At 34.4% G+C, this 257,327-nt stretch overlaps 25 protein-coding genes and 5 long non-coding RNA genes across 45 annotated transcripts; 20 read left to right on the forward strand and 10 right to left on the reverse strand.

The window, feature by feature from the left end:
- The first annotated feature begins 3,859 nt into the window (after positions 1–3,859).
- On the forward strand, positions 3,860–22,444 carry LOC138122667 (uncharacterized). Its single transcript, XM_069036921.1, has 12 exons — positions 3,860–4,144; positions 9,076–9,216; positions 9,269–9,425; positions 9,612–9,988; positions 10,044–10,385; positions 10,437–10,975; positions 12,881–13,118; positions 20,469–20,609; positions 20,659–20,815; positions 21,002–21,378; positions 21,431–21,772; positions 21,825–22,444. Exons 1-12 carry the CDS (start codon positions 4,010–4,012, stop codon positions 22,362–22,364), a joined length of 3,486 nt encoding a protein of 1,161 aa, XP_068893022.1. The 5' UTR covers positions 3,860–4,009; the 3' UTR covers positions 22,365–22,444.
- Positions 22,445–22,555: 111 nt separating this feature from the next.
- LOC138124608 (facilitated trehalose transporter Tret1-2 homolog) lies at positions 22,556–26,602 on the forward strand. The gene is made up of 4 exons (XM_069039705.1): positions 22,556–24,134; positions 24,185–25,720; positions 25,774–26,119; positions 26,395–26,602. Exons 1-2 carry the CDS (start codon positions 24,089–24,091, stop codon positions 25,501–25,503), a joined length of 1,365 nt encoding a protein of 454 aa, XP_068895806.1. The 5' UTR covers positions 22,556–24,088; the 3' UTR covers positions 25,504–25,720; positions 25,774–26,119; positions 26,395–26,602.
- Positions 26,603–27,398: 796 nt separating this feature from the next.
- Positions 27,399–33,963, forward strand: LOC138122668 (uncharacterized). Its single transcript, XM_069036922.1, has 13 exons — positions 27,399–27,601; positions 27,653–28,142; positions 28,466–28,653; positions 28,722–29,066; positions 29,151–29,298; positions 29,357–29,656; positions 29,732–29,888; positions 29,980–30,157; positions 30,214–30,703; positions 32,540–32,727; positions 32,871–33,215; positions 33,288–33,435; positions 33,489–33,963. Exons 1-13 carry the CDS (start codon positions 27,467–27,469, stop codon positions 33,788–33,790), a joined length of 3,414 nt encoding a protein of 1,137 aa, XP_068893023.1. The 5' UTR covers positions 27,399–27,466; the 3' UTR covers positions 33,791–33,963.
- A 368-nt stretch (positions 33,964–34,331) lies between these two features.
- LOC138124605 (juvenile hormone esterase-like) lies at positions 34,332–40,936 on the forward strand. Of its 2 annotated transcripts, XM_069039701.1 has the most exons (8): positions 34,332–36,505; positions 36,560–37,879; positions 38,357–38,506; positions 38,553–39,045; positions 39,095–39,282; positions 39,851–40,195; positions 40,344–40,491; positions 40,551–40,936. In XM_069039701.1, exons 3-8 carry the CDS (start codon positions 38,372–38,374, stop codon positions 40,850–40,852), a joined length of 1,611 nt encoding a protein of 536 aa, XP_068895802.1. In that variant the 5' UTR covers positions 34,332–36,505; positions 36,560–37,879; positions 38,357–38,371; the 3' UTR covers positions 40,853–40,936. The 2 variants fall into 2 exon arrangements, with proteins under 2 accessions (XP_068895802.1, XP_068895803.1); XM_069039702.1 differs by lacking the exons at positions 34,332–36,505; positions 36,560–37,879 and having other exon boundaries at positions 37,892–38,506.
- Positions 40,937–42,913: 1,977 nt separating this feature from the next.
- On the forward strand, positions 42,914–48,066 carry LOC138124604 (esterase B1-like). Of its 4 annotated transcripts, none has more exons than XR_011157218.1 (10): positions 42,914–43,037; positions 43,866–44,059; positions 44,113–44,250; positions 44,304–44,466; positions 44,521–44,897; positions 44,951–45,286; positions 45,340–45,487; positions 45,588–46,953; positions 47,017–47,239; positions 47,297–48,066. XR_011157218.1 is itself a non-coding variant. In XM_069039700.1 (8 exons), the coding sequence occupies exons 2-8, from the start codon at positions 43,892–43,894 to the stop codon at positions 45,893–45,895; spliced, it is 1,638 nt and encodes a 545-aa protein (XP_068895801.1). In that variant the 5' UTR covers positions 42,914–43,037; positions 43,866–43,891; the 3' UTR covers positions 45,896–48,066. The 4 variants fall into 4 exon arrangements, 1 of the variants encoding a protein (XP_068895801.1); XR_011157219.1 differs by adding an exon at positions 43,098–43,112 and having other exon boundaries at positions 42,946–43,037; positions 45,588–47,239; XR_011157217.1 differs by having other exon boundaries at positions 45,588–47,239.
- Positions 48,067–50,945: 2,879 nt separating this feature from the next.
- On the forward strand, positions 50,946–52,235 carry LOC138124614 (uncharacterized). The gene is made up of 2 exons (XR_011157221.1): positions 50,946–51,803; positions 51,916–52,235. It is a non-coding gene; the product is annotated as an uncharacterized lncRNA (long non-coding RNA).
- Positions 52,236–52,522: 287 nt separating this feature from the next.
- On the forward strand, positions 52,523–59,235 carry LOC138122673 (uncharacterized). The gene is given in 13 exon segments (XM_069036928.1): positions 52,523–52,784; positions 52,839–52,976; positions 53,031–53,193; positions 53,248–53,624; positions 53,681–54,016; positions 54,070–54,217; positions 54,375–54,680; positions 56,972–57,135; positions 57,189–57,549; positions 57,603–57,979; positions 58,043–58,378; positions 58,428–58,575; positions 58,706–59,235. Coding segments are annotated over 13 exon segments (3,297 nt in total). The 5' UTR covers positions 52,523–52,649; the 3' UTR covers positions 59,014–59,235.
- A 142-nt stretch (positions 59,236–59,377) lies between these two features.
- LOC138124606 (juvenile hormone esterase-like) lies at positions 59,378–61,875 on the forward strand. Its single transcript, XM_069039703.1, has 7 exons — positions 59,378–59,795; positions 59,857–59,994; positions 60,125–60,473; positions 60,526–60,710; positions 60,762–61,109; positions 61,158–61,305; positions 61,356–61,875. The coding sequence occupies exons 1-7, from the start codon at positions 59,667–59,669 to the stop codon at positions 61,664–61,666; spliced, it is 1,608 nt and encodes a 535-aa protein (XP_068895804.1). The 5' UTR covers positions 59,378–59,666; the 3' UTR covers positions 61,667–61,875.
- Positions 61,876–62,015: 140 nt separating this feature from the next.
- Positions 62,016–65,393, forward strand: LOC138124603 (juvenile hormone esterase-like). 2 transcript variants are annotated; one of them, XM_069039698.1, is made up of 8 exons: positions 62,016–62,746; positions 63,236–63,380; positions 63,435–63,572; positions 63,628–63,784; positions 63,913–64,289; positions 64,335–64,679; positions 64,733–64,880; positions 64,931–65,393. In XM_069039698.1, exons 2-8 carry the CDS (start codon positions 63,246–63,248, stop codon positions 65,275–65,277), a joined length of 1,647 nt encoding a protein of 548 aa, XP_068895799.1. In that variant the 5' UTR covers positions 62,016–62,746; positions 63,236–63,245; the 3' UTR covers positions 65,278–65,393. The 2 variants fall into 2 exon arrangements, with proteins under 2 accessions (XP_068895799.1, XP_068895798.1); XM_069039697.1 differs by lacking the exon at positions 62,016–62,746 and having other exon boundaries at positions 62,941–63,380.
- A 5,862-nt stretch (positions 65,394–71,255) lies between these two features.
- On the forward strand, positions 71,256–74,897 carry LOC138124607 (uncharacterized). The gene is made up of 2 exons (XM_069039704.1): positions 71,256–71,394; positions 73,454–74,897. Exon 2 carries the CDS (start codon positions 73,454–73,456, stop codon positions 74,828–74,830), a length of 1,377 nt encoding a protein of 458 aa, XP_068895805.1. The 5' UTR covers positions 71,256–71,394; the 3' UTR covers positions 74,831–74,897.
- A 4,349-nt stretch (positions 74,898–79,246) lies between these two features.
- On the forward strand, positions 79,247–80,511 carry LOC138124613 (uncharacterized). Its single transcript, XR_011157220.1, has 4 exons — positions 79,247–79,386; positions 79,446–79,787; positions 79,841–80,246; positions 80,298–80,511. It is a non-coding gene; the product is annotated as an uncharacterized lncRNA (long non-coding RNA).
- A 3,271-nt stretch (positions 80,512–83,782) lies between these two features.
- Positions 83,783–85,166, forward strand: LOC138124610 (uncharacterized). Its single transcript, XM_069039709.1, has 3 exons — positions 83,783–83,879; positions 83,970–84,837; positions 84,892–85,166. Exons 1-3 carry the CDS (start codon positions 83,877–83,879, stop codon positions 85,023–85,025), a joined length of 1,005 nt encoding a protein of 334 aa, XP_068895810.1. The 5' UTR covers positions 83,783–83,876; the 3' UTR covers positions 85,026–85,166.
- Positions 85,167–89,427: 4,261 nt separating this feature from the next.
- On the reverse strand, positions 89,428–170,020 carry LOC138124615 (uncharacterized). The gene is made up of 3 exons (XR_011157222.1): positions 167,868–170,020; positions 155,995–165,663; positions 89,428–89,634 (listed from the first exon to the last, which is right to left on the reverse strand). It is a non-coding gene; the product is annotated as an uncharacterized lncRNA (long non-coding RNA).
- On the forward strand, positions 111,118–112,338 carry LOC138123063 (uncharacterized). Its single transcript, XR_011156693.1, has 2 exons — positions 111,118–111,581; positions 111,778–112,338. It is a non-coding gene; the product is annotated as an uncharacterized lncRNA (long non-coding RNA).
- LOC138123062 (MAD2L1-binding protein) lies at positions 112,877–114,126 on the reverse strand. The gene is made up of 2 exons (XM_069037576.1): positions 113,502–114,126; positions 112,877–113,444 (listed from the first exon to the last, which is right to left on the reverse strand). Exons 1-2 carry the CDS (start codon positions 113,966–113,968, stop codon positions 113,048–113,050), a joined length of 864 nt encoding a protein of 287 aa, XP_068893677.1. The 5' UTR covers positions 113,969–114,126; the 3' UTR covers positions 112,877–113,047.
- On the reverse strand, positions 114,785–119,901 carry mRRF2 (mitochondrial ribosome recycling factor 2). The gene is made up of 9 exons (XM_069037573.1): positions 119,635–119,901; positions 119,314–119,580; positions 117,244–117,432; positions 116,911–117,164; positions 116,508–116,855; positions 116,172–116,460; positions 115,680–116,119; positions 115,169–115,315; positions 114,785–115,070 (listed from the first exon to the last, which is right to left on the reverse strand). Exons 1-9 carry the CDS (start codon positions 119,774–119,776, stop codon positions 114,909–114,911), a joined length of 2,238 nt encoding a protein of 745 aa, XP_068893674.1. The 5' UTR covers positions 119,777–119,901; the 3' UTR covers positions 114,785–114,908.
- On the reverse strand, positions 122,041–124,154 carry LOC138123061 (ubiquinone biosynthesis O-methyltransferase, mitochondrial-like). The gene is made up of 4 exons (XM_069037575.1): positions 123,895–124,154; positions 123,208–123,422; positions 122,514–122,930; positions 122,041–122,459 (listed from the first exon to the last, which is right to left on the reverse strand). The coding sequence occupies exons 1-4, from the start codon at positions 123,924–123,926 to the stop codon at positions 122,344–122,346; spliced, it is 780 nt and encodes a 259-aa protein (XP_068893676.1). The 5' UTR covers positions 123,927–124,154; the 3' UTR covers positions 122,041–122,343.
- Positions 127,587–133,253, reverse strand: LOC138124413 (ubiquinone biosynthesis O-methyltransferase, mitochondrial-like). Of its 2 annotated transcripts, none has more exons than XM_069039447.1 (5): positions 133,166–133,253; positions 132,889–133,079; positions 132,600–132,775; positions 130,672–131,085; positions 127,587–130,590 (listed from the first exon to the last, which is right to left on the reverse strand). In XM_069039447.1, exons 2-5 carry the CDS (start codon positions 132,915–132,917, stop codon positions 130,475–130,477), a joined length of 735 nt encoding a protein of 244 aa, XP_068895548.1. In that variant the 5' UTR covers positions 132,918–133,079; positions 133,166–133,253; the 3' UTR covers positions 127,587–130,474. The 2 variants fall into 2 exon arrangements, with proteins under 2 accessions (XP_068895548.1, XP_068895547.1); XM_069039446.1 differs by having other exon boundaries at positions 127,589–130,590; positions 132,600–132,829.
- Positions 135,449–141,968, forward strand: LOC138124602 (nose resistant to fluoxetine protein 6-like). Its single transcript, XM_069039696.1, has 12 exons — positions 135,449–136,019; positions 137,380–137,531; positions 137,594–137,841; positions 138,303–138,409; positions 138,462–138,646; positions 138,704–138,873; positions 138,926–139,094; positions 139,161–139,354; positions 139,408–139,552; positions 139,636–139,825; positions 140,106–140,248; positions 140,306–141,968. Exons 1-12 carry the CDS (start codon positions 135,947–135,949, stop codon positions 140,405–140,407), a joined length of 1,878 nt encoding a protein of 625 aa, XP_068895797.1. The 5' UTR covers positions 135,449–135,946; the 3' UTR covers positions 140,408–141,968.
- LOC138124611 (keratin, ultra high-sulfur matrix protein-like) lies at positions 143,882–146,370 on the reverse strand. The gene is made up of 3 exons (XM_069039710.1): positions 146,216–146,370; positions 144,276–144,972; positions 143,882–144,218 (listed from the first exon to the last, which is right to left on the reverse strand). Exons 2-3 carry the CDS (start codon positions 144,970–144,972, stop codon positions 144,085–144,087), a joined length of 831 nt encoding a protein of 276 aa, XP_068895811.1. The 5' UTR covers positions 146,216–146,370; the 3' UTR covers positions 143,882–144,084.
- On the forward strand, positions 152,265–152,902 carry LOC138124612 (acylphosphatase-1-like). Its single transcript, XM_069039711.1, has 4 exons — positions 152,265–152,409; positions 152,488–152,504; positions 152,562–152,671; positions 152,725–152,902. Exons 1-4 carry the CDS (start codon positions 152,298–152,300, stop codon positions 152,837–152,839), a joined length of 354 nt encoding a protein of 117 aa, XP_068895812.1. The 5' UTR covers positions 152,265–152,297; the 3' UTR covers positions 152,840–152,902.
- LOC138124609 (endoribonuclease CG2145-like) lies at positions 167,463–173,668 on the forward strand. 2 transcript variants are annotated; one of them, XM_069039708.1, is made up of 5 exons: positions 167,463–167,695; positions 172,564–172,756; positions 172,817–173,013; positions 173,059–173,291; positions 173,350–173,668. In XM_069039708.1, exons 1-5 carry the CDS (start codon positions 167,623–167,625, stop codon positions 173,581–173,583), a joined length of 930 nt encoding a protein of 309 aa, XP_068895809.1. In that variant the 5' UTR covers positions 167,463–167,622; the 3' UTR covers positions 173,584–173,668. The 2 variants fall into 2 exon arrangements, with proteins under 2 accessions (XP_068895809.1, XP_068895808.1); XM_069039707.1 differs by having other exon boundaries at positions 167,464–167,695; positions 172,372–172,756.
- Positions 173,669–176,232: 2,564 nt separating this feature from the next.
- Positions 176,233–179,931, forward strand: LOC138124601 (2-oxoadipate dehydrogenase complex component E1). The gene is made up of 15 exons (XM_069039695.1): positions 176,233–176,500; positions 176,579–176,702; positions 176,753–176,921; positions 176,975–177,194; positions 177,243–177,404; positions 177,456–177,634; positions 177,684–177,905; positions 177,953–178,110; positions 178,158–178,293; positions 178,344–178,475; positions 178,526–178,943; positions 178,991–179,314; positions 179,370–179,558; positions 179,603–179,688; positions 179,735–179,931. Exons 1-15 carry the CDS (start codon positions 176,365–176,367, stop codon positions 179,846–179,848), a joined length of 2,769 nt encoding a protein of 922 aa, XP_068895796.1. The 5' UTR covers positions 176,233–176,364; the 3' UTR covers positions 179,849–179,931.
- A 5,493-nt stretch (positions 179,932–185,424) lies between these two features.
- On the reverse strand, positions 185,425–198,355 carry FBXO11 (F-box protein 11). 4 transcript variants are annotated; one of them, XM_069039719.1, is made up of 8 exons: positions 198,219–198,355; positions 195,769–196,035; positions 194,573–194,723; positions 194,131–194,513; positions 193,600–193,824; positions 193,297–193,541; positions 190,350–191,605; positions 185,425–187,632 (listed from the first exon to the last, which is right to left on the reverse strand). In XM_069039719.1, exons 1-8 carry the CDS (start codon positions 198,313–198,315, stop codon positions 187,503–187,505), a joined length of 2,754 nt encoding a protein of 917 aa, XP_068895820.1. In that variant the 5' UTR covers positions 198,316–198,355; the 3' UTR covers positions 185,425–187,502. The 4 variants fall into 4 exon arrangements, with proteins under 4 accessions (XP_068895820.1, XP_068895818.1, XP_068895819.1 ...); XM_069039717.1 differs by having other exon boundaries at positions 195,769–196,083; XM_069039718.1 differs by lacking the exon at positions 198,219–198,355 and adding an exon at positions 197,186–197,430.
- Positions 198,356–198,442: 87 nt separating this feature from the next.
- Positions 198,443–200,946, forward strand: Sras (Ras converting CAAX endopeptidase Sras). The gene is made up of 5 exons (XM_069039727.1): positions 198,443–198,585; positions 199,546–199,651; positions 199,706–200,012; positions 200,065–200,133; positions 200,179–200,946. The coding sequence occupies exons 1-5, from the start codon at positions 198,473–198,475 to the stop codon at positions 200,445–200,447; spliced, it is 864 nt and encodes a 287-aa protein (XP_068895828.1). The 5' UTR covers positions 198,443–198,472; the 3' UTR covers positions 200,448–200,946.
- A 117-nt stretch (positions 200,947–201,063) lies between these two features.
- LOC138124618 (BTB/POZ domain-containing protein KCTD3) lies at positions 201,064–211,161 on the reverse strand. 2 transcript variants are annotated; one of them, XM_069039720.1, is made up of 11 exons: positions 210,956–211,161; positions 210,592–210,905; positions 210,266–210,535; positions 210,017–210,214; positions 209,875–209,968; positions 204,155–204,336; positions 203,895–204,098; positions 203,660–203,776; positions 202,859–202,998; positions 202,344–202,809; positions 201,064–202,291 (listed from the first exon to the last, which is right to left on the reverse strand). In XM_069039720.1, the coding sequence occupies exons 1-11, from the start codon at positions 211,012–211,014 to the stop codon at positions 202,095–202,097; spliced, it is 2,241 nt and encodes a 746-aa protein (XP_068895821.1). In that variant the 5' UTR covers positions 211,015–211,161; the 3' UTR covers positions 201,064–202,094. The 2 variants fall into 2 exon arrangements, with proteins under 2 accessions (XP_068895821.1, XP_068895822.1); XM_069039721.1 differs by lacking the exon at positions 210,017–210,214.
- On the forward strand, positions 204,402–208,733 carry LOC138124622 (uncharacterized). The gene is made up of 3 exons (XR_011157223.1): positions 204,402–205,013; positions 205,071–205,186; positions 205,243–208,733. It is a non-coding gene; the product is annotated as an uncharacterized lncRNA (long non-coding RNA).
- Positions 211,162–211,471: 310 nt separating the features above from the next.
- On the reverse strand, positions 211,472–212,927 carry Rpt5 (26S proteasome regulatory subunit Rpt5). Its single transcript, XM_069039723.1, has one exon. The coding sequence runs from the start codon at positions 212,832–212,834 to the stop codon at positions 211,554–211,556; it is 1,281 nt and encodes a 426-aa protein (XP_068895824.1). The 5' UTR covers positions 212,835–212,927; the 3' UTR covers positions 211,472–211,553.
- A 1,519-nt stretch (positions 212,928–214,446) lies between these two features.
- LOC138124620 (uncharacterized) lies at positions 214,447–224,305 on the forward strand. Of its 3 annotated transcripts, none has more exons than XM_069039724.1 (7): positions 214,447–214,663; positions 214,776–214,889; positions 219,522–219,675; positions 219,731–219,863; positions 223,201–223,407; positions 223,459–223,695; positions 223,749–224,305. In XM_069039724.1, the coding sequence occupies exons 3-7, from the start codon at positions 219,651–219,653 to the stop codon at positions 224,200–224,202; spliced, it is 1,056 nt and encodes a 351-aa protein (XP_068895825.1). In that variant the 5' UTR covers positions 214,447–214,663; positions 214,776–214,889; positions 219,522–219,650; the 3' UTR covers positions 224,203–224,305. The 3 variants fall into 3 exon arrangements, with proteins under 3 accessions (XP_068895825.1, XP_068895826.1, XP_068895827.1); XM_069039725.1 differs by having other exon boundaries at positions 214,814–214,889; XM_069039726.1 differs by lacking the exon at positions 214,776–214,889.
- Positions 224,306–224,412: 107 nt separating this feature from the next.
- Positions 224,413–242,494, reverse strand: LOC138124616 (uncharacterized). Of its 3 annotated transcripts, none has more exons than XM_069039715.1 (15): positions 242,259–242,494; positions 237,877–237,956; positions 237,008–237,148; positions 236,614–236,826; positions 228,709–228,894; positions 228,341–228,481; positions 228,038–228,226; positions 227,771–227,980; positions 227,490–227,714; positions 227,212–227,439; positions 226,033–227,154; positions 225,800–225,979; positions 225,481–225,750; positions 225,175–225,429; positions 224,413–225,127 (listed from the first exon to the last, which is right to left on the reverse strand). In XM_069039715.1, the coding sequence occupies exons 2-15, from the start codon at positions 237,944–237,946 to the stop codon at positions 224,535–224,537; spliced, it is 4,023 nt and encodes a 1,340-aa protein (XP_068895816.1). In that variant the 5' UTR covers positions 237,947–237,956; positions 242,259–242,494; the 3' UTR covers positions 224,413–224,534. The 3 variants fall into 3 exon arrangements, with proteins under 3 accessions (XP_068895816.1, XP_068895815.1, XP_068895814.1); XM_069039714.1 differs by having other exon boundaries at positions 242,263–242,493; XM_069039713.1 differs by lacking the exon at positions 242,259–242,494 and adding an exon at positions 239,544–239,600.
- Between the last annotated feature and the right edge of the window lie 14,833 nt (positions 242,495–257,327).

Raw genomic sequence — 257,327 nt, forward strand, 5'->3', positions numbered from 1 at the left:
TGCCACAGCCTGCTGTGATATTTATCAAAATCCGTTCACACAGGAGAAAATTCTCAAATTCTGACAGTGTCGAACAAAATAAACTATGTATTTCTTATTTCACAACATTTTTCAATTTTGATCAATTTTCTCATAGTTCGTTTTCTTCTATTATTTGTTTAAAAAAACTACAAACGTTTCATAAGGCAATATTTTCGAGTCCGTGTAAGATTTATTTTGTCTTCTACAGGCTGTAGAAATAAAAAGAGATAAGGAAATGGTAAAAAAATACATTAAATCTTTATTTTCAAAAATGTTGGTCGTTTTCTGAGATCAAATTTAGCAATATATTGGATTTATTCATTGAAAGCATAGGTGTTTTACATCGATGGAAATGAGGAAAAATCATCAAGGAAACTTATTATCTTAATGTCAAAAGCAAGATATTATCTTGTAAATATACAGAAGTGTTAAAACTCCTAAAGAAATAAAAGAAATTAGATCAAATTTTCACAATTTTATCCATTCTGATCTCATCAGTAAACTTCAATTCCAAATTCCAAAAACTGCTCACCAGCGAAACGCTAGGAGAGAATAATAATAAAAATGTATTGATTGATCTGAGCTTTTTTGCTTATCTCTGTTTCTATAGTTAAACCAACAACTTTTTGTCATGTTTCGCTTTTTACAAAAATGTCATACATAATAAAGTTGATTTTTTTTTGTTAGCAAAAAAATCTACAACCTTTTTCCAGATTATTTCCTAGACATCTCGCTCAATGAGATAGAAAACCACAATAACCAGGTTTTAGTTTTAAATTTTATTGAAATCGCATGTTGCCAACGACAACGGAAATGTTGGTCACGTTATTGTCGTTTAATTTATTTACCTCAGTTAGTTACATAATAATCACATCTCACCTATTGAAGATTTTAATAGCTACTCGTATAATTGCTACTCTGTTGATAAAACTTTAAAGTATCGATTTTTTTTTTAGTTTAGTTTATAACAGAATGTATTTTGTAGGAATCAGTGGTGATATAACTTGATAATATAAATTGATTTATTACATATGTATATGATGGAAAAGGTTTGAAAGCCGAAAATTATACGGATCTAAACAACAAAACTGTGGCAATAAAAATCTGAAAAATATTTATTACCTTTTGGCAACTACTTTGAATTCTTCTAATATGCTTGATTTTATTCTACCAGGTAGTATAGTCCATTATGAATCCAACGAGAGTTTGGAGTAGACATAAAAGTTATCAAGTAAAGTTCGACTACCTACATAAATTTGTTTGAAGTTCTAATTTTCTTTTATCATATTTAATATTAAGTACTTTGTGTTTGCTAAAAAAGTAACATGTACAGTACACATTTCATTGTTTATCACAAAAATAGATTTTATCAGATAAGGGACATATTGCACAGACGTGTTTACAAAGAGTCATGTATGAATTCTTATAAGTGAAATTAAATTTGTGTGTGTGTAAACTGCTGCTAATATTGGCCACTGCAATTTGTTATCCTTGTTAAATATTTATACTTTGTTAACATATTAAAGATACATCGAAACTACACCTGACAACGTAGTCGAATTTTGATCAAGGGGAAAATAAAAAGTTCAGGTTAAATTTTTCCAAAGCACATACCTCAACTTGAGAAAATTAGATCGTCTACAATTATTATTACTGTTGAATTGTAGGAAAAGAAATGTGTTGATTTGAAACGTTTAACAACCTCTAACAAATATGAAAAAATGCAAACAAAATGGTTATGCTGTGTCTGAATTTGATCTGTTTCTAATTTAGTTCATCTTACTCTTTTAAGGGTAGGTGGTGGGTTGTGGTCATCCTTCGGTAACAGGATAGTTTGCTTCTATACTGTTACTATGTAGGATAATAGAGATATTTATTATGTAATCAACATTAGACAACAGTTGCTGAATCTCTGATATGTGAACAAGCTATACCTTTTTTTTATTATGACGACATCGATAAATTCACGTTACCTACGTTTTTTTACAAAACAGTGCCAGATAATTCTAACTGTTATATTCCTACATTTAAATCCTGGAACAACCAAACAACTTATTATAGCATCAAATTCGAACTTGTCTTTCATGGAAAAAAATTCATTTTGTTGTTACGGTAAATAATAATTGTAAGAAAAAATATCATGAATATGTATTAACATGTTGCAACAAAGAACTTATAACGCCCTAGAGTATGTTATTTAAAGATAATGCCCTAGGGGATTATTTCTATTGTAATGTATCAGAAAATTGGGTAATTATCATTTGATAACAATAAAGTCGTACATTAAATTAATTTATGATAGATTTAAATTCTTCATTTGTTATTAAAAGTTATATTTATTTTATTGGTGCTTTTTTAAAATACAAATATCTTTCGATAAAAAATTTAAAATGTTTGACAGTTTTCGAAACCCATTGTGCAAATGTTTTTAAGTTTGAGAAATTAAAAAATGTGCCAGGTCATTTTTTCCGGATAAAAGTGAACTTCTCCTCTAAACAAACAATTGTCAACTTACGTAAGTGCCAAATTTAAATTTTACATTAAATTAAAATATTGACACAAAAAACATTGACCGTCATAAAAAAAAAATCCACTAAAATATAAATGTTGACATTATACAGTGTTTGGGAAAATTTGTTTGTCGATCAAGAAAAGGTTTTACAAACTTGCAGAGTATTAACTTAATTTATCAAAACAAATCTGTGTCTTGAAATAATGTTAGCAAATTAAAAACATGTCAAATTACAATGTTTTTCATTAATGAGTGGGTTCACCAGAGTTTCTTATGCATTCGTTTACTCTGCGAGAGATGCTTGAAAGGAGACCATCAACGATGTCTCGAGGAATATCATCCTAGGTTTGTTGCATCTGAAGCCGAAAATCATGTAGGTTGTTAGAGGAATTAATTATTATTATTTTCTGTACTCTATTGTAACTCCTCCAGTGTGAGGAAGACGTGCATTATCTTGCTGAAATAGTGGCTGATTCTGATGCCAACAACCTTTTCCAAACTCGGACGTTTTGGTAATTTTCACTTAAAAACACAAGAAGTATGCAAACCTCTAATAGGTAACTGCACACAATTAAAGAAATAACATTCTGCAAATAGAAACAGAAGAGGAAAGTTAATAGTAATGATAACATTTTCAAAATAAAAATCTTCAATGGGAACTAAGTAGTTAGGTAAAGCGAGAATACATAAATATTGTTATAATGATAATAATAATTGTGTACAATTGTGAGGATTCGTTTTGGTACACTTCTGCAACGATAGCTGGTTCAGAAAATTTCCTTATGATAACAGTTTCTTAAATCCATTTTTCAGAAGCGACAACCCAAACTAAGAGTTTTGTTTTTATTTTATTTTTTTAGATACATAAATCCAATGTTTTGCGTCACATTTTCTTTATCCTCGAATAAGAACCATCACTTCCAACAACGGGATAAGAATCAGCGAAATATTTTTGTCATCCATAACAACCAATCGTTTTCTTTTCAAAACTCATTTGCACAATCTGTCAAAATTCTTCGAAACATGAGAACAGAATGTTCTGGTGTAACGTAATGGTCATCAATTTATTAATCATTCATATCATCATATCATAACAATAACATTAACTGATTTTTACCGCTGGATTTACTTTGGTTGATCGGTTACAGCATACGTCACCACTATGTTACTACATGACATGACTCGTACGACAGATTCCAAAATATCAATTAAATTTTGACCAAAAAAATCCAGCATCCTTATTTGTCCATTTAAGTACATTGAAACAGCAGATCAATCCAACTGCAATCCATACAGTGCTGAAACGAGCGTCACTTTAGTTGTGGGTTTTATAAATAGATAACGTAAAATATCGCCAACCAATGTGATTCACTGCGGATTCCACGTGGTTTTGAGCGTTGTTTGACTAACCAGTTGATACGTTACAGTTCCTCATTTCAGTGTGAGCACGGTTGATCAGTATAACACAATTGTAAAATGACAGCTCCAATAGTGACAATACAGGACGGTCAAGTTAAAGGCAAAACTGCTGAAAATTATTTGGGTGGTGCTTATTACAGTTTTTTGGGCATACCTTACGGAAAGCCTCCAGTTGGGGAATTAAGATTTAAGGTAAGATTTGTTTTTGTAAAATTTTGTAAAAAAATGTTCAATATTAATTAAAGCCGAAACGCATTAAAAATAATTCAAGTTAAATGACACGTAAGAAGCTGGCCATGAAATGTGGTCACCAAATACTCTTAAATAATTGTTTATTTCACGCATGCAGACATTTATGTCAGAAAAGTGGACATAATATAATTGACAATAAATACACACTGCGATAAAATTATAGGAGTACATAATTGTAATTTATCTAGAACTACAACTCATTGTAGATTCATTAAATATTGTCATCAATTTTTTTTATTGTAGAATAAAAAAAAGGGCTATTTGATTTTATGTACATATTTATGAAATAGTTTACATGGCCTTGCAAGTTAGTCAGTTTGATAAATTCAGGCCCACTGAACCATTAATCCCACTCCACTATTATTATGGTTATGATAACAATGTCATATGTAATGTAGAAAATGCGTAGAAATTTTAACCTTAGGAGAAATGCACAAGGATGCACAAATATTATGTGGATTTTTAGTAAGATCTATTTTCCTGCACAAATAAACAATTGCTGTAAAGCGATAGTTAATTGAGCGAATTAAATTGAAAATGACAAATTCGACTGTTGTAGGAGATAAATATTTCAAGATCACGCTGTATATTGTGACAGCAATTCTGTCAAGGCAATATCAAGGTCCATTTTTTTAGCAACAGATTATTTATTTTATTATTACCGGTTTTTGCCAATATGTACTGCTAATAAGAAAAATATTGATTTAAATATTTCCAAATATTTTTGACTAGGTTTACTACAAAGCAAATAGTTATTTATGTTACAAGTGTTGAAAACGATCCATTGCTTTACGAACGGTAACATGGCGCGAAACGCAGTCGAACGCTATATGTGAGTGAGTAAAGCAATGGAGTTTTCACAAGAGTACCATACAACATTTTTTGTGCTGCCTTTTGCAATAAAACATATTTTTGAATCATTAACATTATAAATATTACTTAAACAAAATTATGTTGGTAGTCAATTTAACACTAAATATGTCAAATGTCAATCTGCCAGTGCTCGAATTTCAAATTCAAACGCAACTTTATAGGTTGCAAGGTCACCAACCGAAATTTTTATAAATAAACCCCCCAAACCTAAAATTAACACATTTTAGCATTTTTTAAATATTTACGAAGCACCTTTTGATTTATAACATTAGAGACATAATTGTCTTTCAGTAATACTTGATTTGCCACAATTAGTTTATTTTTTCTTGATTTAGATTTCTTGTTTGTCCATTGCAGCACTAGAGTTTTCTCATTTCCATTGCCGCACGCTCATCGTCCACTTAAAATGCCAATTGCAATTACGGCAGCACAAAAAACACTTTATTTCATTATCGCAGCAGAATTAATTTTGAATTTACGAAGTTCACGATCACATGAGTGACATAATGAATTCATTATTTAAACAATTTTATTTACATAAATAATGAAAAAGAAGTTACTAATATCTACTCTTAAATCATACAAAAAACACAAGTTATACCTGCAAACAACACAAAAAACTTGTTAATAATAAAATATTAATTACACACTTATGTCAGAAGCTTCAATATTTTCTTTTTCTCCCTCTTCTAGAAGCTATTCTTTTTTTTTCCCATTAAGTTTCAATATACCCCTCAACAACTCTGTTCATTACGATTTACAGGTAGGCATTTGATTCTGAAAGTAATGTGCATTTCCAGAAACAATGTCCTGCATAATCTTTGGAAGTTTGTAATTACAAAATTCTCTGTTATCTCCCCAAATGTTCCAAGAGGCTGTTTAATACACTTACTCTATCTATATGGGACAAAAATTGATATTATTACAGTGCTAGTGTGATTGATTACACTCGTATTATAGTAATGTCTTTTATCCCACTAGTGACATTACTTAATATAGGTTTATTAACGACAAACAATACCATTTAACAGTGGAGAACAAATAAGAAAAAACCAAATACATAAATAATTGTTACCCATTACATTGAAATAAAAGGATTTACTTTGTGCTTAATGAGTGATGACAGAAAAACATTGTAATTTGCATTGTTGGTAATATGTTTTAACATTAAACTTGTCATTAAGGTCACCAAGACAACTATTTGACGTATTAAAAATATTATTACTTATTGACAAATTGAGGTAAAAAAAAAACGTCAACACCACGTTTTGAGGTCACTACGAATTTCGTCTAAAGTTCTCTTGGGAGACGGATGTTGGATATCTCAATGCCAAGGGTAACAATAAGTTCATCAGTTACGTTATAGAGATAACATTTTATCTCATTGTTATCCAACAAAAAGATTTATTCATTATGTGACAAACATTTGAATATTATGTTGTACATCTTATTAATGTTTTACTAGGAGAAACGTGCAACAATACATTTTTAAAACAAATACCGAGTTCAACGATACACCCCATTTAACCTTCTGAAATTATTCATTAATTATAATAAACTCTAGGCTCCGAAAAATTAAAACCTTGACATTAAATGTAGTTTACCGTGTAGCGATAGCTCGTATTGTTTACTAATTTAGCCGACGATTAGAAGTTTAAAGGTAATTAACGATGTATAGGTATTTAGCACACAGTGAAACATCGACTTTTTACCACAGCTAACAATAGGTCTATGCATATAAAATGTTGTTAAACTTGTACGAGTATATGAATGAAAGTTTGTGTTACTCATTTTTTTGTGTTTCCAAGCTACGAGTATTAATTAAATTGTAGTGTAGGTACGTATTGTACCATTAAATTCTGAACATTTTATCTTGTAAGAAATATTTCTTAACAGCGTTTTTCGATAAATCGAGATGTACAAAAAATGTCAGCACCTCTCTGGTTGATTTTAAGTCTGCTAAATTTAATTTTCTTTGCCAAACATTCTTTCAGTTGACCTCTCATCCAGAATGCTTTCACTGTTCTTAACTTATCCGGTCAAGGTATTGTACAGCACATGGTCAGCTAGATTCAAAAACCACTTGGAATTGTCGTGTTCCATCTCCAACGGTTTTCTAGGCTAGAAAAGAATTTGTTACGTAATAATTATTATGCGGTTCAGCGACAGCACCGCAGATAGAAGCGACCTACCACATGTGGGCTTTCACAATACATTTTACAATGTTCTGCGTGTTAGTCAGGTCAAAAGACTCAAGCAGAAATTTGTTTGATAGTCTTCGCCACTCCTTTGATTTTTGGTTAAAATATCTCGTTCTTTTGTATCGTAAGGAAGATGAATTTTTAGTCGTGACAAAGTCTGGATCGTTGAACGTAGAAATATTTAAAAATTGGTTGTATTGGACAAAAAAAAACTATTTCAAATTGGCGCATGATAAACAATATCTAACATGACAGCCTTGAGGAGGTAAAGCTTTTTTTGCGTTTTAAAGGACAACTGCGAAAGATTGCGAATTGGTAAATACTATTAGTTAGTTAGTTGTTTCTTGTTATTATCTTCCAATACATTTACAATTCTGGAGCCAAATACATTCTTTTTTGACACTGTCAATTTATTTGTTTATTTCTTTTTCTTACCAAGATTTAACGCGATGGATTAGTAAAATATGTTCATAAGTATTAGCTTTTTAAATTTGTAATGGTTTACAGTTTACGTTAATTTTTAACACGGATTTAATCAAAAAATATTTTCCCTCGCTAATTTCGTTAATAAGCACGCACCTCTGACGTTTTCCGGTTCGTATTAAGATCAAAATAATCATTGCTAAGTAATGTACACTAACAATTTCTTCTTGAATTTCTAGTAAAACAGTTATTAATACATCAAAGTTATGTACTATCAAAACACGGATGCAAAGATGTTGATACATTTTGTAATTTTGTAAAAAGTGTGAACAAGATTGAGGCCCGGTTTATTCAGCTTCAAGTAACTTTATTTGAACGGTAATTACTAATTACCATGGATCCACCAATAGCTGATTCTAAATCATAGCAACTACTGGCCAGATAAATTTACTTGAAGGTAAATAAACCGGGCCTGAGTGTCGTAAAATTCACATCCTCAAATTAAGTCAGAGAGATTGAAATTTAATTTTGCGATCTATTTTGTGTTTTTTATAATTCAGTTGGCAAAAAGCAAAATATGCAAGCACAAAGAATCACAATTGTACGTTGTGAGTACATTTTATAAATTCAAATTATTCGAAAGAACATTTTGATTAAGATAAATTAAGAAACTAAAATTGTACAAGGTGATCAACAAGAAAACAAATCAAGAGTGTTACCTAATTTTTTTGTTTTATTGAAACGTCTTTCTTAGCTTGATCGTACACATATGTATACTTGCTATTATACACAGACATTTTACCTTAACCTTTCTTTTACTTTACTTTTACTTTTACCTTTCGAATCGAATCTGTTAAAAATTAATTAATTAAGTTTTAATAATTAATGCTTTAACTTGAATGGTATAACCCATTTTACCACTTATTCTGGGATAATTGTTGCTTACAATTACAGGAAACGTCCGCAAACTTTACCGAAATTGAAAACTTTTTCAAGGTCAACGACAACACCAGTGGTGTCGCGTTTGGCAATGTAGCTTGTAAATTACCCATTCTTATGAATGTAAAATGTTGTTTTTGTTTATTTTTTTCATTATTATCAGATAATAAAAATAAAATGTACAATTATAATTCCAAGGTCTAAAATTTATGAGCTATAAATTATTATAAAGTAGCGTTTGAGCCCAAATTGTCTACGCCCATGCGCTTATTTGTTTAGAATTTGACATGACCGATAATTTGTGACACCTGCTCTGATTTGTTTTCTTTGTGATCACTTTGTATTTAAGTAACGATTATTTCAAAACAATATATTTAGTAATAACATGATGTGGTGCAGTTAATTCTTTTAGAAAAGTATAATTTAATATTTTAGGCTCCTATTCCTGTGGACCCCTGGGATGGAATTCTAGATGCAACCAAAGAAGGACCAGAATGTCCATCAAAACATATGTTTTTTACATACAACATTGGAAAAGAAGATAATTGCTTGAATTTAAATGTTTACACTCGAGGAGTAAGAAATATTTTTTAACCAACAATAATAAATGACAAATTTTAATTTTAAGTTACCCGGAGATGGCACTTCCCTCAAACCTGTTATGTTTTGGATTCACGGTGGAGCCTTTTTGTATGGTTCAAACAAAAGCGAATTATTTGGCCCAGATTATTTAATGACCGAAGATATTGTGCTGGTCTGCATAAACTATCGCTTGGGAGCCTTTGGTAAGATTTTTATAATTAAAGTTAATTGAAGTCAATTACTGATGTACAATCATTGACATTGTCACTGAATACTCCCATACAGCAATTTATTAGAGTGCGTTTTGAAGCTGATGTTTCACGAGGATGTTACGAAGCTTTGAAACAACTAATTAAGCTTCATGCATTAAATCAGACCCAAACTTTCAGGTTTTTTGAGTTTAGAAGATCCGTCTCTGGAAGTTCCCGGCAATGCTGGAATGAAAGATATGATATTGGCCTTGAAGTGGGTCCAAAAAAACATCAAACATTTTAATGGTGATCCAAATAACGTGACAATTTTCGGCGAAAGTGCTGGATCTGCTTCAGTTCACTATTTATATTTGTCACCGTTGTCTAAGGGACTGTTTCACAAAGCAATCGCTCAGAGTGGATGTTCTTTAAATTGTTGGGCCAAAGGCTGTCACAATGGAACCATTCTTGCCAGTAATTTAGGATACAAAGAGACTGACGAAAAGAAGATTTTAGAACATTTAAGAACACTACCGACTAACAAAATAGTTAAAGCACAACATAAGTGTCCAGATGTAAGTAACAATAAAACAACATTAGTGGTGATTGGTATCATTTAATTATTTTCAGACGTTTATTGCAAATTTAGTAAGACCATTTGGACCTGTCGTGGAGAAGCCTTCAAACGAACCAGCTTTTCTTAGCGAAGAGCCAATCGAGATCATTAAAGCCGGCAAATTTAATCAGGTACCTTTAATCATGGGTTACACGTCAAAAGAGGGAATGTTTTTTGAAGCCGCCAGGAAGCTACTACCGGGGGCCAAGATAACAAGCGACTTTGAAACCGAGATTCCTTTGGACTTATGTATAGAAAAAGGATCAGAGAAATCTAAAGAAACCGCCGACAAACTACAAAAGTTTTATTTTGGAGAGGACAAACCCTCTGAGAAAAATCTAGATAATCTGTATTTGGTAGGTCATCATGTTAAGAATAGAAACAATACTATAGCAAGTTGATTTTAGCTTAAAACGGATACGCAGTTTCTCCACGGAATACACAGAAGTGTCTATTATCAGAAGCTGCACAGTAGCGCACCAATATATTTTTACAGAATGTCCCTAGACACTTCGATAAATTACTACAAGAATATCTGCACAGCAAAGTCCATACATCTGCTGTTTTTGTGTTACTTTCTTTCTTATAAATCTGGTGAAACCGCGAAAAACTTCTTTTTAAACGTATCGAAATCCATACCAAGCTGTACGCCTACTGGGGTGTGCCATGCAGATGACATAGGGTACCTGTTTAAATCCTTTCTGAGTCAGAAACTTGAACTTGGGAGTATAGAAGAAATTTCAGTTAGGAAATTTCTCAAACTGTGGACTAACTTTGCAAGAACTGGAAACCCTACTCCTGACGAAAACGATCAGTTGTTGAACGGAGTTCAGTGGAAACCAGTAACTAAAGAAGAACATCTTTTCTTAGATATTGGAAAAGAATTAAAAACGGGGACTAACCCAGACTTTGAGAGAATGCAGTTTTGGGACGGCATTTATAGTTGACCATTTCAGTTTATTTTATTACTGGATTAGATATTAGGACACATTATTTTATTTTTGCACTGAATAAAATCTATTTTTTATAAGTGGTGTGTTTTTGTCGTGTACCTCTTGCTTTAAATTTCACACAATCCAAAATCTTCGAAATTGTTACCAAAAGATATTTGGGGTTGTAAAACAATTACCTTACATCACCAATATTTATAGATCTAAAAAAAAAACTGTTATGAAAAAAGTAAGTAGGACCTATTTTTTTTTATATGACCTATACAATATGTGAATGGCATCTGCAACCCCAACAAAAAAATCGTTTCTTTAAAGTTTCATGGGAATGTATCTGGAGAACTCTGTCCATACTACGTTAACATACCTACATAAGTTTGGAAAAGTAATAGGAAAATTTTAACATTTGTTAAATGGAAGATTAATATTGAAGCATGTGAGATTAAGATCAAAATTGTTTCGTCCAGAGTGTCATGTTCATAAACAATTTTAGAAATAGAATAAGCAATTAGAAGTCTTCAATGGTAATCCAACGGATACGGCGGCATGGTGAATCAAATTGTAACAAATCCAGATAAATAATTAAATGTAAAAATATTTGGAAATGTCTTGAAAGCGTAAAGGTATGTACAGACGGATTAAATTTGAATTTACTAAGAACGCTTCCTGCAGATGAGGGATTGAATATTCGTTCAGAGTTTTTACCTGATTTGACAAGAATTATGAATGAGACAAAAATGACCCTTATGGTAAAATATTTTTAAAGTAAAATTACAATGAAACGGTCGGTACGACCATCTTCATCTGGTGTCCCTGCGGTGAAGAATTGAATATTAGTCGGGCCTTTAGAGTCAGTTCAAAGTTCTATATCGCATGCTTTTGGCGCAAGAAAAAATCACACCGGGGAGACACCCATTTGGACTGCGTTTAAAATGTCCATATCCAAATGACACTACTGGTACGAAAGTACTAAAGTACTGTTATCAACTTAAAATATGTTGGAAACTTTTGGTTATAAAATGTATTGAACGTCTAAATCACGTCACCACTATCATTCAAAATCTTTTTATTTTGAAACCGTGAGATTGTTTTAAAAAATTTAGTTCAGATGTCAAAAACCTTACTATTGTCCCCTTAAAAATATTTCAGAAACCTGTTTAAAAACAGCAGATTATGCACTAAGGGAGTGAAGTGCATGATTTTTACCCGAGGTACAGTTTGTAGCCCGAGGGCGTAGCCCGACGGTTCTACAAAGCACATTTTTATGTTAGCTTTCTTTATTGCTTTTATTCCACTATTTTACTCGAATAACCGTTTTGTACTTCATTATGAACGAATGTGTAAACACATAGACGTACCTATATGGGTTTCATGGTTCAAACATAATTTTTGGAAAAAATTATAAATAAAGGTGTTGCTTATTTTGTCGAGTTCTATTAGTGGTTAATACATAGTAGATTTATAATAGCTTTTACAAACACAGTTTGACTATACATAGATCTATGTTACTTAGTGTTTGCTAAAATTAACATAATCCACTACACATTTCATTGTTTACAACAGAATTAATCAGATAAGAGACATATTGTCAGGACGTATTCGCAAAGCTGTATTCGAGTATTAAACGTAATTATACAAAAGTGTAAAATGTACTTCCTTTGGTTGAGATTTGACAGCAAGAGATAGCGTTTACGTTTACGTGACATAACGGTAGTAACTGTTTCCAAAAATCGATGAAATTTTGACAAAAAAAAAATGTAAAAAAAGTTCATTATCCACTCAAATACTTGGAAACTGCAGATCAATTTAACTGCAATTCATACAGTACTGAAATGAGCGTTACTGTACTGTGTTTTAAATATAGATAGCGTAAACGCATCGACCAATGTGATCTAGTGCTGATTCTACATGGTTTTCAGCGCGCTTTTGACTAACCAGTTGCGCATTATACGTCACAGTTCCTCATTTCAGTATGAGCACGGTCGATCAATACGCCACAACTTAAAAATGACAGCTCCAACAGTGACAATAGAGGAGGGTCAAGTAAAAGGAAAAACAGCGGAAAATTATTTAGGTGGTATTTACTACAGTTTTTTGGGCATACCTTATGCAAAAGCTCCAGTTGGGGAATTAAGATTTAAGGTGAGTTTTGATTGTTGTAAAATTTTAAGTTGGTAAAAAATCCACTAATATTGATTAAACTTGAAACAAATTAGAAATTACTAAAACTTAAATAAGACTTAGAGTAATAAGATGACTATGAAATGTAGCTGTCAAATTAAATACACACTGTTTACTCATAATAATTACTACAATTATTTATACCCGGTGCCCCAAAATTCCCCGAACAGTTTAGCAGTACGTTGTTAAATAGTCCTAGTCATTAAAATATCAGATAAAAATGTTTTTAAAAAATCGTTTTTGTAGAAGATATGGACCTATTTGTTACACTAAATGTGGCAACATTTAAAAGCATTCTACATATGTATCCCTATAATCTATTTTTGTTTTTGTTGAATTTATGGAAATGAGAAAGAAAAATCAAAGCCACGTTGCCATACTTTGTTTAAGGTAAAACCGACATAAAATCACTTCTTAAAGTAGTAAAGTAAATAACTCCAAACCTGATCACAATCATCAGAACTATTATAGCATTGGCTAGTAAAAAACAAATAGTCAAAATCTTTTTTAATATTTAAAATAAACGAGATCAAAGCTGCTGCGTCTTTTGAGCCCCCATATCTTCAAATCTAAAAGATATAGAATTGTTTTATTATTTGTCTCTTAATTTCCTAACAAACAGGTGGTCCCGATATAACCTGCCAAAAAAATTCTGGGTCATTAGAAGGATCTAACAAGTCCAAAAAACCCCCCTTCGTTAGGTCAAAAATAATGGGGATAAATTAACCCCTATCCACACCCATTCGACGCTGCTGACCACAAAAATACGTACCTACTCAGGAATTAATTGTTGGTGTTTGTAAGGATGACAGTATCTAAGCAACACAGGTACCTGTATCGTTTATGACAAATCTCAAATCTGACAAACTAAATCAAATTAATGACATTTATTGAAAACGCTGTACACTGCGTGCGTTAATTCACCAGCTTATTTAGGTACAAAAGCTGACTTTGTAGACTGAGATGAATGAGTAATAAAATAATAAAGTGGTGTTCCTCAATGTGTAAATAAATGTATAGGTAGTGTGTGCAAAATTGTGGAAGAACTGTGTAATAAGAGTATCGTCTTAATTGTGGTTAAATAGCCAAAATAATGTATTGAATAAATTTATTTACATTTTACATATTCGTACTTTCAACTCTAACTGAGCATATCTACTAACTAATGAAAGGTAAACTAGACTAGAAACATTATTTTATAATAAATGTTCTGTGTGCCTTCCGTTGGCATTTAAGCACATTTGAGTACGCTGGTACCAATTTTCATAAACAGAATTCAGCATTTCTGGGTTTTTACGAATCTGGTTCGCGGCGTCTGTTACGCGTTTCTGGAGTTGGCTTTTTGTATTTATTTCAACTTCGTATACCAAATCTTTCGTGTGGCCCCAAAAATTAAAATCCAGAGGGGTTAAATGGAGGATCGGGGACGCCATCGTCAGAACCAACCTCACATTAATGCAGATGTAGCTCCACAAAAGTACAACGAGACGGAAGGACTACTTCAGGAAAACGCTCGCCGTATGGTAGCCATGCCGGCCTTGAATTACCACGTCTTTCGCCATAGAGTAAATGCAAATCGGCGTATTCTTGTTTCGTGAATTTCATAACTTTTTGAAGGATTCGCAAATTTAAAATTAAACTTGACAAATGTCATAGGTGTTGCAGGTACCGTTGCTAAAGAAATCGCAGCCAAGTAACCAGAATTACCTTTTTAAAACCGATTAACTCATTAGCGTACAGCAAATTTTGAGCAAATTTTCAATTATTTTTATCTCGAAAACGAAAAGACTTTTATTAGAAACTTTTTTTGTGTATGAGTTCTACTCATCGTTACCTATTACTGGATTTCTTCTGGCAGGTTATATCGGGACCACCCTGTATAATATAATAATTGATATTCTCTCACTGAGTTGTTCCGCGAATTTTAGGGCACCCCGTATAAGTGGATAATAATAGAAACATTTTATGAATGGATTAAGAAAATTAGGAAAAGTGCGTAAACATAAACTTGTGGATTTTTGGTTGGATCTGTTTTTCTGCAGTTATCAAGGAACGACTGTTTTAGATTTTATTTTATGTACAGTTGATTTGTTGGGAGCATAAAAAGTGGGACATCAAATTTCTGTCAGTTTTGAAAAATTCGACGTAGTTCAAGCTTTATTGTCATTTGGTCTTTGATAATTGTCATAGAAATTTGACATTATTCTAGCTGACAGTTTAAAAATTTATTTTATACTCCTATTTTCCTTTTCCAAATGCCCTCTTCTTTTGATAAAGATAGATTTTGATTGGAACTTTGCATTAAATAAATATGCACTGCGTGCTTACTTACACTCATTCCCTACAATCTACAATATTTAATGACAACATCAATCAATTCAAAGTAAGGTTAGAAACAGATAAGGGACATTTCACATTAAAAATTAAGACAGTGATGTTGATGTCCCAGTTTTTTTGCCCGCAATAGTACCTTTAACTAAGCATTTCAATATCACACTGTATACTGTCTTTAAAACAGAAATTTTGTTAAAACGGTCACACCAAGACCTTTTGATGCACAACAGTTTTTTAAATTATTAGTGGTTTTGGTGAATATTTTTAACAACAAATTTTCACAATATTTTTGGCCTAAATAAATATCTTCCACTATTCTTACTCATGCTGATTTATTTTTGAAAACAGTATTCGCAGAATGGGTAAGGATTTTCGTTAGACCGCACGTGAGTGTTTTGGATGTTGAATACACCACACCGTGTTAAGCCTCGTGTAGGTACTCGTGTACTCGTAGAATGTAGTTAATTGCTGATTAACAGGAAATGTGTTACCTACACGTAAAGCAAATGTTCTTGTGCTCCAAGTAGGATTTTCTTCAATGGGCTGCAAAATTTCAGGTACAATGTGCAAAATACAGCTACTTGCTGCACATAATAAGTAATATCTTAATTTTTGGCTATTTAGGAAATACGAGGTTTTACTGTGTCGTTGACGATATTCCATATGGTACTTCTCCCAACGAGGATATCTTAGGAAATTATTTTCTTAGAATCGCTATTTGAATTCGTTCTTCAAAAACGAAACACAACTAGCGAGGATAAAATAAACTGTTTATAAAACGCAACCTTCGTAACGACAAGTTAGTGTGTTTAGTCTGATGCTCTAAAATTGAGAAAGTTTAATTTAAATTTTAAGAGTTTTTTCTAAACACTAAAAAGAAGTTAGTGGATTTTTTCTGTATCTCTAGTCTAGTCTAGTCTAAAGTATCATTTTCTCTCTTGGACAATAATTATCTGAATTTTATTTTCACCCTGTTTTTGTCTTTAAAAATCGATATTTCAGGAAGATCATTTTAAAGCATGTGTGTACCATGCCAAAGCATAACACAAGCTATTTGAAAAATGGCGATGAAATGATTAGGGAAAACGGAGAGGAAGGAAAAATAAAAATGATCTGAATATGCTTCTTTAAAAAAAAATAATTTGACTTCTTTTCGAATTGCTGATCTGGAAAGGAGCCCAACAAGCAAGCAGTTTTAAATTTAACATTTTGTGTTTACAGCGAATAATTTGGCTGTCCATACACTGTGAAAAGCAGAATGCATATTTTAACACTTAATTTCAGTTAGAGATTCCAAACAATTGAAATTTGGATTTTGATTTTAAATTATATTTGTTGTAATTTAGTAGGTGCTAACAATAAGAAGAATAAATAAATGTAGAGTATCAAAAACTGTAAACTGTGAGTACATTTGATAATCTCAAATACTTTAGTTAAACTACAATAGCCAATAGGAACAATTGTTTTATTTATTTTACATTTTTTGAATGCCGTTATGATGGATAAAATGGTATATACAGGGTTATTCTAAATTATTGTAGTGGAAGTAGGCGTTAAAACTAAATGTAAAATTCAAAAATTTATGGTTGGCGCTCCACATAAAAAAACATCAAAATTATGTGAATAAGTAAGTACACACCGTTCACACACGGGAGTTAAATTGGGTGCAAAACAATCCAATATTTTTAAAATTGATTGAAAAAGAACTCAATAAATATGGATTCAATCGTTAATTTAACAAAAATAAATAAAAATCTCATCACTGCACTTTTCACCTAAAAAATGACAGCGACAAAACTGACAGTTCACATGAAAGCGGCAAAGAATGTAATAACATAACCATCGCCCACTTCGACTACAATAATTTAGAATAACCCTGTACCTATCTAGTACATTTATTTTATTCGGGGATAAACGTTACTGCCGTACGAATTTATAAATATTAATTTGTGCAACGAATGCATAAAATAGTACTTTTCTTCACGATTTGGAAGCATGACCGCACTAATTGCAAGCAAGTGTGGCAATCCTGAGTAAAGAAAAGACACTTTATACATGAGCTCCATACAAGATTTCTTTCTACGACTGTCTGCAATTAGACCAACCAATAACCAATAACCTTCAAGATTTCGAAACATCTTCAGCTATTTTCAATAAATTTATTAATAATGACAAATTCGACTGTTTTAGATTTGATTTTATTTACCTAGTTCATTTGTTGTACCTTTTACCTACTTTTTCTCACACTTATTACTTTTTCAATATTACAAGAAATAGTTGTTTACGCATTAAAAATAGTGAAATACAGGGTGACTTTGAACGTTTGTATATTTTAACCCACAAAAGGGATGAAACTAGAAAAACGATATAAATCAAATCTAACCTCGAATGACAGAAAAACTTGACATTTTAGGTTGGTCAAATTTAAAATTTAAAATTTTACAGCGGTTCCCAAACTGATTCCTTTGATTGTCTTCTAAACCATTAACATTTGTATAAGGCAAGTTGGATTAGCTTGACTTCGTTTAACACGTACTACCTCTGGTTAAAATATCTGCACAAATTTCAAAATCAGACTGTATAGTATAGTATTCAGGGTGTTTTCGAAGTTGAAACGTTTTTTTAACATGTGATAGTATGCGTTGTTCTAAAGAGTTTTACCCAAAATCACCTTAGTAAAATGTGTACGGCAATGAAGATACAATAAGTTCATTTTTTTGAAATTTTTGAAACCGGTCCTGCTCAAATTTGCGCTGATTTGTTAGAAATTAGAATTAACAAAAAAAATCAAATGAGCATGGACGTTAATCAAAAATATTGTCAGCGTTGTCATCTAATTAGTCGGAATGGCTTTATCATTACGAAAATAATGAGCTCACAGATATGTTGCTAATGTATGGGCAATGTTATCATGTTATCAGAATGCAGCTGCGGCGTCCAGAGAGCACGCAGAGCGATTTCCAGAAAGACACCATCCTGGGCCACGTCAGTTATTAATCTAGTACAGCAGAGAAATAGACAGGACCGGACTCAAAATTTTAGAAAACAATAAAAATATACAATCAATTATTTCCGTTAATACAAAGATTTTGCTAAGAAGATTTAGGCTAAAATTCTTAAGAATAATGTATAGTACCTAGTGTTACAAGGAACGCCCCAACTTCGAAAACACCCTGTATAGTATAGTAGTTTTTTTTTAGTAGTAAAAAAATAAAATTAATTAAGGATTGTGTAATGCATTAATTGTTTTATCTTACAGGTTGAGTTTTTGAGCTACCTTAGACCATTGTTTTCGGTGATAGAAATCAAATATTATTCACAAGTGAGATAAAGTACTCACAAGTGAGTAAATTTGACAGCTGTCAGTTTTAATTAAAATTTGTAATTTTGTATTGAAAATACTATTTTGTTACAGAATATTATTTATTCAAAATTTTTACAAACTAGTTGAACACTTTAAACAATTACAAAATCTCTAATTCTTATTAATGGTAACATTAATAGTACAGTTCGTGTTGTTGAAGTAGATTTCTTTATCAGCATTGAAACCTGCTTCCTTGTTCTGTTCCACAATCGTGATTTCATGGTTTACTATACTTGTAGAACTGCTACTCTCATTTCCAAGAATTTTTTTCGCAATACCAATTTTATTTTGTAGAGAATCCTCCACATATTCCTCAACGACAGTGTCACTCTTCAAGCCACCGAAACGCTTCAGAGTTCTCACATCGGCACCACAGTCAGACAACAAAGTAGCAGCCGATCTGCGAAATGCGTGTCCGGTATACATTTTGGAGTTCTCTAACTTCAAAAATGTTGCTATCAATTCTGGCATCTTTCCGAAACTGTTAATGCCAACGGGTTGCACCGTACATTTTCCACTTCGATAACAAAGAAATAGTCTCATTGTACTCAATTTCTTTGGGCGCAAATTAATATATTTGCGATATAAATTAATAGGATTAATTCCAAATCCAGTAGACAACATTGTGAAAGACCTTTTCTTATGGGTCTTTGTGAAAGGAATATGGATCAGGAGGAGATCGCCTTTGTCTTCTACTAATTCATTGCATCTACAGCCACCAGCAATTGCGACAACAGCCACAAGCTAAACAAATTATGCCAAAATTTAATACCTCGTTGACATACGTCAAATGTATACATACTTTGATTAATAAAAACGTGTCATCGGGCGCGTTAAGTAGGAACTTGTCGATTTCATCCCTTGAGAAAATCAATGATTTTTTTGCTTCGTAACCAACATGTTGTTGTTTCAAAAAGACGGTTAATTTGTTGTACTTCCCTATGTCCACATTCTCATGCACATTCAGCGCAGCTTTCAGCATTGAATACTGCGCCCAAAGAGATGACGACTTGTATTTTCGTGACTATGTATTTATAAAATACCACATGTATTAATACATAAGGTAAATAGGTACTACATAACTTACCTTTTGAACAAAATATGCCAATAAAATATCTTCCGTGTTAGCTGCTAAACAATTATCTGCCTTCCACTTTACGAACAGATTATACTCTTTTTCGTATATATGTTTCGACTTTACCGGAAGCAAACTGGAAACGGCAACTTCCACGTCTAATTGGATATTTTCCGGTAAAACATCCATTTTTATAATAACGTTTTACAAATTGTGAAAAAAACAACGACATTATTTATTTCATAACTATGACAATCATTGGTAACTGCGAAAACTGATACATATACATACAAGCATACTATTATATTTTTATAGGTGAATATTTTAATTGAATGAAACTTCATTTTTTGGATAGTTGCACCTGTAAGATAAAACGTCGTATATCACACGTGATCGAAATGCCATTATGAAACTCGTGAGAAGTGTCCCACTCGGCGCAAGCGCACTCGTCGGTCAAAATTCTCACTCGCGTATAATGATGCATTTCTATCACTTATAATATAATATACTATTATATAGTTGTGATTTAATGTTTTAGGCTCCCGTTCCAGCAGACCCATGGGATGGAATTCTAGACGCAACTAAGGAAGGACCGGAATGTCCATCAAAACATTTATTATTTTTATATCAAATAGGATCCGAAGATAATTGTTTAAATTTAAATGTTCACACTCGAGAAGTGAGAAATCATTTTTAACAACAACAAACATAACAAATTTCAATTTAAGTTACCTCGAGATGGCACTTCGCTCAAACCTGTTATGTTTTGGATTCACGGTGGAGCCTTTTTGTATGGTTCAAACAAAAGCGAACTATTCGGCCCAGATTATTTAATGACGGAAGATATTGTGCTCGTCAGCATAAATTATCGCTTAGGAGCCTTTGGTAAATTTTTTATAATTAAAGTTAATTGAAATCAATTACTGATGTACAATCATCGACATTGTCACTGAATACTCCTATACCGCAATTTATTAGAGTGCGTTTTGAACCTGATGTTTCACGAGTATGTTACGAAGCTTTGAAACAACTAATTAAGCATCACGCATTAAATCAAACCCAAACTTTCAGGTTTTTTGAGTTTAGAAGATCCGTCTTTGGAAGTTCCCGGCAATGCTGGAATGAAAGATATGATATTGGCCTTGAAGTGGGTCAAAAAAAATATCAAACATTTTAATGGTGATCCAAACAACGTGACAATTTTCGGCGAAAGTGCTGGATCTGCTTCAGTTCACTATTTATATTTATCACCTTTGTCTAAGGGACTGTTTCACAAAGCAATCGCTCAGAGTGGAAGTTCTTTAAATTGTTGGGCCAAAGGCTGTCACAACGGAACCATTCTTGCCAGTAATTTAGGATACAAAGAGACTGACGAAAAGAAGATTTTAGAACATTTAAGAACACTACCGACTAACAAGATAGTTAAAGCACAGCATAAGTCTCCAGATGTAAGTGACAAAACAATATTAGTAGTAATTGGTGTTGTTTAATTATTTTCAGACGTTTGTTGCAAATTTAATACGACCGTTTGGACCTGTCGTGGAGAAGCCGTCAAACGAATCAGCCTTTCTTAGCGAGGAGCCAATTGACATCATTAAAGCTGGAAAATTTCATCAGGTGCCTTTAATCATGGGTTACACGTCCAGAGAGGGAATGTTTTTTGAAACCGTCAGAAAGCTGCAGCCGGGGGCCAAGATAACAAGCGACTTTGAAACCGAGATTCACCTTGAGTTACATTTAGAAACAGGATCAGAGAAATCTAAGGAAACCGCCGAAAAAATACAACATTTTTATTTTGGAGAGGACAAACCCTCTGAAAAAAATCTAGATAATCTATTTTTGGTAGGTTGTCATATTACTTACAAAAAATAGTACCCCATTAAATTGATTTTAGCTTAAAACGGACACCCAGTTTGTCCATGCAATACACAGAAGTGTTTATTATCAGAAACTCCACAGCAGTGAACCAATATATTTTTACAGAATGTCCCTCGACACTTCTTTAAATTACTACAAAGCTATTTGCACGGCAAAGTCTATGCGTCTCTTATGTTTCTGTTATTTTCTTTCGTACAAGACTGGTCAAACCGGAAAGAACTTCTTTTTAAAGTTATCCAAATCAATGCCAAACAACACTCGTACTGGAGTATGTCATGCAGATGACGTAGGATATCTGTTTAAGACATTTGTGAGTCCAAAACTTGAACCTGGCAGCATAGAAGAGACTTCAGTTAGGAAATTTGTCAAACTGTGGACTAATTTCGCAAAAACTGGAAACCCTACTCCTGAAGAGAATGATCAGTTGTTGAATGGAGTTCAGTGGAAACCTGTAACTAGAGAAGAACAACTTTTCTTGGACATAGGAAGAGAACTAAAAACGGGAAGTAACCCAGATTTCGACAGAATGCAGTTTTGGGACGGCATTTACAGTTAACTAATTAAGTTTATTTTATCACTGTATTAAATTTTAAGACAAGTCATTTTTTTGCACTGAATAAAATTTATTTTTATTAATTGTTCTTTCTTGGAGCACCTATGAAATATAAATATATTTCACGTAAAATAAAATAATGTTAGATTATTTTAAAAAATGTCTAATATATTGTATTATAATAAAATGTTTAAAAATGAACCTTCTTTTAACAATTTTAAAAATTATGAAAAATATTAAAAACAGGAATTTTTCAAAGAGGTCGAGTAGGAGTTAAAACCGGGCGATCAAAAAGTCTTTCTATCAAGTGGGCCATGACAGTGGAAACGAATGTCGTTGGGCGGTTGAAATTCGCGCCTTTGTGTATCTCTATTGAAACGGTTGAAGTGGCTTTTTTTTTGTAACCGCATTTGAGACATTTCAAATCGTAGGAGTTGAAATGTCCATTTGAAGCATTTCTCACGATTCATTTATCAATAAATTATTACCCAATATTTAACCGGCGCCATCATGGTGTAACACGAGTCAAAAATGGCAAGATGGCCGTTCAACGTTAAAAAGTAAACTTTAGACTTTAGTAGACTACTAATATTACTGAACTTTCAAGTGCTAATAATATTGCAACAAGAGAACTAGGAATTACTGGTACCATAAAATTTGAAAATTGTAAACTTGAAAATTGTCATTTTACTGTAACTGCAGCAAAAGAAGATAAACGAGTTTATGTCCGATTTTTGTGATCCGCTTGAAGTAAAATAGTAACTTATATCATTCAGAGTAGAAGTGAGTCTTTTTGTGCTAAGCCCAAAAATTGAAGACCGAGACGAAGTTGAGGTCGGCAACTGGACGTAGCATAAAAAGACTCATTTTTACTCTTAATGATATAATCTACTACTATTTGCACAAGCTCTCCTAGTCTCTGTCCAGTCTAGTCAAGATACGTTTATTTTAAAGTCTCCTGAAGGGCTGAAGCTTAATCTCATTTCAAATGCGAGACATTAAATATTACATTTCAATGTTTGTTTTAGTAATGATTAACAATTTTTGTTTGACAACTTGTAGTCCTACTTTTTGGATCCCGGTGGTGGTAGCTAAAGTTCTGGGTCCAAAGATCTAGAAGGTACCAGATCCAATGTTTCGGGATGTAGTGCAATGCAATCTGGTTCTAATTAGATCTGTGAAGGTGCTGGGGAAAATGACACGATCTAGAGCTGTTAGCAAACTACGCTAGAGTACACAAAAATTATAAAAAATAAATATTGGTATAAACCTCATTATGACCAATATTTAACGATGTAATCATTCTACTTGTCATGCAGCCGATAAATGTTTTCTGTTTCAATTTGTAAAGAAGAACTTACGTCACAATTTACACTTGTTGATAGTATTTCCAAATCCAAATCATTGTTTAATGCTGGAAAGTCAAAGCCTATTTGCATTGTTTATTGTTTATTATACGATGTACTTATACTGCAAACAAGTAGAATAGAATTTGTTCGGAAAATGTAAATATTTTTGTAACACGTGCTTATAATAAGTTATTTTAACGATTAACAGTAACGACTATTTTTGTTCTAGACCAATTTACTTCTATTATTATTAAAATCAAGCGATTAAAAATTTCCATCAGCTGATTATGTCAACCGCGCTATAGTAATAAAATTGTGGCACAATTTTCATACTGGTGTGACTTTGTGACTTTGAAAGTTGTAATTCCAACTAACACAATGAAAAAGTTCGCTTTGTTGTATCAGTTCTTGGCAACGTTCACAGGTATGTAAACCGCTTTATATAAATATTTTATTGATTTTTAAATATCGTAGCGTTACTGACAGTGGTGACGTCCGGAATTCACGAAGCTTGGACTTCTGTTTATATTCCGCAAATGTTAAATGGCACCGACACGATAAAAATCACAAGCAGTGAAGGTTCATGGATCACATTGTCCATGAACGTTGGAGGGTTGATAGGATGCATCCTGACATCGCTTCTTGCTGATCAATGTGGACGTAAAAAAACCATCTTAATAACAGCATTTCCATTCTTTGCATCTTCCATAATACTAGCATATGCTGGAAGTGTGATCGTTTTCTGTCTAGCCCGAATTATTTCTGGAGTAGCATCGGGAATGGCAATTGCTGTAATACCTCACTACATCGGAGAAATAGCCGATCCAAATGTTAGGGGTACTTTAGGAACCTTCATCACAATATCCAATTTGATTGGATTTTTGTTTATAAACATAGTGGGAACATTTTTATCGATTACTACGTCATCATTGATCTCTTGTGCCATACCGATCTTGTTATTGCTGACATTCGTGTGGATGCCTGAAAGTCCTTATTATTTAATTATGAGAGGGAAGTTGGATCAAGCACAAAATGCGTTGAAAAAATTGAAAGGAAGGAACGACGTCCGTGAGGAATTCGACGATTTGAGGGATACAGTGGTTACACAGATTAAAAACAAAGGAAACGTCCGTGAGTTGTTTACGAAAAAATCCAACAGAAACGCTCTACTAATTGTATTTATTCTACTTAATGGCAAACAGCTCACGGGTATTGGACCCATTGATGCCTACGCTCAATTGATTTTTGAAGAAATTTTTGACACTCTCTCTCCTTTACTGATAACTCTTATTTATTATTTCACAAGACTAGTAATGGTTATTGTTAGTTCGTTTCTGACAGACAGAGTTGGAAGAAGACCCATGTTGTTTGTGTCTTTTTTCGGTTCCTTTCTTTCGTTGTTTCTTCTCTCCTGCTTTCTATACGTTAAAAATCACAATTTAGTGGACACGTCTCATTATGCATTTCTACCAATTCTGTTTCTGGAAGGTTTTGCTGTATTTTACAGTTTGTTGACGTCCATCCCATTATCAGTGTTAGGAGAGCTTTTCCCAATGAATGTCAAAGTTTTTGCTTCCATATTTTATGAAGTTTATCTCTACGCTATCACACTTTCTGTTATTAAGTGTTTTCAAGTGATGTCCGATAATTTTGGTATGGAAAGTGCGTTTCTCACATTTTCACTGTCATGTCTAGTGCATCTATTTTTCATTTATAAATTCGTTCTAGAAACAAAAGGACGAACTTTAAATGAAATACAAAAATATTTGCACTGTGGTCTGACAAGAAAGTAATTTATTGATTAGTTTCTGTAAAACATGCTCAATTTAGAATGTTATAAACGTGACCTGAATAAAAAAATATTTTTTGTTATTTTAAACTTGCTAAAATAAACACTGCACTTTGGTTTTTCTTTCTCTGTAAATACTCCAACATACAGAATGAAGATTCTTCCAGTTCCCAGGGCATTCCGAATGTCAAAAAGCTCCAGCTTGCTATTTCAAATTCAAGGTAAAACAATTTATATGTAAATTATAAATGTCCTGATAAATTATGTGTTAAAGAAAATACAGGATCCATAACCGCCTGAACCGTAGATAAAAGTTTAAGGTACCACAAATAATGGAAATCAATGTTAATCCAGGGACATTGCCTCCAATACAATTCGTAGCTTCAGAAGATTGTTTCTTTTTGAATGTTTACACACATCAAATTTGTATGCCAATGATAAACTCTAGTCAGTAGTTACCTGGATTAATGGCGGAACAAATAACCGAACCTAAGAAATTGAACAATTATTTCGACAAAAAAAGTTTTTCCTTCCGTTTTGTGGGAGAAGAATGATGTCAACTGATTACATGAATCAAGGAAAATTTATTGTGGGAGAATATTCTGGAAAACTTCTTACAGGTGTGTTTCATTTTTGGAAGACAATACCTATATCGGGTGTTCATTTAATCGATTGTGAATGCACCACGGATTACAGATCACGGATCAGCTGTTTAAATCTAACCCCACTTTTTGTGCTGTTTGTGTTTTTACAATGCAGACTGACAAGTGGTGCGTTCACAATCGACTCTTCAACGCCAACTATGAGGATAAATTTAAATGAACACACGAAACTTGCCCAATAAATAGATTTGAAAATTGTAAACTATCTAGCATATTCTGCTTGACTCTTTCAGATTATTACCTATTCCAAAACTCAAGAAAGTCTTAAAAGGAAAGTTTGACTTTATATGAAACAAGATCGTGATTCATATTTTGGAGACCTTGCAAATCAAGAAATCAATGTTTTTTAAAGGGTTAGAATTGCTTTATAAATGTTGTGTAAAGACATAAAGGTGAAAAGTGATCATACTTTTAATAAAATATGTAATTATGTTTGCCAAATATGTAGTTTTCTTTAGGCTAGAAACTTATCAAATCAATACCTCCAGGAAAAATGTAACAATTAAAACAATACAGTGGATATACGTATTAAAAATAAAAAAGAATTCCTTAACTAAATTTAAAGTTGACAATAGTTATTTAAGCTATTAGTGGATTATAGAAATCATTATCGCACGCATCTTAAGATTAGTCAATGAGGATGTAGGCCGAGTTTGTGTAATCATATAAGTGGGATAATAACATAATATCCCACGTGTTGTTTACAAAATTCCATTTACCACCACTGCTCAGATTGTTATCCAGTAGGTGGATTTTTATTTCAATAAAAATTTAATTCAAAGCTGAAATAGGAGCTGATTGTTTTCAAATTCGTACTTTCGTTTTGGTGAAAGTTTACCAAGACAAAAAAAATATATTTAGATGAAAATCTGCATTCACACATGGAAGTAGCATTTTCAGTTGTTATTTTAGTAGACGTTTCTGAAAAATCTCGAGTCAAATATCAATTGGTTTGTTTATTTCGTTTCCTATTTTTCCATTATTTACTTTACCGCAGGCGCGTGCGGTAAAGTAAGTCATTACTTGCCTGAAATGATAGGATAGGGATACGGACAGATAGGATATGAGTATATCCCACAGTTACAAATAAACTTATTCTTATTCTTTGTCTTTACTTTTTTCTGAAAAATAAATAAAAAGATATTGAGGTGCTGTAGTTTGTTATATTTTTGTACTTTGCTCCATAATCTCACGTCGTATCTGTTCTTATCTAGAAACAGTTTTAGCCGGCACTGTAATCCGTATTTGATTAACCTTCAAGTAGTTTGAAGCGTGTGAGCTGCAGTGTGTAAAAAACGTCTCATCATGACAGAGCCAATTATCTGTGTGGAGCAGGGAAAATTGCAAGGAAAAATATCTTCCAATATACGCAATGAAAACTTTTACAGTTTTCAGGGCATTCCATACGCCAAACCCCCAATTGGTGCACTCAGATTCAAGGTAAAATAATTTTGTAATATCTTTATAAATTACTTGGTGAGAATAAGATAGGATCCGCAACCTCCTGAGCCATGGACCGGGGTTCGAGATGCTACGAAAGACGGAAGCGAATGTTATTCCAGGGACATGATTTTCAAAAAGTTGGTAGGCTCAGAAGACTGTTTATTTTTGAATGTTTACACACAACAACTTCCGCCGAACACAAACAAAACGTTGAAACCTGTAATGGTTTGGATTCACGGTGGAGCGTTTAGAAGTGGGTCTAACAAGACGGACGTCTATGGTCCAGAATTTCTACTTACAGAAGATATTGTTTTGGTTACAATAAACTATCGACTAGGAATTTTTGGTTTTCTTAGTTTTGAAGATGCATCTTTGGGGGTTCCCGGTAACGCTGGCTTGAAAGATATGGTGATGGCTTTGAAATGGGTTCAAAAGAATATTAGCAAATTTTCTGGTGATCCCAATAATGTTACAATTTTTGGTGAGAGTGCTGGAGGAGCTTCTGTACATTACCTGGTTTTATCACCTTTAGCAGCAGGTATATATCAAATAACAATAATAGTAAATATTGATCGGACATTTGAAACATAAAATTCCAAAATGTATCTTTACAAATTTTTGGCAACCATTTTTATAAGTTAAAGAATACTCCAAAAATTAGTTAGTAATCTGATAAAATTTGAGCAAAATTACTTAATCCCCTCTTTGGATAAGTTACAATAAAGATATGACCAAGAATTAAAAAGCTAGTTGATAATCTACTTTCTCCTCTCCATTTAAGCTGCGCAAATAAATCATATTTGAAAGTTAAAAACACTGTTAGAAAATAAGAATAATAGTTCAAATTATTTTACATCTTAGGATTATTTCATAAGGCTATAGCACAGAGTGGATGCGCCCTAAATGCATTTGCAAGAGAACGAAACGACCTAACAGTTCATTTGGCTTCCATTCTGGATTTAAAAACACCAAATGAAAAGGAGATTTTACAACGTTTGAATGAACTACCAGTTGATAAACTTTACGAAATATACGAAAAAGTGGCAGTTGTAAGTTGAATTGCAACCTCACGAAAACATTATTACAGAAAGTTCTGTTTATTTATTTTTTTTTTCAGATGTGTGACGCACTGCAGAATGCTGCGGGAAAACTGCCATTCGCTCCAGTCATAGAAAAACCATCTCCAGGAGCTTTCATAACTGAAGAACCTTTAAAAATAATTAAAAGCGGCAGTTATAATAAAATACCAATCGTGTTTGGATATACGACACGGGAAGGAATGCTTTTTGAAATATGGATCAAACCACGTAAACCCACGATGCCTAAAGATTTTGAAACTCTTATACCCTTCATGTTAGAAGTTGAACGGGGTTCTGATTCTTCAAAAAATATTGCAAATAAAATAAAACAGTTTTACTATGGAACGCCTGGTTCAGAAGATCAACTGGATAATTTTTATTTGGTGAGTAGTTTTCTTCCTCTTAATGGTAGTACTGTTTCGATTACCTCTGCGTGGACATTTACCTATACCTTTCATACCTTTTAGATCCACACCGACAACTCCTTTTTGAGAGACATCATGTTCGCGACACAACATCACTCTGCAACCTCTGACCAACCAATATTTTTATACCGAATGTCCGTAGAATCGAAATTAAATTTGTTCAAAAAAATCGGTAGTATCACAGCTCCAGGTAAAATTTGATCGAGTATTTAATTAAAATGTAAACCTGTACGAATTTATGTTTCAAGGAGTGTCACATGGAGACGATATTGGTTACTTGTTCAAAACAAAACTGACCCCTGAATTACAATCAGGAAGTTTGGAAGAGTTATCTGTTAACCGATTCGTCAAATATTGGACGAATTTTGCTAAATTTGGAAATCCAAATCCGAAGGATAAATCAGATGCTCCAGAATGGAAACCTGTTAAACCAGATGAAATCAATTTTATTGATATTGGTGAAAACATTGCCGCAGGTACCAATCCGGAATCTGAAAGAATGCAGTTTTGGAGAGACATTTTCAGCATCAAACCACAATATAGTATTTAACATTATTTATACAGTTGTATTATTTGTTAAAATGCAATTTTTAAACTAAAATAAAGATTGGTGAACTTAATAGTTTTGTTGTTCACCTTCCCAGGCGCTCTAGATTTGTCATTCGTTCCTAAAGATCCGGTGACATCACCTACGTTCGCGAGACAAGTGCAGATTCGGGAGAATCTGGACGTTTCCCAATTATCCTTCACGCGCTTCGATACTTGTATATCTACTCCTTTGTGCTGTGTTCAATATTATTGTGTACTATCGTTTTTTATCTAAAAACTGTTTAACTTGTAGTACTGTAATCAGTATTTGATTAACCTTCAGCTGGTTTGAGCGTGAGTTGCAGAATCAAAAAGAACGTGTCATCATGACTGAGCCAATTGTGTGTGTGGAACAGGGAAAATTGAAAGGAAAAATATGTTTCAATATACGCAACGAACGTTTTTATAGTTTCCAGGGCATTCCATATGCTAAACCCCCAATTGGGGAACTCAGATTCAAGGTACAATAATTTTTCTAATTTCGGTACAATCTACTAATGTGTCGCAAAAAATATAGGATGCCCAACCTCCTCAACCGTGGACAGGGATTCGAGATGCCACAAAAGACGGAAGCGAATGTTATTCCAGGGAAATGCTTTTCGGAACTTTAGTAGGTTCAGAAGATTGTTTATTTCTGAATGTTTACACACAACAACTTCCCCTGGACACAAATAATACGTTGAAACCAGTAATGGTATGGATTCATGGTGGAGGGTTTTCAACTGGATCCAGCAAGTCGGACCTCTATGGTCCAGAATTTCTACTTACAGAAGATATTGTTTTGGTTACAATAAACTATCGACTAGGAATTTTTGGTTTTCTTAGTTTTGAAGATGCATCTCTGGAGGTTCCTGGTAACGCTGGCTTGAAAGATATGGTGATGGCTTTGAAATGGGTTCAGAAGAATATTAGCAAATTCTCTGGCGATCCTAATAATGTTACAGTTTTTGGCGAAAGTGCTGGAGGAATGTCTGTACATTACTTGGTTTTATCACCTTTAGCAGCAGGTATAACGGTATTACATAATATCAAAAAATATCATCTGACTTATTTAAAATAGTCCAAAACGAATCTTTGTAACTTTTTTATTTGAACGTATGTCATATTTTCCGAGTATTCTATAAACTATATTCACAATTTACAGGCTGATTTACGTAGGTGGTTCGTTAGAAATAAAACATTTTCAGAACGGTGACACTTCCGGAAATACCGGAAATTGACGCCATCTTGTTTTTTTTAAATGGAAAGGCCGCATTTTGATTTTAAATTTGGATTCTACGTTAAATTTTGAGTTTAAAAAGTGCTTTCATCAATACTTATCGGTTTTTGTCATCTTTTTCCCAAAAAAGTGGTGTTGCAGGCTGCAGGGCTTCATTAAAAAATGTATAACTCCTGAACCATTGGAAATAAATAACTCATTTTTTTTAATGAATTCCTAAAGATTTGGCCGATCTTTTACGCCATTAGTGACATTTTTTTATGTTTCGTACGCCTACTGCAATTTTTCAAAATTGATAATCAAAAAATGTCGAAAACTTCATTTTTTTAAATGGGAATTACCATTTTTGACACTAGATGTAAATGTAAAATTTTATTTTAAGGTCACTTTTATTAACATTGTGATTCTGTATACCTATTTCCAACCGTTTTGGCGAAATTTCAATTTTTTGAATAAAATATTCTTTCTCTTTTATCAAGCAATTATTTTATTTAAATTTTTATTTAAAAATCGCATTGCAATAAATAGTAGATAACAACAACATTTTTTCCAAAGCGTACTAAAACTAAGATAAGTATTGTTGGCCGTCTGAAAATGAGCTTTGGATGAAAATATTTTTTTTGTTAATTTGCTTATTTTTTGTTATTTTGTTGTTATGTACTATTTATTGCAAGACGATTTTTTAATAAAAATTCAAAATAAAATAAAACAATTGCTTGATAAAAAAAAGAATATTTTATTCAAAAAATTGAAATTACGCCAAAACGGTTGGAAGTAGGCATACACACTGTTAATAAAAGTGGCCTTAGAATTAAATTTTACATTTATATCTAGTGTCAGATATGGTAGTTGACATTTAAAAAAATAAAGTTTTTGACATATTGTGATTATCAATTTTGAAAAATTGCAGTAGGTGTATGAACAATAAAAAAATGTCACTAATGGCTCCAAAGATCGGACAGACCTTTAGTAATTCAATTTAAAAAATCAACTATTTATTTCCAATGGTTCTGGAGTTATAAATTTTTTAATGAAGCCCTGCAACCCTGCTTTTTATTGGAAAAGATGACATTCGTCAAAAACGATGTGTTGACAAAAGGATGTTTTAAACTCAAAATTTAACATAAAATCCAAATTTGAAATCAAAATGGGACCTTTCCATTTAAAGAACCAAAGATGGTGTCGATTTCTGGTATTTCCGGAAATGTCGCCATTCTGAAAATATTTTAATTAAACTTGGAGCAGTCGCTCAGAATCGGCTACCAATTTTCATATTACATAATACGATTTTGGGAAATTAGAAAGTTTCTAACGAAAGGGTTACGTGAATCACCCTGTATATACGTGTTCCAAAACTACTTTCAATTTATTTATTGGCTTAGATTTGATTTAACTAAAATTATAAAAAATCAGCAATTAGTTTATGAATTATTGTCTTTATTTAAGAGATAAAAATACATCATGCTTAAATGTTAAAGAGTACAGTCAGTGATGCAAAATAACAGGAAGAATTAACATTCTTGTAGTTATAGTTATTTTACATAGGTATTGCATAATAATTCCCCCTTTTGTATAATATCAAAAGAGAGTCAAAATGATTGTTTAACACAGAATTTCACTCTAGGACTATTTCATAAGGTCATAGCACAGAGTGGATGCGCTTTAGGTCAATTTGCAAGACAACGGAGTGATACAATAGTTCATTTGTCTTCCATTCTGGATTTAAAAATAGCAAACGAAAAGGAAATTTTACAACGTTTGAAATCATTACCCGTGGACGAACTTTATAAATTATTCGAGAAAGTGGTAACAGTAAGTTCATTTTGAATTTTTAAAATAACTTTAATTTTAACGAGTACACTCAATTATAATTCTAAAAGTAATCAGTACATGTGTTTGTTTCTTCAATAACATATCTTTACAAAATTATCTGTAGTTCCACTTATTTTTTTAAGATATGGCAAACATTGAATTATTCTGCTGGAAAACTACCATTCGGTCCAGTCATAGAAAAAGCGTCTCCAGGAGCTTTTATAACTGAAGAACCTCTAAAAATAATTAAATCTGGCAATTATAATAAAGTACCAATGGTGTTTGGGTATACGACAAGGGAAGGGATGCTTTTTGAACTATGGCCCAAATCAAATAAACCCGAGATGCCTGAAGATTTCCAAACTCTTATACCTTTCATGTCAGAAGTTGAACGTGGTTCTGATTCGTCAAAAAATATTGCAAATAAAATAAAACAGTTTTATTACGGAACACCTGGTTCAGAAAAACAACCAGACAAGTTTTATTTGGTAAGTAGTTCTGATCTCCCTACAAGGTAGTACTTAGGTTTGTATAAATTTTTAACCCAATACGCCTTTCAGCTCCACACTGATAACGCCTTCGTGAGAGACATCATGTTCGCAGTACGACATCACTCTGTAACATCTGATCAACCAATATTTTTGTACCGAATGTCCATAGAATCGAAATTAAATTTGATTAAAAAAGTTAAGAACATTATAGCCCCAGGTAACAATTTATCTTGTACTTAAAATCAGAATTCTACTAAGTGGTGTCTAAAGGTGTGTCACATGCTGATGATATTGGATACTTATTCAAGACAAAATTCCTCCCTGAAGTACAACCAGGAAGTTTAGAAGAGATATCAGTTAATCGATTTGTTAAATATTGGACCACTTTTGCTAAATCTGGAAATCCAAATCTGAAAGATAGATCAGATGGTCCAGAATGGAAACCTGTAAAAAGAGATGAAATCAATTTTTTGGACATTGGTAAAAATGTAACCGCAGGTGTTGATCCGGAATCTGAAAGAATGCAGTTTTGGAGAGACATTTTTAGTATTAAACCAGAGTATACTGTTTAACAATAATTTCTCATCCCGAGTGTAAGTTTATCGCACCAGGGCAGCGAGGATAATAATTACACGAAGGATGAAAAGGAACTTTCATCCCGTGTTCTGTATGCTATTTTTTGAATGGTCTAATTGGTATTCGTATTACTGTATTGTATAGATTAAATATATATTTTTTTAAATTATTTTGTAAGTCTTTACTAATGGAATGTAAAAAATGCATATAAACATTGCGCATAATTTCTTTATAAAAAAAGTGTTGGGAAGCCTGTTTTAAAACACTAAGCTGTTTTGTAAAATTTTCGAGCCTAATACCTCCGTTACTTGCCAACGGATTTTTATGAAATTTAAAATGCAGATATTTTAGACCGTGAAGGTTCAATTAGTAATCATAAAATTACCTCAAGTTAAAAAGTGTAATTTTAACACATGTTTATTATTAGATTGTTAAACATAAAAAAATAGGGGTCTACACAAACAATTTAATGTAAAATTTGAAGGTATAATGCATTCATTTTTGTAATGACGAACTAACTGGAACTTTTTTTTTGTTAAATTTTTTTACAAAATATATGAAAATTCGACAGTTGGCAATGATTTAAAATGTCATATTATTGTCACTGCCAAAATGAATGAATTTCCAAAACGGAGTAAGGCATCAATAAGCAAGCAGACGAAGCAGCACATTTTAAAGGCTTTCAACAAAATTAAGAAAGAAATTACTCATAGAGATAATGGAAACGTAAATACGTAAAGTACAAAATTGTAGAAGCAGTAGCGAATATTTTTCGGTAAATCCTAATCTAAAATAAAACTCTTCCTAAGTGCTGCACAGGCTTCAGTCCCAGAAGTATGTATAGGATTTTAAATGAAGGACAAGAACAAGGCTTATGGGAAAACTTTAGCATCCATGACATATCCACAAATATTGTTAATTTGGTTGAAGATTCGGATTCGGACTTGGAAAACAAGCGACGATGACGAGGATGAGTAGCAAAATGCAAAATTATTTAATTGTTACTTTCAACTGCCTTTTCGTATTTGTGTAGTGCAACTTTGCTTTTTTCTTCAAAATAATTAAACACATTTAGTTTCACTATACTTTGAACTGGACCAGTTTTGACAGAACAAATGACGTGACCCATAACCTAACTTTTTAAAAGCCCAAATTCGCGGTAAAAAGATGTGTTCACAAGACAAAAGTTACTAAATTTAGTAACTCTAGTTCGTCATTACAAAAGTGAATTGATTATATTTGAGATTTGAGCAATTACCTTTTGAAACAATTGATGATGAATTGCCAAGCAACATTTTGTACACCCTTTAAAGTCTGTCAAAATTGGGCGGCGCGCTTTATTAGAAACATCTAATTGTGAAAATTTATTGAAAATACTCTACTACAGCGGCAGAAATTTCAATATTGTTGAAAAAGGAAAAAAAAAATGTCTATGGAGAGTGTCGTAAGAAATTCAATGACACAGTTCGTTTTCTCGTGGAACACTATCCAAATGTAGGCTTTATAAAATGTAAGGTTAAGAGAGTCGTCAATTTATTTGAAGACACAGGAATCGTACGTGAACTAAATTACCTTGCTCAAATATTCCGATCATGTTTTAGTCCTTTATGGAAGAATTAAAGCATCCAGTATAATAAATTACGTCCAAATGTTGTCTTTAACTTTGTAAGTGTTTGTAAGGTTAGCAAGATAAATGTCAAATATGTCACCTGCGCTTCTGCGAAAAGGGATGACCAAAATTCTGCAAAATTGCGCGTTTGTTTCATACGCGTCTACGTCTTTGCATTTGCAGCCATGTTTAACACAGTTTTTTGCTTTTTTCTTGCAAACCAGACGCCTTTCAAGGACGAGTTTTTCCCTACAGTATTTTTTATTGACGATCAATTTTTTATGTAAATCTTAATTGATTCAACATTTTAAAAAGGCATGTAAAAATTACGTTTTTAAGACTTGGGTAATTGCATTAATGGGATTTTATTCTTCAACGTCTAAAATATTTGCATTTTAAATTTCACAAAAATCCAGTGGAAAATAACTGAGTTATTAGGCTCGAAAGTCTTAGCTGAGACACCTGTATATCTACTATTTTTACATTAATTTGTTGACACGTAGATAATTATAGTCGACTTGTAGATAAAGGTACATTTTTCAAAATGCCTTTACAACTAAAGATATACATAGTGGACAATTGATTGGCCCCAAAATGTTAAAAATATGCAAATAATTGTTTGGGTTGACTTTATCCCGTTGAAGTAAAAAGAATAAAATACCCTGAAAAGTATCAGGCTTTTTAAAGTAAAGTAACTATTTATAACACGTCATAAACTATAATTCGCATTGACAATAAATTTTTTGCATTTGTTGGTCTTATTTTGACCGGACAATTGATTGGCCCCAATACAATACATGTTGTCTTAGCAAGGAAGTAATTGAGTTAAATTTAGCGACTTATATTTTTTGATCAAGTGAGTATCTTAGTTGTTGGTAACCATGGTTACCACTTGTTTGAAGCTAACAATAATGGCACCACCACGAGTAGGTAAAGAAATTGAATCTTTAATCCTTCGCTTGCGTGAAGAAGAAAAGTGGACCATGGAAAAAATCGCGCAACATGGGAAAATGCATCGCAGTACCGTGTAAAAAATAATTCGGCGCTTAAGAAATCCGCGAATTCTTAAAACGGGCGGTAAGCCACGAGCAACTGATAAAAGGTAATTTTTGTTATTATTTACTTTGCTTTGGTGTCGTTAAAATAAATATTTCAGAACTGATAATCAAATAGTAAAGACAACAAAAAAGAACTGTCGTGCTACAGCTCCTCAAATCCGCCAAGAACTAAACTAAACCTCCATTAGTTGTCGGACTATCCAGCGCCGCCTCGCTGAAGCTGGCCTACACGGAAGAAGACCAGCAAAAAAGCCCTTTACTTCGCAAAAGTATCGTCTTCTGCGGCTCCAATTTGCAAGGGAACACCTTGCATGGACACTTGAAGAGTGGAAAAACATACTTGGGTCTGATGAGAGTAAGTTTAACCTGTACTCTGATGACGGTAAAGGGTACGTTCGGCGTCCAATTAATCAGCGTTACAACAAACGGTACACAACAGCAACAGTCAAGTTTGGAGGTGGTAATATTATGGTGTGGGGGTGTTTTTCCTGGCATGGACTAGGTCCTTTACATCGTATTACTGATAAAATGGACCAGTTTCAATACAAAGAAATTTTAGAAACAGTGATGCTTCCACATGCGCAAGAGAATCTTCCGGAAAATTGGCAGTTTCAACAAGACAACGATCCAAAACACACTGCAAAAAGTGTGAAAAATTGGATAAATAGTAGCGATATCCAAGTTCTACTTTGGCCAGCTCAATCGCCTGATTTGAACCCCATTGAAAACCTATGGGGTGAAATTGAACGTGCTTTAAAAGGCAAAGAATACAAAACAAAAAATGGACTTTTTGAGGCCGTCCAAGAATTATGGAGTAACTTACCCAGGGCTAAGATTGAAAATTTGATTAAATCAATGCCGAGGCGTTGCCAAGCCGTATTAAAGCCAGAGGTTATGCCACAAAGTACTGAAAGTCTGTTTGGGGCCAATCAATTGTCCGGTAAAAATATGATCAAAAAATTTAAAATTTTTGCTGTCAATATGAATTATAGTTTATCACATGTTGTAAATATGTAGTTACTTTACATTAAAAAGCCTGATTCTTTTCAAGGTATTTTTTTTACTCGAACTAGACAAAATTAACTTAAACAATTATTTAATTGATTTTTAACATTTTGGGGCCAATCAATTGTCCGTAGGTGTATGTTTTTTTTATCCCCACAATAACAGTATGTTGTGTATTTAGTCTGTAAAGAGAATTATTTATTTATTTATTTATCTAAAACTTTAAAACTAGAATGTTAAAAAGTTTAAACAAATTCTTATCTGTTGATAGTCCATACATATATAAATATAAAATATATATTGTGGGACAATTACCAAACAGTTGGCAGTTCCATAGTGATGATGCATAAATAAAAACTTTGTACCTATCTTCTGTAAACCTTTAGAAGCATAAAAGTATTAAAAATATTCTGGTAAGATTGTTATTTCAATTAATAAAGTTACCTTCAATACAGATTATGTTATATGTAATACTATAATTAAATGAGTGGCCGAGGGGGGAACAGTGTTTCTTTGTAACTTTAACTACTTCGTAGTTTCATTACTTGATAGGAATATTTGGCATGATAAATAATAAATCCGGCCTCGATGCCGTGCCCCCCTTTTCTTAATATATTAAATCAATATCATTTGTGAAGACATTAGTGTTTGCCTTATGGCTTTATATAAATAGTTTATAATATAATAATAAATTCGTTATATTAGTGATTTAAACTAAATCTTAAATTTTCATTAGTTTCAAATTATCGGTAGATTATCTATAATGTTTTTAACCTTTCATACGCAAGGTCATACTTTTGAAAACATTTTTCTGTGAGTTGTTATCTCAAGGCAATGACTTCATAATAATTCTCAATTTATTTACGATGTCGCTGCTATTGCTGTTGCAGTAGAAAACTTTCATCATGTTTGAACCGATCGTCTCCGTTGAACAAGGAAAATTATTGGGGAAAATATCATCGAACATCCAACAAAATAACTTTTACAGTTTTCAAGGTATTCCCTACGCTAAACCACCAATTGGTGACCTCAGATTTAAGGTAAAACTATTACTTCTTACATCATTTTTGTCAAATTTGAAATTAGCCCCCACAAGCTCCTGAACCATGGCTTGGAGTCCGAGATGCCACGAAAGAAGGAAATCCGTGTTATTCCAGGAACATGGTTTTAAAAAATATCGAAGGTTCGGAAGATTGTCTGTTTCTAAATGTTTACACACAACACCTTCCAACTAACACAAGTAGTACTAGTTTGAAACCTGTAATGGTTTGGATCCATGGAGGAGGTTTTGAAACAGGGTCAAGCAATACAGATCTCTATGGTCCAGACTTTTTAATGACCGAAGACATTGTATTAGTCACACTGAATTATCGACTAGGAATTTTGGGATTTCTCAGATTTGAAGACCCATCGCTGGGTGTTTCTGGGAATGCAGGCTTGAAAGATATGGTGATGGCTTTGAAGTGGGTTCAAAAGAACATACAAAACTTTTCTGGAGATCCCAATAATGTCACAATATTTGGCGAGAGTGCAGGAGGAGCTGCAGTGCATTATCTTGTCTTGTCACCTTTAGCAAAAGGTACATTAGAAGCACAGAAGAAGTGATTTATCCAATTATCAAATTTTAGGATTGTTTCATAAAGCTATTGCGCAAAGTGGAAGCGCTTTGAATGTTTTTTCTAGAGGAAAAAATACCATCTCGTCGTATTTGGGTTCCGCTTTAGAGATGTCATCTGTAAATGAAAAAGAAATTTTTAATTGTCTGAAGAACATGTCGGTCGAGAAATTATTTGAGGTATCCGAAAAAGTACTAGAGGTAAGTTCCAAAACGTCTTTGAGTAGCACACATTTTTGCAACTGTTATAACATAAAGAAATATTGATATATGTAGTAAACAAAATTTTCTTCTTAGTTTTTACAATACTAAAACATAATTCACATGTACTCACGTGTATTGTTTTGTGTGACAATAAAATCAAATGTTTGTTTAAAGTTTCTTAGGGCCGGTTTCACCAACGCCAGTTAAAGTTAACTGTAGGTTAAATTATACGAAAACATTGTTGTAACAATAGGTAACTACGGTAACGAAGCATTTTAACCTACAGTTAACTTTAACTGCCGTTGGTGAAACCGGCCCTTAAACAAATAAATTAATTTGAATAGGTAATTAAAAATTTTAACATAAATACGCGAACTACAATATTCCTTATCACAAAATTTACAACACTATTCATGATGATTGCTCTTTGTGACTCTCCAAATAAACGAATTTTGAATTTTCATATTAGCTTCAAATTGTGGTACCCACCTAATTACAAATAATAACTAACGGCAATTGATGATTGTAAATGAATGACACAACTTAATGTATCCTTCGTTTAAAGATATGCGATAAAATAAATAATTCTGGTGAAAAAAGACCATACGGGACAGTTATAGAAGATCCATCCAAGGGAGCATTTTTGACAGAGGACCCATTAGATATTATCAAATCGGGTAACTATAATCAAATTCCGTTGATATTTGGTTACACAACAAGGGAAGGGATGCTTATTGAAATGATGATTAAACCACGCAAACCTAGTATACCAAGAGATTTTGAAAGGATTGTTCCGTACACATTAGAAGTTGAGCGTGGAAGTGAAGCAAGGAAAAATATTGCAGATAAAATAAAACAATTTTATTATGGGGAACCAGGTTCAGAAAATCTTCTTGATAACTTTTACTTGGTAAGTCTAGGGAATATACCGTGCGATCAAAAATAAAAGGAAATAGAACAGGTCATTATGTATTAATATTCTGCAGTTGGCAACATGACGGATTGCAGTTATCAGAGAGTTGTCCCAACAGAAAAAACTCAAATAAGATTTGTTTTAGCTTCACACTGACAACCACTTTTTGAGAGACATCATGTTTGCAACTGAACATCACTCCCTCACCTCTAAGTTTCCTGTATATTTGTACAGAATGTCCATAGAAACAAAACTGAATTTATTTAAGACTATTGGAAATATTAAAGCTCCAGGTAAAACGAAAGCTTTTTATTTGAGGTACTTATTAAAAACTTGTACCTACTTGTTTAAGGTGTGTCTCACGGAGATGATATTGGTTATTTATTCAAATCTAAGATGACTCCTAAATTAGAACCTGGAAGTTTAGAAGCATTGTCAGTGAGACGCTTCGTTAAATATTGGACCAATTTTGCAAAATGTGGAAATCCAAATTCAGAAGATATTTTAGATGCTCCCGAATGGAAACCGGTCAAAAAAGACCAACTGAATTTGATAGATATTGGTGAGAGAATAAGTACAGATGTGAATCCCGAACCTGAACGCATGAAATTCTGGAAAGAGATTTTTAGCATTAAACCATCATACATTGTTTAGAAATATTTATGTTCTTTATAACGTTACTAATCCGTATTTGTAGAACTCTAATTTTAAGTTAATTATATACAGGATTATTCACGAGAGAGGTATTTCTGAATTTCTTTTTGTCGCAACCCATTATACACATTGCAACAATATCTTGATTTCAAATTTTGAAAATAATTATAACTGAATCCACGACGGCTCTTAGTCCTGTCTCTTTGACGTTAAAGCAAAAAATCTTTGTCAATTCGAAAAAATTGTTTTTACAATAACGACGAAAAGACTGATATGATGCTCATTTATGGAGAGCGTGGAAGGAATTCTGTCGCCGCTGCGGATGTTTCCAAGCCGATGGTAGAGACTTCGAACACCTTTTACATTAACTTAATTTGTTAATTTATTTGTTGAATTTTGATTAAATACAGGTTATCTGCCAATCTGACATTTCTGACAAATCTATTCAACTTACTTTGATTTCTAATTTAAAAGAAATAATACATTTGATTTAGTAGTCACTGCCATTGTATTGTTGGTTGCGGCAAAATAAAAATTCAGAAGTACTCCTCTCGTGAATAACCCTGTATATACCGGATGTATTATGAAAAACCTTTGGTGCTATAACTTCCTTATTTTTTATCCGATTTTAATAAATGATAAGTCAAACATAATCGTTTTAAATGGGTTACAATTTGAATTGATCCAATATTTGTTCTTGAGTTCTGTTTTTGACAAATGATAGTCAACTTTTTTTTTTCAAATGGCACTATTACCTTTTTTTGCTCAGTTTTATGGAGATTTTTATTTTTAATATGAAAATGTAAACAACCATGCTCATGCATAGAAACAAAAAGAAGAAATTAAAAAAAGATGTTTTTTTTTTTTTAATTAAGCAGTCACATTAAATAGTAATAAAAGTGGAATGTCCATCATCGACTTGTCATTTGGTTTACTTTTTTTCGACATTTGGGATGGCCATAATAACATAGTTTAATGAAGTTGGTCATGCTCAACTCTAGAGTACTAGAGTTGAGTAATCTAGTACTAAGTACCTTATTCAACTCAACCAGCTCCACTTTTGACTTTTGTCACTTTCATTTAAAAAATAAATAGCGAGATCTCCTCGAGGCTATGATTAAAATAAATAATAAATTAAAATATAAAACCTAATTTTTGTTCCCATATCGCCTACTACGTTTTTTGTCAAATTATTTACGTTCATTAATTTCAACTTTGAAGAGTAAAATTAACAAGATAAAACTGCTTGTCGTTGTTCGAACAATATGCATTACGTAGTCTTATTAACGATTTATTACAAAAATAAAAATTAGCACCAAATCTGCAGTGGAGCATAAGTCAACAGAGGGTACAATTTTTACCATGCAATTCCTTATGGCAACAGTTAAAAAAAACGCATAAGAGGTCAACCAGAAACTGTGGAGGAATTAAGGGCAACTAAAGCTTGTAATTCCATTACAGTGCGACATTTACAAAACACGCGAAGAAATTTTCAAGATCGCTTGGGACATTGTCTAGCAGTCGAAGGAAAACACTTTGAACAATTCCTTTGACAATTTCTGTTAATTTTTTGAGTTATTTGTGCGTTAAGGTTTTGAATAAATAAATGTTTGTGCGCTGTTTTTTTTTAATAAATAAATGTTTAGATGTTCTGCCTTCCAAAAGCTAATTTAATCGTAGTCTCCAGGAGATCTCGCTATTTTTTAAATGAAAGTGACAAAAGTCAAAAGCGGCTGGTTGAGCCGACAGGGACGCTATTCTGGCGACCGCTCGACGTATAATTTTCCGACGCGCTAGAAAATATTTTTTTCACAACTTTTTCGACAGTTTAGGATATTGAATTGTAATCTAACCGATAGTTTAAATAATCTTCCAACTTTGTTCCAAAAATGGTTTGAATTTTTTCATCAGAACAATAGTTAACAGAGGGGGTATAAATTTTACCATGCAATTCCCTATGGCAACAGTTAAAAAATATGCACTGTATATCTTTCACCTCGCGAACCTGTTATGCAACCAACAATAATGTCGGGTTTGATATTAATCTAACATAGTCTTTGGAATGATGGGCATAATTACGTAATCATCAATCATTACGTCAGAAGATTATTAATGTGGGTGAAAGTATACGACTAAGTTCAGTATATCGTTCAAGGTGCTTGTTAAACAGTTGACACTTATACAGGTATAAATATTTTGATTTGTAATGACTGATAAAATTGTTCTCATAACGTAACATTTTTAGAAAGTGTTGCTTTAGGTACATACTATTATTTGGCACTGTTTTGACTTTCACTCAGTAAATGATGCCAACCATCAACAGTCTTTGTAGTGCCAACATAAAATAAGCTACAGACTGAATTCACTTCAGACAGATAAGAATACTGTTGAAAAAATCTGATTCAAAATAAAATAATCAGATACAGAATTATCAAATAGAAACACATTAACAATAAAATTATGCCTAATTGTTGTTGCGAACCGAATAATAATATTTTGCAACTTATAATTTAACCATTTTTTACAGAATGATGATTTTCTCATCGATAACAAGTGGATCACTATTTAATTATCAATTTTTGTCAATATGTACTTTGATCTGAATACTTAAATAAAATTAACATAAATTAATTTCTGCTCAGACATTAATTGCATTATTGCATCCATCTAAAGTAGAAAAGCATGTTGTTGGTATAAATTTGAACAAGAAAAACACTTCCACATTATCAATTAGTAGAATGAAAATTGTAAAAATAGTTCCGTAACTTGTCGTTACATTACAACAGCATTAATTTTTTTTTTTTTTTTAGAAAATATCAGTATTCGTACCAATACATTACTTAAAAATATAAAACACAGTCAAGCGAAAACATTTACAAAAACATAAACGCTTATATGCATAATAAATTCGTTGATCTTTGAACTTTATGGTCACCTGACCTATTCAAACCAAATTGATAAAATACAACAGTTGATAAAACGATAGCACAACATTCAGATATGATTCTTTCAGATGAACTGTAGGAGATTAATTAATGTATGATTCGCCATTTATTAAAAAAAATCAGAAAGATGAGAGATCCTATTGTGAATGTTTCAAATGGTAAACTTCGGGGAAAGACTGGAACAAACATTAATAACGGTCAGTTCTACAGTTTCCAAGGAATACCTTATGCTAAGCCTCCTCTTGGTAGCCTTAGGTTTAAGGTAAATCTCAAATTTTACGTAACAAGTTTTTTTAATAAATATCATTAATATAGGCGCCACAACCACCAGAACCATGGACGGGAGTTCGTGATGCCACCCAAGAAGGAAGTGACTGTATTGCTCGACAACCTGTTTTAGGAACCTTAAGAGGTGGTGAAGATTGTTTAACTCTGAACGTATATACTCCATCTGTAAGGTCTTGTGCCGACTTGTAGTACTTTTGTAGCTGATGGTTATGTTGCAGCTACCAAAACAAAATAATCGCAATGATTTGAAACCTGTGATGGTGTGGATTCATGGCGGGGGTTTTACCTCTGGTTCAGGAAGCACTGAAGTTTATGGTCCCGAATTTTTATTGACGGAAGATATTGTGTTGGTCACCATCAATTACCGACTTGGAATTATAGGTACTGTGTGCTACCGTGATTTGCCACAGCTCCACAAATAATTTATTGGTACAGGTTTCCTTGCTTTGGAAGATCCAGATTTAGGTGTTCCAGGAAACGCAGGCTTGAAAGATATGGTCATGGCTTTGAAATGGGTACAAAAAAATATCGTTAATTTTGCTGGAGATCCCAATAACGTCACAATATTCGGAGAGAGTGCGGGAGGAGCTGCTTCACATTATTTGATTCTATCCCCCATGGCTAAAGGCCTTTTCCACAGAGCCATTCTACAAAGTGGTTCCACATTGAATGTTTGGGCAAAGGGAAGACGATATGCCCCTCAGTTGGCACAAGTATTGAAGCTTCACACTACCGACGAAAGAAAAATTTTAAAAGTCTTGCAAGATTTACCAGTCGAGGAAATGTATTTGGCAGCCGAAAAAGTTCCAGATGTATGTTCAAATATATTCATTATTTAATTAATTTAGTTTTGTTGATCTTTCAGCCGTTTTTGGCATCTGTGGTTAGACCACATGGTCCAGTGATCGAACACAAATCACCAGATGCCTTTTTGACAGAGCATCCGTTGAATATAATTAGGTCTGGACAATACAATCACGTACCAATAATGATTGGTTACACCACTAGAGAAGGAATATTATCAAAAGTTTTACAAAAACCAAAACCTTTCAAACCACTGACGGATTTTGAATTAGCCGTTCCTAATTTTTTAAACCTAGAACGTGGTTCAGATATATCTAAATTAATTGCAAGGCGAATTAAAGAATATTATTACGGCAATGAAGAACCATCCACTGAAAATAAAGATAAATTTTATTTGGTAAATAATTTTGTATTACATAATTGTGCTTTAACTCAAAGAAAAAAAATTAGTTAGAAACCGACAACTTTTTCCTGAGAGAATTGTTACGGACGGCGAAGTATCATGTTGAAACATCATCTGCGCCTGTTTTTATGTACAGGATGTCCATCGAAACTAGTTTAAATATGATGAAAAATATATATGTCATAGACGAACCAGGTAAGGTGTTTATAAAAAATTCAAATAAATATGTAAAATATTGAAAAAATTATGCTGTTGCCAGAACAGGTTGAATGTTACAATTTCATTACAATTTCAGGTGTTTGTCATGCAGATGACTTGGGATATTTATTTAAAAATTTGCTTACACCTGATATCGAACCTGGAAGCGAAGAAGATCTAGCGATAAAACGTTTTGTAAAGCTTTGGACAAACTTTGCAAAATTTGGTGATCCCAATCCTAAAGTCAAGGATCCTGTTATAGACGTAAAATGGAAACCAGTTACTAAAAATGAAGTTAATTTTTTGGATATCGGGAAAGATTTAACTACGGGGATTAATCCAGAACCAGAGAGAATGAATTTTTGGGAAGACATTTTGAAAGTCAATCCTGTCAGTAAATTATAATGAAAAGTTACTATTTACATATTCAATAGTCTCCACAGGATAAAGTAGGAAATTTATAAAAACAGTGTCCTCAAATTCTACTCACAGATCTTTTATATAATTGTATAGCACATCTAGAGAAAATTATATGTATAATTTATGCAAAATAAATGTTTCATAAAAAGTAACAACAGAATTCTAGTTGGAATCCTCAACACGACGTAATAAAAAAAGATAAATATTATGTCAAATCTTCGTGATTTGAAACTTATAAATTAAACAAAAATAAATACCTATATCGTGTAATACGACTAAACATGTGGAAACTGATAAAAATTAAACCATTTTTGCGAAACATAACGAACAACAAGTTTAAAATTTAAATATCTACAAAACATAATATAGGACAGCAGATATCTTGAATTTTAGACAAAAATATCATAATGATTGTAATACAGATTCACTTGGCAAATTTAGGCGAAAACCTGACACAGACATATTTTCAATTTTCAGAATATTTCATATGTAGCACGACCAGTAGGCAAACTGTGTTTTAAAGAAAATAAACAATTTTTGCAAATAATTTTGCAGGTTTACTTTTTTTCCATTTTCTAACGAGAACATGGAACTAAAATAGCTATTTATGTAGTTAGTTGCAAAATGAGAGTGTTTTTCGCATGAGACGTGAAAATTGTCCCAACGAACGAAGTGAGTTGGGCAACACGTCGAATGCGAAAAACACTCGGTTTTGCAACGAATCACATACAAGATTTTTTCTAATTCCTCATAAAATTGTTAAAAAAAAACAAGAAATATTTAAATTTTAGTAAGTACCTAATTAAATCATTCTACCATTGAATTTGTCAAGGAATTTATGTTTCGCTTTACTATGACAATATGTAAACAGAAAAAAAATCCACAAAATCACAATTTGGTATCAATTTGGTCCCTCAAATGAGTGATTCCGAAGAAAGTGTGGGTGCAGATATTGAAGCTGCAGCGGAAGCTGCTATTTCGACCTTGTTACCAGCGAAGTCGCGAGCTGTTTATGAGTTAAGTTATCAACGCTTCGACCAGTGGTTGGGTTTGAGGAAGTTGGAATGCATATCCGAAAAAGTAATGTTAGTTTATTTCATGCAAAGGTCTAAATTGCTGAAACCATCAACAATGTGGAGCGAGTATTCAAAACTAAGAACAACCATTTATTTGAATAAAAAGGTAGATATTAGCAAATTCAACAATTTGATTGCATTCTTGAAGAGACAGAGTGAAGGCTATCGCGGGAAGAAATCGAAGGTTTTTACCAAGGATGAAGTCCATGCATTTTTAAAAGAAACCAACGATGAAACATATTTAATGTTAAAGGTACAAGAAAAAAATTATTAGAGAAGAATTACATTACAAAATAATCATCTTTTTCAGGTTTTACTAATTGTCGGTATATCAGGAGCCTGCCGTAGGCAAGAACTACTTCAGTTGTCTATAAAAGACATAGAAGATATGGGAGAATTCCTGAAGATTCAGATCCTTGAAACTAAAACAAAAGTACCACGAGAATTTACCATAACTCCGGGAAATGTTAGTGGATTAAATTTGTTAGAAGTCTTTCGAAGATATTCTTCATTGCGATCTAAAAATACACGGCACCAGAGATTTTTTGTTGGTTATAGACTTGGAAAATTGCCCACCCTGTTGGAATAAATACTATTGGCGGCGCTCCAAAACAAATAGCCACTTTCCTTGGTTTGAAGAATCCCGAAGAATACACCGGTCACGCTTTCCGCCGTAGTTCGGCTACATTATTAGCTGAATCCGGAGCAGATACGTCGATTTTGAAACGTCTTGGGGGGTGGAAATCGACCAATGTTACCGAGGGTTACGTTGACGCATCAATACAAAATAAGAAGATCGCTCAAATGATTTTAGGCAAAGACAACACTACCAGTAAAGCCTTATCTTTCAAAAAATTGAAAACACATAATGCTACGTCTTCAAGTGGTCAAATCCCAGAGAAAAATAATTACTTATCGGTTGATAGTTATCATGAGATGTCTGCTGTATCGTCAAACAATCAAATTTCAGACGAACTTAACTTGTCATCATCATTAACAGAAGGTTTCCATATTTCACATTTACATAATTGTACTGTAAATATATATAATAAATCATCCACTTAATTATTCTTAATTGAATTTGACACTTTTTTTTCGCATTAATGCAAAAAAGTGACAATCAAAACGCATTATTGCAAAAAAGAACATCATTTTGACATTCAAAACGACAACATAAAATTCGACATTTTACAACGGAATTAGAAAAAAGTGTAATTTACACTTATTTAAATGTGTTGAAAGGACCCTGCAGGCAAAGGGCCCCTCTGTTCTTTGCGCTACTTGCACCTACGTCAAAATTACTCCTAAACAATATTATACAGGATGTGGAAGGACTGACGCTCCACAGAAGACTGGCAAATTCGTGGGATTACGCTGAAATATAAATTTATTCATGTTAATTCAACTTTAGAACCAAACGGACTGTCTCGCGATGATGGAAAACGCCAAGATGGCATGACTTTCGTACCATGGACTAAAGGTCAACTTTTAGTTTGGGACGTTACTATTGTAGATACACTTGCAGACATTTACGTTTTGAAAACTTCTGAAGTTTCAGGTTTTCCCGCTGAAATGGCTTGCAAACGCAAACGTAGCAAATATAGTTCAATTATTTCGTCGAACTACGTGTTTAAAGGTTTAGCATTTGAAACCTTAGGCCCTTGGTGCAAAGACTTATTGCGGAAACAGGCGATTCAAAATCAAAGAAATTCCTTTTTGAGAGGATTTCCCTTGCCATTCAACGTGGAAACGCTGCAAGCATTCGGGGCACTTTCCCAGATTCCGCATTATTGTCGGAAATTTTTGTATTGTAAAACAAACATGTTATGTAAGTACTTAATTTAAAAATATATTTATTTTTTAGTAACACGATATTGTTTTCTTTCGTCATAGATACACATTATGAAAAACAACTCATAACTCCCTTGGGATATTTCAACAATTTTCGCCCTCCCCATTGTTTACAACAAACTCATGAGAACCAAACTACAGCAACCATATTCACGCAGTCTTCCCTGCAAAGTATTTTTAAGAAAGTTTTAACTTTTTAGTACAGACACTAAAAAATAAAATATTGTATGCACCACGGGAGATATTCATATGCATAAATATCTAATAATCAAATGGGCCACTGCTATTTGTGAAAGATGTTTATGTCATCTTGACAATTTAAACATTTTAATTGTCATTGTGTTTTCTCAAGATCTGAAATCGTGTTGCAAAACTTTGCCGAGATTTATTCAGCTGCAGATTATGTTGAGATGTTGATTATCTTGGGAGAATGCGGGCGGAATGCTAGGGAGGCAGCAAGAGTTTTCTCTGATCGTTTCCCTGACCGACCTTCTTCTGATCACAAAACAATTTTGAGAGTAGTTGCTAGGGCTCAAGAAACAGGTAATGCAATTGGTGGAGGTGCATGAATCGCACGTACCTTGGCTAATGAAGAGGCAACACTGAATATCGTTGAGGAAGATGGAACTATAAGTATAAGAGAAATTGCCCAAGAGTTGGATATCTTCAGCAGATCGGTACATCGCGTTTTGAAAGAGAACAGACTTCATCTTTTCCAGTGTACCCGTGTGCAACACCTCGAACCAGAAAATTACCCTGTTCGAAGAAACTTTTGTGTTTGGTTGCTTAATAAAGCGGCAGATGAAAATTTTATTTCGCGGGTCTTGTTTTCGAACGAATCAAGTTTTGGTCAGCGGGGATGTTTCAACCATCGAAATTTGCATGTCTGGTCGTACGATAATAATCCAAGGGCTATTTATCCGCGTGCATTTCAGCGTCGATTTTCCGTAAATTTGTGGGCAGGACTAGTGGGAGATTCAATAATCAAGATTGTAAAAAATAAAGAAAGCGTGTATTCTTTATTTTCACATCGGACATTTTCAATTCCCTGTGCGTTTAACAGGAGCACTAGGAGCAGTGTAAACAAACTTGAAGATATTCCATTGATTTTCGGCATAAACAGTGGTTACAACTTGACAAGGCACCACTCCATTTCAGTCGCAATGTGCAAGGTATTTTGAATCGAATGTATCCTAATCGTTGGAGCGGACGAGGTGGTCCACGCCACTGACCTGCAAGATCTCCGGACTTGAAACCTCGGGATTTTTCTTATGGGGGCACGTGAAAAACGTTATTTACAACCAACCGAACCATCCATAACGAGGAGGGTCTTCTAAACAGATCACAAGAAACTTTTGGAACAATTACACATGAAATGGCCAGGGCCTCTAAATTAAGCTTACTACTAATTCTGTCTTCTTTCTTCTTTTAATTCTTCAGCTACAGTCCAATAATAAATTTGTATTAATACAGGGTCATTATAAATGATTGTCCCATCGCAGTTAGCGTTGAAAACCCACACAAATTTGGGATGTGCCGCTAGCTTCGCAACGTTAGACAAGCTTGCGGCACATTCAACTACGTCGCCAACGCCTACTGCGATGAGACAATCATTTATAATAACCCCGTAGTTGCGGGCTATACGATGACGACTTTTATTAAATTTGTTGACATTATTCTTAACCAAGTTTTTTGACAGTGCAATAATGTACTAGTTTTGACAATAAAATACAGCCGACCAGATATTTCGAGTAGAATGATAGTATTTTTGGAAACCAAGCAACGCCCTCATTCGTTCTGTTCTTCCCTAGTTCTTCCGGGATTGGTGGATTTGATATGCTTAAACTCGATTAAAAAAGCAGATAATAAAAAAGAATCAATCGTTCCCGTAATATTATTGCTGTTGGCACAAGTCAGTTTTCTCTGGGGCGTGAGTTGTGTTGCACCCTGTATAAACTGATAAAATCTGCCGAGTATCAATATAAACTCGGAAACGACAAAAATATACATATGAAGAAAGAGGCCATATGTAGATGGCAAGATTCTTCGGTATATTCTTAAAAAATTGTGTAAAGTATAATTACGAATATCCTGAAATTAAATTTATTCGACGTTGGTGCTGTACCAAGCATACGAAATATGGAACAGGGAGTACGGAAAACAGAATAGCTGGATTGGTGGGTTCAATCAGTCATATCGCTCCGAAATATTCGAACTTTGAACATGCTTTGTGGGCATTTCGCACGATCTAAAGTCCTCTTTCGTTTCTCTCTTTTTTGCTTTTTTTAATTTGATAAAGATAATGAGTTTTCAACTGTTTCCTTCGGCAATTTTTTTTTCAGTGATAATAATTGTCGAGTTCTTTTCCACACTACTATCTTCTTAATTGATAACAATTTTTAATTATTATTCTCTATGTAGGTATTATTAATTTTAATTTTCGTTCACATAGGCTTTTTTCTACAATAAATAAGCAAACTAAATTTGATAATACATATGTATTGGATTTATTAATCTTATCTTGCATCTGGGCTAACCATGTAGTACCTACATACCTATATTTCCAGGAAAATCGGAAAAATGGTAACCTTACTTTGTGTATAAATTGTATTTAACAAACCTAATTCGACAAATAACGTACAAGATTGAACATAGTAATTATTATCGTTAACTGTCATTAAGTTTTCTTCTACAATAATTATCATTTTTATTTATTTTAATTAATTAACTTTGCGTTTTTACTGGTCGACTATTTGTGTGTATGGGATAACCGGGATGTTAAAATAGCAACGGACCTCACATGGAACCATTGAAAATACAATAGGGTATAGCCGCAAGATCGTTTGAATATTCCTCACCCATGCTCATTGGTTACCCTCACCAGTCAGATTTCCGTGGTCGGTTTCCCGTGATACGTGTTTTGTGTTTGGTTATTTGGTATTTCGTCCGCATGGAACACTACCCAGGTATGTTTTCGATTAAAGGTATAGTGCTGAAAATGCGCTAAGCCTAAACAATCTGGAATTAAATTATTTTGATTTGATCTCTCCCACTTTTGTCTGTTTCACTCAATTTTAGGTACGAGGATCTCCATGGACCCTCAAGATCCCCCAGGACCACCATTAACTTCAAGGACCCTACTGGATACCCAGGATCACCACCACAGAACCCAGGACCCCACTGGAATCCCAGGAACCAAACAAGAAAAGAAGAAGTAGTTAATAATTGAGTGCATTATATTGTAAAACAACAACCTGTAACAGTCCCAGCCTTGAAAAAGCCCTAAGCCTCAGCAGCGCCCTAGTAGTAGCCTAGGTATAAAATGACATGTAATACCCACAAAAGAAAAACTGGAAATTTTGATTTGATTTGATTTTGAGTAAAAATACTCGTAGGTATATGTTCAATCATTAAAGGAACATTCCACCCGGATCCCCCGATTTATCATTTATCAAAAGATTAATTACGTAACTTAGCACTATACTGCAACAAAATTATTTTTCTTGCTTAAGAGATTAGCGGTGAATACTCTAATATGTTTATATAATTTATATAAAAAGCTCCCAAGTGAAAAGATTTTCCTGAACGATAAACATTTATTAAACTTAATGAACGCAGTGAACCTTGAACTTTGTAGTCAGCTGACCCATTCAAAGTAAATTGATAAACTACCAACAAGTTTATAAAACGATAGCACAATGTTTGCCGGTGATTACTTGAGCTACGGGAGAATACGTGATAACGTTCTTAACGTATGATTGGTCATTTTTCTCCAGCAATTTCGAGTTATTACATTTAAAAAATTCGTTAAAATGAAAGACCCTATCGTGACTGTATCAAATGGCAAACTTCGGGGAAAAAGTGGAAAGAACATTCACAATGGTCAGTTCTACAGCTTCCAAGGAATACCTTACGCTAAACCTCCTGTTGGTAGCCTTAGGTTTAAGGTAAAGGTCAAGCTCTACATAACAAGTTTCTTCTACTAGATGTTATAAATGCAGGCGCCGCAGCCACCAGAACCGTGGAGAGGAATTCGTGATGCCACCCAAGAAGGAAGTGACTGTATTTCCCGAACGCCTGTTTTAGATACAGTAAGAGGTGGAGAAGACTGCTTAACATTAAACGTATATACACCTTCTGTAAGATCTTGTGGTGGCTTGTAAGAACATTTGTAGTTGATTGTTATATTGCAGCTCCCGAAACAAAATGATCGCAATAATTTAAAAGCTGTGATGGTGTGGATTCATGGTGGAGCTTTTACTTCTGGTTCAGGAAGCTCTGAAATTTATGGTCCTGAATTTTTATTAACTGAAGACGTTGTTCTGGTAACATTCAATTATCGACTTGGAATTTTAGGTAGGTATTATGTATGTGATCTGATAGAACTCAACAAATAATTTATTAGTACAGGTTTTCTTGCACTAGAAGAACAAGATTTAGGTGTTCCCGGAAACGCAGGCTTGAAAGATATGGTCATGGCTTTGAAATGGGTACAAAAAAATATCGTTCATTTTTCTGGAGATCCCAATAATGTTACAGTATTCGGAGAGAGTGCGGGAGGAGTTGCCGCACATTATTTGGTTCTTTCTCCATTGGCGAAAGGCTTGTTCCACAGAGCTATTCTTCAAAGTGGTTGCGCTTTGAGTGGTTTTGGGAAGGGAAGTCGATATGCTGGTCAGCTGGCAGAAGAGCTGAATCTGCACACTACCGACGAGAGAAAAATTTTAAAGGTCTTACAAGATTTACCAGTAGAAGAATTGTTTCTGGCGGCGGAAAAAGTTCCAGATGTAGAACATCAAAATATTTTCATAACTTTAAAAATTAAATTTTTTTCATCTTTCAGCCATTACTGGCGTCTGTGATTAGACCGTTTGGTCCAGTTATCGAACGCAGATCCCATGATGCCTTTTTGTCCGAATATCCGTTAGATATAATTAGGTCTGGACGATACAATCACGTACCTATAATGATTGGTTACACCAATAGGGAAGGAATATTATCAGAAATTTTACAAAAACCAAATCCTTTCAGGCCATTGACAGATTTCGAACTTGCTGTCCCTAATTTTCTAAAATTACAACGTGGTTCCGATATGTCTAAATTGATTGCAAAGCGAATTAAAGAATTTTATTACGGCAATGAAGAACCATCCGCAGATAATAAAGATAAATTTTATTTGGTAAATAATTTAGTAATACATAATTGTGTGTTAACCAGAAGAAAAATGTTTAGCTAGAAACCGACAACTTTTTTTTGAGAGAATTATTGCTTGCGGTGAAGAGTCACGTTAAAACATCATCTGCTCCTGTTTTTCTCTACAGAATGTCAATTGAATCTACTTTAAACATGCTGAAAAATGTATACGTCATAGAAGAGCCAGGTATGATGTTTATAAAAAAAAAATAAAGATAAAATAAAATATATAAAATATTGGGATAAGTACGCTGTTGTCAAAACTAATCAGAATGAAAATACATTAATAATTGTAAAAAAAGCAATACTCACTAACGTATTTATTATTATCGTTGTTATTTCAGGTGTTTGTCATGCAGATGATTTGGGATATTTATTTAAAAATATGCTCACACCTGATATAGAACCTGGAAGCGATGAAGATGTAGGGATAAAACGTTTTGTAAAACTTTGGACGAACTTAGCAAAATTTGGTGATCCCAATCCTAAAGGCAAAGATCCTGTTATAAACATAAAATGGAAACCAGTTACTAAAAATGAAGTTAACTTCTTGGACATCGGGAAAAATTTAACGACTGGAGTTAATCCAGAGCCAGAGAGAATGAGTTTTTGGGACGAAATTTTGAAGGTCAATCCTGTCAGTAAATTATAACGAGAAGTTACTACTTTCAAAATTCTCCACATGATATAATATCTATACACGTTGGAATGAACATCAGTGGTACAAATGACCTGACCTGTTATTATGACAACTCATATGAAAGTTAATGCCAAATGTGTGCGATTTGCACCACTGATGTTCAATCCAACGTGAACAGGATATAGTAAAAAATATAATAAACCAAAGTATTCGAAATTGAATTTATTACAAATTCGGAGACTTACGAAGTATACTGCGCCAAAAAATTGTCGCAAATACTAACGTATTTTTGCATTACTTAAAAATGGCACAAGGAATTGAAGCAAAAATGATATATTATAACTTATTATTATGTTAACATTATGTTAATAAGGACGCTTAAATTTGTATAATATCTATTCACGTTGGAATGAACATCAGTTGTGCAACTGACTGACCTGTTACTATGACAACTCATATGAAACTTATTGCCAAATGTGTGCGATTTGCACCACTGATGTTCATTCCAACGGGAACAGATATTAGATATGTTTTCTAATCATGAAAGAAAAATATTTTCTAAATTCGATGTGTTGCGCTAATTTTTTGGCTCTCTGTCAAGTGTAAGTTTAAAAGATCGATCTTACTTACTTTTTGTATCGAACGTTGGAGAAATACATTTTTCATAAATATTAGGTATATCAAACTTTTTGTTTTTTATAAGTTCAAATATCAACAAAACAATAATAAAACAGAACATTGTGAAACATAAAAATCAGCAAGTTTTATCCCTTGTAATGTGTCATCTTGTAGACAAAACAAACAGTTAAAAACTCAAATTCCCATATTACATAAAAAATGCTATTTAATATCTTGTTGGTGGAATATACAAAGTCCAAACTTAGGTCTTAACGGCGATAAGATATCTACAGGGTCATTATAAATGATTGGAGTGTAGTTCAAATTGCCGTGAAAACTTATGGTTACCGCTCCATATAAAAAATGATGAATAAATGAATACACACTGTTCAGACACAGGAGTTAAATTGGTTGCAAAACAACTCAATATTTTTAGATTCAATCTTTAATTTATAAAGAAATAAATAGAATTCTCATCACCGCACTTTTCACCTAAGAAATGACACTGACAGTAACAAAAATTGACACTTCACAGTGAGGCGGCAACAATTTCATAACATAGGCATGGCTTGCGTCGACTACAATCATTTATAGTGACCCTGTATATATTTCTTATCAGACACCACAACTCATGAAATAAAAATCTCCAGAGAGAAAAGAAATGAAAACCCTTTCGGAATTTCATTACTAGAAAATCTACCGGATCGACTCCAAAAATATACTATATCATTGCTCATTGCTTTTATTGTGAGAGTATATTATTATGAGTTCCAGAAAAAAATCATTTTTCCATTAATGTTATTCATTACAAACAATTATTTTTCGTTTGACAAAGCTCACAGTTCCTTCTGTTCCGTTTTGTAAATCTAGTAGATTCAAATATGATAAGTGTGGCTAAACAATAGGTAATGAATTTTTTGTTTAATGTTTTATTACACACTGCATTACTAGTTTATCAGTTCTTCCCACTTTTGAAATAAATAAGTGCTGCAGGTGAGTTGAGCTCAATTAAATTAGACGACAAGAGTGGTGTGTGTAACTTCCAGTTTTGTCGACATTTGTGTTATTACTGTTCACTTTTAAAAATCGATACCTCAGGAACTATCAATCCAAAGATCATGGTAGACGGACATGAATCAATATTTAATAGTCTATCCAAGTTTGTACAAAATGGAGACTGTGGATAAATAGCATCGCAGGAATCGGAAGGAGCACTTGTTGCACGTACTGTTTCTCAAAACTTGAATTTAAATAAAAGTAGCCTTTTATGCAACCGTACGCGAAACGAGAATTTCGCGTACCTAAAACAGCCCACGAAATCCAATTTCGCAGCCGTTGCTGTTAACGACGGCCGTTAAAGTAACCCATTTTTATATGTGTAGAATACCCGTCCCTCTAGTGTCCATTCGTGGACATGAATTTCCTTGCGACTGGAAAAATAAGTTGTTAATTACATATTATAGGTACTATTTGATGCATGCAAAACTATTATAATTTAGCAAAATAATATTACTAAAATAGTTACATAACTTTTCACTAACAACGCATTAGTTTTTAAATCCGAGATATTATAGATATTTTTATACATTGATACTTGAACTTTATAGCCAGCCAGCCAATCAAAACAAATTGATGAAACCATCGATCACTTGTTAAAATAATATGATAACGACAATTATTGAGTAACAACCACATTTAAAACATTCACGAAGATGAAAGAACCTGTTGTGACTGTTTCAGATGGTAAACTTCAAGGCAAAACTGGAACCAACATTAACAACGGCCAGTTCTACAGTTTCCAAGGAATACCTTATGCTAAACCTCCTGTTGGTAGCCTTAGGTTTAAGGTAAATTTCAAGTAGTACCAAAATATTTTTTTTTACTAAATGCTATAATACAGGCGCCTCAACCGCCAGAACCATGGACAGGAGTTCGTGATGCCACCCGAGAAGGATGTGACTGTATTGCGCGACATCCTGTTTTAACAACCATAATAGGAGGTGAAGATTGCTTAACTTTAAACGTGTACACTCCCTCTGTAAGTCCTTGTAGTGCTAGTGACTGATCGCAACATTTGTAGTTGTTTGATCTGTTGCAGTTGCCAAAACAAAATAATTGCAATGATTTAAAAGCTGTGATGGTATGGATTCATGGAGGAGGTTTCATCTCTGGTTCAGGAAGTAGCGAAGTCTATGGTCCCGATTTCTTATTGACAGAAGATGTTGTGTTGGTTACCATCAATTACCGACTTGGAATTTTTGGTACTATGACTAATGTGATCAAACAGAAATCGGCAAATCAGTTTTTGATACAGGCTTCCTTTCGCTGGAACATCCAGATTTAGGTGTTCCAGGAAACGCAGGCTTGAAAGACATGGTAATGGCTCTAAAATGGGTACAAAAAAATATCGTTCATTTTTCTGGAGATTCTAATAATGTCACGATATTTGGAGAAAGTGCGGGTGGAGCTGCAACACATTATTTGGTTCTATCTCCAATGGCTAAAGGCTTGTTCCACAGAGCTATAATCCAAAGTGGTTGCGCCCTGAACGTTTGGGCGAAGGGAAGTCGATATGTTAGTAAGTTGGCACAAGTGTTGAACATTCACACAACAGACGAAAGAAACATTTTAAAAATCTTACAAGAATTACCAGCTCAGGAAGTGTATCTAGCAGCGGAAAAAGTTCCAGATGTAAATACTCGTAGATCAAAACAAGTCCCTAAGTTTCAAATTTTAATTTTGTTCCTGTTTTAGCTATTTTTACCGTGTGGGGTTAGACCACAAGGTCCAGTTATCGAACACAAATCCCCGGAAGCCTTTTTGTCCGAATATCCGTTAGACATAATTAGATCTGGACAATATAATCACGTACCTATTATGATTGGTTACACCACTAGGGAAGGAATGTTGGCGGAAATTTTACAAAAACGAAACCCTCTCAACGCATGGAAAGATTTTGAGTCTGCCGTTCCCAACTTTTTGGCACTGGAACGTGGTTCAGACATGTCCAAATTGATTGCTCAGCGAATTAAAGAATTTTATTATGGCGATGAAGAACCGTTCACAAATAATAAAGATAAATATTATTTGGTAAATATTTTAGAACTTATTATGTTGTATTAACAAAAAAAAAAATTAGCTAGAAACTGACAACTTGTTCCTGAGAGAAATGCTGCTTACGACGAAGCGTCATGCTGAAACGTCATCTGTTCCTATTTTTCTATACAGAATGTCCATTGAAACTAGTTTAAACATGATGAAAAATATATTCGGCATAGAAGAACCAGGTGTGTATACAAATTTATTATTCATTCTTTTTCCACTGGGAAAACAACAGAAAACAAGAACAGAATGAAGTTGTACTATTTGTAAAAACAATGCTCACCAACATATTTATTATTATTGTTGTTATTTCAGGTGTTTGTCATGCAGATGATTTGGGTTATTTATTCAAAAATATGCTTACACCTAATGTAGAACCTGGAAGTGAAGAAGATATTGGCCTCAAGCGGTTTGTAAAACTTTGGACGAACTTTGCAAAATTTGGTGATCCCAATCCTAAAGGCAACGATCCTGTTATAGATATAAAATGGAAACCAGTTACTAAAAGTGAAATTAATTTCTTGGATATCGGGAAAAATTTAATTACAGGACTTAATCCAGAAGCAGAGCGAATGCGTTTTTGGGAAGACATTTTGAAGGTCAATCCTAACAGTAAACTGTGATGAAACTTTACTCTTTTTAATGGTGTCTACATGGCAAAGTAAAAATTTTTGAAACCAGTGTGAGCACTCCAATTATTGAAATAAATATTATTTCAAATTCAAATTCATGCAAATTTATTTACGAAATACATAATAGAAATTTAAAAAATTTGTTTTACTAAAACTACATTATAAAATTGTATTGAACTTGGCGAAAATAAACTTTTGATACATAAAAACTTCTATCCAGCGTTTCTCCAGCCATACAAAAATGTCTTATGACTTTCAGATTCTCTTTGTAAATACCAACCAATTATGCTGAAAGTGCAATTTTGTTTTATGCACTGATTATTATTTGTTCATTGGATAACAAAATCCGACTCAGTATTCTCAACACCATAAAACAGAAAAACATTAACATTATATTCCAGATGTTTATTACAAAAAAATCTCATCACTTTGGTCTATAACTCAATGAATTAGTAAAAGTAAATAATTTTCAAGAAACACAAAAAGTGGCAGGTTTTTACTCGACGACGTTGACACAATTTAAAAATTTTGTCAAATCATGGTTATTATAATTTACAAAGTCCAAGTATTATCAATGGCTGCGATAAGATATTTACCAACACAAAATAGTAAACATATCCTCAATTTTATACATAAATCTCACGATGGTTGTAATACAGATTGAGCATGGCAAACTAAGAGGTAAAACTGGTACAGACAGACAAAACAGAATATTTTACAGTTTCCAGAATATTCCGTATGCGACACCACCAGTAGGCAAACTGCGATTTAAAGTAAATAAACAATTTTTCCACAGGATTTAGATACGAGATATCTGATTATGTATCTTTTTAGGCACCGCAACCCGTGCAACCATGGCAAGGAATAAAAGATGCTACGGAGGAAGGAAGTGAAAGTGTTTCTCGGCACTTACTTACCAAAAAATTTATCGGATCGGAAGACTGTTTAAATTTAAATGTATACAGTCCAGAGGTACGCCAACACCGTTGTTATTTACTTTCGCAAAACACTTCCTGTCGGAATGTGTTTGTACGAGTTTGCGCAAATATTTATTCTTTTATGGAGTTTTTGAACGCTTAACACTACTTGGTTCGTTTTTCAGTTGCCCCAAGATGGTAGACCGCTGAAGCCTGTCATGTTCTGGATCCACGGAGGCATCTTCATGACGGGCTCAAATAAAACTGAACTGTTCGGACCAGAGTTCTTAATGGCCGAAGACGTCGTCTTGGTCACGATCAACTATCGTCTAGGAATTTTAGGCTTTCTCAGTTTGGACGATCCATCTCTGGGAGTCCCAGGAAATGCAGGTTTTAAAGACATGGTAATGGCCTTGAAATGGGTGCAACAGAACATCGCTCACTTTTGCGGAGACCCCAACAACGTGACTGTCTTCGGAGAAAGTGCTGGAGCTGCTGCTGCTCATCTTCTGATGTTGTCTCCCATGGCAAAAGGTAGAGTGACGCGTCACCCCTAGATCAAAAGTTAATTACCAATTTGATTTAGGTTTGTTTCATAAAGTCATTGCTCAAAGTGCAAGCGCTTTAAATTCGTGGGTGGTGGGGCAAAGATCTGCCCAAACCATTGCCAAGAAGCTCGGATTTGCAAATTCTGACGATAGAAAAATTCTGGATTTTCTCCAAAACGTTCCCGCTAAAATGATTTTGAGGGCGCAGATTCAAATCGATACTGTAAGTTAAATTTGTTTGATAAAATCTACTTAGTATCTTTACTTCATCTAGGATGATTTTGTCGAAAATGACATTAGATTTTTTGGAGCTGTTGTTGAAAGACCATCGAATGAAGAAGCTTTTCTAAAAGACAAACCAATCGATATAATACTGTCAGGCAACTACAATCACGTACCAATGATCATGGGTTACAATGTCAGAGAAGGTATGGCCTTTAATGACATAGTACCAGCAAGGTCAAGAAAATCGTTTTTCGAAAATATGGAACTATCCGTTCCTTTTGCACTGAACATTGCCAGAGGTAGCAAGATTTCAAAGCAAATTGCTGACAAAATTCGCCTTTTTTATTTTGGTGACGTCCAACGAAACAGAGAACAGCACGCAACACAATATTACGACGTACGAATCTAAAACATTTACAGAACTATTTTTCATACTTTTTTCTAGTTGGTTACGGACACCTCGTTCTTGAGGGACGTGTATTTCTCGGTCAAGAATCACATGAAGACCGCCACCAAGCCCATATACTTTTACAAAATGTCTCTGGAGACGGAACTAAATATTTTTAAAAAATTGGCTGGAGCAACTGTACCCGGTATAAAAACGGACGAGAAGTTACGTAAAATGAAGTGAATCTCGTTTTAGGTGTTTACCACGGTGACGACTTAGGATATTTGTTCAAGACACTGTTTACTCCTGACATTGCACCAGGGAGTGTCGAAGATGTGATCCAGAGAAAGTTTGCAAGGTTATGGACTAACTTTGCTCGTTGTGGAGATCCTACCCCTGACCCGAATGACGATTTGTTAAACGTACAGTGGAAGCCTGTTGCAAAAGATCAAGTGCACTTTCTCAATATAGCTGAGGAATTAACAATGGGCGTTAATCCAGAAGCAGAGAGAATGGATTTTTGGACTAGAATTTATAGAATTAACTCAGCAGTTTCCAAGTTATAAACTCATCTTACATGATGGAAAATATAAAATATATATTTTGGCAATACAAACACACAAATAATTATCATGAAAAAATTATGCCCGCAAAGAGTAGATAATTACTTGATCTTCGTATGGTTGTGGTTTATAGTGTACGGTAAGCTAGTCATATGAAACGTGGAATTGTGATTGTGTCGTACCTGGTCATGAAATAAAATGTATTAAAAATCTTCTAATATCTTCAGTTATAATATCCCTAATGATCAATTATCTCCGAATATTTTTCGGAGCTCACGAACATTTTTGTTGTGGAAATAAGCACTAGTCGCAGACGGGTGTCTTGTTTGCGAACAACACCAAAAAGCGCGAGTAAAAAGAGAGAAACATTTATAGAAACTAATTCACATGCATGCGGGAGATTCGATACGATAATCGCCCCCAACACCAAGTACTGAATTACTTGAGGAGATGTATCTACTGTGGTCATGTCTGTTGCAGGCAAACGATTTTTTTTTTTAATAAAAAGTATTTTGTTCTTATCTGTCGATCTAATTGTACACTAATTACCGTAACAGAGTTCCAAAAATCCGCAAAGATGGATTTAGACAGCATAGGTATTCTTGCCAGAATATCAACACCGTCTCATTCGTGAAGCAATCAAAATCGAGAAATATCCAAACAATATCAACAGAGACAACGGGATGGAGCTTTCGAAAAAGGGAACAACCACTAAATAGCACCACTACATCCCCACCATCAAGACACCCAACCACCAAGTGCTGTGGCCAAGTGTTTAACACGCCGCTTTGCGTTCGGGAGGTGACGGGTTCGAATCTGTCTGACCAGCTGAAGGTTTTTTTCCTAGGGATTTCCACACTATATGGTGATATGGGCCAATGGCGACGTATATCACAGATAGGCAAGTGCCGGATCCATATCTCTACCCTTCATTACCTACCACCATCACTCACCAGACGCATCCTAGATTCTTGTTCAATGTGTCTGAAAAGACGAAGAAGGTCTACAGCAGCTCCTTTTAAGGAGACCATTAGCTTCACTCTGTAAACGCTTACGACAATGTCGAGCACGTCTTGATCAAAGGTAAATAAGTGCAATAAATGCTGAAGTTTATTAGTCTGATATTTAAATATAAATGAAGTGGACTGGTTTTTACGTATTAACGTTGACGATAAAAAAGTCGATTGACTTTGATATTTTGTAATTACAGTTGACTGAGTTAATTTCATAGCAAACAGAACCTGTACTAGATAACAAAAATAATATCTCACTCGTAATTTAGATTTACCGATAACACGTCTTTAATATCGGGTGTTCATTTAAATTTATCCATAAAGTTAGCGTTGAAGAGCCAATTGTGAATGCATCAATCTGCGGAGTAAAACGCAAAAAATGAAGTTAGATTTAAACAGCCAATCTGTGATCTGTAATCCCTGGTGCGTTCACAATCGACTCTTACTACTTTGAGGATAAATTTAAATGAACACCCGATATAATGAATATTCTACGACACAAAACACTACCTCCTCGATATTTTTATAGAAACTCACTTGGTTCGTGTGTTTTGTACAGGTCAGTTAAAATGAATCAGCCGACAGTTACAGTCAAGCAAGGTAAACTAGTTGGGACGGTTTCTAAAGACATCGACGGTAATAATTTCTACAGTTTCAAAGGAATTCCTTATGCAACCCCACCATTAGGAAAACTTAGATTTAAGGTTAGGTGTTAATCCAATCATCATTACTTGTAACGTAATTTGTTTTTATTTTAGGCACCGCTACCGCCTTCGCCATGGACAGGAGTTTTGCAAGCTATAAAAGATGGAAACTGCTGTTATTCAAAAGACTTGTTTACAAAAAAAATTGTTGGGTCTGAGGATTGTTTAAATTTAAATGTTTATACTCCTCGCGTAAGTAGGAAGTTTGAAAATTGACAATTAATTAGAGCTCTATTTTGCAATGAAGCTGCCAACTACCGACAGTAATTTATTGCCGGTCATGGTATGGATTCATGGTGGGGGATTTACAACTGGCTCAAATAGTTCAGATATATATGGCCCTGAATTTTTAATAACATCAAACGTTGTTATAGTCGTAATAAATTACAGATTAGGATTATTGGGTTAGTATAAACAAAATGACTTTGCTAGATTAATTTAAACACCCGGAAATTGTTGACCGAATTACGAAAAAATCAGTGGAACTACGAGTACATTTTGTTTTAATTGGTCACTTTTATATATTTTATAGGTTTCTTGAGTATTGACGATCCCTCACTGGGAATACCTGGCAATGCCGGATTTAAAGATATGATCATGGCGCTGAAATGGGTTCAAAATAACATACAACAATTTAACGGTGATTCTAATAATGTCACTGTCTTTGGGGAGAGTGCCGCAGGGGGTGCAGTACATTTGTTAATGTTATCACCGATGTCTCGAGGGTTGTTCCACAAAGCCGTAGCACAAAGTGGATGTGCTTTAAACCCATGGTCTAGAGCTAAACGATTTGATATAAAAATGTACGACGTCTTTGATTACAACGAAAGCAGCAACGAAAATATTGCAGAATACCTTCGGAATCTTCCTGTAGAAAAGTTGTTGGAGTGTCAGTTTAAAATGGGCTATGTAAGGAACACAAGATAATAAACATGCATAAACAAAAGTGTCAAGTTTTTAGATGTTAACAGAATGAATCCGTTTGGATTGGTTATTGAGAGAGAATTTGCCGAACAAGGAGAAGTCCCCTTTTTAACTGAAGATCCTGTTGATGTTATTCTGTCGAAAAATTTTATGGATATACCTTTGATGATTGGATTCACAAAAATGGAAGGTCTACTAGTTCACACTTACCGACCGACAGCTTATGAAAACATGTTAAAGGATTTTGAAGCAAACGTACCACACTTGCTTGGTTACAAAACTGGCACTAATGAGAGTAAAGCTGTGGCCGAAAAAATTAAGAGTTTTTATTTTGGAGATGAAGATCCTGCGCAAAATAAAAATCAGTTTTATGAGGTACTAGCTCAACCAAATTGCACAACGTTTTTAATTAAGTACAGGAATTTTAGATGGTAACTGACAACTTATTCTTGTATGGAATCTACAGTACCGTCAAGAAGCATAGTTTTAATTCTGCTTCTCCTGTGTATTTTTACAGACTGTCTTTGGAAACGTCCTTAAAGTTTCTTCAAGTGTTGATGAAGGACAAAGAAGAAGGTACGACAATTTGTTTAGTAGGAAAATAACGATGATAACTCTTGATTTAGGAGCTGCTCATGGTGATGACGTGGCATATCTTTTCAAAAATATTTTTAATAAGCCTTTACTACGAGATACTTTAGAATATACTTCTGTAAAACGCATTGTTAAATTGTGGACGAACTTTGCGTATTATGGAAATCCCACACCAGACAACAACTCAACGTTGATTTGGGAAAAAGTTAATAAAAAACAAGTGGGTTTTCTCGACATTGGCAACGAATTAACTTTTTTTAACGATTTGCAACAGACAAGTTTGCAATTTTGGGACAAAATATACGAAGAAAGTTCACAAGGTTACAAGTTTTCTTGTCGGAATCCAACATTACTCAAAAAATGTAAAGGTCGTTTGTAATGCATGTAACCATAAGTTATACTCAAATAATTAAGCAAAAAATTGTGATCTTTACTGAGATTTTATTAGGAATATTTGTAAAATATACGAAAATAAATGAGCTACATTAGAAAATATGTGGAAAATTAATATTTATCTTACCACAAATACCACCTAATCGTGTTTTGTTTCACTTTAACATATTATAAACGGCATAATTTATGTCTAAAGTTCATTTTTTCTTTAAAACAATTGTCAAAGTGTTGTCATGTTGGTATGGGCCACTAATTGTGAATTGTGTCAACCATTTTGATGTAAAAAGGCGCTTGCGCTACTGAATATGTTCAGTTGTATTTTTCAGTGTCATTATCGTCTTTATTTCTTGTCTTTTGGTATAAAATTTGCTTACACCTGAATCTTTTCTGACTTTTGAAAATTATTAACATAATCTGAAACCTGATCTAGGGAGATTTTACGATACAGATGTTCCGAAACGAAAGGTTTTGGGGTAGTACTGCCTGGCCGAATTTTGACATTGACAATTGTTTAAAAAAATGGGCTATAAATATACCTACATCCCTGGTTCACTTAACAGTGAGAACCTACTGAACATACATATTTCGATAGGGTTGGCATGAATAGCTGCAATGCTCATTTAGCTTCATTTTTAATAAATAATTCATTGCAGCACCGTGAGAGGAGGCTGAGTAGTAATAAAAAAGGTGAAGGAAGTCCGAGAATTTCTGTAGTAAGCATTTGCAGCGGTTGCTTAGCTGCGGGATGTAGAGGTCGTGGATTTTCTCATGGGCTATGAGTCATATCTGCACAGACGACGAATATCAATTTCAAGTAGGCGCTACAAACCGACCGGAAAACATCGTTATTCGTTGCGTTAGTTTCGTGTCTCTCTCGTGTATTTGTATGTATTTGAATTTGAAAGTAGTCGACGTTTTCAGTTTTCATTTACAATTTTTTCACGGTTTATCGCTCCGCCTTCGTGCACATATTTGCAGGGTCACAGCCCGTGAGACAATCCATCACCTCTACAAGGCATCCTAAAGTATGATACAAATTTGTGTCAAGCAACCAGTTTTCTTATGTAAGAGACTTACTGCAACTTATTGCAATGCTTTAACTTACATATTTACATTACATTACAATGACATTATCATTCGTTGATATATTTGATATTTAACACACTTTGACAGCATTGTAATTTCATCTACAATTTTATTTTGGCAATTTCCAACAAAATATTGATCAAGTAATGTTTAAAAAAACTATTGCAACTGCAATACAAAAGTATTTTTTTAATCTACGCAAACTTTTGTTCTGTCGTTTTTACAAGTTTTCAATTCATATCAATAGAATAACCTTACTTTTGTCAGTTTCATTCATTCACCGGCTATTTGTTACAGTTTTCATTTTTTTAAAAAGAAATTGAGCGTTGGCAAAACTTGTGGGAAGCCCCCAACAAACATTATTGCTGCAATATGTTTAGTCTAAGTTAATTTGGTTATCTGTTCGTAGAGTTATACCGTTACGACAATCTCATAAACTTTTGTTGTATCTTTCATGATTCAACCAGTTTTTTAATTTCAATTTTTGTCAATAACTCGGCTATTTGTTTAATCAGAGCTACATATTTGGGAGTGTTTTACAAACCAAAGCATCATGAATGAAACATTGTTGTTCATTATTTGATTTAATATTATTAAGCTCTAATCGATAAAATTCAACTCATTAGAAAATTTCAATTCCGATAACAAACTTCATGTCAACCTATATTTTACAGCAATAAAACTAAAGTTAACCAACTCCACTATTTCGATTTGTGACAGATTTATTTGTTTATTAATGCACGACGATATGTTTGGTTAATACGCACTTATTTTATTTACTTATTTGTAGATACTCCAGAATTTGACGCAAATAGATTCATTCAGTAGGAAATTAAGCAATAATGTTTATATTTGAAATATCTGTTTACTTTTGCTTTATTGGGTAGGTGAAACCAATTTTCCTTTTATTGCTATTCACAAATATATCTTTTACTTCACTGACTTGATATCCAGCCGACCATAAATTGTTGAAGAATTCTGCAAAAAGGATTTGTGTAATTTACTTATTTTTACAACTAAATATAACTAAATGGATTGTTTACAATCTACTGTTTATATCATAATGTAACTACATATTTACAAGAAAAAAAATGCAAATTATTAACAAATAGCACAACCAAGGCGGTCTCTATTTTAACAGGCCAGGACACTGGCGGTGTTGCCAAATTTCTTAGTGGGCCATTCCATAGCCTCCTGAGTTTCAAAAATATTGGTACTTCCATAGAAAGGCGGTTCATTCAAAAATCATTTTGACAAAGCAATTAATTGTGCAATTAATTTCAGTAATTGAAAAAGTAAACATGCCACACAAATGTTGCGTACCCAATTGCAAGCCAGATTATGCTTCAAGCAAGTCTTCCTACGTTACCGTTTTTAAATTCCCATCGAAGAAGATTAACTAGAATGCATGAATAGAAAACTGGCGCGTTAACAAGACTAGTGTGGTCTGTGAAAATCATTTTAAACTTGCGGATATGACCGGTACCGAGAGGAAGCGTCTCATTGCGACTGTAAAACCACTTTCGGCACATGATGTTTATTTTGAAGACAATACACCTTTGGAAATTTTGGATGACGTTGAAATTAATAGTAGCAATGCCAGTGACTTAATTATGATACATAATTTGGAAGATTTGAAAGTATATTTGTAAAAACAAACCATGTGATGCCCCTTAAGTATCCCGATATCTTCGCCCCTTTTTTACTTGTACACTTACGTCTGTAGTGAGGTATTTGTTGCTTGTTCCATTAGGTCTAAAATCCATTTTAAATTATAAACCTGCATTGGTGGTCCATACACCCGAGTGGGCAGCTTTTGCAGTTCTTATTTATTTTTTTAACAATTCATACTGCACCTTTATTAGTCTTTAATGGTCTCTGTGTACGACTTTAGAAAAAACTCTTGTCCTGAGCTGTACAGTGTACAGGTGGCATGAGTTGGAATTTGCACTGGAACGGTGAACTAAAAGGAGTTCTACGTTCATTTTGGATAGGATACTTGTTCAGAATATCTACAGGATGAAATTTTACTAACAATAGCTATCTTATAAAACAGGATACACATAATTACCTTGACTTAGACACCTGATATACGGTGCGATCAATTAAAAAATAAATCAAGTCGGCGTGTTACCTATGGCAACCCATGCTATAGCAACCCTAAAACGAGAACTTACTACTTTCTGTTCAGGTAGTAGAAAAAACATTCTTTGATACGTTTATGAGGCAGTACAAACAACTAGAATACAAAGGAATGAAGTAAAAAAAGTGTATTTAGGCATAAAAAGCACCGGCTGCTTTTAAGTATTATTTTTCTAAATACCTATCTTGTAAAGCAAATATTTTTTAAACCAAGCATTCAGTTATCTTTATTACTGCACAGTCGTAATCAGTACAAAAAATATTAAAATCGTGATAATTCAATAGGTTTTTTTACATAACACATGATTATCAATATTGGCCTAATTCTCACGGACATCCGACATACTTAACTACTCCAACTTGTTATCAAGTTACACTTAATCTCAATTTTCATTATCTCTTTTCTAGTAGTAATTAAATCTGATACAAAAATCACAAAAAATAAATACACTCAAAAAATTTTCAGTGTAGTAACGTAAATAATAGAAATAAAATAGTAACAACTACATAATTTAATCTTGTTTCAGCGTTTCGTAACTTTATTGGGTTTAAATGCAAGCTACACTGTAATAGTAGGTATATCACAACAAATTCAGAAAAGTGATGTTTTACTGAATGAGATGGCTGATTTGAGCATGAGCGCGACGAGTACGTAGCAGCTATAAGAGGTCCGTAAAACCACTTTCCTATTCCTCGCGAATTTAATTTATAATTTACATATAAAAGTTACGTCAAATATCACAATATGTATACATTATATGAAAATTACAAATTAAATAAAAGCTTCAGTCACGTAAATAAACAAACAATAGTATATTATTCAATGAGCGGATAATGATGACGTTTACTCGTGAGGATGATTTTTTGTCACGAGGCAGTAACAACTTCAAATTTAACGAATTGTATTTTCAACAAATACAGTAAAAATAAATAAATTCCAGTCAAAATGTTTTTTACGTAAAATTCGTTGTTTTGCTGTAAAGTACCACTTCACTAATGCCCGGTTTCTGTAACGGCCCAATAACTAACTGTCTGGTTAAATCAAGCGTTGCTATAGAAACACTAGAAAGTAACCAATCATATTACATGATTTTTGTATTTATCGGAGAGTTAACTAACTGGCCGGTTAAATTTGTTTCCAGAAACCGGCCCTAAATGAATTTAGCAATATAGTCCATTACTGTACAAAATGCCAGGAATAGTTATTTTTGTATTAAGTGCGCAAAGTGATTGTTTTTTGTTGGGGCATGAGAATGAGTTTTTGGTCGAGACCGTCAGGTCGAGACTTCAAACTCATTCGAATGCGCCAACAAAACAATCATCTTGCGCACGAAATACAAACACTATTTTTTCTACAACAGCATTTTAAAATTTTTGAATTTTTTAATTTTTGTAAAATTTTCCTTGGATGCTAAAATATTCGTCAAAAAGTTTCCTTGGGTGCTAAAATATAACTATTTTAGCATCCAAGGAAACTTTTTGACAAATATTTTTTCACTATCAAAAATGACATACTTTGCGACTTGATAACGATGCATAAATGTCACGTTTTTTTGACAGTTGTAGAAAAATAATATTTCTATTTTATTTTCGTTTGCACATATAAAAAAAAATGAAGTCCCAATTGCCCAAATGTTATTTCAACAAGTTTAGTCATTCTGTATTTGTAAAGATAAATAATTTGTTAATAAACAAGCAAATGGTACAGGGAATATTTAAACAAGCTCTACGAGAGACTTCTGCTTCAAACGTGATAAAATTAGGATGTTTATGAAGTGGCGTTGTTCGAAAAAGATGGCTTTACAAACTACATGCAAATTCCTCACTCGGAATATCTAAATTTTAATGGTTACTTTTCTTTGAAGTAGTCTAAAACTGTGTGCCTCTGTATCATCATTTAAGTTTGTCGGAATATGAATCCTTTGTAAGCTTTCAGGCAACGCTAAGAAGAAAAGTTTCAAAGAGGAACCGGAAGCAACTTCATTTTAATTAATATTTGCAAGTAGAATGTAGTTTGTCGAGAGTGGAAAGGTGTCGAATTACCAAAAGCATGAATTCGTTGAGCAAATATGAAACGTGGAATAACCCAGATAAAAGAAAATAACGCAAACATTACTAAATATCGTGGGCAAACATCAATTGGCTATCCAACTGTTCGAAGGATTGGTTTCTTTATAATCCAAAGGCAAATTAAGATAAGGTAGAACGATGTGTTTTATCGTACGTAGTTCAATGTACTCGTTACGATTAGATCGATATCGATTATCAAAATGTGGGTTAACATTTTTACTCATACAAAATCTTCTTGGCAAATATTTGTTCAGAATGAAATTTGTAAAATCCGACGAATGGTCGACGTTTCCGCTTCCAATTTTTTCCTCTACATAAGTAGTACAAATGTATTGTCGAAGTATTTGTCAAAGGAGATAATAATGTCGGCAAAAAACTATTATGGGAGATTTATTTGCCTGGGATGATAATGTTGACACCGTTAAAAATACATAAACCCTTTTTTATTTTAACTAGGTCATGTACCTATGTTTTTTGTTATTTTTTAATTTGTTGTATTTGACAATTATTATTATTTTTCTGTCATATTAGAACTGATTAAAAATATTAAGTCAACTGTTCAAAATCAACAAAAAATTATGTACAAGTATTATTTTCTTTCGGATTAAATTCCAAGTAGTTTAATCGCAGTGTAATTTTTTTGAAAATATTGCTAGGTAAATCAGAGCTTGGTAATTACTGTGTTATCTATATAGATATAGTTCTGGGTTATATAGACCTGAATGAGACTATTGTGGCAGAGATATTGCATACTTGATGTAGTGAGGTGGTGGTACCGACTTGTGTCTGCCTTTACCATTGTGAGGTAAATTTTGCACACATCCTAAATTAAGTTCGCGATAACATTAATTAAAATAACATTGAATGAAAAAATGGTTTGTTTAGTTCTCACTATTAATTATGAATTGGAACAATTTGTTAACTTATAATTTTTTAAATTATTTGAATGAAGTTGATATTTTTAAATAATTAAGTCCAAATTATTCCATAATACAAGAATGTATTTTACGTTAAAAACTAATACTCTTCTGTTAAAATTACATACTTATGGCTTAAACAACAAAAATTAAAATCAGATCTATTCAAACGAAATACCATTTAGTTGTTACCTTTATGTAGTTTTACAACGTTGTTTATAAACTGAGAATTTTTGAAAATAAAGCATAACTTTAAGTAGAATTCAGAATATACAAATCAATCGAGATAGTAGCTTTTATATTAGACTATACAAAAAAAATAATACAAAATCAATTAATATGAAATGAAAAGTTAACTTCTTTCTTATTTTTTTAAATTAATTCTATTGGCAATTTTGGTTAAAAAAGTGTGTCGAATCTTAAGCCTAGATGTCATGCTCCCTTCGTATTTTCACTAAATTTACCAAATGTATTTGTTTTGAAAGTAGTGGTTTAGTTAATTTTTTCAAATTGCTCAAATTTGCATTTTTTTAATTTCATTGATGTTAAATTAATGAGTAAACTACAAGAATTCTTGTGTACTGGGTGGGAGTGTCGTAATGAAACTACTATCCGCCCTTTAAAAACTGGGGTTGGTGAGCGGCTGCTTCATTGGTATTCTTTGTTTGTCTTAAATCGATGACAATTTTTATAGTTTGCTTTTTATAACTGATCTTATCGTCATCTAATCTCGTTGGGGGCAGTACGACTGCACAGTGCAGTAAACTCTTAATCATGACAATTAAATGCAGAAACTGCATTCGCGCTATAAACGGCAATGAAGATTATTTATCTTGTTAGGGATGCAAAATGATTACCTAATGCTAATTCTGGAGAACAGTAATTTATTTTTCCGGAAATAGTCTTGGAAACAATATTTTCCTGCTTATTTAAGCGCAGGAAAATTGAATTTTCCGGACTAGTACTGTAAAGACTTTACAAGACGCAAAATAAATGTTTTCGATGTTTTATAGTTACTTTGTAACTATAGTTGCCAACAAAATTGCCAAACTTGATTTTTGTGGGATTTGTAAAAATTTTTTCTAAAATTTGTAAATTTCGTTTTTTCACGATTTCCGGAAAAATTTAATACAAAACTCGGAGCTTTAAAATACTCGGCACAAAGTGCCTCGTATTTCAATTTAGCTCCTCTTCAGTAATGTGAGATTTTCCTGACTTTTCTGTAAATAACTATTACACAAAAGTTTTTATTTTTGAATTTCGCGCAATAATTCACGAGAAAAAGCAGTCTCAAGAAACTACTCATGAGGGAGGTTATCTTACCAAAGAGTAAACTCTCACAAAAAATTAGCTGCTGAGGTGCATATTTAAGGGTTGACAACATGTGTGTTGAGTGGTTGCCGAACATTTAAAAAATAATTTGATTCTCTATCATAGATTTTTATAAACAATTTTAAAGTAGGTAATTATTACTTATAACATGATATAGATTTTTGTACTTTCACAGATTTTTACCGATAATGTATGTAAATGATCTATTTCATAATTAGAAAATTTATAATAGGATAAAAAACAAAGATTTAGTTTTAAACGATTTTTTCAATTCTATTCAATAAAATTATTTTCAGATTTTTCGCTCTTTTCGTATTGGCTATTTAAATGCATTTTCATTAACAATTTCTCTTATTTTGTTTGCTAATATAATTTTTTTACATTTGGTACTTATTCTCAGATAATTGTTTCATTTTTCTCAAAGAAACCAATACATCCTACCCAACTTTTTTTCAGACAGTTTGTTTCGTCCTTTTAGACGTTATGTTTTAGCCAAAGATCTAACAAAGAAATATAAACACACAACAATTTTAATTGACTCCTCACTGCAACATTCTGCTGTTTACACACTCATGATTTTTTGCTAGACCCTCCTTACAATATCCCTTATTTCAGATGAAGCTGGTTTTGCTGCTTCTCGTCTTGACCATCGGCCACACATTTGTATCATCCAAATCCGAAAAATGTGCAACCGTGAGCCAAGAAGACTGCGAGAATATGACATCAGAATACGAAAAGTACAGAGCATGCATGGAACGCCGCACCAAACGCTCAGTAGACTGTGACGACGAAGACGAGAACAGTTGTGACAACTGCGACTGCAATACATGTTCGTACAAGTCGTGCGACACTTGCGACAACAACAACAATTGTTGCGGCGAGTGTTGCCGAAGAAGCTCCTGCAGCACGTACAATTGTTGCCACCAAACTTGCAGAGCTGAATGTAAATCCAACGCTTGCAAGACTTCCTGCAGAAGGAGATGTCAAGACAAACCGACGGTTGTGGAAAGTCAGTCGCTAATTGGCGGCAAGACTGAAAGCCACCACAACATCACCACGGTCATACACCTCAATAACGTCATCAATAACACGAATTTGATAAATCTGCCGATCAGCGTGAACAACACTGTTTTGAACAACATCACCAGTCAAGGTCGATACGTGGGAAGTTTTAGAGGTGAGATCAGAGATGGATCGAACGAGAATTGTTGTCTGACGATTGGACCAAGACAATGCGTCCCCCAAAAGGAGTTTCCTTTCGTGAGATGCTTCCACATAAGGAGAAAGGCTTGCGGTTACGTTTGTTCAGCTCCAGTTGTCCACTACCAACGACACGAGATCTGCGACAACAACGTAAACGTGCAACAACCCTGCCGCCAACAGACCATCTACGTCCCGCAACCCCAACCCCGCTGCGCCTACCACCAAAACTGGCCCTACGTCGCTTGCGGAAACCAACAATTTCAAAACTGCGAAGGCTGCTACAGCCACTATATCAAGCGTCAAGACGCGACGAGGTGTTCCAATTTTTGCTACGACGACGGTTACGGTGCTGGTCCGTACTACAGACAGGGTCCCTTCTACAGACCGGGTTTTGCCCATGCACCTTCTTGTTACCAGACCGGGTTTTGCAACGCGTTCGACGGCTACGGCTACAATATGGGTCTGGGAGGAGGTCCTCAACCGGGATTTCCCTTCATGTACCCGCCTCAAACCTACCCCTTCGTCATCGAGGATTCTGGAAATTCTACCAACAATTTCGTCCAGTGGGACGGTCCAAATTCCCAGGAATCAGTACTTTATCCAAATCTCAACAATCCTGCACCAGTTCTATGGTCTAATGTTCCAGACAAAATGATGAACATTCAAGCTAAGGTAGAGCCTTTACGCTCAGAAAGGTATGCCGAAATCAGAATTAAAACTGCAAAACACAATAAAGTAGATGCTACCAATAGGAGTACAGAAAAACCTTCAACCACTACTCCAGCTTAAAGTATTTTCCTTTATTTAATTATTTTTGTAGAAGTAATCCATTTTTCAATAAAATTATATAGAATAACGCTATTTTTATTATAGAATGGATCAGTGTGGCTATACTCGATTTAATCAATTTTTAATAAATAATAGTAGTTTATTTGACGAGTTTGTGTGTAAATTGGGCCTTTTTTGGCACGCGTGGGCCATTTTAAAACGCGAGTGAAACGAGCGTTTTAAAGGCCCACGAGTGCCAAAAAAAGCCCAATTTACACACGAATGAGTTGAATACAACGTTTTTTTGTTCGACGAGCCCCTTAAAGGCTCCAAATCGCTTAAAACCTTTAAAATTAGCTTGACGTTTCGTTTTGACAAGTTGTGACATTTATCAAAATCCGTTCACATAGGAAAAAATTCTCAAATTCTGACAGTGTCGAACAAAAAAAAATTTTAATACACACATATATCACACCATCTTATTTTCCTTTAAAAAAAATAAATATAAATAACAATATTGTGACATTAAATAGCTGCTTTTTTAACATTATTTATTATTACTATTATGTGAGAATTTTCCCCCATTGTAAATATGTATATTATAATTCAGAATAAGTGGCACCGCGGTAGGCGTTGAAAATTCATATTTACGTTGGCAGCAAGACTCTTGCTAATAATACCCTAGTTTCGATGCTGTTGGTAACCTTCGCTTTTAATTTGGCCTTGATATTATCATTGGAATCGTTTTGTGTTTATTTTCTTGTTATAAGTATCTGGAATTTTCTTGTTTCATTTATGAAAAGTGTATTATTTGTCTGGGGGTTATCTCTGCTGTGGGTGAAAACCATGTCAAAATTATGTTACGCATAACCTCAGAATAAAGTAATGACGGTTTCACATGTTTAATAAATTTTTTGACATAACATAAAGCTCACTTTAGAGAATCAACGCCTACCGCGATTCCACTTATCCTGAATTATACTATAGGTACTTTTTTTAAAGTTCGAATAGTAAAACAAACAACTTCCTAACCAACAACTTCCTAACCAACCTAATAGCTAGAATGGCATTCATTGTTAAAACTGATTAAACGTGCTGTAAGTTGGTAATTCTGTTATTATTAGAAGTAGATAATTCATTATTTCCATTATACTTAATATGATTTAAAAATTAAATAAATCATTTTTAGACTTCTTTCTGAAGTGAATAAATGAGCGTAACACTAACTTTTCCAGGAACAGAACATAGTCTCTCAGTCTTTTACAAAAAATTAAAGAGAAGTAGAAATTAATGATTTCCATTTTTTACTCGATTAAAAGATAATTAATAAGTGGCGTCGAAGTTTGCGTTGAAGAGTCAATTCTGAATGAACCGCTCTTCTTAAAAACACTGATTTTTCAAACTGCAGATTAAAAACACAAACAACCCAAAAAGTGAGGTCAGATTTAAACAGCTGATCAACCACTCCTTTTAAAAAAGACTTGTTTTTCAAACTACATATTAAAAAACGCAAAACGTGAGATTTAAACAGCTGATCAGGTTTGTAACCCGGTGATGCTTTCACAATCAACTCTTCAACGCCAACTTCGACGCCAAATTTTAAAAAACACCCATTATAGTAGTTAACGGGTTTTTTTTCATTCTCAAGAAACATTAACACCAGAAAATTTAATCACAATTAAAAGTTTATTGTTTTAAATTTTTCTTTGTTTATCAGTGACATTTGATGTAGAGAAACTACTCATCAATTTACCATATGACAATAATTTGAAGTTAGATTTGCCAACGATAATTGGGTGGCAAATGTATTGAAATACTGAATCCAGTCCTTCGTCAGAAATTATGAAGGGAAGATAGGAAGATAAATAGCGCCAGGTGCTGACTTAGTGTTGTCAAGGTTACACAAATACTTGCATTGGGACAAAGGAAGCAGGGTTGATCACAAAATCCGTTGTAAATTGTTCGTGAGCAGCTTGAAAACTTATAAAAAATAGTGTTTTGATTACTTCAATTTCTCATATATTTCAAATACGACCTACGATGACAGGTAAATATAAAATGTTTCATGTGTCCTGAATAGTCATTTGACAGTAACCTCACGCTAAGACAATTGTTACAACAGCTGACAACATGACAACATTGAACATTATGTCGTAACATATTTCGTCAAAACACTAACCAACTTCACATTGGGTGCACAAAATAGCACCAAAAGGACCAAACATTAAAAAAAAGTTCATAACATAGTTTGAGCATCTCTACTCAATGGGTGCAGCATACACTAGAAACCAGGCATGACAAAAGTTTCTGCAAGATGATTGCTAAAGACTGAAACGATTCGTAAAAGCTCTAACTGATTTGTTGAGGCGATTGTATGTACTAGTAAAAGTCCACCACATTGCAGAAGAAAACGTCAGAATGGTGAAAATACAGGTGTCCCCAAAAAAAGACGAGTCCATAGCTCCCTTATTTATCGGAGGATTTTAATTATCTATACACCAAATTAAATGGTTGTTAATAGGCTACAAAACGGCTTAATAAATTCACGTATAGCTCCAAGGGCTTAAAGACTAAACTGTCAAAATATTTTTTTTCAAATGGGATTACATACTTCTTTTTAAGTAATTCTGATAGAGACTTTAATTCTGAAAACAACAATGTATCACAAGTATAACTTCACATAAAAAAAATAACACTAACTTTTGAAACAAATGACGAGCACCAAGCGAAAAGCTATCAAAATGCATTGCGTTACAATGTAATAACCAAATTAAGGTATGTAGCTGGAACAACAAATGACAAATAATAACATTTGGAATTGCGCAAATATGCTGCCAATGTTTAGCGCAAAATGGAACATAGACGATAGTATCGTTTTTTTTTTATTTCTTTTTTGTGAATTTTTAGTATTTTTCAGAATAAAAATCTCTATCAGAATTACTAAAAAAAAAATATGTAATCCCATTTGAAAAAAAATATTTTGACAGTTTACCCTTGAAGCCCATGGGGCTATACTTGAATTTGTTAGGCCACTTTGTAGCCTATTAACAACCATTTAATTTGGTGTACAGATAATCTTCCGATAAATAACGGAGTTATCGACTCGTCTTCTTTTTTGGGGACACCTGTATAATAAATCTCTGAAAGATGAAGGAGTCTTCTGAGGCTTCAAGGGAATGAACCGCCAAAGACATCCAACGAAATATTCTGCGAATCTTCTGAACCAACGAGAAAATTTAGGAAAAATTTTCAGTTTGGGAAAAGAAAAATGTCTGAAAGAAGCACATCTCTGAGGAATAAAGTGCATGTGCAACGTATTATGGAATACCAGCCCAGATTCGTTGTCATTTTGAAAAATACTTTTTCCTTGACAACGAATCTGGGCTGGTGTTCCATAATACGTTGCACATGCACTTTATTCCTCAGAGATGTGCTTCTTTCAGACATTTTTCTTTTCCCAAACTGAAAACTTTTCTATCTAGGTACTTTTGCAAAACTTTTTTGCAGATTTAACATTAATAATAATACTAATACAACGGCTCCAGTACTACCAAAACACTACCTTCATTCGATCAGAGAAATTAAATAATGTGGGGTATGGTCAGTGTTTGGATGGGTATCCGCCGAGGGAAACCACCTTGCGATGTAACTTCACTGATATGTAGCTTCATTACTTGATTTCAGTACTGTCTGTAATCCGGAGTGTTCGTCGCGTACAAAGCAGGCGTACAGCAAAATAAATAATGATACAAAAAATAATCCTTTCAAAGGAATTATCAATTTGATTTGATTTGATAGAAATATCCGTAATGATAAATGAATCGGTCCTCGATGCCGAGCCCCTTTTTATTTTTTTTAATTTACAAGTTGATGACAGCCTGGCGAGTGGTGCGTTCACAATCGACTCTTCAACGCCAACTTTGACGGGAAATTTTAATGAACACTCGATACATAGAACATAGAAAAAGAAAAAAAGAAAATCTAAGAGAAATGTAGTGTAAATTACACATTAAAAACACTTTTCAAAAAGTGCCATGTAAACAGAGGATTTCTGCATTAGGTACAACATTTGTAATATCAGATTTAACATCTTTTTTTTGGTTTGTGGATCAGGTTTCACTAATTCGAAAAAAGTTACTCCTATTACAAAAACTGTTTTTTTTAAAAAGATTGTAACAAAAGTTGCAAATCAACTGCACAACACAATTATTACAAATGTATTCAAAATCCTTTCCAACAATAACTGTAAGATAATATTGACTAAAGAAAAATATCCATCTTACAAAAGAAAGTATAGTTAGTACGACCAAACTGACTTTTCTCAAAGCCCAGATTCCAAACTTCTTAGTTGTTTACTTTGAAATATTTTCGAATAAATGTTACTTTGTGTTTTTGGCGAAAACGGTAAATATTTATAGAATAAAAATACATATTTTTTTAGAGGAATCCAATTGGTAACTAAAAAATTCAAAGACGTCGTTGTTTAGCGTGTCCTTCTTAGATAAGAACTTATTTACAAACCTTTATGTATTTTTCTTTTTATCAATTCTTACATTCTTGCAATTCCTTTGGGCAGGGTAAGTTACGTTTCATTTTATTGCCATAAAATATCAAAAACTATTAATTTTGCGTTTAGATGAAGTTGTCAACACAGTTTTTGATTTTACTGGCGGTATGTTATACCTCCACATCGACTCCTAATCTGAGGCAAAATTTTTGCCAAGAAGACCGCTGTCTCACTTGTGTGGGCAAATACTGCACCACAACGTGCCAAGGAGAAGGATGCAAGACTTGTCCTCTTGGTGACTGTTGTGACGGTAGCAGCTGCAACATCTGCAGAGGAGAAAATTGCTGCAAAACGGCAGAATGCAACGCTTGCGTAAATACATGTCTGAAAAAGTGTCAGGAGTCGGCAACTTGTCATTACGACTGTTTCCAAGAGTGCAGTCCAGGTCCAGCAGACACAAACGAATACAGGGTAAAGGCGGTTTAAATCTAATTTATTACATTATAACAGTGTTGCAATTTCAGGGGGGTCACGTAATTAGTAACAAAAATTATTTGCCGGTCAACGTAACAACGATTATAAATATTACGAACACCATAAAAAATGAAAATGTGTTTCACAATCCCATTATTGTTAATACAACAAATTACAACAATTATTCTTCACACGGGACTAAATACCATAGAAAACACGTGATTATTAACGCCAGTAAGAAGAATGTCACCCGTGTGAATTGTTGTGAAGTTGTTCATCCAGAGGTATGTTATAAACAAAATCAAGAAAATGTCTGTTACACCAAAAAACACAGTGAATGTTCACAATTATGTGTTGGCCACCATGTCCACATTATAGAAGACAAGGAACAGAAACGCCAGTGTATTACACTTAAAATATCACCGAACCTTTTGTGTGGAAATTATATTGTAGAAAGTAAGTCTTGAAACAAGCTTTTATAATAGAAAATAAATTAATATTTTTTAGACTGCGACAACTGCTACACCTGTACCGATACGACTGACTGCACTGAAAGTGCAAACTGTTCAGAAAATTGTAAAGTATCTATAATTCCTCAAGCATTTTACAACAAAATGTACAGAAAACACTAATTGTTTCTTGATCTTAAGAAAGTAGTACTGAATTAGTTTTATTGATGTTGCAAATGATTTCTGAAATAAATCCTCCTATTAATAAAATATACATGAATATAACCTGTGTTCAAAAAAAAGGCGACTTTTGTTTTCGATAACGTATGGCATAGCTTCATTAGTTGTTAAATATTTCGTGAAGCAGGAAGTGAAGAACGAAAAATTGGCAACGGACGATGAAATTCGCATCAAAAGAAAATTATTAGTTTTTGATTTATTCCTATTTTAACATTAACAGCGAAAAATGACCAAAATTACCTCATTGTTAGTAACCAGCCAACAGACATCTGCTGAAAACTTTTCTAATACCTAATTCTTAAGTCCCTAAAGGGTAAAGGGTAGTCATGTCAACCATCACCAACAACTATTATTTATATTATTAATGATGAATGATGATAATGGTAATGTGATTTTATAGAAGTTCTGATTTCTAACCAAATTCAAAATATTTATGATGAACAGTTTTAAGCAGGCATAATAATAAACTAATGAAAATATAACGACATATGTATAATTTAGAAAAAAATGTTTATATTGGAGATTAATACAAACTTGTTTAGTATAAACAATTCACATTAAAATAAAAATGAATTCAATATTTTCGTTGCACATTTCACTATTTCAAAATATGTAAATATGATTACAGGAAACATATCAAAATATGTAAATATGATTACAGGGAACATATCAAAATATTTCAAGTTTTTATTAGAGGCAAGATATAAAAAACAAATTAAGTGATCACTTGAAGGTTTATTAAATGCTTTAGTTTGTGAACTTCAAGAGAAGTACAGAGCGCCCAGAAATGTGGTAGCAAGTTTTCCGATTGGTCCCGCAAGATGACACTTTTTTACAGAGACCTTTTTCATGCATGGCAACGCCGCTATCTAAATTGAGATAAATAAATGTCAAGAATTGTTAAACGTAAAACATTCAAATTTAAATTTTATTGAAAATGTTCAAATTGACCACCATTATGCTCAATGCATAACTGAACCCTTCGAGCAACATCTCGATAAATTTTAGTGGGGTAAAAATTGTTCGGAAAACCTCCTTGAAAAAATTCAAAAATTGAATATTGCAAGACTGAACAAATTTGGCTTTTCGAAAGTGCCACGGTGTGACACTTCGTGTAAAAGTTGCTACCACATTTCTGGGCGCACTGTACTTATAGTACAGTCATTTGGTAGTTTTACCTGGAAAGTGTTCCAGGAGTTTTGAAAATGGGTAATTTTATAGATTTCGATGTGCTCTTTCCGAATTTCAACTTTGCTACCTCGTATTTTTGCCGCTCGCGCCGCCATATTGGAAAAATGGCGCCTAAAAGCAGTTTTTTGACAATATCTCCTTTCCGACTCACTTTACGATAAAAACGTTTATACAGGGTGATTTACGAGGAATAATGAGCCCGACGGAATAGAAAATGCAACCCACAATACATTGCAACAAAAAGCCGGACATCGAAGCGGTAAATGTCCGGGTTTTTCTCCTGATGAATTGCGGGTTGCATTTTCTATTCCGTCGGGCTCATTATTCCTCGTAAATCACCCTGTATACAAAATGAAACTAGCTCCGGAAAGCTTGTTAAAACTTATGCAAAAAGAGATGTCAAAAAGCCTGTGGATGCAGAAAAGCTGGGTTAAAGTGCTCCGTTATATGCACGAATTGTAGTGGTACCTGTGATAACTCGCAAGTTCCATCACAAGATAGCGATGAAGAGGAACAAACGGAGACTATTTTCGAGCAAACGTATGATGAAATCGAGAATGAAGAGGATTGCGATGAAACTGATAATCCCATCGCGGATGATGTGGAAGAAATTTCGGTCTGTGACGTTTCGATCGGTACTAAAGATAATGAACTCGCAACACCTGGTCCATCAAGAACATCGAAGCGATGGAGAATGCACTAAATTTTGGAATAGTGAATTGCATGTGGATTAGGCCTACTGGGGATACCACGATAAAAAACGCGCTGCTTACTCTACCTCAAAGTGGTGTGGAAATGAGTGTTTTGGCCAAGACGCTTGTTGAAATGTACTTTGCGGCGCTCGTACGCCAAAACTATTAATTTCACGAAAAAAGGTTAGTACATGAATTGTAGGCAATTTTCTCTAGTTTCATTTTGTACATAAACGTTTTTATCGTAAAGTGAGTCGGAAAGGAGATATTGTCAAAAAACTGCTTTTAGGCGCCATTTTTCCAATATGGCGGCGCGAGCGGCAAAAATACGAGGTGGCAAAGTTGAAATTCGGAAAGAGCACATCGAAATCTATAAAATTACCCATTTTCAAAACTCCCGGAAAACTTTCCAGGTAACCTCTTTTTTTAGACCCAAATGACTGTACTATTACAGCTTTACACGGAACTTGTACTTAATTCGTCAAACTCGAAACTACTCACTTAGAATCCCTCTTAGAACTTAAAATACACCTGAGTTTCTTCTTTTTTAATCATAAATAATTGTTTATTACAGCCAAGATTACAACTTCCTACATCCAAAATAATATATCAGTTTATAAAAATAAATTTTACATTTACAGTCGAGGGACCTTCAATCTAAAAAAAAATCCTATAAAATGAGAATGTGTAAAAATATAGCAGTAATCTTTCTGCGACCTATATTGCGTATTAATTAGTCAATCATTTCCTGTTTAATATGTACGATATTCTCTTAATTTGATAAAAGCAGGTTAATCTTAACCCAAAAAACGATAAGCAAAAGTGGACATGGCCATCTCTGAAATATAAACAGTGATAAGATTAAAACGAAGAAAATACAATAGTACGGTCGGTGGACAAATAAAACTGGGACACTTAAAATTTAATCTGTGTAAATCAGACCATTGAATTGTCAATATATTTGTCAGTGTCTATATAATATGTCATACCAAAGTTAACCTATTTGTGATAAAGCCGTAATTAAACGATGCAAATTTGTAAATTTTGACTTATGTGATTGTCATTTTTGTCCCAGGTTTATTTGTCCATCGACTGTACCTACCAAAATGCCGTTGAACTTTTTACAAAAATAAATAATACGTTTTTGTCCGTTGCAAAAACAAAAAACACATTCTTATGGTCAAATGTAACAAACTAGGTCTAGATATCATTCCTTTTCCATATTTATTTTGGCGAGCTAGATTTTGTTGAATAATCTATGAGAAATGACCCAATTAATTAACATTATTTTTGGTAATAGATTTTCAACTATTGCAAAATAATTGACGGTTATTTAGAATGTCAGTAATATACATAACATTTAGTAAATAAATAAAGTTTAAAGGTTTAAATGAAGTAATAAAAATATCAAATATAATTTGAATTTTTATTTTTATCAATAGCGCGATAAAATTATTATATAAGTTAGCAAAATTATAAAACACTGTTCAGTCCTGTAAGAAAAGTGTTTGCAAATGGTACGCCACATTACATTTTGTAATAATTTTTGCATGATTTTCTTATGATAAAGTACATTAAACAAACTTGTTTTGTTTTTTAATTTGTAGATGAGGTGCGCCGTTATTTCCATTTTCATTTTGATAGTAGTATGCAATGGTGTTCTTGGATTTTCTAGAAACACCATAGCAAAGAGATACGTTTGCTCCAGTAGCGGTTGCAACACTTGCGACGGTAAAAAATGCAACTCGTGCAACAAGGACAACGAATGTTGCTCTTCCGTCAGTTGCAACCAATGTGTGAACCAATGTACCAACGACTGCAGCACAGTTTCCTGCAGAAATAATTGCGTAAGTGGATGCAAAAGCTCTTGCCAGTCGCAGTCCTGTGACGTCCAGTCTTGCTCGCAATGCGTGAATAAATGTTCAAATGATTGTTCGAGCAACCAGTGCACCAACGAATGCTCGAAGAGTTGTGATTGTACGGAAAAAGACACCAGACCTGGTGAGCCTGTCATCTTAGATTCCGGAGAACCCGCATCTGTAATTGTTAACAACAGCAACGTAAATTTGGTCAATTTGACAACTCACATCAACATAGACAACGTCATTCACAACATCAACAACATAAGCATTCCAGTCTACGTTAATACGACAAATATAAATAATATTAACTTAAGTGATATCAGGGAAGAAAGTAACACAGGTGACCCACGTCCAGCACCGGTAGTACCATATCCATATCCATATCCCTTAACCCAACCCACCACCACCAACAACTGCTGTCAAGTTTTGCATCCGAGAAGATGTTACACCGATGAGGACGGTACCGGAAGATGTTACATCAGAAGACACAACGAGTGCTCTGATCGTTGCACATCCCCGGTGGTTACCATAGAAGAAAATCAGAATGCTCAATCGGGATGTCAATATATTCGTAGTTGGCCTTATGCTTATTGCGGAAATTACGTTCGAGGAGGTTCGGATAATGTTAGTTTATCGTAGAAATATATTTATTTTGGTATTTTTTCAGACTGTAACCAGTGTTACAACTGTGGAGGAGGCTACAATCCAAGAGAATGTTTTAGAAGCAGCGGATGTTCGGACGTTTGCAGAAGAAGTGCACCAAATTGTGTGCCGAGTCAGTCAGGCCTTCAGTGCTACTAAGTCCTTAAGCCTCGCAGCACCGAAAGTTAATCTAAATCTTCACTGTAAATTTCTAATCTCATTTAGTTTTAAGTAGAATGTAGCTCAAATACTGCCTAAATATTACTGCCTTTTTTGAATAAATATGTCAAGGAAATTAAATATTTATTTTCAATAAAATGGGTTATCAAAGTGAAATCCAGACCTTATCAATTCAATGACACACAGCAGTGTGTCACAGATTCAACCAATTTTGATTATATTTGAATAGCTTTAAAGTATTTTAGAGAGAAGTTTGAATCTTTAACAGAGACACAACGTTACATTCGGATGTAAAATAAAGTGGAAACGATTTCTCCTTTCGACACTGAATATTGAATTGTATATTACCTTATCAAATACAAGACGATTGTTTACATCATCTAATTGCAAAACATTCGAGTATTTCATGAATCATGAGATCTGGATATGACTCATTATACTACACCAAAAAATTCCTAATTAGCTGACAGCCGAAAATATTGATTTTCTTAAGAAAAAAAATCCAGAATAACGTCATATTAAAAGTTCTTTAGAACACACCTAACCTCAAAAACACTGTTCACGAAAATTGCTTGCAACATTGTTAAAAATAAAAGAAAAGTCATTTCATTAATGAAAGAAAAGACTTATGTACTATGGTTCTTTGTGCTCCCAACAAGGTAATACAATACATAATTTATGAAACAGTAGAAACGCTCTTACAAACAATAGAGATATTAAACAACCACCTTAGTTATAGTAGAAAATTCAAGATCTTTCACAGGATATATCACATGACCTCCTTTGCTATTGCTCAAAGTGAACAACGCCCCAACGCTATTTTTACAAATTCACACTTTCTTTAAAAACCGACATCATTTTACCTTTTTTTTTGTCAGATGTCTATCATATCTGATTCAAAAGTGAAAAAAGGATCATACACTACTACGTTATTAAAAATTTGAAAAAAATCAACGATAGATGATTTGGGTAACTATTGCAGAACTAATCTTGGGACTATCGATGTTCAGTTTATTATGAATGTGGAATTTCCAATTTGAAAATTTCCAGCATAATCTCTAGTGATGGTTTTTCAGTAAAACCATTCATCAGAACAGCCAATGGAAAAATAAATGTTTTTTTATTGGTAACCTATTTGGCTTATTTAAAACACGCCTCAGCGTGTATAAATCCAACTTTCAAAAATGCGCGTTTTTTAAAGTTTCCATGGCAACATCAACAACCCGAGAGGACCTGAGAAACGTGAAGTCTAAATGTTACCTTTTTAATGATTGATCTGACAGGAGTACCTTGTAACGTCAAATAAAATACTACTAACAAATGTTTCAAAAGCTTTAATCAAATATTCAACAACCTATATCTTTTAAATTAATGTGAATAATACAGTTGGGATTAAGTGTCAATTAGGGAATTCACAAGACGAATATTTAATAACGAAACGTCATATGACAGGACCTGACGCCAATCTAACAAAAAAATATCGTGACCTCCTGCGTGTTTAAAACAATCGTGAACGGTTTATAAATGAGTTCATGTCCGATTTTTTTTTGTAATTCGCTTAATGATAAAATAGTATAATTTCGAGACAAATTAATAAATCATCAAATATTTATTTATAACATATTAAGAACACCCGACAATTTGAAATAAAATTCACCACTATTCACAATCAATTTTATTTGAACCAATAAATCTAATATGTTACGTATTACATTCTTGAACAAATTATTATTACTTTTAACAATGTAGAAAAATTGTGTCCTAAACTTTTAAACTGTCCATTCTTACTACAACTGTGACCAACATTGTTAATAAATAATATTGAAGGTAAATCTATTTATTATTTATTATTTATCTATTTAAACACATATGTTGTGTTTAAATTTAAAATGTCGTATACTTATTTTATTGTCGTGCACTTAATTCATTATGATAAAACTTCTTTGAAACTGACAAAGATTTATCAATAACCTTTCAACTTTTAGTTATTTCGAAAATTATCGTAACAGTTATGTAATACAGCCCGAATTACATAATGCTAAAATTAATTATTTATTTATTACGCTAACTACAGCTTAAGCCTATTTACGGCCGTATTCACCAACGCCAGTTAACGTTAATTGTAGGTTAAAATACTTCGTTACTTTAGTTACCTATTGTTATAACAATGTTTTCGTATATTTTAACCTATAGTTAACTTTAACTGGCGTTGTTGAATACGGGCCTTAATATAATAAATTAACATGGTAGCCGTACCCACTTCCCGCTTAAAAGAAAAACTCAAACTTAAACTACAAACTTCTAATAATTTCATTTTAACTAACAATAACAGTTTACACTTACTTAAAGTCATTGAGGTTCCTCGCTAGCATTTTAAACTGTGATTGTGGGAGCTTCAAATTTTCAAGTCCAGGAGTTCCCTATTTTTGATAACCTGGACACCGGCGAATTTACTCCATAGGATGTTCTATTGAATGGAGTGACAAACGGACCTTTTGATCTTAAACTTGTACAATTTTCGTAAAGGCTCATTTTACTTCCTAATTCAGGGCAGTCTACCAGACCATGCAATATCCCATGCAAAAAAACTTACGTCCGCGTAAATTCTGTCTGACTCCAGTAAACTAAGATGCAATGTGTTCGCGATTTGAAAAGAATCGTGCGTGATCCTTGGATTGGTCATTTTTAATTTTATAGCTCCATATTGGAGAAATCTGTGTTGCACTCTTGCTATTCTATTAATATGAATATCAAAAAACGGGCTCCAAATAGTTGATCCAAACATCAATATGGGTTTAACCAGCGCGTTATAAAGCGTATTATGTACACCTCTATTCAAAAAAAAAGGCATACACGTATTGAGGGCTATTGTAAATAAGGATAAAATTAATTAATCGTTTCCAAGAAAACGTATTACTGACATTTTGTATGTAGGTATGTCAAATGTGTGAAAATTGCTTTATTCTATTTTGGTCAATAATCGTCTTTATACGCCCCCAAATGAGGGCATAAATTGGCCTTTATGGCCCGGATTTGTCAAAAATCTGCCAAGCAACGGTTGGTTTAATTATTCAAACAATGGTATCAAACATTATTTGATTAAAGAAAATCATAGATTATATACACAGTAACCCTAACAACATCAAAATAGCTAACTAAATTTGCATGGACACAACTTTTAGTTGATTTCCTTTAAGGAATACTAAATATTTGTTTGAATCTTTTAGAAATTATAAAATAGAATAAAACGTTGTATGTACCACGGACATAATTGTCGATTATGGCCGTCGGGAATTTAAAAGCCCTCGTTCCTCGGGCTTTAAACATTCCCTCGTGCCATAATCTCCTGATTATGCCCTTAATACATAAATAACTATTTTATAAATTTTTATAAATTGTTGTTATATTGTTGAGAGTTGCCTTTTTCTATAAATTTATGAATAAAAGTTTGAGTTGTGTTTGTAGCAATTATTGGTAATACTTGACTAATAAATAAGGCAAAACTTTTAGACACATTAAAATCTCTGAAAAATACATCGATAAAATCCAGCTATCAGCACAGGTTTTGTTACAGGTTTCTAAGTAACAACAAGTAAAAGATAGGTTTACAATATAACAATCTAGCCAAAATTGTGCTCACTACTTGTACGCTTTTTCTTTGAATAGAAATTGAATAATTTTAATATAGTGTGATAATTTTATCATTTTAAAAAATACGTCAGTCTTGTTGAAAAACCCAAAAAGAACGAACATAGTTATCGCATGTCACAGTCTGCTCTATAACCCCAGATAATCTTATCGGTATTACTTTTAGGACCATTAGTAACTTTTATAGCAATCACAGCTTAAAATAAAAGTGTTTTTTTTTTATAATAACATAAACATAAACAGATCATGAAAGGGTTTTACCATTCCGTATAAAAAATTGTAAATTATCTTTTAGCAGATTGCCTAAGTTCGGAATGCACACATAAAAAATAAATGCCTTGAAAAATGGCACCACCTGTTTATGATAATCCAAACATCGCTTTGCAATATTTTAATATTTTATACATACATTAATTTAATGTTTTAATACAAAAAACCCCATCAGATACCTACCTATAACTCCTATTGGGGTATTCAAAAAAATTATCACTCTATGAGTATCGGGCGTTCATTTAATTATTCTGGTAGCATTACCTATAATATGGAAATATTTTGTGTTTGTTAAGGCATGCCGTGGTTTGAACTGGCTAGTAAAGTTAGAGTAGAACTGTCATATTTTAACATTTGCGTTCAGAGTGGTTTGCTGTTTCTATAAAAATTTCAAAAATCAGTTCTTTTTAGAACTCATTTACGTTGTTACGTGTGAAATGGTGTTCACGTTAGAACAGAAAATGTTTTTCGCGTTCGTTTCCTGAGATATACATATAACCGGGAAAGTGGTATACAGGGTGTTTGAAAATTGCTAGTACAAAAAAAAAACTGTGGCATCTAGAAGCCCTAAGAAATCCAAAAAACCAATTTTTAATTTTTTTAAACAAAGGGATAAAGTAACCCTATCCCAGCATATTTTAGGCCTCAGGCGGGGCAGTATTTTTTAAACCTTGGTAACCAAGCGTGATAATGAAGGACTATACAACAATATGAAAAATAAAAATTTTTTTGCAAGATTTTGGCAACTAACAATGGTACTAACAATTTTAATCCAATTTTTAGTAATTTTTATCTCGAAAACTAGAGGACTTTTATTAAAAAAAATTTTTGCCGAAGACTTTAACTCACCATCACCAATTACCAGTATTTTTTTGTACTAGCAATTTTCAAACACCCTGTATAACTGAATATATAAACTTTCCCGATTATATACCTAACTTGACATCTGTTAAAGATAACCCCAAAATTTACAATAAATTAATGTTTTTTAAGACTTTGCCTAAACGAACACGAAAAGTTATTTTCGCAATGGTTTGAAACTTGAAAGTGAATGGTTATTGGTACAAAACTGCTTAGAAAAGTTTACCGCTGAATTTCCCAATGTTATTGTTGACCGGAAAACCTTCGAAGGCAACCTGAGCCGGTGTGTAAAGTTGTTTCGTGAAACTGGAGACGGTTTCCGAAGAAAAACCACAGGTCGGCCGCTAAAACGCACTGCTGCAGGTATTGAAACTGCAAGAGAAATAATGCAAAATGCTCCCCACACTTCACTACGTCAGTTATCGCAACAGACTGATCTTTCTGCAGGAACGTGCCATAAATTGTTACGAAAAGACAATTGTATCCTTACTGTGTGACAGTGGTGGAAGAATTATTGCCAGGTGATCCGATTCAGAGACTGGCTTTCTGTAAATGGTTCAATAAATAACAGTCTCCGCGAAAATGATAACACATTAAAGAAAAGTGATTCTGTAACTCAGGATATGTCAGATCACAAAATTTTAGGACCTGGAGTACAGATAACCCTCATGTGTTTATTGAAAGCTCTTTGCATCCTAAAAAGGTTGGTGTTTGGGCAGTCATTAGTAAAAGAATAACAATATAATAACATAATTACATAACATTTTTGATTTACAATGCAAAAATTTCCGATAATAATGCGGAATCTTGCTGGAAAACTGTCCCGAATGCTTGCAGCGTTTCCACGTTGAATGGCAAATATAATTGCACCAATATAATATAAATGCAGGAAGGTATCGACAGAAAATTTTGCGACCATTTTTTGAGGAACTTCATTATGATGAACTGCACTAAGAATACTTCCACTGCACATACTGTACATACGAATGAGACGTTGATAATGTTGCAAGCATTTTTTAGCGATGGAATTATAAGTCACTGGTATACTTTGGCCTCCAAGATCTTGTCGCTAAATAATTCGCTTTTTTATTTAAACGCAAACCAGACGCGTGATTTATGGCATAATGGTACAGGCTCATTATAAATGATTGTACCATCGCAGTAACCATTGGTGACCTTGTTGAATGTGCCGCAAGCCTCATAAGATGAGTGAAACTAGTACCGCCGATAGGTGGCGCTCCTGGCGATAGTGGAAGTCTGTCTACTAGTTTGTCTAACGTCGTGAGGCTGGCCGCAAGTGTGGGTTTTCAACGCCAACTGCGATGGGACAATCATTTATAATGACCTTGTATAATTTGCCAACAAAAGGATCATTCACTAGTAGCCGACCGTTTTAAACCTTTTTGCCATAAAATGATTGTCACCTAAATTTACGACAGCACAAGTAGCAGGTCATAAATAAAAATGATTTTCAATGTTAAAATGTAAACTTGTGTTTAATTCAAGATCTAATTGGTGTTTTTTTCCGCTGATTTCGTAAATAATTATAGGAAATGAATCTGAATAGGTCGGTATGAAAATCAGAATATGACTTTTTGGTTGAAATTTACTTTTTTTGGCTTTGTTTGTAAGTGAAAAATTATCAAAAAATTATTATCAAACGTACCTACCTTACCAATACCCAGGTAAGTGAAAAATTTCGATTTAATTATACTAAGGACAACATAACATTTTACCTGCCCCGCCCAATACATTTTCTTAGTTACCAATCAAATAGGTTGTTAAGACGATCTGATTTACACAGAAAAAAAATTCTGACATTCGAATTGTCTTAATGACATTTTACTTTTTAAAACCTAAAACAATAATTGTGGACTTGACAGCAAAATTCTAACCTTACATTTTTACGTGGCAAATGTGATAAAAAATTATACAGATTGAATCTGGCTTTGATTCTCATTGGTCATACTAATACTATAGAAGTTGCGATGCCCGACCTTGTACTATGGCGGACAATATATTTAGGCCGGCCTGTTATTGGCTTGACATCAAAATGTGAAGCTGGCATTATGTTCAACTAACCCCATTTTCGATTTTTGTCATTCTTGTCATCGTGACAGCGATAATCAAAATTAAAATTGGGAAAAGAAGCGTGCACCAGAGAGAAGTGCTACTACAGTGCGCCCAGAAATGTGGTAGCAACTTTTACACAAAGTGTCACAAGATGGCACTTTCGAAAAGCCAAATTTGTTCAATCTTGCAACATTCAATTTTTGAATTTTTTCAAAAGAATATGTTAAGGAGGTTTTCCGAACAATTTTTACCCCCGATTTGTGCACTAAAGTTTGTCGAGATGTTGCTCGAAGGGTTCAGTTATGCATTGAGCATAATGGTGGTCAATTTGAACATTTTCAATAAAATTTAAATTTGAATGTTTTACGTTTGACAATTCTTGACATATATTTATCTCAATTTAGATAGCGGCGTTGCCATGCATAAAAAAAGGTCTCTGTAAAAAAGTGTCATCTTGCGGGACCAATCGAAAAACTTGCTACCACATTTCTGGGCGCTCTGTACAAATCAGTTATTCTAGTGCGTCGTGATCTGTGAGTTACGAAAAGGGCGAAGGAAACGCCAAACAGCTTGAAAACCTTCAGTATGACAAACTGACACATCAGTCAGAATGCGAATTTCAAAAAGGCAACAGAATTACCTCTTATTCCACCCCAGCATGTGGCTCATAAATTATGTTGGGAAAGGTCCTCGACTCGGGCCCACAGGCAGACAGTGACGGAACCGAACGGACTTGTTCGATATACGGGTATGAGAGTGACGTCAGATGAACAGTTGTGGCCCGGAAGTGAGGTAGTTGATTAGGCTTGTGCTAGCCGGTGATGAGATACAGTTATAGTAGGCCCAGAAATATAGTGATTTTATGGACTTAGGCCGATAATTTCTTTTACAATTTTAGGGACACTTTTATTACCAACTTAAAGAGAGTTATAAATCTTCTATGACAGATGTTTTTGAGCCGTCTGAAAATGGACCATCGGAGACAAAGGTAGGTAGAGCTCAGTCGCGCGACGGGTGCCAGAAGCTACCATAACTGACCACCTCAAGCTAATGTACTCCATCCCTCATAAAATCACTATATTTCTGGGTCTACTATACCAGGTGTTTCGGTAACTGGATGATAGCAGGTTTGGGCAACCTGGGCTATGAGTCAGTTCCAACAATCTGTTAAAACATCTGGCAGATAACTTGGTATAATTCCTGAGCACCGGATGTCCGGATGCCTCATGACACGCCTGGGTCGTTGATAGGACACGTCTTGTAGGGAGGACGGTGGTGGCAACCAAATGCAACAGATCATACGTGCTTGATAAAAGGTTGTGAGATAATCCCGGCTCCTGGTACTGAGGGAGCACCGAGCACAGTATCGTATGGAAGTGGGTTGTAGGCTCACACGCTGGCCGTTGGCGGTCTTCTTCTGTGGAGACCGCAGGCGGGTTGTGCATCTCAAACGGCACAAGGGGCTCTTACAGGTGGTACCAGAACATCCAACATGTAGTGCTCTGAAGACGACGCGCGTGGTTCGAGCCCCTCGTCATGATCGAGCTAGGGGGAGGAAACCCCCGCGTGAGTAACTGTATGCCCTTCATTTGTGACAGATGTGTCAGGTGTTTATCGTTTACATGTTTGTACCGTCCCAATTGAGCAAACCCGAGTCCGGACCTGTGCTGTACCGTTTGAATGACTGAATGAGGTGGAGGTTAGTCCGATTGTACCGATAAGTCTGATTTATTAATTGTCAAATATTGAGCGGATAAGACCATTGGGCAAAAACCAAGTCTTACATGCCTCTGTTTTTGCGTTAATTAAAATAACTGCTGGACGCTCTTGGATTTCGTGAGGAATGTCTTCTTCTGCAACCTGCGACTAAAATGCGATCTTCTCGTGGCTGCCAAGATCATGCTTATTCATTTGGAAACGCCCGAAATCGCGAAGATGCTGCACAACGTTTACAAAGGTTCGTGCATTGGGAAGTACGCTTTTGAGGAAACCTTTCATCGTAGCTTTGCCCTGCTAGCTCTGAATGTCCCCGGCTTCGCGATAGATCAAAACAATATCGATTTTCTACAAGTTGGTAAACGCCATTTGTGATTTAAATTAAATGACAACAAATAAGTCTACAACGATTCTTCTTTGAACCATATTTTCATAAAATTCAGTGGCTCCCAAACTTTTTATGCAAAATTTTTTAGCCTCTTTTTATCGAAAAATTTCCACATTTTTGTATAAGGCATTATTGGCTCAATCGTTACCAATTGTGAAGTTCTACCACTGGTTAAAATAACTGCACAACTTTCAAAGTCACTCTGTACAAAAGCTATGTAGCTATAATAAAGTTGAGATATGGGCGTTTTAATACTTATAGTTTAGTGGTAATGAGTGGAAATGCTATGACAGACAATAAAGGACACAACGTCGACGCTTTATTAAAAAAAAGGAAAAATCAAAGAAATTCTTCTACTAGAAAAAAACACTGACTTGAGGGAATCAGTCAACGTTTCAACAAATCATCTTCAGCTAAAGACACAGTTGCCACAGCAGGTGGATTTTTTTTCTACAAATGGTGCACAAAAAAGTTTGACATTTACAACTACCTGCCTCACTGAAAGGCTGTCAGCTACATTTTAAATTTGAGCTGCCAATATTACCACCACCTAGTTCAGCTCCTCCACAAAACTGATTATTGGTAACCACTGATTAAGGATGGCCTATAATAGCTGCGATGGCACCTTGACACTTACTGCCATGGAGCCTTGATCTGTTGCTGAGGTAGGTAATAGTTAATTTCAAGGCTGTGCGTGTAAAGGTGACTGTGGGAATGTCTTGAGGGAATGACATGAATGTCTCAAAGACTTGTGAAAATTCTGCAGAAATATTTCTCCAAACATTTTATTTAGTATAGTGTTCCCATTTCTAATTTGGTTTTACTACCAGCCCTGTTGTCAGGGAGTTAAATACCCCGACAATAGGCAACTACCACCATAACTGTAAAAGGTCTGTTGTCTGACCAGGCTACAATATCTTCACGTCTATTGCCAAAACCACAACCCCAGCCCCTAATAAGTACAATTCCACTGCCATAAAACCAAATTATAAATGGGAAAACTATAACAATACGATCAACAAAAGAAGAAATAAAGGACAGCTATGGAAAACAAAACAAAACCAGATATGGTTCAATATGCCCTCCATTTTTATTAGCTATCATTTGTAATCCTCTTTGTCCGTCCCCAATTGCAGAAGCTACATATTTGTCTTTGAGGTAGCTGATTCCAGCATTCCGTTATTCGTTCAGGAGCCTTCAGCTCAAGGTACCTATATGATTGTTTCTGCCGCTCGGTGCGATGTTGATGTTGCTCCGTCTATCACTAGTGAAGACGATTGCAAATGGTAGCTAATAAAAATGGGGAGCATATTGAACCATATCTGTAAAACTTATAATTGAGAGAATTTTTGCATGTCTTCATGTTGTGACGTACAATTTTTGAGTTCCGGACAACAACAATCTTTTCTATAAATATTGAGCTTTTCACTGGTATATTACTCATTAAAAACAGGTAATAACTCAGGCAAATATGAGCGTACAAAATTGGTACCGTTTTTATCGACCCACTATGAATAACAGAAGAGTTGTGTGTTGTGTTGCCAAAATTTACGATCTAAGTGTATTTTTGAATAAAAGAAGTATTGAAAAGAAATTACGTATCGCCTTAGAACGAAAAATTTATTTTCATGGTTTATATGTATTTGCCATTTTCTGGAAATTAAAACAAAATTGTTGGATGCATCAATCAATTTGATCATCTATTTAAAAAAAAAACTGCAGGACGTAAGAAGAGAATTTAAAAAAAATCGTCAAAGACATGTTACTTACGAAGAAAATGGGGATTTTCAGAATATTTAATTTTAGTTTTCGTTCTAGTTTTTAATTTAATTCATTTATTGTTAATTTTTCTTATAATTAATAAAACGTTGTGCATTTTAAAGACATTTTACATTTGAAATTAATATTAAATGAGGACAAAATTATTAAGTTTAACAACTCCATCAAGCATGCTTTATACAATTAGTTCGGCCAATTGCTCGAGCCGCGCTGGAATCGTGTTTCCAAAAATTGGGTAGCAATGCGACGTCTTACTATAGTTTAAGTCTGTGATTACAGAAATTACAGAAGGAAAAATTTATTCCAATTGTCAAAATTTAAATGTCTAGCTGTTTCTAGCGAACACAAATTGATATCACAAAATGATTTTGCACTGATTGTGATTGAAGTTCTTAGTGTATTTGTTATTTTGACAATCAATGGCTGATTAACGGTTGAATTGGTAGAATTGGGAATGCTTCATTGACTAGGTGTTTCACTTTCAAGGATTTAGGCGTTACATTTGACGCTCAATTCACCTTCAACGAACATGTTGATATTATTGTGGCATCATCAGTCAAAACTTTAGGTTTCATCTTTCGATCGTGCAAACGATTCAGGTCTGAGAGTTGCTTAAGGGCACTTTATTTTACCTTGGTCAGATCTAAATTGGAGTACTGTTCAATTGTATGGTCGCCGATCTATCGAAGAGGTGTTGATGCTTTGGAGTCGGTTCAGAGGAAGTTTGCCAAGTATCTTCTGTTCAAGTTAATTGCTGAATTTCCTCCAAGAGGTACTCCTAATTCTGTTCTTTATGATATGGCAAATCTGCGTTCTCTCAATATGAGACGTAATGATAGTTTTCTGATATTTCTATATAAGATCATACACGGCATTATTAATTCTCCCTTCTTGTTATCCCAAATTTATTTCAATGTGCCTCGGGCAAATCTTAGATCTGGTCGTTTTTTTTATGTTCCGCGAGCAGTTACTAATATACTGCATCGTTCCCCTATTTATACTGCCTGCACATTATTCAATAGCAACTGTAGTGAGTGCGATATTTTTATGATTAGTCTTGGACAATTTAAGAGATTGATTACCTGCATTTCAGAGGTTTAATTGAGCGTTTCCCGTAACGGGTACACAGTCGCTTTTTGAGCTGTTGCATTGTATAACGCTGTTTACTGTTGGTTTTTGTTTGGGTGTACAACCTGTTAACCAACATACCAAATAATAATAATAATAATAATAATAATAATAATAATAATAATAATATTTATTCGAGTTTCGAACCCTTCCTAGGTCTAGCTGTTTCTCGCGAACACAAATTAATATCACAAACTGATTTGCACCGATTATGATTGAAGTTCTTATTGTAGTTACGTTATTTTGGCAATCAATGATCAATGACAAATTGACGATCGACATTTATTCAAGTTGAGAACCTTTCGTGGGTATTACAGTTTGCATTCCTTCGCGATCCAAGTGCCTCTGGTCGCCATTTCACATCGAATGGCACGGCTTGTTATTATCGGCGCAGACGACGATTATTTATATCACCCGTTTTTAAATCAATAGCAACGAATACAATAATTAATTGTGCATCAAACTTGGTAAATTGTTTAACTACATGTTTTTATATAAACCACTTCTATGGGACGCACTGGTTTTTCTACGGCACTGGAATATTTGGACCGCGCAGGTTTCCCCCACCTAATGTATCTTCACTAAACGGCTGGAGTTCTACACTAAGATAGAGTTGTATGATTGGTTGTCTGCACACCACAGAATTCTTTATCAAGTCGGAGCTATCGCATGTAATCTTTTACTGTCAAAAGTTATATAATTAATTCATGTTCATCAAAATTGTAAGTGTTCATATGAAAACGGTCCAATTTGAAGTGCGTCTTAAACAAACTGGCTTACAAAAACCAAACATAATATAGGTACCGAAACTATCGAGTCTGTAATATTGATAAAATTTACGTAAATAGAAAAACTCGGGTTTAAATCAACTAATAATGCAGAAAACACACGAGGCACTGAAACCTTTAACGTGGTTGATAGGACGATGGGTGTCCATAAATGCAGCAGTCGCTTACCCCACCATGAAACCTGTTACTTATTGTGAAGAAGTTACGTACGAATCTCTTGGACAACCATTACTGAACTACCAATCCCGTTCTTGGCACCCAGACAGTGGTGAGCCCATTCATATCGAACGCGGATTTTTACGCATCAAACCAGGAACAAATCAAGTTGCGTTCATGATCGCACACAATTTGGGGGCAGTTTCACTGGAGGAAGGTTGCGTTCAAGATAAAGAAATCACGTTTAAATCTACAAGTGCAAATATCTACTCTATGAGTTTCGTAAGAGAACCGAAAGTTTTAGGCCTGGAACGCATAATCACACTCAAAGAAGATGGAACGCTGGAGACTGTTCTTTCCATGCAAACTGAGAAAACTCCAATGACAGAACATACATATTCGATTCTTAAAAAGTGTTGATTTTTAGTATACATAAGAAATCAAGTAGACGAAATTATTTCGATAGTTGGAAACTTTACTTTATAATTTTGTTGTAAATATGTAATCACTAATAACATGGAACTATGAAACTAACCACACCATTTTTTTTTGGGAAAAATTGGATATATTTTAGAACATTTTTCATACTGCTGGAAACTATGACAAATTCCCTCATGTTATGAAAACAGTTGATATTGACCACGACCTGCTAGATAGTCAGAGTGTCTATAGCGGCCTGGGCGTAGACCGAAAAATCCTATTGTTCTCATGATTCTGACATTTGGCGTTGTTTTCGGGGGTTGCTGTTAGCAACTATCTAACTGTCATGTTATCAAATGTGTGACGTCATGTGCATCGTGACAATTTAGACATGCAATCCACACACCACACACATGTATCTGCATGATGCATGCAGTCATGCGTAGTTGTTCGGTGATAAATGATACTTTACTTTAATTGTAATTACAGTTTCAATATTCTAAATTGGCAAAAGCAAGATGTTGCGCACTGGTTCGGTTGTGCGGAAGGAACAAAGTTTCGGCGCCGCGTTTTTTGAAAATATCTTGGTCAGTGGCGAGTGCAAATTCATAGAATAATAATTTGTCCAAAATTATATAATTATTACATTCAACACTGTACAAAACTTAAAGTATACTTTCCACTCATTGCCACCAAGAATGGCGCGGATTAATTAAGCAAATATAATTGTTTTGTTATGGAGCCATCTTTATCTGAAATGATCCGCTTAGGAAATAATGTAGGACCTACTGCAAATCCAATGTTGAGATTATAATTTTAATATTATTCCAGAAATAGGTTTACAACTAACGGAACTTATTGCTGCATTTACCGCAATATCAGTTCATAAACACTAACAGCAAAATACTAAAAACCAGAAACACCAAACAGAACTAGCATCAACTAAATTAATAAAATGTTTGTTATTAAAGTTACTTTTAAACTGTGAGACTCTTGACCACAGAACCTCTTGACATTGCGCTTTGACAACTTCACTGAATTCATTACATTTGTTTGTGAGGTTATGATTATTTAGTGACATTCCCCCCTAAAGTGGCGCAGTGGAGATCACAGGCCCTAAAGCTTCGCCCAGGCAGATGTATAGTGAAATATGTCAAACATCAAGACGGCGGTGATATTGACCAATAGTGTGCCCAATATCGCGAAAAAGTCTAGTCATGGTCAGAAAATGCGTCTTCCGCCGACAAAAATCTCCCTCCCGGTAAAAAGCTCTGTAACTGTAACTCAGGATATGTCAAATCACAAAATTTTAGGACCTGTACAGATAACCCTCATGTGTTTATTGAAAGTTCTTTACATCCTGAAAAGGTTGGTGTTTGGGCAGTCATTAGTAAAAGAATAATAATAATAATAATTGGACCAATATTTTTTTAAGGTAATTTTCGTGATTTTAAAATCAATTTTTAAGGCAATATAAATGCAGGAAGGTATCGACAAAAAAATTTGCGGCCATTTTTTGAGGAACTTCATGATGATGAACTGCAGGAAGAATACTTCCAACAGGATGGAGCAACTCCACACTGCACATACGAATGAGACGTTGATAATGTTGCAAGCATTTTTAGCGATCGAATTATAAATCACTGATATACTTTTGCCTCCAAGCTTAATAATTCGCTTTTTTATTTAAACGCAAACCAGACGCGTAATTTATGGCAAAATCGTACAGGGTCATTATAAATGATTGTACCATCGCAGTAAGCATTGGTGATCTTGTTGAATGTGCCGCAAGCCTCATAAGATGAGTGAAACTAGTACCGCCGATAGGTGGCGCTCCTGGCGGTAGTGGAAATCTGTCTAAGTGTCTACTAGTTTGTCTAACGTTGCGAGGCTAGCCGCACGTGTGGGTTTTCAACGCCAACTGCGATGGGACAATCATTTATAATTTGCCAACAAAAGGATCATTCACTAGTAGCCGATCGTTTTAAACCTTTTTACCATAAAATGACAGTTCCCATTGTCACCTAAATTTACGACAGCACAAGTGGCGGGTCATAAATAAAAATTATTTTCAATGTTAAAATGTAAAATTGCGTTTAATTCAAAATCTAATTAGTGTTTTTTTCCGCTGATTTCGTAAATAATTAGTGTTGTGAGGTCCGGTAATTGACTTAGTCAATGACCCATTTGACCGGTCAATAATTGTCAATGACTTGACGTATTTGACCCGTCATTTTTAAAATTTAAATTTCCCGCTTATAATGTTGGAAGATTATAAGATATGATGACTGTTTGACTGATAAGATGAGGTTATGTTGGGTTGTCTGATTTCATTTACGTAGCTGCGTAGCTGCTGACAACGAAGAAATCGATTATGACAATAAATAAGTAAATTATGACAATGAAACATCTAAAACTTTAATAAAAAACGATTAAGCTTTTTATCTAATTCACTCGAGTTTTAAACTGGCCCACTCATGCCAAAAAAAGTCCAAATTACACACGAACTCGTTAAATAAATAACTATTATCAAGTTGGAGCTAGAGGTACGGTTGGTGGACAAATAAAACTGGGACACTTAAAATTTAATCTATGTAAATCAGACCATTGAATTGTCAATATATTTGTCTGTGTCTATATAGTATGTCATACCAAAGTTAACCTATTTGTGATAAAGCCGTAATTAAACGATGCAAATTTATAAATTTTGACTTATCTGATTGTCATTTTTGTCCCAGTTTTATTTGTCCATCGACTGTACATATTTTCATATTTGGTGGCGGAAACAAAAGACTGAGAAATGTCACAAAAATGTATTGTCCGTGTCAAATTTCTCATAAACGCCGTAAAAAGGAATGTCTATAATCAATTCCATCTTTAAAAAAACGATAGGTTGCCATGCTTTCATTTTGTTAAATTGGCAGTACCGAGGAAAGCAGTAGTTATATTTCGTTTCATTTTGGTTGTAAATCTTTTGGAACTAAATTTGAAGTGCTATGTTGCAAGATGATTCTAAAACAAAAAGTAAATAAAGTTGTCAATAAATGTCATTTTGACGTTTTTCCAATTTATGTTAAAGTAGACAACACAAAGTAATAATTTAAAGGGTTTACTACAAATGCATAATGCCAAAAGTTGTGTTTGTCGAGACAAAACGTGGTGTGTTGAAGGGCTAGACACATTTTAAACGAGATCTAAGTAATGATGCGATTATTAACTGATTGATGGATATCTTCAATGTGAGAACAATGAATTGCGTTCGATGAAATCCTGAACTGTATAACTAATTTATAGGTGGGAAGATCTGTTATATATTGCATAATTACAAAAAAGGGTCTGGAGGATACTAGAATACAAAAAGAGGAAAATCAGAAAAGTGGAACCATTTTTTAAAAGAGATCTGAACGAAATTATTCGTGGGCTAAACATTAGATGATTCGGAATCTAATGATGAAGATAATTCTGAAGATGAAATAATGGAGGAGGTTAAAGTGTAGATGTCTTTTAAAAAAAGTGATTCCATTTTGAAAACTTATCCGTTTTCTGCTTGTTAAACTAAAGCAAGCGTTCTTGAAACTCATTCAACGACGAAAGCCTCCACCAGATGTTTACATTTTGATTTGTCTTTTTCGTTCAATTGCTATTTTTAATAAAAAATGCTGGGTTCTCTATTAATCTCTTGTAATACAGTTTCAATCGATTCGCAAAAAAGCGGAACCTAAGTATGGCCTTCAAAATTTTCAAAATTCCTAACCAAACTTTTATTCAGATATACAGGATGAAATCTGTCAGATTGTCATGGCCAAGCATCGTTTTTTTAAAGTTGGAATACATTATAGGTAAATTTAAATTTTCGCTAAATAGATTGAAAAAACAAATTCTAGGGAAACCAATTTTTGTCAGTGCTTCAAAAGGAAAAGTTATTCTCATATAAGCAAACGTATTACAAATTATTTCTCTAGTTCGACGATGAATAACTTTCTTATGACAATGAAACATCTAAAACTTTAATAAAAAACGATTAAGCTTTTTATCTAATTGGAAGAAGTGGTTTTTGTTTTTCAATCGTGTTTGTGTCTTCTTAACATACGATATACATATTTTTATTTTCATAAAATACACTGACCGGCACAAAAAACGACTCACTTTGAATTTTATTAATATAATTAAGTAATTCATTGTCGTAGAAACATTTTTGATATCATGTTGTATTGATAAGTGTTATTTAAGTTATTCTTTGCCAAAGAATATCCGACAAACAAAATATTAAACACAGCAAATAAAATTTTAATGAAAAAAAAAAAATAAAAGTAACTTTTCAGAAAAAAAATTGTTATGAAAAATTGCCAAAATTTGAACAGCATTTTGAATTAGTATCTCGTAGGTATTGTCACATTAAATCTTTTAACACGTAAATCAACCAACAAAAACACAACGTGGAAGTAACGCAAAGTTTCTAATAATTTATTTAAACAAAACAATTCCGTTGCCATGGTGACCATAGCACTCCCGATCATTGAAAATATCCTAATTTAACTATAATAAAGAAAAATAAGCACAAATATAATTTCAAGATCATTTATTAAAGAAATCATAATGAGTCGTTTTTTGTGGCGGTGAGTGTACTTACCTACTTTTTTAAATTCTAAACGAATGTTTACGTATTTTAAAAGAAACTAAAAAACTGAAAATACACACATACAGTTGTGTTGAATGTTTTAAAGCGTTTTAATTTAACAAAAAGTTCAAATTCAAGCAAATATGTTACAGAAAAATCAAAGTACTCTCGTGTCAAAAATAAATTACTCCCTAGAATTCGAACTTTTAGGGAAATAACGTTTTTCATGTTGTGTGTAACTAGAATTTTCAAAAGTTATTTTGAATGTCTAAGGTTGGTTACTTTGAATTGAGAGATTAAATCCAAATAAATATGCCGCCATTAACCAAAATTGATTGTGAAACGAAAAATCATCTATCACTTAGCGAGAAATTTGTCATTTGCAACTGTTACAATTAATTTGCTGTCTTACATTTTTGGGATATCTTTTGTTTGTCACCAGAAACCACATAGCCTCCAACCTAACCAAATTTATGGCAACCTAGTAACGAATATCCCTAAATTCTAGGGAGTAATTTATTTTTGACACGAGAGTATAACTTCAAACAATTCAAACTTAACCTCACTTACATAATTTTAGAACAATAATTTATCGATCAATAAATCTTATAAAAAATGGAATTAAGAACCATTATTTGGTATTAAAATAATCCTTAACATTGAAAGAATCATTTTGTGATTTTTTTTTTTAAATCTGCCATTCCCGTTTTTGCCATACGGCTTTTACGGTACCTTTCGGTCGGCCGTTTTTCAATTCATTTTTCCTTTATCATTTCCATTATCCTTTCTTTTTAGGTGATGCGACGGGGCTCCGGGGCACTTTCCCCGGCCACCCACGCCCATTCCACCTCACGTTCACATACACAACAACATTTATACACCCATGGGCACCTTTCCCGACGGGACTCGAACCCGTGCTGACCTCGCGGTGGTGGCCGAAAGAGTGTTGATTCTTCCTTCCACCACCCTACCGTCAGCCCCGAGGCGACGTACACACACATCCATGGCCCGGCGGAGGTTCCTTCCTTTGAAAAAATCCTCCCCCTTCGGTGGGATTCGAACCCACTAGCATCGGGACCGCGACCTCGGAGTACTTTCTCCGACAGCCATGCGGCCACCGAGCTACTATTTTGTGATGTTTAACTACATAGTTCCTACTTTTTGACCAATAATGACTGGTAATTGACCACTCAAGGACCGGTCAACTTTGACCAAAAATAAATGACCGGTCATTTATCCATCACTATAAATAATTATAGGAAGTGAATCTCGATAGGTCGGTATAAAAATCAGAATTTGACTTTTTGGTTGAAATTTACTTTTTTTTTTGGCTTTGATTGTAAGTGAAAAATTATCAAAACATTATTATTAAACGTACCTTACCAATACCAATACCGTAAGTGTAAAAAATTTCGACAATTTTATTTAATTAGAAGTCGCGATTTCTCGCGTGCGCGGGAAGGTTCTCCAGAGTCTCAAAAATGAACAATGAGTTGTCGCTACCTTATTTATCATTGAGAACCTTAGTGTGCGGTTGCGATGCCCGACCTGTACAGTCTGATTTTGAAAGTTGTGCAGATATTTTACCCTGAGGTGCCTTGTTGTACGTATTAAAAAAAGGCAAAATAACCTAACTTAGTTATATCGCGCGTTAAGGCTCTCTATCAGTACCGAAAATGTATACGAGAAAACACCCATTTTTTACCGATAAATAACATCTTTAATCTTCAATTCTAAAGGGAGATGGATATTTATACAGGATGACAAAGGTGTTTTCTATGTCAGGACAGGTTAATTATTTTTAAATTTTGATCCGAACGCCTTAAAAAACACAATAATTGAAAAACTTTTCATACAATTTTCTCCAAACCTATTTCTTTGCCAATCTTCAGACTTACACCAAAATGACGAGCATCTTGCGAACTAGGTAGGTGTGTGTTTACTTTTTTAGTAAATGGAATATAATTCTCTCTATTTAAAAATAATGAATCGAAGCAACGTAACTTTTGCATCGAAAAATTCCTCTTCGAGGGGTGATTTATAAGCCCTCATAATTTATATTGCCCCCCTGGAGAGCGGTCGGACTCGCCGCCTCGCTACTGCTTTAAATAGACACAGACCTAGGTACCAATTCTGTTTGCCGATTTTGTCTACAAATACTTCGACTGCGTCTTTAAAATTTAATTTCATACTGTCCGGTAGATGTTCGATTACATTATCAATAGAGCATTAAGCATTAAAAATCGGTAAAATAGGCAGGGAAAAAGGCATTAAAAATTCGAAGATAAACATTGACAATTAAATGTTGCTATAAGTATTATTGTTTCAGTGATTCACTGTACATTATAGAAAAAAAAACATCATTTACAACAATCAAATACATTTTCTCAAAATTCACTGATTTTTGACAGATCTTACAAAAAAACAACACGAAAGTATCACTTGAAAAAATAAGACTTCTAAAGTTCCGCACAAATTTATTTAATTTGTCGGTAACTTTCGACATTATGACAGAAACGATTCTTATTGTAAAAAAATTGAAAGTGAACGAATATCACAGAAAGAAAGTAATTTCCAGGTAAAACGAGATAAAAGCAGAAAGGGGGATTTAAGTTACACTGTGGATTATAGGAAAACTCGAGTCAGGTAATGTAGATACCGTAATGGGATAGGATTTTCTATGAACTGTAGGTAAAGTTAGTTCGTTGCTGCTATGTATTCCATGAAAAACAAAATTTATGTCAAAATTGGCAGTTATATAAGCCAAATGGGCTTTTTTTAGGAAATGATCAATTTGAGTCCGGTAGGTGAGTTACAACAGGGAAGCAATACTTACCAGACTGTTTTATTTTTATAAATCAAATCTGACAGTGAAAAGTTAAAAAGTCAAAAAATATTCGGTCATTGTTGTAACATAACATATTTAGCCGTGACAACCAAAAACAAGATAGTGGAACGTATTGATATGAAAATACAGGGTGTTTCTGAAATAAGTACATTAATTTTAACTGGTAATAGAACTCATCAAAAGGAACAACTTTTCTCTCTGCCATTTTGGCGAAAAACGTTGCGTAGTGGCTTAGGAAAGATTTTCCTAAAACCGTTCATATCTCCAAAACTAAGCTACCTAAAAACGTGAAACAACCAGATTCTTACGAAGTGGATTTTTTGCTATACGGGTAGATTTCTTTGAATTTCGATTTCTGCGTTAAAACACGTTTTCTGGATGAAAATGGACATTTTTTTCATATTAGCGCTGATCTCAATTAGCCATTGCAGTATTTAGTGGCGTAGGGCTATTTTAGTGAAAAATCTCTCCAATTTTTTTTTGGAATTAAACATCGTTTTTCGGCAAAATGGTAGATAGAAAAGTTGTTCCTTTTGACGAGTTCTATTACCAGTTAAAATTAATGTACTTATTTCTGTTACACGTTGTACGTAACTTGTGTTTCAACCTATGTTTATTGGCGCGTGGAGTTCCAGTATCGACATACAATTTCGGATTCATGGATAACTTGATTACAAATTAATTTGATCGCTCTTTATAAGATCACAAAATTCCAAATATATAATTCTTCTCGGAAGTTTTCCTAATCTGCCGTGTCCAAATTACCTGCCCCCTGGCTGTTTCGGCTAGCTAAAGGATCATTATTGGACGACACCGTTATTCATCCCCATTTCAGGTACAATCTTGAATATAAATTTGCTGTGTTTGTTTATACATATTTCTATTTATTTTGACTGCGTCCTAGTGACTAGAAGTTGAGTTATTATCCGAGTGCGTTTTAAAAATGGGTGTCCATGGTATGAATAAGATTTCTACAAACGGTTACCGGAAAAGTATAAAACGTAGAATGAAGGCAATACGTAATAAGAGGTAAATATAATGAATATAATTTCTTTTTCAATTTTACTCTGTCTTACTTTTCGCCACTGTACGACACTTGCAATCTGCAGCTATGTTACTCGTATTTATTACAATTATGTTATTGTTACATGTTATTCTTATGCTTTTTTAGATCAAACAGTACTTTTCAATTGTTTCATTGCCAACAGACTCAGTCATTGTTGATCACGCTGTACAAAGACAAAAGCAAATAAGAATTAGTTAATTACTTTAATTTAAGCAGTAAAAAAACGTAACAGTGCTTTTGAAATCAACAATGCCGAAACGGACAACAAAACTAAAAAATTATAATCAAGGTTCGCGCAGGGCAAGCAACAATATCATATGCGTAAGATTACTACTGGCGGGAATTAATCTGCACTGTGTTGTTTTGGAACTCGTAATGTAAAGTAGGTACGGTGTTTACCTGCATGTCACTATTTACAAAACATAATTACAGAGCGAAAAATAATGTATATTTATTTAATTATGAAAATAAACTGATTTATTATTTCAAAATTTTTTATTTTCTTACTTATAAATTTAAATCATATTCTGGGGAATCCGACGGAAATTTCGTAAAGCGGCTCGGGATTTAGAAACAGGGCAGAGTAGCAGGTAGTCTCCTTTGGGCGAAGTGCTCCTCTTCACACTAGGAGGTAACAAATACTAATCCCCTCATTATTAGCACTGCATGGTAGTGCCTGTCGTAAAACGGTCAGCAGGTGTTGTATGGTTGGTTGTATAGTTACGAAATAGATATTTTCGTTGGATGCTGGGCACCCTTAAAATGAAATCCTGAGCTGGGAAGGAGTTGGAAACCGTCAATTGTTGTGCTTTTTAAAACGTAGGTTAACTGGAGCATTACGAGGTTATGTTTGGTTTTTATAGTTACAGTTTTTTTTGAGTTTCATCGTGAATTTCGGATAAAATTTGTAAAGTGATGATAAAATAGTGCCTGCAACTTATTCAGAAAAGAACAAAGGCTTAAACAACAAAGTGAAAAGACTATAATTATAATTGTGACTAAAAGTAAAGAGCGATCAAATTAATTTGTAATCGAGTCATCCATGGATCCGTATGTCTTTTCGATTGATATGCCCAGCTCTAACCTGTTTTTTTTGTTCAAGAACTCGATTACAAATTAATTTGATCGCTCGATATAAAATGAAACGTTCAAAGAAATTGCTCAAAATGTCGGCCATCATTTACAATGCAACAAGCTTGTATAGTTCTCCCAGAGCTGCAGCGGTTTTATGGCAGGGTACCATTGTATAAACGTTAACAACACCCACAATAGGTTTAAACCGCAAGTACAACCCCTAATCGTAAATTCGTCTAAGTACTACCCTGTAAACTGACAGGTATAGAACGAAAATGATGATTGACAGGGGTCTGTTTATGTCGCTTATCGGCATTTCAACAGGCGTAATAAGTACTATTGCCCGGCCATAAAACCGCTGCAGCTCTGGGAGAACTATACACCATCATAGCACCATACACGAGAGGATCGAGTAAGTGGCCAGTTTTCTGCTTTGAAGGGTTTTGAAACGTTTGTGCGCAGTAATTTTATTGCGGAAAAATGGTAAAAGAGTGAAGCAAGAGAAACATTGAACAGTTGAATTGAATTGTACCGAGAGATCGTATCTTTTGATATTACATCACCCAAAGTACACAAATGAAAACATAAAAAACAAGATGTATGATGTACAGGGTCCTCGAAATGCGTGCCAAAAAAAATATGGATAGTTGGTGACGATGAATAGAAGTTAAATACAAAAAAAAAAAATCTAGTAACTCTTTTTGTTTTTGAGAGGCTGATTCACGTAGCCCCTTCATTAGAAACTTTCTGATTTCCCCAAATCATATTAATATGAAAATTGGTAGTTGACTATGATCGATTACTCCAAGTTCAAATGAAATATTTTCAAAATAGTGGCACTTCCGGAAATACCGGAAATCGACGCCATCTTTATTTTTTTAAATGGAAAGGCCTCATTTTGACTTCACATTTCAATTCTACGTTAAATTTTGAGTTTAGAGCGTCTTTTTGTCAACACTTATCTGTCATCGTTTCTGACCTATGTCATCTTTTTTGCAAAAAAAGCGAGGTTGCAGGTCTTTAACTGTATGCTAAGATGGAATTGTATGATTGCTTGTCTGCACGCTATAAAATTCTTTTTTGTGCGACACTGTCAGAATTTGAGAATTTTCTCCTGTGTGAACGGATTTTGATGAATTTGACAACTTGTCAAAACGAAACGTCAAGCTAATTTTAAAAATTTTTACCCATTTGGAGCCTTTGGGGGGGCTCTTCGAACAAAAAAACGTTGTATTCAACTCGTTCTTGTGTAATTTGGGCTTTTTTTGGCACTCGTGGACCTTTAAAACTCTCGTTTCACTCGAGTTTTAAACTGGCCCACTCATGCCAAAAAAAGTCCAAATTACACACGAACTCGTTAAATAAGTAACTATTATCAAGTTGGAGCTAGAGGTATTTTCATATTTGGTGGCGGAAACAAAAGACTGAGAAATGTCACAAAAATGTATTGTCCGTGTCAAATTTCTCATAAACGCCGTAAAAAGGAATGTCTAGGTAAATTTAAATTTTCGCTAAATAGATTGAAAAAACAAATTCTAGGGAAACCAATTTTTGTCAGTGCTTCAAAAGGAAAAGTTATTCTCATATAAGCAAACGTATTACAAATTATTTCTCTAGTTCGACGATAACTTTCTTATTGCCAATTTGCTGCATTTCTGTCGAAATCACGAACATCTTTAAGAAATTTGACACTGACAATACAAATTTGTGACATTTCTCAGTCTTTTGTTTCCGCCATAAAATATGAAAATATAATATAATCTGTTTCAAAATCAAAAATCCACTACCTGTTGAATTATGTTGGCAGAAAAAAAGAAATCCCTAGAAAAAGTTTAATTTTTTTGGTATGGCTCAACCTCCCGCCAAAATTTGACATTGAACTGTTGAGTTTATTTACGAAACACAAAATAATTATTATGTACAACAAGGTTTTAGCTACCATATCATACTTTTTGAGTGAAATATTAAAATAAGAATAAAAAACACGATGAACTTTGACCAAAACGACTGTCCAACAGTTTTCTCTCATAACCCCACTTTTTTCTGACACTTGCAGACACACTAAAAACAAAAGTCGGCGACGTTGTCGGTTGTATTTTCGAGGTAGAATGCACTGTTGGTGGATTTTTGATTTTGGAACAGATTATACATTCATTTTTGTTTTAGACCAGTGGAGGCTATTTTAATTTTTTTAAATGTTGGTATCGGGGCTATGTCAAAATAACAAAATCAAAATTGTTCGAACTGCCAGTGTCAAATTTGACATTATTATTAAGTATTAAGGTAAATTAGTTTTAAATTTGTGCAATATTTACATTTATCACTAAATACACACATTATTGAGTCCTCGAAACTATGTAGTTAATTGGAAAATGATAATACTTGGCTACATGGTCATGAATTTTGACAAGAAAGTGTAACCTCAAATATTATACATGATGTATACAGTGTGATTGGAAAAGAATGAGGACAAGTTGAATTTGGCGCCATAAATTATAGTGCGTTTCATGTTTTGTGTGTGGCAGTTTTGCTTCAGAAGAGCATCGCTGTCAAGATTTATCCATCGGTTTCCGTCAAACCAGGGTCAAACCGATTGTTTTGATTTCGTTTGTCAATTGTCACCACTTAGAATTCCCCAGTAGATACGCCCATGATCATATCAAGCTTTATTTTTGCTGTCAATACTTGTCACCAACATGACAAATTATTCACTAGGAGCCAAATTCAAATTGTCCTCATTCTTTTTCAATCACACTGTATTCTCGTGTCAAAAATGGATTGATTACTCCCTAGAATTCGACCTTTAGGGAAATAACGTTTTTCATGTTGTGTGTAACTAAAAGTTTCAAAAGTAATTTTGAATGCCTAAGGTTGGTTACTTTGAATTGAGAGATTAAATCCAAATAAATATGACGCCAGTAACCAAAATTGATTGTGAAACGAAAAATCATCTATCACTTAGCGAGAAATTTGTCATTTGCAACTGTTACAATTAATTTGCTGTCTTACATTTTTGGGATATCTTTTGTTTGTCACCAGAAACCACATAGCCTCCAACCTAACCAAATTTATGCCAACCTAGTAACGAATATCCCTAAATCCTAGGGAGTAATCCATTTTTGACACGAGAATATATTGTCATTCAGCCACAGTCTTACCATACAACTCGCCACATTTCCATAGTCTACTCTGGTATAAAACAAATGTGAATGTACTGTATCTCTATCACATGTACTATCCATTTACTAAACTCCCGCACTGTCAAAGTGTTTGCAAGTTGCCGCACTGTCGTTCAGAGACTAGTAATTTTTACTTTAACGTTGGTGCAAAAATTAGAAATTTCAAATTTGAAGTTAAGTTCAATAAATTCGGTTTCTTTCATTCAAAATATTACTTACACGAAGTGGCTGCACAAGAAGAAGATATGAAATGTAAAAGAATGCTGTTAACGGCCAGAGAGAAGCAGGGTATTGTCAATTATTGTTTGGAAAGAGGAGAATTAACTCCATTAATATAACCACACTTTTCTTGTTGACGTTCTTATAACTAGATTTTGTGTACAGGCAACTGAAAAGGTATGTCACCATAGGTACACTCCAAAGAAAATTAAAAAATTTGACACTGACAGTGCGGGAGTTTAATAAACGGATAATAATCTTTTGCTGTCAAAAGTTTTATAATTTATTCATCTTCATCAAAATTGTAAGTATTCATTGAAAACTGTCCAATTTCAAGTACATCTTAAACAGACTGGGTTACAAAAACCAAAAATAATTTATCGAATCCATCAAGCCTGCAGTATTGATAAAATTTAGGAAAAAATAGAAAAACTCGATTTTAAATCAACTAATAATGCAGAAAGTACACGAGGCACTAAAACCTTTAATGTGGTTGATAGGACGATGGGTGGCCATAAAAGGAGAAGGCTCTTACCCCACTATCGAACCTTTTACTTATTGTGAAGAAGTTACGTACGAATCTCTTGGACAACCATTACTAAACTACCAATCCCGTTCTTGGAACCCGGACAGCGGTGAGCCCATTCACATCGAACGCGGATTTTTACGCATCAAACCAGGAACAAATCAAGTTGCGTTCATGATTGCACACAATCGGGGTGTAGTTTCACTGGAGGAAGGTTGCGTTCACGATAAAGAAATCACATTAAAATCTACAAATGTCTGCTCTATGAGTTTCGTAAGAGAACCAAAAGTTTTAGGCCTGGAACGGATAATCACACTCAAAAAAGATGGGCAGATGGAGATTGTTCTTTGCATGCAAACGGAGAAAACTACGCTGACAAAACATTTAAACTCTATTCTTAAAAAGTGTTGATTTTTAGTATAGATACGAAAGAAATCGTGTGTACCATGTGGATGAAATTATTTCGATAGTTGGTAACTTTACTTTATAACGTTATAAATATGTAATCGCCATTAAAATGGAACTACGTAACTAACTCCACTAGTTCTTTGTTGTAGACTAATTTTCTGACTACTCACAGTAGATTAATTGCGCAGTTGTCTGATCAGGATTTGCTCGAAACAAATATAGTCATTAACAAACACGCCTAAAACTTTCGCTAGATAAAGCCTCGCCTTTGTAGTATCAGGGTTTCTGTGCAGCTTATCAATTACCTGTTGTTTTATGTTGATATAAAATTAACTTAATATTAAAGAAGAAATGCAAACCGCAATTTCATTCTTTTGAAGCTGGGGACGGTGTAAACAAAAACCTTAGAAGCGTGTACAAGTTCCAATAGAACTATTTTCAGTATCATACGTTCTGCAAATTATTCTTGACAAAAATCTAAGAGATAATTATTTTTTTTAAACGAAATATCAAGGTTTAACTAAGAGATCAAATTTTTGTGTAAAATTTATTTAAAACTTAGTATGTATTTGCAAATATTTGTAACATAAAAACTTACATTAGAATCAATACAAAAATAGTAAAAGTAAAAAATATAAAAGTAATGGGTAAAAACAGTTTACAGATTCAGTTTTAATAATAAGCGTCTTCTATTTAAAACATTAATAAACATGATAATAATTTTAAAAAATTTTATAATACACAAAAGAACTTCCTTTTCTAGATGAACATGCTGCAAAGATAGACAAAAAATGACATCACAAATACAGCTAAAAATTACACTAATAAAATTGAAACTACCACAATTCACATGCTGAAACTTTATTTATAAAACAATCTTTAAATCCTTGAAACAAAATCTTTGACTGTAACCAGATTTCTCTACTACCTTCATCAGTTTGATCTACTTTAACATCAAATGGTTGTATTGAGCTTTCAATATCACAAAAATCTTGGAACACTTCTAAATTATCACAGCATGAACACATTGACGGGTTTGAATAATTTAAATTTATAACAGTATGTTTTGTCTTGGATGGAAATAGCAGTGGTTTGCTTGGTACAAAAATGGTGTCTTTATGCATAGCAGTCAAGTTATTTTGTGGTCCAGTCACTTTCAAAAATATATACATGTTACAACATGTCAAAGAACTCTCAAGTAAACCCATCCAAATCTCTGACAAGAATATGTCCCTGTTAATGACACACATTAAACTCAATGGTAATAATTTAGTTTAAAACGTAGCTTACCGTAAGATCCTGGGCTGTTTTTTACTATTGTCAGCAACATGATTTCTCTCGATATGACCATTGGCAAGAGATGACACCTTCACTGTGTATATTTCTTTTGGACAAACTGGGCTTACACCAAGCACAAATATCACTTCTTTTAAATTACTACCAAGGTGTGAAAAGTGTTTAGATATATTACTCATAATGTTTTCCGCAGCATCGTACGCCGACGATACAATTTGGAAATGTCTGTTAAGTGTAAAATTTCTCTTTTTACTTTCGTCGAAGCTTTCTCGCTTTTTGCTTACAATATTTTTCAACCATGTGTAAGGGTATGGTATTTGTGATCTCTGATATAGGAGATTTTTCATAACTTCGTTTACTAAATGCGCGCATGAAAGTGGGGTTAGGATAAAGTCGGTAATTGGCACGTCGATTGCTACATCAAAATTGCACTGATGCTTTGTACTCTGATTAGCGGTCATAATTAATATTGCTCTTTTTAAATTCGAACTGACTAAAATTAAAATATTCACACCAACACTACAATTTACATTCAAACATTCCAAACATTCAAAATTTCAAACAGGTAAGAGGTACAAGAAGGAGGGAGGTGACCCGTGGAGGAGGTGCAGCTAAATCACAAGTGTGCGCGCAGGCGCCTTTGGCTTTTTCGCCACTTGGAAAAAACTACAAAAAACTAATGAAATGGCACTTAAAATCCCGCCAAGTCGCTAAATCATTAATTACGCTTAAAGGGGTTGCCTTTTATAATTGGCGGGTTGCTTTATTTTTTTTCTACGGACTGTTTTTAGGAATAACTATTTCGGTCAACGAAAACCTGACTTTCGTCACCAGTAAAAGAAAATCCCATAACGTTAACTTTCGTCTCTACTGACGAAAATTACTTGATTAATTTTCATTCAATCCCGTATAATATCTTGACGATTTATAACTACTCAAATTAAATAATATGATCTGGTTGGAACATTTTGTTATTTTTAATTTTATTCAAAATTAAAGTGTTTGTTTACTTTTTTTTAATTTGTTATATGGTATACTCGTAATCGAGATCGTTCAAAAAGTATAAATATATCAATTAACATTCAACTGTTCTCTTCGTTTAAATATATTATTTTCGTCCTCCAAATTTAGCGCCGTTGGTATATCATTAAAGCCAAAGGCGCCTGCGCGCACACTTGTGATTTAGCTGCACCTCCCGTGGAGGTGGCAAATCAAAGACATAGAGAATAGTTGTGTTCTGTTACCAACAGTCGGACATGGAAGAATAAAAATCCCCATAGACAATAAATTTGTAATTTACAATTTTACAGTTTCTTCTATAACTAACTTACAAAAATACATTTAATTGGACTAGTATTTGAGCGTTACTATTTTTTATAATTCTGTACACAAGAAAAAAAATTAAAAACCCCTCACGCTTCTTATGGCACTGTCTTCTTCTACAGCTGACATTACCCTGTATTCACTAAATTCCATAGTAAAATTTGCAGTTCCTGATGTTATCGTTCTCAGGATTGTGGAATATCCTAATATTTCAGCTAAAGGTATTTTCACTGAGATTACCTGAAATTGTAGATATATTATTTCCACCCCAATCTTCTACCGACTTTGCGAATCACGTGACTGAAAAATGTCCCATTGTATTTGAATTACCTACTTACCTTCATTTTTCCTCTAAGAGTTACATTTTGTATGTCAGGTCTTCTTCTTGATAAATCGGCCATAATAATTGACAAATACTCCTCTGGTGTAGCAATTTCAAAATACATGATTGGTTCTAATAGATTTGTACCCGATTCTTTGATTAACTACAAGCATGTTGTGAAAATACATATCACTGTTAAACAATATAACAATATACAGCTGGAGTAATTACCATCCATCCACTCCCTATTGCATTTTTTTGTAGTCAGTTTTATTTACAGAAAACTTCACGAGGTTACCTAACCCTCTCAAAATGTGTCAAATACCAAAACATCAAATTAAATAATGTGATAGAGACGGAATGTGAAGTATTTTTTATATAAAACGCAACTATTCGTAACTGAAGTGTCTAAATTCAATTTGGCTGCGAATTTAGCTGCCAACCACACAAAGCAAAAACTACTAGCCACTCTACCACCTTTACTTGTATCTATTGGAGGGATGTTAATAAACTCTATTTTAACTTACTTTTTGTACGAGTTGTGTCACTGCCGCCGCAATGACACTCTCTGAGGTTCCCCTCCCTACTTCAAACATGTGCAACATCACTTCAGTGTTGACAACACGACACCCAATCTTGGGACCGTGAGTGACACCAACTTCGATTCCCTGTCTGATCGCTAGTAAATGTTTTGGAAAAATGTTGGCGATATTACTGGCAGCGTCAGGACTTTTATCCAACTTCATTATGTCGCCACTCAAAACAAGTTTGTTTGTCGGTATAATCGACAACTTTACGTTGACCATCTGTTTGTTGTTGCCAATTTTTGTATCCACGAGTGTGGTATCCGTAACTTTGTTTTTTGGTGCTTCCCAGTAGGCAATCTGCAGCGGACCTAAATCTGCATTGACTTTATACTCTTTCAAAATGCGGTCTCTGATAATTTCTAAATGTAATTCCCCCATTCCTACAACACACAACTAAAAACAAATTCAACAAAAAAAAAAAAAAATCAGCACCTGACAACACTGTCTGACCAGTCTCGGAGTCATGCGTGACTCTTAAACTGGGATCCTCGCGTTGCAGTTCATTTAATGCCTGCTCTAGGGCAGTCTGATAAGCTAGACTTGGTGGTTCGATCGAACAAAAAAACACAGGCTCGGGGATTTGTGGTCCCACACCAAACAAACTCTCCACACCTTCTTCTTTCACTTCGCTATTCTTTTTACTCGACAACTTTAACATCTTATTTTTTGCTCTTTGGGCGGCTGTTTGAGAATTCGTTACCAAATCTCCCGCCATCACTTGCTGTAAAAAAGCAATTGCATATTGGTCGTCACAACTGATTTCAGTACCTTCAGCCCAGACACAACAGCAATGTTACCATTTCCAATGCTGTCGACTTCTTGCAGGTCGTCTGCGTACGCAACAAATAATTTACCAGTCTGCTCGGCCTTTTCCTGTTGAATGCTGTAAATCCTTTGGCTCTTATTGAAGACTCCGTTGTATATCCTGAAGAAAGTTAAGGGTCCTTTTTGCTTATCGTGTCTAACTTTGAAAGCTCTAGCACATAAGTTTTCGTCAAAACTTGTAAAATGCTTGTTGCGTTGATTTGGCGACGGTAAATACAAAATTACCGAATCCATCAAAGGCTGAACTCCTATGTTTTTATACGCGCTACCTAGCACAACCGGAACTGCTTGCTTACAAAGGAAACAATCAAAAATGTATTTGAAAAAATCACACAACTGAAAATACCTGCTTCAATGTAACTTGGTGTACAGCTTTAATAATATCTGCCGTAGTAACAGCGTCAAATGATTCTGACGATATGACTAAATCCGCCAAAACGTCGTCGAATGTTGATAAAATATCGACCAGTTGAGTTCTAGTACGTTTAACTTCCTCCCAAAGTATTGGATCAGATTTTTCTGTGATTCCCACGCGAGTGATTTGTTTGTCTTTGCTCCTATCGTAAATCACTTTTTCCATAGTGAGAATATCGGTTACACCTAATTCAATATTTGTTCAGAATACAAATATTTTGTTTGGTTTAATTAGTTACAAAAACATTCTGTAATTTGCACCTACCTACAAGAGAGCCATTTTCAATTAATGGCAACTGGAGACGCAGTACAGGAATTTCCAACTTTTCTTCTATGGACTTGCAACTTAACTCTAAACTTGAATCAGCTCTGTCCATTTTATTAACAAAAATAATTCGAGGAATTTTGTATTTGTCCGCTTGTTTCCAAACCGTCATGGTTTGTGCCTCAACGCCTTTATTTAAAAAACAATAGAAAAATTGAACATTATTAAAAAAGAAATAAATAGGTACATAATGTAATGTTTCCTGTGTTGTCAAAATTCAAAAACTATAACACTGTGTGATCAAAAAAAAATTCTGTTATGGTTCAGTTGGCATTGACAGTTTAAATATTGCTGTATTTGACAACCGTCAAGTTTCTCTGTTGGACGTCAGACTGTTTCTTAAGCAACAGCAATATTTAAACTAGAGCTGCCAACTGAACCGTGATTATCGCGGTTTACTCATTTTTTTTTCAATCACATGATATAAATTACAAATAAAATAAAAACAAAATTAGTAGATTAGAGAGAGTTGGCTCCATCCTGGTTCCTAGGGGCGTTTTTCGATGATAATTGGCTGCACTTTTATTGTCAAAATCACGACCTGCTGTATTATAACCGGCCTGTTCAAAAGTGTAATTTGAGTGATCCCCGCAGAGCGCTAGTGTACGGGCGCTTTTTGGGGATATTATTCATCTTAAGTTTTTGTCACCGAGAGTTTTTCTCGTTCAAATGACATTCGAATTTAAAATCAAAAACACAAAAATACAAATGTATTCAGTATTGTTTTAGAAAGAAAATATGAACTTATTGTGCTCAATCTTAACTCTAAAATCATGTCTAAACCTTTTTTTCCGCATTTTTATTCTTCAGAAGCGCCCGTACTGTGGCACCCTCATCGGTGAAAATTGGCTCTTTCTCGGAAACATTTTCGCAATGCTTTTTTAATGAAATGAACAGGCCGGTTATTATACAGCAGGTCGTGGTCAAAATTATCATTATCTGCGTTTAAATAAAATTGCTCATTAACAAAATGTTTCTAGAGTGAAAATAAAATATAAATACTATGTTAACTATTTAAATTTGCTTGAATTACGGTTGGGTTCAAAAAAAACGGGAACTGTCAGAAAAAGTTCTGGCAGATTTTATTACATTTTTATAGTTTGAAACGGCCTTTTAGAATTTAGGTTAAAAAACTGCATTTATGTGTCAGAAACACTACAGTCAAACAGACACAAATTGACAAATTAAATTTCCAATTCACATCAGGTCAAATTTCATTTCCCGTTTTTTTTTTAAGCCAACTGTACCTTCACAAATTTTGTGAAAACCAGGTTGCCAACCCAAATCTAATTCTCAAACACTCCCCTAGGAACACGATCGAGCCTACTTTCTCTTATAAAGGTGTTTTTTTACATTTGGCGTCGTAGTAGGCGTCGGAGAGTCGATTGAGATCGCATCACTCGTCTAAAAGCGTAAAGCTGGTTTGACACGATGCTAAATTTTATAGAAAATTTTTAGAAAATGAGAGAGACCCTCGATCAGGACCAATGAACGATCAGGATCATAGTCTGTCTTTGTCAAATCCTGATCGTTCATTGGTCCTCTCTCATTTTCTAACAAATTTTCTACAAAATTTAGCATCGTGTCAAACTGGCTTAAGATTTAAACAGCTGATCCGTCATCCGTTACCTGTATAGTGTGTTGGAACTTCGTCCAACCACTTTTGGAACATCCCCTCTGTCGAAGGGGTGGGGACGTCCAGAAGCAGAAATCAACCCTCAGACGACAGAACGACACAAGACACAAGACTCGAAACAAGACTCGTCTCTATACAAACACTTTCTTGTATTTTACATTATTCAATAAATTGTTAGTGTTACCCAATATACGACTATCAATTTTGGTCCTTCGACACAAGAGAACATAGTGCGTTCACAATCGACAGTTCAACGCCGACGGCAAATTAAAAAAAACACCCGTTATACCACTCTAAATAAAACAAGCCTTTTTGTGTTTTTGTTTGATTTTATTTAATGTGTTAATATTTTGCTTCAAAGTCTAACTACTCACCTGCAGACCCATCTAGAACCACCACAGCCCCATCCAATACATTCAATGTTTGTTCGACTTCCATTGTAAAATCTATGTGCCCAGGAGTATCAATCAAATTAAACTGATGTTTCTTCCAGTAAAAAGTAACTGCAGCCGAGGTTATGGTAATACCCCTCTCTCTTTCCTGATCCATGAAATCTGTCACAGTATTTCCATGATGAACTTCGCCCATTTGATTTATCAGTCCGGAATAATATAACATGCGTTCTGTCGTTGTTGTTTTACCTGTTCCAATAGAATAACATTATAATTTTCCGGTTACATTCGCTGTCATATAACCTGCGTCTATGTGAGCCAAAATTCCAATATTTCGTATTCTGTTTACGTCCACATCCTCAAATTTCTTTTTTGTACTGTTGTATCTTAAATAACTAAATATGCGTGGTTTGAATGTACTTCTAAGACGAAACACCGGGAACATTTTAAATGTAAACTTAACCTAGTTTTTGTTTTTGGCATTTATGGATTTATGTGTGACGATTGTAAACATGTGTGAAGTAACTTCTCATGTTGGCCAACACATAAAGTAAAACAATTACTAAAGTAGTAAATCACATGCTAAAAAAAATAGATGTCAAAAGACGTATTCAGTTGCAGTATTGCAAACAGATGAGTAACAAAATGCTCTTCATTGTATATAAATATACGGGGTGATCAAATAGGACTGTTTAAGTTGGTAACACTGAATTGTATTTTAAATCGTATAACAGGAGTAACTTTCGGTTGTTGATGGCTTGTCGTTGTTAATGCTATACCTACATCAGATATTTGTCAAATAAACCAACAAAACATATCCGGTTGCAGTGTTATAAATAACCGAATTAAAAAATTTTCTTAATTTTAGTGCCAACTTAAACAGTCCTTCTTGATCACCCGGTATAATTATCTGATTGTATTGCCAACTCAAACAGTTCTTTTTGATCACCCAGTACTACATATTAGAATTACTTACAATTACTGTATAATACTAAAATTTAAAACTTAAAGTCCATTCCAAAAATCAAAAACCAGCAACGTCGCATTTTCGTCGATAATTACTATCGGCAACGCTGTTTAGTGTAAAATTTGGTGAGAAATTCATCTGGGGTTCGAGTGAAAATAATAGGAATTTGAACGAAATTCAAAGCAATTGAATTTTATTTTGAATCAATTTATAATCACCAACATAGTATGAAAAAATAACTACATAGGGTTTTTTAAATTTTATCAATTTAAAGCAACAGGTGGTGATTTTTTTGATTTTTGAATGGACTTTAGTTATGAGTGGCATGACAAATGACAAGTGGCAGGCTATCTAAACCACGGAGTAGAGAATAATAGGGAGGGGACATACGGCCGGTCGAGTGAAGCCGCCTTAATGCGCATGTCTGCTATTAGTACGCCCCAAGAAAGTGAATGAAATCAGTTGCGTTGTGATATTTAATGTGGTTTTCTAATTTCTCATACTCTGAATACATTTGTGATGCAAAAAAAAATATAGTGTTTTATTTTCCTGCAGTTTTATTGTTAATTCCCAACATCTCAAGTAGTGTTAACTGGGGCGTACCTCACGGGTTGCATAAAATTGCGCCCGTTTCCCTGTCCCTCACCGCTTCAATTTACCGCGCCCATAAGCTAGCTTATGTCCCCTCCCTATTATTCTATACTCCTTGATCTAAACTGCTTGTTGGAAATGCTTGGATAACGAAAAGAATAAATAAATCACTAGTTAACAAAATTTCACTTTTTGTCTGTTGCCGTAAATTTAATGGCTGAATATGAAAGCGTTTTAGAATCTTTTTTTATATCTGACGTCAGAATCTTATCAACAGCTCTAGTTTTTGTGATTTTTTCGAATATTACTTCACATAATGTTTCGGTATATTTTGATCACTGATCACTGTGTACGACTATTAACGGAAGTGCAGTTGGAATGAGTTCTTCAAGAAGGTTTTGCTTCAACGATCCGCAACATTTGTGCTACATATGTGGCCAGTATACTTTGCAAAATCTAGAGGAAAACAATTTCTGACTTTGTCATAAGTGTCTACTTTTTGTACTTTGCCATGCCTTTGGATAAAAATAACAAGTGTATGTAAATCGTGTGTCGAATACTTAAGACTGTGGAACAGAGGTAAAAGAAGTACCTTTAAATTTGGAATTCCAGCAATTTGGCGAGAACCCAAAAATCATCTAGATGATTGTCATTTTTGCAGTTTCAATGTGAAGGGTATAAATAAAAAAACATCGCCATAAATGGGAATATCCAAGTGCTCCTACGTCTGTAAAGCTTCCCACACAACATTTAGACGATGTTTCAGTTCCGTCGATTCCTTTCACTGCTGAACAAATTTTACAAACTTTAGTAGATGACGATTTTTCAGAAACAAGAAAACGATTCTAAATTTGACTATTAACGATTTGAACCTCTCAAAACAAGTCTCTGAATCGTTAGCTTCACGATTGAAAAAGAAAAATCTGCTTGCACTAACAAAAGTATGGGTTATTTGTAACTCAAAAACTAGAGCTGATAGAAAAAAACAAGAGGCATTTTCGGCAACAGCAGACAAAAATTACTCGGAAACGGCAAACAAATCTGAGGCAACAGATACTGTGTAAACTAGTGAAATTAATTTTGTTCAGCTAATATTTATTTTTTTTACCTTTATTTTTTTTACAAAACAATTAGAAGGCAGAACTAGAAAATAAAATGTAAACAATTTCACTTTATTTATATTCCCCAAAATAAAAAAACAAATCTGAAGGTATAAATGAAACATTTTATAAATAAAATAAAAAGCTTCGCAAAAATAGAGAGTTTTCGCGTTACGTTTTTCAGATAACCGTGTACGCTAACGCCGGTGTTGCTAGGCAATAGCGTAACCGATTCATTATTACAATAATCGATTACGGTAATTTCTCGCAAATAGCGTACCCGTTATTTTAACGGAACGTAACGCGAAAACTCTCTAATGAAAGCAAAACGTTTCAAATATTTGTTGTAAAATGTTAACAGAGTTTAACTGCGTGAAGTGCATAAGAAATGGGATTGAATCTGCTCAAAAACCAATTATTTGTTAAGGGATTGTAAAATATTCCAGAAGTGAAAATGGTTGTACACTTTTCTGCAAAAAAGATGTTAGTTACTGAATGCCAAGAAATAAATACCTAATCAACACCTTTTTTAAGAAGGTCAATTAAATCGTTGAGTGCGATAAATTTATCATATTCGTGCGTTCCTTTGGGTATGCATTTAAATACATTTTCTGCTAAAAAGATTCCTGCAAAGTGTGAAAGCCACGTTTTATTAAACGTGGTCATGAAAAGCGATCCTCCTGGTTTGAGGCATTGGATGCAAGATCTCAAAAATTGTTGTTTTTCGGTAACGTGTTCGATAGTTTCAGAACTAACAACCACATCATATTTTTGGGCGTTAACAATTGCGTGTTCTTCGATAGTTGTACACTCATAGTTGAGTGACAAATTTTTACTTTTTGCATGAATCTTAGCCACATTGATTAATTCGTCATTTGCATCCACACCTGTTACGAGTACGTTGTGACCGGCACGATTTAGAGCTTCCACTAATATTCCACCTAAAAAATTATTATAACAAAATGTTTAAGTAAAACCATATTTAATAAACAATAAAACAGCTTGTTGTTGGAGTAAATAATTAATTATCTTCGTGATGAAATATTTTTTATGTTCATGATAATGAATTAACAATGCTTAATAGCTTATAAGAAAAAAGTTGAAAAAAGATACAAACTTGGTCTATATTTTATAAGTGATTTCTCAATGCCGCAATTCTAAGATTAGTTAGTGATTTTCATTATTCTGTTATGAAAGAAATTACTTCTTTGTTCCTACCTCCACATCCCACATCTAAAACTGAAACACTCTTGCCTTCATGTCCTCCTGTTGCGCCTATTTTAATCAAACGGTCTCGGATAAGAGGAATTCTTAAATCATTCAGAGAATGAAGAGCTCTCAGAGGACCTTTATCGTCCCACCATTCGTCAGCTAATTTTTTAAAATGTTTCATTTCCGTGGAATCCACAGTATCCTTCTTTATTGTTAAATTCCTACAGGATTCAACAATAGTAATTAATTATACACCAAAGTAGAGAAGACATTTTTTTAAGGCGAGGTAGTTTATTAAAGAAGCGAGGCTTAAAATTGTCTTCTCTACCTACCGTGGTGTATATATTATTTCTTTCACTACTAGATACGTTAAAACCCTTTCTAATAATAATTATTAATTAAATTATTTTGTCCTATGTGACGATCCGAGTTCTCATTTTTCAACAGTTGCTATGAAAATTGAAAATCGTCTGTCTACGTTAACCAATGAAATCAAAGAAAATCTTTCGTTGCTAGGTGACGGCTGTTCATTATTAACCACTGGTTAATAATGAAAAATTATTAACTAGTAGGAGAGAAATTCTACTTCTGGGTTCAGTTCGAGAGTCAATAATGACGCCTTCTAAGACTAGTAGTGAAAAAACAATCATATTCAAACATAATTGATTATTTATTTAACTGAACAAAACTTACCTAATGCTAGGAAATAATAATTTAGTGCACATTTTGGAAAAAATGTTTTGAGCAAAATTAATATTATTTATTTGGATTGCGCTATTCAAATTCTTTAATTTGATCACTTCTACGCTAGACACAAATACAAGACGTTGAACTCGCAACACTGAAAAAGTATTGAGTAACCGCGGATGGCTAACTGTTTTACTCTAGGGCAAAGTCTCAGAGTTGCGGGTTTAACATGTTTTACTCGTTTTACGTTATCTATCAAAAATATTCAGATTAAACTAAGTATATCTGTTTGTTGTCTAGCAAGTAAAGTTATAGTTGTTGCTAAAGGCATTAAGATAAGAACATGAAGTAATAATACCCGTTAATTCTATGGTATATTATTATACTCATGTCATATCGTGAGGAAATTCCTTAACATTGACACAGAACATAATACACAACAAAGTCAAAATGCGGAGGCGAGACGCCGGTAATTATGTTGATAAGCACTGCACTATTACTTAATAGTAATATCCGTAATAGTGTATGTACTCCGGCAAAATTGCCGTGCCGCCGGGTGGCGGAGGGATAGTGGATAACGGATAATGTAAATAAATATTAAAAGTAAAATAAACAACAAAAGATAATTCTGGTTTAATCACCTGAAATATTTTATTTGTGACGTTAAATTGAGAGAAAGACTGGAAATTTTGGAATTGGAGGAAAGGTAAACGCGTGCAGCTTTATTACCTATTCTGAAGAAGCATTACATTGTACTCTTGATGAAAAATACCTACTCGCTGGAGGTAGGAATTGCATAAGAGTACGTTTCTGAAGAAAAAAAAACACCCCAAAATGACAGAATGGAAGAAGAAACCGCCCGTTATTCAGTCTAAAAGATTTTGTTATTTGTCGGAAGATCAATTTCAAGACAAACCTGAAAGACAATAATTTTGTTTTTTCATGTTCGAATAGTTTATATCACTCGTCTATAAATTGCTTTTGCAACAGTTTCTGAACTAGGAGTGATTTTTTGTGTCGACTTTTCTATAAATGTGTTAAATAAAATTAACTTATTCGTTTAAGGGGTTACATCACCTTGGCGTTCGGAAACTAAACTGTATATTCGTATGAAGAAAAATACAATTAAAATTCGAAATTCACAAAATAATAATAATAGTAAATTATATGTTTTTAATTTGTTGTAGGGTTGTAGCCAATTTAGCGCGTCTTCTGTAAGTATATGAAGTTCGGAGAAACCTTGCTTGAATTTAGTAAGGGGACATTCTTCGATTCTTCTACAATGTTTTGGATGGTTTCTTTTTCTGCACCGCATTCACAGGAGGGATTTTCACGAATGTTCCAGTGAAACAGCATATTATTGCATTTGCCATGGCCTAAAGCGGTTCTAAAGCACCAGATTTTCATGGGTAGATCAAATCCTGGATCTTGTTTTGTAGGATCCTCAGTTAAATTTTTATTGAAAATATCTACGTCTTGCCAGGCTGCTTTCCAATAATCACATATGGAAAATGGTTGCACGAGAAATTCTTCTTTCCAAAGTGGTTTACTTGATTTTAATCTATAGGGTGGTAAATTTGCCATGTCTTGTGTTATCGAGTACATGTTAGGTGAATTTTGAAATTTATCCCAAATTCGTTTAGTGACGTATTTTCTTCTAATGTCGTACGGAATAATGTGCGCTAAGACATGTAGCCATGGTGTTGGAGTAGAAAGTACCCGTTATTATTCGAAGTGTGGTATTCAATTGAGCATCAATTTTGTTTACATGTGTACTGTTCTTCCAGACAGGGCAACAATATTATGTGGTAGAATACACTAGAGCTAGTCCTGCCACACGCATTCGCTCCCCAACTTGTGCCTGCGAGTTTATGTATAATGTTGTTTCTTGTTTTCAGTTTCTGTCGTAACTTTTCGATGTGTTGTTTGAAGGTTAGAGATGAATCCAGAGTTACTCCTAGATATGTTGGAGAATAATTATGTTTAATTATAGTTTCGTTGAAGACTACTTTCAGTTTTCTATTTTTCTGGCTGCTTACGAGATGGAAAGAGCAAACATCTGTCTTTTGAGGGTTTGGACAAAGTCGCCATTTTGTGAAACATTTATTCAAAGGTATCAAATCGTCTGACAGTCCGCTCTCTACATTTTCAAAATTCTGATGTTGGTAAGCCATTGCCAGGTCGTCAGCATAGATGAATTTTCGGGAATTTATTGGGGGTAAATCACTTGTATATAAGTTAAATAAGATCGGTGATAATACTGAGCCTTGAGGTAAACCATTGTTAAGAAATCGAAATTTACTGCTTTTGTCTTCAACGAAAACCCTGAATTGACGGTTAGACAGCATATCTTCTAACAGTGAGACAATTTTTCCACAAGGTATTACGTTATACAATAATTTATGTATTAGACCATCTTTCCAGACTGTGTCGTAGGCCAACCAAATGAGAAGCAACCGAATTTGGACTGACAGTAGATTTCGATCTAGTAGTTTCATTAGCTGCTCTTAGTTTTTGAAGTAAAGACCAACAACTGAGACTAGAATTAGTAAAGTTCATGTTTTCCATAAGTTCATTCCATTTTTCTTTTCTTGAATTTTTCAGTGATTTTAATAATTCATCCGCGGTGTCTGGATTTGGGCTTATTTGATATTTTTCAAACAGATTATTACAGAGCGCCCAGAAATGTGGTAGCAAGTTTTTCAATTGGTCCCGCAAGATGACACTTTTTTACACAGACCTTTTTTATGCATGCCAACGCCGCTATCTAAATTGAGATAAATAAATGTTAAGAATTGTCAGACGTAAAACATTCAAATTTAAATTTTATTGAAAATGTTCAAATTCACCACCATTATGCTCAATGCATAACTGAACCCTTCGAGCAACATCTCGACAAATTTTAGTGCACTAATCGGGGGTAAAAATTGTTCGGTAAACCTCCTTAACATATTCTTTTGAATAAATTCAAAAATTGAATGTTGCAAGATTGAACAAATTTGGCTTTTCGAAAGTGCCATCTTGTGACACTTTGTGTAAAAGTAACTACCACATTTCTGGGCGCACTGTATTAGTAGTAGGTACTGGACCAACATGTGGTATATTCTTTCCGGAAGCCTCTTGGAATGAACTTTTTAGCAGCACTTTTAATCGCTCCCACGAATCTTTGATAATAATTGTTGCGGGTTGCTGGGATCCAACAAGCGGTTTCTTCTACTTGATTGTGAAATGTTTTCCAGTCAGCTTTTTGAAAATTCTAATGTGGTTTTTGGATAGTTGTGGCATAACGGGATCTGTATACCGGCAGTTATTAATACGGCCTATGGGGAAAGTTATTTAGCACACAACGACAACGTGATGATTGTAAAGGTTCGTCATTGTTATTTGTAGTCACAAAACACAAATCGGGGTTGTAGTCCCTTCGCCATCGTGCAGAATGAAAGCTTTTCCTGTCTTTAGCATCAAAGATAGGATGTAAGTTATATGGCTCTGCCCATCTAAATAACAATTCTCCATTTTCATCGTTTTCTGCATAACCCCATAGATTATTATGACAGTTGAACTCTCCAATAAATGTTGCTGGGTGTTGGTAGTTTAAGTTAAGGATGTTTGGCCATCGGGCATAAGGAAAAAATTTTTAGAAATGATGATATAATCATACATTATTTTTATTTATATAATGATGATACTTATAATATAAAATAGTAATGATGATATAACAATACATTATATTTATTTATCCCTTCTTTTAAATAAATGAATAAAAATCTCGTCAATTTATTAATTCGCAATTTAGTTAAAGGTAAGAGTATGAATATAAACAAACAAAAAATAGTTTTTTACATATTACATATTATTTATATGTATTATTCCCTTTTAATTCCAGATGTTACGACATAAATTTGCTTTTATCACATGTAACGAATTTATTCGACCAAAGCCATCGCCAAGAAATTCTATTCTTCATGCAAAAATATAAAATATATGATTATAATGTTCTTTCGCTAATGTACCTAAGTGTCTTTACTCTTTCTATGGTCACTATTAAAATATTTATTTATTTGTTATAGTAAGCCCGGTTTACTCAACTCAATTTTAGTTAAATTTCTTAATTTTTCGTTATTATTGCATTTACCTACCTTGTAGCGTAATAATAATAATAAATATATTTCCTACAGGAAGCACCCAATTACAGGAAATAATGTGCTGAGAGCACGGTGCATACAACTACACTGACCGGCAAAAAAAGTGGGACATTAAAAAAATTCATTTATATTTAAGTATGTACGTTATTTTTTTTATCCCAAAAGTTTATTTTTGTTTTATTTCCTATTCTCCACAATTTTCTTTTGATTTACTGGGTTTTACCTTTCAATTGTTGAGTTTTTCTTAAATCTATTAAAATCTCAGATGGCGTTTATTTTCTTTCGTCCTAAAAAAAGCATTTCTGACATTGTTGTCATGGAATTTTCACAAATTTGTTATTCAAGTTGTCATTTTGTCATTGAAATGCCATTATCGCAAGAAGATTCTGCAAGAGCTATAGCTCTAGTCCACGTGGGCTTCAGCATTCGCGAAGCTGCGAATTCTCTTGGTTTTGCACGATCCAGTGTCCATAGAGCCGTACTTCGTTTTCGTCAGACTGGAGGGTACACCAGAAGATCTGGATCAGGACGTAGAAGAAGTACAAGCGCTCGTGATAATCGATTCATTACGATGCTTAGTTTGAGAAATCGGCATATGACGGCAGTTAAGTTAAGAAATCAACTGGAAAGGGTACGAGAGGTCAACGTGAATGAAAGGACTGTAAGAAGAAGACTTGGCGAAGCAAATTTAGGGGCCTATCGACCAGCAACTGGACCAGAACTTCTCAGAGGTCATCGGGTTTCCAGATTACTTTTTGCACAGGAACACTTAAATTGGAATTTAGAGCAATGGAAGTCGGTACTCTTTAGCGATGAGTTGAGATTTGCTCTCCGATCTCCAGATGGACGGGCGAGAGTTTGGAGAAGACCAGGAGAAAGCTATGCACCTTGCAATTTTTCTTGGGAAGCCCGTACACAGTTGGTTTTTATTGAAAGAGGCACATTAACAGCCCATAGATATATAGAGGAGGTCCTACAAGACCATGTCGTGGGTTTTGCCCAGTTAGCAGGCGATGGTTTCATTTTCATGCACGACAATGCTCGCCCACATACTGCTCGAATTGTAACAGATTATCTCCATGATGTAGGAATTGATACAATGAACTGGCTAGCACGTAGTCCCGACTTAAACCCCATTGAGCATCTATGGGACGTTGTCGGTAAACAGGTTAGAGCGCGGCGTGGTGAGCTAGTGTCTCTTCAAGAGCTTCGAAGAGTCGTGCAAGAAGAATGGGATAATACCCCTCAAGAAGAAATTCAGCACTTAATCGAGTCAATGCCACGAAGGCTAGAAGCTGTAATAAGGGCAAGAGGCGGGAATACCAAATATTGAATTAAGTAGAGGCGTTCATGTTCCTTGTTTATTTATTTCTTATAATTGTATTTTTCTTTTCTGTTGTTAATGTGTTAATTGAAGCCTTTCAAATGACATCTTTGTTAGGTGGTATATTTTTAAGAACAGAATACAAGTAATGACATCATTTTTACTTAATTTTGTAATAATGATTTTAGTATAATATTATTTTTCTTGGTGTCCCACTTTTTTTGCCGGTCAGTGTAGATTACAAGCTGATAAGTCATAATAATGATCAACTCTTTAAAGACAACAGTCGGTATTCTACAGCGTCAAGAATTGTTTTCAAAGAGTCAAAGTTAATGTCACACCTTGTAGCGAACTGATTCAAGTTGTTACACATTAAAATAATCGGCGACTTAAGCAACACATTTGTTCTGTAGCTAGGAATATACCATATTAGAATTTTATTATATGTAGTTATTTAAATGTATCAAACACACTGTTTCGTCTGATTTGTTTGGTCACTGAAGCAGTAGTATTTGGTTTAATTTCATTTAATTAAATTTATCAAATTTCTAACGGCATTTCAAAAGTTGTCCGACGTATAGAAAACGTTATAACGGGACAAATTTTATGTTAAAAAAAATGGTAGATACATAAAATTTACAAGTACATAATCCAACATATTTAAAAGATAAATAAGTATGTATACAAAGCTTTAAGTAGGCAACACAGATATTTATCTTATTTAATATGTACAGTTGCGGAATTAAAATTTCGGGCAGTATTGTCATTTTCATACTGTAAACTCTAAAACAACCTTTACGTTAATATAATTTAATTTTTTGCTCTTGTCATGTTTTTGTCATGTTGATTTATTTACATTAAAAAATAGTGATTTGTGGCATAATAACGGGTAGGCAGGTGAAAGCGATGATTTCATTTCACCCATTGCAATTAACTCACCCAAAATTCAAAAACTGACTGCGTGACCGACACAGAAAAGTTTAATTTTTGAATGTCAGTCATGATGACAGCAAAAGGTGGCTTACAGAGATTTTGTTGAAATGACAGAAAAATACTGCCCGAAATTTTGATTCCGCGACTGTACCTAACCGTACATAACGGTTATTCCAGAAATAAATCAGCAAACCTTAATAGCATGAAGTGCATACGAAAAATATTTGTTTTTAGTCGAATACCACTTATTTAAATATGGATTGTAAAATAGTCCTGAAGTAAAAATCGTTGTACACTTTTCTGCAAAAATGATCACATCCTTAATTATTATTATTCCTATGTACTCCTAAGACCTAAAAATTAACTGATATTTTTACCTACCTTTCGACAGCATTTCAATTAAGTCATTAAGACCAATAAATTTGTCATATTCGTGTGTTCCTTTCGGCACACATTTAAATACATTTTCCCATAAATCAATTGCTGAAAATCTACCAAGCCATGTTTTGTTAATCGTGGTTATAAAAAGAGATCCTCCTGGTTTGAGACATTGAATAGATGATTTTAAAAATTCTTCTTTTTCCGTAACGTGTTCTATGGTTTCAGAACTTACTACAACATTATATTTTTCTGAATTGGTAACACCAAATTCTTCGATTGTTGAACATTCATATTGTAACTGAGGTAGATTCTCATCTTTTACGTGGAATTTAGCTACATCAATTAATTCAGAATTTGGATCTAAGCCAGTCACGTTGTAACCCAAACGGCTAAGACCTTCTGTCAAGATGCCACCTAAGGAATTAAAAAATTCACAAAGTGTTTTAGACTTATAAAGCTAATAAAATAACACATGTTTATCGGAATCTTTCAATTTAATAGAAAATTTCTTAGAAATATTACATATACTCGTACGTGTTGTGAGGTACTAAACTGAAAAATTGCTTGAAGGAAGAAAATTCACTTAAATGTAATATAAAACCTAAGTAGAAATATCGATCTCCCTTTAGAATTGAAAATTAAAGATGTCATTTACGGACAAAAAATGGGTGCTTTCTTGTATACATTTTTGGTACTGATAGAGACCCTGAAGGGAAAAATTACAATGGTAATGTTTATTTTATTAAACAATGTTACAACATAATGCTGAAAATGTTTACCACTTTTGTTGTAAGCACAAACGAGCTCTTCGTTTAACTCCACTGATAGCATTTTGTAACATGATTTGATTGTTATTGATTTATTTAAATAAGTGTATCGAATCAAAAAAATCTAATCGGTTCACGATTAATGTGGCTGTGATTTATTTTTATCATGTTGGATAAACTGACTCAATTTTATATTTTTTCCTGTCAGAAATATGACATGATTGTTCCGACATTCAAATTTGAACAATGTTGTCTAATGGAAAACGGATGTATACAGTTTTCCATTAGTACCTATGTTATACATTTAGCATTAATAAACCTTGCACATTTGTTTTTATAAATATTCAAGTTCGAATTTCAGAGGCATTCATACTCAAATTATGGTTCAACTCGAAATTCGTTCAAGCTGGCAACGATGTTACCATTTCCGTCACATAATGTAACCTTAATTGAAATCAAGCTGACCTAACAGGGAAGCTATCAATTTCTATTGGGGAATTTTATTTGTTCTGTAGCTATGTACTACCAACAATGTTAACAGATGTCATAGCCACCCCTTATCCACATTCAGCGTGAATCGGTTATACGGCTTCAGTTCCAGCGCCAACATTAATAACAAATTCGATAGTATTGAACGTAGAAAATAATTTAAATGTTAATTTACCTATAGTATATTAAAGAACGAGTTTTATAAGGGTTGATTTGGCGCACGAGTCCCAAGTGTAGAAAACGACCCGCAGCGGAGTTTTCTATAGGACGAGTGCGCCAATGCCCTTATAAAACGAGTTTTTTATGTTATTTTTTAGAATTTGCACCCTTGTTTTAATTTTTAATTAAAAAAATTAAATTTTCAAATTCTAGGGAATTTTGTATTAATCGGTAATTCAAGGTAACGGATGTAACTACATCTGCAACAGATGTTAAAAAGTAGAGTTTGAACATTAATATTGGAAGTTTTTTGGTGTAAATGACAATAATACACTGAAATATTGATAAAAATTTTCTTAGAGATCTATTAAACTATGACTGCTTTAATAGCCATAAACGACTCCAAATTGAATACAATAATAGATTAGAGACGCAAATTCTAAAAATTGGTTTTACACCTAAAAATGATTGTGTACCGAACTTACAAATGGTTTATATAAAAATACCCCATACCTCCACAGCCTACATCCAAAATTGAGAAATCTTGTGAAGATGTAGTTATGCGTTCATGTGGTCTTAGTACGCCAATTTTAATTAAACGATTTTGGATAAAAGGTATTCGTACATTGTTGAATGTATGAAGACCTCGTAGACGACCGTTCTTGTTCCACCATTCATCAGCTACGTGCCTAAAATGTTCTATTTCATTAGGATCAACAGTGCTTTTGGATGTTGTGTAGTTCCTAAGGTAAATAAGAAGCCACAATAAATGTAGAACTTTTTCCTTACTCACATAACTTACCGGATACTAGGAAATAATCTTTTGTACATTGTGGTGATGAAAAGGAAAAACAATCAAAAAGCTTCAACTTCACTTCCTGTGTTATTATAGTTTGTCACTGTTCTGTTAGAGTTACGATAAATAAACATGTAAAATATTACTTGTGACCAATAGAAGATATTGTACTGTAACTTGACAGTAAAACTGAAACACTGCAAATTAAGACATCTGTTATTTACTTATTATCCTTTAAAATAAATAACAAAGATTATCGTAAACAAAATACAAAGAAACGCACCTGCACGACTTATTTAGTTTAATTACAACTTGTTTACGTTCACACATGCACAGTTAAACAGGCGAAGTTGAATGCTAAGTGATTTAAGATTCCATCATTTTAATACTTTTACTGAAGGAGGTTACATTAGGAATTTACAGTGTGTCAGAGAATGTGTTTCTAATTTACAATTCTAACTTTTGCAAATAAATTTAAAAATCTTCTCATTGGTAACACCAGAATTTCAATTTTTGTTAATTAAAACACTAATTTTATAGGAGTATAATTTATTGATAACTAGCTGACCTGACAGACGTTTTCTTGTCCAATCCAAATTTCAATAAATTTATTTGTAATCGTTTTGTGAATTTGTGAAAAGCTATTGGAAATGTGTAAACAAAATAAAAATGAGAAATTTTACATGCGAGATGAATTCTATCGGCAGTACACTGCTGAAATGCTGGAAATGTGTGATGTGCCTAGAATGTGATCGACTTGGAACGATGCGGTTTTGTTCCAAAATTTAAGTCACAATTTAATTAAGTCAGAATTTCATGTCAAACAAATGATTTATTTTCTTCCATTAAATTTCAAATCACAATGAATCTCAAGGTATTTTATTTATATTTAGATTTCGATTGCAAGATCGATGTTTAAGTAAACAATCCGATTGGTTTGATTCTAGAACTACAGTTACGGCCACGGAATTTTGGCCGTCACTTGTCATTCCTTTGAATTGAGATGAAATGTAAAGTGGCCCTCAAGTATTTGTAACCTCACTTTCTGCTATTACAAGACTTGTCATTTTGATCCTAAGGAAACGCGCTTCCTCATTTAGTGCAATCTTGAAACAGGGATATTAGGTATCTGCGCTTTATTGAAATAGGGTACTGATATTAAGTATAGCATGTTCGCAATTATTTGAATGAAGTATGACATTGACAAATTTTTGGATGTCAATTCCAAAAGTCATAATGACAATAAAGCATGAACTAGGTACATCCATTTTTTTTAATTGACATGAAAGTGACGGCCAAAATTCCGTGGCCGCAATTGTACATTTGTTGGACAGATCGCGAAACAACACAGAAGTAATAACAAATGTAATTTTATTTTAGTTTAGACTGAAATCCGTTTTTCCAGATTTTTCTTCAAATCTTCCATTTTTTTTTGAGTTTCTTTGTAAACCAAACCATGAAACCAAATTTTCGGTGTTCCCTCGTGGAGCCACCTAGTTAAAGTACACTTCTATTAAAAAAAAAGCGTACAAGTACTGAGCACAATTCTGGCTAGATTGCCATATTGTAAACCTATCCTTTAATTGTTGTTACTTAGAAACCTGTAACAAAACCCATGCTGATAGCTGGATTTTATCGATGTATTTTTCAGAGATTTTAATGTGTGTAAATGTTTTGCTCTATTTATTAGGCAAGTATTACCAACTACTGAATTACTACGAACACAACTCAAACTTTTATTCGTAAATTTATAGAAAAAGGCAACTCTCAACAATCTAACAACAATTTAAAAATTTATAAAAAAAGCAATTTTCACACATTTGACATACATACAAAATATCAGTAATACCATATAATACGTTTTCTTGGAAACGATTAATTAATTTTATCCACATTTACATTAGCTCTCAATACGTGTACGCTTTTTTTTTTAATAGAAGTGTACATGGTCCTTTCACTCACTGTACATTAGTCCATCTAAAGTATTCCTGGATGAGAAAAACAGTTTTCGTAGATTATTTTAATATTTGATCACAGAAAAAAATAAATAAAATTGTAAAAAAATATTAGGTATATAAATTGCAATGTAAGCTGTGTTTGAGGGAAAATCTATTTGATCTAATCAACACCATCAGAGTGTGTTAAATATCAAAAACTTCAAAAAATGACATCAGTGTAACTACAAAATCAAAGTATGTGTGTCATATTCTTCATCTTTATCAAAAGTTATAATAAAATATTTGCGTCTATATGAGAATAAAAAATAAACCACAGTAGTCTTGACCGTATAAAACAAGTTCCAAATAAAATTACATTACTACATCCTAGGAATACATTTAATAGTTAGTAGTCACAGGATTACATCAGATGTCCTCATTTTGTATTTGACCTAACATAGTAGAAATTTTAGTAGTAGGTAATTGGAGGCTTTCTAGCTTAAGTATGTGCATGTGGCATAAAGTAATCAGTATTTATCATTAATGAGTCTAATGTAATTATTAAATGTTATTGATAACAAATTCAAATTGTACAAATGTAGATTCGCAATGATGATAATGAAAATGAAAATATTATAATTTAAAAAATCTACTTTTACTTTATTGCCATAGGAGGCATGTAACAAACCATTGCAGCAAAAGTTGTTTGTTGTGTACCTCATAAATCATAATACGAAACTGGAATGGACAGATTTAGAAAAAAGATTCGACTATTTTTACATTATTTAAAACAATGTCAATAATGTTTCCTAATAACTGTTTATTTGAACAAACTTCCTCACACAGAGAAGTCATCTAATTTTTACGAATTATAAAAATAAAATGTGACATATTTTTCTGGTGTAATTCTTGATGTTATTTTACTTTTTCAATTTACCGCTGTTGCAACATCAGCAGAGAGGTAGTGGTGAACTTTAACACGTTATCACTTGTCTAGTTCTAATAAAACAAAGTAAAAGTGTAATTCAGGGAGAAAAGAATCACAAGAATCTTTACTGCAGCATTTGCACACACATGAAGGCATCAACCAAAAGTCCAAGTGCTATCAAACCGTGTTCATAGTTATAATGTGTCGTAGCAATTTGTTAAGGTATCTGGTTTTGTTAAACCAAATGATTTTTAGTGTAGTTGCAGTTACAGGTAAAAAAAAATAATTTTTCTGATGTAAAACAATTCTTCTTTTACAAAATGAATTTTTTTTTGAGCTACAATTTTGTTTAATTGCTTTTAGTCTTCTACGTTGTCCCACAACCTCGTAGGTAAAATTTCAGCACATTTTAAAAATACACCGTGTATATCATATTTTATAAAATATGAAATATGCTTTAAAACAAGGAAATCGTATTGGTTTTATAAAATATGATAAACAGGGTGTATTTTTAAAATGTGCGGAAATTTTATCTACGAGATGGTGGGACACCGTAAAAGACTAAAAGCAATTAAAAAAAAATTGTAACTCAAAAAATAAATGTCATTTTATTTTTTGACATAGAATGTTTTAAATGTTTCTTCCGATTTCTACATGAAGTCAGTAGCCAGTAGCTCGTGGTTAAAATTTGGTCACGCATTTCAATAACACCCTGTATAGCATAAGGTAGTTCCAAAATTTATTTTTGTTTCATTTGTATGTAATGGGTCAATGAGTGTTGGATTTTAAAATGCATCAGAAAGTTAAATTCCCCAATTCATTTTTTGGAAAGTGACAGCTTTTGACTTTTAGCTGGTTACTTAAGTCATCCTACGATTGTAGAAAATTAACACCACCTAATTTTACAAATTATTTTTTTCTTAATATGTAATTTTATATTAGGCAAAATGAGGTAAAATTCTTTTAATTGTGGAATTGCAGCACTACTTGTAAAAAAAGTTGTGTTTTATAAACATGTCACAAACTGTAAAATAATGTACCCTATTTCGCGTTGAGAACTAAATACTCGTATCCACTTTAGACGCATAATTTTGATTAATTCCCACATACATCAAACGTGCGTGTTCAGCCAATCACAGCGCTTGCTTTCATCCAATCAAAAATGTTTGTCGCCATAAAAACGTCCTACTACTCTGTCATCTATCAAAAGTGATTAAAATTGCATGCTACTCCTGTCGGATTCTCAAATTGTTTTTAATAACCCAATTATAAATAAATAATTACCTAACGTTAAAGTTTGTATTCTGGAATTAATCTTGCCAAAAATAACACGACCTACTTTTTTATATCTGATAAATTTTCCAATTTTCACTTAAACATTTTTGCTTTAAAAGGTTAAACCCTCGAGCTAAATCTCTTGGGCCTAACCAGAATAAAAATGCCCAATTGTCAAAGCAAAAAGTTTTCGTAAAATTGAAAAATGTATCCGATAAAAAATTAGGTCTTGTTATCTTACCTTCGATTAAAAAACAACGACTTGTTTAAATGGTGTTGCAAAACTATGATTTTGTTTAAAAATATTGTCAGCAATATTTCAGATTCGTTTGGCTCTTATTTTTTTTACAATTGCAGCCAAGCAGTATGCGTCCATGCCTACATTATTTCAGTTTGATGATTACGACCAGTGCATGTTATATGGCAAAGAAGCGACTTACTGCACGATAACGTTCCAGCTATATCCTAAAAATTCAGCAAATCCGTCTCAGATCTGGAATGTAATTAAGGTACCTACCTATCTTCTCTGTTATTACGAAATTAGTTTTGTTTCAATACAAATTCTTTCTAGGAAGTGAACCTAAAGCCCACCAACTACAGGCACGACCTTCTGAGACATGGAGTATGTTTGCCCAAAACTTGTCCAAACATTGTAAACAAAACCGGCATATCTCAAGATAATGAGGAAATCATTCGAGGTCTAACATATTGTTACAATCAGAAATTGAAATCCTCTGGATTAAGAGGAAATGTGGTTAAAATCTACTGCGAGGGTCAAAATACGCCTTATCCAGTTGACAGCTACGACATTTTGTTCGCGTTAGTATACAGAAGAGTAAAAATTAATATCTTTCAATGAGGCACATGTACAAAACCAAAAAATATTCTAAACTTCTAAATCCTTAATAAACTGCCCAAAATTTTGATTTTTGATTTTATTTTTGTAAATCTGCACACGAGAGTACCTACTGATTTTTCGTGAGAGCAATATCAAATGCTTTTCTAATTTTTTATATTCCTATCAACTGCTAGTCTCTTCACAAATCCATGTCGCATTATCCTTGAAGAAAGTTTTGGGTTATTACTACAATACAACTGTCATTAGTCCTTCAGAATAAATTGAAAAAAAAATCTTGTTGCTTGAACATTGAATCTTAAAAATAATAAAAAATATTAATCATTTTAAAATTAACACTAATGAATGAATTCGTTGTATCAGTGTAATTCAAAGGAAAAAATATGAAATCATTTGAATTATTTTAAAATAAGATTTGTTTCAGACTCGTTGTTATTCTATATCTACTCCTTGTCACATTTGCATCGATATATGAAGGAGCAGCGAGATACAAATCCAAAAAATCTTACGAAAGGATTACAGGAACATGTCGTAGGTCCTTTATCTTTTTTCGACACGAATACTAGTTTTTCTAATGTTACAGTTGGAAAATTTCTCTCATCATTTTCAATTCCTAAAAATTTTTATCGTCTCAAGAAGATTGATCATAAGAATCCATTAAGATGTATTCAGGGCATTCGTTTTTTTAACATGATCTGCGTCATCATGGCTCACACACTTATGGCTCATTTTGCTCTTCCCGTTTCCAATACAATGTATACGGAAAAAGTATAATGCAAATGTATACATTTTTATCATCTAAACAGAATTTTAAATCCATTACAGATCACCACAGTATTTTTTAATTCCTTGTTAACAAATGGAGGTTACGCAGTGCAAACGTTCTTTTTAATATCGGGATGGTTACTGACTTACAACATATTTGCTACCTTTGAAAGGGGAAAAGAGTTGAAACTTCAACATCTGCTTGCTATTTTTGCGACAAGATATTTGAGGTGAAGAATAATATTCAACAACAAGCAGAGTATAATTTTAGACTAATTGCAGACTGACACCTACGATGTTAATAGTTCTTGCATTTCACTCTACTTGGCTGGTTCACTTAACAAGAGGACCATTTTGGGACCAAACAGTTGGAGAGGAGTACAGAAGATGTCGTAGAAACTGGTGGACAAACATGCTATACGTTAACAATTTTATTAACAAAGAAAAAATGGTAAAGATAAAAGCTAAAATATTTCCTTTTGTCTTTTGTCCGTTTACTACATTATTTTCTTTTCAGTGTTTACAACAAACATGGTACTTAGCATGCGATACTCAGTTGTTTGCTTTATTTCTACTCATAATTTTTTTCATGAAAAAATATGAAAAACATTCAAAACTTATTATTGGGACAGTTTTGACAACGGGGATTCTGGTTCCTTTTATAATAAGCTACTTAAATAACTACGACATATTGGTTCGTCACTTTCCCGAGTAAGTGAATTTCTATTTAAAAAAATGGTTGAATTGTTGGAACCTAATTTCAGATCAATGTATGATTTTCTTCTTTTTACTTCTCTTTGGCACACAATGTATGCAGCATCGTATTCCAACATTGTTGGTTACGGACTTGGCATAATGTTTGGTTATATCTATTACAAAACTAAAGGAATGAAACTTGTTACAACTAAGGTGTGTATTTAACTGAAAAATATTAAAATCTTGTCTTATTATTAAGCTTGATAACAGAAAAATACAAAGAAAATTTTATATAGATTTATGTCACCCTATGGTGGATTCTTTCTTTCGGATTATCTCTTGGCATCACACTTTCGGCTGGAATAATTTACCAAGAAAACTTTGAATTCAGCAGAATAGATTCTGCATTGTATTGGGCTCTTGGAAAATGCATTTTTGCTTTAGGACTGGGTATAGGAATATTTGGAATGACTCAAAATATTGGATGTAAAGTACTTTTCTTTATGTATCGTAATTTTCATGATAACTTTTACAAACATGTACAAGTCGCAAAACATAGCTTGATACTTGGGAAATGGATGCCCAGTGAAATTGTGGAAAGTAGTGGGGAGAGACCCACTGTAAACGACGCCGTGGGAGGATTTTCGGTCTTTCTTGCAAGTCGGATTTCTCATTCTATCTGCGCATCTCAAGTATCAAGCTACGTTTTGCGACCTGTAGTTTTACCAATTTTTTACAAAATGTCAATTTTTTTTTCATTTTTCAGGGGTCGTATTGTGGATTTGTCGTTGGTCACCAGCACAAATTCTTGGTCGTGTGAGTTTCAGCGCATATTTAGTGCACGTCGGAATGATTAAACTGAAAATGAGTTTTCATCGTCAACCGATTTATGCTGCAAACTATTTATTAGTAAGTCTGTATGCACTTAATGTGGACAGTAGCTTAATAAATTTAAATTAATTTCAGTTTCAAAGCGTTTTAAGTGATGTGACTATGGCGTTTTTAATTGCAACAGTGATTACTCTTACAGTAGAGATGCCTCTGTCTGCACTACAGAAACTGGTGTAAACAACATTTAAAAATACATATTAATTTCAGCATTTAAAAGAAAGAACTACATACCCCTCATATGACTTTACTTTTACGTATTTTTTTTAACGGCCATAGCTCCCTTATTAAACAACATGTGGGGATGAATCGTTCCTCTCGTCAAAGCAGTCTCTTCCTTTGAAATGAAAGAGAATCAACGTTATTCTTTCACTTTTCGAGAAAATGTTTCTTTTCTGATTAGATATAAATAATATAATAAAATATAATAAATAAATGTGGAGAAAGGTCAATCAACAATCTGAACCTTGAGAGGAAACAATGCAAATAGGTAAGTTTCAAATATGCTGAAATTGAAACAGAATTACGAATCTCCTGCACAAATAATTATTATTATTCCAATCGATGTGTAAAACATATCATTATCATTGTTACATCCGTTTACAACAATGAGTTCCTGTAATTTTTCCACGTTGAAAAAACAGTAATAAAGAGCAAATTAGTAATTCTTATAATCTGTTGTTACAGATCTATAACAACTTTCAAGGTATATAATCAGTAATAACAACCATCAATTCGTATTTTATTAGACCTTGAAAATGTTTTTTACATTTACGCAAATTATCATGTCTCGAATTATTCAGATAAATACCTCATTTTCCGACGTTTTTTTTCTCAGTTTTTTCTTTATACATATTACATTATATAGGTGTCCTAGAACTCGCTCCCCAGAGAAAAAAGGAGAAATCTCCAAAAAATGACAAATAAATAATCCCAAAGAAAAATGTTTCCAATCAAAGCGTTTTAAGCCATCCAGGTGTATATCTCGTAATTGTTGTTAGGTTCATATTTTATTACGTTTTCAATAAACTGGCCGACTTTTGAGAAACGTCAGTGTCAAAATTTCATTCAAATCCCTTTTGTACGTATAATGGCCGGCAAAAAAAATTAGCCATCATTTAAATGTCAGTGTCAAAAAAGCATTAATTACACATTTGGATTTTGACGTAACACAAAAGTGATGGCTAATTTTTTTTGCCGGCCATTGTATACTCCGTCCAGCGACACATTGAGAGATTTTAAATTGCAGACTTGTAACCCAACACTATAAAATGCACTAGAATAGAATAGAGCATAATTTCAGGGCAAAAAATGTTACTGCTTGAAGATAAATAAATACTGTAATGATTTGAATACATTACTTTTTCCGCCAAATATTTGAACCTGCGCAAAACGGTAACAAATGTGGTCGTGATCGTCATCGAATCGGAGGAGCCCTACGTTGTGATTTTCTTTTGGCGGAAAAGAGGTTCGGAATGCAAACGGTGAGGGTTCCAGTTGGAAGAGTGCCGCAAATAAAACACACATGTGAGGGACGCAAAATACCTTTTATTAAAAATGCCTGTAATAACTTTGATAAAAAAAAATGAAACGAATCCAAAAAGACAGAAACTAAGTTTAACGAAGTACAAGTAATTAACTAACTGAGTACATCACAAAGATAAACGACAAGATGAATGCAACAGTATAAAACGGGTACATAAAATGACAGTTAAAGCTAGCAAAACGAGTAAACAAATTATGGTGCAGTTATTACAGACAGGGACGGATGAAAAACCCTCTTCAAAAACCGTATCCCAGGTATTACTCATATTTTACAATTCGATTGATGACAAAACAATATTTAATTTGGAACTATGCGGTCAAGGTACGCCGACGGGAGCTTAGAGCTGGAGGTAACAAACTCTCGGCCGCGAGGGGACTCAGAAGAATCATCGACGTTTCTAGATACTCGGGTTAGTAATGAAAGTCGGGCTATTTCACCGACCAAGAAAGAGTGACAGAGCGCCTCGGGGTTGTACGATGAGCTTCCCAAGCCGCTTCGAGCAGAGCTTGCTCCACCTTCCCCAACCAACCGTTTACCGACAAGAACCTAAGATCTCTAGAACCGCGACGGAGGTTTCACGTCAGCATCCCAGAGCCGCATCGAGCAGGGCTTAGGTCCGCCTCCGCTAACGGCCGTAACTTAACCGTGGCCTCCCCAGGAATTTACTAGACAACGCCACGACTTCTTGATTGAAACCTAACTCCCATAGTGGCGCACTTACAACATTTTACTTTAACTCTTCCGAAATCTAGCGGTGCTTAACAACAACATAAAGAAAACCCGAGTTTAATTCAATCGAACAACGCGTAACATTAAACGATGCGAAAATTCAACACAACAAAGCGCAACATTAAACAATGATCAAATAAACAAAACAAAACGCAACATTAAACAAGGATAACATAAGCAAAAACAAACCGCAACATTAAACAATGAGGAAATAAAAGAGAATAAAACGTGAAGTTAAATAATGATAAAATAGAACCACTTTAAATGGCACAAATATCAGTAAACAACATAAATCACGAATACAATAATCGCTGGTAATGTTAAACAAAAAGAAAATGGCGGGTCGGGTGCCGTTAGAAAATGTTAGTGAAGAAAAAAAACAAAATGGACGCACGCGGTTCGGACGAATTTGCGAAATTACCAGATTGTTAAAAAAATGAACCTTCCGGAAGAAAGATAACGCTTAAAATTAACGAATGGGCGCTTCTTAAAGCAACAGCATGCACGGGGACACAAAATATCTACTCGGAACGGTAGTGAAATCGGTTCAGATGTAACTTACAGATTTTTGGAATATTGGATCGCTCTTCGCAAGGTCTGTTCGTTTCGAAAAAACAAACAAAAGTGACCTACCCCCCTTCAACCACCCGCGCGAGCGAGCTTCAACCCCCGCTATATTTCCGCTCGTAGTTCCTAGTCTAGCCGCTAGTACCTTCACATTTGGCGCGCTGTTGTGGCGGTACCGGAAATTTAAATTTAAATTTTAAACTGGGTCACTACAATACATAAATAATTTACGCTAAGTACTTATTGTAGTACTTTCTCTGCGTAGAATTTTGGTGATTTTTATGTCAACCAATCTCTCGCTGGACAAACTATACCGCTGCGCTGTCGTGCTCAACCGCGTTCTTTCATCATGTATTCTGATAATGTTGATAATTCACGGAGAATGTGGCGGAAGGTTAGAGAGGCAGCAAGGGTTTATGCCCAACGTTTTTCTAACAGGAATCATCACGATCACAAAACGATCCTCAGTGTTATCCCACGAACAGTCGAGACAGGTTAAATTTTACCAAATAGAATGGAGATTGATGGTGCTACCAGGACTGTACGCACTATTGAGAACGAAGAGGCTATTTTAGATGCCTTTGAAAAAGGTACCGAAAGCATTAGAGAAGTTGCTCAAAAATTGAATATTTCGAAAACGGTTATCCTTGCAAATGAATGGTGGCCACTTTGAGCCCTTGCTCTGATTGTATTTATTTTTCGTTTCATGATCCCTTTTGGCTTATGTTATATTTTTTCTCCTGTTTTTTACGATCAGCTCACGATCGATGTCGAGTGTGACGTATTTGATGTATTTTTGGAAAATTTGTAAATTGTAAAAAATTATTTCTATATTTCTAAATTTTCAAAGTGTATTAATACATCCATACCCTGTCAAATATACTTACAACAAAAAACAATTCTTTGCATGGACCTTTGCAACATACAAATCAAAATAAAACACGTATTTAATTACTACATTTAAAGTTTAAAAAAATAATTATAAATGAATGTGGAATAAATGTATTGCTCAAAATTATGAACAAACAGTTCCTTCGGGGGTCTGAACGCAACCCGGCATATTATTTTTACAAGCGCTTGGACACGTACTCTGTCTGGAGCATTCTGAAGGATTGTATCTTCCATTGCAGTAGTAACAATCACCGCAGTCTATAAAAAAATAAGTCGTTCAAATATTTTAAGTGTTTATAATAAAATGTTACTCACTGAGTCGTTGATAATTTCCACAGTACGCATAGGGGTAGTTGCGAATGTACTGACACCCTCGTTCTCCTCCTTCCTGAATGGATACCACCGGGGAAGTACATCCGTCAGAACACTCTCTGTGTCTCTTGACAACGCACCTTTTGTTCCCCGTTTCTTCAGTAAAGCAGGTTTTAGGGTGCATTACATAACAACAGTTATTGGTTGTGGGTTGACTAGTCTCACAACCACAAGATCCTACACAGTTATTGAAACAACTATTAGAAGAGCATCGATTTACACATCCACTAACGCAGGAGGAACATGAAGTTGAAATTCTACCACCGCAGCCTCCGCCGGTACAACCGCCGGTACCACAGTTTCCACCGGTACAACCGCCGGTACCACAGTTTCCACCGGTACAAGTGGTACCACAGCTTCCACCAGCACAAGTGGTACCACAGCTTCCACCGCTACAAGTAGTAGGTTCACAGTTTCCACCGCTACATGTGGGAGTACCACAGCTTCCACCGCTACAAGTGCTACCGCAGCTGCCACCCCTACAACCACCACCGCAGCTACCACCGGTACAAATAGGACTGTTACAATTTCCACCGCTACAAGGGCTACCACAGTTTCCACCAGGACAGCCAAGTTGAGCTGAACTGATACTCATCCATGTCACTACCAAAATTAAGATGGACAAAATTGGATACTTCATCTGAAAATCGTCAAAAACTGTATTACTTATCTGTATCTCTAATTGTTTGTGTAAAAACTATTAGGGCCAGTTTGTAGAAAGAGAATTAAATATTTAATTCGAATTAAATTTTAATGTGCGATTAACCCATAAATCCGAAACTTTGATTGGTTCAATCTGATCACGTGTTCAGTTAATCTCGCATTTGATTACGATTAACTTAATTTCGCTTCTGTAAACTGGCCCCTAGTGTGTTAAAAGTGTCTTTAAACCATCTCATATCTAAATAATAAAGGAGCGTTTAGTGGTTCCCTACTTCATTATTTTTCCTGTACCTATACTTTGATCTTGGTCGTCAAAGATATCAAAAGAAAGAACATTTGTAGTAAGTTGTCAAGGTAACAGTTTCTTTACGTGGTAAAAATCAATGAATAGTGATTTTGAAATTATTGAACCTAGCTAATTTAATTTGTATTTTACTAAAGTCTTTCAATAAAAGTGTGAAGTTTAAAAAATATATGTTGGCAAAATATTTAAGTACATATTTATTATTATAAATAAATCTACCAGTATATTTTAATTAAGTAAATTGAATGACAAATATAAGAATAATTAGGTACATTCACAGCACATTCATGTGCTGATTGAAACCGTTATAAAGTCACTCTGTCTATTGGATTTAGATAGTTCAGTTTATAGATTAATACAATTAAATTAATTTTCCCGATTCCGCAATATTATCGGAAATTTTTGTATTATAAAACAAAAATGTTTATGTAATTATGTTATTAATTAAATTAGGTAAATCACATTTTAATTTAGAGAGACACATAAAAAAGTTGTTATACATATGTATCTATACGGCTATAGCTCTATACTGGGTGCCCCAAAATTCGCGGAACAACTCAGAGGGACAATGTCAACTTATGTTAGATAATTATGGGAAAAATACCTAATTAAAAAAATCTATCTTTTAGATTTGAAGATATGGGTGCTTAAAAGGTGCAGCTTTGATCTCGTCTATTTTAAATACATATTAAAAAAGATTTTGACTATTTGTTTTTTACTAGCCAATGTTATAATAATTCTAAATGATTTTGATCAGGTCCATATCTTCTACAAAAAATAAGATTGATTTCTTAAAACATTTTTACCTGATATTTTAATGACTATTTAACAACGTACTGCTAAGCTGTTCCGCGAATTTTGGGGCACCCAGTATAAAAAAGTGCAGTGCAAATAATTATAAAATTATTACACATACCGTTTCGAAGCCTGTAACAAAACTAATCTCGAGGAATTCTTTTTCTAAACTTATATAATTTTATCAAAATGATAAAAAATGTATAAATTTAAGATTATTACTTCATAAAACCTTTAAACTTTATTAGATTTAACGATGAATTTATTATCCACGTCATTTTTTCATATTATATTTTTGTCTCAATGTCAAAGCAGAGTTCAGAAAACAACTCAAAGAACTCATTAAGTTTACGCTTATTATTACATACTGTTATTTATTAAAGCATGTTATTCTGCGATGCAGTTACTTAGTGGAGTTGCTATGTAATGTAAAAATGTTGTTAAACAGCAATTGACATAAAAATCAAAAATTTAATGTGTCATTCAAGATATACATATAATTATATTTTTAAAACACGCATTTGGACTGGTCACGAATTTAACGACCTCCTTATTATCTGCTTTTTTTATTTAAGATACGACCGTGTCCCCTTAATGAATTATAAATAATATATAACTTATCAAACTGAAAAAACAAACAGTCAAATCACGATATTTTAATATTTAAAAAAAATAATAGTCGTTTGTAACTAACCGAAATAAATTATAAGTTCTTGATACGTGTAAGGGAATTCCGAGCAGTTATTAAAAACGTGAAATTATTTTTATCGATAAAACATACAATAATTTAAAATAAAACAGATAATTTTAATGACAAAAATTTTAGGCATAATAAAAAATTGCTTCATATTTATAGAGTCAAATTATGATTACCTACTTGTAATTTAATCTTGTTCACAAATGAAATGAATTGAAATGTTAAGTCTGTAAATTTAACACAGAAGTAAAACATACTTAATGCATTTTCATTTTCATCAAATATAATTTTTTCTTCCGTATTCTGTCGTATTTTTAACTTTTGAGGACTCGTCTACTCGTCTCGTACTTGTGCTGGCAGGGTCTGCATTTTCGATTATAAACAATTCTCCTTCAGCTACACAAATAATTTTTACTTCCTTTAACTAATTAACTCGGGATCATAGTTCAAAAGTCAATGACACGGTTTAATTAATTAATTTTACAGTCTTTAAGAGATTATTAATTACTGTACTATTATTAGATATGTCGAATTTTCTCGTAGTTCTGATTTTTTTACCTAGCCATTCTATTTAAGAAAGAATTTTGAAATGCCACTTGACAGTATGTTTCGCTAATAAAAATGTATTATTTATTTATTCGGGTAAAACAAGTATGGCTGCGAGGACTTTTTAAAAGCTTCTATTGTGGAAAACCAATAGCAAAATATATTCCGCTTAACAAAAACACAAAGATTTTAAGATTTTAAAAATTATTCTTTTACAGCATCAACAACATATCTGCGACATAGTTTAAGATGTTACTACAGACTTATTCTAAATGATTGTAGTCGAAGTAGGCGTGGAAACCGAATGTAAATTTATGGTTGCCGCTCCACATAAAAAAAACATCAAAATGATCTGAATAAGTGAGTACTCAGTAAAGTCCTCGTCTAGAAATAGTCAATTTTGACTTAAATTGTAAATCATTTTACAATAGGAGAGAAAATCGTCTTATAACTACCATAAATAATTCCATAAATAAATAGGGGCTGTTATTTTACCTGATGTTTGCTCTTCCTTGAGTCGGCACTGCACAACAAAGGGGCAATAAAGTTAGAGGGTATTATGGTAGTTATAAGACGGTTGGCTATCCTATTGTAAAATGATTTACAATTTAAGTCAAAATTGACTATTTCTAGACGAGGACTTTACACACCGTTCACACACTGGAGTTAAATTGGGTGTAAAACATCTCAATGTTTTTAAAATTGATTGCAAAACAACTCAATAATTCTGGATTTAATCGTTAATTTAACAAACTTAGATATTTATGCATTAAGGGAGATATGAACATGATTTTTCCCTGAGGTTGACGTGGTTATAATCCGAGGGCCTTTGGCCCGAGGAATTATAAGTCAATCGAGGGGAAAAACATGAATATCTCCCGCGGTGCATACAATATTTTATTTTTTAGTCTCTGTACTTAAAAGTTAAAATCTTATTAAAAATATTTAGCAGGGAAGATTGCGTGAATATGTGGTTGCTGTAGTTTCGTTCTCATGAGTTTGTTGTCAACAATGTGGAGGGCGAAAAAATTTGACAAATCCCAAGGGAGATATGAGTTGTTTTTCACAATCTGTATCTATGACGAAAATTAACAATATCGCGTTACTAAAAAGTAAATAAATAAAAATCTCATCACCCCACTTTTCACCTAAGAAATGACAGTGACAGCGGCAAAAATGAAGTAACATGGGCATGGCCTACTTCGACTACAATAATTTAGAATAACCCTGTAGAATAATCATTTCTTGACCTCATTTCGGGAATGCACGAATTAATCATAATCACTTAAATTTCTTTACAGTTGCGCGCTATTGAATAAAAATATTTCAAACTTTAAGATATGTAACGGGTGTTTTTTAAAATTTGGCGTCGAAGTTGGCGTTGAACTGTCGATTGTGAACGCACTATACAGGTTACGGATCACGGATTAGCTGTTTAAATCTTACACTTTACACGAGTGGTGCGATCTCAATCGACTCTCCAACGCCTACTTCGACGGCAAATTTTAAAAAACACCCTTTATTGTTAAACTATGTAATCATAATTTTGTGTCAAGTGCACTCCACAAGTAAAAGGTCTTCGAAAAAAGGCAAAATCATAATTCAATTTATTACCTAATGTGAGTAATGTGTCATTAAGAGGTAAAGTCTTTCTTTTGACTAATTTTGAGATACACGCTTTTGAATTCAAACTAACCGCCAATAAAAGCTATGGTAGTACCGGTGTCGGTACCGTCAGCGACCACTAGGGGCGGGATGAAAGTCGACAGGGGATGAACGGCCATGTTTTCTTTTTGGAGACACTTTGTGCTTGACTGCAGAGTAGTGCAGAAGTACGGTGTATTTTTGTTTTGTGTTCAAATTGTGCAATGTTAGTTGTTTTTTTTTAATTATTGAACTGTGCTAAATGTTGCTGTCCAACTTCTGTCTTTGAACTAGGTGTCTCCGTGGGTTTTTCCTTAGCTAGGGATCTACTACCACTTAGTCCCGGGGCGCCTTCCATATTATTCAGGGCGTCCCCTTGTCGATGAACCGGCAAAGCTAGGGTCGACCGGACTGTGGTTTTTATTGTTTTTTTTTTATTTTTATGTATGTGTTATTGGTTGTTACCATTTTTCCACCCCAAATTGAAAGTGTTCTTAGATAGCTCTGTCAACAAATATTTGTCGCGTTTCTTTTTGTGTTTGCTTCTTCCAGGTTGCTGTAAATGTAAATTCTTGACCTTACCGCGAGGGTCTCTCTGTGTTTGAGGGGTTTTGTTTCCTCTAACCTCCAAGCGTTGAACACGACCTCGCGGCCCTCATAAAATTTGCACCCCAAGGAAGACCCAAAAACCTAACGCTTGGCAGGACTTGTTGAATGTTGGGTTATACCCGAGCTCCATGGCACACTTCCGGAAATGGGATCAGGTCTATTTTCCCTGAGTCTGTGTAGCCTGACAAGCGCGTTTTGTTTTTCTTTTGCTTTGGAAAAGTCATGTTCACTTCAACCGATGAACTTAGAGTACCTCAATTTCTTGACTTAACGTAAAGCAGTTAGGACTTCCCCCTTAGCACTAAATCAAGGGTAGGCGGGAAATGTTAAAGTCATAAGGATAGGTGCCACAGACCACCGGACCACACAAAGCCAGTCGCTCCTTCTATAGCGTATCTGCCGCACATTGTAAATTAACTTGAAAAAAAACATGCTAAAGTTCTCGTCTACGAGTAGTGCCCCCTCCCGCTCGCACGGTCCGAAGTAACTGTTTTGTTTGTAATGTACATGACCCTTCTGTTTTTCCCGAATTTTGAATTGTGTTGTTTATGAAATCAGGTTTACTCAACTTACAATAATTGTCCCGTTCACGTCGTCACTTCGGATTTGTTCGTATTTTCAGGAGAGGTTTTTAGCGGAGCCTCATTCGGGGTGTAGGGGAATGGCCAGAGCTCACCATTTTCCTAGAGTTCTAAATGAAGTAGTCTTCTCACATTTGGGGATTATTTACGATTTATTTACAAGATAAGAACTGTATCTTCCATTTGCAAACTAATTTACTTCGACAAATTACTGTGATACAATTTTAACATTTTCCAGTTTCAAAAGCCTAAAACCTAAAGACCAACAACATGTTCAACTGCCCCTTCTGAGTTTAAGAATTCTGTAAATTTTGTCTTTGTTTAGAAATATTTAAAATTGGACCTCTAATCAAATATTCACATAGGTACTTCTATAATAACGGTTGTCCCTGCAAGAGAGAAATGGTCCAGATGTTTAAAATTAGATAAAACAATTTTGGTCCATGACTCATTCGTAAGTGTGGCTACCGTTAATCAGGATCCAAACAGATTTTTTGGAAACTGTTTGATGGTAAATCAAATCTGGGGTGACTTCTTTAATTCAAAACACCAAAATATGAAATGGATACGAAGAGTTCACCCTTTTCTTCAGAATTTGCTAGAATATGTTGCTCAATTTTCTGATTGTCTTTGTTCTTCAAAATAGAACCAGGAAGAAACAATACCTAAATATTAATAAGCAATTTCTTAACTAATTTAGAATTTTAATTGCCAATGACTTAATCTTTAATTCACCTAGAGACTTGGCTCGTTTTAAGGCTTTGCAATGCAGAGAATCAGAATCTTGGTTACATGCAATACCTTCTCCTAATATTGGTACTCTTTTAGATAACACTTCCTTCCAAGTTTGTATTGGTTTAAGATTGGGTTGTAATCTTTGTACACCTCATATTTGCAAATGCAATGCGAAAGTTGACGAAATTGGTATCCACGGTCTAAGTTGTTTCAAAAGCAGTGGTAGATTTTCAAGACACACTGAAATTAATTCCATTATCAACCGGTCTTTAACTTCTATTCATGTGAATTCAACTTTAGAACCAAACGGACTGTCTCGAGATGACGGAAAACGCCCAGATGGGATGACTTTAGTACCGTGGATTAAAGGCCAACCTTTGGTTTGGGACGTTACTGTTGTAGATACACTTGCAGACAGTTACGTATTAAAATCATCTGAAGTCTCAGGTTTTGCCGCTGAAATGGCTTGCAAACGCAAACATAGCAAATATAGTTCAATCATTTCGTCAAACTACGTGTTTAAAGGTTTAGCATTTGAAATCTTAGGTCCTTGGTGCAAAGAAGCCATCGATTTCATTAATGTCATCGGAAACCGACTTATCGCGGAATCACGGGCGATTCAAAATCAAAGAAATTCCTTTTCGAGAGGATTTCCCTTGCCATTCAACGTGGAAACGCTGCAAGCATTCAGGGCACTTTTCCAGATTCCGCAATATTATCGGAAATTTTTGTATTATAAAACAAAAATGTTTATGTAATTATGTTATTAATATAGATATTTCCTTAATTTAGAAAAACAAATTGAACTTTAGACTTTTACATTCGTTACAAAGGTCTGTTCTGCAGAAATGAATATTTATGTGAGATGCAAATAAACGTTCAGGTCTATAAGACACAAACGACGAAACTGGAAGAAATATTCTTACTAAGCTAAGCTTCCTACATATTTCTGCAACCAATGCTGCAGTATTCATTGAATAAGATTAAATGTACGGACATTATTTAATTTTTTCAATATTCCACTGGATTCTGTCATAGGACGCTTAGTCTGCACAAAAATATTTGTATTTTTTCTACAACTGCACATCTAACAATATTTTTATTTTCTACTGAATTTATTCTCCTATCATAACAAATTGCACAATGCAAATTCAAAATCATAGTTTTTGAAACTTTATAAACACATATAAAAGGAAAAAAGTCAAAAACTATGACCCTCCTAGTAGAATTAGCGAAGAATACATATTATATAATGTATTGTTTACGTAGTAAAATACTTTTATTTCAAAGTGTCTATGGAATTTGAATAAAACACTTCCTTTCTAAAATTAAATTTCCCGCCTAACCACTGACAGCACGATCGCGACGTCGCCGTCGCTATTGGTTGCGAGATGTTTATTTATTATCAGCTGTTTCTGACTTTGTTGGTAATTTCGAATATACCACAAATGTCCACACTTAAATTGCTTTCGACTGAATTCGAAGTGTATGGTCGGGTACAAGGTAATTGTTTTATTAATTTTTCAACATATTTAATAACTTAACTCTTGAAAACTAATCGTTGATTACATAACCCCCAAGGAGTTTTCTTTCGTAAAGTAAGTATGAGATCTATAGGTTTTCACCTCTGTAAGTTATCATGATTATGGCATTAGTATACTCAACAAGAGGCGACCAAATTAGGATTAAAAGGATGGTGCAGGAACACCAGTTCTGGTACTGTAAAAGGAGTTATGGAGGGTGATGCTAATAAAATTGCAGATATGTGAGTAAGAATGGAATTATCTTTTTTATGTGTAATGCTATTTGTTGTGATAGGAAACGTTGGCTACAGACCACTGGCAGTCCACAGTCAAGAATTGATAAAGCTGAATTTTTGAATGAAAAAGAAATTAAGACTTTTACCTTTGATTCGTTTAAAATTAAACATTAACTTATTATTTATTTATTTTGCCACAAAAATGTATTATTATTAATAAACAAATAATTTTTGTGACTTGGTAACTTTTAAACAACAACTATGTTGTGATTTTAGTAATTGATCAAAAAATAGTGAGAAGTTCTGTTGAAGTGATGCTTATATTGGTTTTACTTCAACATGAGTTATTTAACATGAAACAATCTGTTGTATAGACGAAGTGTATGAAGTAACGTATTTACAAGTTATGCAGCCATCCATGCAGATCGTCTTCACCTGAGAATCATTCATTACTATTCGTAAAATCTGTTGAAGTGTCAAATGAGATAGGTAATGTAAACCTGAAGCCTAAAGTATTTTTGTATCGAGCGATCAAATTTGAGTCCATATGTCTTTGCGATTGATATGTCGAGATCTAACCTGTGTTTCAAGTTGTTTATTGGAGCGTGGAGTTCAAGTAACGACATACGATTTCGGATTCATGGGTAACTCGATTACAAATTAATTTGACCGCTCTTTATAAAACGCAACAAGACCTAAACTCGGTACAGGTTGCAAAGACACACTTGTCATTTGCAACAGCATTTTTTTATATTTCTGAAACAAATAAAGGCACAAAGGGACCAGAAAATCATAGTTTGGGTTGAATATTTTCCATATAAGTACAGTTTTAAAGTAATTTAAAATGACTAATGCCATAAAAGTGCTGTTGCAAATGACAAGTGTGTCTTTGCAACCTGTACCGAGTTTAGTTGACTCAAGTTGCAAAAAACCATGTTGAAAACACGTCTATAAAACAATAATTTCCTGCAAGGCAGGCAACCAGTACAACACATAAGCCCCATATTGTGGCACACCCTATAGAACAAAAATAATGCTTAGAACTACGAATCCGGCAGGCCGGATAAAGCTCGATTTATAGATTGACGTCCGTACGTACGACGCAACCGCTGACGCTACCGCCGGGACATGAACCAGCGGAAACGAATTGGACCGTTTATAAATCGACGTATACGTTTTCCGTAAACGTCGTCCCGTAAGCGTACGCGAGAAAGTTGGCCATGTTTCAACTTTGGCGTCAACGTCTTGCGTCAGCAGTTCAATTCGACCAATCACAAGCCAGAAACTGCACACAACCGGACCTGCGTACTCACAAACAGAAGTTGACAGATGACAGAAGTGTTTTTTTTGGTCGTTGGTCGTGTTATAGGCGTTTTCCACCGTCTTGTCCTTCTTATGTTTGTTCCAGCAAAATGAGCTGCACCTAATCGACAATTATTCAGATCAAAGAAGGGGTTGAAACCTTGACCGTGTGTTGACAGGGATGGAAGTATTTCTGGTTGCGTATACCCGTTACAATTTAAATTTCGATTTTTTTTCTGAATCTCGGCCAAACAGGCAATAGCGCTGTATGTCTATTCTTCGTTATTGAAAACACCATTACGAAAGTAAAATTAATCTTTTAAGTCCTGAAGTAGTGACAGTTATTTGACGTTTATTAGCTGAGTTAGCAAAGATACGAAAAATCTGACACTGTCAAAGTCATAACCGCCCGTTATCTAAGTAATTGTTGATTGCACCGTATGAGCAAACTTGTAGCTGCTACGAGTAATAATAATTAATAAACAATAAATAACAAATTTGTGTCTTGGGCGGCCATCACTGATTTTTTGACTTTTGCGCTTGCGTACCGAATGCGACAGGCCAATTTATAAAATGGTCTGTCGTCGACTATGACACGTCAACGTCAGCGGTACCGTCAACGTTTGCGTCATACGTACGGACGTCAATCTATAAATCAAGCTTTAGACGATAAGAGACGAGTCTCTTATCAGCTCTTATGAATCTAGGAGGCCGTGATCTGAACATGTGAATTGTGTCAAAGTGACAACTGTGGAAAATAGGGCTATTAAGATATAAAGAGTGTTTTACAACTAATGACATAATAGCTAACGAGCTAAACCTTACCAAAAAAACTGTTTTGCTCGCCAAACAAATGTTTGTCTTATGTCATCATACCATAGTTAACCTATTTGTTAGCAAGCCTGAATTAAACGGTGCAAATTTGCCAAACTTGGATTTGAACAGTTGTCATTTTTGTCCACCGACCGTACAATTTTCTGGTACTTGCTTAAAACTTTCAATGACAAACAACACAAAAAATGATAAATACAACCATGAAAATCAAAACAATCAGCTAAGAATCCTGCGTGTGTTTACCACCTCGAGAAGTGAAGTCCACGGCAATGGTTTGATCCCTTTATCGGTATACCTACCAGGCAAACGGCGAAATCCAAATTCTACCTAATTGTAATTTGCACCATCGTAAAAGTAAATTTTATCAAAAAGTGCTGTTAAATACCATTATTTCAACAGAAAATGTTAATTTAAGAATGCCGTATATCAATACTGGGATTTTAATAATGGAAATAGGGGTTTCAAATGAAGCAAAAATGTTATTCCTCTGAAGTTTTTACATAAAATCAAAAATAAAAATGTTTTCCCTCTTATAAACTTAATCCGGGGACATACTGTATACCACTTTCCACGGCATTCTTTTAAAATGGATATTGTACAAAACTCCAACCTAAATATTTATTCTTTAACTTAGCTCAAATTGCGACTTACCATAAATAAAACATAGGTTAAGTAGTACTTACGCAAGTACCGTACTACTATTTACCATACACACTACGGTACACAATATGTGGACAGAAAAGGAATAAACTTGTTGGGAATTTTATTTGGTGCACAATTTCTTCGATTTCTTATATTTTCCTATGTCTAACTTTATTAGACTGTTCTAACATTATTAATACGTATTTCCACAGTTTCTTTCTTGTTACAAGTGCGTAGCACAAATGAAGTTTCAAATATTCAACAGTAAATGTGAAAAGACCAAAGTTATTAAGAAATAAATTCACCGAAACTTAACGTCTGAAATTATTTTATTAAACTGTCATCTCTCTGCAAGATTGTCTAAACTTCTTCTGTTTCCACAACAATTGAAAACAACAAGGAACAATTAGGTCAAATTCATTCTGTGACAGCTGAAACGGTACCTACTTTTTATCATATACAGGGTGTTTGAAAATTGCTAGTACAAAAAAAAACTGTGGCATCTAGAAGCCCTAAGAAATCCAAAAAACCAATTTTTAATTTTTTTAAACAAAAGGGATAAAGTAACCCTATCCCAGCATATTTTACGCCTCAGGCGGGGCAGTATTTTTTAAACCTTGGTAACCAAGCGTAATAATGAAGGACTATACAACAATATGAAAAATAAATATTTTTTTGCAAGATTTTGGCAACTAACAATGGTACTAACAATTTTAATCCAATTTTTAGTAATTTTTATCTCGAAAACTAGGGGACTTTTATTAAATTTTTTTTTTGCCGATGACTTTAACTCACCATTACCAATTACCAGTATTTTTTTGTACTAGCAATTTTCAAACACCCTGTATAATATACCAAGGGACAGATATATTGCCGGAAATTTTTTCGAGCAGTCCTCACACACGAGTGTTTGTAGCAAGAAAATTACACGAGGGCGCTAGCCCGAGGGTAATTTTGAGCGACAAACACGAGTGTTGGACTGCAAGAAAAAATTTCTGGCGATATACAGGGTGTCCCAGAACTGGCTCCCCAGAGAAAACAGGCATGTGCCGACAACAAAAGAGACTCTAAATTGACTAAAATAAATTTTCTGCTAGCTCAAATTACCGAGTTATAAAGTTTTTAATTTCACCAATCCCAGAAGCTCGTCCTCAGGTATTACTAAAAAATCCGATCGGTTGCTAAACAACAACAAAAAATCTCTGATATCGCACAAACCAATAAAATGTTTGGGCGACTGGAATTTTGACGTTTTCCGATATAAAGATTCGTTGACGTTTATCTGTCATCAATATCAAGACTTGACAATTGCAAAAGATAATAACTTCGAAATAAAACAATAAAAATGACATTTCTAAAAAGAACCATTTATTTAAATAGGTATGTAATAATGTTAAAGCAGATGTTCGAAATGACCACCATTCATTTGTATGCACAATTGTGCTCTACGTAACAACTTCTTGTAGTAGCGTTAGTTATCATTTCTTCAGTAACTGAAACAAAAGCCTCCTGAATTCGAACTCTCAGATCAGCCTCTGAATTTATGGGCCGCCGATAAATGATAGATTTCAAATGATTCAGATTCAGATCTGGAGACCTGGCAGACCAATGATGCGGTCCTCCTCGACCGATCCAGCGCTGCGGATATTGTTTATCCAACATTTCCCGAACGTTTCTGCTAAAATGTAGTGGAGCAAGAGGTACAATTTCAAGTAAATCAGGTAGCTCCGTGCCAATGAACTGAGCATATCTTGCCCCCGTTAATCTTGCGGTCCAATCTAGAGCGGGAGATTCGGAATTTTAACAAATGGAAGGATCCACCACACTTATACTTGCCAAACGATCGCCCAATAGCCCAGTCCACAAATTAACAGAAAACCTATGTTGGAAACCTCTGGGAAATAATTCTCTTGGACTTTCCTCTGCCCAGATATGAAGGTTGTGATAATTGGAACAACCTTCCCAGCAAAATAGCGACTCATCAAAAAACAGTATCCGTGATAAGAAGTGTGGATGAGCATCGTTTTGGTTGATTAACCATAGACAAAATTCTCGCCTAATTGGATAATCCTCTGGCAGAAGATGTTGTACCCGTGTATAGTGGTACGGATGCCTCCTATTATCAGCTAGAACTCTCTGCACCGAACTCTTGGATAAACCCATTTCACGAGAAACTGTTCGAATACTCCGGGTGCCGTCTTCCTCAAAGACATTCAATACGGCTTCCTCGTGTTCGACAGTCCGTACATTTCTTGGAGCACCCCCAATTTCTCTTCGAACTGGCTCTCGATTCTCGACGATTAATTTCAGGATTGTTTTATGATCCGGATGACTTTGTCTTTACGGAAATTGTTCACGGTACAACCTTACTGCTTCACGTGCATTGTTCCCACATCGTGCAAAAGTAAGAATCATATCTACGTACTCAGAGGAAGAATACATGTTAAATGATACACTTGAATGAAATATCGCAGCGAAATTGTATAACAAATGTCAAACTGACGTAAACAATCATTCTAATAAATGTAGTGGACCAAATCAAATGGACAGAATTATAGAGGTTTAGGGATAAAAAGGAAACCTAGGCAACGCAAAATTGCGATTATTCCACCTTAATGGTGCTGAACTCTGATTGGTCAACTTCAGAATGTCTTTTCTCCGTTATCATTTGAGATAGGACTTTTTTTCTTCAAAATACACGTTCATATATTCGCCCTAAGGCTCCCTTTTTTCTCTGGGGAGCCAGTTCTGGGACACCCTGTATATCTGTCCCGAGGTATATTCGGAAGAGAATCGCCCGATATTTTTTTCCCTAGGTCAATTATATCGGAAATTTTCCCTAGGGAAAATTTCCGCTTAATTAAATTGTGATTGATTGCTATTTAAACAATTCGGAGTTGTGATTTGTCAATATAAATCATGTGACATTTGAGGGCGATTCTCATATATAATATACCAAGGGACAGATATATTGCCGGAAATTTTTTCGAGCAGTCCTGACAGACGAGTGTTTGCCGCAAGAAAATTACACGAGGGCTTCAGCCCGAGGGTAATTTTGAGCGACAAACACGAGTGTTGGACTGCAAGAAAAAAATTCCGGCGATATATATCTGTCCCGAGGTATATTCGGAAGAGAATCGCCCGAAAAAATTTTTTTGTAATATCTAGTTGTTAAAGGTGGCTTTCCGGACTGTTTGTCACCATGTAAACAACCTCATAACGGCCGGAGTCCGTTAAGGGTGTCCGTTATGAGCGGGAGCGGCCGTTATAAATGACTAAATAACTATAGCAACGTAAATCAAAACTTTATTTTTCAACTTTTTTTACAATTGGTACAATAATTAATGTTTAATGTTATGGGACACACCTTGAATTAATCGAAATCCGTATGCCACTAGCAGATGTAGACGAGATCGAAGATGATGCTTCAGAATTTTAACACCAACACAAGCGCGATTTTGTAGGGAATAACGATGACTTCACTTGCTCTGCGGTCATCCGGACATCGGGAATATCTTGATCGCGATTTTTTATTCATTTCAGTAGTTTATTTTCAACGGAAAGTTAAGTCTTGAACAAATCTGACAAACAGCAGCAAATGGAGACAAGATTGAAGATGATGCTTCACTAACACAAGCGCGATTTTGCAGGCAATAACGATGACCTCACTTCCGGATATCGGGAATATCTTGATTGCGATTTTTTATTGATTTCACTTATTTTCAACGGAAAGTTAAGCGTTGAACAAATCTGACAAACAACATTAAAACAATTTTTTTTCACAAACACCGGTTGACATGACGACGTCCTCCGCACACTTATTAATCATTCGGTTTTTTCGATGGCGTTGAAAAAAATGTTTTTCAAAAAGATAATTTTGAACGAATCGTAGAGATATTACAAAAACTATTGTACAATACACGTCCGTTAGGGCCTTTACAGCCTCGCCAGTATTATTCGACTCGCTCTGCGAGCTCGTCTCACAAAATTTCTGGCTCGGCAGTAAAGGCTATCCTAACGGACTTCTACTGTAAAATACTATTCCCTAGGGCAATTATATCGGAAATTTTCCCTAGGGAAAATTTCCGCTTAATTAAATTGTGATTGGTTGCTATTCAAACAATTCGGAGTTGTGATTTGTCAATATAAATCATGTGACATTTGAGGGCGATTCTCCTTAGAATCGTGTTTTCGAAACCGACTCGTGTAACGATGCAAAACTTTCTAATTTTGATTATTTTCTAAAAGAAGTTAGGAAATAAAAATAATGTTTTTACTTCTACCACGTTCTATTACAAAATTCAGTAAGTACTATTTACAAAATAAAATATCAACCCTGTAGGGATTGATAGTGTTGTAAATTGACTCTGACGGCTCGAGCAGTAAAACTATCAAAGATCAAATTATCAGCAAAGAGTCCGTGATTGTTTTTTACATATTAAGTGTAAATTTATCTGAAAAATATTTTAGCGCAAAAGTCTTTCTTTTTACCTACGATATTATGAAACTCTTTGTTTTTAGACGCTCAGGGCTATTCAATCCATAACCGATAGTGAGCGGTGCTAGCAAAATTCAAGTTTAACCATACTACAGTGATTTGATGAATGATGAATGTTACAGTCTTGTAACTCGAGCCGTCAGAGTCACACGAAAGCACTATAGCACTTATTCAAAAGTATAATGTAATAATTCTTTAACGGCCGGTTGTACGGTTGAACCAACGCCCGTAGGTAGGTTAAAATATTTCGTTACTTTATTTACCTATTGTTATAACAATGTTTTCGTATATTTTAATGTGTAGTTAAATTTAACTCACGTTGGTGCAACCGGCCCTACAACCAACAATTTTTTAATTAACAAGCCAACAGTGTTTCACAATGATTTAAACAAAATTTTGTTTGATTGTTTTTATTAATTGGATATACAAGTAAACACATTAAAAAACCATTGGTAAATTAAGAATATTAATGACTGTGAAAAAGTGATTAAAATTTTCAAAACATCATTGTTACCTACCAGTTCTGCTTAAAAATAATTTACTGCCTATCACGAATAGGTAATACGTCATCCCGTGCACCGTTATCGGAAAGGACCTTAACATTTTTAAAATTATTTATTTACAACAATAATTATTTCTAATATTTTGATACATAGCAAGTGCAAGAATTAAGCACCCTTTTGTTTTCGGCCCCCTAGTACCTACTTCTCAATATCTCCTTGGCTGCTTCTTGCGATAATATTTTCACCAAGTGCGAAAACTTACCTGTCTTAAGGTCATCTGATAAAAATAACTTACGACCGGTAACGTATGGCTTCAGAAAATAAACAAAAACATGTTATGTTGTGTTGCGTCGAATGTCAAACGCTATAACTGTGGATATTGATGTAAATGAAAATAATTGCAGACGGAAAACGTGAGTTTCCCCTCCACCATCGACAAGTCTTTATTTTTGAGCAGAAACCTCGCACTCAACAAAAATGACTTTATCAGTGGTCGCGTTAACATTTATTCCATTAAAGCAATTCACCTCGAGTTAAACAACGACTCCAAACAACAATGCTTAACCAAGTCTCAAGTCAGTTTGACGGTTCCGTATGTCATCTGAACGTAAAACTTGCACAAACGGGTGAAAAATGGGCATTACATAAATTGTCATACGCATGAATGTGACGGAGGGCATTTAGTGTAAGTACTGCATTCATAATTACACTAGTTGAATCGCGGATTGCAGAAAGGATACACGTCATGTTTTCTAACATTTTGTGATTATTACTTGAAAAATCACTAAGTCTTAAGCGAGTAAAGCAAATATTTTGAAATACTGCTGAAAAGGATAGTTTTTCAATATGTATTTGATTTTACGCAAGTCCCAAAAAAGCAATTTTTTTGTGTCTCTCAAAATTTCTGTTCACTGACTTGTACCCTTTCTGCAATCAGTTGTGTTATTTACAAAAGCAAGCTTTCTTGTTTAAACGTTAAGTCGTACACAAAACATGCTTGCAGATAACAAATTTAGTTTTTGAAAATCCAATCGTTAATAACCGTGTGGCAACACCATTACAGCGGTGATGGTCATAACATCATTATCCACATTCATAGACGTGTGATACGTGAAAATGGTATTTACACGATTTTAGTTATGGATGTATAAAAATTTGTTCATGACTAAAATAATTGTTATGGCCTTCAGGTAAAATAACGATAAATAATACAGGTGTGTTGTTAAAAACGCTGCAGTCAATTTTATTTTTAAATTACACTTGTAAGTATAAGATGATGCACTTCAATTGGGGCACTCTAATATTTGAACAAAACAAATAAATTAGAGGAATATATAGAACAGTTTTTTCCAATAAAAATCATGTTGAAGTGACTAGAAAAAATATCAAATCCCAAGAATGTTTTTAATCTTTTGATACGTAGAAAACACGGTTGTTCTGCAACATTTGCGATTTCCTAGTTTGTGGTTCGACAAACACAAACCTACACTCCCGCAAACAAAGAGCACGATGTTGGTTATCTGATGATTCAGTAAAAACAACAACGACCTTCACATATTTTACTTAGAATTAAAGAAGAAAAATTGTTCTTAATATTACTGTCAAGAAGAAATGCTTTCATTTTTATCCAATTGTGAATTGAAATCAGTCGCTAAACAATTAACTGAGAACAACTTGCAGGATGGACGTGTTCGTTCTCAATCACCACACAAATGGATTCACTTTCTTTCATTACGATTTCATAATAAGAAATGCAAAAGTCTCGTTGTCTCGTTTTCCTTCACGGGTGATCAGCTATATTAAAAAAATTGTAACCAAGTGAAAGTATAGCAAAACCCGAGGCAAAATCTGAAGAAGTACTTCTTAAAGTCTTTCACTGCCGTGTTGACGGTAAACGCTAATCGTAATGTAATTTGCGGTTGATCAGTTTGTGAATAAAGTGCATAAATAAGGGTTTGTACTTAAATAATATGTATTTATTTTTGGACTGGTTCTAATACAAAAGATGGTAATTCAACATTTGGATAGCTACTAACTGATGGTTTTTAAACATTTAGTGATTAAAATTACAGGTATATAAATTATACAATATTATGTAGAGTGAATTACCTATATGTAATTCTAATTCAGGTAATACATATGTACTTGTGGAGTTCATTTTTTTAAGCGTAGGTATTGTTCTTACTAATGGAAATGGTAATGGCAACTAGGTATATTATATTGTTATGTATGTCCTTTTAACACCGTCAGTACCAGTTTTATGAAAGTAATAATTTAGGTCTAAAGAACATTTTACCAAAATAAAATTTGAAACGGAAAGATCAAATTATACTAATTATGCCAAAAATAAATTTCTGATTCTACTTTTGTCTTATATCTATATTAACCTCTTTAATAGGACAACTACATTAACAGATCATTGGCTTTGTTTCCAAGAAGAAGAAACGGCCAAGCAAAATCACGCAACCTAACTCACCGATCTTACCTAACTCACCGACCTTTTCTTCTAATCCTATTACAATAAAATTTATTAGGATTGCTAAAGACAAAAATATTAATAACCAATGCAAATGTGTCGAGTTAGAATTTGTCTTTATAAAATTTACAAATAGGTAGGTACAGTCGTTGACCAAAATAAAATAGGACAAACTGTTACCTTGGACAGTTTCACAATTCAAAGATTTGAGTAGTGTAACTGGGACTCAGATTACAACTTGATTGGACTTGACGATTGATCTACAAAAAGTTAGGTTGTGTTTTTTTTACTTGTGGCCTTGTCACTGTCACTATGTTCAATGATTGTGAGTTTTTGAAAACTGTTGGAAAAACTTGTTCATTTGTATTTGGTTCTCTAAAGTAGGAAAACGAACATGGATTTCCGATTGTAAATTACAACATTTTATTTTCAAATTTATACCCATGAATAAACTAAAATAAATGCCAACAGATTTTTTTTTAATTTTTGACACTTTTGTTTCCTAAGAGATGGATTTCGCAAAAATATCGAATTACACAATCGAAATTTACTTTGTCTCATTTTATTTTCGTCAACGACTGTAGGTACTATCGCGGCCATCCAAAAGTGAACGTTTTTTTTTTATAGTTTGATTTTTACTTTAAATCATAGGCGTCCTAAAATGTCAAAGTTTGACACTAGCGTTAAAAAAATTATTGAAAATATTTTTTTTTAAATGCCACATCTCACTCCGATTCAGACAGCTAGGGCTATTGCAAAGCTAGAAGAAAATTGGTCGTTGGCTTCTGTGGCGAGAGAATTGCAATAAGATTCAATATAAAGAGGCGTTGGCAAAAAAACAGGCTTGCAAGGCCAATACGAATAGGTGTTGGAAAGATTCCTTTACTAAAGTTTACTTTCACGTTAATAATGTATTAATTACTTCTCAACCTCATTTTTATTAAAAAATATTTATTACAACTTGTTATTATTAAAATAGTAACGCCTGCTGCACGAACGCCAATGAATACAGCCTGATTTAATCTAACGAAAAATACGAAAATTTTCGCAAGCTATCGTTCACTTTTGGATGGCCGCGATTGTACATATTAATCGATTACCAAGTGGAAAAAAATTAGCAAACAGGGGAACTACACAGAAAAATAAATTAGGCTTAAAAGTAGGTAGTATACTCCATACACTGATAGATTGCACGTTTTTTGACAGAGACAAGTTAGTGTCACGCGGTAATAAGCAGAATCCCGCTCAAAATTATGTATGTACAACATTTTTTATATCATTCATACTCGAAGAATCAATAATTTCAACAACAATTTGTAACAATTGAAAACATTTATACCGAAACTTCTTTCTGATTGACAGCTGTAATTCCGTAAATAACAACATAGGCGTAGGATTACTACTGGCGAGAATTAATTTGCAAGGCTACGATGGTTTCCTAAATAACGTGAAACAATTGAGATCCTTGATTGTATTTTTCATTGTGGTATGTTTTGGAACTAGAATTTAAAAACGTGCAATCTATCAGCGTACGGGCTATACAAGTAAGTCACCGAGCAAATTGATATTGTAAAAAATTCAATTAATAGTTCATTACTGTACAAAATACGAAAATAGTAGTTTTTGTAATTTGTCTCCATTTTGATTCTCTAATAGACATATTAACGAACGCGACGTCATCATCTGGAATGTCCTTATAGCCTTTCACGGAACATTTTACGAACATTTTTGGGTTGGCAAAACTTGATTCGTCATGCGTGTCAGTTTAAATTACAAAATGTGCAAAGAATTATTTATCAGGATTTATCAAGCAACAAATTCGCGACCGTATTTTTGGGAATTTCACGTATTTCAGCGGGCGTACATGAAAGATTATCTTTCATATTCGTGTTTTGTGACAGAATTTGGATAAAACAAAAGGCGACTTTGAAGACTTGATCAAATTTTCACTTTTAAAATTAAGACATTACCAACCGCCATCGAAAATCCCTAAATCGAGGAAAGTAAACATTTTGTTTAAAAACGGCTTAAAAAGGGCAAATTACAAAAAATAGTATAAAAAACGCGTTTCATAAGACCTTGATGCACTCATTCTTTAAAATAACTCGTGGCTACGCCACTCGTTTTTTAATCTTGAATTCGTGCTTCAAGACTGGTCTTATGAAACTTGGCTTTTAATATACTATTATTTGAGGAGTTTGTGTGTAGAAATTCAAAATTACATGTATTTCAGTGTATACCGTTCACAATGGCGTTATGATGTTATGACTAAAATACATGTAATTAGATCTAACGTTAACATTAACGTCTTAACATCGACGTAACGTTAAAGTCATTGTGAAAGAGCTGTAAAGGCCACAAATCGCTTAAAACCTTTAAAATTAGCTTGATGTTTCATTTTGACAAGTTGTGACATTTATCAAAATCCGTTCACATAGGAGAAAATTCTCAAATTCTGACAGTGTCAAACAAAAAAAGTATTTTTGTTCAGTTTATTTTACTACATACCAAAAATCCGCAACCTCAAAGTAAATATTAAATGACTAGAATAATTTACGAATATAATTTTACTACTAAATCTATGTATAACAAATCTGATTGTTATTTCTTCAGTAGTTCTCCCATAAAAATTCTGGTTCTTCTCTAATATGGGGTTATCCTTTACTTCTGGGGAAACAAACAATAAGCCACAAGGCTTGACACATTTCTCATACAAGACGTTATATTTTTAATTCTTGATAACCTACGGATTTTTATTGTATTAAAAGTATGTATGTATGTAGGAGCGTACAAAAAAATCCTTATAAGAGTTATCACGAAAGAAGTGCAATAAATTAAAATATTTATATTCTCAACATTCGCGCAGACAGCGCGTCTAAAATCCTAATTATTTATTTCATTTCGTCAAAGGTGTTTTTTACCCATTGGTCGGTATTTCCCCATTTGATTTTTATTTACTATCACGTCTGGGACACGACGACACTGTCAATACTGATAGGGCAACCGCCCACAGATAAAACAGCCGAAATTGGGAATTTTTATTTATAAGTAAAATGTGTTCAACCGCTAGAAACAAGATATCGCTTATCTGAGGTCTAACTTCCATTGAAAAAATTACATGAAGCGATAGCCGAGTCATGTTTACTTTGATTTCACACTTCATTCTTGCCATGTGGTCTATTGTGTGAGTACGGTTTACCTCTGCCATCATGAACTGTGCCAAACAAGAAGTGCGATTTCGGGACGAACCACTGTAACACAAATCCTGCAAGATGTTCAGTTGTGTAAATATTTTTTATTTAACTTGACGTGCACGGAGCGGGTTCGCGAATTAGGTTATCGAGACTTATACTGTTGTCGTTGCAGATGGACAATCCCAGTTTTCACAAAGATGCTGACAGAAAGAACGAAAAAGGTATAGAGTTGTCGGTGTCCAGCACAAACGGGGGAGCGTCGTCGGCAACCGAAAATTTAGTTGTCACCTGTACACCGGAAGTATGCAGAACGGCGAGGCAAAGGTATCCGCCACCGGACTTGGCCGGTAGCCCTTGGCATTTAAAAAAGACTATTTTTCTACTAGGTTTAATAGTGCTTCTGATTATCTGGATTGTTATATTCACTACTTTAAGCCAACTGAAACTATTGTGATCCAAGTAGTATTAGTTTCGTGTACATTAGTGATCTTAGTGTAGGTAAGCAAAGAAACAACAAAATCCACACCTTCCACATTGTTTTTAATTTTAAGTAGCAATTGTATATAGTATTGTCTCAAAACGTTCCCAAATATATTTATATATGTTACTACTTGTACCGTACACTGTTTTTTAATTATTATTACTAAATTGTCGCCGGTGATATAATCATTGAATCTAGTAGGAAATGTTGAATATTAATAAGACGAATGGATTTCCCTGTTTCAAGGTAAGCTGCCTCAAATAGATGTTAGTAAGTGAAACTGCATAAACACGACGGCATGTAGACAAACAAATAAAAAAAATCAATTTTACAAAACAATAGATATTAAAATCTAGAGATACGGGTTTGTTTATCTAGTGCTGTTATCGTCTAGTAGCGACTGAGTTTGGTTAATTATCAGTTTAATGGTCACAATGTACAAAAGCACTGAAATTTTGACGCAACGAAATGGCGAGGTAAGACAGGTTTTTTAATTGTTCCCTAACTAAAATCTCAAATGAATCAGCCTCAGCCAAACGATTCAAATCCACAAAGAAAACCAAAACCGCAACAAGTACTGGTTGGTTGGGACAAACAGAAGACGTTTACATTTCTAGGACTTTCTCTCTGCTTTGTCGTTTGGGCTTGTGTGTACTTCCCTCTGATTTTGTAATTCCTTTCACTTTCCGCATATTATTAACGTCTGTATGTAGATATCGATTCATATTAAAAAAAAAAACTGTACATGTAACAGATTTTGTTTTTCATTCAATACCTGCAAGCAATATTATTGACCCTAGGCTGTGAAAACCTTTGCGATTGTGAAGCAATTTTGCAACTTGTCTAGTAGTGCATTACGTGTTGCCTACCAAGATGTATCACTTGTGGTCATCATCACCAATAGTGACAACTTCTTCAAGGTTGTTTTATTTTCTTATATTATTTATTATATTACATTTCTGGAGATTAGCATTTAGTACATTGAGATAGTTTTTACAAAAAATGTGATAACCACTGATTTGTGAAGATGAAGATGTCGGCTGTACATTATGTCGTCGTACTTGGTCTCGTTGCCATCGCAGTGATATCTGACGTTTATTGTGAGTAAACCTATTCCAATACTTTCGTTTCGTCATTTTCTGACATATTAAACATTGCGATCAAAATTAAATAGTGAAATTTGGGTCAAAACAGATTAGCGGTTGTAAACTCACGTAACCTATCTTGTTTGTTTGAAACTTATTTTGATCTTAGATATTTTGTATCTCCTACCTTGCTCCTACCTGAGTCTTCTCGTTTGGTAAAGTCTGCTAATTGTGACACATTTAGAGTATTGCATATCTAAAGTACACCGTCTTGGCAGATAAGAAAAGTACATAAACAAGCGTCAATAAACTTTGACAAACGACGCATGTCAGTAATGTTACGAATGTAATAAAAATAAAATAAATTCGGTAGTGACATGACAGTTGACAGGACCAGAAAGGCGCCAAGTTTGAAAATTAAGTTGAATTGAGTACCAAAAATCTAAAAAAAGAAATAGCCTATTTTTATATTTTAATAATATAGGTATACGTTTTTTGTTCGACACTGTAATGATTTGAATACATTACTTTTTCCGCCAAATATTTGAACCTACGCAAAACGGTAACAAATGTGGTCGTGATCGTCATCGAATCGGAGGAGCCCTACGTTGTGATTTTCTTTTGGCGGAAAAGGTTCGGAATGCAAACGGTGAGGGTTCCAGTTGGAAGAGTGCCGCAAATAAAACACACATGTGAGGGACGCAAAATACCTTTTATTAAAAATGTCTGTAATAACTTTGATGAAAAAGAAATTGGAACGAATACAAAGGACAGAAATTAAGTTTAACGAAGTACAAGAAATAAACTAGTTGAGTACATCACAAAGATTAACGACAAGATGAATGCAACAATATTTAAAATAACAGAAAAACGGGCACATGACAGACAAAATGACAGTTTAAAGCTTGCAAAACAAGTAAACAAATTATAAGGCAGTTATTACAGACAGGGACGGATGAAAAACCCTCTTCAAAAACCGTATCCCAGGTATTACTCATATTTTACAATTCGATTAATTACAAAAACAATGTTTAACTCGGAACTACGCGGTCAAGGTACGCCTTCGGGAGCTTAGAGCTGGAGGTAACAAACTTTCGGCCACGAGGGGACTCAGAAGAATTATCTGAATCATCTTGAAATCAAGCGACGTTTATAGATATTCGGGGTATTAATGAACGTCAGACGATTTCGCCGACCAAGTAAGAGTGACAGAGCGTCTCGGGGTTGTACGATTAGCATCACCAAACAGCATAAGCGAATATTTAGCTCCACCGTCCCCAACCAACCGTTTCCGGACAAAACCCCGAAATCTCTATAACCTCGACGGAAGCTTCACGAAAACATCCCGCCGCCGCAGATGCGAAGACCTAGGTCCGTCTCCGCTAACGGCTTTAAATAACCGTAGCTTCCACAGAAATTTACTAAACAAACCCCACGACTCCCTGATTGTCACCTAGCTCCCATAGGGGCGCACTTACAACATTTTACTTTAACCTTTCCGAAATCTAGCCACAACACAAAGAAAAAAAAACGAGTTTAATTCAATCGAACAAGCGTAACATTTAAACGACGAGAAAATTCAGCAAAACAAAGCGCAACATTAAACAATGATAAATAAACAAAACAAAACGCAACATTAAACCATGCGCAAATAAAAGGGGACAAAACGCGAAGTGAAATAACGATAAAATAAAAAAACGCTTTAACTGGCACAAATATCGGTCAGCAGCATAAATAACGAATACAATAATCGTTGGTAATGTTAAACAAAAAAAGAAAATGGCAGGTCGAGTGCCGTTAAAATAAAATGTTAGTGAAGAAAAAAAAGAAAACAAAATGGACGCTCGCGGTTCGGACGACGGCTCCTAATTTCCGAAATTACAAGATTACAAAAAAAGGACCTCCCGGGAGAAACTTAGGGATAACGCTTAAATTTAACAAATGGGCGCTTCTTAAAGAAACAGCATGTAACAAAATGAAATCTACAACATACCCTTACCACATGGTCCTGGTCCCGAAAACAAAAAAAACAAAGGACAACGAACGTGAGATGAATAATTACCCGTGTGGATAAAAAAAGAAACTGCCGGATTCTTCACGGGGACACAAAATATTTACTCGGGACGGTAGAGTAATTGGTTCGGATTTAACTTACAAATTTGAGAAACTTGGATCGCTCTTCGCAAGGTGTGTTCGTTTCGAAAAACTAAACAAAAGTGAGCTACCCCCGTCAACCACCCGCGCGAGCCCGTTTCACCCCCCGCTATATTTCCGCTCGTAGTGCCTAGTCTAGCCGCTAGTACCTTCACATTTGGCGCGCTGTTGTGGCGGTACCGGAAATTTAAATTTATAGTTATTTATTTAACGAGTTCGTGTGTAATTTGGGCTTTTTTTGGCATGAGTGGGCCAGTTTAAAACTCGAGTGAAACGAGAGTTTTAAAGGTCCACGAGTGCCAAAAAAGCGCAAATTACACAAGAACGAGTTGAATACAAGGTTTTTTTGTTCGACGAGCCCCCCCAAAGGCTCCAAATGGCTGAAAATCTTTAAAATTAGCTTGACGTTTCGTTTTGACAAGTTGTCAAATTCATCAAAATCCGTTCACACAGGAGAAAATTCTCAAATTCTGACAGTGTCGAACAAAAAAATTTTAAACTGGGTCACTACAACACTGTCAGAATTTGAAAATTTCCTCCTGTGTGAACGGATTTTGATAAATGTCACAACTTGTCAAAACGAAACGTCAAGCTAATTTTAAATATTTTAAGGGATTTGGAGCCTTTAAGGGGCTCGTTGAATAAAAAATACGTTTATTGTCCTTTAGATCACATACGCGATGCAGAATTAGTCAGGTATAAATAAATGCATGAATACAGAAAACGGAATTGTTCTTGAAAATCCATTTTTGGTTTCTACAACAATGTTCGAATTGTATTTATCATGGACAGTTGCGGACACTTTGCCAAATCCAACCTTTGGCGTTATAAATGGGTACTGAAATTGAAGTTTCTGAAATGTCACCCAAACGATACAAATCAGTAGATTTGAATTCAAAATTGTTGCAAAAATAACTTTTTGTTCTACTGATGATGGTCACACTTTCCTTAAATTTACGTTTTGTCCCAATACACTTTTTTGCCCACCTACTATAATAGATTTTTTCAGTTCGAATAATTGAGACAAATTAAAAGTTAACTGATAACACAATTTCATTGATTATGTAAAAAGTCGTTGTGTAGTTTGCAAGGGCTGCAACTGTAAACATCATTATACCTAATATAATAAATTTCTAAATAAATTCACACCCACAATCCCACATTAAGAATTTTAGGAATTAAATTAAACAAATAAAAGAAAAGTTCAACGTAACGACATTATAGGTTAGTGGGAAATTCCATTCCAATTCAATATCTCGTAGAAGATAACGTTTATGGTAAGAAAATTGTTGCTGATTGTGCTGTAGATCTGTATAGAGCGACATATGAAGAAACAATATTTACTAGACATAATTCGTTATAAACAAACGTAGGTATCTTTATTTACACAGAGTATACTGGACGTACCATGCAAAAAATTCCTCAATTCTCACTTTATATTTTTGACTGATGAATGGGGAGAATACTTAGAAAGTATTTTTTGTTTTTTCTCAACTTGTTTGTGCATTTTCTGAAGCAAAAAGTATCGAAATATTTATAATATAAACTAATGTTTCTCAAACTTAATTTTCAAATTCTAGGGAATTTTGTATTAATTGGGAGATAATTCAAGGTAACGGATGCAACCACATCTGCAACAGATGTTAAAAAGTAGAGTTTGAAGTTTTTTGGTGTAATAGCTATTTATGCACCAAGGGCGTTACAACGATGATTACGCCCAGAGAACGATGAATCCAACTCGAGGGCTTTAGCCCGAGAGATGGATATCGTTCGATGGGCGTAATCATTCGGTGACGCCGTGGTGCATACAAGATTTTATTTTTCACTCTACGTGTTCTTAAAAAAAATGGCATCTTTGCAATTTTGAATTGAGGGCGTTATGAATTCATTACGCCCGCTTATTCTTATTACGCCCTGTATTATTCCCCGGTTGTTATGGACATGTTTACGTATTTCGTATCCTAGGAGTTATCATGCAATTATATTAAAGTGAAAAATAAATGACAATAATACACTGAAATATTGATACAAAATTTTTTAGAGATCTATTAAACTCACGAATGCTGTAATAGATAGCCATAAACGACTCCAAATTGAATACAATAATAGACCTATTAGAGACGCAAATTCTAAAAGCTGCTATTTAAAACATGGATTTAAAATGAAGTCCAAGACATCTAGGGAGTTTTGACTGCACCTAATTATGTGATGTGATAACTATGGCAAGCCATTGTGATTATCAATATTCACAATAACTGCGATGCTAGTGAAGCTTCAAAGAACAGTTAAATTTTTGGTTTTCTTAAAGTTATCCTGGAAGAAATATCCCTAGAAAATGTTTGGTTCTACACAACAAATGACATTTTCCCTATGTTGTTCGTTCAGATTTCTTCCAAAAGTAAAACATATACCTACCTACTTGTACCCACCAATTCTAATTAGCTCTTTTACAAAACAATCATATCTGATTTGAATATCTCATAACCATCGCATATCCGCTTTGATTTCTTGACTTCTACTTGAAATACGAAAATCAGGTGGAGATGTTACCGATTGGCGATCCTCGCACTCTAGTCCAAATAATGGCACCACTCCTTGGCCGGCCTTAGGTCAGCGTCATCGCCCCAACATTAATTTTGAAAATAATCCAACATGGGTCAGACCGAATCAAAGATCAAACGTGATGACAAACTGGCAAAGACGAGACCAAAACTCTAATTTTAACGCAGGGTCACGTGGAAATAATCAGAACAGAAATGCCACTTCGAACATTCCAAATTCAGGCGAGGTGAAAGATGACGAATTAAGAGAATTTTCAGAAAGCCTTTTAAATAAGGATGTCAACAACGCTGCCAAATATGTAACGATTAATCTGCAAAGTAAAACTACGTCAAGATCTGAAAGGGATGAAGCACCCTTGCCGTAAGTACAATGGTAAGGAATTTGTTTTAAGTTTAAGTGTGTGTGGGGAATATTTTCTAGACTTTTGTCCATCGATAAAGAGGCTTTTAAGATTTCTTCTATTGGAAAATTGTTGAATCTTCATGACAACTACGTCGTTGAAAGCAACGTCAACGAGCACTACACCCCTCAAGAGAAGAACGAAGAAAACAATTTATTAGACGATATACTTAATACTTCTATAATGCAACACACCAGAAATTTTTTAATCGAGAAAGGTAACATTTTACAATAAAGCACATTTCCTATAAAAATATGTTTAGGTAAAATCGGTCGAGATCCGAAAGAATTCAAAGACATAATGCGTGAAATTTGGTTCAACATGTACTCGAGAGGAGGTGGCAGAATTGGATCCAGCGGGTTCGAACACGTCTTCCTTACTGAAATCAAGAAGGGTCAGGTTTCAGGTTTACACAACTGGATATACTTCAACGATGCAGAAAAAAAGAATGAAGCCAATTATTTAGGTTATATGAAGAAAATTGATCTTGGAAACGTGAGAATAAATTGCTACCTACATCTTTTTAATTGTGTTGTTATGTAATTTATTACAGAAAGGGATTATACTAAAGTATCATTTTACATTCCACGGAATCGACAAGCCTGTAGGATCGATGTTTATAGGAACAAGTCCAGAGCTTGAAATGGCTTTGTACACCACTTGTTTCATTCTAAGGGCCGACAAAATTTGCCCGTTGAAACTCTACGGGAGCAGATTTATTATAAGAACATACACATACCGGTATCGAGGAAAAAACATGATTGGAAGCGCCTTTCCCGACATTTAAATACAAATTAATTTAACTAGAACTCTGGAGGATAATATTTTTTAAATATTTGCTCTGTATATTGATTATAAATATTTGTAACAAACGTTTTCGTTATCTGTTTGTAACTCCCGAACGGTTTTATTACTCTATTCGATCAATAAGATAAATTCGTCAAGTGGATTCGTATTATGAAACCAATTATTTTACCAAAATATGAAGATAAATAACGAACCAAATTTATTAATCAGGATACCAATATGTTTACTATTTTATTAGAAAATCTCACGCCTACAATAGAAATACAGTACGATCGAGAAAAAAAATCAGTTAAGCCAAAACTATAATTTCAAAATTGCTGTATTTGGCAACCATCAAGTTTCTCAGTTGATTTTTAAAGGACTTAAGTATGTTTCTTCGACAACAGTAATATTTATTAAACTAGCTCTACCAATTGAACCGTGACAGTCATGACTTCTTAGATTTTTTTGATCGCATGGAACATACAACAGAAAGTTGGCAGTTGGTACGATTGGCAACTGACCACAACTGTTTTTAATCACTATTAGTATGAAAACTAAAATAATGCAGGTTTGACAGTTAAAATACTTAAATACATTTCGAGCAATTACTTGGTGTTGGCGTGCGATTTTCTTGTTGAATATCACAGGTGCATGTGAATTAGTTTCTGTAGATTTTTCCTGTTTTGTCATTTGTGCTTTTGATGTTTTTCGGAAGTAAGGCACTCGTCTGCGACTCGTGCTCATTTCCACAACGACAAACGCATTCGTGAATTTGGAAAATTTTTCGGAAGTAATTAATTCATGGACTAGGGAGATTATAAGTAATCATTGAATTTTGTTTGTAATAAAAACATTGTAAGACACTACGAAAATGGTTTATTAAAAATTATAATTATACAAATTTAAAATATATGGAATAAATTAAGCAAGACGAGCAAAAAGTTTCAAAGTTTTTCATTTCGCCAAAGAAATTATTGCAAAATTATCATTGTACAACGCTTTATTGAAATGTGTAACATTTACAGGTGGTCACCTCTTTAAGAAAAAAATATTTACTTTTTTTCTAAGTTTTACTGAAAGACCCTATACCGCAGCAATACGACCATCGCAATTTACGCGTGGCAAACCTGTTGAATTTTGATCTAGGGGAAATTTAAGTGTTATATTAATTTTTTTAAGGACACCTCAAATTGGCAAAATTTAACTGTCGTTTCCGTCGTGCCAACTTGTAGGGAGATAGATTATTACTTATTATTTAAGCAACATTAATAAAAAACATTATGTAACAAAGAATTAAAAGTTACCTACATAAGAAAATTATATCTTTAGCAAAATAAAGCAGAAAAATCAAGAACCAAACCTAAAAGCCCCTCTGAATTTGTATAAAATTCTCATTTTGCACAACGGAATTTATGTAGCGACAAACCTACCTAAGATTTCTTACGTAAGAACAATTTAAAGAAACGACAACTCAGTAAAAATATATTAGGTAGGTATCTGTCAGAATCTTTTATTTCCAAAGAGACATTGAACATAACATACCTATTTAACAGAAAGCGTTAAAAACGTTAATTCATTCCTTTTATCGCTGAACGTGATGCCCCCTTTTGGTCGAATGTGGATTCTTTACGCTGCACGATTACGATCAGATAAGAAAAAAATGAAAAATGTGAATTTTATTGACAAAACAAGCTTTGACCTATTAAAAGACTTTTTGAGTTTTGACCAAATTTGAATATTTTAATAGAATAAAATCTGTGAGAAAAAAAGTTAGGTGTATGAACTTTTGCATGACTGAATATTTTAAGTTTTTCATCATCTACATTCATAGATCCAACAATAAATAATCAGATATGAAGAAATAGATAATGCAGAATGTATGTAGGTAGGATTCTAGGAGGACGCCCTGAGGCTGTCTAGCCAGAAAAAACGCGAAAATTCCAGAAGTAGCTAAAGTGAACAATTACATACCATAATTTCTTATTTGTTTAAAATAGTAAATGCATGAATTTGGTTATAAAATAATTATGACATTTAAATAACATGAAAAATATTTTCACACATCCCACACGTTATTACTAGGTACCTACATTAAATCACCACACACGACTGCCTTCCCCATAATTCTTTTAATTTATTACTTCCTGTCATACACATTCGTAATAGTTTGCCTCCTATGCAAAATACGCACAAAAGAAAGATCAGGTTTTGTCAATTTAACAAGACAAAAACAGAAAACCAATGTTTCATCACTGATAAAATGTTAATCGGTTTTGTCGGTACAATATTTTTGCTATGGAAACTGCTCTTTTAATGGACCTATCAATAAAATCTGACTTTAGAGTAAATACTCGTTACAGATAAGTCGTGAAGCAATTGTTTACTACTTAAAACACTCCAGCATTTAAGTATACTTAATATAACACAAAACATTAATTTTCGTCAAAATAAGAACTATTAAAACAAACGACAAGTTAATTTTCACGTTTTAAAGCTATCGTTAACTGTCGTTAAAAACAACTATCGAAAGGTTCATTAATATTCATCTGACAGTATCTATCGCGTACCTACTAGGTGTTTTGATAAAAATAATGAGTGGCTATCTTTTACTTTGTCACATATTATTTCACAAACACGTAGATAAGATGCTATATATATAGCGATAAACATATACATCTTGGCTTGAGGTCATTCAGTAAGTTCAAAAAGCAACTTCGTCAAATTTACGTCTGCACAGCAGTCGTTCCATTTGTATTGTTTGTGCGGTATTACGTTAAAAATGTACTTAAATCTGTGTAAAATGTATTTACTTAGAACGGGCAGTGGAGGTTTAAAACAAACTACCAAAATATACAGAAATTATCACAGTGACAACGTGTTCGGTTTCAAAAGAAAAAGTAAAAGCGTACATAAAGGTGAGAAGAATACCATTTAACCAACTCGTCCGCACATGTGGTGATTACGATTAAGTGATAGAATAAATTTCGTTTTAGTACCGGAAGAAGTATTAAAAAGTCGATGCAATGAAAGTAATTTTTACAGATTAGTAACAGCGTACAGACAACATGCCCACAAAAATGCTGACGTCAATCCAGTGGTACTAACCAGAGAAATTAGGTAGTGCATAATTTTGCAAAAGCGCACTTGTTTAAAAATATATCTTGCAGTATTTTACCTGAACTAGATCCCAAGAGATATGGCTTAAACGAAAATGACAAAGTCAACTTTAGTGGTATTATTAACACACAAAAGGAAGAAGGCACTGTTGCGGAGGCCCTCGAGTTCCTTCACAAGGTTTACAGCAAAGCTATCGCTGTTGAATTCACCCACTTAGAGGTTATAAATATTTCACGAAGTACATATACCTATGTGAGCTAGGTAAATTTCAGAATGAGGAAGAAATCGAATGGTTCAGCAAAAGAACTGAAGAAGTGGTACCCGAAGAAGTAGACAATGCAACAAAACTGCGACTGGGAACTGAACTGTTGCGTTCCCAAAACTTTGACAACTTCTTGGCGAATAAATTCTCAGGATTAAAAAGATACGGGGGGGAAGGTGCCGAAAGTATGATGGCTTTCTTCAGTGAATTCTTCCAGTTGGGTCTTTACGGTATCTAGACACGCCTAATTGAACACTCATTCATGGTGCTGATTCTAGATGGTTTGGAAGAATTGGTTATTGGAATGCCACACAGAGGGCGCTTAAATTTTCTCACCGGTCCGCTCAACTTTCCCCCAGTGGAAATGTTTGCGAAACTGAAAGGTCGCAGCAATTTCCCTTCGCAATACAAAGTCACTGGAGATATCGTGTACCACTTCAGTAATCTTCCAGACTGTCGGTAATCTAGTTTTATAACAGTTCTACTTGCAGTATCTTCTACTGACATCCAGTCGGGGAACAAAACTTTACACGTATCTTTACTGCACAATCCTTCACATCTAGAAGTTGTCAATCCGGTGTCTATGGGGAAAACAAGAGCAAAACAGCTTGACACTCGAGATGGGGATTACGGAGGTTGTCGCTGGAGCGACAAGATTCTCAACTTACAAGTAATGAAGACAATCGCGTGTTTGTCATAAGAAAACTGTTAATTCGTAGGTTCACGGAGACGCTGCTATTATTGGTCAAGGAGTGAACCAGGAGTGTCTAGCTTTGAGTGGAACTCCTCACTTCGAAATTGGTGGCACAGTTCATCTTGTTGTTAACAATCAACTGGGATTTACCACGCCTGCTGATCGAGGTAGATCTTCAAGGTACTGCACTGATGTGGGAAAAATGATTTCGGCGCCAGTGATCCACGTCAACGGCGACTTTCCGGAGGTATTTCGTGAGACCCTCAAAAAATTTTTGTGACTAATTGATTCCAGATGGTGATCAAAGCTGCAAAACTCGCGTTTGAGTATCAGCGCAAATTCAGAAAAGAAGTCTTCGTCGATATGAATTGCTACAGGCAGTGGGGTCACAACGAGCTCGATGATCCCACCTTCACCAATCCTGCTCTGTACGGGATTATACGATCTAGAGAGTACGTTTATCTTCACTCGGTGAAATTGTTTAAAGCAAAGATTTCAGAACAGTACCAGATCTCTACGTGAAGAAACTCATAGATGAGGGAGTGATGACCGAAGAACAGAAAGATGCAATATTGTTAGGTCACACGAAATGGCTGAACGAACATCTTAAAGCGGCAGATAATTACAAGCCGAGGGTAACGTGCGAGGTTCAGGTGGAGTCAAAGTTGTAAAATTTATTTTGCAGGACATTTACTTCAAGAAGCAGTGGGAAGGTTTGACTCAAGCTGAGGACACTGTAACAACCTGGGACACAGGAATCCATCTTGACCTCCTCACGTTCATCGGAAGCAAATCTGTCAAATTCCCCAAAGACTTTGTAAGTTGCGTCTTCAACTTTTCGGAAATTGTTGAAAGAGAACATTGCAGAATGTCCATCCTACTTTGTTGAAAAATCATGTCAAAAATCGCCTGGCGAAAGTAGCAGAAGGTACAGAGGTGGACTGGTCCACTGCGGAGACTCTCGCCTTAGGGTCCTTGTTGTACGAAGGCTACAACGTGCGAATAAGCGGACAAGATGTCGGCAGAGGGACATTTTCACAGCGACATGTCATGCTGGTGGACCAGCAAACCAACCACATCTACATCCCACTGAACAATCTTCACGAACAGCAGCAAGGGTTTCTTGAGATTGCCAACAGTATACTTTCGGAAGAGGCAGTTCTGGGTTACGAATACGGAATGAGTATCGAAAATCCTAGGAATCTGATAATATGGGAGGCTCAATTTGGAGACTTCTTCAACGGGGCCCAGATCATCCTTGACACTTTTATATCGAACGGAGAAGGTAGTGTTATTACTTGAAGTGTCCACTAGATGTTGTTGCAATTTCAGCCAAGTGGTTGTGGAGTAGCGGTCTTGTGATGCTGCTGCCGCACGGGTATGATGGTGCAGGTCCCGAGCACAGTTCTTCTCGCATGGAAAGATTCCTCCAGATGACGGACTCCAAGGAAGATGAAGTCGACGGAGATAATGTCAACATGCAGGTTTGCCAACCGAGCACCCCCGCCCAATACTTCCATTTGCTAAGACGACAGATGGTTCGTAATTTCAGAAAGCCTTTGGTGGTGATCGGGCCCAAAACAATGTTGAGGTTGTCCTCGGCGACGTCCACTTTTGCAGACATGGCCCCTCAAACGTCCTTTCTACCTGTTCTAAGTAAACATGATGAAAAGTGTTGGAAAGAAATTTACTGAACGAATCTTGTTCGCAGGCGACACCTCTTGCGATCCTGCTAAAGTGCAGACTGTCTTGCTCACGGCAGGAAAACACTACTACACCCTCAACGAGAAGAGAGAATTTTTAGGTGTGAAGAACGTGGCGATTGTCAGATTGGAGTCGTATTGTCCGTTCCCCACGTTGCAGTTGCAGCAAGAAGTTGCCAAATTTCCTAACGCGAAGTGTAAGTAGTTTTTTTTTTAATTTTCTTACCTCTGTCTTGTTTAGTGTTCATGTGGTGTCAGGAAGAACCGCAAAATATGGGTGCGTGGAGCTTCGTGAAACCGCGATTCGAAAATTTAGTCGGGAGAAAGGTAAGGCTGAACAAAATTTGGCTGTTTTTACATTTTCTTATTGCAGATTCGGTACTGCGGCAGACCGACTCAAGCTGCCCCCGCTGTCGGGATGGGTCCCCTACACGAGCAACAATTCTTCGATATAACGACTAAACCTTTTTCTATTGAAACTGACTAAGGTGGATTTGATTTGATGAAAATAAATTTTTGTGTGCGTGTGAAATCTATTTAAGGTTCAAATAAATAATATATTTCATGAAATGTTTTTTTATACTCCTATTGTATCGGGCCTTCAAATAAATATATATTTAGAGGCCTAGGCGACATTCTGTTAACAGTGTAAAGTAATTTTTGTAGGTAACCAATTATTCTCCGGAGTTACACAGGTTACATAGTAAGCTTTTTCCCAATTTCATATTGTCATATTCCGTGGAGGGGGAATAGGGAGAATGCACTACAAAAATTAAAAATATTTTCTAACCTAATTTTATTGCATTAAAATGTCAGGCGTTTCTTGTGTCATTTTCTACGCTGGAAAAATGTTGCAAACAATTGAATTTCCATAGGTTGCTCTAATTATAAATTTATTTGAAGGCCCGTTATAATACTGTAACTATTAAAGTGTTTTTTGTTCGACACTGTCAGAATTTGAGAATTTTCTCCTATGTGAACGGATTTTGATAAATGTCACCACTTGTCAAAACGAAACGTCAAGTTAATTTTAAAGATTTTGAGCGATTTGGAGTCTTTAACGGGCTCGTCGAACAAAAAAACGTTGTATTCAACTCGTTCGTGTGTCAATTGGGCTTTTTTGGCACTCGTGGCCCACTCGTGCCAAAAAAACCCAATTTACACAAGAACTCGTCAAATAAACTACTATTTTTAACGTCCGTCAAAAAAGTGCAAGTTTTTTCATTCGTTTGCGTTCATAATATGTAATTTTTAACGAGTTAAGCCGGCCTGAGATATGTCATTTGGTGGGCGAAATCTGCGCGGACAAATCACTTAAATTACTCAAAAACAGCTAAATGGAAACTTTTACTCGTTCACCGGTCACTGAAAAAATCAGCTGATTTTTAATCTGTTGAACACCCCTATTTTACGAAAGATGGACTCGTTCGACTGTTTTCCGTCTTCGCGCACCCCCACCAAATGACATATCTCACGCCGGCTTAACTCTATCTAAACTTACGGACGGCGAAAAAAAATTTGTATGCAACTCATTAGTAAAATATCTTTTTTTTACTCACTTGTTGCATAAATAACTATTTTATTAGATAACAGGGTTCATTACCCACGGCCCGTTGAATCATAATTCCAAAACTCATGGCAAATATCATAACTACAGGGTTAATAATTATTATAAATGATTGTCCCATCACAGTTGGCGTTGGTGACGTAGTTGAATGTGCCCTAGGCCTCATAACATGAATGAAACTAGTATCGCCGATAGGTGGCAATACTGGCGGTAGTGGAAATAATGAAATATGTCTACTGGTTTGTCTAACGTTGCGAGGCGGACGGCACATCCAAAATTTGTGTGGGTTTTCACTTATAAATAGGTAACCCTGTAGTTTATGAAGTCTAATCGCAAATAAATTTTAATGCAATGGTATCAAATAGGTATGCAAGTAATACCCAATAGGGGATCGTAACAATTGCAAAACGTCAGTTTCAGTTTGTCTAATAATGAAACTTATTTATCACTTTCTTTTCATACTCGTAAGTACCATCGTGATCATTAAAAACGACTACACTAGAAATTTGGCTGTGTAAATTTGAATGAATGTCATTGTGACAATTGAAAAATTCCGCAATTATGAGGTTTTCAAAAAAAACCATTCTGCAAACCCGAATATATGATGGTGGTACCATTAGAAAATGGGTGTTAGCACTAGCACTGTGTTGCGGAAAGGGTTTATTTTCACGGATTTGAAAATTTTAAATATTGAGGTTGACAAACTTTGACAAATCTCGGTACGTTCACTCAGCCTAAATTTTCAAAAATCTCAGTGGCGTTCCAAGTTAACTGTAGTCGTTTTTTATGATCACATGGTACCTACTATTCATTATTTAGCCAACCCAAAAATACATACTTAGTACATGGTGAGCGAAATTCGACATCTCAGCTCTATTAAAAGAAAAGGAAAGACGATAGAAAAAATCTGAAAAGAAGTTCCTAAATGGGATTGAGTAAGGTCCATTTTAAACCAAATTTGCATATTTTTCCATATTTGGAAACTGAAATAATGACGTCATCGATTTTTTTTTTCCCAGAAACACCTATATTTTGGCATACATATTTAATTTTTTTCATATATTTGCTTATAATTTTTTAACGGTAAGATAGCAAATTTTTTTCACTTATAATTACACGAGAGCTTTTTTTTGTCCGTTTTTTGAGTTCAATTACCAGACAACAAAACTCGAATTATAAATGTCAAGTTTACTTCGACCCAAAAAAAAAAGCTTGAGTGTAATTCGGTAAGACAATTTAATGAATAGGTAAATCAGATGCAGACCTACTACAATCAGACGCTTTCAAAAGTTAGGTTCCGTTTTGTCGCTGGAAAAGTTAGGGCAAACTTTTTTCGCTGTCATAGTGACAAAAACACCGTTGCTTAGGGGATTTTTATTAGTGTATAAATTAAATTGTCTTTACAAAATTTGTTCAGAAAAATTAGCTCTTTTTAAATACCTATGGCAAAATATAGGTATGTTTCTGGGAAAAAAAAAATCGATGAATAAAGCTCAGACATCGAGTTTCGCTCACCCTGTACATATTAGTTGTTGTGCCTAAACCAAATAACCACCACCTGTTGAATTAAGTTGGTGAAATCAAAATTACACTAAGTGTATCTATGTACTATGGCGGACAAAAAATTTAGGCCGGCAAATTTTTGACATTTCAGAAAAGTCAATGCAAGCGACCCTTTACTGTCATTATGACTGATGTGCCAATTAAATTTGATTTTTTTTTCAATTTGACACATTATTACATATTTTCAATGCCAGCCGTTTCTAATTTTAACAAAGTGAGAATTGTAACTCTTGCCCACAGTGGCATGTCTGGTAGGCAAATTGCGGCACATTTGGGTATTTCAAAAACCGGCGTACAAGCATTTCTTCGCAATTGGACGCAATATGGTACTGTGGATCGGCGTCCGTCGGAGTTACAAATTTTCCAGGGTCCGTTAGAACTGCTCGGCGACGAATAAAGACAAGTGACTTGCGTAATCATGTGGCAGCAAGAAAAACTAAATTAACGCCTCGGCACCGAGAAGCAAGGGTTGGTTTCGCATTACTACACTTGGCGCGAGAGGATGCCTTTTGGCGTCGTATAATCTTCTCTGATGAAAAGACTTTCCAGTCGTGCCCTAACAGTCGGATAAGGGTATATAGGCCACCCAATAGCCCAATACCCGTTATCATCAAAGATATGTGGATTCGGTCGAATGTACATAGTGTACGTTTTTCGGTCAACATGTGGGCGTGGATTTCGGTAGACAGTCCTGGGGTAATACTACATGTAGAGGAGAGGCTAACTAGTGATGTTTATATTAGGATACTTGAAAACGCTACCTTCTGTGGAACCACATTTTGCAAATAATAATTTTATTTTTCAACCAGACAATTGTTCGGTTCACACAGCACACAGGGTAGCAGCATGGTTCCAAAATCATAATATAAACGTCCTTGATTGGCCCAGTCGCAGTCCGGATTTAAATCCGATAGAGAACATGTGGGGTTTGTTTGTGAAACATATAAGATAGCGAAGGGTAATATTTAGAAATAGGGAAGCACTTCTGACTGCGATTACTGAAGCATGGCAGGTATTACCACTGAAATCTATGCCTCTCCATGCCAAGCCGAATAGGCCAAGTCATTCAATCTAACGGTGCAATGACCAAATACTAGTTTTTCCAGTTCTGTTTTGTTTAATTTCTTATTTTTTTTATTATAGTTCAATAAAATATTTTTATTTGTTGTAATTACTATTGACGTTAAGGCAAAACATTCTCATTTTTCATTTTGTAGCTGAAAAGTATGAGAGAAACTTAAACCCCTCATTGGTTCAATACAAAACATCCATGTGATGCTTGTAAAGCACTTGTAGAGATTTCCAGGAACTGCTTGGCTCTTTTGTGGCAAGGCTCTAATAGCAAATACCTACTCTGGCTACAGCGTTCAATAATTTCCAGATAGAATGTTTACAATGAGTATCTTTTTAATGGAATTGAAGAGGCATCGGTTAGTTTATCAAACTGAAGGTTTTCCAGCTGTTTGGCGTTTTCTTCACCCATTTCGTAATTTACAGATCATGACGCACCACCATAACTGATTTGTGGTAGCACTTCTCTCTGGTGCACGCTTCTTTCCCCAGTTTTAATTTTGATTATGGCTGTCACGATGACAAGAATGACAAAAATCGAAAATGGGGTTAGTTGGACATAAGGTCAGCTTCACATTTTGATGTCAAGCGAATGACAGGCCGGCATAAATTTATTGTCCGCCATTGTACTAATGGCAATTTTGATATTTGTTACCACGGCCCTCTGGAGCGGTTGAACTGTCGAATCCATCTTCGGGGCCGGTGTCGATTTGTGGCCCGATGCCTCTTCCACGCCGGAGTGACTCTGGAAAAAGCCGGTTAGGTGGTTGGGAGCCGCTTCTTGAAGTGCAGGTCGTCTGGAAGAAGACTATTCGCTTTTTGTCCAGCTCGCTTTTACGGAGCCACAGTCTTTTTTGTAGAGGGAGAGGTGAGGAGTGAACGAAACGAACACGTTTAGAGCGTGAACGAATTGCGGCCGGCGTCACCTATTAGGACCAAACTCGGCACAAACGGAGCCCGCTCATTGACCGACCAATGAGCGGACAGAGTACCCGGAACAAAACCGAAACACAATAGGATATAACAGTAAAATTACCATATAACACTACATAAGTACTTACCTCAATTAAAATTTCCCGATTTCCCCCAAACAAAACTTACACTTAATTTATATGGAGTGGACGAGTAATAATGACTCCAGGATATATTTTGATTATTACGGGGCTAGATAAATTACCTTAAATAATTACATAGTTGTGTTTTGTCTTGTGGAATGACTGCATTGTAAAAAACCTAAAATTGTTTTTGTTTCTCCAGTAGTTTTCAGAAAATGTGAAATCAAAAATGTTACTTGTGTGACTTGTAACTCTTAAATAAGTGAGAAATATTTCTATTCAGTCGCTCTAAATGTAATGCAAACTTTAAGGTATTAAAAAATATAAAAAGTTCAGAAATCACTAATCAAGAGACTTTTTTTAAACAATTTTATTAAGTACAAGCGCTTAATCACATTCATGATTATTACAGAAAATTTCTCATTAAAATTATTGTTTTTCATTTACTAGTAAACAATATTTGAATGTTAAATTTTAAAACAAAATTTACAGATAAATAAATCTAATCGTTACACATCACATTTTTTGAAAAATTTTAGAATGTAATTGTATAATTTTCAGAGCTAACAGAAAGTCAAGGTACAAGAATTGTTTGTTGAAATATACTGTAAAGTACACGTCCGTTTGATTTTCATTAACTAAGCTAGAGAACTTACCGAAAAATGAAAGTCCAAGATGTCCGTGTTTGACACGGTCGTGAAATATGTATGTACAAACATTTAGGCAAGGGCAGTTGATATAAAGGTTCTCCAGTGGTAGCGTCGCTTTATATGGACGTGGAAATAGTTCTTTGTGCGAGAAACAAAATCAATAATTAGCCATATATTTTTATATAATGTACACAGTACAATACAGTGCTAGCTATCTACGAAAAGACCTCGTCAGTTGATCTATAAGCCTGACACTTAAGTAATACTTATGCTAACTTAAATTTAGAATTAGTATAATTATAGAAAAGGACAGTATGTTACAAACATGATATACACAGACATCAGTCATATCAAAACATAAATATAAGTAGGGTTGTATTTCGAACTGTTTACAATTTGAGTAGTTAAAATTGATATCTTCTACAACTCTGAGCTTTGACGATTTTTACATGAAATGAAACCCCATTCCGCAAATAACAATAAAAATTAATTGGAAAGTCTCCCTTAAAACAACTATGGAATTCGTATTATCAGTTAACTTCTTACATAACAATATTTGCCATTTACAAATCACAATACCTTTACAAAGTCGTCGTTGCATCTCCAGCGTCTTCACCCGGTTGTGGCAAGAGTTAATTTAAAATTAAGTGTTTCACTAAACCATCTATGTATACATCAGTCAACGTAAGAAAATGGTATAAAAAGAATTACACTATGTCTTACATTATTAATTATCTATGGGTATTTTAGCTAGCTACTTGATAAATGTGTAAATGTGAATATGGCACCAGTTTTTAATTAAACTGCACTTTATTTATTGTACCTATACAATATATAACAGTACAGGCGTCCCAGATCAAACGTGTTCGGTTTATTACATTGGTCGGCCTGTTATGAAACTGTGAAATCATATATTGAAAGCTCTCGGTTAAATTATCGATTGCATTTTATATACAACGTACATACACAGAACTTACACATTCCTATCAAACAACCAGTTTTTTAAAGTTTCCTAAAAACCGAATTAATTCTTTTTTTAAATACTGATATTTTACATTATTTGTCACACATGCAATAACGTTTTCTGTTCGTTTTATAAACACATCACATCTCTTTTCAAACTTTCACACAACACTCTAAATCTCAACTGTGATCGCACAACCTTTATATTTACATCAGATATATTTAAAGCTATCTTCGCTAATACAATATGAAGTACGAAAAAGTTATAGCCACTCACAAATTTTCTCACTCAGACGACCGACTGCTCCAACTGTCGTGTTCAAAAATACCTTAAAAATAAATTAATTTCTCGTTTGGTTCGTATGCAATGACAGGATTAGTACGACGTCGGATCGGTGGGACGTGCAAGCTTTGTGACAGGCTGAATCTTCTTGTATGAAAACTAAACTAAATAAAATAAATAATTAAAATAATAATAACAGTAATTAACTTAAGTATAAACTTAAACATAAACAGCAATATTTTCAATTCTAACAAGTAAACCTGTACAAATCTTAATGGATTATTATAATATATAAACATCATTATATGCAAACTGTAAGAAATCATTATTGTACACTGACCAAACTGTAAATAAATAATCGTAATTAAAGTATTGCTATAAAATATGGTGCATCATCCTTCTTTTATTTAATAATTTAACATCTTTGAGATTCGAAGGGAAAATGGTTTAAAAATAAAATTTACCATTTCCTATAAATATCATAACACAACAATAGAACCTAACATATGAATCACTTTCTTTTTAAATACAAAAAAAAAACAAACGTAAAAGTTTCTCGTTTTGAAAATTGTGATGAAGTTACCTTTGGTGAGGAAGTTGAAAAAAAAAACAATCAAAAACAACAGTAAAATTGTAAACCACTTCCGCAACAGCACGACGAGCTAACTAAATCTTCATATTGAGGAAAAATAAAAACAAAAACGTTTTGGTCATTTGGAAGCGCCTGTGTTGATTGTCTACCTCTAAATGGTGTAAACTGATCAGTCGTGCAGTAATATTGCTAAGCTTGTTCTATGTAGGTATACACCGAACACGGATTTGTGCAAAAACAACACTGAAAACCTTGTTTCCTTCTTAAAATAAATCATATTAGAATGCAGGTATACATTTTAACACTGTTTTGAACATTTTTTATTTGTTTTTCTTCTTTATGGATATTAAATAAATTAGTAGTACGGCGATGAGATAATAAAAAAATGCATCAACATCTAGTTGACCATTAACGTGTGAGATTCCATTGGTGCGGCTGAGTCGTATAGCGTGTCCGTGTCTTGGGTAGGCTCTCCTTGAAGTTGGCACTGATTCGTTAACGTGCCAGCTCCGCAATCGCAGAAAAATCTGCCAAACAAACACAATTTTCACTTTTGGACTCAAGGACGTGAATTATTTTTTCTTTCAAATTTAAACGGAACTGTTGACTAATTTAACAGCAATTATGAAACGTTGTCACTATTTACGTGTGGTCTCGTATTTATTTTTTACTGTGCAAGTGTTAAAATTGGTTCATACAACTTCAGGCAAACATTTCGAACAGAAAAACATGTTAATAACGACGTTAATAAGAAATTATTAATGCATTTTACTTCTGCAGTAAGTCCAAACTATTCTCTTACCACAAACAGTATATTATAAGTTATAACATATGATTTTAAAAAAAACATCTAAATTACGAAAAACAAAATATATAATATTCAAACATAACTTTTTACGGTATTAATAAAAATCATCTTGTGAAAATTGTAAAACACAATATTACACAATGTGCTTAATAAAATACTACAGGATAAACATTAAATTTTAAAGAATTTAGCGAATACACTGAACTTAGGTGGCATTTTTATTTCATCACATGATAGTACAGTATTTATACCATACTGGTGTTGAAAACAATCAGAAATAGGAATTAGTAACTTTAAAAAGAAATGTGGTCCGTTAAGGTATGGCTCAGCTACATTGGCTCTCAAATCGTAGAAGTTAAATGTCATTCCTTCAGCGAACAAACAGCGGTGCAAATTACTTCATTGATAAATAACAATTACCTGGATAATGGGCGGCTATGACTTTGGTTTTTACTTCAGAACATAAAAGATTCATCATTGAATCTTAGGTACTTTCGTAATGGTGTTTTCAATAACAGATAATGGGCCTTGATAATGGACATACAGCGCTGTTGTCTGTTTGGCCGAGTTTGGGCAAAAACTTCCGAATTTAAATTGAAGCAGATATATGCAACCAAGAATACAGAGCATCTGAACGTGTACTTCCAACTTCTTTGATCAAAACTAAGTAATTGTTGATCGCACCATTATAATATGATGTGATCACAGCGGGCTCGATGTGAAATTAAAAAAAAATACAGGGTTATTCACCGTAGTTCCCGCGAAAACGTAATGTTATGCAACACAACATACTAAAAGCTCAGATTGCTATATACCATGTTTAACGTTTTACAAGTAAGGAATCAAAGTAGTGTCATTTTAAAGTCAAAATGACATTTTGTTCTCTATGTAAGGTTATATGAAAAAATATTGGATGAAATCAACGTTAGAAATAAGCCTATTTGGATATCTTTGGGACTAAGCATGTGCAGGTTGAACAGCGTTTTTATGACTCTCACCAAAAATGAGAATCATGTCTGAGCTTTTGGTATTTTGTGTTGCATAACAATACATTTTCGCTGGAACTCTACGGTGAATGACCCTATATCTCAAAGAAATACCAAAACACAACCTGCACACATCATATTTTTTTAATGCCCGTTACATACTTGGCTTAAGAATCATGAACAAATAATGTTTCTTTAAACAGTACTGATCACAGATTTGATTTGATTTTTTAAAGTACAGTCATTCACCAAAATAAAATAGGACAAAGTAAATTTCGATATTTTTGCGAAATCCATCTCTTAGGAAACAAAAGTGTCAAAAATAAAAAAACAATTCTGATAAGTGTCATCATGCGACAATATTTCAAAAACTCAGAATCATTCAATTGAACAAAGTGACAGTGACGAGATGACAAGTGAAAAAACACAACCTAACTTTTTGTAAATCAATCATCAAGTCAAATCAAGTTGTAATCTGAGTCACATACGCCTCAGTTACACTACACAAATTTTTGAATTGTGAAACTGTCTAAGGTAACACTTTGTCCTATTTTATTTTGGTCAACGACTGTACATAATTATGTCCTGGACAATATCCAATTTATTGTTATTTTATATTTTAAATTATTAATACCAATCCAACCAGTCACACATAGTTATCTAATATTTGTTTTATCTTTGTTTGTTTTAATCTATTTTTTGAGAAAAATCTCAGGAAAGGAATAAACGAAACAATCAGGATCAACAATATTCACAATCACATTTGGACTACACACTTGCAACAGCTGTCCAACGATAAAACGACAAAATAAAACACAATATTAACTGTAGAGGAACAAATTACAAAAGAGGAAACATTGGAGAGAAAGCTGGAGCTCATCATCACCCAAATGGGGCAGACGAACAGGACTTAGTCCTAGTCGAAAGACGAGTCGGATGGGTGAGGTAAAACTTTAATATCCAATTCATTCGGTCTTGGACAGGTAGGCTTTTTTTCCAGAATCCAGAATAAGCTTAATTACCTTCTTGTATAATATGTACTGAGATTTTTTTAATTAAACATTAAAAAAATGTTTCCAACACCTACTACAATGAAAATTAAGTCTCCGACGACATTTTGAGCTATGTATTACCACGTGATTTAGACTGTTAAAAACCCACCGAAAAAATCTAAACAATCTGTGATTCATTTTAAAAACCTTGACCTCACTTCTTCTCTCATTTTAAATTCGTGAATGATTTGATTTTTGATAGCCTGCTTGTAAGAACTGTGCGACGTATTCGTACGTAAAGAAGTATGCAAATTGATTTATACTGTAAGATACTCTTAACTGTTTGGACTTAATGTTTCAACCATCTCTTTAAAATAATAAATTTATTCTGTTGAATCACGATTTGTTAATTGCGTGAAGTTGTACGAGGTGCGTGACCAAAACTCAACTGAACTCACCTGTCATGTCTTATAAACTCTACATCGTGTCCGGCGTGACACGTCTTGATACAATTAACGCAGATGGCGTTACGATCTGTCGTGTTACACGTCTGACACCTGTAGAAGTCGTGCATGGGGAACGACGTGTAACTGGATATCTTATAGAGACACTGTCCATTCGCCACAGCCTTCTCCACAGCATCTTGATTGTTGAAAATCTTATTACCGCGAACTATCGGTTGCACACCACTAGCTAAACACAAACCACCAAACCGATTATTGAAAATCTGATTCGATTCGAGAGTTGCTGTCGCGTTATTCGTAATTTCCACCCCGGCAGCTAGACCGTCGAAGATTCGATTGCGTCTTAGAATCGGGTGGCTCTGAGTCGAGATCAACACGCCGGCCTGGGCGTTTCTGAATATATCGTTCTCCTCCAGGATGCCCTTGCCGCCGTTGAAGATGCAAATGCCGCCGTCGCGACCGTCGAATATTTTGTTGCGTTTCAGAGTCGGATTCGAGTCGGTCTTGATCCACACACCCGCCATCGCGTTGTCGAAGATCTCGTTCTGTTCCAACAGTCCCAAGCCTCCGTTGTACACCAGCACGCCCCCGTTTTGCCCTCCCCAAATCTTGTTGCCCCTGATGACGGGATTGCTGCCGGTCCGAATCTGCACGCCCGAATACAGATGGTTGAAGATGTCGTTGTCTTCGAGCTTTCCGTGGCCGTTGTCGTAAAAGTACACCCCCACCTGTTTGCCCGAGTGAATGCGGTTACGCCGCAAGACCGGCGAGCTGCCCGTCGTTATCCACACGCCCGCCAACGTGTTTGCGTACACCTCGTTCTCCTCTATCAGGCCTTGGCCTTTCTCGTGGACGTAGATGCCGCCGTGTTGGCCGTGGTGGATTTTATTGTGGCGTACTATGGGGTCGCTATTAGTCCTTATTTGTATACCGGCAAGCGCGTTGCCGTATATGTTGTTGTGTTCGATTAAGCCGCGGCCCTCACCGAAGATGTACACACCGCCCTGGTGCCCGTTGTAGATTTCGTTTCGACGGATCGTCGGGTTGCTGTTGGAGGTTATCCAGACGCCCGCGAAGTTGTTCGAGTGGATCTTGTTGTCTATAAATTGACCCAGACCGTTCTCGTGAACGTAAATACCTCCAGTTTGACCGTGGTGGATTTCGCATTGGACTACGGTCGGGTTGGCGCCGGCTTTCACTTCGAAACCGGCGATGCGGTTGTTGTGGATGTCGTTAGCTTCGAAGTAACCCTACAAAAAGTAAATTGTTCAGGACAGATTTTCAAAATGAAATGAATGCGGAGTCTTCACGAAGCAAATTATAATTGTGTATAGTTTTAACGATTTTTAAAATCGCACTGAAAAACTAACTTTTAAGCAATATGAAAAAAAGCAAAGCATGCTATAAAACTTTAGTTATTGAAATATGTATTTTACACATTCACTTGGAGACTGAGTTGCAACAGATTGCAAAATCTGTTTTTAGCATTTATGAATACGTTAATTATATAATTACGTTATTCATTTAATTTCATCAGTGGAACAGATAATTTATAAATTCATTGCAAAAATTGAAACTTATCAATTTTGTGTCTTTTGAAGATTACTTAAAGCCAGACCTAGTGAACTTTGTTCTGGAGATTTTAAAAAATTAAAAGGAATCATCTAGAACGAAAACATTTATTCAATTTGAAACAGTGAATTAACTGGCACACGGACAACTGCTGTGATTTTCCTGCTTCCACAAACACAATTTTATAATCACTAAAACTATTTTTTTTTGTACAATTTCCGTTACCTTCTGGTTAAACAAAATCAACTATTGTCTTTTATGTCCGAAAAACGCTATGAAATCACTTTTAATTCAAAGTATTTTAGAAATAAAATTCGTAATAGGTACTTGACTTTATCAAAATAAAAGAAATATTGATTCATGTTTTAGCTGCGTACTGGACATGGTAGTATCTCATTTATACATATTACATATAACATATGTACAAATAAAATTAGAGTGTGCATTTCGATACTTAAACAAATTATTGGGTAATTTACGCGATACAGAAGACATTTTTGAAGTATTTACAATGTTTGTCCGATTGTCTGTATGTTTGTTTTTTCCACTCAACTACGAAAATAACCCATTTATTTTCTATTGTAATTTGTTTCTTCACGATATGACGTTTGGGGGCTGCGCAGCAACGATAAATCTGTGAGGAGTACATAGCTCATCTCTGTTGCATCGATTTTATTCCGAGCTGGTACATTCGTGTCACGTCACGTCTTTTGTTTTTTTTTTTTAATGTTACAAAAGAGTTTCTGGTTGATTTTGGTAGATTTCTTTTAGCTTACTTTTATTTCATTGATAACGGTCTAAGATACGATTGTTTGTCTGTTTTATTCTCACCTCTTAATTACTACGATTTCTTACTTTGTAAAGCTGTATTATCATGTTTTCACAATTGCAAATTTTAATTTAATTATCGTCACGTTTGTAAATGTATCTATTTTAAATTCGAAACAGCTCAACCACAGATTTATATGAAACTATGGAGAAAATTTCAAACAGAAATTTTCTTTGGTATTGACTTTACATTCCTTAATATACGCAAGCAACGCGAAAAAAAAATTGTTCCACTATCGCAGCAAACAGTCAAGCAACTTCACAGAAAAAGATGACAACTATACAGTGATTAATTAAAAAATGTCTTCATTCACAAAAGAGCGGTTGTAGTACAATATTTTAAAATTCTTTTATGCCCAATGACTGTAACGATTGAACAAAAGCTTTTATGAATCCATTGTATATTTCAACAACTTCAAGGGGATTCACTTAATAAGCTCCCAACAGTTATTCTTAATTGATGCTATTATTATTACGTTCCTCGTGCATTTGTTACATTTTCGTTTAACATAAAATCTAGGTGATCTTTAACTTTACTCACCATTCCGCTGTCAAAAGTGAATATTCCCACATCTCTACCGTGATGTATGTGATTCCTACGCATGATGGGATTAGCATTGTTCTTAACCCAAATACCGGCCAGAGCATTCCTGCTGATCTCGTTATCTTCATAGGTACCTTGTGCAAAATCGGTCACGTACAAACCGACGTTTTCACAATCACTTATATCACAATGTCGAATGACCGGATTAGCACCGGCACCACTAACACAAACGGCAGCACCGACTAAAATTGACACGTCATCAACAGCATTCACTACTGCTAACAAAATCTAAACACTCACCTACTGAGGTACTTCTTATAATACAGTGATCTATTGTTGGGCTGCAGTTTTCGCCCACTTCGAGGCAATAGTGTTTGTGATGAGGTACTGTAGAAGTGACGTCCGGGGAAAATTTCAAAGTCAGATGACCGCAATAGGCGTTCTTGGCACCCTCGACGAACATCACAGTCGATTCCGATTCTCTTTCGAGGATCACGGACTCGGCGACGTTCCCGGGGGCAGCTCCTACCGCACAAACAAATGAACAATTCTTCAAATCGGACGATCAAACGGAATTTAGACAGTAAATTGTACACTGCTTAAATGTGCCTAGTTGTAACAATTAGTTATGCTAATTTCTTGATTTGCATTGTAACTTTCACACAGTGAACTCGTTCGAATTCATTTTGCTCGAAATACTGCCAGCTGCTGTTAAAATTGTTTACTACACGTACTTGAACAGTTATTTTCCGTTATTTATCGTTCGCCCGACGAGAATCAAATCAAACTAGTTACATACGTTTACAAGACGTTTGGCTACGTGATACTAACCAATTAAAGCAATATCAGAGTCATCGATGACCAGAAACTCCCCACGATAAGTGCCAGCGTGTAGAAAAATTAGAGCTCCTTGATTAGTGCCTTCCGAGTGACTGCTGGACCCTGAAACAGACCCCGTCGTGCTGTTGCTTCCGCTACGTTCGTCGGCATAATCTAGTGCTGCTTGTATTGTGTTGAAATAAACGAGATTTCGTCCTTTGAACGTCAAATCTTGGTATCCTGGTCTGACGTGAATGCCGCGGTACAATTGCCTGAAGGACTCCTTCCACGGATTGGCCAAATCTGATTCTTCTGGACTGACGAATTGGAAAACGCAAGGCCCAGGATTGAACAGCGGCAAATCGTATTCGTAGACGCTCTGATATAAACGTTTCCTGCAAATTGTTCGAAAACGATTAGTTTCTCTTCAGGCCACTGACAAAAAAAGACGTACCATATTTCGGTGTCGTTGGCGATGGCTTGGAAACGTTTACACACTTGACTGACGCGACACAGATCTTGTTCGAGTAAATAATTGAATATCGTGAGCAAAACTTCGTCGGGGAGCTCGTACTGTAGATAATGAGCGGCTGTATTCGTACAATCTAAAATGAAGAACGTATGTGAAATTGGTTGTCGGAAAAAAAGAAATTCAATTCGTAATAGAAATGACGACATAAAACATGACATTTAAAATATAAAATATTATTAGACAGTTAAAAACTAAAACTAATCAACAATTGGAATTTTGTAAATAATTTAAACAATCATTGTTTTTGGTAAATATCTTTCATTGTAGTTTTAACAATATGTACATATTGAAATTTTTTCTTTATAATTTTGCACCTTCTTGCAAATGCAATAATGATTAATTTTATTTTTTAAATTTATGTTCAATTTTTAATTTTGAATTTGATTCATTCAATGAACACCAATCAAATAATGTAGATACAAATTTTACAGATCCAAAATTTCCACAGATAAAAATAAAAAACATAATAAATGCAATTACATAAGAATACTTACAATGAGGTAATATTAAAACGGTATCGTATAGCATTTTCATTAAACAATAAAATAAATAAAACCAAACCACTCCAGTTATTATAAATTATCGTCAAAGATAATAATGTATGTCGTAACTTGATTCGCAAGATTTGCGACTAATTAAGGTTAGAAACATTACTCGTATTTATTTTGGTACAAATCTACTGTAACATGTTAATAATGAAAGGAATTGTTGATATAGTGGTATCCTTCCTGTTGCAAGCACAAAACTCGGCTCTACGCAATCGTAAGCATTTTCTAAAAAACTTCATGCCAACAGTGAGAGATGGAGTTTTTGACGAGAAATTTTTTTGACACGCTGTTTTGCTAAAGAGAAAATAAAATAAAACGGAATGTTGGCACGGTTTTAATAATGAATAACAATCAATCCGAGCAGACCGAGAGTTTGGCATAAAGTGCGGTTTGACCACACATACTACAATGAAAACAATCCAGTTACATCCTGTCAAATATTAAGTAGTCGTACGTAATGGAAAACGAAAAAAATAAAAACTAATTGGCACTACGATAGCTATTTCTTGCTTGCATGATGGTGGTACGTACGCCACAATTTTCAACAACTACGTCATCTCCAGGACTCACTTTCAAACGAAGCGGAGCAAGTTCGTCTAGGACGTTTCCTTGCCGGAAGCATGGCAGAAGTGTATCCTTGGGCGGGTGCTGTTGGGGTTGCCGGCGACGTGGGCGATCCGGCCGTTGCTGCGCTGGTGCTGGGTCCAGGACCGTCGTGGTGGGACGGAGACTTACGTCGTAGGTCGTAAGGAGAGTGATGGGCTGGAATGGCACCGCCGCTGGTCCCAGGGGCCAGTGCTGAAGGTCCCCCAGAGCCTGGAGCGGCTGCCGTAGGTGCTGGAATGTTTTGGTTAGGTACAGGACAGGAAGGTTCACATGGCTCTGCTGCGAAACAATTCAGAAAAAGTCAAGTCAAATGCAAAATGGATGAGAATGTTAAAAAATGACAGCCACATAACAGACAGACACTGAAAGAAACGATAGCTGTAAACACGAAAACAGTCGAACAAAAAATCTGTCATTACTGCAGGTGTCATCGAAATTTAAACGAAACTGGGGTTTGTTCAAATAAAGAGTCGTTCTTGGCCTGATGTGCTGCAAACCAGAGTAGTGGAACGCAACAGCACTTTGAACCTGACAGAAACGTCATGTGCTTTCAGTTTAAGACAGATAAGATCGGTGGTAGCTGAATTTTAGCCATGAAATTTGCTCACTTGCTCAAGAAGATTACTTAACGAATAAATACAGAATTTAATGTTAACTAAACGCTTGTATTAATTTAAAAAACAAACCATGATCTACTACGTCTGGGCTTAGTGCTAACAAATTGCAAAGCAAAAAAAATATGTGGTAACAAGGCCTTCGAGCTGTCTCAACCACGGTGCATTTGTATGCATTTTAATTTTTAAACCTCTCCTTTCAAATAATTTCGGCTGCATCATAAACTACCATGCAGGTAGTTAAAACCAGGTAAACAAATTCAGAGAGAAACGAAAACAGTACCAACGCCGTAGAATACCATCGTTGCTGGTGTATTTTTTCCTAACCAGTAATGCTGGTATCGATTGTTTGCACACTAATATAAACAGAGATGAACATTCAAATCAGAATATTGGTAAATTTTCGTTGGGTTTTTTCCAATTCCATGAACTGCAAAAATCGTACCTTGCTTGTAAAAACAGGCAACGACGTAAACGCCCAACGTCCAATTCGACATTGAAACAATTTTTCTCGTTGTTCGTATCAACCTCGACAAAATGGATTTATTAAAAGTTGTTTTTAGAGAGAAAAATTAGAACTTCAGCTATGTATAACTTGTTTTGAACTGCTTGTTTGCTTACATGTATTTTTAGACGTAAACGAAATTTACACTTTCACACGACTGTGTACAGGTTAAGTGTTTGCAAAAAATATAAATAAGACGAGTACTCTGCAAAAAATCCTTCCTTGTGGGGAAACACCGACAGGTAGATGCGATAGATCTTACCAGCGCATTTGAGACTAATCCATCGGCAAAATTTAAAACCCGCCTGCACAACATATTTAACGCATCTGCTGACTTTCGACTGTCCAAAGCAATAAACCATCTTAAAGAACGATGATTATTTTTGCACTTAAACAAATCACACTGATTTGATGATCAAAACTGAATTGAGTTTCGGTTCAGCGGTGTGTCAACACTGACTGATTTGAGGTAAACCTTGTTTTTAATTAGCGACGTTTCATGTTTGCACTGAGGCATCTTCAGCAATTCGGGGGGCCAATCTTGAAGATCGTAACGGCGTGTTAATATTTGCTGCGAGTAGTCGTTCAAAAGTCCAGTGTGAAGCAAGTTGTCTTGACGACTCTGGGGAGACGTTATTAAAAGGCAATTTAGGGACTTGACAAAAATCGATAAGGTCGAGGAATTTTTATAGGTACGGGTGAGACAAGGTTCTTTACGAATTCTGAACGATGAATCTTTATTTTTAATTGACATTGACCCTGGTGTATCTAATCTCGCGTGCCCAATGGCCAATCGGACTTGTGGTCTTTCCATGTGAATAAGTAATCTTGCCGAGCCCCCAGATGCCGACGTCGTGGAACACCTCCAACGTGACAGTCGACGAAACCGTCTCTGGTTCGGTTGGAATTCCTGTTCTGGTGTATTTCACCACCCTCGCCGAGAGGCGACGTACCCTCGCGGATGTTTACAAATAGAAGAGATAAAAATCGTTATCTGCAGTTGTGCGGCCGGCGACTTATTTGGGTTGCTGTGTGTCGGTATATGTTTATCTGTTATGTGGGCTGCCCTGTTATTTTTATGCAGATGTGTTTGACATTTGTCCGGCCGTTTTGACAAATAAACGAGCCCGTCCCTGGTAAAACAAAACCGCCGTCGAGCCCTCAAAATCGATCGGCAATCCGTTGGGCTCTCGTCGCATTATAGGGACTGTTTTAGCGTTTTGAAGCCTGGGAGGATCGCCGTGCGACAGATTCGGGTCGAATCAAGTAACTTCCAGGCGAGACGGCCGACTTACCAGACGTAGTCCTCGAAGGCGTGGGGATCCTGTTGGCACCTTTCCTGCGGGACCTCCTCACGTACGACCTGGAGGCCGTGAAAGAGGCGCTCGGCATCTTCACTACCGCTAGCACCACAGCAAACGCAATCTCTAAACAAAGGAGACACTGGAACTAGCACTGGCGGCCATATTCACTACCGTTCCGACACCACGAAACAGGACGACCAATCAGGCTGGCTCCTTCCAGCTCACGTGACCGTTAAAATGTCAGAATGGTGCAGGATTTCTATGGAATTTTTAATTGTTTCCTTTCCATGGGTTTATGCCTGCTGCTGTCCGTCGCTTATGTGGCTAGTCTACACGTTTGGAAGTCTCCGCACAACAGGTAAAAATTTACCAATACCAATTTTCGTCACTCGCGGAACGCTTTTTATCAACTTGACAATTACCCAGCAGGCTGCGACGTGCGCCCCTGACGTCGCACTCCCCTCAGTTACCCTCACTCCCGTAAGCTATCCCACGAACCCGACAGTCTAGACTGTACAGTCAGGGACAAATTTAATGTCGCTACGAAAAATACAAACTACCCCCACTTTTTCGCCTCGCACAAACACAAACCAAAATACCCAAAATCATAAAACAGAATAACTTTCATGTTTATGACATTTTCTCGTCAAAAATTAAAAATATTTATTGTCGGAATACGAAATTAATGAAATGTTTAGGTACCCCCACTTGAGGTTCTGCTGGCATTTCACCCAACACAAAAACTACTCATTGTTTTTCAAACAAAATGTTTTTATTTCATATTCCTATATTCGATGCAAATTTAATTATGTATTTAAACACATTTTTTACATTTCAGCGACCTACTTGTGCTTTTTGTAGTTACAACAAATTAAGAATACAATGGGCGTCACTTACATTAAATTTATTTATTTATTTATTTTTTTGTGAAAAATAGTTTTCTTTCCAAATAAATGAATTCCTTAATTCTTTCTTTGCACACTTGTCGAGGATGAAAAAAACGAAAATGTTTGCCATCGGAATGTTTTCGCCCTTTCTTTCAATTCTCGATCAAAAAGCGATAAAAGAACTAGGTAGATAGACTTTAGAAAAATTACCCAAGTGTTGAATAATAGAAAGGCCCCTTCTTTCAATCCGAAAGCGGAACATTTAATTTGTGGTGGACTAAACGTTCTTCTTGGGAATAAAAACAAAAGTGATTTAGCGTAATTTATTATTGAAGAGACTTAACCGGTAATCATGCTTGCAGCATACCTTGAATGTAGAAAATAAAAAAGAGCCGCCAATTAATAATCAAAGTCCTCTCTCTTTATTTCAGAGACCATCCTTCCACTATAAAGAAAAGATTTATTAGCGTGTTTTTCATGCTGTTCATATCGCCATGTTTCCTTTACGTGGGTATGAACAGCAAAACTCTAGAAAAGGTACGTAGGTATTTAGTAAAACAGTACTTTGGACTTGTTAAAAAATATTTTTAGATCTCTTTATTCGAAGTGTTGGGCCTTAAAACCAAAGGATTGTGTCAGGCTGTCGTGATGCCTCTATTTTTAACAATGATATTGTTCTTGGGGCCAATCGCCATGAAGGTCCACAGCGGCATTTTGAAATTGTACGTAGAACCCATGTACTGGATGAACAATTTCAAAAATTTAATATGGTTGAGGAACCACTTGGTGGCGCCCTTTTCCGAAGAATTCACCTACAGGAGTTGCATGTTGCCGCTCCTTCTTCAGTGTTTTTCCCCTCTGACGGCCGTCTTCATTTGTCCACTCTTCTTTGGAGTTGGTTCGTGACTCTTTATCAATTGCAGCGTCACACTGACGTTACTGTCTTACAGCACACTTCCACCACATGCAGGAGAGAATTAAATACGGAATGGATTTCAACACTGCGTTGAAAATAGCATGTAAGTTGGGTGAATTTCAAGTAACGTCATTTAATCTGCCCACAGGTTTTCAGTTCGTCTACACTACAATCTTCGGCATGTACTCCGCCTATTTACTGTTCAGAACTGGTCATTTCTCCTCGACGTTTATCGTCCACGCGTTCTGCAATCACATGGGATTCCCAGATTTGGTCGAAGTCACCACATACAAAAGAAACAAAAAAATCGTTATAGTCTGTCTGTTTTTTGTAGGTTTTGTGTCGTGGTGTTTTCTCTTAAATCCGTTGACAGAGCCTAGTTGGTACTACAACAGTTTTCAATGGTACAAAATCTGACAAATCAGAGATAACTTGGTGATATCTGAATCAGGTTTAGTTAACATTTTGCAGGTATTATATAATGCTAGAAAAATCGTTAAATATTGAATGACTTATTACTCCGCTAGTATTAGTGTCGCATTTTTTAAAAAAAGTGTAAAACGGTTGTAATATGAACACTTTGCTCAACTTTTTTACGATCTTGACTCTAGGAATAATTTATTGCGTAATTATTATTAATGAGACTTCGCCACTTTGCGGTGACCTAGTAAGACGTTGGAAATATTACTGTAGTCTATTAGAACTGGTTAAGAAAGTGGTTTCATCCATAAGTCTGAATAAATGTTTACGTGAATTAAAAATACGAAATGAAGACGCGGTTTGTTGTTAGCGTCTTCGTATTTTTGCAAGTTGTAAACCAACTTCTAGGGCCTCCATACTCCAGTTTAAAATGTTCGTATGTGACTTACTGTTTATAACTTTTCAGATTAATAAATTAACTCTTGTATTTAAAAAAGTCTTTCTTGTCCATATAGTCGTTTATATTTCTTAGAAAGGAATTGCCAATTATTAGTGTTATTTTTTGTGGAACACATTCTAAAATCTTTCGTAATATGTAAAAAAAAAATCGCTGTAACTTTTTAAACTTTTATTTCATAGATGCAAAATTCCTGTCATACATCAAGAAATAGACGAAATTTTATCACAATTCAGTTTTATTCTTATAAAATCGAATTCACCACTCACAGGTGGTGTCACACATTTCACGAGTATTGGTCAGTTAAACTGACAAATGCATCATAAATCAACAATTTTAAACAGAAAAGCTTAGTCTTACTCCTCAACAACACCAACATTTTGCTCCTTTAAAATAACAACAGTTTACAATTTGAACGCTGCGAATTTTACTAATTTGACCTCAGATTTGTGCTAATGGTGTACAGCTCTCAAATTCATTACTGACCCATTGTTAACATAAATCTGAACTCACATCGTTCGATATTGCTTGTGAAAATGTACTCTCTCAAATTTGTCGTTGCGTAAAAATGACGTTTGTTTTTATTTCATGTGTTACGCTTACAGATGGCAAACAAAAAACCTGTTGAAATCGAATGAAAATGCAATAATTGGTTCTTTGTAATGTAATACAATCACCAGATCTATAATTTACTTTACTATAATGGCGACGTTTCGTTTTCTGATTGGTAGACAATACTGGTATTTAGGTACCTATTCAATAAATAAATATTAAATATTGTATTATTTTAAAATAGCGTCTTTTTATTCAAACAAACGTTTTGTCAGGTTAATTGATAAATTTGACGTTATCTCTGTAGCACTTGTTGCCACTATTATAAAGTAAATTATATCTACATCTAGTTACTACATATTGTAATAATTTAAAGCACCATCCGTATTCAGAGTATTCGCTAGAAGTGTCAAAATCTTTCCGCAATTGGAAACTATTGTGCTAAACTTGGATTTGTACAGTTTCAAATGATAGTAACACAGGGCAAGAGTTTATTGCACAGAAATGTCAAAGAATGCGTAATAAAGATAGCCTACGTGAATGACTGCGGTACCCGCGGAACATCGAGCAATCTTAAGAATAAATAGAGAACATAACTTGTAGGAACCAATAATAGAGAATATGAAGAAACGACCTTAACTGGAACTCGAAGCGCGATCAGCGTCTTGTTGCTGATTAAGGAAAGCGACGTTGCTGGACTTAAGTCGTGCGGCTGCGGCTATCGAGGGTAAAGGCGACATGCAAGGAGTCGAACAGAGACTGTTGCTCAAGTCACACTGGTCCAGCATCTGGAGCAGTTCTTCAGGCGACGGACCTCCGTTAGTTTTGTCAGCTGAAAAAATCCAGTTAAACCTTGAATTTTTCCAAAACACAGTTCCGAACACCTAAATCAGTCTTGTAGGATAAATCGAGAGCAGTCGTCAAGTCCCACATCTGTATGGACCCGTTGGAGTGTCCCGTGAAAATAAACCGCCTCGGCCTCGAGCCCATCCTGCTGGAGCCCTCGCACTCGTGGACGCAGAACGCGCTGACGGTGCTGCCGTCCACCGCTTTGATCACGCAAACCCTCTTCCCGTTGCTGGCCAGCCGCACGAAGAGCTGGTCAGCGTCCGGGACCACCTTCTGGACGAACACCTGTTCGTCGTCCTGCTCCCCGAACGGACCGCAGTCGTTGGAGGTTGCGTGGCTGATGGACGGTTCCACCGCCTCCAGGGACACTATCTTAAAGGACGCCTCCGGCGTGGAGCCCGGCTGGGTGGACAGCATCCCTCTGAACCTGGTCACGCGCCAGCTCCTCACGTGGTTGTACTCGCAACACACCGACACCAGATATTTTTCCGACAGCGTCACCTGCAACGTGTCTCGTTAGCTTTTCGACGCGCCCACAAACTGGAATTACTTTAGTGACAGGACTCTGGTGGACGGTGAACGTCTGGAAGAGTTGCGGGCCGTGGCCGACGGTCTCCGGGTGCTGGACGATCACTCGAACTGAACCGGAAGTGGTTCCGTAAGCGATTTCGATCCAGTTGCCACACAAATCTACGGAACAATCGGTTTAAATCGTGAATTGGGGTGCGGTCGAGCTGAGAAGGAAGAGATCACAACAAGCACAATATGCGGAAAGGAAATGATAACAAATGCAGAAACCAAACGAATGATCAACGAAACACACGGAAACACTAGTTTTGTAGTATTGGTAGCTTGGTGTCCTTGTGTTGACATACCAGCAAACCAATGAATGCAAATTGAACTGTGCACAAATTAAATGTTTATTTCTGTCTTTTCAAGCCTTACATTTTACACAAAACACAATTTTCTTTCTCACCAAGACCACAACTGTACACACGATACGTGATTCCAGTAAAATGTAAAGCCATTCTCGAGTATTCAACTGTTTAATTCCAATGTACAATATTGTAGTAACTAAATGAACCAACGTGTAAGCTTCAAAATAGTGGCATACCTTCCCGACCTCTCTCTGACGCTGGGATGAAACACAAGGCCTAAGTTACAGGGAAATGACAAAAATATACAACAGAAACGGCATCCGACATGCTTTAAATCTGGACGGGAGGTAACGATCGCAAAGCGTTGCAGTTTCTGTTGGTTGTAAACTAAAGTGAAGCTATTTTACGAAACTGTGAATAAATAAGTCACAAAAATGTGCAGTTTACTGACGGAATCGAGCTAAAGTACTTACTCGTCTTTGGTGTTAGGTAGACTGAAATCGCGGTCACGGGATCGTTGTTGGGATCTCTGTAAAGTTCTGTCACTAACAAATCGTTATCCTTCATTCGCAACGGAAACTTTTGCATGTCTGAAAAAATAATTGAAAACACGTGAGACTGTTAGTTTTGAAACGTAACAACCGCGACGGTCGTCAGATCGTTTTGACACGTGCGTAGGACACGCAACGCTTTGCCATCACACTGTACCTATGTAGTAGATAGAGCCGTTGTTGCACCCGAGGAGAAGAATCGAACCGGCCGTGTCGAAGGAGGCGATCGGCATGACGTCTTGAGTTTGCCAGTGTTGCGTCATGGCATGCCACACTCCCAGTTTGCCACAAGGTGAAAGGGCAACTAACTGGCTACCGATAAAAAACAAATACTCGACGCGCACGTGCAAATTGAAGATACCTGAAAGGTCGGAAATCAGTACCTATTGGGTAAAGATTTTGAAAATTTCAACGCACCGATGTTGGTTTTTTCGCCGTTGTCTGAGATCCCCCACAGTCGGACTTGGCTGCCGTAAGAGATCGCCACCATTTTGGAATTTTCTCCGGTGCCCATTTTGGCATTGATCGCTATGCGTTCTATGCAGTTCTCAATGTGGGGGCTCGTGAAAACCATTTGCCAACCACTAGAGTCTTTCAGTCTGAGGAAATGCCAGCGAATTGAATGATCCACGTCTTACAAATGTACAAGGTGGGAGATAAAGAATTCGATTACAACAAACCTGAATATAGATATTACTGTGAGGCTTCTCCAAAGATACGGAAAAGATAAAAAAAAAAATAGCAAGGATCATGGAACCATTTCTCTTCGAATAAGATTAAATGACGTCCGTAAATCCTATTGTTCCGTACTGTAGACAAGGGATTTACGGGAGGCAGATAACATTACTTGACGAGGCAGTGTGTTGAATTTTTAGTATGTGAAATAGTTTAACAGTAACATAATGACTCATTTTCAAGCGTTTTGTGTATGGTAGAGAAAATCTAAACAGATGTAAAAAAAATCGAGACAGAGAACTTTTAAGTGGTAAGTGTACTATAGTCTATTTTTTCCTGTTAGGCGCGTGCCTGCGCATTTACAAAATCCTGCAACGAAATGCGACTTTCCTATTGGTTACTTTATTTTTCTACTTACACTAGAGAAATATGCAATATTGCAGTGTTCTGTACTGTCAATCAGGTCCAAGCTGCCATTTTTGTTTCATCGTGTCTTAGTTTTCCTTTCGTGTTTTGTGTCTGTTTTGTTCCTAGTTCTTAGAGGTTAAGAAGTTTTTATATGTCAACAAGATGTCTCAATTTCGATCACCAAATAAACGGCGTAAGTTGGATTTATGCTAACAGCAAGTAACAGTTTTTTATTAATGCATATTTATAGCTAATTTCTCACAAGCCGAGAAAGAAATGATCGTTAAAGTATTTCGTGGGATCTCCAAGGATTTTGCCGAGTTAACCAAAACGGCTCAAATGGAAAAAAAACTGCAGATTATACTGGTATTGATTTCTGACTTTTTTTTGTAGTATCACAGCTTAATTACTTTGTGTTGAAGGTTGTGGATTTAGAACCATTCAACGATACTTGGCGGAAGACAAGAAGTGTGGGCAATTACAGGCACCGAAGAAACCTGATAGGAAATGTATGATTCAATTGGATGAACATTAAAAATATCTCCTAATATGCAACCAAAAATACTAATAATTCCTGCATCCTGCTAAAAATTTTAGCTACAGCCAACGCCAAACGTGGTGGCGAGAGAACACCCTGCGCACAAACCCATTTTTACTTTTACTCCCACTACTACCCTTATCCTCAGAGGCAAATACACAATGCATAGGCGTCTCATTAGTTGTCTTCTTATTTTGTCAAGGGTTTAAGTTCTGTGTTAGATTTATTTCTTTGCATTTTCTTGAAAATGTCGTCGCCTGGCAAAAAACCTGTCATTAGGAGTCAGACACGTGAAATAATTTTTAACGTTTTCAAATATTTTAAAAGTGTTAAATGTGAGTCGGACACGTTAAAAAATCTAAAAGACAAAACATCGCTCGCTACAGGTAGGATTAAACCTATTTTTAAAAATTATTTTTGAATACAAATCTTTATTATATATCAGGTGTTTCTGTACGAACCATTGAACGAGTGATTAAAGAAGGGGAGCAATCAATTGCAAATACCGGAACTCCAAAATTTTCCACCCCAAGAAAGAAGCGGCCTAGAAAAGCACCGATAACTGATATCCCTGTAATAATGTTGTAATATTCGACAGATTATTTATGATTTTCATAAAACGGAAGGATGTCGTGTTACGGTGAAAAATTTGCAACAAAAAATCAAAGATGATTTGGGAATTGTGGCTTCGGAAACTTCTCTCCGTAGAATTTTGAAGAAAATGGGTTTCAAGTGGAGAAAAACCGAAAACAACAGAAAAATTTTAATAGAAAAGATGGAGATAAGAGCACTAAGAATTAAGTATCTCAACAAAATCCAGTATTTTCGTACCCAACAGCGGCCAATTGTGTTTCTTGATGAAACATATCTTCACAGTGGACATACTTCTTCGAAAAACTGGACGGATGACACGACAAAAGGTTTATTTAAAAATATTTCAAAGGGGCCCCGACTAATTATTGTCCATGCAGGGGGTGACATGGGATTTATACCTAATTGCCAACTAATATTCAAGTCGGGTACAAAATCGGGGGATTACCACTCTGAAATGAATTCTGAAAATTATGGTAAATGGTTACAGGAAAGGTTAATCCCAAATTTACCTGTAAATTCGATAGTTGTGACCGATAACGCTCCATACCATAATGTTCAAATTCATGCAGCCCCTAATTCTAATTCTAGGAAAGCTGATATGATAAAATGGTTGCACGAGAAAAACATTATATTTGATCGTAGCATGCTCAAACCTCAGTTATACGAGTTAATCAAAATAAATAAAAAACGTCATATCAGGTATAAATTTGATGAAGTAATGCTTGCTCACGGATATACCGTTTTGCGGCTTCCACCCTACCATCCGGATTTGAATCCTATCGAACTTATTTGGGCTACCGTAAAAAACAACGTGTCTAAAAAAAAATATAACTTTTAAGTTGGAAGATGTGAGGAAACTGGCGGAGCACGAGTTTGATCAAATCACTCCAGAGGAATGGCAAAAGCGTTGCCAACATGTAATAAACATAGAACAAAAATATTTGGAAAATGAAGCTTTTACAGACATTCATACGGAAATAAATCCATTGATAATAAATTTAAATGACGATAGCAGCACAAGCAGTAGTGAAAGTGAAGAAAATCATTATTCGGATAGTACTGAATAAATTTTATTTCAAATTTAATTTCCTTTATCATTTGTTCCCCTTATTTAAACTGTCTATGTACGTCACTGGCCTGCCAGTTGCTTTGGGCGAATGATGCTTAAGAGGGGAGTGTTCTACCTGCGCGACCGCTCGCCATCACGTTTGGCGTTGGCAGTATGTGATTCTACCTTTCGGAGATGCGCACGCACGCGCCTACCAGGAAAAAATAGACTTTAAGGCCAATTTATAGTTCCGTAACTTGTATGTATAACATAACATATCAAAATTGAACCCTATTGAATCAAATGTATTCATTTATAGATCCTTTATCATAACATAAGTCCGTATCCGTTTACATATGAATTGGCCAATTTCAATTATTATGTTATGTACCATGAAATTTACGGAATTTTAATATTTTTGCATAGAAACGGTTACGTGTAGGTATGCTGTCAATAAATTCAATTTAAAAACATAATTGAAAAGGTGGAAAATATGAAGGGAATTTTAATCGTACAGTGTGTTGAAAGGTTCAAAGCACTGTACGATAAATCTTCCAAAGACTTTGAGGACGGTGTGAAGAAGGAAATGATTTGGAGGAGCTGATTTGTCCGTGTTTTTGTAACTCGTTTTTTTCGTGGTTTCTTCTTTTTTTCTTTATTACGATCTATCTCGTGTAAGACCACAGCACGAGCAGCAGCTTCTAAAACCCCGTCTTCACAAAACATATTGGACAATTGTTTGACACTTAAAAAATCAGCAATCATATCACGTTGTGTCATGAACTATAAATTGAATTTAAAAAGTTATGTTATGTTTATGATTTTTGACTATGTTATGCTATATGTATACGGAACTATAAATCTTGCTTTAGACGTAAAACATAATGTAATGCAACTGACTTTTTTCCAGGCAACCCAATGACCACAAAAATTTAGTGTACAACAGTTACGCTATGTAATGTACAGTTGCGAGCAATAAATTTTGGTCGTCAAGGTCATTCTTTGACGCAATCGAAAATGCTCCGTTGTAAAACAGTCATAACCTATCATGTTGTCTGACATTAATTGTCATTTTTTCTCAATTTTTGACACTTTGTTGACGTGGGCATAACCAGGCAGGGAAATTTTTTAAATTTGTGACAATCTAACCAAATTTTGAAATGACATTGACGACCAAAATTTATTGCTCGCGACAGTAGGTGGCAAATTTTATAAGAAACGACGATGTAATAATAGTACGTATATAATTATACGACTTTTATAAGACACAGTGCGGAGGGGAAGAACGAGTGTCACAGTGCGTCTTATAAAACGAGTATAATATATTAATTTTTCTACTTTGGTCGCATTAATTTGATAAAAACTCAAAAATCTAATTATGAAATAATCTAGGGACTTTTGTGTGGCATGAGTTATGATGGCATTTTTGTGAAATTTATGTCAACTTACAAATGTTTTAATCGTTAACAGGAGCCCGCTGAAGATGCCGGCCAGCGTGCTACCGGCATACGTACCGAGAAAATACGTATTAAAAAATAAACAAAAACAGTGTCACAAAAAGTTCCTTTGTGACACTACTCTTAGTTTCACAAAGACTGCTTATGATACCAAAGGAGAAAAAGATTTATAATAATCCTGTGGTATATTTTTTATAATGATATGATAAATCGCAGAATAATCACTCGTCGTCCGTCATGTTTTCAAAAATTTAATAATAAAATATCTGTCACTATTCTAGTCTACTTGAATTTCAATTTAGTGGGTAGCCTTTTAAACGAAAGATTGTTAAGTTGAGTGTGTTTGTCACACAGGATGGGTTGCATAAATGAAACATTTGTTAATTAATAATTAATTAATTAAAAAAATAAATGAAACATTAACGATCGCCAAAACTGTGCTTGGATCTATTTGGACCCTGATATAGAAAATGTGACCATTTGATACTTGACAACTGACTAACATGGGTCAGTTGTATACACAGAATGTTTAAACAATTTTTTCATACAATCGCCTTTGGATTTACAACGCATGTTTTACATTGGGCAACAATTATTACTTTTCCTATTGACATTTTACTTTAGGTTTTCTTAAAAAAAAAAAAAAAAATTGTAAGCTTACAATTCGCAACAGGCAAATTTTGTGGAGAAAATTATAAGAACACTAACAACGAAAGAAAAAATTTTCAAACAGTATTTAGTTCGACTACAGCTTGACAAAAACAGCTTGGCACATGAAATGCGCAGAAGACGAAACGAGAGCGTGTCTGTAAAACAAGGATATTCCTAGGGTTGTAGATAACTAGATACGGTACTCAATAAAGCAAATCTGCTAAACAGCCCGGACATGCTGTCCACTTGAAGCTTGAAGCGTTTTATGCTGTTTATTAATTTTCGCCGGTTTATACACGATCTAAACAGCTCGACACACAACAATATAATTTAAATGCGCTCCGCTAGTGGAAGGGATTTTAGTCCACTACGCATCCATCAGCCATGTGCCAATCTGTTTTTGGCGAGCTGTATTTGAAAGAAAAGCTAAAAGTGAGATAGTTGCCGATTTGACACAATTGGAACAAATAAAAAAAAAAAAAAAATTTGTTACACAGTCTAGGACTGGTTTACAAATCTATGAGGGGCATGATGACCAACTCAATAGACCGGGACCAATGGCTTAACGTGACTTCCGAATCACGAGACAGAATATAGCCTTTTTTTTATTATTTTAAATTTCGCCCTGGGTCGGAATCGAACCCGCAACCCTCGCGTCCCTGAGCCGAAACGGACTCCCTTATGCTATATTCTATATAATAATTTTATTAATGACGTTATTTTTGCAGAATTGAATTGAATCGAATAAATATAAGAATGAACTTACCTGTAACTAACAATAAAGTGGGCATAAGCAACAACAATCCAATTATGATGAGCTTTGATTATCTGCACCCTCAAAGGATCAGCCCAGATAGACCCTGAAACACACAACTTAACATTTTCACGCCACAAAATTCTCTCCCCACCTGGACTACCAAAAACCAGTCCAACATCATTTCTAAACAATTTATTCAAGTCTGCTGATGAATTTCGCACGTGACGAAGATCTAAAGAGGCGGCACGTGAATGACCGCGACTGGCCAAACCACGCAAATCTTGGGAACTTCGACTGTAAGTAGCCGACATTCCTAACCTCAACTCCATAGATGAATTGCGCGAATGACCTAAGCCTCTTGTTTAAGATCACGTAAACACAATTGAAGGAATTTGATTACCTTGTGGCCTATTATATGGAGTGGTGATAATCTGGTTGGGGTTGGGGGGTACCTGAGATGAATGTAATGACCAATGGTTACTTCCATTTTGCGAATTTTCCCCATTACTTTCACCATTTGTTGTTCCCGATGAGGACGGGGTGTTATTACATGAGTTACTATTTTGTCCATCAGGGACACGTATACTCGAACCTGGCCTGACCGTGTGAACTGCAGTAGTTTCCACATAATGCGAATTACTTGCCGATGAACAATCTTGAACTGGAATAACTTAAAAAAAGTTTCAATACATTTAGTCTCAAGGAAAAATAAACATTTTGACTTACAAGGTGGCGGTAAGTAACCGTAGAAGAGCACATCTCCACAAGTCGACTGAGTTAATTCTTCACATAAAATTAGTCGTTTAACAAGAGGCGCAATATTGTAATACTCCGCTTCGTGGCGCAATGTCCTTATGTTTGTGCCATGCAAGTCTATTTCTCGGGTCCGTAAATAGTTTAAAATGATAGAAAAAATTTCGGGATCACGGTCTATAAAAATCGCCCCTTTCTCGTCGCGTAAACTAGATATTCTTCCGCTTAGAAGAGCTGTAAAAAATGTGTCCGGGATTAACGTTAACGTCTGTTTTGACGTGGAAAATCTGTAAGAAAAAAAACTTTGAAATATATGGATTGCAAGTTATTTAATTACCTTTTTCCGCCAACATTTAAATGAAGAATATCACCCGAATAAGGCTGATGAGAAGCCATGACTTTGAACACTAAACGGTACAAAACATGTTAGAAAAGAAAGTTGCTTATTTGGCAAATGTGAAAGCATAAATTATGGGAATTTATCACTCGTTTTGACAAGTAAAATTCAATAACAAAATTGACGTGACGTGTCGCTAAAACAGGTTTTTCATTTACCAACAGAGGTTTTCAAAATAAATAACACGGGGATCACGAATTGTAATTTTAAAGATGTTTCAACACACTGTAACTTAGACTGATTCGATTATCATCAAATAAATCACAGGGTATAATTTTATTGACTAAAATTTATTCGATAAAATAAATAAAATTCATTGACATGACGAGTCGATAAAGCAAGTTTCTGCAGCGACAAGCAAAATTTTAAAAATTAAAAATACTGCAAACGTGAGTTGCAATTCTAAAAATGTCTCAACACGTTGTAAATTACACGTATTAGAATATTGCAAAATGGTACAGACGGTATAATTTTATTGACTAAAATGTGTGTTCTATAAATACTTTATTACACAAAATCAAAATTCTTATAAAAAAACTTAAGCATAATAATTAAGATTAGCCTTCTTTTTCGCTTGAACCTCCATTATAGCATCCATGTAGTCTTCATGGGTCACAGCTGTGGCGCTGCGCCTCAGAGCGATCATTCCTGCTTCAACACAAACAGCCTTGCACTGAGCCCCATTAAAATCGTCAGTGGATCTTGCCAACTCTTCAAAATTCACGTCAGGATTGACAGTCATTTTTCTTGAGTGAATCTGCATAATTCTAGCCCTGGCTTCTTCGTTTGGATGAGGAAATTCAATTTTGCGGTCAAGACGTCCAGACCTCAGTAATGCAGGATCCAAAATATCCACACGATTTGTGGCTGCTATCACTTTAATATCAGCAGTTGAGCTGAATCCATCTAACTGATTTAAGAGTTCAAGCATAGTCCTCTGCACTTCTCTGTCTCCTGCTTTTTCTGAATCAAAACGCTTTGTTCCAATGGCATCTAGTTCATCTATAAATATGATGGCTGGGGCCTTCTCCTTAGCTAATGCGAACGCGTCTCGCACTAATTTGGCACCATCTCCAATGAACATCTGGACCAGTTGGGGTCCTGCTAACTTGAGGAAGGTTGATTTTGTTTGTGCTGCACATGCTCTTGCAAGTAGAGTTTTTCCTGTTCCTGGGGGTCCATACAGTAATACACCCTTAGGTGGATGTATTCCAAGGTTGAAGAATTTATCTTTGTGGGTCATAGGTAACACCACTGCTTCAATCAATTCTTGAATTTGTTTATCCAGGCCTCCTATATCAGAGTACTGCTCTGTGGGGCGTTCATCTACTTCCATGGCCTTGACACGAGCATCATATTCAGCTGGCAGTGTTTCCAGAATCAAATAAGAGTCCTTATTGACTCCAACAAGATCTCCCGGTTTTAACTTTTCCTCGTCGACAAGTCCAATTACTGGTAAGAAATAAGTTTGTCTTGTGGACGTCTTCACGACGGCACATTTGCCTTTCCGCTGAGAGTCCAAATCAACAACGGCTCCATCTTCCTCCTCTTCTTGAGGGTCGACATCGAGGAGTTCGATAACGTTGGATACCAGATAAGGTAGAGTCTTATTTACCTTGATTTTTTCAGTGTTTTCTTTTATTTTTTCGTTTTGTGCTTGCAGCTCGTGGTTAATTCGCATCACTTCGCTCTTCATAATTTTAATTTCATTGTCGAGTAAACGAGTGCGGCTCACGATTTCGTCGGTGGACATGCGAAGAACTTCTTCACCCAAAGTTTCTTCACCGTCTTCAAATAATCTTTCGTCCAACGTAGACATTATGTGTAATTTTTCACTAATAACCGGATGATGAACTTACAAAACTGTTTTGCTGTCAAAGTTACCTCGCCGAGTCATTCTAGTAGCGTTGCCAACATAAATAAAATCCCAATTTTTCTTGAATAAAACGGACATTTTTTTTCTTATTAGTAAATAAATCGATAAATTGAAGTAAATTTTAAGACATATAAGAGTCTACTTAGAGTACACATTTCAATTACATATAAATACTGCAAAATAAAATATGTTTTTTCAGAACATAGATACCGTTCACATTATGTTGGTTCAACTGAATGAATATGATATGACAGATGCGACTAGTTTAAATCTTCTTTATCTAGGGTTTAAATATGTTCACTAATAAAATACAAGTTTAGCTTTAATTTATTTATTCTTGCTTTATTTTAACCACCTAAATAATAGACATGTCCTAGTTTTCAATAGTGTGTGTTTATGTACAGTCGCGATCAATACATTTTGGACATCATTTTTTTTGTCATATAAAAAAAAATTACTCGAAATCATGCTTTTTGTCACACATGAATGATGAAATTTTCAAATTTATCTGCAATTTGTCGATATGAGCGATGATAAAATATTAACTTTATTTATTTTCTATTTTTCGTTAATTAAAACCTCGTTCTATTCCATTTGTCTGATTTTTAAAACTTCTTGAATGTTTTGTCGGTAAATCTGACACACATTTTCAAAATTGACACAACAATCAAAATGAAAGTTATTAATACATAAAGGTCGTTTTAGAATGTATGACAGCACGATGACACTAGTTTCCAAAATTTTTTGATCGCAATAGTACCTCCTAACAGGCTTATCACAGAATCCTAAAAAACGTGCATACAATGAGAGGGCACCACACATTAAATTTACCACAAAAAAATTTCAAATTATTCTTTACTTTCTGTTTTATAGGACTGACCTGTTTTAGCTGACTCATGCTGTATATTTTCTCCTATTTTGTAAAATGTCTAAAAGGTAAAGAATGAAACAGAGGTTTATACAAAATCAACTTGCATATCTTGCAACTGCAACTGCAAGAATGATACAGGTTTGAATATATTTACTTTTACAAAATATACGTAGAAGCCTTCTGAATTTATTGCAATATCGCAACTAAACTAGAGTGATTTTTTGAACTTTAGTAAAGTAAGGATTGTCATTAACGTCATCTTTGATCATAATAATAATTTAAAAAATATTCGACCAAATCCGAATTCGAATTTTTTGTTTGGTATTCAACGCAGATTCGAGTTTATATTCATATTTTTGAATTCACTAGCACTAAATTTGTTGCAAGTCTTGTCTACCAATAGATTTACGTGATAATGTTACCACAATAATAAGTATGGAATATCTTAAGTCTGAAATGACATTCTGGATTGTTTTACCATCTAAAATTAATTCCTAATTTAACAAATATGACAATAATTACCAACCGCATGTTAACTTCACCAATGCCATATTTAATGAGGCTTGCGACAAAGACTCCATCAAATTTGCTATTTACATTATTGTTTAACCAGACCTTGTCCCTGTGAATGTGATGACCATTTTGATTATATCATTTTCACTAACGTAAAACACTGACTGGGAGACTGAGAGGACCTACTTTCACTTTCCGTTCAATGTAACAGAGGCGTGCGTTTCCAATGTGTTAAGTCTTGTGAGAAGAAAGTTATAGCTTGAGTAAGATTGGTGAAAAGTTTGTGTTTTATCGATGCGTGTGGTGAAATTGTGGAAAATTTGCTGATCTGTAATATTTTACTAGCGTACTTGGATGTTACCTCAAGAACACAGAAAAGTTTCACAGAGTGGGTATTACTTTACGTAGAGTCTGTGTAAATTCTAAAATTACTCGACATCTTCAGTTCATGTTTATTTTCCGTTTTCGTATTTCCTTTAAAGTTTGATGATTGTTTTTAGCTAACTTGTAGTAACTGTGAATTTATAATGCTTTGAAGGTTTCAAAACTTTCAAGATTTATTGACTTTCACACCAGTTTTACATCAAAACAAAAGAAACACATTTGTGAACCAGGTATGTAAACAATTATTACAGACTTTCATGTTTGAAAATTATCAGTACACTTAATTGCAAAAAAAAAAACGGGAAATAAAAATTAGGTTTTGTCCATTTGTCAATTAATTGTCTACTTGATCTTTCAAATATTTTTTTAAAATGTCATTGAATTTTGACCATAATTCTAACCCAGCTCTCGTAAGAAGGTTTCACACTATGAAAAAATTATCAAAATATGTCAATTTTGTTCTGACAGTTCCCGTTTTTTTTGCAACCAATTGTACCTACATTAATCGTTTTCATAATTTTTTTTGACTGACAGAGTAATATATCATTTCGTTCAAGTTTTATGAATATTTTAAAAAATAAAAACAAAAGCAATTTGTTTATAGCTAGAATTTATAGCAAAATAATATTTAAAGATCTATACTAGGTGCTCTAAAATTCGCGGAATGACTCATGTTAGAAAATAATGAGAAAAATAATTTAAAAATTCTATACCTATTATATCTGAAGGTGCACCTTTGATCTCATTTATTTTAAATATTAAAAAAGATTTTGACTATTTGTCTTTTACTAGCCAGTACGGCAACATTGCTTTGATTTTTCTCTGTCATTTCCATGTTCATGTTCATATCTTCTACAAAAAAAAAAAGATTGATTTATTAATAACTATTTAACAAGGTACTGCTAAGCTGTTCCGTGAATTTTGGGGCACCCAGTATATTAATACGTGAAGAAAAAACTTTGTACCCTTTTTTAAGCAAATTGCGCGCACGGAGGAGCGTGAGATTTGGCATAGTTAAAGTTCATATGGAGAAAGAGTGCAGAAAGATAAAATTTATGTATGTATAATACGTGTTGCAAATAATAGGTACATTAAATAAAATAAAATAAAACATTAATTGTTTACATTCATACAATGTAAAGAATTAGCGGAGTAAATGAGGAGTGAATCTGGAGCGAATGCGGAGTGGATGATTTGTAATTGATTTAATTCCCCCGTAGTGAAATCCACTCCAAGAGGAAGTTTATTTAGATTATTTATTAAAAAAAAACTGTTCGGAGTGAAATACAAAATTCTTTGACTATTAGTGGTTTGCCACCACATAAGTTAGTATTGAAAGTTTTACTGATCAGAAACTTAAATACAAAGGAAGCATTAGTCAATGGAACAAGGATGCGCATCAAGTTTATGCATCGTAATGCTATTGATTGCGAAGTTTTAACTGGAGACCGCACGCAATAAGAAAATTTTGATTCGTCCTATCGTTCGTATTTTTCAAATAACTCGAAAATTAATGCATAATGACGTATTTGAACTATTGGGAGCATGGAATTTCGAGCAGCAACTTATATGTCATTTAAAAAAAACCCGATGTAGTCTAAGCTTTATTATCATAAATGTCATAATAATTAATTTTGACTGAACTGTCACAATTATGCACAATTATTTTACATTTTAGTTACTGATTTCCAAAGTTTAATAAAAGACTGTTCAGTTTTCAGAAAATCACATCTAAGCACTTGCAACTTTTCAGGATTGATAAATGCAATTTGTCAAAATGATATGTGACAATAGTAAATATTAAAATGCTAAAGCCCATTTCACATCTTATATCAATCAAATTTCAAGTCTGCCCGAAATTCAATGCTCCCAATAATACCTACACGCTCGCAGTTGGCGTAATAGAACAAAATAAAAATAAAAAATTAATGCAATGATTATAGAGGTATACACTTTGACAAAAAAACCTCAATAACGTTCAAACTTGAAAATTTAATGAATGACGGTCGAATTTCGACCGCTGTGTGACCTCTAGTGATATTGGGTGATTAAGAATGATTGTAGATAATTATGGCAACTGTGTAGGAAAATTTATGTGGCAACTGTGTGGATGGGATGGAGTTGACATTTGTATGACATTTCATTAGCGTCCATTTGATTTTGTTTATACCATTGCACATTGATTTGACAATTTTCAAAATTGCGCGACTATGAACTGTCAAAGAAATGTCAGCTCTATCCTACCCGCACAGTTGCCATATGAATTTTCGTACATATAATGTATTCCAACTTTAAAAAAACGATGCTTGGCCATGACAATCTGACAGATTTCATCCTGTATATCTGAATAAAAGTTTGGTTAGGAATTCTGAAAATTTTGAAGGCACAGTGTTGCCATACTTATGTTCCGCTTTTTTGCGAATCGATTGAACCGTATTACAAGAAATTAATAGAGAACTCAGCATTTTTTATTAAAAATAGCAATTGAAAAAAAAAGACAAATCAAAATGTAAACATCTGGTGAAGGTTTTAGTCGTTGAATGAGTTTCAAGAACGCTTGCTTTAGTTTAACAAGCAGAAAACGGATAAGTTCTCCAAAATGGAATCACTTTTTTTAAAAGACATCTACACTTTAACCTCCTCCATTATTTCATCTTCAGAATTATCTTCATCATTAGATTCCGAATCATCTTCTAACAGTGCTGGTTTTACCACTAGGCATCATAGGCAATTGCCTAGGGGCGCCAAGAGAAAAGGGGCGCCCGGCCGATCGTACTTTTAAAACAAATTATAAATTATATAAACAATTTGCTACGGAAATCGACAACAACGCGTCAGCAAGAGAAAAGTGCCAGATAGGTTCGACATCATAAAATAAATTAGGGTAGATTTATGACCGACAATGACCATCGTCGTCGGTTTCGGCACAACTTTGAAAATGGAATGTTTTGGATCTTTTTTTTAGTGCAATATTTTCGGCTCTAGAATGTTTAGCAGAACTCGTTGAAATTTGGCACATAGTTAGAAATGTTTAAATTCTATCATCTGAAATTTTTTTCAGTTTTTTAACATCGTTTATTTTGAAGATACAAGGTTAATTTAATATCTTTAAAAATAGTATTTTTTGTGGATTTAGTGATGTAACACATGGATATCTTATTTTAATCTAAACATTATAAAAAATTATCGAATTTGAAAAAATGTAAAGTTTAGTTAGCCTTGGAAATGTGGCCTTTAGCAATAGTCAGTTCTTTGTCGCCTATATTTTGACCAAAAAATAAATAAAAGTTAATAATAGTAATAAGTGTAAAAATAAGACATTTAACTGAAACAGAATACATTTTAATAAAAAAAAGTTTAAACGCGATAATACATATTTTTTAATGCTAAAGTCGTTCTGAAGATATTTAGCTGTATCCATACTTTTCAGCGACCCTGCATTACATTAGGTACATATTTTGGGTAATTGTTCACTGTAACTACTTCTAGAATTTTCGCGTTTTTTCTGGCTAGACAGCCTCAGGACGTCCTCCTACAGGGATCGAGGGCAGTATTATTATCATTAAGAATATTTTTATCAATTAATTATAACTCCTTTGAAAACGCTATTTTTTATATTATCATGTATACACTTTTTACATATCTACGTCGGAATTTGTTCATACGAATACGACAATACGGATTCTACACAATTCTGAAATTAAGTAATAAAGCTATGAAATAACGAAGATACAGAGACTGTGTGCGACATTGATTAACTGCACTGATCGAATGATGATAATGATGAGTAATGATAATAATTATTCGAAATGATAAATAAATTCGCTCTCGATGCCGTGCCCCCTTTTTCTAATTATCATTATGAATATTTATTAATTGTTATGTACATCATTTATTTTAATAGTGTGACAATGTTTTTATTATTATTTTTAAACTTGTGATATTCTTCATTTGACAGATTATTTATTTCGATCTACTACATAATTATGCATAATTTTTTATATCGTGCTCCAAATCAATAAACAGATCTGCATTTACCCTGTTTCGAACTTTATTTTAATTTTAATTTAATCTCATCAGACCATTTATAAGACTCAAACAAACAAGATGTCCTATAAGTTCTGAATGTCTTGTGCTTTTGAAAGGTCAGAAAAATCAATGTAAGTATAGACAGCTATCTAATTGGCTTTGATTTACAATTTTAATCACATAAATACGTTTATTTATACAGAGGAATTTACAAGTAGATTTTGTGGTAATTAATAATCAAATTCTCATGAAATAAGTCGATAAGGATAAGAAAATTTCAATTTCCTCCCTCGTTTTAGTGGTGAAAGTAGAAAGTTAACAATAGCAAGAAACAATTTTATCTACGACTGTGAGATAAATCTTACTTATCCAAATAATTTCAGACATGTAATGACTTACTTTACGCACGGCGTGCGTTAACATAAATAATGGAAAAAATAAAAAAAATGAAACAAGCTAATTATGTATTTGATTTTTCAGCGACGAGGACTTGAAAAGTGGTAGATGCTGGTACTGGTACGTCTGAATGCAGATCTTCGTCAAAATTTTCTCTTCACAAACTTTTGCAATTAGAAAAATTTAAATTTCAATGTTTATGTAGCTTTTAAAGTGCTGGTCTCGATATCTTTGCATACACTTGAAACCTTTGTTAATGCGTGAGAATCATCTGAAATTATTTTAAAGTACTACTTAGTACCAGCGTTTGAATTTGTAAGAACCGACTGTCTGAAAGAATTCTGGTCAATAAATACATAATTATACAGTTAATTTTGACTCTATACCCTTAATTAGAGGAGTAAGACGAATTAATTTATTTTCTTTGTTTTTTACAGCGACTGCACATGTAGGTTTACAACGACTTTCTTGAAATGTTTATGTACATGTAGTCATGAAAACTCGTGGAAACCGTGTCTGAATCTGCATTCTCGATTTATTCAGTAACGTCCAGTTGTGCAGTAAGGATGGACTTGAAGACAGTCGACTCCGGTAAGGATCGTTTAAGCTCTCAATTAATTAATAATTTAGTGTAAATCAATTTAAGCACCGTTCAATGCAGAAAAATTTGTTCACAATTTATTGGAAGAGGGAACTAAACACTTTTGCGACGAAAGTACAAAATGTTTCAACGAAAATGACAAGTTGCCACCGTTTTATGATGCAACGATGTACAAAAGGTTAGTTGACACAATTTTATATTAAATTAATATTCATATAATAAGTAAAAAAGCATGTTTGAATTATCACTAGTGAATCTAGCGAAATAATTTACGAGTAGCATTGTATGAAAATGAAGAGGGATATTTAAAAAAATTCTGGACAAAACAAAGCTCGATTTTCCAATACAGGAGCCGTCTTTAATAAAAAATAAACGTTCTCTAATATAATTTTGATGCAGAAATAGGTATACAGTGAGGGGTAAAAGTAACGCAATAATTCTATGAATCATAAAGTGTTGAGTTTTGAAAAAAGAAGAAAAACAGGTCGATTTTTAATTTCAATTTTATGTTTATTGACATAACATTTTTTTATGCAGGGTGTTCCTTGTCAAAGTAATGACATCATAATCTATTTTTTAAATAGCAACCTATATTTATTTGTCATCATTTTGATAGGTTTTTTAACTGTCAACATGACAGTATAAAAAGTTTAACCCCTTACATTTAAAAAAACTTGAGAAAAAAATTGTTGAAAATTAAAAACATATTTTTATTATTTACTTTATTAATGATTAATGTATTAACTAGTTAGTACCGAAAGGCATTGCTATTAGGTCAGTATCATTTGGACTTGAAGAAATTATTAATTAACAGGGAATGAAATAAGACAAACAGGATTTTTCTAAAGTAATTTTTTGTTCGTGTTTGATTATTGTTGAAAACCTCCAAATGATACTGACCTATTAGCAATGCCTTTCGGTACTAACTAGTTAATAAATTAATCATTAATAAAGAAAATAATAAAAATATTTTTTTAATTTTCAACAATTTTTTTCTCAAGTTTTTTTAAAAGTAAAGGACTAAAATTTTTATACTGTCATGTTGACAGTTAAAAGACCTATCAAAATAATGACGAATAAATATGGATTGCTATTTAAAAAAAATAGATGATGACGTCATTACTTTGACAGGGAACACCATGTATAAAAACATTTTACGTCAATAAACGTGAAATTGAAATTAAAAATCGACCTGTTTTTGTTCTTTTTTCAAAACTCAAAACTCAACAGTTTATGATATATCGAATTGTTGCGTTACTTTTGCCCCTCACTGTATAATGAATTTATTGAACTTTTAATTTAACAATAAGATAAAATGGTAATTTTCCCGCATATGTTAGGCAAATAACTGTTTCATTAATAAAAATTGTTGTTAGTGTGAACCAGATATTATTGAATTAAAATTGTCTTAACTGGATAAAACCATTTAACGAGCCAGTTAAATCTATTAAACAAAAATGTTCTTGCTACTTTGTGAAGCATTTTCTAGATATTAAATTAAATGAAACCAGAATATATTTTACAAAATGAAATGTGCATTAAATAGGTACATATTTTTAAACTTAAACTAAAACTAACAATTAGTATAAATCAATCAATAGTTATGTACGTGTTCCTCTTATAATAAATAATATTACAATGTAAACATTTACCTACAAGCAGTAATAGCAGTCATAAAGTGACAGTTTTACCTATATTTTAAATTATTTATTGCTTTACAGCATAAGAAATTGAATATTGTTACTGACGCTATGATTACATACCATAAAACATAAGAGTGAGGCTAGCACTTCTCATTAACAACCTACCATTTTACAGAAAGAATTTTAACCAAATTCGATTAATTCGTTTCAATTCAGTTGAAATCAATCGAACGAAGGTTTTTGCACACAAATGTTGACGAACAATAATGAAGGGGGTGCTGCCTTGGGATAAAATAAATCATTCTTGTAATATATTTAACAATGGTATCAAGGTATTATTTAATTTTTGTTCCATATACAGTGAGATCAATAAAGAACCTGATCGCAGCAGCCTGTGAACGTTTTGCGCATGTCTTTGTTTGATTCAGTATTCAATTTGAGTAATCACTTGTCGCAATTAAATGTCATGAATGTCAACAAAAAAACATAATAATAAAGCCTAACAAGTATGTACGGTATGATCAAGAATGACTGAGTCTGTTGGAACAATGAAATTTGGCAAATTTGAAATTTACCATTAAAGATTCATTTTTGTAATAGCATAAACATAACCGGCATAACCAAAAATGTTTTTAATGTCGTCTCAAGTTAAAAAATTCAGTCACTGCAAATTACGAGACAAAAAACAGCAGTACTTTTCAACTGTTTCATTGCCAACAGACTCAGTCATTGTTGATCACCCCGTATATCAGATATGATACCTTCTGGTCACTTTTCTACACTGTTTGTCAGGTAAGAGAAAATTAATTGTAAAATTGTCTCAAGAATGTCTTATTTCTCTCACTTACTTAATAAATCACCATCATGTATATTTACAAATGGAATTTATGTTATTAACATAACAAACACTATACACTGTGATCGAAGAACATGGATATAATTGGTCTTCTTCAAATGACTACAAACCACTTTTCAGTGACATTTCGATATACGAGTACACACGAGGATTTTCAAATTAACAAATAACTTTGTATTTTGTTCCTATAGCCTTCCAAATGAAACCAAGCCTCATCAGTAAAAAATATTACATCTAAAATATCGTCATACGTGTTATGTAAAAACCAATCGCAATAATTCACTCTGGGTATGGAATCATGTGGTAAAATCTTGTGGTATAAACCTGAACCTTATTCGAATACCTCTCAAGTACTTTTTTCACGATTGTTCAACGATTTCACAGCTGCTTTTTGGTCACCTGTATTTTTTTTTGTCAATACTTCCGGTTGCTCTGAACACACAGCTACAAAAAATTTTAATCGAAAAATGAATGCTTTGATAAGAAAAACTAACAGAAAAATATGTTTCCAAAAAGATTGATTTGTGTTCAATTATCAACATTTTTTAAGAAAAAGAATAAATCATTGATAACGTCGAACTACCATCAAATATTTTTCAATCAAAGATACGAGAAAAAAAGTTCATGCTGGGATCAGGTTCTGTATTGATCTATTTGCCTTTAAAAAAAAATGATGGTTAATTATTACTAGAAAAATTATTGTGTTCTTCTGTGTCAACAAGTTTTTGTAATAACCCACTGGTTTTTTAGTGTTTAATTAATTTTGATAAAATATTGAACTCATTTCATTAGCATTACTTGAGTCTTGACACACTTTTGTGACTATTACCGATTATTTTTTTTTAACATTAATGGATTTTGGAAGAGAGTATTACATCGAAGTACCTCATTTTCAATCGTTTCGCTCCAAGAAGCAACAAATTAACGTCTTCCTTTGTCAAGCTTCAACGTCATTTACCTCGATAATTACCTGGAAAATAATGTATTGTTCGTCATTAAACCAATTTATTTTGCAGAGGTCAAAAATTTTTCAACGACAACATCTTCGCCTTACTTCTGAGTAAATTTCTGGGCCTCCTCACCGTTCTCTCCATTCCATCCATCGTCCGAATATTGATTTACACGAAAATGTCTGGATCGCCGATCACTGCGTACAAAAGATACATGGCGACGGTGTTGCACATGGTCATCTGGTACCGAAGCGACTTCACTCCCGGTTCCAAGTAGATGATTTTCTACCAACTGACGATACATTCTGAAATCGGTGCTTTCAGGCTGTGGCAGTCGGTAACAGAAGTCAGAAACAAACATAACTCTGCCAGCAAGAGATGTTGCACAGCGGGATTGGGAAGATTCAGCCAAAAGGACATGGCACTGACCCAATTCGGATTCATGGGTTATGCGCTAGCGATGCGAGAGAAAATCGGTCTTCATGGTGCGACCAACGAAGACTTGCAAGGTTTGGTGCACGTTTGGAGGGTCATCGGATATGTGATGGGCGTTGAAGATAGGTGACTATTCACTATTTTTGGGTGATTTGATGAGTTTAGGTAATTTTCAACAGGTTTAACATCTGTAGAGATTCTGTAGACGAGACAACCGCGATTTGTAGAACTTTAGCCTACAAAGTTTTTAAGCCAGCAATAGAGAAGAAGGACAAAGACTTTATAGAAATGGCCACTTATTTGTCGGATGGGATGTGGTCGATGAATCCAACGCTGAATGCAAAAATTTACATAAACATGCTGTACAAGTTGTTAAAAGTACCAAATAACAACAACAACAATTTGGAAAAAGAGGAACTATCTGTCGAATTAAATTTTTTACAACGAATGATTTTGAATATGTTGATATTTGTGGTGTGGACTTTACAATTTACAATTCCGAAACTTTACCACAACTATACTCAATACATCTCACTCTGGCTCATGAGAGTATTTCCTTTTCTGGCGTACTACCAGTTTGGGTACTCCGACGACTCTCACGTCTATGTGCTCCGAGACAACAAAACCAATTGATACTTCTTAACTGTTTATTGCTTAATTTAATAAATATGCGAGAATATTATTTACAAACAGTTTCAGCTAGTGTTAGAGTTTCAAATAAATAATCTTAAAAATAGAGGCTTTTGTTTTCTCTCGAAAGGATAAAATACTGAATTGTAATCGAGAGGCTCGAAACAGACTTAACTTAATGCCACATGAATAAACCAAACAACACCACAAGCACTAGTTTAAGTCTTTTAATCTTTAAATACAAAGACAAATAATCACAAGTAACACATGTACAAACATTTAAGAGATTTATTCAAATGGCAAAACTATAATTATTACTTAATTATTTTACAGAATTACGAACTTGTCGGTTTCAAGTCGCCTTTCGCCTTTTCGTTTGGAAGTTCAATGTAAATCGGCCTACTATCGTTCAAAAACCTGTCGTCTTCCGCAAGCTTGCTGTTGCTCAAGTTATTCATTTTTCGCCTGTACAAAATCACGAGCAAGAGCAACACGCAAATGACAAAAGCCGAAGCTGCTGCTATCACAATCAGAGCTGTGTGGTACGGAGCCACCACAGAGACTGGACTCTGCGAGACGATCTCTCTGTGCTCTAGAGCAGCAACTTGCTCGCTCAGAGTCGAATCTTGGACCAAGAGCTTGTGGGTGACTCTGGACCTGGTGATGTCGGCGGTCAATCCTGGCAAGCTCTGTTGCATCACCATCTGCTCGAGTTTGTACGCGACGTCGACCTTATTGCTTCCGATCAGGGAGAATTTGACGTACAACGCGTCGGAGGTGGCTTCGGTTTTGAAGCCTTGACTGCTTATTATACCGTTCATGTTCTTGACGATTTTGCTGACCTGGTTGACCACCGGTACGGCAGAGACGTCGTCGTATTCGCCGCGGAAGCCTAGAGTGACCTCCACGCTTTCGACGGGAACTTGCACTGCAAATTACAATCAGCCAAAATAATTTTAATATGGGTAAACGTACTGCACACGAGTTCTCCTTTTTTAAACGTGTTGGTGTGAGGTAGTTGATTGCCCGCTTCGTCGACACACCAGCAAGTCTCTTCTTCGCACTGCGTCGGTACAAATCTACCATTTTCGTCGCACTGCCCTCCCAAAGCCTCGCAACGGGTGCTTGACGGTACTTCGAAAGAACCCAGTTCGCTCTCGTCTTCGTCCAAATCGCTTGGTTCGTTTTCGTCATCAAAGGACCCAATTTGCATCATCAATTCCTCGAGAACTGAAGAAGCAATCAGAGTACTGTCGTACTGTTGGGTTTGATTGTACTCACCCAAATCGGCTTCGCTCATGACATCTGATCTGTCAGTGGCCCAATGTCTCGCTTGTCGGAAATTGCATTGGGGTTCAGCTCCTCGAGTTAAGGTTCCTTTCAGAGGTTCCCCGTGGGGAGAGACGCACCAACAAACTCCCACATGTTCCAAACACTGTACCGCCTGCCAGGCCCCAGAATCTGGTTCGCATCGAGGCATGAAAGTGGGTTTGTGGTACCGTTCTGCTGCCCTTTGGTTTTTCTCTCTAAGTCGTTCGCATTGACTCAACACTTAAAAAGAATCAGTTATGTACGTACTTTAACTAACGACGGGTACTACCTGGACACACTAGATTACACATTTCTTCAGAGTGGAAATTGTTGTGGTTGCCGTTGCAGCCGCTGTAGGTGAACAACTCGCATTTATTGGTACGGGAGTTGAAGAAATATCTTGTGAGATTTCTCGTGAAGTCACTTTCGGCACACTTGCCCTTGTCCAAAGGCTCAAAGCAAACATCTCCTGTTGAAAATAGTTGTTAACAATTTTATTGACATTTAGACTGAGATAATTACTTGGTTTTGGACAGCACACCGCATATTCTCCCACTGGACTTAGTTGACACTTGTGGGAAGATGGACAACTCTCGTAGTCAGGTCCGCACATGACAATCTCTTCGCTGTTGCCCAGTTTCATAGGTTCGCCGTTTTGGCAAGGATTCTCTTTCTTGGGCAAGCACATGGGTATGGCTGGGCACGGCGAACTGACACACTCTACTGACACCAACCTGCAGATTTCACCTTCTCCTCTGCACGAGATCTTCGAGCAAGGATCTATGCAAGTGCAGGTCCTGCACCCGTTGTGGTCAATTTCGAAGCCGTGTTCGCAGTCGTTCGTGCAATGGAATAGCGGACAATCTGATTTGACCGGAGACTCACACGACAACGACTCATCAGTAGTTCTGGATTTAGAAATTTCGAAACCTCGGAAGTCCACACACCAGCACTCTTTGGTACCTGGATTGCACTGCTTGGATTCGTAACCACCATCGTCTTTGCACGACGGTATGAAGACTTTGCCGGCGGGTATCCCAGATTCGTGTGCTTGGTGTTGCGCAAGTGCGTTTTGGTGTTGGCAAGCGGTCATCAGCAGTGGTTCCACGCACTGGGTGCCGCACCCATTCGAGCAACACCTCATGGTTCCGTTGCAAGCCATGTCGGAGTTACATTCAAAATCGCAGGAAGTGGACGTCGCCGGGACCAGATAAGGGCACTGGCCGACCTTTTTGGGAAGACACGCTGGCACAGGAGGGCAGTAGTGATCCTTGCAGCTCACTTCTACCAACTGGCACTGTTCGTCTTCTTGGCATAAGACGCTGCTGCAAGGATCTCTGCACTGGCACAGCGGACATCCCGTTTCTTCGGACAGGACGAAGCCGTATTCGCAACCCATTCGACACGTCAAGTCCAAACAGTCCATCGTTTCCCTCAGCTCTGAGCAGTCTTTGCTAGAATTGTGCTTACCACGGGTCTTTGGTATTTCGGTGCCAAAATTGTCGACGCACCAGCATTCGGAATTGTGACACTGGGTTGCAAGATAGTTGCCTTCTGAGTCGCACCGTGGACTCGGAAGGGCCAGATTCATGCCCTCTCTGGTCCCTTCCATGCTTTCGGAGAAGTCGTGAAGGTACTCACACACTGCCAAAAACAACAAAAATTAGTATTCTTTGTTGTTCACTACCTACGGGTACGTACTCGTTTGTGGTCTGGACTCAGTTGTGTTGTAGTCTTCAGTTGTCTCTTCTTCGTTCTTCGGACAACACACTGCTTGGGTGGAGCCTGGAACGGCGGTACAGTCGTAGTCTGAAGGACACAAAGTTCCATCTTCCGATCTAAGAGCACAAGCTACCGGTGCTCCACTGATGTCATCTGTCAAAGGAGCTCCTTGGTCGCACGGATTTGCGTAGACAGTTTTCGGTCGACCTAAAGCAAATTTGTGTGTTGGACGTCGACTCGTTTGGGGTTTTACTCACAGACTGGCAACGACGGACACAAGAAGTCGGTGCACGTTGATTCCTTAACGTTTATGCATTCTTCGTCTTCTGGACACATGTATCCGTCGCAAGGGTCATCGCATTTGCATGTGGGACAACCGTTCTCGTCCAATTTGAATCCGTACTCGCAGACGGCAGCGCATTCTAACATTTCGCATTGTTTGCCGTTCTTGTCGAGGCTGCGACCCGAAGACTGAAGGCGAGCTGGAAAATACCAAGATGCAAACAAAGGTACCATCTCGATGGTTCGGATCGGTTACCATCGGTAATTGAGCAATTGGCGCTTTCGGCGGGTCCCATCGACCCCCGAAGTTTTCGCCCCATGCGATCGACGCACCAGCAAACGAGACCATTGCGGCTGCATTGTTTTGGTTCGAACTGACCGTCTTTGGAGCACTGTGGGACGTAACCCCTGCCGGCTCGCTCGCTTATGGACAAGATCTCAGATAAGGCGCGTTGATGGAGGCATTCTTCAAGAACAAAAGGAAATTGTCGGTGTTGAATGTCATCTGATTGTGTTTACTCACCTGTTACATTCTTTGGATGAGTACACGACGAACCGCATTGTTCCGTTTGGCAACACTTCTGCACCGAAGGACATTCAAGATCGTGGGTGCAAGAGGAACCGCATTCAAAATCTTCGTCGAGTTTTTCCGGACAACTTCCGGTCTTCTGGATCTTCAACGATGCTGGACAGCACACGCCGTAATCATTTCCTGTGATAATTTTTGCCTTTAAGATGTTTGAAAGCAATACAAATTTGAAGATCGATTTTAAAGACGAAGAAATCTTTAAAATCGGTCGTCGAAAATTTGAGAGGAAGATTTTACCCTTTTGGACGAGGCACTGGTACATGGGGGGACAGTTGGGCTTTCCTGGGTCGTTCCCGCACAGGAAGGGCCTCACGGTGTCGCTGATTCTTAAGGGGTCGCCTACCGGGCAAATATTTTCCAGACTCCTGCCTCGTTTACCTAAAAATGCAAGAATTGCGCAATGTTCGAAGAATACAAATGCGTGAACTTTAAAACAAGGAGGGGCTGGCGTACTGAAAATTAAACAGAACGTTCCCATGCCATCGGCGTGAGTCAAACACACCTTCGTGCACTTTAAAATGTTAGGAGATACAGTGACGTACTTTCACTTGTGTAACATCTTTGTCCCTTACAAGGTTGCTGTTGTGTAACGTGGAAACACTTACATGTTGGAACTGGAGGACACGGGGGGTCGGCGCAAGCGAGGTCTTCCAAATGGCATTCGAGCGAGTTTGGGCATCTGATACCGTCGCAGGGGTCTCGGCAGCGGCAAAGGGGGCATCCGTCTTTGGTGAGGGCGAAACCGTGGGGGCAAAACATTCTGCAGGTGTGGTCTGCGCACGGCTTCGGGACTGAAAGTGACAGTCATTAAAAAAAATATTAAATGATACTGGAAAATTAATGAAACAGAATTTAAAGAATGTTATTTATTTAACTTGAGTAAAAAATTTGTTTTTGTAATAGGATTCTTTTAAATTTCAATCAATAGCAATGTGTTAATTATGGAAATATGCAAATATGTACGTACTTTTTGATATATGTACATAAATATTAATTAAGCAAATTTTGTGAATCTTTCGAATCATTTTTAGAAATCTCGTTTTTTAATCTGTAAATATTGTATTTTAAATTAAAATAAATAATTTGATTTTTTTTAACATAACAAAACCACTCGAGTTGTTTTAAAAATAAACACTATACACACAGACTTAAGTTTACTTCACTTTAGAGAAAATTTGACAGTTTTTGAAATCTGGAATTTTGTTATAATTACCGAGAGTATGTAAGTTTAGATTAAAATCGAAGAAATAAGTGAGGCGAGCTCACTAAAGCGTGATATACTGAGCAGCTACCTGATGTCATATCGTGATGGAAAAATGTGCAGAACACAGTAAGAAATTTTGCTTTTCCCAAAAATTTTGTTTGATGAAAATAGATCCAACTCCTCGTATTTGATGCATATAAATCCTATACTTTTTCATAGATATAACGGGTGACTATTAAAATTTTCACTTAGGGTTGGCTATGGATCATTCTTTGTTTTCCGTTGCACCTTAGACACTGACAAGTTTGACATTTTCCGAATGCATGATTTAATGCACAGACCATTAAACTATAGTTTAATTGTCTGTGATTTAATGTACTGACTGACATTTGTCGTTCGTTCTTGCGTGTGTCTAAACTCATCTTTAAAAAAACGTTAGGTTGCCATGCTTTAATTTTGTTAAATTGGCAGTACTGAGGAAAGCAGTAGTTATATTTCATTTTATTTTGGTTATAAATCTTTTGTAACTAAATTTGAAGTGCTATGTTGCAAGATGATTCTAAAACAAAAAGTAAATAAAGTTGTCAATAAATGTCATTTTGACGTTTTTCCAATTTATTTTAAATTAGACAACACAAAGTAATAATTTAAAGGGCATAATGCCAAAAGTTGTGTTTGTCGAGACAAAACGTGGTGTGTTGATGGGTTAGACACATTTTAAACGAGATAAGCCCGATGCGATGCGAAATGATGCGATTATTAACTGATTGATGGATATCTTCAATGTGAGAATAATGAATTTGTATTCGATGAAATCCTGAACTGTATAACTAATTTATAGGTGGGATCTGTTATATATTGCATAATTACAAAAAAGGGTCTGGAGGATACTAGAACTACAAAAAAAGGAAAATCAGAAAACATTAGAAGATGATTCGGAATCTAATGATGAAGATAATTCTGAAGGTGAAATAATGGAGGAGGTTAAAGTGTAGATGTCTTTTAAAAATAGTGATTCCATTTTGGAGAACTTATCCGTTTTCTGCTTGTTAAACTAAAGCAAGCGTTTTTGAAACTCATTCAACGACTAAAGCCTCCGCCAGATGTTTACATTTTGATTTGTCTTTTTTTTTCAATTGCTATTTTTAATAAAAAATGCTGGGTTCTCTATTAATCTCTTGTAATACAGTTTCAATCGATCGCAAAAAAGCGGAACCTAAGTATGGCAACACTGTGCCTTCAAAATTTTCAAAATTCCTAACCAAACTTTTATTCAGATATACAGGATGAAATCTGTCAGATTGTCATGGCCAAGCATCGTTTTTTTAAAGTTGGAATACATTATAGATAGGTACATCGAGTGTTCATCAAGTAGCCTTTGAATTTTTTACAACATTGTGAAGTATGTCTTAGATAAGATTAATAACAAAAGTTAGGTTAGGACCACGTTAAGAAGTGAGTAAATTCATTTTATATGTAATTTGAGTGCCAGTTTATCAAAAATGTTTATAATTAGAGCAGGACATGTCTCTGGCTACATGTTTGGTAACATTGAATAAGTTAACGAAAGTCACAGCGATATGTAATCTGTAAAATTTTAGATTAGATGTGTTTTTTATGTTGAACGCATTAAATGCACACCAAGACATTATTGCAAAGATGTAATCTTCTTGGATAATCTGCTGGTTTCAATTTCTGCACTGCTGTGACACGATGATAGGGATAAAGATGTAAATTCTTGTGTAACATTGTGTGCGTTGTTCCAACATTTTTTATTAATTTGCTGACTAAATTGTCAAATAAATGTTTTTGGTGCATTAATTAAATTGAAATTAAATTTAATAAAAGTTCAATTTCACAGAAAACGAAACTCAACTCAAAAAATTACGTTACACTCGCAAAACACAACTGACATTTGTCAAGGAATCCTTTTTTCGGTCTATCATTTTTCATCAAAAAGTCATGGCTAACTTGATGAACTTTTTATTTGAACATCCGTTAGTTAGAATTATTACCTGGGTGAAACTGGAGTGCAGTTGACATTTTACTTTTATTCCTTATTGCTTCCTGCCAGCAGGAAATAATAATATATTGACACTTTCCCACTTGTTAGAAATGCGTTTACTAATTAATAACAAGTTCATTTAAGACTAAAGATTTTTCTACTCATAACAACTTTAAAAAAATATTTAAAATCTATGCAGTGTACGTTTTAGTTTGATACTTTTACAATTTTAAAGATTCAGTCTGAGGTACTTATTCCCACGTCCATAACTGTGTTTTCTATGCAATTAGAGAAACAACAGTACTAACACTGTAAATTTTTTCTTAAAATTCCTTTGATTTACTTAAAGTTTTTAATACATACTTAGCTGTAAAAAATTACAACTGCTAGAGAAAAGTTGTATGTATGTATTAATAACTGTGGTTACGCAGTAAAATATGGGTTTTAACTCTTCCAAGCATACCTTGAATGACATGGTTGATATTTTGTTCTGGTAAGTTTTTCTATTCATGGTTAAAGCTTGCCAAAACTTATCGTGAAATTATGACTAGTTGGGGACTCATAATTTCTTGTATTTATGTAGTAGAAAATAGAGTGTCCGCACTAAGAAATTAAAGAAGTCTTTTTTTATTTTGATAATGCTTAGTTTGCTGTTGCTAATTAGAGCAAAAAAGATTTTTGTATGAAAACGCAACTTATTATTTTGTGTCCGACCCACCAATTTTTCAATGCATCTGAAGCTATAACTAAGAGAAATTTTCTTCCAGACCATAAACTTATAAGCATCAAAAAGTCTGTAACATATTGTAAAACAAATTGCTCATTTCTTATTGTTCTGGGTATTGCCTAATCCTTCTACCGTCATTATGTTCGCTAAAACAAAACCGGAAAGATAATAAAATTCTACTATCTATTGTTATCCTGATTATATTTTGAAGAATATAAAGGCCGCAAACAGATCGGAAATAAAGCTGAAGGTATTGTTCTATCTGATCAAGAGTGCTTAGAAAAGATCTACGAACGCATGTCCAGCATAATATGTTACATTTTGTTAATTGTGACAAACGCCTTTGATCTTGCGTCAGCTGCAAAAGTAACTTTCCGTCACAAATGTCTTTTGTTTTTAATAAAAATAGAGCAGAAAATAAAAACAAAGACACTTTCACAAATTGGAGGTTAAAGTTGACAAGAGTGACAGCTACAAGGTTTCGTGAGCTACAACGTACGGAAATTACACAAAATGTGCGACAAAGCACTCTTGATCAGATTTTTACACTCTCTACATGCTGTTGTGGCGGTGGGTTCGTAGGGGAGGTCGCCCCTAACTGAACCATATTTTTAGGAAATATTGCTGTGTCAATAGTATATCTTGTAACCCTTTCGAATTTTATGCATTTGAAAGATCAGTAGAACTAGAACTACTTTGTAACAAGATGTGTAAAACGATGCCACTCGTGAAAAAAGAATTAAAAATTTGTGAGTCAATAACTTTGATGTGATGAATAGTTTTTAAATGATTGCTTAATGGATAGATATGTATAAAAAAAATTGCAACAATTAGGCCAACCACTTAAGACTTCAGGTTAGATTAGAAGAGAAATTAAACGATAAGTTCCTACAAAGCGGAGTGAAAACTTCTTATAATCAAGGAGATCTTTTGTCTCATATTTTATCATTTCATCTACCAATGGCGCGGTATTCAAGCCGGATTAATTTATCAATTTATTATAATTAATACACGGGTAGATGTTACGGATTTGTTAATCCTTAGAACCTTCTGACAAAAATGAATTTAATTGTTTTTTGAACGTTGTGGTTGAAGAAAGTAATCTCTGCTTTAAAAAATGTGTTCTGGTGGTGTGATTTATTGGGCCTAAGTTGTGACAGACCACAATAATTATGTAAAAGTTTTACATTTCGACAGAGACGTGGTTTAGTGTTCCTCTTTGTGTCTTACAATATGGCAGTGCCGTTGGCCTGTCAGTACTGTTCAATAAACAGCATGCGGATACGCCACTGACCCGATTTGCCGAGTTCTAACTCATTATGAATGTATCTAGTTCAATGGTTGTGTGCTAAAGGCTCATTAGGAAGATGCGCTACATTGTATTCAGATAGTGGCACTAATTAAACTGCTTCAAAACTAGTAGCAGAGCAATAATAACAAAAATCCCAGTCGATGAACTCTTTACGACTCGGTAAGAAAAATCAAAAAGTCCGACTGGCCAGCTTGGTGCAATAAATTTCGAGATTCATATCTTACGAAATGAAATAAGTTTTGGAAAATTCTCGGAACGACAGGTTTATGTTGCAAATTTGTTATCTGGAATGGTTTTACGTCAGGTTGTGTCTAGAGTGTAATATTTATGTTGGCATTTTTTCTCTTGTAGATGAGTTCTCGGTAATTTGCAATTTTTCTTTTTTCACTGAGTAATCGAGTGAAAGTGGAAATTACTCACGCTTTAAACCACTTTTCTGCCATTTTTAAAAGGGGAGGTTTTTTCAAATCATAATCACCGACTTCTAACGTCACGTAAATCGTGTTTTATAGATTTAAGTACATGTGCTCAGACACTTTCACTATCTTCCATTAAGTTTCTTCATTCTGTTATTGGGCAGTTGTCAGAAGAAAGTGGACAGGTGAGATTGTTTCTATTCCGACGCTTGTGTTCTAACGGACCCTGACAACTTAATGTTATGACATCAACAAACAACTTTTGTCTTTGTCACCAAGTCTGAATTTTACACAACCTCCAAATTCGTTGGTAGAAAATAAAAAGCTACTGAATTTTTATTTACAATTTTCGTCAAGAGACAAATCAGTCGAAAAATATTTACTTTTTGAAAATATAAATTTTACACATATGCATACTTAAATTTTGATGTAAAAAAGGTAAAAACGATGTATCAGTCAAGTGAATATAATTACATTTCATAACCTTTTTTAAATAAATAAATAAAAAAAATATATAATCGCAAACATAAAAAAAAGTTTGATTATGTGCTGATTCTGAAGCGATATTAACAAATTAACTAGAAAAGTGTTGTGAAAGAAAATACAGAATATTTAAACGCATTGAAATACGTTTAATAAAAATTGAAGTACGTTAACCTGACAAATTATGAAATTACAGTAATTATTAGAAATTATGAAATTGATAAATTAGACAGTTGTAGTTGTGAAAAATAAATTGAAAAGGAATCTACGGACAACTAATAGGAAAAACCCAAACTACTTTTGAACGTAAAGCACGAAGCGAGCTCACTACATATACACTCGGCATAGATTTATCGTCATTGCACAACTTCCTGAGGTTATATCATGATGAAACAAAGTGCAGAACACGATTACGAATTTTCCCTTTTTGGTAAACTTTAATTGAAAAAAATCAATCCATTAGTTTTTGAATTAAATGGGTGCGAACCGATAAACCGACAGACAAATATTCTAAAAACTGCTAAAATGTTTTCTGTATCGCATAAATAACTCAAAAAGTACTTTTTGTCTAGGTAAACATTGAAATAGCACATAAATAATCCAATTTTATTTATTTGTATATACAGTTTGTCTAAAGATTTTGGAAAACCTCAATATTGGCCGTTAGTTTTACTGATATACAAAAAAATGTAAAAATTGTAGACATCCTTACCTGTATAAGCTTGAAATAATATAATTTATACAGGCTGTTCTTCAATTATATGACAATGCAAAATTATATTTGATTATGTACATAACACTGATAGATTTGAAATAAATTAGTACTAAGCCATTTTAAATCGTTTTAAAATTATTCTCGTTTAAAAAGAAAAAACATGCAGCATTTAAAAAATCACTCTGTCCTTGATGAACATTTGACTAAAAAATATTAAGTTTTGAACGGTCGTATCAAATTTTAGATGACTAGACTAGACTAGGATCAATTTGCAAGATTTTACGTCATTTTGTAGAATTTAAATAACTAAATTTTTCAGTTGAACACCTGTGTATTACGATATACAGGGTGATTTTGAAAGTTGTGCAGATACATATTTTAATCACGAGCTACTGGATTCATGTATAGTTCTCCCAGAGCTGCAGCGGTTTTATGGCAGGGTACCATTGTATAAACGTTAACAACACCGACAATAGGTTTAAACCGCAAGTACAACCCCTAATCGTAAATTCGTCCAAGTACTACCCTGTAAACTGACAGGTATAGAACGAAAATGATGATTGACAGGGGTCTGTTTATGTCGCGTATCGGCATCTCAACAGGCGTAATAATTACTATTGCCCTGCCATAAAACCGCTGCAGCTCTGGGAGAACTATAGAACTCGGAAAAAATATTTTAAAAATTGTATATCAAAAAATAAAATGACATTTATTTTTTGAGTTACAATTTTTTTTAATTGCTTTTAGTTTTCTACGTTGTCCTACAACTTCGTAGGTAAAATTTCGGCACATTTTAAAAATACACCCTTGTATATTGTGTTTTATAAAATGTACGCCAGTGCGAAGTAACCTATAGGAAATATGCTTTAAAACGAGGAAACCGTGTACGTTTTATAAAATATGATATACAGAGTGTATTTTTAAAGTGTGCCGAAATTTTACCTACGAGGTTGCTTAACAACGTAGAAGACTAAAAGCAATTAAAAAAAATTGTAGCTCAAAAAATAAATGTCATTTTATTTTTTGACATAGAATTTTTTAAATATTTTTTCCGAGTTCTACATGAAGCCAGTAGCTCGTGATTAAAATATCTGCACAACTTTCAAAATCGGACAGATTTTTTGATTTTTTTTTTAATATCAAGTTTAATAAGTGCTAAATCAATAAATAATAGCTTATTCAATAAAGAAACTTTAAACATGGTTTTCAAAAATCAAGTAGGCTCCCACTGTATGTATATGTATCTTTTTGTTGAATGACGTCATAATTTTTGTTCTGATATTATTGTACAAAATATTTGAGAAATGGTATTTTTATTGATATTTCCCAATGGGAAATATAAAATTAAGAAAATTCTTCATAAAACACAACCTGTTAATAAAAAATAGTCTCTAGACTCATCCTTTGATTTTACCCTTTTCTAGTAATCCCACATCTTTGTGTAAAAACCTAACATCGTATTATTAGAGCCTTATTAGATAGTGTTTATTTTATTTAATAATATTTTTCAATGACCCAGTAAGTTTTTCATTAAAGAAGATTTAATTCTTGATCATCACAATTCTTATTCCAAAAGATTCTCTCCATAGCTGTCTTAAATTATGATTGCAATTTGTCGCGATTCTTCCTAGAAGTACTTCTTCCTTACCTGTACAGTTGACCAAAGCAGCAGCGGGAGCCCTAGTCCCCGCCATCTCGAACCCCGCCTCGTCCACGCACCAACAAGAACTTACAATCTCATTATCACATTGAACAGTCTCGAAACCGCCCGATTTATTACACCTCGGCATTCTCACACTCTTCGACTCAACTCCCAGAGCTTTGGCTCGCCTCGAAGCTGCCATCCTGAGCGTCTGACATCCTATAAATAAATCCAATTTCACGATACGAAATAATATCGTTAGTGGAAGAATGAAAAGACACTTTTTGCCATTGAACCCATCGCCGCTTTGGCGAAAACAATTTCTTGCTCGATTATCACACAGAAATTAGATTAGAACTAATAGGGTCAACGCCTCGACACCTCGTTCATTTTTTCCTACCTGTAAAAAGCTGCTTGGTGCAAACTTTGCCGCACGGACTCTTGCAGCAGATGCTGTCCACTGAGCAGTCGTCGTCCTCTGAGCACTGCTGCGCCCTGAAAGGACATTCCGTCAGCATTGGACATTTGGCCTCTGTCGAATCTGCAAACGACAGAACAAAAAAAAATTGTAGAGCAGCTTTCTAAATTTCAATCAATTGCGACAATTTTCTTTTGCTGCACTTATTGAAGGTCTAATTCCAAGGCTGTAGTATTATTGCTAATTACAGTTCTGTTGCATCTTGAAGAATGTACGAAACGGTGCAGTAACAAATTGTTTCGACCTCAAAACACCTACACGGTGTCGGCGAAATTTTATTTTTGATTCCTTCGCCGATTAACTGTTAATTCGAAGAGTGTGTCAAAAATTCATACAGGAGCTAGTACAGGAAATTTTAAATTACACATTGCAATGAATTATGAAGTAGAAATTCATTGCTTCACTTAATTTTGTGATAATTGAGCACCTTGCGTAAGCTCCTGGATTTTTCGAATCTATTTAATTAGAAAGCGTGATGAAAGTCGAGAAGGAAATAATTCAAAAGTCAGTGTGTCGGCAGAAGACTAAATAAAAATTCTATTTTAGACATGGAATCTATTTGTTGTGTTACAACAACATGGTGAAGGTCGAATAACATTAAATGAGTCATTTTATTAAATTGGCAGGAAAGAGGAAACGAAGATTGTAAAAAAACTGTTTTATTTTGCATAAACTTAGTTAAATTGGATTAATTTCGCTAAATCAGTACTTGTTGCCACTAGAAATCTTATTTTCTTATTTGACTTTAATTATACCTTTCGAGACAAGAGTGAAATTATTTGTTTGCTTACCTTTCCTGGCAATCGCTATGGAGATGAGGACCAAGAGAAGGCCGAGACTGAGTTCCCAACGAATGATCATTTTGTAGTTACTGTAAATAAAAAATAGTTTCAAATCGAAGTTCAAAACTTCAAACGAAATAATCGCAACAACAGCGTTGGAGAGATGGACGCTTAATGAATCATCTTCAGTTTTACCTTGACGTTTGCATTAATTTTTTTCAATATAGGAATGCAGGATACAAATTTTAGTGTCTTAATTATATTGTTGTTGCTTTTAAGAAAAAAGTCGCTGCAATTTGAAGTTGGTAAAAAAATGTATAATGTGTTTTATGTTAAGTATAAATATAATTAAATTTATTCACATGTCTCATTGTTTGAAAATATTTACTGTATGAAAATTAACAATAGGTTAGGTTATTTTAAGGACGCTATAAATTTTACATGACTGTGGATGATTTAAGCCGTCTACGGACATATGCAATGCAAATGAAAGGTGAAGATATGGTTTGGTTTTCAATCGTTTGGAAAATATCCGGAAAATATCTTATAGTCTTATAGAAAACATTATGAAATCGGTTCGTAGCGGGACACAAATAATTTTGGAAAAAATTGCAAAAAATCTGGAACAGTTGTTGAGAGCAACTCGTACTTCAAGACTTATTGCAATGGGTAAATTCCGTTGAAACCGTATCATTTTCCAGAAATCCAAACTTAAATAAATAAATAAATTTTGATAACAGTTACCGTTAATGTGTAGGTATTTAATTTCAAGGATAGATAACATTTAAGCTGTTGTCTACAAAAGAACCCATATCTTTGTGTCGTAGCAATTATACATACATAATATATGGCATTATCTTCTTTGTTTTTTTACTGTACTGGCTTGCGCAGGGTAATAATTAAAAAAATGTGTTATAGTGTTACTTTAATTCTTTATAAACTAATTGAGACTAATTAGTCTTACCTTGATGTGGTTGCCAGTTTATAATAGGTAATTTAATGTAAATTAATTATTCTTTATTGTGAGATCATGACAATATGTATCTATAAATAAAAAAATATAGTATATTATGTTATTAAGAGCAAAAATGAAGTTTTATATGCTGAGGCTGAGGTTTGGCTGCCGAACCCGAGTTTACTTTATCTGCAGCTCGTCATCGGAGATAATAACTTTATCTGCCGCTGGTCAGCTCATCAGATGCCATGTCAATGAAGTGACACTTTAGCATTATCAACTCAACCCAGCAGTATAATGTCATATTTTACTGACATTTGAAGAAAAAATATATTATTAAGTAATGTAATATTTTAATGCAAATTGTTATCGATTGTATTTCACTTTTCTATTTTTATTTGTGTCTTTTGCTTCATGAAGACGACAGACTTAACCAGTAAGAAAACATATTGTTTTTAATAATATGGTTCGCGTTTAAAAAATTAAAATATTTACTTGATAACACACTTATTCATACAAATTACAAATTTTTAAAATTAATAAAAGCGTCTCTGGTTAATTTTTTTATTTAAATTAGTCACTGGGAGTTTCATAATCAAATAATTGCAACAAACATTCTTAACGTCGGTATGTCTTAAGCAGCATGGATCCGGATATTTCAGGATGTTGCATCGCATTAACAAAAACATTGTAATTTACGTTCTCTCAAGCAAATTCTTACCTATGACACATTTTTATAAATTTTTCATACACATTGCGGCACGCTACTAGGACCATTGCACATTCTAGGACGAATTTACCTGTACTGTATTTTGCAACATGTGAATAACAATAATTTATGCAACAAGTGCGTAAAGCAGTACTTTTATGCACGAATTTTATCGACAATTTACATAAATAAATACATTTTTTGGTGCAAGTTCGAGTTGCTAAGTGAAAAAAGACTTTATGCATGAGTTCCATACAATATCTTTTGTATGGAACTTTGTAATTACTCAAGCAACTTCCCGGTAACACGATATTTCCAATAAACCTCTTACTGTATATTGCACTGTGGAACTTTATGGTCATTTAACCCTTGGCAATAACCTGAACAACAGGTGTTTGATACGAATATTTTCATTTAGCAATCGTAAAATTCACAGACGTTAAACCACAAAATCGCCTCTAACGCATTGACTTAAATGGCTTTCAGCAAGCGAGGTGTTCTGTTGCGGTTTTATTTTTATTAATGAATAATAAATAGAAAGCCAGTGGAAATAATACTATGGGACAAAAAATTTATTTCACACCTCCGCAAGAGTCCCAAGTCAACAAACTCGGCTTACGGCTGCAAAAACATCTCCGGCATTTCGACTAACGAAGCGAGAGTCGAGTTCTAATCAATAACAAAATGTGAATTTTATATTGGAAATTCCTGTTAACTAAAATTTAAATTTAACGACGGAATCGATGCAAACACGATATGTGGCTCGTGTTATTTGGGAGAAAATCCATAAAATAAATACAGTGATTTATGCCATAAAATTTTTATGAACAAAATGTCGATGAATAATACATTTTTAAAGTATACAAAATTTTAAATGACGCATGAAGTGGCTACATATTATCTGATACATTGTAAGCAATATGCTTTTTGTTTTGTTTTTGTTTACAACTATTTTGCATGATACACGATACTTGGAGTTTATTTATTTATTTTGTAAATTTTGAATAGGATATCGCCAAACTCATAGCATTGTCCCATTCGTTATAAAAAGTGCTACTTTAAGCACTTGTTGCATAAATTACTATTTTACACCACCATTAAAAAATTGCTGCAAGTAATTGTAAAAGAACTCTAAATGTGCACATTTCAACATAATGACAGCTTTTGACTTTTAGCTGTTCACCTAAGTTACGCAACGACAGGATAAAGTTAATCCTACCTAATTCGTATTAAGTTTAATTAATTTTATTCGTTTTACGTAGACAGTGATGTTGTCTTATTTATTATTGTGTACGCAACTGGTGTATAAAATCGTATTTTACGCTGCGCTCGTATGTGTAAATTTCCCACTGGTGGTTTATATACGCGCTGCATCAATTGATATCTCGTTTTAGGTTGTTGCTACGATCGGATTCTTTACTAATTTCACCGTGCACTACCATCCAGAGTAACTGCAGATTTTTTCTGCTCTTTTATCTTTTGTGTGCATTTTAAATTAAATTCGTGTCGAATTTTTTATAGAAAATTCTAACAACAATTTCCCAAAGATTTTGTAACGATCCTCGTTCATTTTTCCACTATTTATTACATTTTTCTCCTTTTTTTTTAAAACAACAGTTTCTGATTTCTTTTCCTTCAGTTATCGTCTGTGAAAACACCAAAAATGTACCGTCTTCATATTTTCACGTTGATAAACGTTGTTTATTATAATTGTTGCTTATTATGCGACGATCTCTGCACTACTTCCCATAGCAGTACATTCCGTACTGAGAAACCCAGATTTAATCGACATTTTGTGGGTCCAAGTCTGCACATTTCCTGCGAAACTCAAACCCCAAACAATAATTTTCCATATTATCTAAATTTATGCGCTCAGACAGTTAACACAAAATGTAAAAAAAATGTATCTTTCCTTTTATGTTATGTCTTTTATGTCGCATGACTCCACTCATGCTTTTTAAAGCTTACGCAATATTTGGGTGGAGAATTCGTATCAAGTTTCACCGGATTTTGCCGATTATTTTTACATCATATCACATTGTCCTTTCTTGTTTTCATGTCTCGCAATTGGGTTTGCCGCGAAAGACTGAGCAATTCAATTGACAGTATTGACACCACAAATGATAACGTGACTGCGTTGTCAGATTTGGCAATAGTGTAATTTTTGCACTCGCAAAAGCTTTTGAAGCTCCCCATCACGGTGGTGTCACAATTTCTCCGTTTCAAACGCTCCTGGTAGAATAATTGCCAATAAAACACTTTCTTTGCAATAATGCGATGAAAGTTGACAACAGTTGTCTTAATTGGCAGGAGCAGGTTGGTGCACATCATCAATCTTGAAAATGTTCTTCGTGTGCTGGTATTGTTGTGTCGCAATTAACAACAATGACCACGACGATATGATGATTAATATGCGACTCAAGCACCACATGAGTTGTCATTCTGTCGACTTTTACGTGTTGATTATTTGGAAAAAATTTGCAGGAATTAATTGCCAATTAGACATTTCAGTTACATTCGTGGTGTGTTTACAAGAGGTGATTCACCTCTTTAGCATTACGTTCCGACCATGACAATTAGTAGAAAGCTTTCTGAATTTCTTTCTTAGTCATCAGGTCAGCCAGCAACGAGTCCGGTCTTGGAAAGTCCCAGAATCATGTGCAGTTCGGTAAGAAACAATTTTTTTTTTGGTTAATTGTCTTATGTTAAAATTGCGTTTAAACGTACTCACGTCGGGTGCGAAGTTGCTACGCTCTGTTAAAAATCCTTTTCAAGTGTCACCCAACGTTCAACAGTACCGCACGCAGAACACCACTACACCGGAGTTTTCGTTGTGTTGTCGCGGACGTTGGCGCTCGACTGCTGTCTTCGGCTTCTTACCCAGCACACTGACCGACTTTCGAAAGAGGCATTCCCGTGTTCTAGGTGAGAGCTGTGACGTCATTACGGTTCTTCGCAACCAGGTGACTCCGCATCCGGGAGTCTACGCGAAGAAGTCCATCCGGAGGTGGAGGATGAAGTCATTGGTTGATGTGCTCTGCGGGTTATGACGGCGGCGGTTTTTACGGTGACCGTTACAAATTACTGACACATAGTGAAGACTTTCTTCCGGATCACCGGAAACCGAAGACATTTTATCGTCTAGAAGGCTTGAAGCTCAGCGGTAACTTACGAGGAACAAAGAACTCAGAAGAGTCCTACGAGACTGCATGACAAAGTTTTATTGGAAAAAGTACTCCAGTATTAAACACTTTTACTGTAATGTTTATTTAATGCAGGTAGTTCGAATTTATTGTTTTCTGTATCAATTTGTTTCGTCTAATTAGAGACTACTAAATAGGTTGGACGAATGAAGGTTAAGCTAGAATAGATGGACTGGAGTCGGCAAAGTTCACATCGATAAATTTAAATGCAAATTAGAAGTAAACTTGCATAATTAATTCGGTGAATTGAGTGCATAATATCGATTTGAGAATTAAACCGTGACAGAATTACGGGAGAAACAAAAGTGCTCGATGTTGCATAAATTTAATGTAAACATATTTTTCCAAGTGAAATGTTTTGTTCGAATTGTATCAAATAGACAAAAAAAAATCTTTAGTAACTGATACTTTTCGATTTTTCGGTAAAGAAATTTTAATATCAACAAACTAAAACAACGTTCGTAATGCACATTTTTTTAAACTAAAATACAAGAAGTGCGTAAAGTGGTATTGTTTTATTTTTAGAAATACCATTTATAGAATATTTGTTGATAAATATATCTAATTTTACTTACCAAAATTCTACCCAAGAAATTTTTTTTTCAGTTCACTTGGTTTACTAGATGGATATTATTAGACAAAGTCAACACAGTCACAAATCGCAAAAATATACTATTTTAAATAACAAAAAGTTTAATGTGTTTATTTACTTACGTAGGTATACGCCATATCATAATATTAGCATAGCACTTAAAATTAAAATTTGTTGAAGACAATAAAACAACTTGCCATAACTTTTTCAATATCTATGTAAAATACAAACAGCAAAAAAAAATTGTGAAAAAGGATATGTTGTTTTTTTAACTAGACAAGGTTTTATATAAAAAGTATACTAAACAATCATTTAGTTATTGCTGTGATTATAATAATTACATATTACAAACAAGGCTAATACTATCGACCCTTTGTATGGACCTGCAGCACCGTCCAGGATGTGAGCTGTTGGAATTGAGTTCATTAGTTCGAGTTAAATGAGTCCACAAGGCATTCATGTGGAACCTTGTAATAAATCTGACGTAACATGTAAATTCATAAAGTGCAACCTTTATGTTTCTCAAAATATTTTGTTGCCCTTCAAAGCAAATTCCAAAAAAAAATCGTGAATTAATAAAATATTTTTGGAGCACGATTAATTTCAAGTCGGAACCGCCACAAGCGCCAGATGATTTTTAACGCTTTGCCAATCACTGTATATCAAAAGCCCGGCAATTAGATTTAGTATTTCGACCGAAGAATGCTATCATTGGCAAAATATCAAAGTCGGGGGATTAGATTATTATGTTTCACATGTTCTATATAACGAATGATATGTAGACAATAGCGTTGAAGGCTAAATTTGATGAATGTCAAAATGACATGATATTTTTATCCGCACATCTATTGTGATGGTATGCGATTCGTGAGCAAAATTTCCCTGACCTTTGCTTAATTAAATTAAGGAGCAGAGGCTGCGAAAGCAAATTTGGACAGTGCGAGGTTAGCGGAATTGAAAGTTCCAAATTCTAAGATAGTTGTTTCGAAATTTAGTACAAATTATCGTATATAGGGTGGGTCACTGAAAATTAAACAGGGATGTTATGTGACACCCCAACTCAATTTTGCGAATAATTTTAACCAGAAGATGCGGTGCAATTCACCCCTACAATCTTAAACAGCAAGGGGTATCCAAAGATGTACCATTTGAAATCGTAAATTATTTGATTTTTTGTTCGAATTTGGGAATTTTCTCCTGTGTGAACGGATTTTGATAAATGTTACCACTTGTCAAAACGAAACGTTAAACTAATTTTAAAGATTTTAACCGATTTGGAGCCTTTAAGGGGCTCGTCGAACAAAAAAACGTTGTATTCAACTCGTTCGTGTGTAAATTGGGCCTTTTTTGGCACTCGTGGGCCTTTAAAACGCTCGTTTCAAAAAAACCCAATTTACACACGAACTCGTCAAAGATTTGGTTTTGCTTCTTGTTTCTATAGTTTTTTTGATTGTTTTTGTTCTAGTAGGAGTAGCTTTTTTGACATTGCTTGAGCGCAAAGTTTTAGGCTATATTCAAATTCGTAAGGGACCTAATAAGGTTGGTTTTATTGGCAGCAGTGTTGTTGGTTAATTTAAATAAACATTACAAACATATTGACAAATATTAAGAAAATGTAATTTTTTCATTTTCTATCTAAATACTCTCGTAAATATTTTTTATCATCCATGTTTTTATTTAAATTCCATGGTAATGGCATTCGTTCTTGTTTATGTTTAAAAATGACAGACGCTAATTATTTATTAACAGTCCATCCCATATAATATAAAAATAAAAACTAATTATTTTTAAAAACACACGAAAATATCCAAAGCGTCATGCAATGTTCTTTATAATCTTCAGTTTCTTTGTCGAGACACTTATATATTCAACGAACGCCTTCACATATATAATATGTTGTTATCAAAACATAGATATGGGCAGTGGTGCAACCTGCATACAAATAGGGCCAGTCATGATAAACGATTGTATTTAAAAGAGATCGTGTGGTAATAGTATAATCCTATTACATGGGGTGTACTAAATTTGACATCGGTTTTTAGAAAGTCATAGTGGAGAACTAAAAAACATAAAAGAAAATGTCTCAACCATATTTACATGTTTTGTGTTGTCCTTATCACCATTGTAGCAAATCAGTGACCTTGACTAATTTTGAAAGTAATCGTATCGGTTTGAATAAATTTCCGTAAAATTATCAAGTTTTTAATTAAAAACTTTTTTTTCTAATTTTGAACTGAGAATTAAATGCGGCGCACTGTTATAGTTTTAACTAAAAAGATGTCTTAACCTTCATATATTCTTAATAATAAAATATATAACTAGGTCTACTGGTTTAATTATTTTGTAATAATTAATCTAAATTAATGTATAATTTTAAATCAATATAAATAAATTTAGAGACGAATTCAGGTGAACTAAGAAAAACGATTTTGAATAAAAAATAATAAACAAACTATTTTTGTGCTTTTAAAGTATCTGTGCTAAGCTAATGCTTATGACAAGTTGATTGCCTTTTGCCAACTGTAAAAAATTTTGTAAAAGACGTTTACGTCATTTTTCCTGGATAATTTTATTCGTTCACAATATACAGGCAATGAGTGATGAAATAAATCTTATAAAATGAAACTAGTACTTTGTGTTTTTTAGTCGCAAAATTATCTCGTCCAATTACACTCGAACTTCTTTGTTATCGAGATAATTTTCTGTTTTAACAACTACCTATTACTTTCCAGAAATGTCACCTTACAGTTTTGTACTTCAAATTTCTAGGCAACAAGCTTTCGTTAAAAGCAGAAAAATATGGAGTAAACAAATTAAATAAAACAATTCTTCTGTAATTACAGCCCAAAAAAAAAACATCAAAATATTATTTCAGATTAGCATTTTGGAAGTGTAGGCTTTGTAAATTATGGAAAATATGCAAATGTTTTTATTTTCTTACTTATATTGAATATTATGATAATTGATAACACACACTCACATGGACTCCTGGATGTATCAAAAATGTATTTGACAAAATAATCCAATTTGTTTCTTTTTAATATTTTATTAGTCATAGTATCAATTAGAATTGTAATACTAAAGTAATGGGTGATTGGGTGCCTATATACATCAATCATGTTCATTATCAAACAGATCACACGTCGAGCAGTGCTCATGACTCATTCCACAAGCTCTTAAATCTTGTATGTATTACCCAATCAAAATTAATTTTTCTCTGAATGACTTAATTTAAAGAAATTTGCATGATTAGATCCGCAAATTGCATTATTCAACCCAATTAAAACGAGTTCCAGAGGTAAACGTCCTGGTGCGAGCATCGTTTTACAGCAATATTCAACGATGCATATGATATTTAGGCCAGTGTGAATTTTACTGGAAACAGTTAAACCGCTACAAATTCTCATGAGGCTATTGTCAGAGTTGTCTTCTGTCTTCTCTTGTACATATTAGGCTTCGTGCTGTGGGTAGCAAGACAGAAACTCTCTTTCCTAAATGCAATTTTAATGTGCGATATCAAACCGTCTTGAAACCAGAAATGTACGGATTAACATTATGAAGTGGTTTTTGCAATCAGATGTTATGAAATCAGTTGGAATCTTCACATTTCAATACGCATTTTCTATTATTTCTTCAGCAGACCAAACCCGATCAGGTTTGTGCTCTATAATCAGGTGTTATTTCACGTTTTGTTGCTGCTTTCGCAACGTGTACTTTACCGTTTCGTTGTTATTTTAGTTAAAAAGAAATTCTGAACAATTTACCCTGTGGTTGGGAAGTCTTGCTTATTTTCGAATTAATTGTACATTCCACAAATGTAATTATTATTCTGAAGTGAAAATTTCTTAAAGGAAATTAATTCACATGTTTTAATAAGTATTGAAATGAATGTCGTTTAAAAACAATAATATGTTTTGGACGTTCACAGAATCTCAAACTAAATGAATTTAAAGACATTTAGATTGCTTTGGTTCCTTTTCCACATTTATATCAATAAATTAAAAGAAATCAAAGTAATTTTTTATATTATCTATTACAACAATACTAAACACAAAATAATGTTGTTTTTTTTTTTTTGACATTAATGTTCTTTAAAGTAATGACAAGTAATTTTGAAACCATTGAAAAATGAGATATATTTTCTCTTAATTTTTAAGTCAGTGGGAGAACATTACCAAACAGTTGTAGGTATACATATTCAAAAAACAAGTAAATACATATATATTTTTTAAATATGTTATTTGTTTTTATTCAATTACACCAAGGAGCGTATGACTATTTGTCTCCGAAGATGCAATAATCAAAGAACCAAATTTGTGTCGTGATGCGCTATAATTTCTAAATAAAATTATCATCAGGTTAGTGCTTTAAGAAAATGAGAATTGATTCTAGCTACTATAAGACAGAAGAAACGAGTATCTGTAAGACGAGTAAGATTACATGATACACAAAATATTTAGAAGAAGCTGTAAAAAAGAAAGCAGAAGCAGAAGAAGAAAATCAAGCAAAGAAAAACCAGAAGAATAGAGTGAAAACAAAAAAAGCCAAACAAAATCACCTAAACGTAGTACCTAAGGATAGCAATAAAAATTATTAAGATTAGTTGCCAAAGATATGATTTTAATATGAATATAATTCTTGATCTCTGAAAACCTGTCTTTCATTGTATGTTAACTACCCCATATACAATGATAACTTATTCAGAGCTGTCAATGTTGTCATTGTCGTATGCAACCAGAAATAGATGGACCCGACAAGGACGAAAGTCGATTGAAAACAAAGAACATCCTGATCCAGCAAAAACTGTTGTCACGAATGAGGACATTAAAAGATGGTACGGAAAGATCTTCGAATTCGCATTCACCCGATGGATGAAGATTTACAGATTAGTAGAGATCGTGTTGGTGAAATCCTTCAAGAGTAGGTATGTTCATGAGTAAATGAGTGTTGGACTGTTCAATTAGAAATAGAAATTAGAACAGAAATAGATATGTTCGCGCGAATTTCTTGAACATGTACAGATGACCGGAAGCAATTTTTCGACTGAAAGCGATAATAAAAGCTGGATATATCAGCAGATCTAGAATCAACATCAATCGATGTGATGAAGAAGTTTAAGATGCAACGCATACTGAAAAATATTTGGGAATGATGTTTTTAGGAGATACATATTACTAATTGATTATCTCAATAAGTGATCACAACGAATGAAAATTACCATAGAGAGCTCGCCTTTCAACTGAGCGAAGCCATAAAGTAGAAATGAAAAGGAAAACTTGAAAGAGAAATGTTGGTGTAATTTTTAGATAAATTGATTATTATTATTGCACTTTAATGATCCTGGTAAAATAAAAAATAAGTTGAAATTAAGATTTCTCTTAATGCCCTACGTTTCACTTTCCGCCAGACAGTCCTCATAAAAAACAAACAGCGGTGTGGGAGTTTTTCGCGAAATGTGATAATTAAAATTTTATTGTAAAACTTTCCCAGTAGCTTATCTATTTTATTATCTTTCTCAGTTAAGTAGTTATTTTTATATGTCAAAATAATTCCACGATATAGATAAAAGGATTGCCATCGGTACAACTCTTTTATTATTCTAAATTATGAAACCGATTTTTTTCTGTTTGCTAGTTCTCGATAAAATACAAAGGAAGTATGAAAATATTTTAAACAGTAATTTATGCACCAATTGCATAAAGTAGTAGGTACTTTTTTCACGAATATGAAATTTGGCAATATGAATGAAAAAAGACACTATGCATTAATTCCATACAATATTTTTTACTACGACTGTCTGCAATTAGCAAAATCAAAATACAAATCTGAAATTTTACGTTTCTGAACCCAAGATCGCGAGACGTAATCAATTTTGTTTTGAATGTACTCTTATGACTCAGCTATGTCGGTGCATGTATTTGCATAATGTCAGAGTGAAATAATGACACGCTATGGCACTTTTTTTTAACACTTTTTTACTTTTTTCACTTTACGCACTTTTACGCACCAAAATTAGTGAAATCTTTAACAGTTGCATTTTCTTACTTTTTCATAGGCAACCAGTAATACAAGTAACATTAGAAGTATACTACATACTTTTCGTAAATCAAAGTCCACCAATTTCTGCTTTTTTCTGATGGAACAACAATATTTACAGAGTTTCCATCGTCTAAACAACAGAATATACGTTGGTCTAAAAGAGTTTGGAAGGAATGGATTTCAGATAATATCACTATTTTATTCGGTTATTTATCCCTTTTCATTTTAAGCTGCTTCAGTAGTCAGTGACTAATTGACTGGATAAAGGCTCCAAAAAGGTAACAAACTTGATATAGGTACCGTCAAATTTCCTTTATTTATCATTTCACAAGTACATTTTAAATGTACACTTCTATTCAGAAAAAAAGCGTACAAGTAGTGAGCACAATTTTGGCTAGATTGCCATATCGTAAACCTATCGTTTAATTGTTGTTACTTAGAAACCTGTAACAAAACCCGTGATGATAGCTGCTTTTGATCGATGTATTCTTCAGAGATTTTAATGTGTATAAATGTTTTGCTTTATTTATTAGGCATGTATTACCAATTATGTACTACAAACACAATTCAAGCTTTTATTCACAAATTTATGGAAAAAGGCAATTCTCAACAATCTAACAACAATTCAAAAATTTATTAAAAACAGTGTTCACACATTTGACATACATACAAAATGTCAGTAATACGTTTTCTTGGAAACGATTAATTAATTTTATCCCCATTTACAGTAGCTCTCAATAAGTGTACGCTTTTTTTTTTGAATAGAAGTGTACATTCGCAACCGAAAAAAAAAATACAACAAAGGCTTGGCGATTTTTCTGTACCATAAAGCAGAAGGTTTATGTCCTGCACGTGAGTGCCTTCAAGAGGTGTTCTTGCAATAGTTTGGCGTCTCAAAATTGAACTAAAAATTAATTTGATAATTTTTGACTATCCCGAAATATTTTCTATTGTCTATAAACATACATAAACTGGCTGCCAAGATATTAATCTACATGCTGTGTAGCATAGGTAGGTAGCTTTAATAATTTCGAATATGAGACTAACTATAGGAGGCTGTGACGTTTTTTCATTTGTCGACAATGTAAATCTTAGTTAATCTAATGACAATGCCATGTTTGACAATCGACATAGTCGTACGCGCTTATTTTAGAAAATTAATTAACAATAATTTGAAACATGAGTTTCGTACATGACAGTATTTTGATTTAAACATGAACTTTGCTAAAGCAACAAAACAGCATTTCAAAAGTAAGTACTATCGCGGCCAAAATACTTTGGTCGTCACTTTTTGACACTTCAAATGTAAATCAAGTATTAATGTCAATATACATGACAATTTCAAATTATTCTTGTCAAAAATATGGCACCTTCAGTTTTTGATAAATATAGAATCGTCTTACTTGCTTCTGAAGGTTGTCTAAACCGTGACCATGTTGATCTTTTGCATTTGAACCCTGCCTCCGTAGCTGGGATTTACCCCACCTGTATGACACTGATAGATTAAAATAATTTTAACAACAGTAAAAAATAAGGTTAAACATCCTAAAGCTTGCTTTACAATTGAATATCATTTATGTCACATTGACGACCAAAGTATTTTGGCCGCGATAGTACCTATCTAAAATAGCTACAACCTTTTGTAGTCACCTGGTATAATATGCAATAGATATACAGAAAAATTGAAAACAGTTAATTATTTTTTTAGGTGACACAAGTTGTCTGCAATATTAATAATTTAAATCACTAAAATGAATATATACAGTGTGGAAACCACTTATGGAATAAATTCAGTAATTTCAAAACTAATGACATTTGTCAAAAACGCTAAGGTTAACAATAAAATGTAACGCAAATGTTGAAATTATCCCCCGCCAACTTTTGGCACTGTACACCGTGCTCAATAATGGCAGGGCTGATTTGTTCCATTTCAGCGCGAATTCTCTGTTATAAATCTTCTAAATTGTTTGGTCTATTAAAGTAAACCATGGATTTTAAATAAGTACATTAAAAATTAAATTAAATTTTTGAAATAAAATTTGTTATTTTCTCAAAAAAATTGTTATGTAAAGAGAAGAAAAAAGTGGGGGTTGTCATTTAAAAACATTGGTGATGACGTCATAGCTCAAAAATGGATGACGTCATGAACAAGTGAAGTAACTTAGCATAAGCATTATTAAAAACAAAAATTGACCTGTTTCAGCGTTTTCGGCAAATGTCATTAGTTTTGAAATTACTGAATTTATTCCATAAGTAATTTCCATACTGTATATTTATTATAGTCTTGCGGATTTTAAACTCGTTGGACTTGGATTGACATTATTTAATAACAATTATAATAAACTAATAGAACTACAAAAAAGTACTATTCAGAATTAGATAATTCATGATTGATAAAAATAAGCTTAAAGTGCTTTTTCTCAGAGTGTCCGTTAACTAACAGCAGACACTGTAATTTTTGGTTTTGTAGCCTTTGTAATATCATTCATTATTCACGGATTTATATTTTTTAATATTAACAACATTTCTGATTACTGTTAAAGTAAGAAGTAGGCCGTTACTTAGATATTCGTTATATTCCTATTAAAAAAATATAGCGACAATTTTCTATGCCTGAAACTACACATTGAAAAATAGAAAGAAAATGTATGTTTGAATTTTCCTAGATTCCCCCAATATTTTAATACAAATTTTTATATTATACTTCAAAAAACTAAAGAAATGGAGACAACTTACAATGCACTGCGGTTAAGAAATTGCCTGTTTCTTGTCTTTAATGTTGCAACGGTTAACTTTAACATAAAGTTTAACATTAACTCATATTAATAATATTAATAACATAATATCATTTGTGTGGGTTTTGTTGCATTGCAGTGACAACAAAAACTTCTTTGTCATACTTTAATTTTTGCAAAAATTCTTTATAATTCTTTATTTGCACATAATTTAAAAAAATAATTAATAAAATACAAATGTTTTAACCCACTATAAACAAATATGAAAACAATAAAAAAAAATTTTAATTTTTTTTTTTTTATTTCAGTTTAATATATTTTTCAGATCCTAATTAATATTTTTTGTGTAATCTGACCAACAGTTCTAATTTGAGCCAAATTTACACAACTGGAAAAGAATAACACATTGTGGTTGTTTTAAGTAGATTTTATTATTACAAGTTTGTATTCTAACTATGCGTTACAGTTTGCAATGTTTTCCTTAGGATTTTATGCAAACAACAGAGTTAATTAATTTCTATCGCCTCGTCCGAAGAGATTCCCCAAGGCTAAAGATAAACAAACAACAAGCTTAATACAGTTAATATTGATGAGCTATATTTAGAATCTTCAAGATTATATTCATTGCTGGTGTGTTTTGTAATTTGCATATTTTAAAATTAATAATGTTTCAAAAGCATATACGCCACTCAACTATGCGAGAGATTTATCCAAAAAAACTCTTTAAATTGGTATGATTTATACTTCCTCCTCAAAAAATTCTAAAAATGAATGAGCGAGAAGTTCATAGGTTTTTAGAAAACTTAAAAAGTATTGGATTATTCAAGAAATAATTAATTTGCATTTAATTTAAAAATTGTTGGTCCGTTTCAGTGTGTATTAATTTTAATTAATTTTACTTAACGATTTTCAACCAATGGTATTTTATTCAGATAATTACAGAGAAGTAAATTTCATGGAGTTCCCAATACTCAATAAGTATATCGTATTTATTATGTTTTGGTAGAAATTCTGTGGTATAATTTTTTATACCCACGTAAATTTAGCAAAACGTGGTTGTTTTGGCAACAATAAACTAGAGTAAATTAGAAAGCGATTTTCAATGATTGAATTAATGTTCACGGTGTCGACAAAAATTTTTCGCATACACAAAATCCGCAAGAAATAGAAATCCCAATTTTTGACGCTTTCAGTCACTCTTCATTAACATTACTTTGCTTTCATAACAAATAGCAATCGATTCAATCCGCAAGTTAACTCAGCCTTGACATAGAAGCTCCATTAAGACGAGCTTTAGCACACTTTCTCTCGCCAAATTCCGGCAGACGTTTATTCATCGTTTTGATGACCACCGATTTGTGAAAACGGTTGGAAAACACTTTATCGTCTTGATCTTTCGACACCTCCGTGTTGGTCCGGAATAAATTTCGACTTCTCTCTTTCACATAAATAACGATAACATCTTCTCATTCCTGTAATATTGTGAAATATTATCGTCGTTAATCAGATTGAGCCGATAGCTGAAAAAAAATTGCGGGAATCAAGAAGTATTAATGTAAGACATGTGTTGTTTTTTAAAGACGTGCTCGTAGTAACCTTGTATTTGGTAAGAATGGTCGACGAAAAAACGAGTTATACTTAATAATCGCAAGAATGTGATGATGCCAATTCTGGCGTAGTAACATTCTCGAGATTGGCCCCGACAATCAGAAGACGTCCAAAACTTGCGTAACAAATGTGGATAAAAACTATGGTCAAAATGTAAAATATTTCTACAGACAGGAAATGTACAGTACACATTTTGTTTAGTTTTTAAGTTGTATTATTTTTTAAATAATGTAAAAATGCTAATATATAACTGCAATGAATACAAAGATGTGTATAAACATAAATGAACAAAAGTAAGACTGTATGAATTAAGCTTAAAAATATATTTTTAACTGTTGCACAACTGTATTATCTGATGCTTCTAACCAATGACATTGTTTAATTTTTTTGTTGACAACTCATTACATACAGTTTATTATGGTGGAAACAGATTTGAAAATTACATGGTGGTAAACGCCATAATGTTAATAATTGTCGAGGCCATGATGTGAATAGCATAAAGATAATTTAGAAAACTTCCTTTAATTCTTTTGGAAGAATATAGTATATTAGGTGAAGATGTTCATGATTATAGCCAGAGCGCCAAGATTAGAGCCCGAGGCGTGCCAAGGGCTCTAAGACGCGAAAGCTATAAAGGACTTCTTTCACCGTGGTTTATATACTATTTTTTCCACTACTAGATACGTTAAAACCCTTTCGGGTAATAATTATTAATAAAATTATTTTGTCGGATGCGACGATCCGAGTTCTCATTTTTCAACGATTGCTATGAAAATCGTCTACGTTAACCAATGAAATCCACGAAAATCTTTCGTTGCTAGGTGACGGCTGTTCATTGTTGACCTTGGTTAATAATGTAAAATTTATTAACCTAGAGGAGAGAATTTCAACTTTTGGATTCGGTTCGAAGGGCAATAATGACGCCTTCTGAGACTAGTAGTAGAAAAACTGTATTTTTAAGTATAATACCTATAAGTCTCGTATTTATATGTATACATACACCACTAAATACCAATAAATTATTTTTCTATGAATTAAGAGGTAAATTGCAGTATTTTAGAAAACTATTAAAATCAGCCTTGTTGAATTTTTTAGTTTAGCAGTTATGTGAACTAACTAAACCAGTAAGATGAATGGCAAGAATCTTTTTCAGATCCTCTGATCTCTAAAAAATTCCCTGTCATAAAGTGATCACAAGGTAGTTCAAACTATAATTTATTGTAATAAAGGACATAGGTCTTAACTAAGTGGGTGTTTGAGATTATTTAGATTTGATACTAAATTGTTATCAACTATAGTTAAATTTTGCAAAAATTATCTGTAGATACTTTTTGAGTGAAGCATATATCGGGTGTTCATTTAAATGTATCCTCAAAGTTGGCGTTGAAGAGTCGATTGTGAACGCACCACTCGTCACTCTGCACATTAGAAACACAAACAACGCAAAAAGTTAGGGTTAGATTTAAATAACTCATCCATGATCTCTAATCCGTTCACAATCGATTCTTCAATGCCTACTTTGAGGATATATTTAAATGAACACCCGATATAATGTTACAAAGGTGCCTCATGAAGCGAGGATTGCACATGAGTTATTATTTACGGTAAAGAAGGGCGTTATAATTACCTTTTTCTAAAATTTCTCCAAATCTCCAAAGAACAAGAACTTGCGTTTGAGTACTTTTCAGGGTTCAAGAACTTAAATAAAAGAAAACATAAACTACTACTCCGATTTTTCATTCAACTGTCGATACATATTCACGCAACGAAAGCGAACCAATCTTTGCAACTCAATTTCCTTTTCACAGACATTTTCTTCACATCTTCTTCACTCCCTTTTTACAAGGTCAACATTAATTTAATTTGTACAATTTCTCTAAAATTATAAAAGTCATGCCGAGATCTAGAGTTTCCGGGGTACGATGTATATCTTTCGTAATTTCGTGTCTTATCCAGATTTTGTTTACTTTAAAAGGCTCCTTTGTACGAAAACTGAAAATTGAAAACAATCGCAACCTGTGGTTTATGAAATATGTTTTTCTTTATAATATTTATAACACCTAGTTTAACAAAAAAAAAACAACTCAATGTTTGGTTTTTAGTCAAGAATTCCACAATCTCAAAAATATTCTACACTTGAAGTCACAGTATTGAACAAAACTTTCACGTTTGTTGCATCCAAGCTCAATATCAAAACAGTTGCATCGTAACAATCAATATTCTAAAATAGTAAAATAGCCGAATGTTCTTTTAAATGGCAATTTTCTATATATACAGTGAGCAGCAAAAGTATGGAATAAATTCATTAAAAATTAAACAAAATTTTTTTCAAAATAATCTTTGGACAGGTCAATTTTCGTTTATAAAAATACATATTTTAATACCAAATAAAATTCCAAACAGTCATTTGTTTTCGAATGATGACGTCATCGATATTTTTTTTAAATGGACACCTAATACCCTAAACAACAGTATAAAAATTTTGTTATCTCACATAAGGAAATTTTTGAAAAAAAAAACAGTTGGATTCAAATCATGCAAATTACACAATGTAAACCTTCCAGCTCTGCACACTGTTAGATTTTTAATATTTGCCAAATTTAAATAGCTCTTATGCTATTACTATAGATCAGGGGTCTCCAAACTACGGCCCGCGGGCCAACACCGGCCCGCGAGCACCACCAATCCGGCCCGCGGTAGCGGGCCGGACATGCCCCGTATCCGGCCCGCATTGTAAAATTTACTGCCAAAAACGGAAAAAAGCCACCAGCAAATTTATGCAACTGATCAATCTTTGAGTGGAAGACTTATAAAATTTCAGCAATGATGATTTTAAATATTTTTCTTTAAATATTTTCTTTTGAAGTTCTGGGGCAAGGGTTTCTATATCGGCGTTAAAAGGATTTTGAAAAATCTTGATATCGTTTGCAATTGCATCAAAATCTGAAAAACGAGACTCAAAATGAATTTTTTATAAAAGATAAAACAAAACGGCGGCTCCCACAAGCTGCCCAAAATGGCCATCCATTTTTCAAAATGGTGGCGATTTAAATTTAAAAATGCGATTTTGGCCATTTTTTTTCTGACTAAAGTATGTATTAAAAACGCAAAAATTAATTTACCAAAATAAGCCTCCGTTTCTGCATATGTAGACCAAATATGAGCAAATACAGTACTCAGAATGTGTGTTGCAATTTTTAAAAAAGCGATTTCGTTCAAAATTTTAAATACAATGACTTACTTGAAAGTGGTTATAGCCAACTTCGGACCCTTCTACAGGGTGAATTTTACATGCCCCTCCTAGATTAGAAATACCGTGTGAGCAACAAATACTGATTGAGTTGGCAATCAATTCTGGTGACTTTTGTGTCATGTTCCAAGCGGAAAACCATTTTATTAATAAAAGATTACAAAAATCAAGACGTTTAAATTTGAAATGTATACCAGCTGTCAATAATGTCAATAAAACAAACCGAAATAGGTACAATTCACAGTTTTGAAAATTTTATGTAAAATTTTTTAGTGCCAACTGAAACAGTTATTGTTGCTCACCATGTATTTAAAAAAAACGGTTTTTTAAACCGACAAAGGTAGAAGATTCCCTTAAAATGCGTTAAAC

The sequence above is a fragment of the Tenebrio molitor genome, chromosome 2 (assembly GCF_963966145.1).
Source record: "Tenebrio molitor chromosome 2, icTenMoli1.1, whole genome shotgun sequence".
NCBI lineage: Eukaryota > Metazoa > Arthropoda > Insecta > Coleoptera > Tenebrionidae > Tenebrio > Tenebrio molitor.

What these genes read in the sequence shown, in the direction of transcription:
- LOC138122667 (XM_069036921.1), top strand. Translation starts at nt 4,010, where the DNA reads ATGACAGCTCCAATAGTGACAATACAGGACGGTCAAGTTAAAGGCAAA. An exon ending in CACAACATAAGTGTCCAGAT is followed by an intron (nt 9,989 to 10,043) that starts GTAAGTAACAAT and finishes AATTATTTTCAG; the next exon opens with ACGTTTATTGCAAATTTAGT. An exon ending in CACAGCATAAGTCTCCAGAT is followed by an intron (nt 21,379 to 21,430) that starts GTAAGTGACAAA and finishes AATTATTTTCAG; the next exon opens with ACGTTTGTTGCAAATTTAAT.
- LOC138124608 (XM_069039705.1), top strand. Translation starts at nt 24,089, where the DNA reads ATGAAAAAGTTCGCTTTGTTGTATCAGTTCTTGGCAACGTTCACAG. An exon ending in GTTCTTGGCAACGTTCACAG is followed by an intron (nt 24,135 to 24,184) that starts GTATGTAAACCG and finishes TAAATATCGTAG; the next exon opens with CGTTACTGACAGTGGTGACG.
- LOC138122668 (XM_069036922.1), top strand. Translation starts at nt 27,467, where the DNA reads ATGACAGAGCCAATTATCTGTGTGGAGCAGGGAAAATTGCAAGGAAAA. An exon ending in TATACGAAAAAGTGGCAGTT is followed by an intron (nt 28,654 to 28,721) that starts GTAAGTTGAATT and finishes TTTTTTTTTCAG; the next exon opens with ATGTGTGACGCACTGCAGAA. An exon ending in CAAACCACAATATAGTATTT is followed by an intron (nt 29,657 to 29,731) that starts AACATTATTTAT and finishes TGAACTTAATAG; the next exon opens with TTTTGTTGTTCACCTTCCCA.
- LOC138124605 (XM_069039701.1), top strand. Translation starts at nt 38,372, where the DNA reads ATGTTTGAACCGATCGTCTCCGTTGAACAAGGAAAATTATTGGGGAAA. An exon ending in TTGGTGACCTCAGATTTAAG is followed by an intron (nt 38,507 to 38,552) that starts GTAAAACTATTA and finishes ATTTGAAATTAG; the next exon opens with CCCCCACAAGCTCCTGAACC. An exon ending in TTCTTGATAACTTTTACTTG is followed by an intron (nt 40,196 to 40,343) that starts GTAAGTCTAGGG and finishes GATTTGTTTTAG; the next exon opens with CTTCACACTGACAACCACTT.
- LOC138124604 (XM_069039700.1), top strand. Translation starts at nt 43,892, where the DNA reads ATGATTCGCCATTTATTAAAAAAAATCAGAAAGATGAGAGATCCTATT. An exon ending in TTACCGACTTGGAATTATAG is followed by an intron (nt 44,467 to 44,520) that starts GTACTGTGTGCT and finishes TTATTGGTACAG; the next exon opens with GTTTCCTTGCTTTGGAAGAT. An exon ending in ATATGTCATAGACGAACCAG is followed by an intron (nt 45,488 to 45,587) that starts GTAAGGTGTTTA and finishes TTACAATTTCAG; the next exon opens with GTGTTTGTCATGCAGATGAC.
- LOC138124606 (XM_069039703.1), top strand. Translation starts at nt 59,667, where the DNA reads ATGGTTGTAATACAGATTGAGCATGGCAAACTAAGAGGTAAAACTGGT. An exon ending in CGCAGATTCAAATCGATACT is followed by an intron (nt 60,711 to 60,761) that starts GTAAGTTAAATT and finishes TACTTCATCTAG; the next exon opens with GATGATTTTGTCGAAAATGA. An exon ending in GGCTGGAGCAACTGTACCCG is followed by an intron (nt 61,306 to 61,355) that starts GTATAAAAACGG and finishes ATCTCGTTTTAG; the next exon opens with GTGTTTACCACGGTGACGAC.
- LOC138124603 (XM_069039697.1), top strand. Translation starts at nt 63,159, where the DNA reads ATGAATATTCTACGACACAAAACACTACCTCCTCGATATTTTTATAGA. An exon ending in TAGGAAAACTTAGATTTAAG is followed by an intron (nt 63,381 to 63,434) that starts GTTAGGTGTTAA and finishes TTTTTATTTTAG; the next exon opens with GCACCGCTACCGCCTTCGCC. An exon ending in ATAAAAATCAGTTTTATGAG is followed by an intron (nt 64,680 to 64,732) that starts GTACTAGCTCAA and finishes CAGGAATTTTAG; the next exon opens with ATGGTAACTGACAACTTATT.
- LOC138124607 (XM_069039704.1), top strand. Translation starts at nt 73,454, where the DNA reads ATGAAGCTGGTTTTGCTGCTTCTCGTCTTGACCATCGGCCACACATTT.
- LOC138124610 (XM_069039709.1), top strand. An exon ending in CGGAAATTACGTTCGAGGAG is followed by an intron (nt 84,838 to 84,891) that starts GTTCGGATAATG and finishes GTATTTTTTCAG; the next exon opens with ACTGTAACCAGTGTTACAAC.
- LOC138123062 (XM_069037576.1), bottom strand. Translation starts at nt 113,968, where the DNA reads ATGACCGCTAATCAGAGTACAAAGCATCAGTGCAATTTTGATGTAGCA. An exon ending in AAACAGCCCAGGATCTTACG is followed by an intron (nt 113,445 to 113,501) that starts GTAAGCTACGTT and finishes TGTCATTAACAG; the next exon opens with GGACATATTCTTGTCAGAGA.
- mRRF2 (XM_069037573.1), bottom strand. Translation starts at nt 119,776, where the DNA reads ATGTTCCCGGTGTTTCGTCTTAGAAGTACATTCAAACCACGCATATTT. An exon ending in GGTTCTAGATGGGTCTGCAG is followed by an intron (nt 117,433 to 119,313) that starts GTGAGTAGTTAG and finishes TTTTAAATAAAG; the next exon opens with GCGTTGAGGCACAAACCATG. An exon ending in CTGTTGTGTCTGGGCTGAAG is followed by an intron (nt 116,461 to 116,507) that starts GTACTGAAATCA and finishes GCTTTTTTACAG; the next exon opens with CAAGTGATGGCGGGAGATTT.
- LOC138123061 (XM_069037575.1), bottom strand. Translation starts at nt 123,926, where the DNA reads ATGTGCACTAAATTATTATTTCCTAGCATTAG. An exon ending in TTATTATTTCCTAGCATTAG is followed by an intron (nt 123,423 to 123,894) that starts GTAAGTTTTGTT and finishes TGAATCCTGTAG; the next exon opens with GAATTTAACAATAAAGAAGG. An exon ending in TTTAGATGTGGGATGTGGAG is followed by an intron (nt 122,931 to 123,207) that starts GTAGGAACAAAG and finishes ATAATTTTTTAG; the next exon opens with GTGGAATATTAGTGGAAGCT.
- LOC138124413 (XM_069039446.1), bottom strand. Translation starts at nt 132,917, where the DNA reads ATGTACAAAAGATTATTTCCTAGTATCCG. An exon ending in TTTGGATGTAGGCTGTGGAG is followed by an intron (nt 131,086 to 132,599) that starts GTATGGGGTATT and finishes TTAATTCCTTAG; the next exon opens with GTGGCATCTTGACAGAAGGT. An exon ending in AATTGAAATGCTGTCGAAAG is followed by an intron (nt 130,591 to 130,671) that starts GTAGGTAAAAAT and finishes TCATTTTTGCAG; the next exon opens with AAAAGTGTACAACGATTTTT.
- LOC138124602 (XM_069039696.1), top strand. Translation starts at nt 135,947, where the DNA reads ATGTGTCGTAGCAATTTGTTAAGGTATCTGGTTTTGTTAAACCAAATG. An exon ending in AGATCTGGAATGTAATTAAG is followed by an intron (nt 137,532 to 137,593) that starts GTACCTACCTAT and finishes AATTCTTTCTAG; the next exon opens with GAAGTGAACCTAAAGCCCAC. An exon ending in TGAAACTTGTTACAACTAAG is followed by an intron (nt 139,553 to 139,635) that starts GTGTGTATTTAA and finishes AATTTTATATAG; the next exon opens with ATTTATGTCACCCTATGGTG.
- LOC138124611 (XM_069039710.1), bottom strand. Translation starts at nt 144,972, where the DNA reads ATGAAGTATCCAATTTTGTCCATCTTAATTTTGGTAGTGACATGGATG. An exon ending in TGGAAATTATCAACGACTCA is followed by an intron (nt 144,219 to 144,275) that starts GTGAGTAACATT and finishes ATTTTTTTATAG; the next exon opens with ACTGCGGTGATTGTTACTAC.
- LOC138124612 (XM_069039711.1), top strand. Translation starts at nt 152,298, where the DNA reads ATGTTTATTTATTATCAGCTGTTTCTGACTTTGTTGGTAATTTCGAAT. An exon ending in GCTAATAAAATTGCAGATAT is followed by an intron (nt 152,672 to 152,724) that starts GTGAGTAAGAAT and finishes TTGTTGTGATAG; the next exon opens with GAAACGTTGGCTACAGACCA.
- LOC138124609 (XM_069039707.1), top strand. Translation starts at nt 167,623, where the DNA reads ATGAAGATGTCGGCTGTACATTATGTCGTCGTACTTGGTCTCGTTGCC. An exon ending in AGTGATATCTGACGTTTATT is followed by an intron (nt 167,696 to 172,371) that starts GTGAGTAAACCT and finishes TACGAAAATCAG; the next exon opens with GTGGAGATGTTACCGATTGG. An exon ending in AGGGATGAAGCACCCTTGCC is followed by an intron (nt 172,757 to 172,816) that starts GTAAGTACAATG and finishes AATATTTTCTAG; the next exon opens with ACTTTTGTCCATCGATAAAG.
- LOC138124601 (XM_069039695.1), top strand. Translation starts at nt 176,365, where the DNA reads ATGTACTTAAATCTGTGTAAAATGTATTTACTTAGAACGGGCAGTGGA. An exon ending in CTTCCAGTTGGGTCTTTACG is followed by an intron (nt 177,195 to 177,242) that starts GTATCTAGACAC and finishes TGCTGATTCTAG; the next exon opens with ATGGTTTGGAAGAATTGGTT. An exon ending in AGATATCGTGTACCACTTCA is followed by an intron (nt 177,405 to 177,455) that starts GTAATCTTCCAG and finishes TTCTACTTGCAG; the next exon opens with TATCTTCTACTGACATCCAG.
- FBXO11 (XM_069039716.1), bottom strand. Translation starts at nt 197,285, where the DNA reads ATGGTTTATTGCTTTGGACAGTCGAAAGTCAGCAGATGCGTTAAATAT. An exon ending in CTCTGATATTGCTTTAATTG is followed by an intron (nt 193,825 to 194,130) that starts GTTAGTATCACG and finishes TTTGTGCGGTAG; the next exon opens with GAGCTGCCCCCGGGAACGTC. An exon ending in GAGTTTATAAGACATGACAG is followed by an intron (nt 187,633 to 190,349) that starts GTGAGTTCAGTT and finishes TTTGTTTGGCAG; the next exon opens with ATTTTTCTGCGATTGCGGAG.
- Sras (XM_069039727.1), top strand. Translation starts at nt 198,473, where the DNA reads ATGGTGCAGGATTTCTATGGAATTTTTAATTGTTTCCTTTCCATGGGT. An exon ending in TGGAAGTCTCCGCACAACAG is followed by an intron (nt 198,586 to 199,545) that starts GTAAAAATTTAC and finishes TCTTTATTTCAG; the next exon opens with AGACCATCCTTCCACTATAA. An exon ending in ACAGCAAAACTCTAGAAAAG is followed by an intron (nt 199,652 to 199,705) that starts GTACGTAGGTAT and finishes AAATATTTTTAG; the next exon opens with ATCTCTTTATTCGAAGTGTT.
- LOC138124618 (XM_069039720.1), bottom strand. Translation starts at nt 211,014, where the DNA reads ATGGCTTCTCATCAGCCTTATTCGGGTGATATTCTTCATTTAAATGTT. An exon ending in CGGCTCTATCTACTACATAG is followed by an intron (nt 203,777 to 203,894) that starts GTACAGTGTGAT and finishes TTATTTTTTCAG; the next exon opens with ACATGCAAAAGTTTCCGTTG. An exon ending in ACCAGAGTCCTGTCACTAAA is followed by an intron (nt 202,810 to 202,858) that starts GTAATTCCAGTT and finishes GACACGTTGCAG; the next exon opens with GTGACGCTGTCGGAAAAATA.
- Rpt5 (XM_069039723.1), bottom strand. Translation starts at nt 212,834, where the DNA reads ATGTCTACGTTGGACGAAAGATTATTTGAAGACGGTGAAGAAACTTTG.
- LOC138124620 (XM_069039724.1), top strand. Translation starts at nt 219,651, where the DNA reads ATGGACTTGAAGACAGTCGACTCCG. An exon ending in GACTTCACTCCCGGTTCCAA is followed by an intron (nt 223,408 to 223,458) that starts GTAGATGATTTT and finishes CGGTGCTTTCAG; the next exon opens with GCTGTGGCAGTCGGTAACAG. An exon ending in GTGATGGGCGTTGAAGATAG is followed by an intron (nt 223,696 to 223,748) that starts GTGACTATTCAC and finishes AATTTTCAACAG; the next exon opens with GTTTAACATCTGTAGAGATT.
- LOC138124616 (XM_069039713.1), bottom strand. Translation starts at nt 239,599, where the DNA reads ATGGTCCTAGTAGCGTGCCGCAATGTGTATGAAAAATTTATAAAAATG. An exon ending in CCAGTGCCTCGTCCAAAAGG is followed by an intron (nt 228,227 to 228,340) that starts GTAAAATCTTCC and finishes AAATTATCACAG; the next exon opens with GAAATGATTACGGCGTGTGC. An exon ending in GTGTCCGTCGTTGCCAGTCT is followed by an intron (nt 227,440 to 227,489) that starts GTGAGTAAAACC and finishes AATTTGCTTTAG; the next exon opens with GTCGACCGAAAACTGTCTAC.